This window comes from Myotis daubentonii, chromosome 3 (assembly GCF_963259705.1).
Source record: "Myotis daubentonii chromosome 3, mMyoDau2.1, whole genome shotgun sequence".
Classification (NCBI taxonomy): Eukaryota; Metazoa; Chordata; class Mammalia; order Chiroptera; family Vespertilionidae; genus Myotis; species Myotis daubentonii.
The window spans coordinates 94,587,376-94,875,733 of NC_081842.1; the positions used below are offsets into that span (position 1 = coordinate 94,587,376).

The window sequence follows — 288,358 nt, forward strand, 5'->3', positions numbered from 1 at the left end:
GAGGCCCGGTGCATGAAAATTTGTGCACTTAGGGGTTCCCTCAACCCAGCCTGCACCCTCTCACAGTCTGGGAGCCCTCAGGGGATGTCAAACTGATGGTTTAGGCCTGGTCCTCATGGGGAGTGGGCCTAAGCCATAGTCTGGCCTCCCTCTGGCGACCGGGCAGGCTGATTTAGGGGACAATGTTGGCTGGTTAGTGGCTGGTTCTGTCCCCCTGCCCCCAATTGCCCTTCTGCCACCACTGGTCACCGCCACCCCCTGATTGCCATCCTCTCCCTCTGCCCACTGGCACATGCCTTGGCTGGCCTGGCACTACCTGCTCACCAGCCCTGCCCCCCACTTACCAGTTGTTCTGCTGTTTGGTCAATTTGCTTATTACTCTTTTATTATATAGGATATGCATTCTAAAGAATGCAATTTTCCCTATACCTTTCTTGAATCTCACAATCATGATATGTAATAGTTTGACATCAGTAGTTCAAAGATTTTCCAGTGCCCATTGCTTAATGTTTATTTGTCCTATGAGTTATTATGAATACATGGCTCTTTTATAACTATGATTTTACTTTTTCTTGCATTATTAATTATTCTAGTATAATTTATATGGTAAATTTTTACTTTAACTCTTGGTACATTACACAATTGTTGGGTGCTATATTCTACATATGTTTACTAGGGCACATTTACTTTTGATTTTTAACTTCAATAACATTTTAATATTTGTTTTTCTATAGTAACTTCTAGAGAGAAATTATTTTTAAATCTTATGCTCATCATATTTTCTATTTCTCCTTATATATTTGTCTATTTCTTATTATAAAAACCTGAAGCTAAATGTCAAATGCATACACATTTAGAATTGGTATATCTTGCTGGTATATTGAAAGTTTTATTACTCTGAAGCACCTTATTGTTATCTTGTATAAATATTATTACTTGCAATCTACCTTTTTTCTCAAATAAATTCAGCTATATTCTTTTTTATTTAGAGATACTAGGCATAACTATTTAAATTATTATTTTTTAAATATATTTTTATTGATTTCAGAGAGGAAGGGAGAGGGAGAGAGATAGAAACATCAATGATGAGAGAGAAACATTGATCTGCTACCACCTGCATGCTCCCCATTGGGGTCTGAACCGCAACCTGGGCATGTGCCCTGACCAGGACTCTAACTGTGACCTTCGGATTCATAGATGCATGTTCAACCACTGAGCCATGCTGGCTGAGCTAAATTATTTTTAATTTTATAATATTTGATAAATAATTTTAGATATGTTTCTTATAAATCACAGAATATTATATAGTGGATTTTGAGTCCTTAAAATTTTAGCCTATTAACCTTTACCTTTTATTTATTTATTTACATTATTATTATTGTCATTATTATTATTATTATTATTTTTAATCCTCACCCAAGGATATTTTTCCATTATTTTTTAGGGAGAGTAGAAGAGTGAAGGAAAGAAAGAGAAAAATATGGATGTGAGAGAAACACATTGATTAATTGACTCCTACATGAGCCCCAACCAAGGCCCAGGCCTGGGGAGGAGCCTGCAACTGAGATGTGTGCCCTTGACCAGAGTAGAACCCAGGACCCTTTGTTTCCCAGGCCGATGCTCTATCCACTTAGCCAAACAGGAAAATCCTAACCTTTACCTTTTAAATATTTAATCAACTCATATTGAATATTATTGTTGACCTTTTTAAATTTAAACTTCTGATTGCCCTGTTTTCTTCCCTTCCCCTTCCTCTTCCTCTTCCTCTTTTTCCCCTTCACTTCCCTTCCCTTCCCTTCCCTTCCCTTCCCTTCCCTTCCCTTCCCTTCCCTTCCCTTCCCTTCCCTTCCCTTCCCTTCCCTTCCCTTCTCTTCCTTTCCCTTCCCTTCTCTTCTCTTTTCTCTGTGTTTTTCCATTTATTAAAATGACTAAAGCCCTGGCCAGTGTGGCTCAATTGTATGGAATATCATTCCTTGCACCAAAGTTTCATGGATTTGATTCCCTGTCAGGACACATACCCAGATTGTGGGTTCCATCCCAGGTTGGGGTGAGTAGAGTACACAACCAATTGATGTTTCTCTCTCACATCAATGTTTCTCTCTCCTTTCTTTCTCTCTCTCTCAAATCAATAAAAAAATGACTGGATATTATGAAATATTACATTTTCTACCATTAGCTCAGAAATATTTACTCTCTACTAGGTCTGGCTTAGTTTATACTAAATAATATAATATGTATTCATGAGAAATCAAACCTAGCATTAACTAGTACTTTCTTATTTTAAATAAATGATATAAGAAATAAACATTTCAACTCTTTTCATGTTTGTGGTGTTTTTATATATTTTATATATATATATAGTTTCAATGTCTTTGGAAATTTCTCAAACTTGTTTTTTTTGTTGTTGTTGTTATTGAATATCTTAAATTTAATTTTTTTTTTCAAATTTGTATCTGATAATTCTAAAGGAAGCTGGTGTGGGTCTGTGTCTATTGGTTATTATTCCATCTGGGTCTCATTCATTGGTCTTATCTCATTGTATACCTGTTTATTTTTTTTTATTTTTAGTATTTGAAACTGGAAACTACTAGAATTTGAAAAATTACAAAATAATTCAAGACCTAGCATGATGTTATCTTATTTGAGAAATCATCTAATAGGTTCCTAGGGATTATAATAATGCCTATTGCTTGAATTAAATTTCAAAGATTGAGATAATTCAAATTTGGGTGGTAGTTCTTATAGAGACTGTACTACGTAAGTTCACTATTATTTCTTTGGAGTCTTTGGTGGGTACCACTATTCAGATGCATCCTCCTAGTCTCAGAGATTGACAATAGTACTTAGTCTGTCAACCATCAATTACATCAGCAGCCACCCTTAGATGAAAAGTAGGTCTAAACTTCAAATTATCTCTTTGACATTTCATTTTAATTCAAGTATTGGCTTTAAAGGTTATTTTTTAAACATATACATTTTGAACAGAGTGACAAAGTATTAATTACCCAATCAGATATTAATGGAAACCTGTTAATTTAAAATTACTTATTAATTTTACTTCTACTTACTTAAAGTACTTAATTTTAATTACTTATTACTTCTAGTTCCTCTGTCAAATTTTTTAGTTAAATTTAATAACTTTATAGCCTTTTACCTTTACTTTTTTACATTTTTATTTAGACTAAAATATTTATTCTGTATCCTATGACTAAAAATGTCAATATTTGATGTATTTGTTGGTCTCTTTCTATTGTTATTTCTGAAGACCCTGGCTCATTTACTTTGGGTTTAGTGATTTTTTTAAATATATTTTTTATTGTTGATAGTCTTATAGATATCTCTCATTGCTCCTCCTTTCCTCCACTCCTCCAAGTCTCTACCCACCTCCCAGGTCTGCATATAAGTTCTTTGGTTTATCTCTTCTCATTCTCCAGACCCCACATCAAAGTATGTCAGTCTGTTCCATGCCTCCATGCTTCTGGTCTTATATTGTTGGTCAATTCATTTTGTTCATTAGATTCCACAAATAAATGAGGTCATGTGAAATTTCTCTTTCTCAATTTGGCTTATTTAACTTAGCATAATATTTCATAGATCTAACCATGCTGTACCAAAGGGTAAGAGACTCCTCTTTTTTACAACTGCATAGTATTCCAAAGTGTAAATGTCCTACAGATTTTTTATCCATTCATCTACTGATAGGAATTTGGGCTATTTCTAAATTTTAGCTGTTGTAAATAATGTTGCTAAGAACATAGGGGTGCATACATTCTTTCTGATTGGTGTTTTGGGTTTTTTGGGATATATTTCCAGAAGTGGGATTACTGGGTCAAACATAAGTTCCATTTTTAATTTTTTGAGGAAACTCCATACTGTTTCCCATAGTGCTGCACTAATATGCATTCCCACCAGCAGTGAACTAGTGTTCCCTTTTCTCCACATCCTCGCCAGCACTTGTTTGTTGATTTTTTGATGACAGCCATTCTGACAGGTGTGAGGGGATATCTCATTGTGGTTTTAATTTGCATTTCTCAGATGATTAGTGACTTTCAGCATTTTTTCATATGTCTCCTGGTCATGTGTATGTCCTCTTTGGAGAAATGTCTATTCTTCCATTTTTTATTTGGATTGTTTGTCTTCCTTTTGTTGAGTTTTATGAGTACTTTATGTATTTTGGATAATAATTCCTTATCAGATGTATCATTGGCAAATATGTTCTCCCATTCAGTGGGTTCCCGTTTCAATTTTATGGTGTTTTCTTTTTCTGTGCAGAGCTTTTTATTTTGATGCAGTCCCATTTGTTTATTTTCTCCTTATTTTCTGTTGCCTTAGTGAGATGTATGAGATTTTACTGACTATGTTCTCTAAGATTTTTATGGTTTCATGCCTTACATTTAAGTTTACTCTTGTGTATGGTATAAGATGGTGGTCTAGTTTCATCTTTTTGCATATATCTGTCCAGTTTTCCCAGCACCAGTTGTTGAAGAGATTGTCTTTACTCCACTATATGTTCTTACCATCTTTGTGAAATATTAATTGACTGTAATGGTGTGGGTCAATTTCTAGGTTGTCTGTTCTAAAACATTGGTCTATATGCCTGTTCTTGTGCCAGTACCAGGCTGTTTTGAATACAGTGGCTCAGTAGTATAACTGGATATATGATATTGTGTCCCACCTACTTTGGTCTTCTTTCTCAAGATTGCTGAAGCTATCCGTGGTCTTTTGTTGTTCCATATAAATTTTTGGAGTATTTGCTCTAGCTCTGAGAAGTAAGTCATTGGTATTTTAATAGGGATTGTGTTGAATCTGTAGATTGTTTTGGGTTGTATAGACATTTTAATGATATTAATTCTTCCAATCCATGAACATAGTATATGTTTCCATTTGTTTGTTTCTCCCTCTATTTTTTTTTCAATGTCCTATAGTTTTCAAAATATAGGTCTCTCACCTCCTTGACTAGGTTTACTCCTAGGTATCTCTTTTTTGTTGTTGTTGCAATGAAAAATGGGATTTCTTTTTTAGTTTCTCTTTTTGAGAGTTCATTATTGGTGTATAAAAATGCCATCAATTTGTGGTTGTTGATTTTGTATCCTGCTACCTTGCCAAATTCATTTATTAAGTCTACTAGTTTCCTGGTGGAGTCTTTAAGAATTTCTATGTCATGTCATCTGTGAATAATGAAAGTTTCACTTCCTCCATTCCAATTTGGATGCCTTTTATCTCTTCATGCATGATCTCTATGGCCAGGACTTCCAGTACTATGTTGAATAAGAGTGGTGAAAGCATACATCCTTGTCTTGTTCCTGTTCTTAAAAAGAACGCTTTTAGTTTTTGCCCATTGAGTATAATGTTGTCTGTATGTTTGTCATATATGGCCTTTATTATATTATGATCCTTCTATTCCCACTTTATAAGAGTTTTTATGAAAAAAAGAGTGTTGAGCCCTAACTGGTTTGGCTCAGTGGACAGAGCATCGGCCTGCAGACTGAAGCGTCCCGGGTTCAATTCCAGTCAAGGGCATGTACCTTGGTTGCGGGGACATCTCCAGTAGGGGGTGTGCAGGAGGCAGCTGATTGATGTTTCTCTCTCATTATGTTTCTAACTCTCTATCCCTCTCCCTTCCTCTTTGTAAAAAATCAATAAAATATATTTATAAATAAATAAATAAATAAATAAATAAATAAATAAATAAATAAATAAAAGGGTGCCTGCATTTCCAGCCATCACTCCCTGGCAGACAGCAACCGTGTTGCTATTCACAGCCAGATGTTATGTGGGCATCTTTCTCAGTTCTGGTGCTCTCTGTTGGGGTGGGGCAGCTTGGGGATTATACCCCAGAGTTCTCAGTGGCAACCTCCCACAGTTGAGATATCTCTCCAGAACTTTAGCTGCTGTCTGTGTGAGCTCAGCCAGCCCTTTCATGTCTCCACCCTTCCTTCTAGTTTCTATTCACCCTTGGTTATCAGGGTTCTCTCCAGCTAGTTTTAGTGATTTATTTTTTATTATAAACCAGTGTTTCTTTGAAAATTATTCATGGTGATTCAATTATATTGGTATTTAAAACCTATTACAGGCAAACATTTTGATTTGACAAGCAATTTTTTAAATAGCAGTGTGATAAAAATGCATATATTGAAATATCTGTGTACAGATTCAATTATTTTCTTAAGATAAAATTCTATCTTTGGAATTGCTGGGTCAAAGTGGTAATATTATAATTGAATATGCATTACCAAATTTATTCTATAGAGGTTCACTGTAATTTATATTGCAGCAATACTTGAACTCCATATTGTAAGATGGCTATTGCCAAAATTAATTATTCTGAAAAGAATAACTAAGATTATGACAGAGATGAAATATGAAAATATTAGTTTATATACTATTATATATTTTTACCTGCTAACTTTGTCAACATAAGTCTAGGTAGTAAACATTCAAACATATGATAAGTTTTCTTTCTGTGTATATATTGATCCAATTGCTTATTTATTCAATAATAATTTCTGAGTGTTTAATATATGTCAGGCTATGAGGGATTCAACTACTAGCTATGATGAAACTTACAGTTCAGTGGAGAAGACTTTTAATAAACAGCTTAAAAACAAAATACGCAACGTGCAAAAAAAAAAAAAGAAAAAAATAATAGAAAGTAGTGCCAAATAAGGAACTTGTGCCAAAAAAAAAAAGAAGAAGAAGAAGAAGAAAAGAAAAGAAAGTAGTGCCAAATAAGGTACTTATGTTAACTTGCTTATCTAGGGTGGTTAGGGAAAGTCTCTTGTATTAAGTATCAGTTAGATGTGAATAGATGATGGTGTTAAGTGTAGAAATCAACCTAGAAAAAAATACAGAGATCCTGAAGAAAGATGCCTACCTGGTGGTAAAATCAGTGGTAGATAAAAGGAGGTAAATTTGCAAAAGAAAGGCAGTGACTAAGTCAAGCAAAACTCTGCAGAGCAAGGTAAAGAATGATGATTTAACTGTCAAGACACCAAAACAAATATTTGAAGGTTTTTTTTTTAGCAGAGTTATCATATAAATTGACTTTTTTTTTTAATGGAACTGCTTTAGGACATAGTAATTTCACTTCTGGGAATTTATCCAAAGAATTCCAAAACACTAATTCAAAGGAATATATGCACTTCTATGTTCATTGCAGCATGATTTATAGTAGCCAAGATATGGAATGAGCCCAGGTGCCCATCAATAGATGAGTGGATTAAAAATGCTGTGGCACATTTGTACAATGGAATGTTAGTGGGCCATAAAAATAATGGCATTGTACCATTTGTTTCAGTTTGGATAAACTTAGAGATACTATACTCAGTGAAGTAAGTCAGTTAGAGAAAGACAAATGCCATATGATTTCACTTATATGTGGAATCTAAAGAACAAAATTGAAGCAGACTCATAGACACAGAGAGCAAACTAGTGGTTGTCAGAAGGTAGGGGATTTGGGAGACTGGATGAAAGAGGTGAAGCAATTAAGAAATACAAATTCGTAGTTACAGAATAGTAACAGGGATGTAAGTAAAGCATAGGGAATATAGTCAATAATACTGCGATAACTATATATGGTGTCAGTTGGGGTACTGGAAATATGGAGGAGAATATTATGTAAAGTATATCATTGTTTACTACTAAGCCGTACATCTGAAACAAAATAAATTGAAAGAAAAAATGATGTACTCTATGTAGACATGGATATACATCAAAAGCACCTTCATATACTAGAAGATATATGGTGCTATATTTTAAGAATTTTAAAAAATATTCTTTTGACACAGCAAATTTCTTTATAGGAATCTGTCAGAATTTGTGGCAAAGATTATATATATATATATATATATATATATATATATATATATATATATATATATATATGTAAAACAATCCTTATCATGGAATTATTCATAATAGCCAAATTTTGGAAACCACATAAATGTCCAACAACATAGCATAGCAGGAAATGGTTTTAATAACTTATAGTATGGTTACACAATAGACTATTATGTAGATTTACACAGCAATGACTTTGAAAAATATTTAATGGCATATAAAGAGGAAATGTGACAATGAATTATTTGGTAAAATATTTAAAAATAAAGTTTACATTTTTTGAAAAAAAAATAGTTTGTAGACTACCAACAGTGAAAGCAGAAAGGCCAAAAAGGAAATTACACATTGCAATATTGGTGATGGCTTGGAATACAGAGCTTGTCATGAAACTGAGAAAAATGACTGTATGTGAGATAATTTAGCAGTATATTCAATAGAACTAAATGATAAACTGAATAAGGCAGTGAGGAAAAAGAATCCAGAAAGACTCACTTTTCCAGCTTGAACACCTGATCACATATGCCTTAAATGAATAATATGGAAAAAGGAAGGCAGGCACCTAGAATCCTATATGCCACACAGTTACGTTGTTTGCATCTGCCTAACACAATGTACTCTAAGCTTCCTCTGCACAGGAATTTTCCTTTATCCATTATTTGACCCCTATTGCCTAGCACAAATATCTAGCACAGGGAATGCCTCCTATAAGCATTTGCCTGAATGAATGATTAAAGAAAATAAAGATTATTCTTTTACTTTCCAGACTGGAAAACTAGAAATAATGGCTCATAATTACAGGCTGACATATTTCACTTTTATGTAAATACTAGAAGCCCAGTGCAAGAAATTCGTGCACTAGGGGTTGGGGTCCCTCAGCTTGGCCTATGCCCTCTCACAGTTTGAGACATCCTTCTTTCAGTCTGGGGGCTCTTACAGTCTGCGACCCCTTGCTCCTGCCTGCCTGCCTGCAGGGGAGGCAGGAGAGGCTCCTGCCACCACCACTGCACTTGCCAGCCATGAGTCTGGCTTCTGGCTCAGCAGCACTCTCCCTGTAGGCTCACACTGATCACCAGGGGGACAGATCCTGGGTTGAGCGTCTGCCCCCTGGTCATTCCACCATTTTGTTGATTGGCATATTACACTTTTATTATATAGGACTAGTGGCCCAGTGCATGAATTTGTGCACCTTGAAAGGAACTGTGGGCCACGAGGCTGTGGTTGGCACAGGGGCAGGGCAGGTCTTGGCCCATCCTCTGCACCCTGCTCAGCCCCCTCCAGCTCTGGCCCCTGGTTCCCTGTCTGCTGGCAGTCCTGCTCCCATTGCCACTGCTCCCATGCACTGACAGCACAGAGCAATTGGGGCCAGTGCCAGCAGCAGGTACAAATGGGGCCAGAGCTGTCAGCAGGTGCGAGCAGCAGCTGCTGCCCTGATCGCCCCTCAGGAGCAGGGGAGGTGGAGAAGCCCTGAGGAATGATCAGGGCTGGCAGCCGCTGCTTGCACCCACTGATGGTGCTGAGCAATTGGGGCGAGAGCCAGCAGCGGATGCGAGCAGGGCCAGCACCAGCAGCAGGTGCAAACACCGGGTGGGACCACAGCTCATGGGAGCAAAGAATTTTCAGTAACCACCAGAGGCTTGCCCCAATGACAGCAACCAGTGCCCCGCCTTGGTCTGGTGCCCTGCTCACCTGCTCCACCATCCCACTGCGGCTGATGCCCGCCATGTTCTGCACTCTGCCGCCTGCTGCCAATGTTTGCCATGTTCCACGCATGACCCCTGGTAGTCAGCGCACATCATAGGGACCTGTTGTTCAGTTGTTTCACTGTTCAGTCTATTTGCATATTAAGGTTTTATATTTATAGATTTCCAGCTAATTGGAACTCCACAAATGAAAGAGGCTGATTTCAGAATAGCATGTTCTCTGGTAACTGAAATATTTAAGCAGAGTTTTGTTGAAAATAAGACAGGTGTCTAATTTTGAAATAGAATTGGAAATTAATTCAGGCAGAAAATATTAACTTTTCAAACCCTTCTACTTAATCCCTCTTTAAGTTCAGAATACCTTTCATTGGCCTTGCCTCTGAACAATGACTTTTATTTCCTGTTAATTGAGTTAGTGAATTTATGTTAAAGGCTTGTCTTCAAATACCTCAAAGAAATTAAAATAACTGCTTCCTCTTTTCATATTCATACAATCTTGGGTTTATATTTTCCAGAGTTCAGCCAGGGTGCCAAGAAATCTGGTCCAACTAATCAGGAATAAAGAGACAGCATGAGGCATTCGCTTGCTTCTAATCAGATTCTCATCTCCTACATTACCAGGTAATAAGGGAATGGGAGATTAAGGTGTCTTGGTTATAGGAAGAGCAGTAGAATTACTAGGATAGAACTTTGCTACTTGTTATAATTTTTGCATTTAGGAAATTGGTTTGAAAGCCTTTATTTTACAATTTACCCAAGACTTAGCTTAAATCCCATAGCATAGAGAGGGCAAAGGGCTTTAAAAAATCTGTTTCTTGCCTGGCCGGTGTAGCCTAATGGTTGAGCATTTACCTATGAACCAGGAGGCCATGGTTTGATTCCAGGTCAGGGCATTTGCCTAGGTTGAAGGCTCAATCCCCAGTAGGGGACATACAGGAGGCAGCTGATCGATGATTCTCTCTCATCATTGATATCTCTCTCTCTCTCTCCCTCTCCCTTCCCCTCTGAAATCAATAAAAAATAATATCTTTCTTCCCCCCAAAAAGTATTTCTTTCTCATTTATTATTATTATTTAAAATCCACAGATGTGAAAAATAGATGGATCTTGGTAACCATAATAATTCTGCTTAAAAATCATTTAGAATATTTTTGTTTGTTTATTTGTTTCTTTTTTTGGCTGTGGGGTAGGGGACAGATCACCACTGATTCTTTTTTTTCACCTGAGGCAGTATGCTTTTATAGGTTTTATTACATTTCTAAATCAGTTTATTTTGCAAAAAGGGACCTTTACCTAGAAAGTTTTAACACCAGTAGACAATTTCACTATTAAGACTTTTTATATCTTGAAAGTTTCATGGATGTGTCTCATAATTCAATTCAACTAATTGTTCAGACAGGATAACCCTGCTATACCAAGAGTACATCGATGCTTTGATTTGGATATATTGAATCCAGAAAATAACATGCAGAAGATAAATTAGAAATGAACATTCTTCTCCTCTTAGTAAATTGAATCAGGAATTTTTACAAACTCTACTTAAAAGGGGAAGCCCCAAAAATTCAATATTTAAAGTCAGGAATACACAGCAGAATCTCCTATACTTCAAGAGTACAAAGTAAGTACTTATTAAAATGATGATTTTGCAGCTCTGTTACTTTAATTTTGTAAATTTGAGTAGTTGATATGTTTAGATAATCTAAACTTTAAGTTTATTATTTTTATCATAATCTAAATGTTTTCCAGATATTCTTCAATATAATAGGACTTTGTCTAGTTTTTATCTATGTTTTGATCATATATATATATATATATATATATATATATATATGGTAATATGCAAATGATATCGGGACTCTGTAACGGTCACGACCAGCTCAGGAGGAGGGGCCAGGCGCGGGCCTGAGCCTGAGAGAACAACAGGCAGGCACAGCCCACAGCCTGAGAAATCAACACAGAGGGGTGCCTGCTCTGAGCCTCTGTGTCGAGGCTTTTGGCAGGCCCCCGGTGGACATACACACACACACACACACACACACACACACACACACACACACACACACGGAGTGCCTGCTCCAAACCTCCATGGCCAGACAATGGCTTAAAGCCCTTTGCCCTCTCTAAGCTGTCAGTAGGACATCCCCTGAGGGCTTCTGGACTGTGAGAGGGGGCAGGCTGGGCTGAGGGATCCCCACCCCCAGTGCACGAATTTCATGCACCTGCCCTCCAGTATATTATAAAAATCATGAACAGACAGACACAAGGAAAGTAATGAAAAGCTACCTATTAGCATATCTTCATACCCAGTAAGCTACAAATTGCAGCACTTTTTATGGATAAGCACTATTACTTTTGGAGTAATTTCAAAAGTGTTCTGTCCTTTGTTATTAGCTACTTGTAATGCTTTTAAATTCTCTTCAGATTTCATTTTGTTTCTGTAGTCCTGTCCATGCCTTTCTCTTATCTCCTTTCTCTGTGCTACCTCTCCTCACCACACCCCCCCCATGGGCCTGACAACATTCTATAAGGATGTTTAATAAGTATTTTATTTTTAACCTTTGCAGAATATACCCTCTTCCCACACACAGTTTCCTTTGTAGATAATTCCCAACAATGGTTGTTATAAAAATAACAGGAATGAATGTTAGGAAGCTTTGAAAAAGATTCTCTTAAAATTACAGACATCAGGTAATTATTGGCTCAAACACTAGTTGCTTGAGAATCAGAAAAACAATAACCACAATATCACTGAACACCTATTATAATGTGCATCAGTAAATTAATTAATTGATCAATCTTCCCAGCAAATACATATTAGGTATTTTTATATGAGACACACCTTAGAGGCTGCAATATAGCAGTGATGAGTTTCCACTTACAAAGACTTTATAATCTAATGAGTCAAGAAAGGAAAATATAGGATTTTAGTTAAAGATAAAGGCCATACAAAATAAATCAGGGTCTTGGTAAGAAGGATCATAAGAATTTTGAAAAATCCATTTGTTAGAATGGTTAAGAATGTCTTATCATATGGGGGCGATATTTGATCCTGAAACAGCATTTACCTGACTCCATTGAGTCTATTGCTGCCAAAGGCATATCAAGAGTGTTTTATAATCAGACTGGAGGCCCAGTATACGAATTAGTGCACAGGAGGGGTCCGGCCACTGGGCCCCAATTGGGGTGGATCAGAGCCGGGCCTGTTGGGAGGAGGAGATGGTGGGAGGTTGACCCGGTGGGTCCTGTCCCCGACTGGGGTGGAGGTGCTGATTGGGGGTGGGGCCAGATGGAGCGAGGGGCCGCGGGAGGTTGGCCAGCTGGCCCCACCCCAGATCAGGCCGGTTCTCTGGCCGCAGTGGGCTTCATAGTGACCAGTCATTCTGGTTGTTAACAGCTTTTCCGTCACTGGCTTTTTATATAAATAGATAACTAATAGAGTCACTGTAAAAATGATGCAAGTGGGGAAGAGGAGTAGCTATAATAACCTATATTAACTTTTGGCAAGCTGGGCAGAGCAGATATACAGACTAATCTTGACCATAGGTTGAACTTGCCTTTTACATTAAACAACTATTTTCCCAACACAATGCTTTAAACTTCCAGGTTACATTCTAGGGAAGTGATGGAAAGATAATTTCATCAGGAGAAGCAGCTTGTGATTGCATGTTGGGTTCTTCATCACAGATGGGACAGACTCAAAGTACCCAGGCCTATCCTAATATATATAAAAACCCAGGGTCCGTAACAACCCACCGAAGGCTCCACCGAACACCAGAAGTCAGTCCTGCAGTCAGTGATGGGTTGTGTGGTGACCCAGCACTGACTGCAGAGGGGGGCTGCGGATCTAGGCAGGGTCTGACCAGCAGCCTCTGTGGCAGCTGTTGATCAGCTGTTGCCTCTCTCTTTCTCTCAGGGCTTTGCCAGCAGCTGCGCCTTGGTTTCTCTCTGAGCCTCTACAGGGGCAGCTTATCAGCCCCGCCTCTAAGGCCCAGAGATAGGCCCGGAGAAGTCGACTGGCATAGAAACTGACCAATCAGAACCAAATCTGGGTGAACTGTGAGGAGCCAATGGATGCCTAGGAGGTGGAACTTTTGATGCTGATTGGCATAGAAACCGACCAATCAGAACCAAATTGGCTGGCAGGGGAGGGAAGTTGGGGGTGATATCAGGCTTGCAGGGGAAGCCAGTTAGGGGCAAGATCAGACTGGCAGGGAGGGGAAGTTAGGGGTGATCAGGCCGGCAGGGGAGAGCAATTGGGTGCAAGATCAGGCTGGCAGAGGAGGGCCACTGGGTGTGAGATCAAGCTAGCAGGGGAGGGCAGTTAGGGGTGATCAGGCAGGTAGATGCAGTTGGGGGCGAGGTCAGGCAGGCAGGGGAGAGCAGTTGGGGCCAAGATTAGGCTGGCAGGATAGGGCAGTTAAGGGTGATCAGGCAGGCAGGCAGAGGGGTTAGGGGCAATCAGGGAAGTAGGCAGAGGCAGTCAGGAGCCAACAATTCCCAGATTGCAAGAGGGATGTTCAACTGACGGTTGAGGATCGGGCCTAAAAGGGCAGTCGGACACCTCACAAGGGGTCCCCAATAGGAGAGGGTGCAGGCTTGGCTGAGGGAACCCCCCATCCCTGCATAAATTTCATGCACCAGGCCACTAGTCCTCTATAATAAAAGGCTGATGTGCAAATTGTCCCTTAGGAGTTCAACTGGGAGCCTGGGAGTTCGATTGCTCACTAAGACATGCACTGACCACCAGGGGGCAGTGCAGAACATGGCAGGCAACCAGCAATGGAGGCAGGGCACGGAGGCAGTGAGAGAAGGAGGAGGTGGGGAGGCGGGGAGGCAGGGAACCTGATCAACCCTCATCGCTGGCCAGGCCTAGAGACCCTACCCATGCATAAGTTTCATGCACTGGGTCTCTAGTCCTACATAATAATGAGGTAATATGCAAATTGACCATCACGCCCTTACAAACTAGATGGCTGCCCCCATGTAGTCACAAGATGGCCACCACAAGATGGCCAGCAGTGGAGGGAAGTTGTGGGCAATCAGGCCAGCGGGGGGGGGGGCGGGGGCGGGGGGGGGGAAGGCAGATGGGGGTGACCAGGCCAGCCAGCAGGGGAGGATAGTTGGGGGAGACTGGGCTTGCAGGGGAGGGCAGTTGGGGGCGACCGGGTAGTCAGGGGAGGGAAGTTGGGGGCAATCAGGCCAGCAGGGGAGCAGTTAGGCATCAATCAGGCTGGCAAAGGAGTAGTTAGGGGGTGATCAGGCAAGCAGGCAGGTGAGCAGTTAGGAGCCAGCAGTCCTGGATTGTGAGCGGGATGTCCAACTGCCAGCAGATGGACATCCCCCGAGGGGTCCTAGATTGGAGAGGATGCAGTCTGGGCTGAGGGACACCCCCCTCCAGTGCACAAATTTCATGCACTGGGCCTCTAGTATAGGATAAATATATATCTTAGAGTTCATGAGTCTGAAAAGAAAAGGCTGTCATTTTAAACTTTTACCCAGTACTTGAAAGCATTCTTTTAATGTAAGTTTGCTAACTCAAATTCAGGAAATGGTATCAGGGGGTTGGTGACACATCCTTTGTCATAATTTAAAGAGGACTAACAAAAATAAATGCAATCCTTTACCTCTGTCTTTTCTTTTCTTTCTTTCTTCCTTTCTTTCTTTCTTTCTTTCTTTCTTTCTTTCTTTCTTTCTTTCTTTCTTTCTTTCTTTCTTTCTTTCTTTCTTTCTTTCCTTTTGTATGGAGCATTTTTACAACTGAGACTCATTTTGGCATAATTAGTTTAAATATGTTTATTCTTGGTTCATTTGATAGCATTTTGCGTTTTAGTTTACTTGCTTACTAGCTTTTCAAATTTTTATAAAATTCCATTGATCTTTGTGTTTGCACAATTGAACTAAAATTGAATAAAATTTAATCAGATATTAATAATTCAAAAAGTCTATAAATTATTGGGGAAAGAAAGTATTTGCTATTGAGAAAAATTTAAATTTGTTTATACATTTAGAAATTTCCATCTTTTTTAAAAATATATTTTATTGATTTTTTACAGAGAGGGAGAGATATAGAGAGTTAGGAACATCGATGAGCGAGAAACATCAATCAGCTGCCTCCTGCACGCCCCCTACTGGGGATGTGCCCGCAGTCAAAGTACATGCCCTTGACCAGAATCGAACCTGGGAGTCTGCAGGAGACCCCTTGAGTCTGCAGGCCGACTCTCTATCCATTGAGCCAAACCAGCTAAGGCGAAATTTCCATCTTTTAAAAAATAGTTAATATACCTATTTTATCTTTCAAGTTAGTAACATTTTAGCCTTTTAAATAGAGTTTTCTCAAATACTTTATATGTGATATCAAAAAATCTTCACAAGTACATGTTTACTTTAAAATCTTCATGAAAGTCAGTCAGCTCTGTTAAGAATAATTCATTGAACATGGCAAGAGTCAAACCTCAGGAATTATAGAACTATGGACTTACACTTAGACCAGCAAGTTAGAATTAATGGCCATTATACCCAATCTAGATTCAGATGTTGATTGTACTAATCCATCCCAGTGTTCATTAGATTGTTTTCTGGTTCTGAAAAAGCTTACCCAATTGGAAAAACTGGATTAGAAAGAGTGATATTACCCATTAAATCTGCTTTCCAAATTATTGTGCCTACTTATTCCTCACGTAAAGATCTAGACTCCATATTTGTAGGAAGCATATCAGGCTTGCATTAGTCATGTGGCAAAGTGAAACTTTTAAAAAATCAGGAATTCAAGATATTTATGACTTATTCTAGACTATACCACTAACTAATTTGGTGACTTTGCATAAGAAATTTCAGTTCTTTGGGGGAGGCCTCTAATTCCTCAGCTGTGAAGCAAGGGTGTTGAACCAGGTCTCTTATAGATACAGGATTCTGAATGAGTTACGGACTAAACTGTATCCCCCAAAATTCATCCCTTGAGTCTATAACCCCCAGCTCCTTGGAATGTGACTTTGGAGATAGGACATTTGAAAAAAAGACTAAGTTAAAATAAGTTGTTAGAATGAGCCCTACCTCAATCTTAAGTCCTTGTAAGAAGAGGAAATTTGGATATACAAAGGACATCCAAGGATGCACATGTGAGGACACAGTGAGCAGGCAGATCTTTGAGCCAAGGGGAGTTCTCAGAAGAAAACAGCCTGCCAACAGGACTTCTAGATTTTGGACTTCTGGACTTCTAGTCTACAGAACTGTAAGAATACATTTATGTCGTTTAAGCCACCCAGTCTAAGGTATTTTGTTGTGGCAGCTCTAGCAAACTGGTGCAAAGTAGAATCACAGAATAGTGTTTACAAAGCTATCCTAACAAAAAAATAACCTCATACCCACTCTGCTGAAAAGCACTCACTGGCTCAACAATTCTTTCAGCACTACATATACTGCTTTGAAATAGTAATGTATTGCTTCTTATTTCACAGTATTATTCTCTTTAATTCTCCCCAATGATTATTACAATATATTATACCATCTTCAACAGTTTTTTTTTTAATTGATTGATTTTTTCCTACTCCACCACTATTTTTTCTTATCTGTAAAATGAGTTCCTTAAAACAAATGGCCTTATGCACCACAGGATTAATTTAACCACAGATATTTTCTCATTTTTCATGGCAAGTATAGCCTAAGAATAGACAAATGACTACAAAGATATATAAGAAAGATTTTAAGTTTGTTATTTAAAATGCCTAAAGCAGAGAGTAAAAAATAGAGAAAAAATATGTATATTCCAGATCATTTACTGAAAACTTGTTTTAGGATTAAGTCACTTAGAATATTTGACATCCTGTATCTAGCACCCATTACCTCTTATATTTTAGGATTTATTGTCAGAGATGTTCGACTGCTACATCAATTCTCTTGTTTTTGTCTACATAGAGTTAATGAGAGTTATTGTGCATGCATGCCCTTATAGCTAATCATCTTCCTAGAATCCCTCATTGGAGTACATCTACTTTGCTTTCAGAACAGATCTGGTCTAGCCCATAATATCTGTAGTAAGTGTTGTCTATCACAAGACAAAATACAAATTTTCATACTAATTCACAATGGAATATACCTATTCTTTTCCTTCTTGGTTGCTTTTTCATTCACAGTTTATGAGTCTTAGTATTAAGATGCTAATAAGATTTTTATTTGCAGTTCAAGTCATTGGCAGTCCATAAGATTTTGTAAAAGTTTAAAAGCACTTCAGCTATTTCTTAATGGATGTTTTCTTAAAATTTTTTCAGAAATATTTGACTTTACAATTATTTACGAAGCCTAACAATTTGCCACAAATCAACAGATTTAGAACCAATCAATAAGTCAATGTTGGACAAACGATCCCTAGAACAGTTGCAAAAATTCAGTATTAATATGGCATTTGGAACCGAATATTTTAAATAGGAAAGATTCAATAATTTTTTTATGTACCTGGTCATTAATTTTCATATTAACTATCATTTTCATTGGATATAAGATTTATTTAAAATTATTATGATTGTTATTATAATTATAAGTGCATTATTTGATTTGAAAGTCTTTTTAATCAATTTTTCTTTTTTGTTTGTTTTCTTTTTAAATATGGAACGCTTCACAAATTTGAATGTCATCCTTGCCCAGAGGCCATGTTAATCTCGTATCATTCCAATTTTAGTGTATGTGCTGCCAAAGCAAGTACTGTAACCATAGTTGGATCATAGCATCAACATCATCTGGCAGCTGGTTAGAAATGCAGAATCTTAGGCACCATCTCGGATGATCTGAATGAGAATCTTCATTTTTAATAAAGTTTCCAAGTCCTTAGTCTGCACTTTCCTGTCTGAGAAGCAGTCAACAAAAGGATTTATTCTTGGCATTTAATAAATAGTCCTGAAATTTTGGTTATGGACATCTTAACTTTTAAATATAGAATGATAGGAAGTCTTTTAAGGAAAAATAATTTTAAAATTAATGCTAAAACAAAAAGAAGACTAATGTCTATTTGGATTAAATTTATTGTAAACATGTAATATCAAAAAGAGTGTTGTAATCTAATTTAAATATATAATACTGCATATTATTACTCTAAGACATAAAACATAGTTTCTTCAGTAAAATGAAGGGCAGCCAAAATTCTCTCTCTCTTGTGTCTTGTATCTCCTCTCTCTTTCTCTCTCTCTATCTCTCTCTCTCTCTCTCTCTCTCTCTCTCTCTCAATCTCTCTGTCATACATACACAAAACAAAATTTCTGTCCTTCTATGACATTAAAGCTTGATTGCTTTAAAAATGTTATAAATATTAAAATGTTATATAGCCTTGTAGCTATATTTATAATAGTACTTTTTCTTTTTCCCTTTCAGAAGTGATATCTTATAAGTTAATATGCTGGACATTTTTCAGATTTGAAAATTTGAGAAAGGAAGTAAAAAATGGGTTAGAGTTACTATTTATAGTAAGCATGAATGAACATTCTTTGTCTTCCATATTCCTGGAAAGTTAAATGCCTGGTCATAAAAATGGTTGCCTTTTGCTTTGTTTTTATTTTATCTTTTTATGATAAAAATATATATCAGAATTTTTCAGTCTTATAAACTCTCTCTGTCTATATATATAAGTATATACATACACACATATATATTCTATATACTCTATGTATACATATATATCCACACTAAATATATCTAAATACACAAACTAAATATATAATATATAGTATAAATATTACTTTGTATGTATTTACATATACATATTATAAATATGTTTATATATGTATATATATTCAAGAAAATTATCAATAAACCAACATATTTGAAATTGAAATTTGCATCTAAAATGAAGCACTGTAAGATGTAATTAATTTTAATACAAAAAAGGGCAAAATTAAACATTATACTAAGATTATAATACTTTGGCCATTTGAGTTTGCTCTTAAGGATGTGGGTTATTTCTGTTTCACTCACAACATTGAAAAGATACGGCATGGCATGTTGTCATCAGGAACATCTGGGGAAGGAGAGATCCAAGGTCAATCAAGCAAGAAAAAAGTTAAACAGGCAAATTGGGCACAACTGTGATTGAGTGGCTGATCTAAGTGGCTGATTATAGTTTGCCTGCCTACTTAAACTTGCAGCTGTGCCTGAGCGAGTGGGTGGAACCACTGTGAAAAGGATGGCAGACTGTTTTTGAAGCTGGTTCTTTCTCCACCTATGCAGGGCCTTTTTAAGTGGTCGCAAAAGGAAATGCCTGAACAAGGAATGCTAAGTAATGTCAGCAATATAATAAGACCTGACACATCAGAACTTTATCCTATCATCATGATTGGGGTTCTATTCTTGTAATCACAAAAGCCAGGCTCATTTAAAATCCAAGCTGTGGTCTTGTGTTTTACTTTACTTCTTTTTTTTTTTTAAATATATATATATATATATATATATATATATATATATATATATATATATATATATACATATATATATATATGTATATATATATATATATATGTATATATATATATAAAATTGATTTTTTTACAGAGAGGAAGGGAGAGGGATAGAGAGTTAGAAACATCGATGAGAGAGAAACACCGATCAGCTGCCTCCTGCACACACCCTACTGGGGATGAGCCCTCAACCAAGGTGCATGCCCTTGACTGGAATCGAACCTGCGACCCTTGAGTCCGCAGGCTGATGCTCTATCCACTGAGCCAAACCGGTTAGGGCTACTTTACTTCTTTAACATGCCATATTCTCATAAAATTCTTTTCTTTTTTAAAAATTTTGTTTTTAATTTAAATTCTTTCTCACTCTAGATCATTTTGGATATGCTTAGAATTGCATGGATATATGGCTGGGTGGGCATAGTTGTATGTGTATGGCGGGGGAAGAGTGAAGTTGGGGAGAAATCAGTTAGCCAATTTTGCAATGTAAACATAGACTGTTAACATTGGATAGATAGACGTTAAAGGCTACTTAGTTCCCCTAGTCAAGGAAACATACTGAAATACATATATAATCCTCATATATATATTTGCCATTAGTAGTAATGGTCAAACCAGAACTAAATTCCAAGTTCTTGCTTGCCTAATTTTTGTAATCTTTAAGAAGGGAGGGTAAGAAAGGAGGCTAGGTCTTAATAATGTTAAGCCTCTTTCTAGTCTCATTTTTTGATCCTGCAAATTTAATCAAATTGTGACTCTCAACTAAATAAGATGAAAGCTATTTTTTCCCTAATTACCAACCCTTTATCATATCACTTATTTTAAAAATTAATAATATCTTGTTTAATATATTCAACTTACTAATATGTCACTATCATCAGTTCCTTTTGACAAATGAACCATTTACAACTAAAAGCTAAATTATTTGTCCAAGGTGTACCAATTATAAGTAGCCGATCAGTGATTTAAACCATGGCCATTCTGTCAAACACAAAGCCCGTGCTTTTCCCATTAGATCAGGCTGCTTTGTCTGAGTGTCAGCCCGACTCACAAGAGAATGTGCGATAATGTGGAAGTGTGGTAGATGTCTTTGGACTTTTCATTGACGAATCCATTCATTCTTTCCTTAAATATTCTATCAAGGATACCCAAAGTGCTGGGAAATGTTAAGTGTCACCACTTATATGAAGATACAAGAAAAATAGCCTACCTTCAAGAAAGTTATCACTTGGTTAATTTCACTGGACATATTCTAGACTAGCAGTTATTAATTTGTCAGGATATCTTAAGGGATTGTCAAAATATAGCCAATGCGCCAAGTCCATCCTGCTACCTGTTTTTATTAAAAATGATTTTTCAAAAGTGTTTATTGTGTATGATTGCTTTTGTGCTACAACAGCAGAGTTGAGTAGTTACTAGAGACATTATGAAAAATACAACTGAAAATATTTACTGTCTGGTCCCTTACAGAAGAAAAAACAAAACTGTGCCAAGCCCTTTGCCAGGTTATTTATTTATTTATTTATTTATTTATTTATTTATTTATTCTCCAACTAGCTGTGTGAACTTAACTTCTTGAAATAAAAAATAAATAAATAAAATTAGATGAATAGCTTGAATCACCCAGGACTGTGGAGTTAAAAGAAATAATGCATTAACAATGACCAGGACATAACATATGTGCTTAATAAATATTATTTCCTTTACCTGTCACCTGAAATCAGAGCCACCAAAGAAATAATGGAATTAAACAAGAATAGTGGCTTGCTATCATCTATCTATCTATCTATCTATCTATCTATCTATCTATCTATCATCTATCTAATCTCTCCTTTTATGTATCATCTATTAAATTATAATATATATGTCAGGAAACTGTTCTCAAATCTGTAACAGCAAATGCACAAATTAAATACAGTGTAGCTGCTCTGACAAAACCAGTCACACGAGCACTCTCAAGGCTGAAGCTCAATGGCCAAAGAAAGTCACATGGCTTGTTAGGCTAGCAGAGCTTTCTCTACAAGATTCCATGGAAATGTGTGTGGGTTCAGTGGAGGACTGGAGCTGTAAATGTAATGAATTTACCACAAGTAACTCAATATAGGTCCATAAATTGGTTTACAGACCTTCGCTGACACTTGTTCAAGATGATGGAATAAGGATACATACTCACATATCATATCCTGGTTCTGTCACTTAATATCTTAATGCTTAACCTCTCTATGTCTCAGTTATCATTTTTATAAAACCAACATAATAATATTCTCCTCCTCATAGGATTATTATCAATATTACATGAGTTAATATATGTAAAGTGCTTATATCAGTGCCTGATACTTAGCAAGCACTACACAAGTGCTAGAAATTACTAAATATTATTATCTGCACTAATAAAAGACAATGATGTTAATTGACCGTACCTTTGCTACGTTAATCAGCCAATCAGAAGAGTATGCAAATTAACCCAACAAAGATGGCCGTTAAATTTGCATACTGCAGGAGGGGCAGCACAATGCGATCTGCCTGCCCCACAGCCTGCCAGGCCTGTTGTCCATGTGTGCGCGGCCCAGCGGCCGGCAGGGTAGGCACGGCGGATCGCGATGCGCCCATCCTGCACCCCGCCCCACTGCCCGCTGGGCCTGCCGTCCGTATGCATGGCCCAGCGGCTGGCAGGCCTGCCATTTGCGGCCAGCAGCGGGGCGAGGCGGCATGGCAGAGGGCCTGCCATCTGTGACCTGAGGAGCAGGCCTAAGCCAGCAGGTGGTTATCTCTGGAGGGGTCCCAGACTGTGAGAGGGCACAGGTCGGGCTGAGGGACACCTCCCCCGGCCCCCCTCCAGAGCACAAATTTTTGTGCACCAGGCTTCTAGTTAATATAATAATTGTGTATTAGGCATGCATCATCAGTTTCTACCGGCACCATTAAAATCATTTAAAATTTTTTCTATTATCACTAATTCAATACATTCCTTTCGATAGTCACAGAAGTGATACAATACTGTTTTCCTGGTCTTCAAAATACCATTTTATTACTAATCCTTTACGTAGTTATATAATATGTAACATTATTCTTTGAATTATGATAGCTATAATAAAAATGTTTGCATTTGACAATCTGTTCACTACATAAAATAAAATACACCAATGAGTCTTTTTATAACATTTTAACTTTTAGAAAGTTTGTCCAAATGTGTGCTATACTACTATAAAATAAATTTTAGTGCTGTTTTATGAATTTTAGTAAAATACTTTTAAAAAATAAAATAGAAGAATTTCATATACATATTTATTATAAATTTGATTCATCCTACAAATTTTATGTATTTGATTCCATTTTTGAGACATAGAACCCTACTTATTGATATTTTACATAACTTAAAATGTTAAATTTTATTTATAAATCTTCACATTCAGAGAAAAATTTGTGTATTTATTTTCTTGGTTAATAAATACAAGTATTGATAGCTATTACTAATTTTAGCAAGTAATTCTCAAAGAATTGTTTTTTGCTTTCTGATATCTAGTTTATGGATTATTCTAGAATCTGATTAAACCTCTCACACACTTTTAAAATGTTCCCTTATCTATCCCATCAATCAAAATTGTACCCCTTATTCACAATAATCAGAATTATTTAGTATGTGAAATAACCTAATAAATCAATTATCTGAGCAGTGAGTATAAGAAATCTTGCAGTGGGAGCATACAATATTTGAAGAATTTTGCTATGCAATAATGCATGACTATAGAATTTTATAGTTTGAACAAATCATCACATTAACAGAGCACTTATTTCAATCTGCAGATTAATACTAAGAATGCTTTTAGAAAATATAGAAGTATAAGATACAGAAAAATATCTATTATATTAAATTTTACTCTTGGTTTTCAAATTTAACAAAAAAGAAAAATGCATATACAGCATGTTTAGCAAGCTCCAATATTTCATGGAAACCAGTACAGCCTGTTTTGAAGTACTTGGTATGAGAAGCAAAGAAAGTGTGTCTCAGAGGCAGCTTCTGTGACTTGATATGGGGATTATATGCCATCTCTCCAAAGGCCAAAAAAAAAAAGAAATCTGACAAACACTATTTTGCAATCTCTTCTCAAAGACTACAGTGAAAAAAAGTTACTTTCAAACTTTCAAAGTCCCAGATTCAATTAAAAATAAAACAGAGCAGTTCCCTAGAGCTAAGAAGTGTCCATTATTGAGCTTGAACATCAACAAAAAAAGAAACTGCCAGAAGAATCAGAATTGGGATATGGAAACCAGATTGAAAAATGTTTAGAATTTTACAACAAATAGGTTACTTGAGAGAACTAGTTTTCTCTTATAACCATTTATTTGAGTTACTATCTCTAGAAGGAATGCTTAAAGGATATTAAACAATTAATAATATGCCTTTTCTTTCTATTTCTGATTCTTTCTTTCATCTTACTTTTTGCCAAAATTTTATTGTGTTTAAAGTGGTATGTCAAGTAAACTTTTCACAATGGCAAAATCCTTGGACATATTTTTCTTCCTAATTTGTTTGATTTCCTAAATTAGTTCATATAGTCTTCTGTTTTATATATTCTCTTTATTCTGGTTATTCTAAAATATGTATCAGATAAAACCTCTCAACTCCATATTTGACTATCAACATGAGTACCCAATAGCTTTTGCAAATTAACTTGTACAAAAACAAATTCATGGCTGCAACTTTAGTGTTTTTCACTGGCCTACATTGGCAACCACCCAGTAGATAGACTCCAAATGCTAACATATTTGACTCCACTTTTTACCTCATATCACATATGACAGAAATGATTAAATTTCCACTAATACTACATTTATCAGTTTGCACAGAAGAGTTATAGGAAAGTGACTGCCCAAAGAGCAAATGTATTTTCCAGCCCCTGTGCGTATAACTTGGGGCACAGTGTCTCATTTTCATTAGTGGAAAGTGGTATGCTTTCTTAAGCAACATGGTTAAGAAATGAGTGTGCTTTTCACATTCTTTCTTTCTCCATCAGCAGGCTGGACAGCAATGCTTGGGCAACCCTGGAAGCCACATGATGAGGTCAGCAGGATCTCTATTGCCTTGGTTTCCTGACTGACTGTGGGAGAAGTACTGCCACCACCACCATCATCATCTCTCACACACTGACCAGAAACATCCATATTACCCATATTGGACTGTTGGAGAGGGCAATGAAACTTCAGTTGTTCTAAGCCACAATGGAGTATGTTTCTTACAACTGCTAGTGTTAGAATAACCAGCACACTTCATATATCATCTAACAGCAAATCCTTCAAAGTATATCCCAAATCCAGACACCTCTCTCCACTTTTGGTGCCATGATAATGGCACAATAGTTCAAGCCATCATCAAATTTCAGCTGAATTATTGCAATAGTCTACTAACTTGCCTCTCTCTCTCTCTCTCTCTCTCTCTCTCTCTCTCTCTCTCTCTCTCTCTCTCTCTCTCACTTTTTCCTGCTTTTATCATGTATCCATTCATTATCTAAAGTGAGTTCTTTTAAAACAGAAATATGCTCATGTAAATTCCTTTACAAATTAGTTCAATGGACTTCTAGCACATTTAGAATGAAATCCCAAACCCTCACATGATGTCAAGACCCTTTGTGACTGGAGCCCAGGTACATGTACAGTATCGCCCCTTTCATTTCCACTCTCTTCTAGCTACACCTCTAACAGGTCACACAGTGCTTACTCCAGATTTTTGTATTTATTAAGCCATCTTCCCTGAACACTCTCCCTTCGGATATCTAGATAATTTTTTCCCTCACTTCACTCATGTCTCAGCTCCAATCTCACTTCATTAGAAAGTAATCCAGTGATGATGGCACCAATCTCCTCTTAGGCAGCATTTATTTTCTTTAGTAATATTTTTTTTACCAAATAATACATATTTATTTGCTTATTTACTTTTTTCTATTTACCCCAGTAAAACATGAGAAGTATACAACCCCTGCCTTTGAAAAGATCTCCTAAGAATACCAAACGACATAGTTGTCAGGCTACAGAGAATGGATGTTTTCATAGAAAACTACTAATCTCTGCTCCATTTGTTGAATAAAAGAACAAGTCAAAGATGAATTAATACAGTGCTAAATATGTTGCAGAGCACATTGGATTGAAATTAACTAAACAGTGAAATTAATTAATTGAATTAATATTTTCTGCCTAAGACTCAAAATATTTATCTTCAGAGATTTTCTTTAACTTTCATAATCTAATGTTTGTATCATCTTCATAAATGCTCTCAGATAAAAATGTTTAGATCAACTCTTAATAATTTGAATCATAGTCTTCTTTAACATGTCAGGTTTTGTTTTGCTTTATTTTTAATATATTTTTATTTATTTCAGAGAGGAAGAGAGAGAGAGAAACATCAATGATGAAAGAGAATTATTGATCGGCTGCCTCCTGCATGCTCCTTATTGGGATTGAGCCTATAAATCTGGCATGTGTGCTGACCAGGAATAGAACCATGACTTCCAGGTTTATAGGTCAATGCTAAACCACTGAGCCACGCTGGCCAGGCAATAGGTCAGGTTTTTAAGTGAATAAAATAAGAGAAAAGAAAATGTTGATAATTTTGACCATATCTTTATGCTTATTTATTGTTTTAATATTTTTTTCATGATTCACAATATAGTATAAAATCATATGATCATATCAATACATGCAGAAAAAGCTTTTGACAAAATCCTACAACCATTTATAATAAAAATTATCATAAAACTAAGATTAGGGGAGAACTTCCTCAACTTGATAAAGCATACCCACAAAAGCCTGTAGGTAGATTCATAATTTAATGGGAGAAACTAGATGTTTTCTTGCTAAGATTAAGAACAAAGCAATAATGTCTGCTCTCACCACTCATATTTAACACAATCCTGAAGTTCTAGCTGACGTAAAAATAATAAAAGGAAAGGTAATAAAAGGTATACAAATTTGGAAGGGAGAAATTAAACTGTATTTGTAGACAACATGATTTGTCTATGCATAAAATCCAAAATTATTGATGATAAACTCTCCTGAAACTAATAATAATTATGGCAATGTTACAGCATACATGGTTAATACACAAAGGTCAATTGTTTTATTATATTCTAGTGGTGAATAACTGGAATTTTAATTTAAAAACACAATACTATTGAAATTATCACCAAAAAATAAATACTTAGGTATAAATCTAACAATATATGTATACAATTTCTATTAGAAATCTACAAACTCTGATAACAGGAATAAAATAGGATCTAAATATACAAAGATATATTCTATGTTCATAGATGGGAAGATTCAAGTAAAATTAAAGCACAATCCATGATAAATAGTTGATGATAGACTTCATTAAAATTAAAATAATTTATTCTGTGAAAGACAGTTAAAATAATTAAAAGATAAGGGTTAGGGGAAAATCTTTGCAAAACACATATTTGATAAAGTACTGGTATCCAAAATAAACAAAGAATCTTAAAACTCAACAATTAGAAAACAAACAACCAAATTTAACAAAGGGCACAGGATCTAAACAAACACCTCATCAAAGAAGTTATATAGCCCTAACCGGTTTGGCTCAGTCAGTGGATAGAGTGTCGTCCTGCGGACTCAAGGGTCCCAGGTTCGATTCTGGTCAAGGGCATGTATCTTGGTTGTGGGCACATCCCCAGTAGGGAGTGTGCAGGAGGCAGCTGATCGATGTTTCTCTCATTGATGTTTATAACTCTCTATCCCTCTCCCTTCGTCTCTGTAAAAATCAATAAAATACAAAATAAAGAAGTTATATAAATGACAGATGCTTATTAAACTCTGCTCAATACCATATGTCTTTAGGGAATTAAAAATTAATACAACAATTAATAAACATTTATTAAAATGGCTAAAATTCAAGGCACTGACAACATCAAGTGCTGACAAGGAGGTAGAGCATTAGGAACTCTCATTCACTGCTGGTGGGAATACAAATTAATACAGCCATTTTGGAAGACAGTTTAGTAGTTTCACACAAAACTAAATATATCCCAAAAATATGATCCAACAACTGTGATCCTTGGCATTGACCCAATTAATTTGAAAACTTTTGTTTACACAAAAACCTGCACACATGTTTATGGCAGCGTTATGTATAACTAGAGGCCCAGGGCACAAAATTCGTGCACTGGGGAGGGGGCTGTCCCTCAGTCCAGCCTGCACCCTCTCCAATCTGGGATCCCTCTCACAATCCAGGACTGCTGGCTCCCAACCGCTTACCTGCCTGCCTGTCTTCCCCTAACTGCTTCTGCCTGCCAGCTGATCACCCCCTAACCACTCCCCTGCCAGCCTGATCAACACCTAACTGCTTCCCTGCCAACCCAGTCACCCCTAACTGCCCTCCCCTGCTAGCCTGGTCACCCCTAACTTCCCTCTCCTGCTGGCCTGATAACCCCTAACTTCCCTCCCTTGCCAGCCTGGTTGCCCTTAACTGCCCTCCCCTGACAGCCTGGTCACCCTTAACTGCCCTCCCCTGCTGGCCCTATAACCCCTAACTGCCTTCCCTTGCCAACCTGGTCACCCCTAACTGCCCTCCCCTGTAGGCCTGGTCACCCCCAAATGCCCTTCTCTGCAGGCCTGGTTCCCCCCTGCTGGCCATCTTGTGTCCACATGGGGGTGGCCATCTATGACCACATGGGGTGGCCATCTTGTGTGTTGGAGTGATGGTCAATTTGTGTATTACCTCTTTATTATATAGGATAGCCAAAACATGGAAGCAACATGTAATTTCTTCAATATGTGAGTGGATAAACAAACTGTAGTACATCCATACAATGGAACATAATTCTGTAATAAGTAGAAATGAGCTATCAACCTACTAAAGACATGGAGAGAACTTAAATGTATGTTGATAAGTGAATCAAGTCAATCTTAAAAGTCTACATAATGTATGAGTTCAACTATATGACCTTGTGAATAGGCAAAACTATGGAAATAGTAATTAAATCAATGAATGATAAGGGTTTAAAAAGAAGGAACGGTGGAGCACAGGTAATTTTTAGAGCCGTGAAATTATTCTGTGTGATAAACAGTGGTGAATACATGTCATTATATTTTTTCAAAATCCATGTGATTATAAGACAGACTAAAACCTAATGTAAACTATGGACTTTAGTTAATAATGGTGTATCGATATTGATTATCAATTGCAATAAATGCACCACATATTTTCCTCTTTAAGACAAAACAGGGCAGTAGGACAAAATTTCTTTTACTAATTATGTCTTATAATGGGTTCCTCCTATTCAGCACCATTAACTATTAATAACTAAAACCCAGTTTTTAATTTTATTACCCTATTTTCTGGTCTTTTCCCCCTGATGTTTACACACACACACACACACACACACACACACACACACACACACACAGTTTAACATGTCTAGATTACCATGTAATGCTTGATAAATTGTGAAGTTTTCACTAGGGACTGAAAATTGATTAAAATAAAAGATGCAAGTTAAGTAAACATGTTTCAATTTAGATGTTAAAGTAGCATTAATTAATCTGCATTAATATGTGTATTTTCCCTAAATGCACACCTGTTATGTATATATGTATTTGAGGATATGTGACCATTTCAGAGTATGATCACTCCAGGTCCCTCCATGCTGTCTCAAAGGGTAAGAGTTCCTTCATTTTTATCACTGCATAGTATTCCATAGTGTAAATGTAGCACAGCTTTTTTATCCATTCATTTATTGATGGGCACTTGGGCTGTTGCAAGATGTTGGCTATTGTAAATTGTGCTGCTATGAATATAGGGGTGCATATATTCTTTCTGATTGGTGTTTCAGTTTTCATAGGATATATTTCTAGAAGTGGGATCTCTGGGTCAAATGGCAGTTCCATATTTAATTTTTTAGGAAACTCCATACTGTTTTCCATAATGGCTGCACCAATCTGCATTCCCACAAGCAGTGTACTAGGGTTCCAATTCATAAGTTACTTTAAAGAAAAGGAATTGGTCCAGGTACCTCATTGCAAACAGCCCAATTTTCTCTATTGTCTATGGTAGAAAAGGCTTATATTTAATTATTTTCTTGAAACTAGATTAACTCATTTAAACAATCTAAACTTATTTTTACTACCTTAATGTAAGTAGATACCAATTTCACAAATTAGTCAAAGTTTCTTAAAATATATTTTTATTCTATTTTTAACCATTATTTCTATTGGACAATTTCTTGCAATGTCAATTTCATGAACTAAATATCAAAGCATACAAAAATGTTGATAAAAGTAAGTACACAAAAATATTCTGAAATGGTCACATATTCATATATATATATATATATATATATATATATATATATATATATAACAGGTGTGCATGTAGGGAAAATATACATATTAATGTGTCTTTTATGTTTCATATAAGCAGACTCATTAATGCCACTTTATCATCTAAATTGAAACGTGTTTACTTAATTTGCATCTTTTATTTTAATAAGCTTTCAGTCCCTAGTGAAAACCTCACAATTTACCAAGCATTACTAATCTTTCTTGTTTCTTCTCAAGTTGAAGCAAAGCAATTATACCAGCTTATTAAAAAAAAATAAGACTAAAAACTTATTTTGTCATTTAGTGGGCATATACTATGGTATTCAATTTAAAACTATTAATAGTCATGATTTCTAAGAGGCTTCTTACAATTTTCCTTGATTTTTAATGTTGTGTTAAAATTTCATTAATTATTACGTACAATATACAACCTATTTTTGCTTAACCCAGAAAAAAATTATTACATTATGATAGAGTATATTAGGCCACTCTTTCAAATTTAAATGAATTGTAACCATCCTCATAATGAGGTCAAACTTTGAAAACAAATTTGGGCTAAGAATTTTTTAAAAGATGTAAAGTAAATGCAGTAAAACAAATGTGTCTAAAATCAACTCAATTTTAAAATAACTGCCCTGTATCTAGTAACACCTTTAAATAAGGAATTCCACTTTTGGTTTCATTCTAAATTAGGCCTTACTTCATGTAAGACTTCAAATGAATAAGTTGATAAATAGAAACTATCTTGTTTTTCTCCATTTATTTTGTATATTACATTTAATGTTTTTGATATTATTTATAATTTAAGAGTAAAGAATCAGAGTGTGATCATTTATCTCTTTATTCTAAACAAATTAAATTCATTTATTTTAAATAATAACACTTCACTTTTTAAAAATATTATTGATCTCAATCTGATAATCAGGTGTAATATCAAACAGATAACTAGAAGTAATATTGAAAAGTAATTAAATTCACAGCAATATATAAAATGTCATGAATTTCTTTCTAGAAGTTTTGACAATTCACTATCATGACCTTATCTATTAAGCAAGAAATAAAAAAAGTCAGTATATAGAAGATCAGCTTCCACCTTATTCTCCTAGGTTTAGAGGTTTTTATCAAAGTTTCTGATGATCCACAACTCACCTTTACCTTTGAGAATGGGACTCTGAAAAGCAGATGCTGTTCACCTGCACGAGTGGGACTGATTGTCTGGAAAGCACAGGACGGACAGGTTGCTCGTGCTCTTGGAGCCCAACAGGAAAACAGTGGCGATTCACTTCACCATGTAGAATTCAGTCTCAGTGAGGTGTCCACAATCAGCCTGCTGCCCCCAGCCCCTATTTCCTCTGACTCAGGCTCTTCCACTGAGGCTAAAACCCCTGGGTCCTTTGGAGTAAGGAGTGGAGAATATTTTCATGGCTGTGAGGAGTATATTAGGAACCCAGGGCTCCTCCAACATATATGACTTTTAACCAGTCCTTCAATTTCATCAACACTCCCTCCCCCTTCCTCACTTCATACATCCACCAACCATAGGAGGTATGTTATTTTTAGATATTATAGTCTTTTCTCAATACCACAGCAAAAATGGGTTTGTATATTGACTTTTCTAACCTACAACTCCTACTTGATGCTTGGACTCCTACTTGACACTTGCTATCCAGTTGAAATCCCTCATCAGCTTTCAACAGACCCCACAGAAATACAAATGATTGTTAAAAAATAATATGGACAGCTCTACTCCAACAAACTAGACAACCTGGAGGAAATGGACAAATTCCTAGAAAAATACAACATTCCAAAACTCAATCAGGAAGAATCTAAAAATCTCAACAGGCCAATAACTATGGAAGAAATTGAAGCAGTCATCAAAAAGCTTCCATCAAACAAAAGCCCAGGACCAGAAGGCTTCACAGGGGAGTTTTACCAAACATTCAAGGAAGAACTAAAACCTATCCTCCTCAGACTACTACAGAAAATTCAAGAGGAAGGAACACTTCCAAGCTCATTCTATGAAGCCAGCATCACCCTAATACCAAAACCTGGTAAAGACAACACAATGAAAGAGAATTACAGGCCAATATCCCTCATGAACATAGATGCCAAAATCCTCAACAAAATCTTAGCAAATCGGATCCAGCAGTACATCAGAAAGATCATACACCATGACCAAGTAGGATTTATCCCAGGGATGCAAGGATGGTACAATATCCGCAAATCAATAAATGTGATACATCACATAAACAAATTGAAAGACAAAAACCACATGATCATATCAATTGATGCAGAAAAAGCATTTGACAAAATTCAACACCCATTTTTGATAAAAACTCTCAGTAAGGAGGGAGTAGAAAGATCATACCTCAACATAATAAAAGACATATATGACAGGCCCACAGCCAACATCATACTCAATGGACAAAAACTAACACCATTTCCCCTAAGAACAGGAACAAGACAGGGATGCCCCCTCTCACCACTCCTGTTCAACATAGCACTGGAAGTGTTAGCCATTGCAATTCGGCAAGAAGAAGAAATAAAGGCATCCAAATTGGAAAAGAGGAAGTAAAACTGTCCTTATTTGCAGACGACATGATATTATACATACAAAACCCTAGAGACTCCATCAAAAAGCTACTAGACTTAATACATGAATTTGGCAATGTAGCAGGATACAAAATTAACCCCAAGAAATCTGAGGCATTTCTATACACCAATAGTGAACTTTCAGAAAGAGAGATTATAAAAACAATCCCATTTACCAGCTTTCATCTTCTCATGTAGCCTACAGCTTCTTCCTTCTGGGTTAATAATGTAAAAATGTCTCCATTTTCCATATTGGGTAGTTGGGGAGTTAGAATGAAGTAAAGGTAAATTCGTGTGTTCAGACTATGTTTATCCAGAATTCTCAAATAATATACTTGAATATATAAATTAAATATTTGATAATACACTGAGTGGCCAGATTATTATGACCACCTGGTGTTTGTAGGCAAATTAGCTATAATTTCGTGCTGAAGTTGCTAGAGGGCCAGACATTATAAATAGGGAAACAGGTTGTTTACCACGACAGTAGAAGTGATTTTTTTCTGACGATATGGGTAAACAATGCGATTTAACAGCCTTTGTACGTGGATATACAGTATATATACACTGAGTGGCCAGATTATTATGACCACCTGACATTTGTAGGCAAATTAGCCGTACACTGCATCGTATGGGATATGGAAGCCGAAGGCCTGTTTGAACACCTTTGCTATCTGCAGTTACCAAGATAAAATGTCTCCAATTCGCACAGGAACACAAGGATTGGACAGTCGAGCATTGGAAAAAAGTCATGTGGTCCGATGAATCACGTTTCCAGTTGCATCATGCAGATGTCAGAGTGAGAATTCGGCAGAAACAGCATGAAAGCATGCATTCCACAAGCATCAGTACAACCCTTCAAGCTGGTGGGGGCAGTGTTATGGTTTGGGGCATGTTTTCCTGGCATGATTTGGGCCTTTTAATTCATGTGGAACAACATCTGAATAGCACAACATACCTAAGTATTGTTGCTGATCAGGTCCGTCCTATAATGTTGATGGCATATCCCAATGGAGATGGCTTCTTCCAACAAGACAATGCGCCATGCCATGCTGCTCGTATTGTGCAGGAATGGTTTCAAGAACATGAGGGAGACTTTACCTTGCTTAAATGGCCCCCACAATCACCAGATCTCAATCCAATTGAGAATTTGTGGGATGAAGTTAAAAGAGCCATCAGGCAGCTGGTTCCACAGCCATCAAATCTCATAGAACTGGACAGTGCTATTCATCAGGCATGGTGACAGATTCCTCGCATCACCTTTCAATATCTTGTGGAGTCAATGCCAAGAAGACTCGCTGCAGTATTGAAGGCAAAAGGTGGCCCAACGAAGTACTGATGGGGTGGTCATAATAATCTGGCCATTCACGTTCAAATATATCTTGCATTCAAAGGCTGTTAAATCGCGTTGTTTACCCATATCTTCAGAAAAAAAAAATCACTTCTACTGTCGTGGTAAACAACTTGCTTCCCTATTTATAATGGTCTGGCCCTCTAGCAACTTCAGCATGAAATTATAGCTAATTTGCCTACAAACCTCAGGTGGTCGTAATAATCTGGCTACTCGGTGTATAATATAAATGCATAAACCAATAAAAAAAAGTCTTGGTTAAAAAAAAATGCATAAAACCTAAAAATAAGATATAAACACTATTTATAGATTTCATAAAACAAATACTCAACTACTCATGCACAGGTCATAAAAAAGCTTTAATAAGTCATATAATTTTCGTTGAATCAGATAAATTGCTAATATTCTATCATACTGGATATCAAAAAAGGCAAAAAAGAAGCCACATACACTGACTATATTTTTTAAAAATATATTTTATTGATTGTTTTTACAGAGAGGAAGGAAGAGGGATAGAGAGTTAGAAAAATCGATGAGAGAAAAACATCTATCAGCTGCCTCCTGCACACCCCTATTGGGGATATACCCGCAACCAAGGTACATGCCCTTGACCAGAATCGAACCTGGGACCCTTCAGTCCGCAGGCCGATGCTCTATCCATTGAGCCAAACCGGTTACGGCTGACTGTTTTTTTAAATTAAATATTTTTAAATGATAGTTTGAAACATCTGATCTCAAACATTGAAAAGCACTAATCTGAGCAACTTTTTAGTAAAAGCAAGCAAATAAACAGATAAATAAAGAAAAGAAGAAGTAGCAATAGGAATATTCCATTTAAAAATCTATTGCATTCAGCCAAAATAATAATCTGAGACAAATATATACTGACAATTTAATTATTACAAAATAAAAGACTATAAAATAACCTAATCATTTTTTAAATAAGAAGAAAATAACAATATTACAAAAAGATAATAACAGTCAAAGCAGCATCAATGATAACCCAATTTTACAATTAACATTTCTAACTCTCAACATTGATCTGAGCTCCAGAATTCCATTTCTAAATGCTACTCAAGAATGCTCCCCAGATACTTGGCAACATCTGCAACTCTATAGGTCCACAAGTAAACTCATCATCTTCTCTAAGAGCATGCTGTTCTTATTATATTCCCTGTCATGTTAATATCCTAAACACCCATTCAGTGTCTCATGTTGAAAGCCTTCAGATCATCTTCAACTCACTTTCTTTTTATTTCACATACCAAATTATTAACCATATTTACCTTATTTGAGAAGAAAATCTTCCTTGAATCTGAGTTATCACTTTTTCACATAATTATTGCAAAGCACAACTGGCTCTAGTTTTTCTCCTTTCTCCCAAAGGACTACCAGTTCTCTCTCAAAACAGAGCTGCTTTTGTCACCTTCAATTTAAAAGAAAAAAGAAAAAAAAAACTTCGCTGGAAAAAACATATACATATGAGCATGCACACACATATACATACAAACAAAATTTCATGAGTTCTAGTACTTATTCCTAACTCTATAGAATACTACTCATGATCTTTCCTAATGTAACTTTGATTTCTATCTTAAAATTATGATTCTTTATTTTTATTCCCTTATGTATCATCAGGTCTTGTTTACATGCACACTTAGCTCTAGTAAAATAAGAATGCTCACTCTTCTTTAATTTTCTTGTCATTATGTTGAATATTTTTCCTTCATCTTTCTCCTTCTGGTCACATTGAATTCATTATTGCAGACTTAGCTCAGTTTTGTGTCCTCAAGAAATTTTATTTCCCTTTCCCAGCCCTAATCTTTCTTTTGTTTTAACTATACTGCAATGCGTTCGTGTGCATTCATATGTCTACAATATATACATTTCTATGTGAAGGCAGGAGTGTGCATTTCCCAAATTTATATTTCCCCAGAGGTCTTAGCATAAGTCCTTGGACCATGAATGTTAGTACTCAAAATGTGTTTGTTCTAGCTAGATGCAAATAATTACAGATACAATTGTATTAGCTCTAAAATGTAAAACAATTGAGGCTGATTATGGCCCCATCTTATTAAGAACTGTGATAGATTGAGATTGTAATTTATTTGCAAGCTAACAAGTTAGCATATCTCTGGTTCAGGGATGGTGGAAGAAGATGCATACAACGTTCTCGAATCAGAGACAAAGTACTTTTCAATCACAGTAGCCAGATCATCAGTCTTTGCTTCAGTTCTCCAAGCTCTGTTATTCACAGTGTAGCCCAAAGAAGGACAGGTGGTGCTGCAGCGGCCTATGTTAAAGGAGAGGAATTCCAATTTTAGGGAACCCAAATAATTTATAATTGACAGAAGCTTGTGTAAATTTTACTCTGAAAAGATTACCTTTATTACTTTCTCAGGAAATAAATCTGCCCTCTACCTCAGAGAGAGATATGGCTTCTTGTCTTCCAAAGCTGTTTACAAACATCACTAAATAGTTAATTCAGAACAAAAATAGTCAGTAGCTCTGCTCGCAAGATGTGCAGAAAAGCAAGAAAGCAATGAGCCTAGCCAGTGTGGCTCAATGGTTGAACATCGACCTATGAACCAGGAGGTCAAAGTTAGATACCTGGTCAGGGTACATGTCCAGGTTGTTGGCTTGATTCCCAGGAGGGGGCATTCAGGAGGCAGCCAATCAATGATTCTCTCTCATTATTCATATCTCTAGCTCTCTATCCCTCTCCCTTCCTCTCTCTGAAATCAATTTAAAAAAAGTTAAAAAAAACAACCAATGAGAATTGTCTCCTGATAACTATTTGTACCCATAACATTCTGATGCATGCATGAAGAACAATGAAGATGGAGTGAAACTGAAGTCTTTGGAGTACAAGATTAGAACTATTATTCAGGCATTCATTAGTTCATTTAACATTTACCAAGTATCTATTAGGACCAAACACTGATCCAACTTCTGGTGGTACAACAGTGAACAAAACAGTGTTTCTGCCTTCTTGAAATTAACATTCTATAAAGAGGGGGCTAGAAAATATACATATATACATACAAATATCATCCTATATAATAAAAAGGTATTTTGCAAATTAACACTCTATCACACAGTCACAAGATGGCTGCCTAGAAGGTGGCACTTTTGACGCTGACTGGCATAGAAACTGACCAACCAGAACAAAATCTGGTTGAACTGCGAGGAGCCAATGACTGCCTAGGAGGCGGAGCTTTTGACACTGATTGGCATAGAAACCGACCAATCAGAACTTAATCTGGGTGAACTGAGAGGGCAGAACCTAAGGTGGGGGCTGAGGAGGGGTTTTAAGGACCACAGCTGTTTGGTGTAAGGTGTAAGAAAGCGGTTCAATTTTTTAATGACCGGTTTGGCAGTATATTGCATATGGCTATCAGTCCAGATATAGGAATTATGTATTTTTGTCTGCCAAGAGCAGCTCCTCCTGCTGAAAAAGGCTCCCCCCACCCCATTTAAGCAATCCTATCCTATATAATCTATCTATACTAATAAAAGGGTAAAATGCTAATTAGACTGGGTTGACCAGAAATCTTCCCGATGTCCGACTTCCTTCCAGACAAACCCATGGTGGTGGGGGCTGAGGCAGAGGCAATTAGGAGTGATCAGGCTGGCAGGGGAGGGCAGTTAGGGATGATCTGGCAGGCAGGCAGAGAGGTTAGGGGCAATCAGGCAGGCAGGCAGAGACAGGTAGTGGCGATCAGGCAGTCAGGCAGGCAAGCAGTTAGGAGCGAGTGGTCCCAGATTGCAAGAGGGGTGTCCGACTGCCGGTTTAGGCCTGATCCCACAGGATCCCGAAACCAGCAGTTGGACATCCCCCAAGGGATCCCCGACTGGAGAGGGTGCAGGCTGGGTTGAGGGAACCCCCTCCCACACACCCCTCCCCCGCTCTGTGCACGAATTTCGTGCACCGGACCACTAGTATATATATATATATATATATATATATATATATGGTGATAAAATTTGTGAGAATAAAAACAGGGCAAAGGGATACAAAGTAACAAATGCTTATTTAGATTGAATGGTTCATGGTGAATTCTGATTAAAAGATATAATATTATTGACATGGAGCCATGGAGTTTGGAGGGGTGGAAAAGTGGAGTTAGCTTGATTCCCAAAAAATCTAGCCTAATCAATTATGCCAGGAAGATACTATATAATCACCTATTTAATCTCATTTATACTTCACCATTATGTATTTCTAAAAGTATATTTTTCTATATTATCTTATCACTAAAGGCCTAATGCATGAAATCTGTGCAAGGGGCTCAGCCCCCGCTGCTGCCACAGCTGCCTCAGCCCCTACCACCACGGAGGCTGCCACTGCCTCGGACCCTGCCCACCGCAGTGGCCAGAGGCCTCTGCCTTGGTCCCCACCTGCCATGGCAGCCACCTGTCTCTGCCTCAGCCTCTGCCTTGGCCCCACCACGGCTTCATCCAGGTCTAATTAGCATATTACACTTTTATTATTGTAGATGTTCAATATTTTTCATTAAATTATCTGTATAATACCTGGACATCTCAACTTGTTAAATGTAGGATATTCTAGATCCTAATATTCATGTTAAAATGTATAAATATTTTAACTAATTATTTTCAGGTTATTATTCTCTTTTTTTTGCTTGCTCTTTGATAAATATTTTATAAGAAAAATGTTTTCAAAATAATTATCTTTATCAATATCAATACTTTTTGCATATTTTACCTTTTTCAGAGGCTAAAAAATCATAGGACTCCTTAATTTACTCTCACTATTCACAAGAGATATGTCTATCCTAATAAAATAAGAATTCAATCAAAATATTTTTCTATAAACTGAGGTATTCTAAAGCAAAATCAGAGAATTTTAAGGTCTCAACTAAATCTAAAATTATAATAAGCACCACACATAAAGCACATACTGCCACACTGAAAAATGTTTTTATTTAAAAAAATCAGCTTTCCATAAACACATTGCAGCTCAGTTATTCTGTATATGTATAAAAATATTTATTTCATAGCCATAGCCACTATTTCAATCAGTAGAATATCACCTCTGCATCAATTCAGGTCCTCTGAAAAGTAGAAGCCAAGATAGAGTACATGTGCAAGAGAATTGTTGGGGAATCACCAGTGCAGGACAGAGAGAGCAGGAGAAAACAGCCTTCAGGCTACAGTGCATATCTGACACCCATGAAAGGAAAATGTGAAGGAAGATTGGCAGGAAGAACTTCAGTGTGGGCTTCAGTGTAGTTCTAGGGGAGTCTTACCCAGGCAAAGGGTAGTCCATGAGCAAAAACTGCCCGGTGGAGTTTTCCTGCATTGGGCAGGAATTGTCTAGCTCTAGCACTACTGTCACGCTCAGACATTGGCTAGAAGCAGTTGTGAGGAAGCATAGCTTGGGCAGGAATGCCACAGTGGAGCTGAGGCAGCATCGATTCAGTTATGTTCGCCGTGGCAAGTTCTCTCATAGGAAGAGTTGTGCAGGGAACCTCAGAGTTGTCAGGGCCTCTGATTGGAATTAACCCGATATTCTTTTTGAAACATCAAGTAACATTGAGATATATCCTTCATTACTTAATTCTTTTCAAAGATTTTCTTCTGCAAATAGAATCAACTAAGTGACTGTTATAGCTTCACTTTGTCTATGAACTGAGAAAACTTGGCATTAACAGTTAACAAAACTAATTTAGAACATTCTTTGGATTAAATGAAATATCATGTTTCACAGAGTGATGAGTAAACAAATTTGTCAGCTCCATGTGTCATCCCCAGGCACATTCTTCTAAAATAACTGCTTTTTGTAGTAGAAGCTTACTTTTTTTTTTTTTAACAGACTAGGGGTCCAATGCACGTATTCGTGAACTTTGAAAGGAACTGTGGGCTGTGAGGCTGTGGTGGGCACAGGGGCAGGTCTCAGCCCATCCTCTGTGTCCTTGTCCAGCCCCTTCAGCCAGGGCCCCCGGTCCCCTGTCTGTCAGCAGCCCTGCTCCCGCCACCACCATTCCCATGCACTGACAGTGCTTGTCCTGCTCGCACCTGCTGACAGTGCAGAGCGATTGGGGCAGGCGCCAGCACCAGGTGCAGGAATCTGGATGGACTACGGTGCACAGGAGCAAAGAATTTTCAGTAACCACCAGAGGCTCACCCCAAAGACAGCGACCGGGGCTCTGCCTTGTTCTGGCATTCCTGCTCACCTGCTCCACCATCCCACTGCAGCCAATGCCCGCCATGTTCCACATGCACCCCATGATGGTCAGTTGTTCAGTTGTTCAGTTATTCCGCCATTAGGTCTACTTGCAAATTAGGGTTTTATATATATAGATTTTTGTCTTCTGGTTCTCGTGTGACTGTCCTGCTACTTAAGTTGGATCATAAATATTGAGATGCAGTTTGTGCAAGTTAATTTTTTTTAGCCTCAAAGCTTCTTACCCTTGCATTGTAAAAAAATTCGCTTTCATTTTTCTTGTTATTGATGGAAAATATGTTTGTGGCAAAACAAAAAAAAAACATTGCTAAACCTTAAAATCAATACTTGTAGATCTGTAGTCAAAGTAACCAGATACTTTCTATATAACCACAGCATGAATGCTAAGCTTTCATTTTTCATACATATTTCATGAGCACCTAATCTGTCATTTATCAAATTTTATGATGATACCATTGACTGCTGGTCTTGTGACTTTTTGCATCTTGTAGGACCCTGTATGACCATAGCAACTAGCTGGTACACAAGCAGCCAGCAGGATTTCAGTAGTGACCATTCCTCTCTTTAATGCCACACACATAAAAAGTTAGCAGCCCCTACTTCTCTTACATAGCACCTTTCCTTCAATTAGGGTGCACACTGCATGCTATCTTGAAAGAAGAAACTTAAATAGAGTCTGAAAATGTCAGGACAAGAGAGACAGTTAATCTTTCAGATTAAACCATCTGTTAGAAGTGAAAATTCTATTCACTGCATATGAATAACACAAATCACTAAATAATATTATTGCAAAGGCTGCAAGTACATGATGAAGGTCTTACAAACCTATCTCATCTCATTTTAATGTAACAGTTAATAATAATAATAATAATAATAATAATAATAATAATGCATTGTTAAAAAATAAACAATTCAGGAAAAATCCTAATCCTAATGAAGATAATACACTGAAACAACAGGCCTAAGTCAAGACTGCCCATGGCAAACTGACACATATAATCACTCTAGGAGCCACTAATGTTTTCTAGGTGGGATATTCATATACATCATAGTAATTGAGAATTATTTTGAACACTGCCCATAGGAAAGATGAAGTTAAGCAGAAAAAAAAAAATTAATGCCAGCAAACTTCAAACTAAGATTTTTTTCTCTGGAAAGAAGAGGGAAAGTTGATCAGAAAACTATAGCAAATTTGATAGAGATTTAAAGTGAATGGTGTATTAAAGCGAGGCCGGTGTGTGGAGTTTGGGCCAAACATTCCTGAGTTTGTATTCTCCCTCCTCTTCACATGACACTGGGGAAAGTGAATTTACCTCCTCAAATTTCAGTCTTTATATGTAAAATGAAATAATAATGACAGCAGCAAGGCTGTTGTAAAATATCAAATAATATTAAATAATTTATAGTTCTCAAAAATATTAGAGTGCATTAGTACAATCTTACAGATCTGTAATACTAGAAGCTGTTGAAAAAATTGGAAAGGTTGGCATTTAGGAAATTTTAGACATGTTAGATTTAGTTACTGCTATTTCCCTTTCTCTGATAAAAGTACTAATGCAGGCAAAGTATCATTACATGTAGTAAAAGCATATATAGTACAACTGCTGCTGAGAAATCTAAAGCAAAACTAATGGACAAGTATCTTTCAGTAAATCCTTTTCAGTGAAAATCTGAGGTCACCAGATCACTGTGGAAGAATTCTGACAATGCTATCCTTATAAAGATTCCACACCTTCTAGCATGCAGTAAAATTTTCCAGAGCCCTATAACAAAATGTGCTTTAACAAGACATTCTTGGAATAATGCAATGCAATACCATATGTATCATTCAGTTTGAATAATCATTTCTCAACTGATATCCTCTGCAGTCAGCCTTTCACATAACAATGCAACTTTGTCCAGCCTCATGCTCCACTGGGTTTCAAATGCCTTGCACTACTGGCTTCCTGAATTTAGCTGTTGTAGTTCTAGAGTTAAGGAAATTCACAGAGGACATGATTTTTTTCTCTCATAATAGTATGTTTTCTTTAAACCAACTCACAAAACTTTGCTCTCTAGGTTCTCATCAAGCAAGTAGGTTTTGCTACCATTAGCACATTGATGTTAAAACTCTACTGGATGGGGGTTGGGATTGGGCAGGGAGAGCTCAATGAGGGGAAAAGGAAACATGTATAACATTTTCAACAATAAAGATTTTAAATAAAAAAATAAAACTCTACCGGAGTACAACCAAGAGTAATAACTACATTTACTTGCAGCTTACTGTGTGCCACTGTCTTAAATGCAAACTTTCCTCATTCCACTATTTTGAGCACATTTTAGATAAGTGACCTGAAGGTTAGGGAGGGGAAATAATTGGAAGAGATCATGGATCAGTGAGCTATGAAGCCTGGTTCTGAAGAATTCGGTTCTGCCTTCAAAGCTTGTACTCTCAATTTCAGACCACCTGCCACTGCTTGTTTCGTGTCCATTTGCCTGACAGCCAAAGAAAATATTTTCTCAAAATATTAAAGAAAAAATAGATAATTTGCTTTTAAAAACAATGATTTATAAACTCATGGGAAGCAAATTATGTGATTGTAAAAAAGGTAGATTTCAGTTTTAGTTGTCTGAGAGATACCTGGAACTCTGCCACTGACCAGTCACCCTATCAGTAAACAAGTTTCCATCACTGTAAAGTGGAAACATTATAGTAAATGATGCAAACTTGGAAGGGTCCAAAATCTTCTCTAACATTTAAATGTGATTAAAGGGCTATGGTTAGTATTATAGAGCACATGGTACGTGTTTTAGATGAATGACATACTCATGTTGATGTCACTCTCCACCAGGTGTTTTCACATGGGGCATCTCACAACAGAGGCAATTATATAATTCATCTTTTGTGGTTGGGGACATTACATAACCAGCCAATATTAGACAACCAGCTCAGAGTATAGATGTTGATTTAAAATTGTCTCCAAAAGGTAAGATATTTTCACTGTAATGTCGATCATTAGAAATAGTAAACTTCATAAGATATAAATAGGATGCCTCAGTTTTACATCAATTTAGGATTGGCCATTTTAGAAATTTGCATGAGATTTAGTCTTTTTTTTAACTTCTTTTTTCCAAATTGCCCTTCTCATCCTCTTGAAATTAAATACTAAGATACAAAAATGTTGTCAAAGCTGGATTAAACTTTGGAGGACCAAAAACTATTGTAACAAGATTATTTTTTACTCCACCCCTGGGCCAATTTTTCTCCCCTTGGAGAGGGTATTACCCCCATTGTTATGGGGTCAGGTGGTGCTGCTTGTTATGAACATGGCCACCAATGTGGGTTCAACCTGCTGCCCTGGGGCTGCAGCTGGGCCAGCTGCTCTGCCAGGTCCTGCTGCATTTCCCCTTCACCATCTGTAAGTCCTGAGCCAGGAATATGTACAAACTCTGTTAATGAAGGGCAAAAACCTAGTCTGTACAACATCAAGGCTACAGATGGTGAGAGACAGGCACACAGGTTCTAGTTCATCCTTTTGGATTTCAGTCTATTCTTCCATATTCCAATTATTATTGCTCTCCACTTCACATCCATTTTTTCTTTCTTACTTCTGGCTCCATTGATTTCAGGCCCAACACGGGAAGCAGGGACAAGAGCGTGAGTTGGGCTGCTTAACCACCTCCCATAGTTGAGTAAGGACTAATAGTTATAATAAATTCTACATATTACTCACAGTTGTTCTTTTTGTCTAATAGAAACCCACTTAAGAATAGGTGATGATTATTTTCTAATTTTAAACTAAAATACATTAGCATAAACCTAAATATATATATTCCCAGTTCTCCTTTCTTTCATTACATATTCTTAGTTCTTTTAAAATTAATTCATATAAATAAATAAATAAATAATGGGAATAAAAGAAAGAAAAAAAATCCCTGTATCCCCGATAACAAGCCTCACTTCTTCTTCATGCCATTAGTTCCTATTTCTTTCAGTATTTAATACATGGTTCCAATGTCATTAGCATATTCAAAATGATCCAGGGAAGGAGCATTCTTTGATACACATGTTCTCTCTAATTACAACACCATTTGTCATCCCTGTTTGTAAAATTACTGTTTCATCTCTCAGTTTATCTTTTACATAAAAGTATTTTAAATTAAGTGATCTTAATTTGCATTACTTTTTGTTGAATAGCAATGTAAATTGTTTTCCAATTTGTTTTCCTTCCTTACACTCTTGGAGGCCAAGAGCTGGATGAGATACTCCTATATCTCAGTATTTAACTTTTTCCTCAGATCATTAATGATCTTCGAGATGACCCAATTATTATAATAAAACAACACTAATAAAAGTAATAATAAAGTAATAAAAAGTAACAGACATTCCCTACAAAGTAATGTAAGGTACAAGATCAGATGAATTGGATAAAGGAAACAATTGTTTATTTCAAATGAGGAATTAATCTCACATGGAGAAAAATTAAGTAAATCTGTTTAAGTGACAACTAATAGTCCCAGTACAAGAACTGCTGTTCAGACTGTGTCTGTCGAATTAAAAAATAGTATAATATAATATAATATAAAATATGCTTTTCATACAGTTTGAATGTATATTTAGAAATACAAAGAACTGCATTTATTTAAAAATCTAAATATAAAAATAAATGCATATGTGTTTATTGTAAACCTTAGAAATATTCAAATATCTAAGCGGTTACTATGAGTTCTATTCTGTGATACATTGTTTAAAATGGGTGAAAACATTGAGGATGCCCTTTAAAATATTAAATATATATGTATATATATATATGTATACATATATAAATAGCTATATATAGTAGTTCTTAAAATTTCAAAATTTAATTTTAGTTAATTCTCTCTCATTACTGATGTTTCTGTCCCTTTCTCTCCCTTCCTCTCTGAAATCAATAAAAATATATTTTAAAAAAAGAAAAGTAATACAAATAGTAAGGTTTTCATTGTTTTGTTTTATTCACTTTAAAATATTAATAACACATGTACATACCACCAAATAAAACATCTGGCACCTGATTGTGAATGTACATAATTGATTTAAAAGTAAAATCAATAAATAACTTGACTCTCACTATTGCTCCTAACACTTTATTCAATTAAGAGGAGGTAGATGTCTCAATCACCATGGCTGTATAACAATTTTTCTGTCTGCCTGTTTGTTTGTTTATTGTGACATATGTTTTGTGCTTTCATTTTTTTTTAATATAGTTTTTTTTATTTTTTATAGTATTGCCGATATCTACCATTTCCTTCCCTTTTTCTCCTCTCCTTCCAGCCCCTACCTACCCGCCCAGGTCTTCACAACCCTATTGCCCTTGTTCATGGGCTGTGCATATAAGTATGTAAGTTCTTTGGTTAGTGATTCTTGTCCCCACAACCCCACATCGAGGTTGTTAGTCTGTTCCATGTATCCCTGCTTTGGGTCTTATTTTGTTGCTCAATTCATTGTGTTCATTAGACTCCACAAATAAGTGAGATCATGTAATATTTGTCTTTCTCAGTTTAGCTTATTTCAATTAGCATAATACTCCCCAGGTCCATCCATGCTATACAAAAGGGGAAGAGATTCCTCTTTTTTATAGCTGCATAGCATTCCATAATGTAAATGTCCCACAGCTTTCTTATCCATTCATCCAGTGAAGGGAACTTGGGCTGTTTCCAAATCTTAGCTATTGTAAATAATGCTGCTATGAAGATAGGGGTGCATATATTCTATCTGATTGGTGTTTTGGGGTTTTAGAATATATTCTCAGATGTGAGATTGCTGGGTCAAACAGAAGTTCCATTTTAATTTTCAAAATTGATTTTCAGAGAGGAAGAGAGGGGGGGAAAGAGAGAGAGATAAAGAGAGAGAGAGAGAGAGAGAGGCATCAATGATGAGAGAGAATCATTGATTGGCTGCCTCTTGCACTCACCCCACTAGGAATGAGCTAGAAACCTGGGAATGAACCCTGACCTCCTGGTTCATAGGTCAGTGCTAAACTACTGAGCCATGCCAGTCAAGCCATTTTTAATTTTTTGAGGAAACTACATACTGTTTTCTACAGTGGCTGCACCAATCTTCATTACAATCAGCACTGAACTAGTGCTCCCTTTTCTCTACATAATTGCCAGCACTAGTTTGTTAATTTTTTTATGACAACCGTTCTGACAGGTGTGAGGTGATATCTCATTGTGGTTTTTATTTGCATTTATCTGATGATTAGTGACTTTGAACATTTTTTTATTTGTATGTCCTCTTAGAGAAATGTTTATTCAGGTCTTTTGCCCATTTTTTAATTGGATTGTCCTCTTTTTGTTGAGTTGTATAAGCACTTTATATATTTTGGATATTAACCTCTTATCAGATGTATCACTGGCAAATATGTTCTCTAATTCAATGGGTTCCATTTTCAATTTGATGGTGATTTCTTTTGCAGTGCAGAAGTTTTTTTTATTTTTATGTAGGCCCATTTGTTTATTTTCTCCTTAGTATGCTTTGCCCTAGGAGTTGTATCTATAAACATATTGCTATGTGAGATGTCTGAGATTTTACTGCCTATGTTTTCTTCAAGATTTTTATGGTTTATGCCTTACATTTTAGTCTTGTATCCACCTTGAGTTTATTCTTGTGTATGGTCTAAGTTGGTGGACTTCTTTCATCTTTTTGCATATGTTTGTCCAATTTTCATAGCACCATTCAGTGAAGAGAATTTCTTTACTCCATTGTATGTTCTTACCTCTTTTGTCAAATATCAATTGACCATAATGGTCTGGGTCAATTTCTGGGGTCTCTGTTCTGATCCATTGGTCTATATGCCTATTCATATGCCAGTACCAAGATTTTTTGGTTATAAAGTCTTTGAAATGTAGTTTGATATCCAGTATTGTGATCCCCCCTACTTCATTCTTCTTTCTCAAGATTGCTGCAGCTATTCAGGGACTTTTATGGTTCCATATACATTTTTGGAGTATTTGTTCTCCCTCTGAGGAGTATGCCATTGATATTCAGTAAGGATTGCCTTGAATCTGTAGATTGCTTTGGGTAGCATAGACATTTTAATGATGTTAATTCTTCCAATCCATGAACATGGTATATGCTTCCAGTTGTGTATATCTTCCTCTTTTTTTTATCAATGTCCTATAGTTTTCCAAGTACAGATCTTTTACCTTGGTAAAGTTTTATGCCAAAGTATCTTACTTTTGTTGTTGCAATGATCAGTGGAATTTCTTTTTTAATTTCTTATTTCTGAGATTTCATTACTGGTGTATAAAAATGTCATTGATTTGTGGATGTTGATTTTTGTATCCTGCTACCTTGCCATATTCATTTGTTAAGTCTAGTAGTTTCCTGGTAGAGTCTTTAGGGTTTTCTATGTACAATATCATGTCATCTGAGAATAATGACAGTTTTATTTTCTCCTTTCCAACTTGAATGATTTTTTTAATCTCTTCTTCTTGTCTGATTACTGTGTCTAGACTTCCAGTACTATGTTTAATAGGGCTAGCGAAAGCAGACATCATTGTCTAGTTCCTTTTCTTAAGGGAAATGCTTTTAGTTTTTGCCCATTGAGTATTATTTTGGCTGTAGGTTGTCATATATGGTCTTATTTATGTTGAGGTATGATCCCTCTATTCCCACTTTACTGAGTATTTATATCAAAAAAGTGTCTTGGATTTTGTTGAATGCTTTTTTTGCATCTATTGATATGATCATGTGGTTTTTATCTTTCAATTTGTTTATGTGATATATCACATTTATTGATTTGTGATTACTGTACCAGTCTTGCATCTCTGGAATAAATCCCACTCAATCATGATCTATAATCTTTTTAATATATTGCTGGATATGATTTGCTAATATTTTATTGAGGATTTTAGCATCTATGTTCATCTCATATATTGGCCTATAATTTTCTTTCTTAGTACTGTCTTTATTTGGTTTTGGAATTAGGATAATGGTAGCTTCATAAAAAGAGCTTGGAAGTGTTCCTTCCTATTGAACATTTTGAAATAGTTTGAGGAGGATAGGTGTTAGTTCTTCTTTGAATGTTTTGTAAAATTCACCTGTAAATCCATATGGTCCAGGACTTTTGTTTGCTGGAAGTTTTTTAATTATTGCTTCAATTTCATCAGTTGTAATTGTCCTACTCAGGTTTTCTGATTCTTCCTGGTTAAGTTTTGAAAGATTGTACATTTATAGGAATTTTCCCTTTCACCCATTGTGCAATTTGTTGGCATATAGTTGTTCATAGTCGTTTGCTTACAATTCTTTGTATATCTGTGGTGTCCATTGTTATATTGCCTCTTATATTTCTGATTTCATTTATTTGACTCCTCTGTCTTTGATTCTTGATGAGTGTGGCTAGGGGCTCATCAATCATGTTCATCTTTCCAAAGAAACAACTCTTGGACTTATTGATTTTTGTACTATTTTTTAAGTCTCTATGTCATTTATTTCTGCTCTGATCTTTATTATTTACTTCCTTCTACTTCTTTTGGGCTTTTCTTGCTGTTCCCTTCCTAGCTCATTTAGTTGTAAAGTTAAATGGTTTATTGTCTTTTTTTCTTGTTTCTCCAGGTAGACCTGCTGGACTATGAACTTCCATCTTAGGACTGCCTTTGCTGTATCCCATAGGTTTTGGGTGGTTGTGTGTTCATTTTCATTTGTTTCCAGGTAGTTTTAATTTCTTGCTTGATCTCATTGGTAACCCATTCATTGTTCAGTATCGTGATATTTAGCCTCCATGTATTTGAGTGGTATTGCCTTTTTTTATTGTAGCTGATTTCTACCTTCATGCCATTGTGATCCAAAAAGATGCTTGGTATTATGTCAATCTTTTTGAATTTGTATAGACTTGTTTTGTCGTAACATGTGGTGTATCTTTGAGAATGTTTCATGTGCACTTAAGAAAAATGTATATTCTGTTGCTTTGGGGTGAAATGTTCTGTAAATATCTATTAAATCCGTTTTGTATAGTGTGTCATTTATAGCCTCTGTTTCCTTTTTAATTTTTTATCTGGAAGATCTATGCAGTGATATCTGTGGGGTGTTAAAGTCCCCCACTATGATTGTATTGCTATTATTATCGCCCTTTAATTCCATTAATAGTTTTTTTAATGTACTTGGGTGCTCTTATATTAAGTATGTATATGTTTACAAGGGTTATATTTTCTTTGTATTACGGAATTGGCCTTCTTTGTCTTTTGTTCTGGCCTTTGGTTTTTTTTGTTTTGTTTTGTGTGTGTATGTGTGTGTGTGTGTTTCTTTTTTTTATTTTTTTCTTTATTAATTAAGGTATTACATATGTGCCCTTATCCCCCCTTTTCCCTCTCCCCCTAACCCCCCACTCATTCCCTCACACTCCTGTTGTCTGTGTCCATTGGTTAGGCCTATATGCTAGCATACAAGTCCTTTGGTTGATCGCTCACCCTTACCCCCGCCCTCCCCTACCTTCTCCCTGAGGTTCGATGGTCTGATTGACGCTTCTCTGTCTCTAGATCTGTTTTTGTTCATCAGTTTATGTTGTTCATTATATTCCACAAATGAGTGAGATCATGTGATATTTATCTTTCTCTGACTGGCTTATTTTGCTTAGCATAACACTCTCCAGGTCCATCCATGTTGTTGCAAATGGTAAGAATTCCTTCTTTTTTACTGTAGCGTAGTAGTCCATTGTGTAGATGTACCACTGTTTTTTAATCTACTCATCTGGCAATGGGCACTTAGGCTGTTTTCAAATCTTAGCGATGGTGAATTGTGCTGCTATGAACATAGGGGTGCATATATCCTTTCTGATTGGTGTTTCTAGTTTCTTGGGATATATTCCTAGAATTGGGATCACTGGGTCAAATGGGAGTTACATTTTTAGTGTTTTGAGGAAACTCCATACTGTTCTCCACAGTGGCTACACCAGTCTGCATTCCCACCAACAGTGCATGAGAGTTCCTTTTTCTCCGCATCCTCACCAGCACTTGTCATTTGTTGATTTGTTGATGGTAGCCATTCTGACAGGTGTGAGATGGTACTGCATTGTTGTTTTGATTTGCATCTCTCAGATGATTAGTGACTTTGAGTATGTTTTCATATGTCTCTTGGCCTCCCTTATGTCCTCTTTTGAAAAGTATTTTTTTAGGTTGATTGGCCATTTTTTGATTGGGTTGTTTATCTTTCCTTTGTTAAGTTATATGAGTTCCTTATAAATGTTGGAGATTAAACCCTTATCGGTTATAACATTGGCAAATATGTTCTCCCACGCAGTGGGCTTTCTGTTGTTTTGTTGATGGTTTCTTTTGCTGTGCAGAAGCTTTTTATTTTGATGTAGTCCCATTTGTTCATTTTCTCTTTAGTTTCCATTGTCCCAGGAGCTGTATCAGTGAAGATATTGCTTCGGCATATGTCTGAGATTTTGCTGCCTGTGGATTCCTCTAATATTTTTATGGTTTCCAGTCATGTTTAAGTCCTTTATCCATTTTGAGTTTATTTTTGTGTATGGCATAAGTTGGTTGTCTAGTTTCATTTTCTTGCATGTATCTGTCCAATTTTCCCAACACCATTTATTGAAGAGACTGTCTTGACTCCATTGTATGTCCTTGCCTCCTTTGTCAAATATTAATTGAACATAGTGGTTTGGGTCAATTTCTGTGTTTTCTATTCTATTCCATTAGTCTATATGTCTGTTCTTGTGCAAGTACTGGGCAGTTTTGAGAACAGTGGCTTTGTAATACAGCTTGATATCTGGTACTGAGATCCCTCCTACTTTGTTCTTCTTTCTCATGATTGCTACAGCTATTCGGGGTCTGGCCTTTGTTTTGAAGTTTATTTTGTCTGATAGGAGTAGTGCTACTCTAGCCTTTTTTTCTTTCCATTTGCATGGAATATATTTTCATCCTTTCACTCTCAGTCTGTGTATGTTTTGTTCTGAGGTGGGTCTCTTGTAGACAGCATATACATGGGTCATGTTTCTTATCTATTCAGTGACCCTATGTCTTTTTACTAGAGCATTTCATCCACTTACATCTAAGATCATTATTGATAGATATTTATTTATTGCCATTTTTTATTTTCTTTATGGCTAGGATCTTCTCTCTCCTTTTCTTCTTCTTAGAGCTGTCCCTTTAATATTTCTTGCAAAGTTGGTTTGGTGATAATATACCCCTTTAACTTATTTTTTATTTTTATTTTTTGTCTGGAAAGCTTTTTATTTCACTTTCGATTTTAAATGATAGCCTTGCTGGATATAGTAGTCTGAGATTTAGGCCCTTGCTTTTCATCATTTCAAGTACTTCATGCCACACCTTTTTGTCCTGAAGTGTTTCTCTTGAGAAGTCAGTTGGTATTCTAATGGGAACTTCTTTGTAGGTAATTTTCTCTCTCTCTCTTGCTGCCTTTAAGATTCTTTCTTTGTCTTTAATATTTGCCTTTTTAATTATGATGTGTCTAGGTGTGGGCCTCTTTGTGTTCATCTTGATTGGGACTCTCTGTGTCTCCTCATTTTGTGCGACATTTTTCTTCATCAGGTTGGAGAAGTTTTCTGTCACTATTTCTTTAAATACCATAGGTTCTGTGTTCCTTGCTCATCCTCTGCCCCTTCTGGTATTCCTATAATGTGGATGTTGTTATGTTTCATGTTGTCCCAGAGCTACCTTAAGCTATCATCTTGCTTTTTAATTCTTTTTTTCTATTTGCTGCTCTAATTAAGTATTTATTGCTACCTTGTCTTCCAAATCACTGATTTAGTCCTCTGCTTCATCCAATCTACTTTTAATCCCTTCCAGTGTGTTCTTCATGTCAGATATATCATTCTTCATTTATGTCTAGTTCTTATTAATGGCCTCTCTTTCCCCTTTCATGTTGTTATTATTTGAAGTAAGTTCTTTAAGCATCTTTATAACCATTGCTTTGAACTCTATGTCAGATAGGTCGCTTGCCTCCATCTCATTTAGTTCTTTTTCTGGAGATTCCTTCTTTTATCTTACTTGGGGGTTGTTTCTTGGTGTACCCACTTTAGCTGTCTCTTTGTAATTGTTTCTATGTTCTTGAGGGTTCTAGTGGTATAGTCTCTTTGTTCACCTGAGCTGAATGCTCCAGGAATTCTCCTTATTTGTGCATTATTTGGACTCTCCTATTGTAATTGTAACTTGATTATTAATGTCCCATTTGTGGGAGGGATCTTCCCTCTGACTTGTTGCCAGTGAGGTTCAGCCCCAAAGTCATTGTGCCAGCTGTCCAATGGTCAGGGTCTCCTTATCCCAGAGGCTGGGTCTGCCTTGAGTCGCTCACCTTGGTTGGCCCTGTTCTGAGCTGTACTTCGTTCCCCCAAGGAGCTAGCCATACAAGTGCCAACTGAAGACACCTGAGGTCCCACCGGCTTTTGCCTCAATAAGCAGTCCTTATAACAAATTATTTGAAAACTTAATGGCATAGAGCAACCTATGGTGCTCATGAATTTTTCGGGTCAGGAATTCAGATGGAGCATAAAAGGAATGTCTTGTTTGTTCCATATTGCCTGGGGCCCTGGTTTGAAGACTCAAAAGCTGGGGCCTTGAATTGTTGAGGTTTTTTTACTCATATATTTGGAGGATGATTTTGGCTGTTGGCTGGGGGCCTCAGTTTCTCTCTGAGATCTTTCTTATGGGCTAACTTGGGATTCCTCACAGCCCAAATGGTTTAGCTCCCAAGGCAAGTTTCCCAAGAGAGAATCATGCAGATATTTTATTGGTTTTTTTTGTTGTTGTTGTTTGACAATCTCAGAGCTGTGACTTTTTAAAAATATATTTTATTGATTTTTTTACAGAGGGGAAGGGAGAGGGATAGAGAGTTAGAAACATTGATGAGACAAACATTGATCAGCTGCCTTCTGCACACCCTCTACTGGGGATGTGCCTGCAACCAAGGTACACGCCTTTGAACGGCATCGAAGCTGGGACCCTTCAGTCCACAGTTTGATGCTCTATACACTGAGCCAAACTGGTTAGGGCTATTTTATTGTTTTTATTACTTAGCTTCATAGGTCACATATGTCAGTCCTGCAATACTCCTTTAACCAGAGCAATCATAACCCTCCTTCCAGATATAAGGTGAAAAATAAAGAACTTGATTCTCAGTCAGAGAAGTTGAAAAATCACCTTTAAGACAAATAGGTAGGTTGGGAGATAATGTTGTAATTTTTTGAAAAATATAATATGCCACAGCAGGCAAGAGGCACAATATAAAGTCTAAAACTGGTACTTATCTTCTTTTAGTGAGTGTCCTCAAATTTAGTCTTATATCTTTTTTATGTGTTCACTATACTTCATTCACATATCTTTCAAAATGATTCATTCACATATCTTTATTTATGGCATTATTTGGTTGCCTTGTTTCTGCGTTTAGAGATATACTTCCAACCCACTAAATGAAGGGTAAATTCTAGTTTTACACATTATATTATGCAATATTTATGAATATGTGAGTCAGAAGTTTTGTTATATCATGTAGTTTATAAAGGTATCAATTTTTGCTATTTTAAATATTTTATTTAAAGTGAAATACTTTAGAACACCAATGTGGTAGAATAAATACCATTTGTAAGATAGAACTCAGAATGCAGGTAGCCTTGGGCTGAGGGACAAAAATATTTTGCAAAATTATGACACCGTGTATTTTTAATCTGCCCTGAGATATTATGTAAAATTTTATTGCCTTTTCTCTTTGTAGAAATTCTCATATTCTTGATATTTATGCTTACACAGCCTCTTCTTTTGGATATAAGCATCATGGAGGTGGAGATAGTTTGGAATTTTCATATACATTTATATTAATTAAACCAAATATAGGTAGATAGATAATGGGCTGTTTTGTAGTGTTGACAGTAACAATTTCTCTTATTTCTAGAAAAAGGAACTCTGTTTGGGACCTGAAGTTCAGTCACATGTATCAATATCTTGTTCAGCTCTTTCAAAGACAATGCCTGCTTGCCCCACCCCCCCATCCTTGCAACCAGTGAATAGCATCAGAAGGTCTCAGGAATTATGATCACTCATAGTATTGATGAATATCTAGGAGAGGGTGGGATTACAAAGAAAATGTAGAGAGCAGAGACAAGGGCAGATATTTAGGCAATTTTACATTTAGGAAAGTGAAAAACAAGAACCAACATTCATAAATTGCATCTATTTAAATAGACTATCTCATGCCTTTCAGGGGTGGGGAATGCACTGCCCGTGGGCCCAAGAAATCCTTTGGTCTGGCCCTGCCAAGGCATTGGAGGTGAGTTAATTAAATGTTTGATCAAATATAGCAGGCTAATTTTTAAGCTGGTAATTTTATATGCCCCACGAATGATATTATAAATATCCAAATGGCCGGAGGTAACATTTAGTTCACAATAGAACTGTTTGACTCAGAAGTAACAATGTTTTATGTTTAAAAACAAATATACAAAAAATAAAAAGTGTAATAACTTAATAAGGAAATTTTTAAAAATAAAATAAAATAAAAAGTGTAAATTTTGTGTGATTGCCTCTGACTTTCATTATTATTGCAGGGAAGGAGAACAAAAATAAATGAGTAAAATAACATTTTACTTGTCTTTCTTCTTTATTTGCTTATGATAACCAGGGTAATCCTCTAATCTTATGTTTTTTAAGTTTGTAAACTGATAAACTGAAGGAATATATTCATGTCCTAGTTCTTATGTGATCTAAGGTATAATAAATATTATCCAAATGAACTATAAATACTTTTATTTTAAAGAAAACATAGCAAAGATATTATTTTTAATTTAAATTCTAATCTTCCTCCACCAAACACCCTTTGTTGAGTAGACACAAATAGATAGAAAAAAAATTAGCCAAAGCTCTCCCTATATTTCCAGTTTTCCTTCTGCTATCTATAGAGCCTCACCCAAACAACAACGAAAAAGAAACTCTGAACATTGCTTGTCAAAAAGTAAAAATATAATAAATGAAAGAGCATGAAAGGGCCACCACTCCAACAATGTCAGCTTTCTCTTGTGATGGCAGGCTACTTAAATCACCAAAGACAGTAGCAGTAGGAGAAGATTCCCTGGTGTTCAGGTTTCTTTCTAAAAGAAAAAATATGGGCTGCTCGATTCTAACAGCTGTCAAGCATTTTATCACCAATATTTTCAGCATCCTGTTTAGTTAAAAACACTGCCATTAAGGGGAAAGGAAAACTTAACAACAAAACAATACAGAGTAACATCCCTCATGCATGTTTTTTTTTAATGTGCTTTCATCAGAAAACAAATGATACAATCATGTCAATATCCACATTAGATTATTATGAAAATAGAAATACATTTTATGAATATAGAAAAAGATAGGTGAAAGAAAGAAACAAAGAAATAAAGAAAATGGAATATTATGCCTGAGCCTGAACTATAAAATTATTTTGTAGAATTAAAGTATGCTTTTAAGTCAGCTCACTACTTCTTAAATTTATACTTATTCACTCTCAAAGGGTGGATCGCAAGAATATTTTTGAACTTCACAAGGTCAAAGTTATGCACTTTAAACACAAAAACTTAAAATTCTAGAATATTATATTTATGTTTTTGTGAAGATAGATGGATATGTTTTTGCTGCAGTAATACTAATAAGTACTACTGGTTTATCAAATTATTAATCCATTTTGCCAACAACTGTTAGTGTAAAATAAAAGTCTAAGAGGCTTTTCTAAATTTGCAGTCTTATTATTAATTTGAAGGGATCTTCTTTCTTTCTCCAGTGTAACTAGAACAGTGATTATCCTGGTGAGGTGGGTAGGGCTTATTTATAAGTCACTAGTGCTATATGCCTTGACTTTCTGGATGCATGCAAAGGCTTTCTCTTTTTTTAATGAGAAAAGGCTAAACATGATCTAAACAAAATGTGCCTGGTGAAATGAGTGAGCAGAAATTCAGGGCAGAAGTCATGCATGAATATATTCTCAAAGGTAAATATACTAGTCTGAAGCCAGTTACTTTGAGAGAAGCTCACAGTGATCACACACACAAAAAAGAGCCCCAATCGTGTAATAATCTTTCTTTTCACTTTGTTTTCCTATCGATATTGTTCTTGTTATCATCTTTCCCAGTCTTTTATAGTTGTCATCTCATCTTTCTTCCTTACGATTTTCTTTTGAATATGTCTGTGTGTGCCTCTATTATGTTGCAGTTTCTCCTGCATTATAGTTTAATGAGACACAAGCAAAAGGAACTGGAAAGAAAATCATTGCGCTTTTGAGCATTATTTAGCATGCTCTAAATTGGCAGGTCCTGGGCAATTAACAATAAAACTTGTGAAAAAGACACATTTTCAGAGGTTTATGTACTGAGTTAAATTATATTGTTTGAAGTATTCCTAGGAAAGAAAGGGGTGATGTGAGAATGCACACAAACAGAAGGAGCAATGTTTGGGGAATTATGTGGTGATAGTCAAAGCAAAAATGACCAAGCACCAGTGAGCTCTATACCTGTTTGTTTTGCTATTTTAGAGGATGATTTAGACACTGACTTAACCTGAGTTGCTCTATTGTAGTTTTTCATGATTTTAAAAGACATTCATGTTTACTTTCTTAGTTTGTGCACAGAACAAACCAACATTTAGGTATTTACTCTTCACAGCTCAAATGCATGGCTTTACAATTGTCAATACCCCAAATCCATTAGGTAAATGCCTAGAAAAGTATGGGAAATAAGTAACTAGAAGCATCAACAAACAAGTAGAAAGCTTCATGAAAAGATTCTTATTTGACCTTCCAGCTTACCATAGAATATCAGGATAATATATAGAGCAATGGACAAACTAGTGTTCTCTGAGGATGAGCAAGAATTCCTCTTTAAAAAAAGTATTTACTTATTTTTAAATTATATTTATTGGGATGACATTGGTTAATAACATTATATGAGTTTCCAGTGTACAATGCAATAATACATCATCCGTTTATAGTATTGTGTGCTCAATACCCAAAGTCTAGTCTCCTTTCATCCCCAAAGACTTCACCTCCTTTACCCTCTGCATCCAAAGAATTCCCTTGATCAGTATTCTGGAGCATTAAGAGCTTCTGTTACTGGATTCTATAAACAATGCCATTTCTGCCAATGACCTTCCACATATGCGACACATCAGACAAGAATAGGGGGAAATCAAAGTTTCTATTCAATGTCTGCCTATCTATCCTTTGGTTTCTGATTTCGATTGCCAACTTCCTAGGTTTCCATACACTTCTGGTCACCAAAAGTATCCATTGCTTCAGCCTTCTTAACCACTTCAAAACTTACAGGGTTTATAAAGTATTTCCTCAGGACTTACACGGTAATGTGAACATATAGATAAAAAGTGGTTAAGAATCTATTTAGGACCATTATGTGTGTGGCAACTTATATATGTTCTCGTTTATACTGCATCTGAATCTTTTAAGAGAGGTGTTATCTTCAGTTCGTAGATAAAGAATCAGAATATTTAAGAGATTCATAATTGTCCTGGCCTGTTTTACTCAGTGGTTTGAGAATTTGCCCCTGGACCAGAGGGTCATGGGTTTGATTCTCAGTCAAAGACACCTCAGTTGCAGGTTTGATCCCTGGCCCTGGGCAGGGTGTATGCAAGAGACAGCCAATCATTGTGTCTCCCATCAAGGTTTCTCTCTCTCTCCCCCTCTTCCCTCCTTTCCACTCTCTCTAAAAATCAATAGAAAAATATCCTTGGATGAGAATAAAAAAAGAGAGAGAGGGCCATTCATGAGATTAAGTAGCAGGCATAATATCAGAGCTGGTTGAGGATAGTTATAGAACCCAAAAGCCCTGGAAAGTATGCTTCTAAAGCCTAAACTTTTTCCTTAGTACCAATCTGAGAAACAGTACTTTTATAATGTGGAAGAAAGTGTTCTTCCTGATTAGACTAGTATACAGGACAATTGTGACTCTCTTAAATATCCTGATTCTTTATAGATTAACTAGAGGCCCAATGCAGGAAATTCATGCAAGAGTAGGCCTTCCTCCCTCCAGCTGCTGGCACCAGCTTCCCTTTGACACCCAGGATCCGGGCTTCCCTTGCAGCCCCGGCTTTGTCCGAAGGTCATTCGGAGGGATGTACGGTCTAATTAGCATATTACGCTTTTATTATTATAGATATACTTTCAGGAAAACAAAAGAAAAGCTAGCAGAGGTGGCATCTCTGTTTTGTGTCCATTTCTTCACTCTGCATATCTTGCCTGGAAAGAGTCTTCCATTTCTTTTCTGTCTGCTCAGTCACATCTCTGGCCAGTTTTCCACCTTGCTTCTTTCATTGGGTTCTGCTGGTGTTTGCTAGAGCCAATGTGGCTATTAATGAACTGGATTATGTCCCTACAAAATTTATATGTTGAAGCACTAACACCCAGTACCTCAGAATGAGACTGTACTTGAAGATAGGTCTTTTAAAGAGGTCATTATGTTAAAATGAGACCTAATTTAATCTGGCTGGTATTCTTATAAGAAGTTAAGAGTAGGACATACAGTCACCAGCAATGCACATACAAAGGAAAGGCCACGTGAGGACAAAACAAGAAAGCAGCCATCTGCAAACCAAGAAGAGAGGTCATCTGCAAGCCAATCCTGCTGACAACTCGACCTTTGACTCCTAGTCTCTAAAATTTTGCTTAAATAAAATTCTGCTTTTAAAGCCAGCCAGCCTATGTTATTTTGTTATGCTGCCACAGCAGACTAACAGTAGCTTTCAGGCACTAGGCTTGCTCAAGTTGAAAAGCAGACGGAGAAGAACTGGGAAGCTTCCATTTGAAATTTTTGTTGAAGAGGTTCTTCCCTCAAGGGCGTTGAGTGAGGTTGGAGACATTTGCATGTGGCTGAGAGGTAATGGATAACAATATATTAATGTATCATGCCTGGCGTTTTAACTCCAGGCTCCCGGAAATACATCTTAACTCTGAGGGAGGTCACTAATAATTTATTTCCAAGTATTTGGAAGAAGAGAGAGAAAATTGAGAGGAGGAAAGGCTCCTCAAGTTTATGTATTCAGTCATTCTACCTCTTTCCAGAATTAAAATGCTGAAAAGATGTAGAATGAAACCCTGCTTACGATTTCCATGTCTGGTGAAATTCTCTGTGCATGAATTCAGAGGAGAGTGAAAGAGGAAAGAGCAGTTTACAATTTAAAAGATTCCAAAATGAGGTGTACATGTCATAATAGAAGACTATCCTTGTGATTCCTCCAAAGTACTAAGGGAAGGACTTTGATATTGGTAGTCTCTTTAAGATGTGACCCAGGAAAACACATGGTTGGAAGTGCAGAAATGGGTGGAATGGCAGGTAGAAAAAACAAAAAAGCATGGATCAACTGGAACTACAATTCATAGTAGATAGTCCCAGAGATAGCAAGGGGGACTGGAGTATTTATCTACAGATTCCCATCCCCCAGGCATAGAGGTTTTGCCTAGGTATGTTAACTTCTTTGCGGACAGGGCATCAAAGGCATGTGATAAATTAAATGTACTCCAATTTTACAAATTAGCTAAAACATGGACAAACACATAAGTTGTCATCATTATTTAAGTGTTACCCACAGTGAATATGATCTATTAAAAAAACAACTAGAGTTGAATATCTATATTTTATATAGAAACTAGAGGCCCAGCACATGATTAAAATCACGCAAGGAGGCACCCTGCCTCCCACCATGCAAGGAGGCACCCCGCAGGGGGCCGAGACCCACGCCTGACTTGCAGCTTCCCCAAGCTCCCCTGCCTGTATCCACCGCACCGGCTTGGGCAGGCCCCGTGTCCCTGTCTCCATCTCCTCTCTGGGCCTCACCTGCGCGTGCAACCTCCTCCTGTCTGGTCGTGACCCATTATGTCATCCCAGCCTAATTTGCGTATTACCTCTTTATATAGAGAGATGAAAAGGTTGGTAGAGTGAGACATGTAACTTTGGATAAAGCTGCTATGGCAACATGACATCCATGAAAGCTTGCACATCTAACATGATATTCATCAGTTCAAGTCATCTTAGATTAATATTTACAATTGGGAGGCTTCCATGTGAAATTTTTAATACAATGCAAATAAAACAATGCATTATGTATGTGGCCTGGGAGAAGCTACATGGAAAAAGAGAAAATATTTAGCTGGGTGATACAACAAATGCAGTGAATATAAACTAGTGTGTATATGTGAATTATAACTCATTACTTTTTGGCCAGTTTTATTGCATGGGCCCAGAAGTTTTAGAGGTTTAGGGTATGTGGGGAGCAGGAGCACATGTATGAATTTTTATTGACATAAAGGTATGCCCACTAAAGTAGAAAAATTGTAATGTATACCACAATGGATTTATACATGATGAATGCCTATGGGACCAGCATGCATAACAAGAAGCTAAAAAGGATCAACAATACAAAAATCCCCTCATCCTCCTCCCAGTCATTGCTCCCATGAAAGGTAATGAGTATTTGACTTTCAACATCATAGGTTGTTTTTCTTATTTTTGAACACTATGTAAGTGGGATTATTATAAGTGTGTATGTTTTAGTTTCTTAGTTCTTTAATTTACCCTTATTGCAGCTTAGAATCCCATTGTGTGAGTATAATGATTTACCTATAAATTTTATTTTTTGAACAAGCATAAATTGCTATCACATAGAACTGCAGTGCTTGGGAAATTTGGATTTTATACTTTAGAAGAAAATGATTATATCATTGTTCTTCTAAATATATGCAATCAAAAGATACCACCATTTCTTACTAAATTGAAACTAGTCTGTTTTTTCTTTTCACCTATAATTTAATACTGCAAGAATAAATGTTTTTGTGTGTGTTTGTTTACTTTTATAAGTAGGAATTTGTTTGTTTTACTAACATATTTCATGGAATTTACATCTGATTGTTAACTTTTAGCAAATCATTCATTCAATATATAAATATTTTTGAGCACCTACTGTGTGCAAGCTATTTTACTATGTACAAGAGCTATGATGAACATAAGAAATCCTAGACCCTGCCCAATCGAGTTCACAATCTAAAGAGGCCCAAAGAAAAGCAAAACGACAATTACAACCCAACATGTTAACTAACAAAAGAAACACTGTATGGTTTCTTAGAAGAACAAAGAAAGCGGTATCACCCATGTTTGTAGGAGGGCAGGGTGCAGGGAAAGCTTCCTGGAGGAAGTGGTAAGTTTATAGTCACTCAAGCTTCTTGGGATTGTCCTAGCAAAGGGCAACAGCATGTGTTCAGGTCCTGAGGCGAGAAAACGATGAAATGTTGGAGAGAATGAGAATGTTTCCCTTTGTTTGGAACTTAGCATCATTTAGATTCTTCAGCCATAAGATAAAAGAAGTATTTTAAGTAAGCAATAAGCACTCTCCTAGCTCTCTCTAATACTTATCTAAAACATTGGGTCCAATTAATCTGGCCTTTAGAGCTACACTGAACACTTATGCAGACAGAAATCTTAAATGTGATTCTCTTAACCTTCTACGGAGGTCAGGGAGTGATGTGATATTCACAGAGGTCCTCACAGTGTTGTTGAATGACTTATGGAACAAAAACAAATGAATTGCCATTAAGTAAAGGTTAGGATACAACCTTTCTTACCTCAATTTTGAATATCATTTACTTTAGAACTATGTATGGTCCTCAAACACTTTATTATTTTTTTTATATTTTTAATATGTTTTTATTGATTTGAGAGAGAGAGATAAAGAGAGAGAGAGAGACATCAATGATGAGAGAGAATCATGGATTGGCTGCCTCCTGCATACCCTCTACTGGGGATCAAGGCCACAACTGGGGCATGTGCCCTGACTGGGAATTGAAGCATGACCTCCTGGTTCGTAGGTCAATGCTCAACCACTGAACCACATCAGCTGGGCTGGTTCTCTAATATTCTAGACATAACAGCCACTTCAGTAGAACAATTGAATTTGTCTTGTTCCCAAACATCAGGGGGAATCAGAGATGGGAATAAAAATAAAGGAAATCTTCACTAGAATGGATAGACTAACTAGAAGAACTTTAAAATGATCAGATCATAAAAGAAACAAAAGCATGCTTAATTTCATGAATATTAACACTATGAGACCAATCTTGAGTCAAATAACGAACAGTTTTCAAAGCACCACTAGTAGGGCTTTGGACTGTTTTGTGAATTACTTTTGCGAAGGGCTAATCAACATAATAACTCTTTTCCACTCATCTCACCACCACACTCACATACACTCAGAAGCACTTATTAACTGTCCTTGGGAGTTTCTGAACATAATGTGCTACAAGCCTCTGTATTGAATTAAACAAATTTGTAAACAACATATAAAAAAAAACAACAGAGAGAAACTTTATAGTTCTCTGATTAAATAACTTGAAGTTTCTTCATTCATATACTTATTAGACATGTTTTGGCATACTCTTGATATATCCAAAAAGCATATTAGTTTTCTAACAGACTTTTCTTAGTATCTAAGACATCATATTACGTAATCCTTTTTTATGCATATCTGGTGTTTCTGTCACAAAAGATATGTAGATATATTAACTTTATCACTTCATAAATTTACTCAATTTACTTGTAATACACATAGATACAATTATTTATTTCTGTTTATCAACTACGTATATTATCATTGTACATGCTTAAAACGTGTAGCACAGAGGGAATAACATTTTTAAATTGTCTAAATTATAACATGAAGAAACTACAACAATTAATATTTGTTTTATTTACTTATTTATTTGAAGAATTGAGATCTGTAACAGGTAGAGGTAGTGTTCAGCACCACACAGTGGGAACTGATTACAGTGCCTAAACAAAAGGGAAGGTATTTATCTTAATTTCCCCAAATGTTTTTGTTACTGTTTTATTTTCTTTTGGCATAACAATCAGTGCAAAGATAGGTAGGGCCAGGGACGTTACAGTACCTCCAGGGAACATGCCCCTTCTCCCTGCTTCTATTCCTCTAGCCTTAGCTTGCAGGCGTGTCTTCATGTCAACCTCCCTTTAGCAAAATGACTACCCTCTGCATTGTACGGAGAGAAAAGAAGGACAATCAATGCTTATGTCAGTAAAGCATGTTTCCCAGAAATCCACAGCAGAATATCATTTGGCTCCCCCTACCTTAAAGGGTTTGAGGCAGCATGGTATTTAGCTGGGGATTCTCCCCTTGAACAAATCATTGTAAGAAAATGGAATAAAATACATCTATGTGGTATCCTTGCTAACGAGGTTTGGCTTGAATATAGCTATACGTAATTTCTGTGTGTAGACTCATTATAGCCAACTCTGGAACGATTTAAATTTCTATTTTCCTCAAAGCTTCTAGGAAAGTAGGCACCATTACCGAAAAGAATTCCAGCCTAAGAGTATAATGCTATTGCGACAGTATTGGAAAGGACAAGAGAAAGAGGTTACTACTTTGGAGGTCCCCCCACCCCCAATGAGCCCATCTTCTTTTCCGCCATCAATGTTAAAATACATTCCTTCTAAAAAAATCAAATAAGCTTCATCTATTGTACTATCCCTTTTATAGCTGTATTTATTGTAGTAAATGTGTAGTTAGGTTTGCATAGAACTTTTGCAAATTAGCATGCTAATAAAATTTGTTCCTTTAAAAAATAATTAATTAATTAATTATAGTACAGTGGGGCCTTGAGTTACGAGTTTAATTTGTTCTGAGACCAAGCTCATTAAGGAGCTCATTAACTCAAATTACTTTATCAACTCAGTGCAAAAAATCGGCCGAGAGACAGCTGGTATCTCAAAAACTCACTGGTCAGGACACTCGTAAGTCAAGGCCCCACTGTATTAGAGAAGTGACTAATAATGTCTGTCTTAAGATAATACATACTGCAAATGGGATTTTTTCTTACTGGTTTTATTACACTTAATTATCCTATATGAAATTTCCCTAATTTAAAAAGTTTTAATAATCATTATTGTAATGGCCACAGGCCTGTTTGACAGATATTTACATTTTTTCTTTTTTACTACAATAATTTAATATTAATTCAAAAAATGTGTTGTATAATATTTTATAAAAAGTATTATGTCAATTAACAAGTCAATATTTTAAACTTTCAGGTTTTATTTTACATCTGTCCTCTTTGTAGCCATTATTCCACAGAAGGTAATTAAAATTACATTACTTTGAAAATTATTTTTCCAGTAAATTTAAGCATGTTTTCTTTATTTATCCTTCACTCTTTCATTATTTTAAGTTATGCTCTTAATGAGTACTCATTAAGATTATCTTGTATGCTAGATAATTATATAGAATCAATAATTTTAAATAAAAAATATGAATATAATAGCTAATCTGCAAGTTCCTTATGAAGAAAATTTTTTTAAATCTTAAAATTAAGTTTTCAACTTTTTAAATAATTGATAATTAAGAATTTTAGCCCTCTGTTTTATTACAACTGAATTGAAAAATTAAATATGAAAGCAAGAAATGAAAAATGACATCATTCTCTACTTTGTGTTAATTCTGGGGCCAGGTACATTTTCTTGTCCCTGTAAACCAGTGGTTCTCAACCTTGGCTGCACATTAGAATTGCATGGGAATCTTTTTAAAATTCCGATTTCTGGGCCTCATCCTCTGGAAAGTCTTTCTTTGTTATGGGGTGGGGCCACAACATTAGTAACAAAGAAACAGAATTTCCAGAGGATGAGGCCCAGAAATCAGGATATTAAAAAGATTCCCAGGTGATTCTAATGTGCAGCCAAGGTTGAGAACCACTGCTGTAAACATTGCATGGACCAGGTGAAATAATTTAGCTTCTTGCTCTATAAAATATGACTACTACAATATAAGACTGAACTAACTGAAGAGTTTACTTATCAAGACTAGCAGCTTGCTCATCAGGTTTCTCTTGGAGACCCTCACATCACTATATCCACAAACTTAAAGACATTTTTTCTTAAATGTTGACCAATTTCTATAATCACCAAGGCCCCCAAACTCTATGTTATAGAATATCATATTCTCTCTCAAGACACTGCCAAGAGTATCAAGAGGTTGTTTTGCTCACTGCCATATATCTACTAAACTAAGCTTTGTCTGACTGACAGACTTTTATAATGGCCCTTTGCAAACATTATAGTAACATTACATAGTGATACCCCCCGAACTGGTAAGCTAGGACTCCCTTATTGCAAATTCCTATCCTACAAAGCCTGAAGAATAAAATTTGCAGACTAAAAGATTTTAAGCAAAGTGTGGAAGTTTATTGCAAATGTATACAAACTCCCCCTGAGGAGGGGTCCCCAAATGGGAAAATCCTGCTCTCTCTCTAAAATGGGAAAAGCATAGTCCTGTGAGTCTCTTCGTCTACAGGTTTATAAATGCTGGCAGCTCTTTGTCTCTTTATGGCCCTATCTAATTGGACCCTTCCTTATTTTATGTCCCCTGTGCTTTCCTAATTGGCCACTTTTCCCCTTTTCCCTGTATGGCATCAGTTTGAAAGTTTCAAAGCTCACCCAGTGCCCCCCTCTTCTTCCCCTTATTTTGTAACATTTCTTTGTCCTCTGTGTATGTAAGATAAACAGTGTGGTGGCTTGGAGCTGTCTCTGAACATCGTGTATGCATTCTTCTCCCATGGATCCCCTTTCCCTAAAACTTCCTCTCCTATCTCTAAAATCCATTCTCTTTTTTAAAATTTTATTTTATTGTTTAAAGTATTACAAATAGTAGTACATATGTCTCCTTTTTTTCCCCACTGACCTTCCCTCGTCCTCCCCTACCCTCTGGCACTTGCCCTCACCCCCCCCCCCCAGTGTCTTGTGTCCATTGGTTATGCTTATATGCATGCATACAAGTCCTTCTGTTGATCTCTTACCCTCCCTCCCCAACACTCCCTAGCCTTCCCACTGTAATTTGACAGTCTGTTCCATGCTTCTCTGCCTCTGTATCTATCTTTTTGTTCATCAGGTTATAATGTTCTTTATTATCCATAAATGAGTGAGATCATGTGGTATTTTTCTTTTACTGCCTGGCTTATTTCACTTAGCATAATGCTCTCCAGGTCCATCCATGCTGCTGTGAATAGTAAGAATTCCTTCTTTTTTATAGCAGCATAGTATTCCATTGTGTAGAGGCACCATAGTTTTCTAATCCACTCATCTGCTGATGGGCATTTCGTCTGTTTCCAAATCTTAGCTATTGTAAATTGTGCTATGAACTTAGGGGTGCATATATCCTTTCTGATTGGTGTTTCTGTTTTCTTGGGATATATTCCTACAAGTGGGATTACTGGGTCAAATGGCTGTTCCATTTTTAACTTTTTGAGGAAACACCATACTGTTTTCCATAATGGCTGCACCAGTCTACATTCCCATCAACAGTGAAGGAGGGTTCCTTTTTCTCTGCATCCCCTCCAGCACTTGTCATTTGTTGATTTGTTGATGATAGCCATTCTGACAGGTATGAGGTGGTACCTCATTGTTGTTTTGATTTGCATAAAATCCATTCAATAGTTTGAGGAGTAGGCATCGAAACATCTAATATGATATATGTTAGACAAAAATTTTGCCTCCTTTAAATCCAGATTACCTCACTGAGGAATCACTTAGTATTGATTACCAATAGAAATCTTAAGGTGAAGTTAAATTTGATCTAATTTGACAACTAAAAACTGAAGAGTAGCCTTGCATTTTCCCTAAAACTTCATTACTTTTGAAGCACATTTTGATCATTCAGAATATAATCTTGATCAATAACAATAATATCCCTGCAGGTTCAATTTTAAATTTAAAATAACAGCCCAAAGGCCAAAATTGGTGAAAATCATACAGCCCTATATTTTCCAGAATTAATAGGCCACTACAAATATCCTATATTAGAGAAATTACGTTTATGTTGTTTGGCTACTATAAGCTTGGAGTGAAAGTTTGGCAAGCAATTTGGGGCATGTCTTGCTTTTCAAGTCAACTTCCTGTAAATGGTGAAGCTGGCTACACTGGTGGAGGGAGAGGAATGCATAGCTTCCTTCCCCAACAGCTCTCTTGTGTTTAAAAACCACTGCATCCAAAATGTCTGCTCTGAGCAAATTAAAATCCAGCTCGGTCACTTCGGACAAGCTGAGTATCTCTCATTCTAACATCAGAAAGCAGCAGAGTCTCTTTGCAGTTGTCCACACTGGACATTATTGGCAGAACAATATTTCATTCTAGATAAAAATGATAAAAAGATAGATAGAAAATAAAGGGGAAAATTAGATTGAGAAGTCTTGAGTGACTTATTAGGAGGTGAGATAAAGAAAATTCTGGAAAATTTACCTAAGCTCACAGACATTCTATCATTTCTTTCCCCTACCACCTCTACTTTTCCCCCATTTTCTCTTATTTAAAGACATTGGAACAGAAATAAAAGTTGTCTTTGAAAAAGGTTAATTCATTTTGACTCAATTACAAAATTTCTATATAACTTGAATTCCATTAATAAGAGGGTCTTTGACCTTTCAACCTTCTTTTCAGACTAAAATATTCAATTTTTTTTCTTTGTTGTTTTGCTCTATCCCCCAAGCTTGACATTGTCCATCGAACTCTGTAGCAAAAAATCAGGTAATAATCTTCTAAAGGCTTAGACTGGATTTAAAGGCAAGTGCCTGTTTCTCTAGGCAGCTACCCCCTTTGTATGGCTCTTGCAGAATATTTACAGACATGTGTTTGGGGAAAGCATCACGGCACGCGGCAGCGGGGATTTTCTCCTGATGCCAGCAGTCCCGTTCACACAGCATGTGCCTGGAGCAGATGCAGTCAACATGATGGAACATGAGCAGGTTGCCTTTCTAAGACAACTGTGTCCAGCATTTCTTCGAAATAGTAAAAAATGCATCCTTGGAGAAGGCTCTAAGTTAAATAGGCCACATGTTAAGACAGCTACGAGAGTATAAGCAGCGCTTGAAGACATGCCTCTTAGTTTTTTTAAAATAAATGTTAGCATAACTCATAAAACCTAAAAAGTTAAATTAAAACAAAATCACCCACCCTCTTTTACAGATGATTTAAACTCTCTTGGAACAAACACAACAACAATAGAGAAGGAGTTCATAAGAACAGTGTGTTAGCATGAGTCCTTACTCACAGATCTAACATTGTTCTTGAAAATCAAGAGGAAAAACTACCAAGAAAATGAGATAATCATTTTTTTACTAGTGGGCTACAGCAAAGATTGATTTTCATAGGATAAGAAAAAATGTTTAACTTTAATCAAAAGTATAATTAATTAAAAGTTCAAATATAGCACAAAATGTAAGGTACTTCTAGTTTCCAAGCTTATTGGAGGCCTGTCTGGCTTATATAAACAAAATGACAAAATGCAAAATGATATCTGCTCTCTTTCTCTTCAACTTTTAATGATATATTGAAACTTAGAGCATATTAGAATTTGAGGTGATATTTCTGTTAAAAAGTTTACATACAAAGGAGGACTAGATTCTGCTATAATATGTACTGAGTGGCCAGATTATTATGACCACCCGACGTTTATAGGCAAATTAGCTATAATTTCGCGCTGAAGTTGCTAGAGGGCCAGACCATTATAAATAGGGAAACAGGTTGTTTACCACGACAGTAGAAGTGATTTTTTTCTGAAGATATGGGTAAATAATGCGATTTAACAGCCTTTGAACGTGGGATATACAGTATATATACACTGAGTGGCCAGATTATTATGACCACCTGACGTTTGTAGGCAAATTAGCCGTACACTGCATCGTATGGGATATGGAAGCTGAAGGCCTGTTCGAACACCTTTGCTGTCTGCAGTTACCAAGATAAAATGTCTCCAATTTGCACAGGAACACAAGGCCAGTGGTCAGAAAACTGCGGCTCGCGAGCCACATGCGGCTCTTTGGCTCCTTGAGTGTGGCTCTTCCACAAAATACCACATCTGGGTGCACACGTACAGTGCGATTGAAACTTTGTGGCCCATGTGCAGAAGTTGGTATTTTGTGGAAGAGCCACACTTGAGGAGCCAAAGAGCCGCATGTGGCTTGCAAGCCACAGTTTGCCAACCACTTGTTTGGGGCATGTTTTCCTAGCATGATTTGGGCTTTTTAATTTGTGTGGAACAACATCTGAATAGCACAACATACCTAAGTATCGTTGCTGATCAAGTTCATCCTGTCATGTTGATGCGTATCCCAATGGAGATGGCTTCTTCCAACAAGACAATGTGCCATTCCACGGTGCTCGTATTGTGCAGGAGTGGTTTCAAGAACATGAAAGAGACTTTACCTTGCTTAGGTGGCCCCCACAATCACCAGATCTCAATCCTATTGAGCATTTGTGAGATGAAGTTAAAAGAGCCATCAGGCAACTGGTTCCACAACCATCAAATCATACAGAAATGGACAGTGCTATTCATGAGGCATGGTGTCAGATTCCTCGCATCACCATTCAACATCTTGTGGAGTCAATGACAAGAAGAATTGCCGCAGTATTGAAGGCAAAAGGTGGCCCAACGAAGTACTGATGGGGTGGTCATAATAATATGTCCACTCAGTATATATATCCTATCTAATAATAGACAAACATGGTAATTGACCATACCTTCGCTACGCCTCCCATTAGCTAATCAGTGTGATATGCAAATTAACCACCAATAAAGATGGCGGCTAATTTGCATACTGCAGGCAGGGCAGGATAGTGCCATCCCGCCTGCTATCTGCGATCCTGGGTGGGGGGGTCAGTCCCGTGTGCGACCGGACCCGGGGCAGCTGGGCGGGGCAGAAGTGATCCACTGGCCCACCTGGGGTCCTGTGTGCGACCCGGGAAGGGCCCCAACCCCTGGATCCACCCTGCCCTGTGCGTGACAGGGTCTGTGCCCTAACCCCAGGATTGGCCCTGCCCTGTGCAGCACCTGGGGCGACACCCCAACCTATGGATCGGCCCTGTCCTGTGCGGGACCCGGGGCTGCACCCCAACCCCCTGATTGGTCCTGCCCTGTGCAGGACTGGGGGTGGCACCCCAAGCCCCTGATCAACCCTGCCCTGTGCGGGACCCAGGGAGGCGGGGCAGGCACCTGGGAATCGGGCCTGGCCTCTGCCACCCAGGGAGCGGGCCTAAGCCAGCAGGTGGTTATCTCCCAAGGGATCTAGACTGTGAGAGGGCACAAGTGGGGCTGAGGGACACCCTCCCCACACCCCCAAACCCTCGCCAGTGCACAAATTTTTGTGCAACGGGCCTCTAGTACATATATATGTATATGTAAATGTTTATCAGATGATATACATATATATGTATATGTACTAGAGGCCCGTTGCACAAAGATTCGTGCAATAGGCCTTCCTTCCCCTGGCTGCCGGCACCAGTTTTCCTCCGGCACTCGGGACCCAGGCCTTTGGTCTGGCTGCAGCAGCGAGGCTTGGCTTCTCCTCTCAGGCTGCTCCCAGCCCCTCCTATTGTTTCCCCCCAGCTCCTCCTTGAGCAGAGCCCAGGTTGGGCTGAAAGCTTGGCTTCCTCCACTGCTGGGAGCAACCCAAGCCTCCTGCTCGCTCCAGCTCCGTGGCCACCGCCATCTTCAGTCATTTGCATATGCAAATTGCCCACCATCTTTATTGGGTTAATTTGCATAGTCGCACTGATTGGCTGGTGGGTGTAGCGGAATGGCAGAGTGACAGAGTGATGGTTAATTTGCATGTTTCTCTTTTATTAGTGTGTGTGTGTATATATATATATATATATATATATATATATATATATTCCCACATATGGGTAAATCACATTGTTTACCCATATCTTCAGAAAAAAAATCACTTCTACTGTCGTGGTAAACAAGCTGCTTCCCTATTTATAATGGTCTGGCCCTCTAGCAACTTCAGTGCGAAATTATAGCTAATTTGCCTACAAACATCAGGTGGTTATAATAATCTGGCCACCTGAGGAACCAATTTAATGAGCTGGATATTAACAAACTAAGACAAGTTTATCCATATACTATGCCAGAGCACCATGGACCAAAACTTCCCTATATAAGACCCCTCCTCAAAAATGTTACAAACAGAAGGGATTGGGTAATTCATAAACTAACAAATAAAATTATAGGCAAACACACTGAAAAAAAATATTTAATCAGAAGACAACCAAATAAATAGGAACTAATGAAACAAAAAGGAGTTGTCTCCATCTATTGCACTGGAAAATTTATGTGACAATATCCAGTGTTGGTTTGGAAGGAAATTTGGTAGTTTGTAACAAAACTTGTAAATATGTTCATATCCTTTAACTTTAAAAATCATAGCAAAAATATATGATCAAACATCTTTATTGCCTGAGTTCTATCTCCATACCAAGAATCTATGCATTTCCAGGGAATTGGTTGATTTCATTTTGTAATACTGATAGTTAAGTAAGCACACCTCTAGACAAAACAATACTCCTTCCCCCATTTGGATTTAAAAAAAAAGAAAAGAAATCTATTTGATGTAAAGCTCTAATGAATGTATACTACTTCATAGCATGCATTTCATGCCTCTTGCTTCAATTTATTTTTTTCTATGCTTATTTCCCCATCACAGTTTTATTTAGACAAAAAATATATATTTTATTGATTTCAAAGATGAAGGGAGAGGGAGAGATAGAAACATCAATGATGAGAGAGAATCATTGATCAGCTACCTCCCGCACGCCCCCTACTGGGAATGGGCATGTGCCCTTCAGGGGAATCAAACCTAGGACCCTCAGTCAGCAGGCTGATGCTCTATCCACTCAGCAAAACTGGCTAGGGCTATTTACTAGACATTTTGCGGAACAAAACAGGACATAAAGCCCTGGCTAGTGTGGTTTGGTTCGTTGTAATGGCATCCCATGTACTGGAAGGTTGCAGATTTGATTACAGGTCATAAACTAAATGTTTATCAGATGATATACTATATGAAAAATAATTTTAACAATACTGAGGACATAATAATACTTAACAAATGTCTATGATTGTAACTTTATAAAAATCAAAAGATAAGAGATTATCTTATTTAACTTATAAATGGTGAAATATATAACATATTGGTGGTTTCTGAAAGTTGAGTTTGAGGATAGGAAGTGAAGGTGTCCTAAAGCTACAAACTTCTTGGTATAAAATAAATAAATTCTGGGAATGTAATATACAGTAAAGTGACAATAGTTAAAAATACTGTATTGTATATTTAAAAGTTGCTAAAAGATTATATCTTAAAGAAGTAAGAGATTAGATCTTTACAAGAAAGAAATTGTAAAAAACATAATGTGTGGAGATGGATGTTAGCTAGATTTATTGTGATCATCATTTTGTAATACATACATATATTGAATCATTATGTTGTACAGATAAAACTAATATGATATTCTATGTCAATTATATCAATTTTTAACAAAGACATTTAAAATTTTTAATATAAGGTCATTGTTAATAGAATAGAATATAATCACTTAAAATGATAAGATTGAAATAAAATGAAACTATATTTACAATGAAATTTAATTTAAATTATAATATAAAGTATAATATAATTTCAGTGAAAAAATGGGTTTTAGAACATAACTTTGTACATGTGAGAGAACAAGGCCGAAAAAGAGAGAGAATATAAGTTTATGTGCAACCACAAAAAGCAATACTTAAAAATGTAAACAATCCTATTTAAAGATACTCAATTCTTGTTTTATATATTTTAATCCAGTTTTTACATTACTACCATAATATAAAGTGTTATCTTTTTAACAGAATTAAATGTCAAATTTTGTTAAATGTTAAGTATTTTCGTCTTACATTTATAATGAAGCGAATTTTAACTTAAACCTTTACCTGGCCAAGGCCATGGTCCTTAGGTAGACAAAATTTTACAATTTACATTTTATTCATGAGGCATTTGAGACCTGGATCAGCAAAGCAACTTCCCAGGGCCAGAACGCTGCTAAAGTTGGGGGGGAATTAGAGACCCTCACACATTTCAGTCCCTATTGCAGTGCGTTTCCTACTGCAATTATGCTGCTCCCTCTTATTATTCTCTCCGCTCAGCCTGCTGCGAGATAACCTCTGCCTCCGATTTAGGAGTGATGTAGGCATATTTTTAATGCTTAATTTCTCAAAATTCAAATTAATTTGAAGCTTGGTTGGACATTTCCAACGGTATGCTGGAGAAGCCCTCTGCACTTCATTTCCGCTTCTGCAGAGAAGTGTGTCTGTCCTTGGAGATGAGAGTGGGCACAGCCCAAGGAGGCGGGCAGCGCTGACACCGGGAGGCGTCCGTCCGTGGGCAGATGGGCCACGATCAAGCCTCTCCGGAGCTCCTCGTGGAGGCAGGAGGCCAGCGAAGTGGAGGGGGAAGTTGTGAAGTCTGGCGTGAGGCTGACAGCAGACATGTGAGGGTAATCTGTTCCAGGCAGCGCTCCGGCTGAAGGCAGCTGGACGATGACAGGGAAGCCACAGGGTCACTGCTCACACAGCACTTGCGCCTGGACTGAGGGAGCTGCGGGCCGGAACGGAGCAAGCAGCTGGGCTGAGAGGAGGGTCCGAGTGCTGAGGCAGGAGGCAGGTGGTCACAGGAGGAGGAAAAGACGAGGCTTGTGCTGAGGAGCATCTGCCCCGCGCCGGCTCCCACGGAAAGGCTCTACGAAGATTTAAATGGAGGGGGAAGCATTTGTTTTGACTAATCATCCTCGAAAGCAAATTTGACATCCACAATGCTGCAAGGAAGAGCTGCTGTGTACAACACACCAAAGATGGGACTTTCTCTAGGGCTACGTAGCCGCAGAAAGGGCACCAGCAGCAAACATTTCCACGCGAGGCCAGGCGGCCAGCGAGGACTCACCCTCTCACTTCTGACTTTTCCGTTGACTGATGTGTGCCTCCAAGCAAGTTGCTGAGTCTCTTTGAACCTATCTTCCTCCTGGAAAAATGGATATCTTGCTGTAAAACATATACCGCTTTCCAGAGAGTGAAAGTTCCCCAGCAGAAAGCTACCTATACAAAATCTAATTATCAAAGGAAAGTGTGTTTGTGTAATTGTTACATATATAGTTAAATCATTATACTTTTTGGAAAATTGTTATCTCTGAGAACAATTCTTAAATTATTGACTGGAACTTGCCAGGCTGTTTTGGCTGTTGCTTTAAATGATTTCTAATAGATTTAATAATAGAGAAAACCAGGTGTAAAATCTCCTTCACAGGGCTATTTTAATGGAGATAAGTAAAAAGCACTTTCAGATTGCCCTTTTCCACTGAAGCAGGGCAAGATAACAGCTTAGAACACACTTAGGTATAGTGGCTCCACACATTATGTGTAGCTAGTGAGAAGGCCCTGTTTCTAGGGAAACATGGATGCTCTTCTGACAAAAATAAACACAGAAAGCCAGAGCCTTCAAAACACTTTTTAGGAAAATAACTGAAATCATTTGAATACTAACTAGTACATCATTCTTGCAAGTCTTGCATTTTTAGGTAGATTTTTAAAAACTAAAGTATATTTTTGGTAAAGTAGTACTACACACACACACAACACACACACACACACACACACACACACACACACACACTCAGTTTCATGTTGGTTTCCCTAATACCTTCCTCTAAAGCAGCATTTTCCAAACTTAACTAATAATGAATACAGATTCCCAAATTCCTACACCATAAATTCTGAGTCAGTAGATGTCAGGTAGGGCAAAGTAATCTGTATTTTTAACAAGCACCCTAGGGAACAAGGAAGTTCAAGAAACTGCTCTAGAAGGCCACTTGGTACTGCAGTAAGTAAATAACTCCGTGCACCTAGCTTCTGCCTTAGGACAGACCATTCATGACAGCACTAATAAACCGTGCATGAAATTGATTTCATCTCTATTGGCGACATAATTTGTCCTGCAGTATATCCTGTATGCTTTTGACTCAGCTTTCATTTCAGTTGTTTTGTTTGTTGACTGATCTTGTATATAATCTCATTTACAGGGAGGATTTTAATTTTTCTCAATTATGAAGTTTGCCTTCCTCCCTCCCTGCTGTTTACTGATTTTTCAAGAAGGAGATCGCAGGTCCTAGAATCCAATTTCTTCTAATTGATTTCAGTCCAAATTAAAAGCTGAAACCCAAGCAGAGCTCATTGCAAAGAACATGGTCAGAACAGAAAAATGGAAGTTACACTTTTAAAAAATTTTTTGTACTTTATAAATATCTTTTCTCTTTATGTAAATTAAAATTGAAGTCTTTTTTATTTTCAGACACAAATATTTTGGTAACACACTAACAGTCTTAGACACCATACTTATCGGTGCTGTTTTATAATGGGATTACACTGAAACAAGAAATAACCAGTTGAGTTTGTTTCCTTGTTTTACAGACTTTTCACATTCCAGCTTCTTGGCATAAAAAGGATTAATAGAACTGAGTGCACTGTCCCAGAATACTAAATGCTCTCACATTCTATGTCCTTGAGCAAATTAAACTGAAAAAAATTTAAAAACACACACAGCAACAGAAAAAAACCTCTTTGCTAAAAGAAACACAATGAAGTAACAGACATATGCACTAAGATAAAGTCTACCATTATCTAAACTGTGTATCATGAATAAATAATGCTCTTTAAGAAATGACACAACTCCCTTTAATCGTTTGATTACTATTCAGCAAATTGTTGCTGCAGATTTGCATGCTATCTAACTTACAACCCAGTGAATATGTGAAGCAATGAGAGAATTGGAGTTGTATTGTGATTCACATACCATCAGTGTTCATCCAAGTTATGCAATACGTTTGAAACTAACTTCCCTTACAAGGATAAAGATGGATTGATGGGTACCAGTCTGTTATTATTGAGATGATATCAAATATTAAACCAATTAGGATTCATCCAAATAACAAATTTTAAGATTTATGGAAGAAAGATTCATTTATTTTTAATTAATTATAAATAAAATCTTATTACTAAAACTGTATTATTGCTACTTGATAGCTGTAAAATAAAAAGTCATAAAGAAACAGTTAATGAAATAGCCATTTCATTAAAAACATTTAATTTTTTCTATAATTAAAATTAATTTCTGACTTTGTGCATTCATGCTGTGTTGGATGGAAATTTTTAATCTTATTCATGCTTGAACTCTCCCTTCACCCACGGCAGGATTGTTCTATAATTCTAGAGTCTTAAACAGTTCCAAAGCAGGTAGGTAAAGATTGGAAGACACTCTGAAAAGAGGTCAATAACCAGAATCCACAGAGTGTATCTAGCCTCAACTTTAAAAACAATTCAACTATTTCCTCAGTTTCAATATATGTAGAACACATTCAAATCATGGTTCTTAAGAGGTATTGTTAGAGTGTCACCACTTGGAATAATCTTGTTGATTAAGAATTATGTAATCAAAGATAATTTATCATTAACCAATGAGCAAAGTGAAGGAAAGAGAAAACCGAGAAATTATCAGTAAGGAAGGGCAGGCAAGAGCTAATTGAAAACTCTAAGCAAACGTCAATCATAAAAAACAATTGCAATTTTTCCAAACACTGCCAAAACAAAATCTATTTTTCCTACACCAGAGTACTGCCAATTAATTTTCATGCTAGAAGGAAAGCTTGGGTGACTATGCCTTTGTAATTCATAGTTTAGTTCCACTGAATCAGGGCATACCTCAGAGTGGGCCTCTAAGGTAAGTTTAAACTGGTAGGAGAAATAGTAGGGGGAAATTTCTCCATTAATTTAAGAAACAGCCTAAGGGTTTAATTCAATTTTCTGCATTTCAAAGGCAAGAACACTTGTGAAAGGATAGAAGAAAAAGCAAATGAAGTAGAATCAACTCTTGCTGCTGGTCATGCAGTCTAATTTTACATGGCCTCTTTTCACTCAATGTCCCATCTGGTTTCTAAGTGTAAGGAATTTAGACTGTTGACTTAACAATAGGTACTCAAAGTTTGCCTTTGTTTCCATGTGATTCTAGCATTTTGAATGGATAACAGTGAATACTCTTGATTGTTCATAGTTCTTTTTAGGATGAACCACTTTAGAAGTAATTTTATAACCTGCAAAACAAAATAGTAAAGAAAGCATTGCGCATAGTTGGGGTGAACTAAACAAACATAATCTAAGTTGAAGGCATGAGCATCCTCTGAGAGGAATTACTTTAAAAAGCACATCTTGATATACATTCATTTCTCAGCATAAATAATTAAATTGAAGCATCAGTAAAATGGCAGCTTTCATACTAATCACTACTACAGAGTAGGGGGAAAAGTGACATGTGGTTTTATAATCATAATGTGATTTTTCTTTATAAATATTTATAACTGACGTAGTTGGTTTTAACAGCTTTCATGTAAGTGTATGAGGGCAGAAATACACTATACTTCAAAAATAACATTTTAGCTCAGCCAGGCAGGTGTGGCTCAGCGGTTGAATGTTGACCTATGAATCAGGAGGTCAGGGTTTGATTCCTGATCAAAGCACATGCCTAGGTTGTGGGTTCAATCCCCAGTAGATGGAGTGCAAGAGGCAACTAATCATGATTATCTCTCACATTGATATTTCTATCTCTCTCTCCCTCTCCTTTCTCACTGAAATCAATGAAAATATATATGTTTATTAAAGTAACATTTTATCATAGATTATAATTAAAGTTACAAAAATAATTATAACATCTGACAAATTCAAAGATATTATTTTCATTATAATCAGTAATTTAAATGGAATTATCCTATATAATAAAGAGCTAATATGCTAATAAAGAGCTAATATGCTAATTATTAGACTGGATGGCGGAATGACCTTCTGGAATGACCTCCCTGAATGACAAGTGGGCAGGGCCAAAGGGCTGCGAGGGCCAAACCCCTTGCATGAATTTCGTGCATCGGGCCTCTAATATCCTATCTAATAAAAGAGAAAAATGGTAATTGGCGTACGACGATACCCTTTTCATTGGCTAATCAGGGCTATATGCAAATTAACTGCCAACAAGATGGCGGTTAATTTGCATATGTAGGCACAATGCAGGGAGGCGAAAGGGAAAGCAGGAAGAAGCCCCCTGCCACTGACAGTGATCGGAAACCCAGGGGGGAGCTAAGAGCTGGGGGGCAGGGCAAGCCATGATCGGAGAATCAGGTGCCTTTTCTGCCCTGGCCAGTGATAGCAGGAAGTAGGGGTGGAGCCAGCGATGGGAACTGGGCACGGTCGGTTGAAGCTGGCAGTCCCGGGAGCTAGGGGTCCCTCGCCTGGGCCTAAAGCGAAGCCCACGATCGCGGGGCCACTGCAGCTGCGGGTCCCCGCTGCCCGGGCCAGATGCCTAGGCCAGAGGCGTTAGGCATGGGCAGGGGCGGAGCCTGCAACCGCGGGGAGCTGGGGGTCCCTTGCCCAGGCCTGACACCTCTGCTGGAGGCCTCAGGCCTGGTCAAGGGGCGAATCCGGTGATTGGTGATCGGAGGGTGATGAGGGTCAACTCCTCTGGCCGAGGCATCAGGCCTGGGTGGGGGGCGGAGCCGGGGGTTTGGGGGATATGATGGTCCCCTTGCCCAGGCCTGAAGCCTGGGTCAGAGGCATCAGGCTTGGGCGGGGGGTGGAGCAAGCAATCAGCTGGAGATGGGGGTCCCCTGCCCAGGCATGATTCCTGCGCCAGAGGCCTCAGGCCTGGGCGGGGGCCAGAGCCAGTGATCAGGGGGAGATGGGGGTCCCCTGTCCAAGCCTGATACCTCTGGCGGAAGCGTCAGGCCTGGGCAAGGGGCCGATCAGGCGATCGGAGGGTGATGGGGGTCTACGCCTCTGGCCGAGGCATCAGGCCTGGTCTGGGGGCAGAACCAGTGATGGGGGGAAATGAGGGTCCCCTACCCAGACCTGACGCCTCTATCAGAGGCGTCAGGCCTGGGCAAGGGGCCGATCCTGCGATTGGAGGGTGATGGGGGTCAACGCCTGAGGGCTCCCAGTATGTGAGAGGGGGCAGGCTGGGCTGAGGGACACTCCCCCCCACACACACACCCAGTGCACGAATTTCGTGCACCGGGCCCCTAGTATATATATATATATATATTACAGGCCCAGTGCACAGAAATTTGTGCAATCGGGGGGGAGGGGAGGGAAGGGAGGGTCCCTCAGCCCGGCCTGTGCCCTCTCGCAGTCTGGGACCCCTCGGGAGATAACGACATGCTGGCTTAGGCCTGCTCCCGGGTAGCAGAGGGCAGGCCCAATCCCTAGGTGCAGCCCCTGGTCGGACTCAGAGCAGGGACGATTGGGGAATTGGGGCGCCGCCGCCAGTCATGCACAGAGCAGGGGGATCGGGAGGTTGCGATGCCACCCTCAGTCACGCTCAGGGTAGGGCCGATTGGGGGGTTGGGGCACCGCCCCCTGTCACACTCAAGGCAGGGTCGATGGGGAGGTTGTGGCGCCATCCCCTGTCACAGGAAGAGCAGGGCCAATCAGGGGGTTGGGGTGCCGCCACTGTCACACTCAGGGCAGGGCCTATGGGGTGGTTATGGCTCCACCCCATCACACACAGAGCAGGGCCCGTGGCGGGGGGGGAGGGGGCGCTGCCCTCTATCACCCACAGAGCAGGGCCGATCAGGGGGTTGGGGCGCCGCCACTCTCACACTCAGGGCAGGGCCGATGGGGAGGTTATGGCTCTACCCTGTCACACACAGAGCAGGGCCCGTGCTGGGGGTGGGGGTTGGGGCACAGCACCCTGTCATACACAGAGCTACAGGGCAATCAGGGGGTTGGGGAGCTCCCCCGTATCAGGCACAGAGCAGGGCAGATAGGGAGGTTGTAGCCCCGCCCCCTGTCACACACAGAGCCGCAGGGCGATCAAGGGGTTTAGGCGCTGCCCCCTGTCACACTGATCCCGGTGCCGGGAGGCCTCTCGGCTCCGTGGATCCCTGTGCTGGGAGGCATATTACCCTTTTACTATATAGGATAGAGGCCTGTTGCATGGGTGGAGATGGCTGGTTTGCCCTGAAGGGTGTCCTGGATCAGGGTGGGGGTCCCCACGGGGTGCCTGGCCAGCCTGGGTGAGGGGATGATGGCTGTTTGCAGCTGGTCACACACCCTTCAGGGTGGGGGTCCCCACTGGGGTGCCTGGCCAGTCTGGGTGAGGGGCTGAGGGCTGTTTTCAGGCTGGCGGGTGACTGAAGCTCCCAACTGCTCCTTTTTTTCTTTTTTCTTTTTATTCTGGGCTAGCTTTATCTTTGGCTTCAGTTCTGAGGCCTCTGCTGCTGAAAGCAGGTATCTGGTTTGTTTGGGTTCTATAATCTAAACAATCTATAACTCCAGCTCTGTGATCCCGGCCGGCTGAAAGCAGGTTTCTGAGATTTTGTTTAGCTTCTATATTTGTTACAATGTTTCAAACTGCAAGTTCAGAGGCTGGCAAGGCATGCGGGGAACGTTGGAGTCCTCCGTCACTGAAGCAAGCAAGCCCCATGTTAGCTTGAAGCTGCCTGGCTGCCGGCCGCCATCTTGGCTGGCAGTTAATTTGCATATCACCCTGATTAGCCAATGGGACGGGTAGCGGTCGTACACTAATTACCATGTTTCTCTTTTATTAGATAGGATATATACACACATAAGCACATGCATGCACATGCTAAGTTTTTTCTTGAACCCTCATCACACATTTTATAGGTTGTTTTTTTTATTCTGAATGTGACCTTCTGAACAAAATTTTAAAATAAAATTGCTTGAAGAAAGCTAAACAACATACAAAGTAAAAATACTAATTAGGAAGAAAAAACAATGTTTGCTATAAACACTTTTTAGTATAAATAAGAGAAGTAATAGACATAATGGTGTAGCATTTTACTTACCAGATCATAATCTGCTTATCTGCCAATTGCATTTAAGTAAAGAAAGTATTTAACTGAAAGGTGAAAAAATAAAATAAAAGATAGTATTTCTTCATCTATAGACCTGCCAAAATTTAATATTAGTATACTGGAGTGAAGAGTGTTTGTGTGTATGTGTGTGGGGGGTGGGGGGTGTTCCTTAGGTTTTAGTATGTGTTTAGACCATTTATATCACTTGTATGATTAAAGATGCATATTCTCATCTCCACTTCAGAATTACAAAATTGTCTCTTAGAATAGGGTTTAGAAACTTGTATATTAAAAAACAAAATGAATCTTTCTCATGCACACCAAAGTTGGAGAATGATTCATCTGTTATCCACTCTTTTTGAGAAAGCTTTCCATAGCTTGATTTAAATATAATTAGATTCAGATATACTACTACTAATCAATTATATACATATAATTGTATATATGTATGGACAGATTTAGAAAATGGACAGATTTAGAAAGAGGAGAAAGAAATTCAAAATCAACATATTTAGAAGTTACACTTTTTGAAAACTAATACTACCAATTAAAAATGTCTAAAATTAAAGGCATGTTTCAAATATCTATGTACTGTTCTGTTACAACACATATCAGAGAATAAACTCCCCTGGACACCATGGTTTTCCTATGTAGTGTAGCCAAACTAAGACATCTGAAGTGACTATGGGCAGTATTTGATCCAGACATAATTGTTAATTGATTTTGTGTGGACACCATTCATTGTCATTATGCTTCCCACCACCATTGGGATTGTGTCTGGTCCTCTTAGACATTACTTAACCTGATGTTAGCTCTTGAGATTGAGAGTGTTAACTAGATGCAGGTAAGGAAAGATAAGCATCAGAGAGACTAATAATTTGAAACAGAAGTCAATCAAATCAATGCAATGGCTAGTGCATTCTATGTCATTACTTCATGGCCAAAGGAAAACAACATACATACAGTGAAAACATTCAGAATTTGTGGAGACTATGTGGTTTTATAGGTCTATCTGTACTCTCCCAACTCTTGAGACTGTCACTTCTCATGTTTCTCCCTCAGGGTATTCTGCCATTAAGAATCGCTGAAGAATGAATAGGCATCACGAACTTTTTTTCTTTTTTTATTGTAGTAAAATGTATATAACAGAAATTTTGCCCTTAACCATTTTTAAGTATAGAATTCAGTGGCATTAAGTACATGCATATTGCTGTGCACAGACATAATGCACTTTTCTTTTTTAAAAAATATATTTTATTGATTTTCTACAGAGAAGAAGGGAGAGGGATAGAGAGTTAGAAACATCGATGAGAGAGAAATATTGATCAGCTGCCTCCTGCACACCTCCCACTGGAGATGCACCCACAGCTAAGGTACATGCCCTTGACTGGATCTGAACCTGGGACCTTTCAGTCTGCAGGCCGACGCTCTAGCCACTGAGCCAAACTGGTTAGGGCCATAATGCACTTTTCAAAATGCAAATATTTTGGTCCCATATCCAGATATCCTGATAATAAGTCATTACTTAGAAGTAGTCATCTGCCTTCTTAAAAATTATCCTATAGGTGACTCTGATGAACAACTACAGTTTACAGCCACTAATTTTATTTAATTCCTTCATTTAACTCAGTCATTCATTCACTTAATCTCTTGATTAATTATTGGAATACCTGTAATTTGTCAGACTCTAGGCTAAGTATCAAGTATACATTGAAATTATAATTAGTATAATCTTTATCATTTTTACACTATTTTTAATGTAATTATGAGGGATATAAATTTATTTGATTTAATATAACCAGTAGAAAGGTTCTAGAAATGATAGAAAGTAAAAATTAGTACAATTATGTCACATAACCTTAGAAAAGTGTATTTATATTTTCACACCTGAGAAAAGTTTTATGCAATGCCAGAAATGAAATTACCTCAGCTATAGTACCAAGGGATAACATTGCTGATCAAAGGAGTCCTTGTAAATTTTTTAGATTTTCTTCTCTGCCATTAATTATTTTGAGGCAAATACCAGTTCTGAACATAAAAGATACCTAAAGTAAAAAAAGAACCTTTAATAAACAGATCTGCACATGCCATCAATGCAACTCTCCTGCAAAGCCATAATCTGAATGTAAAACCTATTGCAACTAAAAAAGTTTACAAACACTTCCCTAAACCTGGAACATGGCAGCACTACCAAGCAGCAGCAGCAGCAGCAGCAGCAGCAGGTGCAATAAGGTCGGGATGAGCGGAAGCGCACTATTACATCCTTCAGGAGATGTGTTGGACTGCCGGTTTTGGCTCGATCTCTGCAGGGCCAAAACCGGCAGTCTCACATCTCCTGAGGGGTCCTCGATTGCAAGAGGGTGCAGGCCAGGCTGAGGGATCCTACCAGTGCATGAATCCATGCACTGGGCCTCTAGTTAGAAAAGTAAAAATCTGAGGTAATTGCAAAAACTGACATTTGGGTTGTTAGTGGTTGGGTTGTTTGGGTTATCAGAATGGAGACTATAGGTAGAAGCTATGATTTTGGGGAAAATAATTCATGAATGTATTTGTTAAGCACAAAGTAGAGTAGCAAGGTACAAAATCTTTCATAAAAATTGGCTACATATTAAGAGTTCAGATGTGGGATCTGAATCATAGATGTAAATTTGAGAGTTGTTAACACATAGGGGAGAGATGTGGGCAAATGTCATGTATTTGAGAGAATGAGATAATGTTTAACTTATGACTCTGTCAAGTCCCATGTGCATATTAAAATTTTATGAGTAGTCCTGTAACACATGTAGGTGATCAATATTAATTAAATGACCAAGTAAATGAGAACTTACAAATGTGTTTAATTTTAGTTTCTTCATCTCTTTTACATAATCATAAACAGTATCCCATGCCAAAAAACATAGTGATTTCTCTGATAGGAAATATTTGAGTATCTACATATGTTTAGTAGAAGTCAAAATTTTGGGAAAGTTTACAACACAAGAGACACAAATGAGGGAAACACACAGATTAAATGTTTTGATTAAGATCACACTCCTAGTTAGTGCTAGACATCATGGCTTACTCCAAGTTCTAAAATAATTTTATTACTAATATACTTACTCTTATAATCTACAATACAGCTTAATTAAAACAACAGAAAAAAATCAAATGTGACTTTTGCCTTGTAATTTTTCTCTATAAAACTAATTTCCTTCTGACCTAATACAGAGAATAATAGAGTTCCACCAGTAGATTAATCCTCTTAACTCAGTTTAATAAGCCTAAGAATAAAGATACAAGGAATACATTTGTTGCACCAGGAGGGAATTGCATAAGTGCTGAACGGGCATTGTGTTTTGCCAGCTACCTAAAGTACTACATCATGCAGACAGGAAAAAGATATTTTTAAGCTGGAAAAAAACAATGTGGATATGTAGTTTTTAGGACTCCATTTAGCAAACACAAGATTGCAACCTTTATAGGAATTTCCCCTTAGTGAATAAAGAATAATGAATTAAAGAAAATTTTAAAAGTGCATACATATCATAACTGCTTCTTAAATGTAGCAATGTCTCTAATGCATTTAAAATATTTTGTTTTCAAATTGTGCATAAGATAATGTAAAATGCTTATCTATTTGAAGATAGGTGAAATAGCTCAACACCATAAAATTCTACCCACTTGATTCACACATCCTTAATAAATTTTGTTTTGGTACCTAAGTTTCACCAAATAGGAAGGTGATATTAATAAAGTCAACATAAACAAGAGATGTTTATGCTTATAACCACAGGCATGAATTTGAATTCATAAATTTGGATACTGTGGAAACAAATCACTATGTAAGTAATCATTGTGGTCACAGTTAAACATTGGTTCTCAAATATCTCCCATCTCAAACAATTCAGTTCTCAACCAAGACCAGTTGTTCACAGAAAACATCTCGGTTGTCAAACAAAACTTTGATTCTCCAACAAACAACCCTTTCATGCAGAAACCAATGTGATCAATCATGTGTCTCTCTCAGGTGACAAACAAAGGAGAGAATGCAAGAGTATGAGTCAGTTTATCATTAAACCTCATTTTGTTAATATCTCAGAAAATTGTGCTGCAGATATTTTCATGTTATTTTTTTTTTTGCTTTTATAGCTGCTTATCCTATATAATCCTATATAATAAAACCCTAATATGCAAATCGACCAAATGGTGAAATGACCAGTTGCTATGATGCACACTGACCACCAGGGGCAGACACTCAATGCAGGAGCTGCCCCCAGCCCACAGGACCCCAGGCCAGCTAAGGCAGGTGCTAGAAGCCCTGCCCTCCCCCCCCACCCCCGCAGCACCTCACTAGTGGCCCCTCTATGGGAGGCGACCAGTGGTGGCAGCGGGGGAATCATGGGGGTGGGGCCAGCCAGTGAGTGGGCAGCGCTGCCCCCAAAATTGCCCCACTGGTCTCCTGTAAGTGGTTGGCACCAGACTGGCCCCTCAATCACCCCGCTGGTCACCCTACAGATCAGCCCTGATTGCCAGCCAGACCTCGGGAGCCTACCCATGCATGAATTTCATGCACCGGGCCTCTACTTATTATTAAATATTTACAGTAAGTCATCGTGAGTCCTAAGAAAGTTAGTGATAGCAGCAAAGTGAAAAGACAAGTTGTGAGAACAATGGTAGAACTTAAAAAAGAAATGACTGCAAAGTATGATAGAGGTGCTTGTGTGTGGCTACCAAGTACGGCATGGCATGACAAAATCAACAGTTAGCACATTTTTAAAACATAAACAGGCCATCAAAAGTGCTGATGTTTTTATTTTGATGTAGTCCCATTTGTTTATTTTCTCTTTAGTTTCCAATGCCCCAGGAGCTGTATCAGTGAAGAAATTGCTTCGGCATATGTCTGAGATTTTGTTGCCTTTGGATTCTTCTAGTATTTTTATGGTTTCCCATCGTGCATTTAAGTCCTTTATCCATTTTGAGTTTATTTTATGGTGTAAGTTGGTGGTCTAGTTTCATTTTTTTGCATGTATCCGTCCAATTTTCCCAACACCATTTATTGAAGAGACTATCTTGACTCCATTGTATGTTCTTGCCTCCTTTGTCAAATATTAATTGAGCATATTGGTTCAGGACGATTTCTGGGCTCTCTATTCTATTTCATTGATCTATATGTCTGTTCTTGTGCCAATACGAGGCAGTTTTTTCTGCACAGCAAAAGAAACCATCAACAAAACAAGAAAGCCCACTGCGTGGGAAAACATATTTGCCAATGTTATATCTGATAAGGGCCTAATCTCCAAAATTTATAGAGAACTCATACAACGTAACAAAAGGAAGATAAACAATCCAATCAAAAAATGGGCAAAGGACCTAAATAGACACCTTTCAAAAGAGGACATTCAGAAAGCCAAGAGACATATGAAAACTTGCTCAAAGTCACTAATCATCTGAGAGATGCAAATCAAAACAACAATGAGGTACCATCTCACACCTGTCAGAATGGCTATCATCAGCAAATCCACAAACGACAAGTGCTGGAGAGGATGTGGAGAAAAAGGAACACTCGTGCACTGCTGGTGGGAATACAGACTGGTGCAGCCACTGTGGAAAACAGTATGGAGTTTCCTCAGAAACTAAAAATGTAACTCCCATTTGACCCTGTGATCTTACTTCTAGGAATATATCCCAAGAAACCAGAAACACCAATCAGAAAGGATATATGCACCCATTTGTTCATAGCAGCACAATTCACCATAGCTAAGATCTGGAAACAGCCTAAGTGCCAATCAGTAGATGAATGGATTAGAAAACTGTGGTACATCTACACGATGGAATACTATGCTGCTGTAAAAAAGAAGGAACTCTTACCATTTGCAATGACATAGATGGAACTGGAGAGCATTATGCTAAGTGAAATAAGCCAGTCAATGAAGGAAAAACACCACATGATCTCATTCACTCATGGATAATATAGACCATTACAAACTTATGAACAAAAATAGATACAGAGGCAGAGCTGCCTCAGACTGTCAAACTATAGCAGGAAAGTCGGGGAGGGTTGAGGGGCGGGGGATGGGGGCGGGGGGGGTAAGAGATCAACTGAAGGACTTGTATGCATGCATATAAGCATAACCAATGGACATAAGACACTGGGGGTAGGGGAGGCTGGGGGATTGTTAAGGGCGGGGGGAAAAGGAGACATATGTAATACTCTTGTAATACTTTAAGCAATAAAACAATTAAAAAAATAAAATAAAATAAAATAAAATAAAATAAATAAGTGCTGATGTTGCTAAAGGCTTGAAAGTGCTCATGAAACAACCATCACAGGCAAATGAAGAGGTAGAAAAATTGTTGTTGATGTGGAAAAACAAAAAGCAGTTAGCTGGTGATAGCATTTCAGAGGCAATGATATGAGAAAAAGCAAAGATGCTGCATCCTGACCTCCTGAAAGTCACCAATGGAATGAGTGCTGAAAGTGATTCCTTTAATAACAGTAGGTAGTGGTTTGATAAATTTAAGAAAACAAATGGCATTTATGGTGTAGTGAGGCATGGGGAGGCTACCAGTTCTAACAAAGCAGCTGCTAGTAATTTTGTGACAGAATTTCCAGAATATGTAGAGGCCAAGGGATTTGTTCCCCAACAAGTGTCCAATTTTGATGAGACAGGCCTCTTCTGGAAGAAAATGCCAATGAAACCTACATCACACAGAAGTCACTGCCTGGACACAAGCCAATGAAGGACAGGCTGATGTTATTTTTGTGTGGGAATGAGAGTGGGGACTTTAAATTGAAACCTGTACTCATCTACCCTTCTGAAAATCCATGAGTTTTCAAGAGAAATAATGTCATAAAAAGCAAGTTGAATGTGATATGGAGGGCTAATAACAGGCAATTATTTTTACTGAGTGGATTCATAAAGGGTTTGCCCCAAGTGTGGAGAAATACCTCTGGGAAAAAACAATTGCCACTCAGGGAATTAGTAATGGACAAGACTCCTGCCCATCTCCAGGTTTGAAGGCTGAGCTGGTGGAGGAGTACAGCTTCATCACTGTGAGGTTCTTGCCACCTAACACAGCTCTTCTCATCCAGCCCATGGACCAGCACGTCATTTCTAATTTTAAGAAACTCTACACAAAGGCAGTTTCAGAGGTGTTTTGAGGTGACCTCTGAAACTAATTTAACCCTCAAGGAGTTCTGTAAGGAACATTTTAATATCCTCACTTGCATGAGTCTCATAAATAAAGCATGGGGGGAAGTGTATTCTAGGATCATGTAATTGGCCTGAAAGAAACTGTGACCTGAGACTGTTGATGAAAGAGACTTTGAGGGCTTTGAGGATGAGCCTGTGTCTGTTGTGGAGGATATTGTGACTCTGGGCAAGTCCATGGCCTTGGAGGTGGATGATGATGATGTAGAGGAGTTGGTGGAGGACCATAACAGTGAGCTGACCACCGAGGAACTCTAAGACCTTCAGAGGGAGCAGTAACAGGTGGCAGCTGAGGAGTCTCTTTAGAGGGGAAGGAGGGAAAGGAGGATATTTCTACTTCACTAATCAAGGACATGCTTAGGAAATGGGGAGAAATGCAAAGTTTTATTGAGAAACTAGAGGCCTGGTGCATGAAATTCATGCAGGGAGGGGGGGTCCCCTCAGCCCAGCCTCCACCCTCTCCAATCCAGGACCCCTCGAGGGATGTCTGACTGCTGATTTAGGCCCTATCCCCAGGATCGGGCCTAAACCGGCAGTCGGACATCCCTCTCACAATCCAGGACCGCTAGCTCCTAACTGCCCATCTGCCTGTCTGATCACCCCTAACTGGCCCTCCTGCCAGCCTGATCACCCCTAACCACCTCTGCCTGCCAACCTGATCGCCCCTAACTGTTCCTCCTGCCAGCCTGGTTGCCCCTAACTGCACCTCCCTGCCAGCCTAGTTGTCTCCAACTTCCCCCCCCACCAACCTGGTTTCCCCTAACTGCCCCACCCCCCGCCAGCCTGGTTATCCCTAACTGCCCCCCCCCACTAGCATGGTTTCCCCTTACTGCCCCCCCTGATGGCCTGGTCACCTCCTACATCCCCCCTCTGCCAGCCTGGTTGCCCATAACTGCCCCCCCTTCCAGCCTAGTGCCCCCCCACCAGCCTAGTTGCCCCTTACTGTCCCCCCTGCTGGTCTAGTCACCCCAACTGCCCCCCTCTGTCAGCCTGGTCACCCCTAACTTCCCCCCCTGCCAGCCTGGTTGCCCCAAACTTCCCTCCGCTGGCTTGGTCACCCCTCACTGTCCCTGCCCTGCCAGCCTGGTCACCCCATGCAGCCTGCTGCTCAGTCATTTGTTTGTCGCTCACTAACCCCCTGGCCAGCCTGGTCACCCCACACAGCCTGGTGTTCAGTAGTTTGGTCATCCCTCACTAAACTCCCCTGCTGTCCTGGTTGCCCCACACAGCCTTCTTGTTCAGTCATTTTGTCCTCCCTCACTAACCCCCCTGCCGGCTTTGTTGCCCCACTCAGCCTGTTCGGTCATCCATTCGGTTGTTTCGCATGTGACGGCCCCTGGCTCCTTACATATATAGATATCCTGACAAGTGTGATAAACTTGTTCAATGACAATGCAGTGTTTCACTTCAGGCAAGTGGTAAAACACAGGCAAAACAAACATCATTGGACAGGTTTTTAGTGAGACAGAGGCCTAGTGAGACTGAGCAAGTTCTAATGGAGCAGAGAGACAAAAGAATTCCAGAACAGCTGTGTGCTGATTTTATGAAAGGGGATTACCCTTCTAAGCAATAACATCCCTCCATTCCTCCTTCTCTATAGTCAGTCAGCAATAGCTCTCAACATTAAAAATAAGTTCTAGTGTGTAAATTTTTATTTATTATTGTATATTTAATTTCCTTTTTAATTAAATTTTCATTTACATTTCATATCCTTTTTGTTGTTAAAGTGTATATAGCTTAAATGGTACATTAGACATGTATTTTATATAAGAAAGGTTAAAATAGAGAATCATTTGGGGATCTGGAAGGAACGGATTCAATTTACATCATTTCTAATGGGGAAAAAGATTTTGTTTTTTAACAAATCGCTTCTCAATCAGCCTTTGGGAATGAATTAAGTTTGAGAATGGAGGTTTCACTGTATACCCTCACAGAAAAGAAAAGAGTAGTAAGAAGGCATGCATTCAGATTATCATAAATGAGGAGGCACAAAATCGCAGGAGCTAAGAAGGTAACCTAAATGTAAAATTTGTCCAAAGTTAAGCCTGGAGAACTGTAGAGAAAGAGGTTTACACATCCACACATAATGGGTTAGATTAAGAAGTTGAGGAATTTACTCTCTAACCCAGTGGTTCTCAACCTGTGGGTCACTACCTCTTTGGCGGTCAAATGACCCTTTCACAGGGGTCGCCTAAGACCATCCTGCATATCAGATATTTACATTATGATTCATAACAATAGCAACATTACAGTTATGAAGTAGCAACGAAAATAATTTTATGGTTGGGTCACAACATGAGGAACTGTATTTAAAGGGCCAGAAAGTTGAGAACCACTACTCTAACCCATTTGACTAGAGGCACATAATTATGATGTGGATGAGATTTCAGATAGAACCAATTGGATCTGGTCTAATTAGGTTAGTCTAATGGGTGTCTGACTAGTTTAATCTAAAATAATAAGATATAGATTATATAAGAAATGGTATTTTCTAAGCAATATAACATTTGGACTGAAGAACAATCTAGTATGGGAACTATCTATAGACATTTCAAGTTATATGAATTTCAGAATATGTTAAATAAATGATAGCTGGTAGATATAGATACATGGAAGTTAAAAATAAACAAGAAAAGTAAAGCCTGACATTAATTTATCCCATCACTGTTAAATTCTCCATTATACAATTTGTTGTAATAATTTTTTGCTCATAATTTCTTAACTTTAAATATTTTTCTCTTTAATAAAAAGCATTGATGATATATTTTTTTACAATATGACAAAACATTTAAAGTTATATTTTAACATTTTTATGTTTCCAAGCAGAGTGACTATAAGTAGCTTACAGAGTTAAGATAAACTTATATTCTTAATAGGTTACTTCTTATACCATTGGATAAAATGTGAAAAGAGGTAACTGAAATATTAAAAGCTACACATAAGCATTTATCTAAATAGGGCAGTTTATGTCTTGAGAGAAGCAGATGCAGATTAAATATAGCAATTTGGAGGTTGTGGGGGAGAGGGGATGTCTGCAGAAGGTAAAAGGGGAGGAAACAGGATTGGCCAGATGTAACAAAATCTCACCCATCTCAGTGGGGGCCTCTGAGTCTTGATTTAGGACACTCCAGTCTCCTGGAGTCAACTTCCAGGAGGCTGGAAGTTGTCAGCCAATAGCAATCTTCACAGGTCTAAGGCAAGTGCTTTCTTGTTACACCAAATTATAAAACATCTGCATTAATAAATTATATAGAGACTTTATCATACTTACTTATTACAAACTTTCAGAGAGGAATTTTGCATTGCAGTGAGATCTGTGTTCCCCAAAACATCACTCACTGAGTGTAGTTAGTTGCAGAAATGAAACTTTATGTAAATGAAATCTTGTAATAAACCACACTATAAAAAATTAAATTATTGCCCTAACCAGTTTGGCTCAGTGGATAGAGCGTTGGTCTATGGACTGAAGGGCCCCAGGTTTGATTCTGGGCAAGGGCATGTACCTTGGTTGCAGGCACATCCCCAGTAGGGGGTGTGCAAGAGGCAGCTGATCGATGTTTCTCTCTCATCGATGTTTCTAGCTCTCTATCCCTCTCTCTCCCTTCCTCTCTGTAAAAAATCAATAAAATATATTTTAAAAAATTAAATTATTGTATTAGTATAAATTTATTCCATAAATTAAAATTTATACATATTGTAAATTTAACCAATGAGAACCATGAGTTATGTATTTTAGTGAAAACAGACATTTGAGTTTAGAAGTTATGGGTAAGAGTTACAGTATACAACTGCATATAACCACCTCCACATTCCAATGTAATCTGGGGTTTTGTTTCCATTGCACAGCATCTAGGAAGTCACAGAACACTTTTCAATCAGGTAAAGTTGTCCAGAGAGCTGTCAGCATGATAAAATGACACATCAGTAGTTTCCACATTGTAAATATTTGGAAAGCACTTTTGAGAATTTATGTTAATTTTATTACAATTTTTAATAACTGAAGCATATATAGAAATAAAAAGCGGATTACAATATGCAGAATCTCAGAAGCACACCATATGGAATAAAATAATTAGAAAAGTATTATTCTGGACTATAATAAGAGATCCACAGCAATAGCTTTTCTAACTTACATATGTTTAAAAGCTCAAATACTCCTGAATATTAATTTGCATGCAGGAGGAAATTGGTAAAATGAGTGGTTGATAAATTTCCTCGCTTTGGTTAGGCTGCATCAGATCTTTTAAGTATTGTTTTTAATTTAACAACCAATTTAATAAAGACAACTTTATTAAAGAATGAATATAAAAAGAAAATAGAGATTATATGCCTGTAAATGTGTTACCTAACCAACTAGGGGCTGCTTATTTTTTTGTTTTCAACCAAAGAGAAGATCATTGCACTTTTTAGAATGTGGGTGGGAGCATTCTTAACATAATTATCCACTGAAGCCAAATGTAGATTCTAGTAAAACACATAACAGAAAGGTGAATTTCAATGAGCCTGATTTGGCCAATTCCATTGCAAATCTCTCTGCCAGAGACCAATTCCAGCATGACAGCAGGGCTGCATCTGGGAATGGCTAAAGGCATTTCCCCAAACCTGAATAGGATACATTAAATTGATTGTGTCTCCCAGACAACTAAAAGGCATCTTAATTTACATGTTATTGCCTCCTACTGGCCAAACACCTGTACAGCCATAGGCTAATTCCCCCATTCTGATAATGGATTCTGTACCAAACCCTGACCCTTTGAAGTGTATATCTCTGCCTCACCTCAGAACAAATTGTGTTAATAAAAAGCATAGGTCCTTAGACTTAAGATCTTGGATCTTAGCTCCCTTAACTAAGCTCCTCTGACCCCCAATGCCTTTGAAAATTATATCTCGTCTCTGGACTCTTTATTAGCCTCTGGATTCCTATTAAATCTATGCACAGCTTTCTCCAGATTCCTGAACCCTTCTTAATGCTGGGACAAGAACCCCGGCATCTCTCTCTCCTCTCTTCTCTCTCCTCTCTTCTCTCTTCTCTCTTCTCTCTCTCTTTCTCTCTGACACACACACACACACACACACACATTTTCTCACAAAATTTACCTTCATGACTTTATGCTACTTATTTTTTCATCCATGCTTCAAATCAGAGCTGCTCAGTAAGTTTCAAGTGTGCTGAACTTTAGTCCTTTACTTTAGCATTTGGGACAACGGTGGAGCCTGAGGCAGCCCTGTCAAATGAAACCTTATCAACCCAGTCTTCTCATTTCTATCCCATGAGCTGATCTTCCTCCATGTACCACAGTGGACCATACAAACATTTCCATTTTGGTATTTACTTGAGAAATCTTGGGAAGCATTGGAGATTATCAGCTTAACTGTGAGACCTATTTGCTTTGGTGGTTAGTTATTTTACCTTAAATTGTGCACATCACATCAGTAAAAGCAAAGTTAACACAAGTTGGAAGTAATTATATGCATACTTTCTGATTTATTGATTATTTCAGAAGTTATAAAAATCTAATTTCAGAATGATTTATTTCTCAAATGTTTTCTAGCGCTTAATCTGAATGCTAGTTTTTTGGCATGCAAAAATTAAACATGAAGTATTCAATCACTTTTATAATTTTCTTATGATAATAAAAGTATAATATTATAGAAGTTTTAAAAATAAAAAAGGAGTAAAACCTCCATGACTTCAATACTTTAGCACTGTTATTTTTTATTTTGCCTGTTTCTAACATTATTTTTCTTTGAATATACATATTATTCATAAAACTTAAATCATCATATATATACAAAACTATGTATTGTTTTTGCCAAATCAGCATTGCTCTTTAAGTATTTTCTATGCTCCTATCTATTTTGCTCATCTGGCCCTTTTATTAATGACTGAATACTTCACCAAGTTGATATACCATGGTTTCATTAACCATTGAACAAATATTTCTAAATCAGTGTATGTTTACTTAGCTTTCATTTTCCAAGTATATAACACCAGCATGAGTATTTAGACCTGGGCAGATGGCATTGTATGCATATCATGCTACATGAACATAAAGATGATTCTTGATTGTTTTGGTCAAAACACTTCCCAAATGAATTGTGCTGAATTTCACTGCTGCCAGTGGTATATGAGCATAACATTTGAACAGCTCTCCTGTTATCAGTGATTCTCTGCCATTTACTCTTGAATTATATTTAGTTTTAAGAAGACCTGTGGTGCCCAGTCAGCATGGCTCTGTGGTTGAGCGTTGACCTATGAACCAGGAGTTCACGGTTCAATTCCCAGTCAGGACACATGCCTGGGTTGCGGGCTCAATCCACAGTGTGGGGTGTGCAGGAGGCAGCCGATCAAAGATTTTCTCTCATCATTGATGTTTCTATCTCTCTCTCCCTTCCTCTCTGAAATCAATAAAAAAATATATCTTAAAAAAGGAAGAAGAAAAAGACGGGTAGTAAAAAAACAAACCTGATTCTTCCTTCCTTCCCCATACCTCTTGCTGAGTTTTTGCTTCAGCCTTTTCTCTCTGACCTTCGTAGCAGGCACAGAAGAGTAACCAGTCTTCTGTGCCAGACCTTTTCTTTCCTTATGATAAAATTATTTTTCTCTTTTTGACTTGTTTGAGCAGCCAAACTAATGTCAGCTGGACCGTGGGAGCTGTTGAGCAGCAGTGAGAGAACACCAGGAAAGCCCAGGCAGTGTGCACAGCACTACTCAACTTTGCAATGGTAAGTTCATGCTCCTCTGGGATTTGTCAATTTTGATTTTGCAGCTCAGTCAGCAATGCAATGTGTGGTTTTCCTTCTGTCTGAGTTACAAAATAAAAAGTCATTTTATCTTCCAAGGTGACAAGTTGGAAAAAAATAAAACCTTCATCTTTCCATATCTATTACCTTTTCCACCTGGATGACATAAACTTTGAAACATGTGAACCATAGAAACTCTGGAGAAAGGTGGCTACTGCAGTGGCTGAGCATGTTCCAACTTCTGCATGAAGGGAACTGCTCTCAGGTGTCTTCAACCATCTTTATCATTGCACTAGTGGCCTGGTGTATGAAATTCGTGCACTGGGGGTATCTCTGCCTGGCCCGTGCCCTGTCACAGTGCGAGAGCCCCACGATCCATTGCCCCAAAGAGGTAGGCCAGAGCTGGGGTTCCCGCCTCCACGCCATGCAGAGCCATGGGACCCCCAGGCCTCGCCTCATGGATGCCTCTGCCGGGCCCCACCTCCTGGCGGAGCCACACTGAGGCCTCCTCTGGGCCCCAGGCCTCCTGGTAATGGATTGTGACAGCGTGACGCAAGTCCCTGATGCTGCAAATCCCTGACCACCTGCGCCTGCTGCACATGCAGCCTCCTGCTGATCAGTCACTGCATGCGAGGGCGTCCCAACCATTTGTCTATTACCCTTTTATTAGTATAGATGATGATGGTAGGTAACAAGAAGACAAAATGTAGAAAATAAGAATTTTTTTTATTTTTTATTAATATTAAAATCTGAAATTATAAAAAATAGAGTAGATCAAATAGGAAAATATGTTATTCTTGATCACTAATATAATGATAAAAGTTTTAATAGACCTCAACATTTTCTCTGTGTATTGCTTGCTCATATATTGTTCATATTCTTTTTTTTAAGATTCTGTTTCCCTTTGTTTGCTATTTTTTATAGATGTTGTTTTAAACATAGTTTAAAAACAATGTTAAAGTTTTTCTTCTTTTTGAAAATGTATGGTGAATATTTTCCCTTGACAGCTCATATTCCTCTACTATCTAATTACTAGAGTCCCAGTGCATGAAATCCATGAACTGAGGAGTGGGGATGTCCCTCAGTCTGACCTGCACCCTCTTGCAGTCCAGGACCCCTTGGGGGATGTCCACATGCCGGTTTTCTTCTGACTACTTTTAAGATGTGTTCTGCCTTTTGTGTGTGTGTGTGTGTGTGTGTGTGTGTGTGTGTGTGTGTGTGTGTGTTTTGGTAGTTTCCTTCTAATGCACCCAGGTATTAATTTTCTTTCTCCTCACAGTCCTTGCAGTCCAGGACCTCTGAGGGGATGTCTGACTGCCAGCTTAGGCTCGATTCCCCCCAGGGATTGGGCCTAAAGCAGCAGTCAGAAATCCCTCTAGCAGTCCAGGACTCCTCACTCCTTACCACTCAGCTTGCTGCTCCTTAGCACTGCTGTAGAGGCAAGCGAGGTTCCCATCACCGTTGCTGCACTTGCCAGCCATGAGCCCGGCTTTTGGCTCAGTGGTGCTCCCCCTGTGGGAGTGCACTGACCACCAGGGGGCAGCTCCTGCATTGAATGTCTGCCCCCTGGTGGTCAGTGTGCATCATAGTGACCGGTCATTCTGGTCGTTCTGCCTTAATGGTCACTTAGGTTTTTATTATATAGACTAGTGGTCTGGTGCATAAAATTTGTGCACATTAAAAGGGAATTAATTAGAGGAAATATTTTAATATTGCCATTTTTCCTTTCTCTATAATAGAAGTGTCAAAGATGAAAGAAAATTAGTAAAATGTATATGAAAATCTTTCTCCTGTCAGAGTCTGGGGTGTGCCGTGGGACCCAGAGTCAAGTCCCTGCTGACCCGTGGCGCCTCAAAATCAGACCCAGCCAGCCCCACCCACACTGGGTGAGATTCAGACTCGGCCAGCCCCACCCTTGCCAAGCCCTTCCGGGTGGGGGGGCACAGCCTCAGGTCCCCTGGCCTGGTGCCGGGGCGGGTGGTGTGGCCTGAGGTCCTCTGTCAAGCCCTGCTGAGCCTCAGGTCCCCCGGCTTGGCACTGGGCAAGGGGCACAGCCTCAAGTGCCCTGGCACAACCTCAGGTCCCCCGGCCTAGGCTGGGGTGGGGGTCACACCTTGAGGTCCCCCGTCGAGCCACACCGGGAGGGGGATGCCTCAGGTCCTTTGTCAAGCCTCACTGGCGGGGGGGGGGGGTACAGCCTTAGGTCACCTGGTGCCAAGGCGGGGTCCTCGGCCCAGGGCAGGGGGAGCAGCCTGAGGTCACCCGGCCCAGCACTGGGGTGGGGGTGCACCTTGAGGTTCTCCAGCAATCCCTTCCAGGTGAGGGGCATGGCCTGAGGTTCCCCCAGCCTGGCGCCGGGATGGGGGGCCTGGCCTGAGATTCCCTGTGAAGTCCCACTGGGATAGGGGGTGCAGCCTCAGGTCCCCTTCTGATTGCTTGTTAAGGCTGGTTACAGGAACTCGGCCTCTGCTATGGGTACAGCCATCTTGTGTTATGGAAAACCCACCACCACTGTGGGTGCCACCACCTTTGTGATGGCAACATGGTCAATTTGCATATCCCCTCTTTATTAGATAGGATTAATTGCTAAGTCTATTATGTTATATTAGAGAGAGAAAATAAAGAACTAGAGAGTAAGTGACTAAGTGGTTACTTTGGAATGAGATACATTTGGATGAGAATCTGGTGTCTGCTGCTTTAGCACCGTGTAATCTTTACTTCCCTAGGTCTTGGCTTCAGACCATGGGGTGAGACATCTCCTCAAGCTCACTTATTCTTTCTTCAGCCATGTTTAGTCTACTAATGAGTCTGACAAAAGCATTCTTTATTTTTTATAACACTGCTTCTGATTTTTAGCATTTTTTTTATTCTTTCTTAGAATTTTTATCTCTCTGCTTATATTACCCATCTATTCTTAAATGCGGTCTACTTTTTCCATTATAACCCTTGGAATATTGATCATGGTTATTTTAAATACCATTCCAATATATCCAATATTCAGGACATAACTGGTTCTGATGTTTGCTTTATCTCTTCAAACTATGATTTTTATTTTTTGCCTTTTAGTATGCTTTGCACATTTTGCTGTTGTGGTTGTTGGCAGTTGGATATGATGTACTAGGTAAAAGGTACTGGTAATTCAAGCTTTAGTGATATGGTGGTAAGGTGTAGGTGTGAGAGGAAACATCCTCTAGTACATTACTAAGTATCATTCTTTTGGACTGTGACAGACACATGTGCTTCTCAGTTTTGTTTTGTTTTCCCTCTTATGTAGGGAAGAATGGCCAGAGAGAGTGCACTGGAAATCAATGTTCCCATCCTGCCCAGTTGGATAAACTCTGATAAAACTCCAATAGATGAGGCCCTAGTGAAACAGTTTCTCCTGACAGCAGGCCAGGTTAAGAAAAGAATGCCTTACATGAATTTCTTTTTAAAAAAAAATTTAAATTCCTTATTGTTTAAAGTATTACAAGAGTCTCCTTTTACCCAAATTGACCTATCCCTGGACACCCCCAACCGTAGCACATGCCCTCGTGCCCCTACTGTCTGTGTCCATTGGTTATGCTCATATGTATGCATACAAGTACTTTGGTTGATCTCTTACCCCCTCATCCCCCGCCTTCCCTCATAGGATGGAAAGTGTGTTCCATGTTTCTGTATCTCTGTATCTATTTTAGTTAATCAGTTTATGTTGTTCATTATATTCCACAAATGAGTGAGATCCTGTGAAATTTATCTTTCTCTGACTGGTTTAATTCACTTAGGTCTATCCATGCTGTTGCAAATAGTAAGAATTCCTACTTTTTTACAGCAGCATAGTATTCCATTGTGTAGATGTACCACAGTTTTCTAATCCACTCATCTGCTGATAGGGACTTAGGCTGTTTTTAAATCTTAGCTATTGTAAATTGTGCTGCTATGAACATAGAGATGTATATATACTTTCTGATTGATGTTTCTGTTTTCTTGGGATATATTCCTAGAAGTGGGATTACTGGATCAAATGGGAGTTCCATTTTTGTTTTTTTGAGGAAATGCCATATTGTTTTCCACCGTAGCTACACTAGTCTGCATTCCCACCAACAGGGAACAAAGGTTCCTTTTTCTCCACATCCTTACCAGCACTTGTCCTTTGTTGATTTGTTTATGATAGCCATCCTGACAGGTGTGAGATGGTATCTCATTGTTGTTTTGATTTGCATTTTTAGGATGATTAGTGAGTTTGAGCATGTTATCATATGTCTCTTGGCCTTCTGTATGTCCTATTTAGGTCCTTTGTCCATTTTTGATTGGATTGTTTATCTTCCTTTTGTTAACTTGTATGAGTTCCCTATAAATTTTGGAAATTAAACCCTTATCAGAGATAACATTGGAAAATATGTTCTCCCATGCAGTGTGCTTTCTTGTTTTGTTGATGGTTTCTTTTGCTGTGCAGATGCTTTTTATTTTGATGTAGTCCCATTTTTTTTTCTCTCTCTCTTTAGTTTCCATTGCTCTAGGAGCTATATTGGTAAATATATTGTTACAACAAATGACTGCTATTTTGCTGCCTATAGCTTCTTCTAAGTTTTTATGGTTTTCTGCCTTACGTTTAAGTCCTTTATCCATTTTGAGTTTATTTTTGTGTATGGTGTAAGTTGGTGGTCTAGTTTCATTATTTTGCATGTATCTGTTCAATTTTCCCAACACCATTTATTGAAGAGATTGTCTTGACTCCATTGTATGCTCTTGCCTCCTTTGTCAAATATTAATTGAGCATAATGGCCTGGGTAGATTTCTATGTTCTCTGTTCTTATCCATTGATCTATATGTCTGTTATTGTGCCAATACCAGGCAGTTTTGAGAACAGTGGCTTTGTAATATAGCTTGATATTTAGAATTGTGATCCCTCCAACATTGTTCTTCTTTCTCAAGACTGCTACAGCTATTTGGGGTCTTTTTTTATTCCTTATGAATTTTTTTGAGAAGTTGTTCTAGGTCTTTGAAATATGGTGTTGGTATTTTAATGGGGATTGCATTGAATCTATAAATTTCTTTGGTTAGTATGGACATTTTAATGATGTTAATTCTACAAATCCACGAACACGGTAGATTCTTCCATTTGTTTATGTCTTCCTCTATCTTTTTTTTCAGTGTCCTGTAATTTTCTGACTACAGGTCTTTTACCTTCATAGTTAAGTTTATTCCTAGGTATCTTAATTTTTTTTTGTTGCAATGGTAAATGGGATTTTTTTGTTTGTTTGTTTCTCTTCCTGTAAGTTCATTAATGGTGTCTAAAAACAGCCATGGATTTCTGGGTGTTAATTTTGTATCCTGCTACATTGCTGAATTCATTTATTAAGTCTAGTAGTTTTTTTTTTAATAGAGTCTTTAGGGTTTTCTAGGTACAATGTCATGTCATTCACAAATAATGAAAATTTTCCTTCTTCTTTTCCAATTTGGATGCCTTTTATTTCTTCTTCTTCTCTGATCACTATGGCTAGCACTTCCAGTACTATGTTGAACAGAAGTGATGAAAGTGGGCATCCCTGTCATCTTCATGCTTTTAGGGGAAATGGTTTTAGTTTTTGCCCATTGAGTATGATGTTGGCTATAGGTTTGTCATATAAGGCTTTTATTATGTTTAGGTATGATCCCCCTCTTCCCACTTTGCTCAGAGTTTTTATCAGGATAGGGTGCTGGATTTTGTCAAATATATCTTTTGCATCAATTGATATAATTATGTGATTTTTTACTTTCAGTTTGTTTATGTGATGTATCACATTTTTTGATTTGTGGATATTTTACCAGCCTTGTATACCTGGAATGAACTTCTCTTGGTCATGGTGTGCAATACTTCTAATGTAATGTTGGATCCAATTTGCTAGAATTTTGTTGAGGATTTTAGCATCTATGTTCAATAAGGATATTGGCCTGTAATTCTCATTCTTTGAAGTGTCTTTATCTGGTTTGGTATTATGGTAATGCTGGTTTCATAGAAAGAGCTTGGAAGTGTGCCTTCTTCTTGAATTTTTTGGAATAGTCTGAGGAGGATAGGTTTTAGTTCTTCTTTGAATTCTTGGTAAAACTCCCCTGAGAAGCCATCTGGTCCAGGGCTTTTGTTTACTGGAAGTTTTTTGATTACTCTTTCAAGTTCATCACTAGTTATCTGCCTATTAAGGTGTTTTGATTTTTCCTGACAGTTTTGGAAGCTTGTATTTTTCTAGGAATATGTCTATTTTGTTGAGGTTGTCCAGTTGTTGGAGTAGAGTTGTTCATAGTATTATTTAAAAACCCTGTGTATGTCTGTTGGATCAGTTGTTACTTCACCTCTTTCATTTCTGATTTTATTTATTTGGGTCCTCTCTCTTTGATTCTTGGTGAGCATGGCTAGAGATTCATCAATATTTTTTATCTTTTCAAAGAATCAGCTCTTGGTTTCATTGATCTTTTGTATTGTTTTTTTGGTCTCTGTGTCGTTTATTTCCACTCTGATCTTTATTATTTCCTTCCTTTTGCTTACTCTGGGCTTTTATTGTTGCTCTCTTTCTAATTCTTTAAGTCGCAGGGTTAGATAATTTCTTGCCATTTTTTCTTGTTTTTTGAGGTCATCCTGTAGAGCTATGAACTTCACTCTCAGGACAGTTTTCACTCTGTCCCATAGATTTGGATTACTGTGTTTTTATTGTCATTTGTTTCCAGGATGCTTTCTATTTTTTCTTTGATCCCTTTGGTGACCCAATCATTGTTTAATAATATGCTATATAACCTCCAAGTGTTTGAATTTTTTCTTGTTTTTATTGTAGTTGATTTCTAAATTTATGCCATTGTGTTCTGACAAGATGCTTAATATGATTTCTATTTTATTGAATTTGAAGAGATTTTGCCTGTTTCCTAATATGTGGTCTGTCTTTGAGAAGATCCTGTGTGCACTTGAGAAGAATGTGTATTCTGTAGCTTTTGGGTGAAATGTTCTGAAGATGTCAATTAATTCAATCTGATCTAGTGAGTCATTTAGGATTGATGTTTCTTTGCTGAGTTTTTGTTTGCAGGATTTATCCAGTGGTGTCAATGGGGTATTAAATTCCCCTACTATGACTGTTGTGCTGTCGATCTCTCCCTTGATATCTTCCAGAAGATTTTTTTATGCATTTGGTTGCTCCTGTAATTGGTGCATATATGTTTACCAGAGTTATACCCTCTTGTTGAATTTCTCCCTTTAGTATTATAAAGTTGCTCTCCTTATCTTTTCTTACGGCCTTTACTTTGAGGTCTATTTTTTCAGATATAAGTATTGCTACCCCAGTTTTGTTTTTTTTGTTTTTTCATTTCCATTCGCCTGAAATTTTTTTTCCATCCCTTCAATATCAGTCTGTGTGAGTCCTTTGTTCAGAGGTGGGTCTCTTGTAGACAGCAAATATATTGGTCATGTTTTCTTATCCATTCAGCTACCCTATGTCTTTTGATTGGAGCATTTAATCCATTTAAGTTTAAGGTTTTTATTGATAGGTACTTGTTAGTTGCCATTTTTATTCTTTATGCCTTGCTCCTTCTTCCCTTTCTATTTCTTCTTTATATAGCAGTCCCTTTAGCACTCTTGCATTGTGAGCTTGGCGGTAATAAGCTCCCTTAGCCTTTTTTTGTCTGTGAAGCTCCTGATTTCACCTTCAATTTTGATTGATAGCCTTGCTGGATATAGTATTCTTGGAATCATTCCCTTGCTTTGCATCACTTTGCATTTTTCATTCCATTCCCTTCTGGCCTGATATATTTCTGTTGAGAAATCAGTTGATATTCTAATGGGGAATGCATGTGGGTAACTTGCTGTCTCTCTCTGGCAGCCTTTAGGATTCTTACTTTGTCATTGATGTTTGCCAATTTAATTATGATGTGTCTTGGTGTCAGTCTTTTGGGTACATCTTGTTTGGGACTCCATGTGCTTCTTGGACTTGTGTGGTTTTTTTCTTCCCAACATCAGGGAATTTTTCTGTCATTATTTCTTCAGTCAGGTTTTCTATTCTTGCTTCACTGGCACCTCTCCTCTGGCACCTCTATTACATGGATGTTGTTTCAGTTTGTGTTGCACCAAAGCTCCCTTAGGCTCTCCTTCTGCTTTTTAAGTTTTCTTTTCAGGTGCTACTGTGTTTGTGTGTTTTTTTCTACCTTGTCTTCTAACTCATTGATGTGGTCCTCAGCTTCTTCTAGTCTACTGTATAAGCCTTCTATTGTGTTCTTTATTGCACTTATGTCATTCTTCAACTACTCTTGATTCCTTTTCATGGTAACATTCTCATTCAGCTCCTTATAATTCTCATTGAGTTGTGTGTATTTGTCACCAAGATGTTTGAGCATCCTTGTAACCATTACTCTGAATTCTTTCTCTGACAAGTTACTTGCCCCCATTTCATTTAATTCCTTTTCTGGTGATTCCTTTTTCTTTCCTTTGGGGATTGTTTTTTTTTTGTCTCCTCATTTTTTTGCTGTAATGTTTTAATTGTTTCTATGTCTTAGATCCAACTGCTTTGATACCCAAATTCTTTTTGGGGTGGTGCTATGTAGTTGGTGATTTTTGGAACCCAGTGGTGCAGTCTCTCAGATCTCCTGGGCTTGGTGATCTAGTGGAGTCTTCTACTTGAGCTATTTGGGTTCTCCAATCTAGTTGGGTCTTGAATGTTATTTTCTCATTTGTGAAACTTACATGTATTTTAAAGTGGCTATTCTTCCTTTCCCCTTGCCAGAAGCATGAGAAGATGTTCCTTCAAACTTTACTGTGAGAAACTAATAGGTGCTTGCAGATAAAACTCATAAAAATGTGAGGATTTCCCAAAGACAAGGTTCCCCCTGGAGTTTTTAACTTCAAATTTATTCACACTGAACTCCTAGTAATTCTTCAATTATAGTTCAAGTTTTCTTAACCTGGCACTGGTTCCCAGGGAGGTTTCTGCTCTGATTTGTGATCCTCTGTGCTGCCTGTCTATCTCTCCAATTTTGAGAGTAGCTGTTTGCTCTATGACCTCAATTCTCTAATGGATCTAAGAAAAGTTGCTAATTTTCAGTTTATTCTTTTTATTAAATTTGTTGTTAGGATGGAGTATCAACTTCCTTGCTCGTTACATGCTGAACTGGAAACCAGAAGAGATCAGGGAAGTTATAAAGATTATAGAAAATGATCCCTGAAAAGTAGTTAGTCAATGTCTTGCAATACGTCATTCTTAGGAAATGTGAGAGATTATTATTAAATATTCGCTGTACTGACAGTCTAAATATTGACTATATTTTATTATCTATATATATAAAAGCCTAAGCGACCATCACAACTGAATGGATGACCAAACAGGCTGTGTGGAGCAATCAGGCTGGTAGGGGGGGGGCGGAGATGGCAGTGAGAGGTGACCAGGCCAGCAGAGGGGAGCAGTGAGGGGCAACCAGGCCAACAGGGGGCAGTTGGGGTGACCAGGCCAGCAGGAGGGGCAGTTAGGGGTGATCAGGCAGGCAGGCAGGTGAGCAGTTAGGAACCAGTGGTCCCGGATTATGAGAGGGATATCTGACTACTGGCTTAGGCCCAATCCCCAGGATCGGGTCTAAACTGGCAGTCAGACATCCCCTGAGGGGTCCTGGATTGGAGAGGGTGCAGGCTGGACTGAGGGGACCCCCCCATGCATAAATTTACTGCACTGGGCCTCTGGTCTTATGATAAAATTCCAGAGACAAAATTTTTATCTACATCATAAGGCTATTTATTGCTATAGTACTTTCTTGAGAGCTTCTAAAAATGTAGTATTTTCATCAACTTAGTTATCATTATTCTTAATAATTGCTAGCTTATTAGCAAGTGTGTTTATCTTATTGTTTGAATATGTCTCATTCATTAATAATAATGCTGAACAGATTTCTATATATTTACTGGATATCTGTGTTCCTTTTTTGTGTGAATTTCTTGTATTTGCCATTAAAGACTTCATTTTTATTCAAGTAACACAAGTAGGATGAAGGAAGGACAAAACCTATATGTCAACTATGGAAATAAAGGGTTGACTTCATATTACACTTGATATGATTAAATGAGGATCATAATTTCTTCATATACAACAAAAATATGAAAAATCTTTATATTTGATATAAAGTAATTTAAAGTCAGAACATTGTCTTTTAGTCTAGTTGTTATGGTAAAATTGTTATTAATCATTTAGAATTTATTTCTTCTACAAATCTGAATTACATATATTAAATTGATATTTTAAATATAATAAGCAAGTACCATTAATATTATGTTATGTATGTTTCTAAATTTCCCCTCTGTTAATTATCTCTAAGACTTCATGTTTTAATTTTAATTGCTAATTCAAAAATGTTTTCATATTTCATAACTTAGTAATTATGCAATGACTTATCAAAATGGACTAAGCTCTTATTTGCTGGTTTTGTCCAAAAATATGAGAAAGTATAACTTTTATAAATCACTTTTTAAAGCAAAGAACTGGTTTTGATATTAAATACTGGTAATAACCTTTCTTATTTTCTAGCTAGCTTAGTCTGGTTACCAAAAATGAGTGGTAAAATTTTCTGTTTTAAATATTTCTCTTAAGAAATTACTAGCAATATTTTACCTTTGCATTTTTTTACCCTAGAATAAATTTCAAGTTATTTGAAATATGCAATTGTCATAAATAAGTGATAAGAAATGCTCTCCTCTGATGTTAGAGAGGAACTCCAACTAAATCTAACTTCAAGATTGAGGAAAGTCTTTAGTTCTTATGCAATAACCTTAAGATAGGAAAGAAAATGAATGGTAAAGTAAGGAAAGGTGAAAAGTAAAGAAAAAAGAGGAGAGGAGGGAAGAGAAGGGAAGGGAAGGGAAGGGAAGGGAAGGGAAGGGAAGGGGAAGGGAAAGGAGGACAAAAAGGAGGAAGGAAATCCAAGAGCCAACTCTTCATATAGTGTACAATCTGCACATTAATGTGACTTTCAAGAGACAAAGGATTTAGAAATAGTAGATTCTTCACAAGCATAATACACATATTCAATATCTAACTAGTAAACTTTATGTAAAAGAAAGAATAGCCCACAGATTCATTTTTCTCTGCATATAAAATCTAAAATCTTCTACTCCATGAACTTTCCCTTTCTGCCTGACTCTCGGTTGTTGTTAGCCTTAGGCAAAGTGGGCTAATTTGACTTTGGTTCCCTTGAAACTCCTTTGGAAATAACTCTTTCAGAATCCAGGAACCTTGCCAAAACATTTCAGCTGATTCTTTGGTATATAGAACACCTCATTCACCATGCCACAAACAGATCTAAAGAGACAGCTGTGAGTCAGACAGATCGTTATTTCCTCTTTAGAATCACAGAATAGTAGATCTCTGAAAGCTCTTTTAATTTACCAGAAAGACTAAGTGACTTATGCAAGGTTATATAGTCTATTTAGGACTCAAATTAAGAATTCTGATTGCATGGTCTTTGTTTTTTGTGGGTTTTCCCTCAACATGCCACACTAACAAGTCTTTTGCATGCAAGACCATTGTCCCAGTACATCATCATGTTGGAAAGTATAAAAAAATATATTTATAGTGAGAGAAAATGACTGGTAATATAAAATATTATACTTTCCAATAATGTTTTCTATTTTAACCAACCTAATTTAGGACACAACAGTGGGCAGTTAGTCAAGTCAAAGAAGTTATTCTACCTAAATATAAGACTGATTATGCTTTTTAATATTGCTATTTCTAATTAACCTTGCTACTAGATTTCAATCAGAGAGAGAGACCCAAGCCACACATTGATTCTGTTTTATAGTAATGTTCATGAGGGGAAAAAAATGATGAATTTAAGGCTAAAATTAAGTGGATGATTCTCTGAACTTCAATGATTCATCTCATTCCTTTCACATTCATGTGATTAATTGAAAATTTCTTACATATTTTATTTCATATACTCATAACGTATTTCATTTTTTAATTTGAATTATAGTTATAAACTAAATATCACCTGGTCTTATCAGACTATGACTAACTATAGGTTCACCTTGACATTTATTCCCCATCTCACTGGACCTGAGCTGACCCACTTTCTCCGCAAGCTGTCTCCCTATTATTTCAGGGAGTCCCCATAAACTTTTTTCAGTTACAGTCTCCTAAGATGTCCATATTCCAGCTTCTTTCCCCTCTCAAACCTGTGTCCATGTCCTCTACCTGTAAAGCTACTAGAAGGATTATTATGATGACACCACAGCCTCTGCCACTACAAGAACACCAATGTCAGTACCAAAGGCACTATGTCCTCATGTCAACAAAACTAGTGGTCCTCTGGGTGCCAGACTACTGGATTCCATGTGTTAGAGAAAATAACTCTTTCTGACCTCTATGCTACTCTTTTTATCTAGATCCCCAAAATAGCTGAGTTCATGCCCACAGTTCCTCAAATCTCATAAAATTCCTTTAATTAGTTTCATCTCATAACAGGTTGAATAATGGTCCACAGAAAGCAATGTTCAAGACTTAATTCCTGGATCCTATGAATATGATATTTGGAAAAAAGGGTATTTGCAGATGTGATTAAGTTAAACATCTAGAGATGAGCTCATCCTAGACTTAAGATGGCTCCTAAATCCAATGATAGGTGTGCTAAAAAATAAAAATAAAAAAGGAAGGAAATTGACACAGAGGCACATGGAAAAGAGCCATGTGAAGATGGAAGTAGAGCTTAGAGTTATGCTGTGCAAACCAAGAAGTGCCAGGAGCCATCAGAAGTTGAAAGAAGTAAGGAGAGATACTTCCCTAGACCTTCAGAGGGAATGTGGCCTTGCCAAGACTTGATTTTAGGCTTATGACCTCCAGAACTATGATAGAATCCATTTGTGTTGTTCTAAGCCACCAAGTTTGTGATCATTTTTCTGGCAGCCCTAGGAAGTTAATACATGCTCCTTCTAACGAGTATAAACCTAAACAAAAATGTACACCAGGGAGCAGATGACACACTGTCATTCAGTCATTTATATGCTAATTATTTATTGGGCAGCTAATAAGTACTAGAGCTAAAGCATGAATGAGGTAAACATAGTTTTTTCCCTCAAGAAATGTTCAATCTTGTCAGGAAAGGAGACATTACATTAGTGAAGTGTAACAGTTTTTATGACAGAGGAAAAGAGAATTATGGGAGACTAAAAGAACAAGAGAAACCTCTGAAAGAAGAAGCGATATTAACATTCAGATCCATAATATGATTAGAAGTAGTCAAATGAAGAATTTTGGGTACAGATGTGTCAGGGGAAAGTGTGGTACTGAAGTTACAGAGAGGAGAATGGAGAGGCTGTAGGTGAGAGAGAATGAGAAAGTGTGACGTTTTGAGGAACTAAAATGTGCCCACTATTGCTTCATGATAGAACAGGAAGGAAGCATTAGTAACATAAGAGCTGAAAAGGCACAAAGAGCCCAGATCCTAAAAGGCCTTATAATTCATCTTAAAGATGACAAGATTATCTTAAGAGCGATGAGAATATGTATTAGATTCTGATTTTCCTAGAGCTGCTGATACAACGTACCATAAACGGAGTGACTTGAAACATAAGAAATGTATTGCTTTATAGTTCTGAAGGCCTGAAATCTAAAACTAAGTTGTCAGCAGGGTCATGCTCTCTCTGAAGGTGCTTGGGAAGGTACTATTCCATGCCCTTCTCGCAGCTTTTGGTAGCCACAGTTGTCCCTTGATTTGTAGAGGCATCACTCCAATCCTCTGTCTTCCTGGCATTCTCCCTGTGTGCCTTCACATGGCTTTCTTTCTTCGCCATCATTTTGGATTAAGACCCACACTAATAACTTCATTTTTATATGATTACCTCTGTAAAGACCCTATTTCCAAATAAAGTCACAATCTGAGGTACTTGGGGTAAGCACTTTAACATCTTTTTTGTGATGGGGACACAATTAGAGAAACCATAACAGAAATAATTGGAGATCTTTAAGTAAGAAAAAAAGACATATCATTAAAGTTAATGATAACTATAGGGTATTCTGATAATAATAGAAAAGAGTAACAATGAATGAGAGGAGATTAGAAGTTCCTAACTTAGTTATTTTATAATAGAACAGTGTTCCCAAAGTAATACCTAAGTTTTTCTCTTACTCAAAGCCTTAGCTTCAAGAAAAATGCAAGTCCTCCTCTAATTACACAACAAAAGCTTCATGAATACCAGTGAAAAGGGGCAAGAGAAAATAGAATATAATATATGCTCATGCTATCACTATAGTCCTTAACTTCATTTTCTAACAGTATACGTCACTTCCCTTATAGTTTATTAACAAAGTTTTTTAGTTTGGCATTCTAAATATTTTGTAAACTCATAGCTACCTTAACCAATATGTTAACATATTAAACCAAGTCTAAAATGTGATTACAGCTAAGGAAAACGAATTTCTCTCCATGATTTTTTTTATGTAAAAGATTGTACAATTTCAAGATTATCTTCTTGAAAGTAGAATGCATTTTGGATTCATGTCAGGTCACTTGCTATTCAATTCCACACAATAAAATGGTCATTTTCTGTTTGTATTAGTGTATGTATGTGAACTAGAGGATATTACAATATTCAGAGAGTAGACACAAATGCACCACATGTTAGGGAAGTGTCCAATTTATAGGGAGATAATGAAATGTATGTTTTATGAAGGGCAAGTGAATTTCTCAAGGTTTATTCTTAAGGGAATTGTGTCTGCTTGAAAGAGTACACTCAGAAAGGAAAATCTATACTGTTCTACAGCAGACACTATAAAAATGCAAATTAAGGTTGAAACATGCCTTATTCATGAATTTCCTAAAGTATTAAATTTGAACCTCTTAAAAATACAAAGCTAAAGATGGTTTTCATTTAAAAAGCCAAAAATAAAATATGTATTTAGAGGGATAAATTATACATCAGCATGATTTATAATTTATTGCCCATAAAACTTTTATCAAAGAAACAAGGAGAGTGGTTTGTATGCAAATACAAGAATGCAAAATAAACATATTTCTATAAATGTGCATTAGAAAGTAAAGGGCACTTAACTTATATTGATTTTCTCTTTTAAATGTGGCTATGATACAAATATATTGTTACATAGTAAAGCTTAAGGTATTGCTAACATCAGAAATGTGCTCTTTTGTGATTTGATATTAAATCAAAATATTTATCTTGAGTAGGATTACCTTCTGTTCTGTTTCACATAATCCAGTTAGTGGCAGTAATATGTGCATTTACTAAGTCTTTAAAGATTTATTTATTTTCAGTTGTTTGTACTATTGTTGAGGTCTGGTTCCTTCCTGACTTATTTTCATAAGTGTCTCATGCTTGACAGTTCTACATATTTAAGAGTCAAGGAGAATGTTGAAAACATAAGGCATGCTTAGATTTTCTAATTCACTACTTCTGGCCTTTTAACAAGAGCTTTTGTGAGAACTATGTAAACCTCTGTATCTTTCCACTTTGTCTCCTCTTCAGGCTTATGATAATGAAAAAAATATAGCCTGTATCTGGGACTGTTAAAGAAAGTTATAATCATAGTTTGAAGCTTAACAGACTATAGCATCAGTTCAGATTTACTCAGCATAGTTATTAGCTTCAAGAAATAGGTCTCATTTATTACACCACCACACATCCATTTTGACAATGTACAGTAAATAGAGAGGAAACATAAATAAAACCATTAACTATTTTTAAATTTATGTTTTCTCCTATCAAAACATGACTAATTTTCAAGATCTCAGAGACATTATAAAGAATACACTATGCATTGAAGTTTTTTCTTGACGAGTGCTTACCAAACTCTCTTGTCTTCAGAGGGTATATTGCATATGAAAAGTATATGTTTCATTACAAACCAAAGCTGAATCAGCTGCTGCTACCTTTGTGTATGAAAGTAGATGGAACTTAGAAACTGTCAAAAAGAATTGCATAAATTACGGAGCAATAGCAATAATGAAAATTTTATCTCCCATGAAGTAAGTGCTATAAAGAAAAAACAAAACAACTTAAAGAGCTTTTACTAATTAGTGTTTATTTGTAGTGCTTAATCTATTCCTTTTTAAGGATTTTTCATATATTTTTCTAACTTTGCTATGGTCAAATATCCAGATAATTATCTAAATTAGGCCAATTTTATAACTTGATTGCAGTTGACAGTTTAAATACTTGGTCTCAGATACCGTGTCTCACTATCCTTACTATAAGTTAATCCATAAATAGCCCATTTCACAATGCCATAAGCTCTAGTTACCAGTTACATATTAGCAAGTCACTTGAACAGATCCCTGAAATAAGTAATGTTGAGGGACTGAGGCATTTGATAAGTGGGGATGAGCAATTTAATAGCGTGGGAGTGAATGGGAATGGGAGTTAGGATGGAAGCTGAGAAAAGGCTGAATGTGGCACATAAACATGGACCAAGGCAGAAGAACAAGAGTACATGGCATTTGAAGATCATGAGATGACAAATTCTAGAGAGTTGGACCGCAGCACACAGTGGAGTGGACAGTGCACATCCTACATTATGTCTAGAGTCAACTTTCTCCATGTGCATTTCTTTAAATTACTTTTAGTATCAACTTATATTTGTACAAAGCTTACTTCCAAATTCCCCAAATTTCTTTGTAGTTTTATTTTTCTGCCTTCGACATTGTCATCAAATTTAGTGTTATTGGTCAATTCACTATGGGCCTTCAATTTGAATTTACATATCATGAATAAGAATGGTGCTCCTGAATATAAAGAATGAATAGCAAACCTGCATTAGTTGTTTTACATAATCAATACTCTTCATAGAGAATTACAAAAGATAATATTTTAAATTCTCATTGCCTAGTTTCAATTACTAAATCTTTTCCCTTAAGGAACTCTTGGAGGTAGGAAAATAATGCTTATGCTTATAGAATCTAAGTACTGTAGCTTAGTTTCACACACTCCTGGTAAGAATCTCTGTTGAAAAAAAATCCCATTTTAATTTCCACATTACCTAATAATTTCATTTATTTAACACTATATTGGGATGGAATAATTTTTTAGTAAAATTATCAATAGGGGGATGATGGTGCAATGACAAAGTAGATGATGATAGTAATAACTGTCTATTTTGAGTATCCCTAAATTATTTACAAATGCATTCACCTATATTTTGTATCATCATTATCACATCACTATAAAGTAGGCAGAAGAAATATGATCAGAACTGGTTAATAAATAAGGGAGATTCAGAGAGATTAAAAGGATCTTCCCTAGTTAATAATCCTATATAATAAAAGTCTAATATGCTAAGTGTCCAGTCATCTGGTCATCCATTCAACCAATCAAAGCATAATATGCTAATGATATGTTAAGGCCACTCAACCACTCTCTATGACATGCGCTGACCACCAGGGGGCAGACGCTCGACTGGTAGGGTAGCTTGCTGCTAAGGTCTGGCTGATTGAGACTGAGCCAGATGGGCTGGACACGCCCTGGAGCCCTCCCGCAGTCCCTCCTTGGCTGGCCAACCTCTAGTATCTCTCCCTGATCATGCACTGATGGGGTCCCTCAGCCTGGCCTGCACCCCCTCGCAATCTAGGACCCCTCGTGGGATGTTGGAGAGCTGGTTTTGGCCTGATCCCGCAGGCCAGGCCGAGGGACCCCACTGGTGCATGAATTCGTGCACCGGGCCTTTAGTATACATATAAAGCAGAACCAAGCTTAGGCCAATTATTTGATATTCTACTACAAGGTCCTCATTGCCTTGATGGAATGTCTAAATATATTAAGTAGAGATAGAAGCAGTAGGAAAGCCACGGTGTTTAGTTTTCGTGGGAAATAAAACCAGAAGAAAGGCACTGAGAGAGAGAAATTAGGGCAGATACATTTTATCATCTTTTCCATTTTATTGAGAACAAGTCTATTGTTTTTGTTCTAGCTCTACTTTCTGGAGACAACTGAAGCTTTTAAACCACCTTTGATCAGTATCAGCAGTTATCTGTCTCCTTCATGCCTTTTCTTAGCAGGGCTCTAGGATTGCCAGCCTCTTATTTAAGCTTCACCAGTCACGCAGCAACATGGAAGCTTGATGTGTCCCAGGCAAGAGCCTGACCTTGGTTCCCTATCACAGACAATTTCTTTGGGTTCTGTGTTGTTCAGTCAGATTTTCCTAGGGAAGCTTTCAGTAACAAACAATCTCCAAATTTTAGTGGACCAACAAAATCAAGGCTTCTTTATTCTTCAGGTTACACTTCAGCTGGGCATCTGTAGCAAGTCTTCAGCTATGTTCCATATGTCCTGTCCCCTGGGATCCAGGCTGCTGTGAAGTTCCTATCTTCTCATGGCAGAAGAATAAATGAAGTGGCTAGAACTGGTAATAGCTCTTAAAATTTCTTTCCAGGGTTTCATATGTCACTTCCTTTGGCTGAAGCAAGGTCCCTGACCATGCCTGGAGAGAGCACTCTTCTCGCAGGGAAGCACTGCAAATCATGCCGCTCTCCCTGGAAGAGGATTCCAGATCTCTACCAGTAGCCATGTGACTGCAGTCCCTGCCTGTGAGAGATGCCCCTTAAGTCTCAGGGATGATTTTTTCTGATAACTGAGAACAATATGTGATCTTACCACACTTAGAAATTGTCAGAAAAATTGTTTCTGGCATTTAAGGTGTGTTATTGGTAATTCCTGGCTTTACTGCAGCAACTCACCTATTGTTATTTCAATTATGTTTTTCCCTCTGGGCAGTCTAAGTCTCAACTGATAACATCTGTGACTAAAAGACATTTCTTGAGCAAGGTTGTCATTTGATGGGCATGGATTTCAAATACACAGTGTCTCTTCCTGGCATCAATTAAACTTGAGCTCCAGTGAGACACTGTGTCCTACTCACTAATCCTTCAAGCCCTGATCCTTGCCACTTCTCCCATATATAATAATTAGAATGTGCTTCAACGCCTATTTCATTGGAGTATTCCAAATAGTAACTTTCTTTTATCATCCTAAGTAACCTTTACTATGTCTGCCATTCCCTTAAAATGTGATTCATATAGCTGGACACCAAGTGTAAGAAAGTGTGTTTATTTTAGTACTATACACTACATTTCCAGAATGTATCCCTTATTCATTAGTGGAGATCACAGTATAGTCTAGTCTTGCTCTATACACTATGTCTCCATCAGTGCATCCTAAACTAATTCTTGATAGCCTTAAATCATATTAATTTGTGTTGATCTTAGAATCATCAAGCTCCTCAAAATCATGTTTACATAAAATGGCATTATTCATTGATTTTAATTCCATTATAACTCAGGTTTGCTTTTTTATCTCTCTTTAGAATCTATTAGATTAAGTGTGGAAGTTTGCACTATCCATTACATTTTTTTTCTTGTTTCATTCAAGCCATTCTTCAAATTTGCCAAGATATTTAGAATCTAAGTTTTGGCTGCAATGTATTAACTACCATTTCTGTGTGTTCAGAAAAGACATCGATAAAACTGTTGAATGGCCATTTTAAAAGAAACAGAACTCTGAAACCTACTGTTAGAGATCTTATCATTGTAGACAATGATCCGTTAATCAGCAATCACCTGCCTTTCAATCCACAATCCTTTACAGCATCCTGTGTGTTTCTGCACCTTATCCACAAAGATATAGTGACAGGATGTGAGGGCTGTCAAGCTGTAACCAGCCTATCTGTTGCCAGAATCACTTCAGATACCTAATAGCCACTACAGATAGTCCCTCTCCCTTCTCTGTTGTTGGCTTGGTGTGTTCTTTCTAAGCATATACACTTAGTGAAAAAGAAAAATATTTCACATGCTCATAATTACCATGTTAAATTTATTATCCACATTCATATTTATCATGTATAACTTCCCTTAAGCCACCAATCAGAAATGAAAATGAGATTAGTCTTTAATGATCTTACACACTATTTATTTAATGACTGAATGGGCCTTTGATTTTCAATCTCTTATTGATTATACTAGAGGCCCAGTGCACAGATTCGTGCACCAGTGGGGTCCCTTGACCTGGCTTGCACTCTCTCATAATCCAGAACCCCTCGAGGGATGTCAGAGAGCTGGTTGTAGCCTGATCCTTGCAGGCCAGGCTGAGGGACCCCACCAGTGCATGAATCTGTGCACCGGCCTCTAGTATGCATATAAAATCTTTGGTTAATCTCTTCCTGCCCCCCCTTCCCTCTGAGATTCATAAGCCTGTTCCATGTTTCTATGCCTGTGCTTTCTGCTCCTGCATTGAGTGACTGCCCCCTGGTGGTCAGTGCATGTCATAGCTAAAGGTCAGTAGCTTAGGCTTTTTCCTATACTAGAGGCCCGGTGCACGAAATTTGTGCTGGGGGGGGGGAGGTCCCTCAGCCCAGCCTGCACCCTCTCCAATCTGGGACCCCTTTGGTGATGTCCGACTGCTGGTTTAGGCCATCTTATAATAAAGAGGTAATATTCAAATTGACCCTCACGCCATTGCATCACAAGATGGTCGCCCCCACATCATCACAAGAAGGTCACCCCCATGTTGTCACAAGATGGCTGCCCCCACATTGTCACAAGATGGCCACCCCCACATTGTCACAAGATGGCCGGCAGGAGAGGGCAGTTGAGGGGGACCAGGCCTGCAGAGGGAAGCAGTTGGGGGTGATTGGGCCAGCAAGGGAGCAGTTAGGTCTCAATAATGCCAGTAGGGGAGTGGTTAGGGGGCAATCAGGCTGGCATGCAGAGTGGTTAGGAGCAATCAGGCAGGCAGGCAGGTGAATGGTTAGGAGCCAGAAGTACCAGATTGTGAGAGGGTTGTCTGACTGCCAGTTTAGGCCCAATCCCTGTGGACATCCCCCGAGGGGTCCCAGATTGGAGAGGGTGTAGGCTGGGCTGAGGGACACCCCCACAATGCAAGAATTTCATGCACCAGGCCTCTAGTATATATAGAAATGTGGACATTACTGCATATTAACATTTCCAAATTCTTGTCAAGTTTATGATATTTGTGTTTTAATTTCATAGTATTATGAATTAACTGGAAACTTTTAAACTGCCTGAATAGAATCCAAACCAGCATATTACATCTCCTTCACCAAAGTAGTAATTATTTTTTCAATTTACTAGAATTATTTGTAATGAAATGCAATTTGTTTCATCTAAGTTTTCTCTAAAGTACCAGTTACTTCTGTTCTAGTTTTAAAAATGTTGCTATCCTGTCAAAATGCATGTCAAATTATAACTGGAATTCAATAAAATACATCCAGAATAAAAGACAGGGCATTGGTATCTGGTCCAAAGGACTCAAGTTAAACATGACAAGGCACTCACAACTGACATCTGAATGTAAGGCAAGTATCAGGGCAGTTAATTGGTTATACTGGTAAAAGACTAGGCACCATCCAAGAATAAAACAGCAAAAAAACCCACAAACAAAAAACAACAACCAACAACTGAGGACATGTTTTTATTGATTTCAGAGAGAGAAAAGGAGAGGGAGAGAGAGAAACATCAATGTGAGTCAGAAACATTGATCAGTTGCCCCCCCATATGTACCCTGACCTTGCATTGAACCCAAGACCTTTCAGGGTAGGATGATTCTCCAACCAACAGCCACATTGGCCAGGGTAAAATGTTGGCATCTTTATAGAAAAATGAGAACCACTTCAAAAATACAACTAAAAGGCAAAACAGACATCATCCAGAACCACAGGAAGGCTGGCTGAGAGGAAATTCTACAACTAGAAAGAAAGAGAAAAGCACACTGAGACTCAGAGGAGGTGTGGAAGTTAAGTGCAGAGGTACAGAGGCTCAAATGTGTGAGGAAAGGGGCTGGCAACGCAAAACACCGGTGTCTTTTGCAATCGGGAGGAAGGCACAAGCTCCCGACAGCCCTGACTCCAGTTCTGGGCGAGTCTCTGTGGACCCAGACTCATATGGCGAGAAACTGGACTGTCTGGGATCGGTCAGAACTCCAGGGCGGTTTCTCTCAAAGGTGCTTGCAGCGATTACCGGGACACTGAGATGCGGGACCTCTTAGGGCAGGGCTGAGGATCAGCCATAGCTGTTTGCTCCGCCCTGTTGATTCCCTGAGACTCCGCCCCACCCAAGCTGTGCACAGAATGGGCTGGCCCGATGAGATCTAAAATTACCTAACAAACTGCAGCTGGTTCAGAACGACCCAGAACATCCAAAAGAAGGCCCAAGGCCCCACAGAAGCTTACATTGCTTCACAGTTGGGCCTCATCCGGGCACCTCCAAAACCCAAACAAGGAAGAGGAACCTGCAGATCTCTCCATAGCTTCTGCTGGGTAGCCTCAGGCAGAGAATAAATTAGCACCTCCTTAGAGATCCAAGAGCCTGTGTACCCAGTGGTCAGATTGGGACCATCCAGATTACAACTCCTCAGATCCATAAGGGACATACTCAGGGGGCAGACAGTGAGAACCAAAGCCCCACTGAAGCAAGTCTTGCCCAAGAAGGGTGTCTTCAGCACAGAAGTTCTCCCACTGTAGACACAGCTGATTCTCACAGCCAATTGGCCTGGAGGTCAATTCCTCCCAGTGATACCTACAACAATCAAGGCTTAACTACAACAAGACTGTGCACAAAGCCCAAAAAGGGGTGCACCAAGAGCGTCCACCTCAGGTAATTGGGGAGGCTGAGCCACTGGGCCCTATAGGACACCTAGCACAGAAAGCCACTCTATCAACACAGGGAAGCAGCCAAAATGCTTACACACACAAAAAAAGGTCACAAATGACAGAAATGGAGGAAAGCAAACTACTGGATATAGAGTTCAAAACCACAGTTATAAGGTTTCTCAAGAATTTTCTAGAAACTACCGATAAATTTAGTGAGACCCTCAAGGTTATGAAAAAGGACCGACTAGAAATTAAGCATACACTGACTGAAATAAAGAATAATATACAGAGATCCAACAGCAGACAAGAGGATCCCAAGAATCAAGTCAAAGATTTGAAATACGAAGAAGCAAAAAACACCCAACCGGGAAAGAAAAAAGAAAAAAGAATCCAAAAACATCAAGATAGAGTAAGGAGCCACTGGGACAACTTTAAGCGTCCCAACATCCGAATTATAGGGGTGCCAGAAGAAGAGAGAGAGCAAGATATTGAAAACCTTTTTGAAGAAATAATGACAGAAAACTGCCCCTACCTGCTGAAAGACATAGACTTACAAGTCCAGGAAGCACAGAGAACCCCAAACAAAAGGAATCCAAAGAGGACCACACTAAGATACATCATAATTAAAATGCCAAGAGCAAAAGACAAAGAGAGAATCTTAAAAGCAGCAAGAGAAAGACAGTCTGTTACCTACAAGGGAGTACCCATATGATTGTCAGTTTATTTCTCAAAAGAAACTATTCAGGCCAGAAGGGAGTGGCATGAAATATTCAAAGTGATGAATAGCAAGAACCTACAACCAAGCTTACTTTATCCAGCAAAGCTATCATTAAGAATTGAAGGTCAGATAAAGAGCTTCACTGATAAGAAAAAGCTAAAGGAGTTCATCACCAACAAACCAGTATTATATAAAATTCTGGAAGGTATTCTTTAAGAAGAGGAAGAAGAAAAAGGTAAAGAAAAAAATTATGAACAACAAATACACATCTATCAACAAGTGAATCTAAAAATCAAGTGAATAAAAAATCTGATGAACAGAGTAAACTGGTGAATATAATAGAATAAGAGGCATAGAAAGGGAGTGGACTGATTATTCTTGGGGGGGGAAAGGGGTCTGGGGGGTGTGGGAAGAGACTGGACAAATATCGTACACCTATGGATGAGGACAGTGGGGGGGGGGGAGTAAGAGCAGAGGGTGGGGTGGGAACCGGGTGGAGGGGAGCTATGGAGGGGAAAAAAGAGGAACAACTGTAATAATATGAACAATAAAGATTTATTTTTTTTTAAAAAGAAAAATGATACCTACTTCCCTGGATTAAATGAAAAGATATCCAATTACTCATATTTTTTGAGGACTTGAGTTAATTACGCTGGAATAATTGTCTTTTTTTTCCCCTCTATCTCTCCCTTAAAATTTTCTTTTCTGACGGTGGCCTACCAGAGACAAATGCTGATAGATTGTTACATATTTGCATAATAAATGACTTAAAATATTTTTTTACATAACTATAAATAGTCATTTTACAGATATGACTTGTATTTTGAGTTGTTTTAGTATTTAATATTTTATTGTTTGTTATATATATAGCAAACACACACACATATATATGTATATACTTCCTTTGCATACGTCATTATATTTTTACTAGAGGCCTGGTGCACAAAAATTTGTGCACTCAGGGGGGGTACCTCAGCCTGGCCCTGTGCCCTCTCGCAGTCTGGGACCCCTCGGGGGATGTCCACTTGCCAGCGGGAACCAGGCCTAAGCTGCAGTCGGACATCCTCAGCGCTGCTGAGGAGGCGGGAGAGGTGCCTGCCATCACAGTTGTGCTAGCAGCCGTCAGCCTGGCTTGTGGCTGAGCAGAGCTCCCCCTGTGGGAGCACACTGACCAACAGGGGGCAGCTCCTGCATTGAGAGTCTGCCCCCTGTTGGTCAGTGTGTGTCATAGTGACCAGTCATTCCCAGTCGTTCTGCTGTTAGGGTCAATTTGCATATTACCCTTTCATTATATGCCTGGTGCATGGGTGGGAGTTGGCTGGTTTGCCCTGAATGGTGTCCCGGATCAGGGTGGGGGTCCCCCTGGGGTGCTTGGTCAGCCTGGGTGAGTGGCTGATGGCTTTTTGTAGGCTGGTCAAGCCCCCCAGCAGGGACCCTCACCTCTTGAGGTTGTGGCCAGCCTGGGTGAGGGGCTGATGGCTGTTTTCAGGCTAGCCATGGCCCCTTCTGGGTGGGGGTCCCCACTGGAGTGCCTAGCCAGCCTGGGTGAGGGGCTGATTCTCTTTGCAGGCTGGCCACGGCCCCCAGCCACCCAAGCTCCCAGTGGAGGCTGGCTGGAAGCAGGTATCTGGGATTTATTTATCTTCTATAATTGAAACTTTGTTGCTGTGAGCGGAGCCCACAGCCAGCCAGGGCAGGCGGGAAGCTTGGCTTCCTCCATCATGGGGCAACCAAGCCTTCTGCCTGCTTCAGCTCAGTGGCTGCCTGCCGCCATCTTGATTGGGTTAATTTGCATATAGTCACTCTGATTGGCTGGTGGGCATGGCTTGGGGTATAGCGGAGGTATGGTCAATTTGCATGTTTCTCTTTTATTAGGTTAGATAAGAGGATACCTTCATTAGTGTAACTCAGCTATTTGATTGTGAAGATGAAAAATGGGTGCCCAGAGCACCTGTAATACACCCAGTGTTTTATACCTCATACGAATAAAATGTCTATTGTACCTCAGTCCAGGGTTTTTTTTCACCAGAGCAAAAATTTTAAAAAACTATTAGACTTTAAAGTATTGCCGACTTTTACATTCCACTGATGGAACTATGCAACATTTCTTGAGAGCCATTTGGCAATATGCAGCAGAAAACTTTAAACATTCCATACAATTGACCCTACAGCTGTGACAAATGTATCAAATTACATGGCACCTGTTTGACAAAACCTCACTAAAAGAGTCAAGAAAAAACCTGGCTTAAGGAACCAGTAAAGTGTATATTTTCAAATATCTTATAGAAAAACACAAAGGAGTTCAAATGAAATAATTAATTTTGTAACACTACCAGTGCAAGACGAAATCTGAAAGGAAACTAAGAGTAACCTCTTAAGTATTGGAAGGCAATTTTAGGGAGATAGCATTTACAATCCTGAGAGATAGTGACTAATTCAATAAGCATATGTGAAATTGTTACCCCATTTTTTTTACGACCCAGGCTTTTAATATACCAATAGCAACCTGCAAAACACACACAAAATATACTACTAAGATGCAAAGAAAAATGCAGATAAAGAGCTAATATTTATTGAGCTATTTCCTGAGTCATGTACAGTGAAAATATATTAAATATATTATTACATTAATTCTTACAGAAAACTAAGAAAAAATCTAATGGGCATATATTGATCATTATTCACATTTATTTTATTAAAGATTAAACCATGTTCACCGAGTTCCAACAGGAATAAATTGGAAAACTGAGATTTGAATTCAGGTCTATATCATTCAAAAACTCAAATTCTTAATCAGTATGCTATGAATATTTTCTATTAATCATACTTAATCTCCTATCAATCATAAATGAATTATTATATATTTAGCTGATAATTTAATCTTAAAAATCATTCCTCAAACAAAACATACTTAAAAAAGATAAAAAGACCACTTATCTAAATTCAAAGAATAATTTTCTTCATTAAAACTCATTCTTTATAAATATGTGATGATATTGCAATGTAAAATTTGACTAAATATGTTTTATTTTAAATAATGTGATTGATAACTCTATTGCTCATAAAATACCTAGAGAATTCAATCATAATTATAATCAAATCTATATGCTCTAGCTCCTAAAACACATAATAAAGTTGAATTCACCAGATTTTTTTTTTTTAAATTTTCCTCCTCTAATTTAAGTATAAGTGTTTTTCATTTCACTGGCTGGTGTCCAGAACTGATTGACAGGTATGGCAATGAAATGCAAATGGTATGCAAATTTGGGCACTGAATTAATAGCTATGTAAATACAGTGTTTTAACTCAACTGGGTTCCTAAGTAAGTATAGTCTCACACATTTACGAGGAATAAGTATTACACATCCCCAAATATAGAAAAATACATACTTCCTCTTAGTATTATTGCTCATACCTTTGTTTAGGTAAAGAACCTTGACTGCTTTTCTTTCAGTTTCTCTATGTCCTTTTCTTACTTAGGGATCAAATTTTTATCTCTTTGACAAAGCTTGTCTAGACCCTCTCTAGTCCGCTTAATTGGCACTTAATGATTATCTCATCTCCTTTCTTAAGTGTTGCTGATGATTATGATGATGATACTATTAACTACGGATTAGCTTTTGTGAAGTAATTTCTGATTACAGGAGGGTAATCTCTCAAACTCCTCTGAGAGATTTGAAAGCATCTGCTATGTCTACTTGCCATTCTTCCTCCATCAATATGGCCGCTCATTCCAATTTTTTCCTTAACCCCCATCTTTCATAACATAATGCAAATCAGCAAAATCAGTGGATATAATTAACATTAAAATAAATTTAGGAATAGATGGGTATTCCTTTCATCCATGTTCATTTTATCTTTACAATTAGCTAATATTTTATAACAAGATCTTATAAGGAGAGTTCTAATATTCTTGATCATTTTAATTCTACCTAGTTTCAATGTCAAAAACTGTAATTTTAGCCCTAACAGGTTTGGCTCAGGGAATAGAGAGTCGGCCTGCAAACTGAAAGGTTCGATTCCAGTCAAGGGCATATACCTTGGTTGCGGGCACATCCCCGGTGGGAGGTGTGCAGGAGGCAGATGATCGATGTTCTCTCTCATTGATGTTTCTAGCTCTCTATCCCCCTCCCTTCCTCTCTGTAAAAAATCAATAAAATATATTTTAAAAAAGAACTGTAACTTTAGTAATATTCCTCATTTATTTTTAATGTATTGTTTATATTTTATATATTATTAATATTTTTGATTACTTGAAAGTTTAACATGAATCCAAAATATTAAATTCATCATTTTTTGTTTGTTTGTGGTAGTGTAAGTGTAGTAATTTTTTTTTCTCAGCCGAAAGCATATAGTACATGCCAGAAAGTATCCCCAAAAATATGATTAATATTTTTAAATGTTGTTTAAAGTAGTAAGATTTAGGATTTAAAAAATTACCCATGTGTAATACCTTAGTTTTTTATGGCATCAGGTCATTGAGACAGTAATTGCATATTAATAAATTTGACTTATTATTGTTTAGAAATACTACACAATCTAATGACTTAGATGGCAATAGAATTCCCTGTACTTTCATAAATCCTTTCTAGTTCTTTTTATTCCTGAAAATGTGCACTTTTATAATTATAGAATGATATTGAACTCAGAATTTATTTTATCCTTCCATAAATGGTCAAATTCCAATCTGTTTATGTTCTCTACTCCAAAATAAAGTGTTTAAGTTTCCAAAAGATATAGAGATATTGACAGTCTCTGAGAAAATGAAACTTTTGTTTGCTCAACAATTCTTAGGTGAGACAATCACATGCATTTACATATTTTATAGTATTAATTTCTTATGCAAGTAGAGTAAGAGATATGGTAGTTACTATTCCAAATTGGAATTGAGGTGGGGAGACAAAGTACAGAATTGTGCCCACTTATCATTATCTTCATTTTCTTATTGAATATATGCTAGACCTTAACATCACAGACTAAAAGCATGCATATTATCAGTTGAGTTTTATCAGTTGCCTAAAACCATATCCAAACTATTTTTAATATAATAATAAAATTGAATTGGTGAACCAGTGTAAGCATAGATTTAGTAACAGGCTAGTTCTGGACTCATTCAAGAATGAGATATAAATATCCACACTAGCTTTAGGTTGGTCAGTTCTTTAAGCCTCAAAACAGAACCAGACTATTCATACAATAGGATTGCTATGGGTTAAACTGTTTCTTCCCAATAAAAGGATATTAAAATCTTAATTTCTAATACCTCAGAATGTGACCTTATTTGGAAATAGGGTCACTTGCAAAGGTAATTGATTAAGATGAGGTCCAACTGGAACAGGGAAGGCTTGTAATCCAATATGACTGACCTGTGTTCTTATAAGAAAAGGCAGAGACACTCAGAAAGAGGATGTCCATGTAAAGACAGAGGCAGGGATTGGAGTTGTGCTGCCACAAGCCAAGGAATGCCTGGGCCACTGTAAGCTAGAAGGAGCAAGGAAGGCTCCTCCCTAAGAGCTTTGGAGAAAGCATAGCCTTGTCAACACCTTGCTTTTTGACTGGTAGCCTCCAGGACTGCGAGAGAAGAAATTTCTGTTTTTTTAAGCCACCCACTTTATGGTCCTTTGTTACTGTAGCCTTAGGAAAATAATACAGAGGTAAAGAATATTAGGGAAAAAAATAAGCTATTTATAAATGACAAACATATTTTTTATTTAATTTTAAATGACAATTATAATATCTTTCATTTTTATTTCATTGCGAGTTTGTAATCTCAAAGCCCTTTTATCCTTGACATTTCAAGACGATGAGCGCAGAATTACATCTTCAGGGAGGGAGGCTGCTTAGTATGGTTAACTGAATTCATCTCGTGGTTTTATAGGTTGCTTTTCTTTTATGAATTAATCTGTTTTCAACATTTTCAGACAACCACAGATATCCCAACCATATTAAGAATTATCCCCTGTGTTCAGTTGTTTCCTAGCTTTTATTGCCAAATGTTCTTTTCTTTCATTCTCATCAACACTAATAAAAGAGAAAAATGGTAATTGGCGTACGAGCTACCCTTTTCATTGGCTAATCAGGGCTATATGCAAATTAACTGCCAACTAAGATTGGCAGTTAACTGCCAACAAGATGGTGGTTAATTTGCATATGTAGGCACAATGCAGGGAGGCGAAAGGGAAAGCAGGAAGAAGCCCCCTGCCACTGACAGTGATCAGAAACCCAGGGGGGAGCTAAGAGCTGGGGGGCAGGGCAAAGGCGGCCCTAGAGCCGCCTTTGCCCTGACCCCCAGCCATGATCGGAGAATCAGGTGCCTTTTCTGCCCTGGCCAGTGATAGCAGGAAGTAGGGGTGGAGCCAGCGATGGGAGCTGGGCACGGTCGAAGCTGGCAGTCCCGGGAGCTAGGGGTCCCTCGCCTGGGCCTAAAGCGAAGCCCACGATCGCGGGGCCGCTGCAGCTGCGGGTCCCCGCTGCCCGGGCCGGACACCTAGAACAGAGGCGTCAGGCCTGGGCAAGGGGCCGATCCTGCGATTGGAGGGTGATGGGGGTCAACGCCTGAGGGCTCCCAGTATGTGAGAGGGGGCAGGCTGGGCTGAGGGACACTCCCCCACACACACACCCAGTGCACGAATTTCGTGCACCGGGCCCCTAGTAGTTTCATAAAAGAGAATACAATTTTAAGAATTTTCACTTTTGTGAAACCTTTTTTTCTAAAATCATATTTGCTTTATTTTCAGATGTTTGTATTTATATATGCACAAATATTTAAGAGCAATATATGCATTTGTATAAGTGGCCAGTTATAACCATTTTACTTTAAATTTAACCAATGCTATGTCATTAAAAACTTAAAACAAAACTGTGTTCTATATATCTCCCTTTATATTTATCTTTGAAGTAATCTTTGGATTTAAATTTACACAACATCTGCCCAACAAGTAAGAGGGCTTCATTCAGTGATTATTTCTTTCATAATTGAATGGGCATGCAGCCTGTGGGGTGGGGAGAAATGTGTGCAAAACTAGAATCTTGGCTCTAATTAGAGAAACAGCAGAGCTGTTGAAATGCATGTGAGCCACGTGCATGATCTTGGACAGAAAAATAAAATTTGACAATTATGGAATTGATTCCTAACCAAACAATATACACATGGCCACCATGAGCAAAAGTTTCAAGGAATTACAATAATGAAGACATTATCCAGCATTGGCTCTTGTATCAGTTATATGTATGGTCTTCATGAAGTTGTGTGGAAAAGCAGTACCAGATGCAAGTTGGAGGGTCATCAAGAAGGCATGACTGCTGGTTTGACTCCTGGGCAGTGGGCGGCTCTTCACTCCCCCTCTGACCTTGGAATTCATATTTGCCTTCTCAGCACTAGAAGCTACCCGAGGCACAACCTTAAGATAGAAATGTGTTAATGAGACTATCTGGACTGGGTACCTGACTGACCCCAGTTAAGGCCTGTATATGAATTTGGAAGATTCTGGTGAATAAGAGCAAAAATCTCCTTTGGTTTTCCTGAGGCAACCAAAGACAAGCCTTGTACCAGGTGTAGCAGTTAATATTGCAGATTTTTTTCAATAGATGGAGTTACACACATGTTGATATATATGCGATTTGATATGTATGCTATTTTGTTGTATTGACAGCAAGCTTCAAAACTTCATATGTCAAATTCTGTGAAGGTGTTAACACCATAGACATTTTTACGCTTAAAAATGTCGAATTTCGTGCCCAAAAAAGAGCATTAGAGGGAAGTTTTAATTCATTACTTTATTTTGAAGAAAAGTGCTGCTGAAAGCTATCGTATACTTTGGGAAGCTTATGGTGAACATGCCCCATCTCAAGATACTTGTGAACGCTGGTTTAAACGCTTTAAAAGTGATGGTTTCTATGTGAAAGACAAAGAACCAGGTCAACCGAAAAAGTTTGAAGACCAACAATTACAAGCATTATTGGATGAAGATGCGTGTCAAACTAAAAAACAACTTGCAGAAAAATTAAACATTGTTCAGCAAACAATTTCCAATTGTTTACAAGCAATGGGAAAGATTTTAAAGGAAAGAAAATGGGTGCCACATCAACTGAATGAAAGACAAATGGAAAACCGAAAAGTCATCAGTAAAATGTTGCTTCAATGGCACAAAAGAAAGTCTTTTTTGCATGGAATTGTGACTGGTGATGAAAAGTGGATTTCTTTTGAGAATCCCAAATGCACAAAATCATGGGTTGATCCAGGTCAAACATCAGCATCAACTGCAAGGCCAAATTGCTTCGGAAAGGAGACAATGCACTGCGTTTGGTGGGATCAGGAAGGTGTGGTGTATTATGAGTTTCTAAAAGCAGGTGAAACTGTTAATACTGATCACTACCACACGCTTTGATTGTGAAATGACCAGAATGTTCCAGAAGGCACAGCAAAGTAATTTTGTTTCATGATAACGCACCATCACACACTTCAAAACCAGTTCAAGACACGTTAAAAGATCTTGTCTGGGAAGTATTAACCCATCCACCATTATTCACCAGAACTTGCTCCTTCAGATTACCGCTTGTTCCAATCGATGGCACACACACTTTCTGAGCAGCACTCAAAATATATGAAGAAGTGGAAAATTGGGTCTCTGAATGGTTTGCCTCAAGACAAGAAAAGTTCTATTGGGATGATGTCCACAAATCACCTGAAAGATGGGGGAAATGTGTAGCTAGCGATGGACATTACTTTGAATAAAGCAATTTTGATGTTTCTCTTGAAATTACCGTGTTTTCTTTGATTACAAAATCCACATTATTAACCGGTACACCTGGTAAATAAGTTTCCTTGCTTATTAAACCTGCCACCTACCAATTCGGAGTGCCCTGCCTTTATCTTCAGTCTCTCCCTGCCATGACTGTAGGGACTGGTTTCAGATCACATCACAGAAGCTCCCAAACATGTTTGCAAGCAATAGATGCATGTAGAAAAAAGCACATTGTCATCTTTATTATTGATTGATTGTTCTCGATATTATTCCAAAATAATGTTTTCTATTATTTCAAAGCAATGACAAAAGAATGAGCTCTAGAGATTTTTTTTTCACAAACATAATACACTCTTTGCTGAGAAAATACCGCCTTGTGTGGACATCAGAATAATGCCTCTTCCAAGATAATTAAGTGTTAATATCAGGAACCTGGGAATATGTTATTTTACATGGAAAAAGAACATTGCACTTGTGATTTAGCTAAGAACTTGAGATAATTATACTGAACTATCCGGGTGTGTACCTAAAATGGTTCTATAAAACTAAAATACTTTCTAAGGTACAGACATAGAGAAAAAGGTTTGACTATGGAAAGATGGCCAGAGAGATGCCACTTTGGTGACCTTGTATCTAGAAGAAGGGGACCCAAGGGCAAATATTATAAGTAACCTTTAGAAGCTGGAAAAAGCAAGGTAATAGGGTCTCCTCAAAACCTCCGAGAAGTAATGCAGCCTTGGTGACACCTTGATTTTAGCCCATTGAGTCCCATGTCAGACCTTCTGAACTATGGAGCTGTAAGGTAATAAATGTGTGTTAATTTAAGCCACATTATACTAATAAAAGGTAAATATGCTAATTAGGCCAGGAGACCCTCCAGATGTCATTCCGAACAAAGCCATGGTGGCGGGGCCAAGGCAGAAGCAGTTAGGGGCGATCATGCCAGCAGGGAGGGGCAGTTGGGGGCAAGCATGACAGCAGGGGAGGGGGCAGTTGGGGGTGATCAGGCCGGAAAGGGGGGCAGCAGGGGACAATCAGGTTGGTATACAGAGTGGTTAGGGGCAATCAGGCAGGCAGGCAGGTGAGTGGTTAAGAGCCAGCAGTCCCAGATTGTGAGAGGGATGTCCGACTGCTGGTTTAGGTCTGATCCCTGTAGGATTGAGCCTAAACTGGCAGTCAGACATCCCCCAGGGAGGTCCCAGATTAGAGAAGGTGCAGGCAGGATTGAGGGACCCCCCACCCCATGCACGAATTTTATGCATCAGGCCTCTAATTTATAATAATGTGTTACAGCAGTCATAAAAAACTAATACACCTCAGAGGGTTCCAAGATGGCAGCCGACAGGACATCAGTGATGAAGAGAACGTGACTGAGAGCATGGAAGGGGAGTGTGTGGACATGTGGGGCATGTGTGTACGTATGAGTGAGGGACAGCTATATTCTGCAGGACTGTTGGGGGCTAGCAGACCAGGCTTCCCTAGCTGGACTGCTTCTGTTACCACTGAAATCTCTCCCAGGGCAGGCAGCTCTGCCACAGAGACCACACCATCTTGAAGGGGAGAGCATCTGTGACTGGGAGCCCAGCCTCACCTCCACCCAGGGAGACCTCGGACACCCCCCAGGACCCTACAGCCACACCAGCCAGGGACCTGCTCCCTCGGCTGGGAACCCACGAACACTGAGACTCCAGCCTCCTCAGCCACAGGCTCCTAAAAATTTTGTCCAGGGGAGACAAAATGGTCGTCCAATAGGCGGACGGGTCCTGCACCTTCTCAAGGAGCAGATAGAAGAAACAGCTGAATTAAATAACACCCACTGGGATTGGCAAATGAAACAGCTGGTGAGACAATCCATGGATGGAAAGGTCAGAGGTTGCCAGGAGAGAGGTGGGATAGGGGATCCAGGCTGGAGGGAGAAATGCACACAGATGGGGCAGAGGTGGGCAAACATTTTGACTCGAAGGCCACAATGGGTTCTTAAACTGGACCGGAGGGCCGGAACAAAAGCATGGATGGAGTGTTTGTGTGAACTAATATAAATTCAAAGTAAACAGCATTACATAAAAGGGTACGGTCTTTTATTTTTTTTAGTTTTATTCATTTCAAACGGGCCGAATCCGGCCCGCGGGCCATAGTTTGCCCACGGCTGGACTAGAGTCTCAGAGGGAGACTGCACTCCACCAAATCTGCGGCCCTTGGGCGCAGTGTACCCCTCGAATGTGGAAGGGGGGTCCATAGGGCTGCTGGCAGAAGGGGACTCTATATCTAAGCCCACAGCCTGGGAGGCTGCGCTCAGAAAGGCAGCCTGAAGTTCTGCACTGGCCTAGCAGTGCCAGGGGGAGAGAGACATGCAGCAGTGTGATTGCTCTATCTTTATAATTTCCTTGCTTTTACTTGCTAAACCCTGTGCATAGGCTCTTTCAATTAGAAATCCTCACCGAGGCTGTGGTGCAGGGGAAGGTGGTTTTGTGGAAGCTGGAGAGCACAGGATGGAGAGACGACTAGGAAGGCAGCTCTGGGACAGTCTGATCCCTCCAACCCTGAACAGACATTTTCCTCCTGAAGACCAGACCCTTCCTAGCAGTGCAGCCGCACCCAGTCTTGAGCTCTGCAGGGAAACAAAGATTCTAAATACCCCCAGAGAGGCCTTGGGGACTGGGTTGAGGGGACATTTGGTCCCAGAAACAAATACAGAAACACTGCCACCTAGGGGCTGTGTCAGAAATTCATGCTTGTGTAAATATGACTGAAAGCAGGCAGATAAACAAAGTGGGCAGATTAATCCCATCTGCTTGAAACCATGGTTGTGGCATCCGACACAGAGGAACAGTGGATACTGGGAACTTCAACATGGTGCTAACTATGTAACAGTAAACTAAGACGTGAAAGGCAGATCAATAGAGAGGGGGCTTACACCAGCTCCCATGGGACATTAAAACCAAGCTGAAGCGAACAAACTACTACTTCAATTTTTTATTTTTATTTTTTACTTAAGAAACTAAAATTTTCTTTATTTTATATATTTATTTATTTTTATTATGTTTTTAACCTTTCAGTTTTGTTTTGTTTTGGATTAGTGTTCTACATTCTATTTTTATTTTTATTTTTTATCATTATTTTACACTATCTCATTTTTTCCTTTCTGCCAACCATTTCTTCCTCACTTCTTCCTTTTTAATCCTGTTTCTCTTCTGTTCCTGCTTTAGTTTCTCTCTCCTTTCTTTTTACTCGTTAAAAATTAATCTTCTTTATCTGCTTTATGGACACATTATTATTTTGTAATCTCTGTTGGCTTACTCATATATCTAATTTCCTCTCCCCTGCTTCAAGTCCATGCATCCTTCTCTTTTCTCTTTCTTCACTAGCCAATTTTTGTTGTTGTTGTTGTTTGTTTGATTGTTTTTATGTTTTTGTTATTTTATGCTTTTGTTTTTCCTTTCGTCACTTGTTTTCTTTTTCTACTAATAGCTTAATTAGTTTCACCCACCAAACTCAGGCCTATCTGCTCTCTACTCTATTCTCCTTTTCCAAAACTAGATGAATAGATAGATAGATAGATAGATAGATAGATAGATAGATAGAAGAAAAGGGAAATTTATTTTATTTTTATAAATTTTCTTTTATATATATATACTAGAGGTCTGATGCACAAAATTCATACAAGGGGCTTGGTCCTCACAGCCCCAGATGCCTCAGCCCTCGTGACTCTGGTTGCCTTGGCCCTCACAGCCCCAGCTGCCTCATGGCCCCACAGTCCCCCCCAACTCCCCCACTCCCCCACCCCCCGCTCACTGATCATTCTGGAAGGTCATTCTGAAAGGTCGTTCTGTAAGGTCATTCTGCTATCCAGTCTAATTAGCATATTAGCTCTTTCTATATAGGATTTTTAATATATATGTTTTTAATTACTATTATTTTTAATTATAATTTATTCTTTTATTATTGATTATTTTACTTTTTACTTTTCTTCTTATACACTCATTAACTTTCTACCTCCTCTATAATGAATAGTGGCCATTCCCCCATCCACTCAATTCCTTTACTTTACCTTCTGGAAATAAGCTCCGCCTCTTCAGATTTAGCTCCCCTCCTTTTTTATATGGGTGTTTGTTGTTTGCATTTTTGGATTACTTGTTGGTTTTATGAAGTTTTCTCCCCATATATGTATATTTCTTTCCCCTTCTCTTTTCTCTCTTACATTTTTTTCCTTTTCTCAATATCATTTTGCACTCTTTTCTCTCCCCTAATTATCTTTTCTCTGGTGGTCACCTTTATTTGAGGTTATTGGTATAATGAATACATTTGTGTTTTGTTCCCTCTGTGTCATGTCTTGTTGAGTTGTATTTTGTGCCTTTTGGTCAATGCACTAGAGAGTGAGCCACATAACCGGACACCCTGAGAGGAGTGAAAATGAAAAGAAAAAGAAACAACCCCTACACGAAAGAAAAGGAGAAATCACCAGAAACGGAAGTAAACAAAATGGAGGCAAGCAATTTGTCAGAGAAAGAATTCAGAGCAATGGTCATAAGGACACAGAAAAGGATGGAAGACAAATTGAACAACATGTGTCAGAACCAAGAGGAAATTAAGAAAAACCAAGAAGAAATGAAGAATAACATTGTTGCAATAAAGAACAAAATAGAAAGCATCAACTATAGATTAGAAGAAGCTAAGGACCATATCAGTGAGCTAAAAGACAAGGTAGGAAAAAACACACAAACACAGCAGCAACTGGAAAAAAAAACCTTAAAAAACAGGAGGAGAGCCTAAGGGAGCTTTGGGACAACATGAAATGATAGGGGTGCCAGAGAAGAGAAAACAGCAAGGAATAGAAACCCTGTATTAAGAAATAATGACAGAAAAATTCCCTGATATTACAAAGAAAAAACTCACACAAGTCCAAGAAGCACATAGAATCCCAAACAAGATGAACCCAAAAAGATGGACACCAAGACATATCATAATTAAATTGGCAAACACCAGTGACAAAGTAGGAATCTTAAAGGCTGCAAAAGAGAGATGGCAAGTTACCTATAAGGGATCTCCCATTAGACTATCAACAGATTTCTCAACAGAAACAAAATAGTCCAGAAGGGAATGGAATGAAATATACAAAGTTATGCAAAGCAAGGAACTGAATCCAAGAATACTATAACCAGCAAGGCTATCAATCAAAATTGAAGGTGAAATTGGGAGCTTCACAGACAAAAAAGGGCTAAGGGAGTTTATTACCACCAATGCAAGGAATGCTAAAGGGACTGCTGTGAAAAGAAGAATTAAGAAGGGAAGAAGGAACACAGGCATAAAGAATAAAAATGGCGACAAACAAGTACCTATCAATAATAACCTTAAATTAAAATGGATTAAATGCTCCAATCAAAAAATATAGGGTAACTAAATGGTAAGAAAACATGACCCATATATCTGCTGTCTACAAGAGACCCACATCAGAACAAAGGATTCATACAGACTGATAGTGAACGGATGGAAAAAAAAATTTTCAGGCTAAAGGAAATGAAAAAAAAAAAAGCTGGGGTAGCAGTACTTATAGTTGACAAAATAAACCACAAAGTGAAGGCCATAACAAGAGATAAGGAAAGCCACTTCCTAATACTAAAGGGAGAAATTCAACAAGAGGATATAACTCTTGTAAATATATATGCACCCAATGTAGGAGCTCAAAATACATAAAAAAACTTCTGGAAGATATCAACGGTGAGATCTATAGCAATACAGTCATAGTAGGGGACTTTAATACCTCATTGACACCACTGGATAAATCCTCTAAACAAAAAATTAGCAAAGAAACATCAATCCTAAATGACTCACTAGATCAGATAGACTTAATTGACATCTTCTGAGAATTTCAACCAAAAGCTATAGAATATACATTCTGCTCAAGTGCACATGGGATGTTTTCAAAGATAAACCACATATTGGGACACAGGCAAAGTCTCTTCAAATACAAGAAGATAGAAATCATATCAAGCATCTACTCAGACCACAATGGCATAAAATAAGAAATCAACTATAATAAAAACAATGAAAAGAAATCAAACAGTTGGAGGCTAAATAGCATGCTATTAAACAATGATTGAGTCACCAAAGAGATCAAAGAAGAAATAAAAAGCATCATGGCATGTCAACAAAGGACAATGAAAACACAACAATCCAAATCTATGGGACATAGTGAAAGCAGTCTTGAGAGGGAAGTTCATAGCTCAACAGGCCTACATCAAAGAAACAAGAAAAAATGGTACTAAATTATCTAACCCTACAACTCAAAGAATTAGAAGGAGAGCAACAATAAAAGTCCAGAGTAAGCAGAACAAATGAAATAATAAAGATTAGATGGGAAGTAAATGACATAGAGACCAAAAACAAAAAATAAAACAAAAGATCAATAAAACCAAGAGCTGGTTCTTTGAAAGGATAAACAAGACTGATGAACTTCTAGCTAGGCTCACCAAGAAGCAAAGAGAGAGGACCCAAATAAACAAAATCAGAAATGAAAGAGGTGAAGTAGCAACCAACCCCACAGAAATACAAAGGAATATGAAAAAATACTATGAACTATTCTTTTCCAACAAATTGGACAACCTAGATAAAATGGACATATTTTTAGTAAAATACAAGCTTTCAAAACTCAATCAGGAAGAATTAAAAAACCTGAATAGACTGATAATTACTGAAGAAATTAAAGCAGTAACCAAAAATATTCCATCAAACAAAAGCCCTGATATGGAAGGCTTTACAGGGGACTTCTATCAATCATTCAAAGAAGAACTAACACCAATTCTCAACTATTCCAAAAAATTCCAGAGGAGGGCACACTTCTAAGCTCTTTCTATGAAGTCAGCATTACCCTAATCCCAAAACCAGACAAAGACACTATAAAGAAAGAGAATTATAGGCCAATATATGTGGAAGTTTTTAAGGGACTGTTCAACTTAAAATCTCTGATTTTAGACTAATATATTCAATGCCATATGCCCGAAACAAGCCTGGTACCTTTATGTATCATGATTTATCAGCGATATAAGCACGTGACATGTTTTCAGTTTGTGATTATAAACAAGGTTAAAAAAATACTCTTTAATTGTATTAAAATATAATTTAATGCAAAAAAAAAAAAAAGAATCCAATCAAAAAATGGGCAAAGGACCTAAATAGACACTTTTTGAAAGAGGACATACAGAAGGCCAAGAGACATATGAAAACATGCTCAAAGTCACTAGTCATCCAAGAGATGCAAATCAAAACAACAATGAGGTACCATCTCACACCTGTCAGACTGGCTATCATCAACAAATCAACAAAGGACAAGTGCTGGAGAGGATGTAGAGAAAAAGGAACCCTTGTTCACTGCTGAGGGGAACACAGAATGGTGCAGCCACTGTGGATAACAGTATGGTGTGTCCCCAAAAAATTAAAAATGGAACTCCCATTTGACCCAGTGATCCCACTTCTAGGAATATATCCCAAGAAACCAGAAACACCAATCACAAAGGATATATACACCCCTATGTTCATAGCAGAATTTTATTGAGGATTTTAGCATCTGTATTTATCAGGGATATTGGCCTATAATTCTCTTTCTTTATAGTGTCTTTATCTGGTTTTGGGATTAGGGTAATGCTGACTTCATAGAAAGAGCTTAGAAGTGTGCCCTCCTCTGGAATTTTTTGGAATAGTTGAGAATTGGTGTTAGTTCTTCTTTGAATGTTTGATAGAAGTCCCCTGTAAAGCCTTCCATATCAGGGCTTTTGTTTGATGGAAGATTTTTGATTACTGCTTTAATTTCTTCAGTAATTATCAGTCTATTCAGGTTTTTTTCATAGCAGCACAATTTACCACAGCTAAAATTTGGAAACAGCTAAGTGCCCATCAGCAGATGAGTGGATTAGAAAACTGTGGTACATCTACATACACACTGGAATACTACGCTTTTATAAAAAAGAAGGAACTTTTACCATTTTACCATTTGCAACAGCTTGGATGGAACTGGAGAGCATTATGTTAAGTGAAATAAGCCAATCAGAGAAAGATAAATATCACATGATCTCACTCATATGTGGGATATAATGATCAACATAAACTGATGAACAAAAATAGATCCAGAGACAAGGGGCAGAGAAGGGGGGGTTAGAGAGCAACCAAAGGACTCTTATGCATGCATATTAGCATAACCAATAGACACAGACACTGGGGTGGTGTGGGACTGTCCTCAGGTGTGGGAGTGGCCAGTGGGGTCAATCAGGGAAAATGGAGACATATGTAATACTTTAAACAATTAAAAAGAAAAAAAATAACTTGTACACCTCAGTTGATACTTAAATTTTAAATACCAGATTATTCTTTACTGGTAAAAATGCTACATTTTTTAATTAATTATTATCTCTTTGGATAAAACTAGTATCACAGTGACTAGTGTTTAATTTAGGAAAATATTATTTTGAGCCCATCTGCCAAAAGCTAGTAGAATATAACAACATTTGGTTATAGAATTTAACATGTATAAATTATGCAATAACATTTCATTATGGTTGCAAAACTATTGGTACCCAATCACTTAAAATCTGAGTTTTAGTACTTCGAAAAAATCAGTTTCAGTGAAACTCTAAAATATGTTCTCCACTGGGATAATATCTGAGAAATAAGAAACTGCACTCTCCTTAGCTTCCTGCCTAAATCAGTACATATTTTGTAACACGGAAAACTAATACTTTGAATATCCAGCAGAGGCAGCAATATGGAATTCTTTCCTTACCACTACCCATAGCCAGATGAAGTTAGCTGAACTGAAATCTGCTCATGTGTGAGTACATCCATTTTATCGTCAGCAAGCAATTGGCATACTGTCCTTAAAAGAGAAATATAAAATATGCTGTGTGGGGAAGGGTCAGGAAAAGAGCATTGAGTATTGCAGGTCATTTGTTTTCATTTAGCCATATATCAGGAGAGAATCCTGATCACAGCATTGTGTTTCAGGGCAAGATCATGGCAGAAGCTGGAAATAAAATGTGAAGTTCTACCAAACCCATTCTGACTGATTATTTTTTTAATCCTCACGAGAGGATATTTTTTCCATTGATTTCTAGAGAGAGTGGAAGGGAGGGAGGGAAGGAAGGAGAGGGAAAGAAGAAAGAGAGAGAGAGAGAGAGAGAGAGAGAGAGAGAGAGACAGAGACATGAGAGAGACACATTGTGTCCTGCACGTGCCAGACTGGGGCTAGGAAACCTGCAACTGAAGTACATGCCCTTGTGGAAAATTGAACCTGTGACCCTTTTGTCTGTGGGCTGACACTCTAACCATTAGCAACTGACCAGGGCCTGACTGATTTTAATGCAAACATTAATGCTATTTATTTGTAGTTCATACTTTGTTACAAAAGTGAATATTTCAGGTTGAAATGTTAAATAGGACAGGACTCAGGCACAGCAGGTGTTCACTGGAAATGTCCTACCAAACCAGAATATGTGGTTCACCCTGACCATGAACCACTCTATTACAGATTCCTTTTCAAGTAGAGAATCCTCAGCTAGGAATAGCTGCATTCTGTGCCTGGGAATGATTCACAGGAAGGTTCCTTGCAGTGCTTTGCTGGTAAACATTTAGCAACCAGCTCTACTGGTAGGGTAGGTGGGGCGTTCTGACTTGTAGCGTTTGCCAATTTCTGTGGCGTAAATAGTCCCAATATGGGCAATTTCAAGCCGCCAACATGAAGCTAGAAAATATGGAGTTGGAAAGAGACGCACACAAAGGGCCCCAGCAAATTGGTAGAAGCTGACTCCCGCTCACCACCAGCTGTGTCTGGAAACACACTCATGCAGCACAGAGGCAGAGCCATATGTGACTGGATTCTAAGAATACCAGCAATGAGCACTATTAACCAGAAATTAGAAGTTCTTATTTTTTCTCTTGGCATCACCTCTGCCTCACAGATTCTAACATGATTCTTCCGGGGGTGTGGAGAGAGTACTAGGGGGGCTTTTCAAAGATCGTTTAGTTAAAATATTAAAATATTATATGATTTAAATGCTAGAGGCCCAGTGCATGAATTAGTGCACGAGTGGGGTCCGGCTGGCCCAGCCCCAATCGGGGTAGATCAGGGCCAGGTCTGTTGAGAGGGAGAGATGGCGGAGGTCGACTGGCCAGGCCACCACAATTGGGGCCTGAACAGGGGCAGGAAGGATGGGGGAGGGGCCGCAGGCAATTGACCGGTGGGCCCTGCCCCCATTGGGGTGAGGGAGGACGATTGGGGGTGGGGCCAGTAGTGGGAAGGGGCTGTGGGCAGTGGGCCAGGCAGCCCGCCTCCAAATGGGGTGGGAGGGCCAATCTGGGGCCAGCAGCTGAGGGAGGGGCTATGGGAGGTTGGCTGGCCAGCCCCACCCTCGATTGGTGTGGAGAGGGCCCATCAGAGGAAAGGTCAGCTGGGTGGAGGGGCTGCAGGCAGTTGGCTGGCTGTCCCGGTCCCTAATCAGGGTGGAGGGAGCTGATCTGGGGTGGGTGGGGCCAGGTGGGGGAGGAGCTGTAGGACATTGGCTGGCTGGTCCCACTCCCTATTGGGGTAGTGGTGGGTGATCAGGGGTGGAGCAGCTGGGGGGAGGGGCTGCAGGACGATCAGGGTGGTGGGAGCCCATCGTGGGTGGGACCAGATAGTGGGAGGGGCTACAGGAGGTGGGGGGCTGATCAGGAGTAGGCCAGACTCGGGAAGGACCACAGCGTGGAGGGTGTTTGGCTCGATTGGGGTGGAAGAGGCAGATCAGGGGTAGGGCCAGCTGGGGGGAGGAGTCATGGGAGGTTGGCCAGCCAGTCCCACCCCCTGATCAGGCCGGTTTGCTGGCCGCAGTGGGTGTCATAGCAACCGGTCATTCTGGTGTTACTGCTTTCTGGTCACTGGCTTTTTATATATAATTATAAATTCATTTTAAAACTCAAAATTGAAGATTCATTTGTTATCATATGAATTTAAATTTGGGGAGACTATAGCTTATTAGGGGGAAATCTTGTCACTAAATAAATAAAGAAATCTATGGAGCAGAGATAAATTTAGGAGTCATGTGTCTTCTCTCTCTACTGCCCAGAATCAATCAGATTTAGAATGTTTGAACTTTTGAATAATTTCTTTGTGATTCATTGTAATTTTTTATAGTGGCATTACTTGTGTTTACAAATAAGACTTCTAAATTTTACTTATACTTTGTTCAAAGTCAACTGTCAAACATTACTCTAATTATTCAATAAATAAATGTTAAGGTCTAAATCTTTGTGTTTCTTCAAAATCCATACATTGAAATCCTAACCACTGATATGATAGTATTTAGAAGTGGGGCCTTTGAGAGGGAATTAGATAATGAGGGTGGGGCCGTCATGATGGGTCTTATTAAAAAGCCCTAGAGACCCCCCTTACCCCTTCTGCTATGTGAGGACAAAACAAGAAGACAGTCATATATGGACTATGAACTAGGCCAGTGATGACAAACCTATGACACGTGTATCAGAGGTGACACGTGAACTCATTTTTTTGGTTGATTTTTCTTTGTTAAATGGCATTTAAATATATAAAATAAATATCAAAAATATAAATATTTGTTTTATTATGGTTGCAAATATCAAAAAAATTCTATATGTGACACGGCACCAGAGTTAAGTTAGGGTTTTTCAAAATGCTGACACGCCGAGCTGAAAAGGTTCGCCATCACTGAACTAGGCCATCACAGACACCAAATCTGGTGGAGTCTTGATCTTGGACTTCCCAGGCTCTAAAACTATGAAAATAAATCTTTGTCTAAGCCATGTAATCTATGATATTTTCATTATAGCAGCTCAAATGGACTTAGACAATGAATTGCCAAAAATCTCTAATTTAAAAACTTTTAGCAAACTGAAATTATTGAATGGAAGCTCATTAAGCAGAAAGAAAAATGTTTCCCTACAAAAGCAAGGGAGAAACTGAATACATTTAAAGATGAGAATGCAAATTGTGTATACAATTTCATTTTGAAAAAATCTGTTTTTGTGATTCAGAATATATGATGCATAAAAATAATTTTTGATGAAACTTCTATTTTTCATTTGAAAATGTATATGCTGAACCAAAGTGGAGTAAAATTGAGATTTTCTAAAATATCATGTAAACAAATTTGATAAACCATTTAGATGAATTATAATTAGTGAAAACTTAATTTGACAAGTCTTTTAAAATACATTTTGAAGAAAGAGCTTTTGATTCTCTATTTAGCAGAATGTTCACCAAGCTTTCTATCTACCTTAGTATCTATAGAAAAAGTATTTCCTCAATTAAACATATGAGTATATACCAAGAATAACTATTCTGTTTATTTTATTTTTAATGTACAAATAATAAGAAGATTTTAACAAGACTTTAATATACCTACTATATTTGAATTTATTTTTAGAAAGATGGTTATATGTGAATTTTTTGGAATAAAGCCATTTAATGACTAGATCAAAATTATGAAGCCAATTGGTTAATCCATAAATAAAGACATGAATTAATTTTAATTATTTTTATATCAATTTTCACTCTCAAAACAGTCTCAGTTTGAATGACCTCTATACCCTTCAGTTCAGGATAATCTTCTTTTGCTATTTTACTAATCTCAAAAGCATTCCCCAATTTGCTACACACTCCCCTTCCCTCCTCATAGATCCTGACCCATCAACCACCACCCCTTCCAGTTCCTCTAGCATTAGCTCTTTGGTGGGGTTTGAATTTAGAAAATAGTAGAAAGAATTGTTGACTTTAGGCAGCTTCTGCATTTTAGTTATCAGAGAGAACATATTGTGCATTAGTTTAGAAGAGGACAAAGAAAATGTAGGTTGGTCACGGGAATTAACATCTTATATATAATATTACTTATTTTTAGTCATAAAATAATCCCTAACTTTCCCTGGATGTTCCAGAAGAATCTTAGAGCTGATATGAATAGCTACAACAATTGTTGGTTTTGAGGAGGTGCCTTGCTGATTTAAGATAGAATGATCAGGATTGCTTTTGTTATAATGCAGAAATACTCAAAATGATTGACATTTAATTTTTATAGAAGAAATGTATCCTGTCCACATAAGATCATTACAGAATTCATCAGCAGCATTCTGTTTATTCTCTATTATTGCAGATCTTTTGTACTCTAATATTTGTGTATATGTCTGTGTCTCCCACTAGACTCTGAGCTATTCAAAAATTGGGATCTTATGTTATTAATCTCTATATCCCTAGGGTCTGGGCATAAAATAGGCACTCAATGAGTAATTGCTGAATGAAAGAATCCTGAATTGAATCATGTCTACAAATTCTCATATCACAAATACCTCAGATGCTTGTAGAATATAATGAATTATTTTCATCCTTGTTATATGGTCTGTTGCCATGGGGAAGCCATTCTTTTATCTCATTAGCATTATCAAGCAATAGCCATACAACTTGCACCATTCTTCAGGATGACCAAGACTCTACCCAATAAGATTTAAACATTTATTTAATATTTTTTCTTCAAATCCAGTAACTCTGTAACCCAAACTACAATGTCATTTAAAGTATAAAAACATTGCCCTGGCCCATGTGGCTCACTTGGCTAGAGTGTTGTCCCATGCCTAGAAGGGTCAAGGTTTTGATTTTCTGTCAGGGCATATCCCCAGGTTGTAGTTTGATCCATGGTTAGGGCACATATGGGAGGCAACCAATGGATGTTTCTCTCATTTCCTTCTCCGTTACTCTCTCTGTAAAATCAATTAAAATTAAAAACAGTGAAAAGGAAAATAATCTTCCAAAATGTCAAGATGCTTTTAAAATCAATCATGTGTGTTCACATAATTGTTAGTCTCCCCCCACCCTCTCCAACACTAGAGGGAGGGACAAGTCTCCTAAATTATTTTGTTTTGATTTTCTTTTTCATAATATAAATGAACTACAGTTGGCAAAAGGAAAACAAACAGAAACAGAAATAAAAAGTAATGAAGAAATTAGAGTAAAAATACATAAGGAGAGGAATTTACTTTACTAGTATGTACAAAACTTCTTTTAAATTTATTTAACTCTAGAGGCCCAGTACACGAAATTAGTGCATGGGGACATGGGGAGAGTCCCTCAGCCCAGCCTGCACCCTCTCCTATTTGGAACCCCTCAGGGGATGTCCGACTGTCAGACATTCCTCTCACAATCCAGGACTGCTGGCTCCTAACCACTTTCCTGCCTGCTTGCCTGATTGCCTCTAACCATTCTGCCTGCCAGCCAGCCTGATAGCCCCTAACCGCTCCCTTGGCAGCCTGAATGATACCTAACTGCTCCCTGCTGGCATGATTGCCTCCAACTGCCCTCCCCTGCCAGCTCAATCGCCCCCAACTGCCTTCCCCTGTGGGGCTGAGGGGATTGGGGGACTCCAGCTGGATGAGGCAGGGCTGAGGGGACTGGGCATCACCATCCTGTGGCTGTGGGCGCCGCCATCTTGTGAGGGCATATTAGCATATTCCCTCTTTATTAGATAGGATGAAATGAGCCTTGGCAATTTGAAGGAATCCTATTTTAGGTCAGCTTCCCCAGAGAATAGATTTTGAGTCTTTGAGATTTGCGTATAGGGAATTTATTAAGGAGTGGTCTTAGGAAAACACCTGTGTGTTTGAGAGTCATCAATTAGGCAGAGGCATAAGTTAAACTCTGGTGCAATTGCAAGAAAGATTCAGTCATTTCAATGGGGGCTGCAGAGCATGGACAGCCTTTCACAGTTGTCCTGAATAAAGGTAAAGGGGGCTAGGCTTTGCACTCCCAAGTCAACCCATCAATGGGTTCAAGCTGAGGGCAATTCTTGGGGAGGGAATAATTTTTGAGTCTTCAGAAGCCAGTCTTCCTAGTATCTGGAGAAATACATGTGTTGGTCCTGAAGAGAAAACTGAGCAATGAACTGAAATATTCACTATTGCCACTCCTTGGGCAACTCTGATCCACTTACTTTAGATACTAAATACACTCCCCACCTGGGAGCAATTACTCCAGAATTCAAATTTTTCTCCTCTTCCAGAAAAATTTATAATAACAAGGTTAGTGGAAGGAACTATAGCTTCCTCTACAGTTGGTCAGGGGGCCACAGTTGATATTCATTATTTCCCTCCTCTACCACCATTGTAGATTCATTTCTCTGAAAAGAGTGGTTTACTTGGTGAATTAGACCCTCGTCCTTAATGAGAAAGTGTACCTAGTGATAGGCCTGCTTTATTGTCCATTTATTCTCAAAATTGAGCAAAGGAATACCACAAAATGGCCTATTATATCACTTGAATGTGTAATATATCCCTCCTAACTGAACCCATGGTATATAGCATCATCTCTATCTCTTCCGGGTAGTGACAATTGATTTCCCTGCAAGGATAGTGATTTTTTTTTCCATGCTTGCTTGTCTCTTGGTAAAAAGAAGCTCAAAGCAATGAGTTAGTAGCCATAGCTTAAAGTGTAATGAAATATTTGCTGTATTCTCTAATAGAACTTTCTTAAGGAAACAAGGACCTCTAGACCCACTGATCAAAAGTTATGGGGATGAGGGTTAGAAAACACAAATTCCCAAAGTGAGTTGTTGGGAATAATGTTTTATGGGGCCATTCTTACCCCTGTATTCTCAGATGCATACATTCATACATAAAACCAGATAATAACTGTTGATTTAAATTCTATACTACATTTTGAAGGAAGGAACAGCAATATTAGAGAACATCATCTCTAAACTGGTGCTTAAGATACACTTTTTTAAAATATATATATATATTTTATTGATTTTTCACAGAGAGGAAGAGAGAGAGGAAGGGAGAGAGATAGTTAGAAACATCGATCAGCCGCCTCCTGCACATCTCCTACTGGGGATGTGCCCGCAACCCAGGTACATGCCCTTGACCGGAATAGAACCTGGGACCTTTCAGTCCGCAGGCCGACGCTCTATCCACTGAGCCAAACCGGTTTCGGCAAGATACACTTTCTAATGGCCATTTCACTGCTTGGTCATGCTGCAAAAATCTGGGTGGTATTCTATATAATAAAGAGGTAATATGAAAATTCCCTCCCCAACACACAAGATGGACACTCCCATGTGGACACAAGATGGCCAACACAAGATGGCCAGCAGGGGAGGGCAGTTGTGGGTGATCACGCCAGCAGGGGAGGGTAATTGGGAGGGACAAGGCCTGCAAGGGAGGGCAGTTGTGGGTGATCAGGCCTGCAGAGGAGGGCAGTTGCAGGGGACCCAGGGCTGCAGGGGAGGGCAGTTGGGGGGGGGGGCAGGCCTCCAGGGAGGACAGTTAGGGGCTACCAGGCTGGAGGGGGAGGGTAGTTAGGGGCAACCAAGTCGGCAGGGGAGCAATTAGGGCCAATCAGGCAGGCAGACAAGCAGTTGGGAGCCAGCAGTCCTGGATTGTGAGAGAGATGCCCGACTGCCCATTTAGGTCTGATTCCACCAGGATCGGGCCTAAATGGGCAGTCAGACATCCCTCGAGGGGCCCCAGATTGGAGAGGGTCTAGGCTGAGCTGAGGGACACACACACACACACACACACACACACACACACACACACACACACACCTGTGCACGAATTTCATGCACTGGGCCTCTAGTAGTATATAAGACCATTGATCAAGTGGCCATATGCCCACAGTCATACTCCATGTGCTATAAAGTGGATCCCTCAATCCAAAACAATGTTAAGCAGAATTTTATGTTGGTGAAACAACCTATAAACTCTTGTGCTGTGGAGCTGGCTGAGGCCCTGTGGAGAAGACAAACCCACTTATGTGGAGCATATGCTTATTTAAGTGAAGATGAATAGCTGCCCTTTCTAGAATACTAGGGTTTCAATGAAATCACATTGCTACCAAATAGCTTACTGGCCTTCTTGAGGGAAGGTGCCTTGTTACTGGCTCAGCATTGCTCTTTGTTCCTGGAAACATACATTTGGCAGCAGCAGTAACTAGCTCAGCCTTGCTGAATTGGAGCTCATGTTGTTGAGGACAAGCATAGTCAACCTGCCTGTCACCCTGGCTTTTCCATTTATGCTCCCCTTTTGCCAAAATTGGGTGGTTGGTGACCAAATCTGGCTGAAATTAACTGGCCTAGATATTTGTATACTTGATTGTTTAGTGCTTCTTCCATGATAGATGGTCTATGGAAGAAATTATCATCAAGTACTCTTTTTTTTTTACACTTCATGCCCACTCCCATATATCCATCTATATAACTCAATCCCAGAAAATAATTTTTTCCCGACTGTCAAAACTTTCTCCTTCTAGCCCCTGAAAATCCTGATTCATCCATCACTGCCCATGAGCCTACATATATTCTAACCTCAGGTCACTTTGTCTCCACATAGATATGCACTTCTCAAAGTTATACCCTTTGGGAAGAATTCTCCTCACCTCTGTCTTTCAGGCCTTCCCCTGATTTTTAGATGGCATGTCAAGCCAATTCATTTTATGACACAAACTCAGCCTTTCCCTCCTCCATCAGCTATTCATAATGAACTCCCCCTGCACCATAGGTGCATGCTAAATCATACTCTCCGGTGAGACAGTGGTAAATGATATCAGTCTGAGCCACCTGCTTATGTTGCTTACTTGTGCCCTCTGGTCATGATCATGAATAATGCTGCCATGATGAATTGCCACTGGGCCTGATCAACCTATGATTAGATGAGTCTGGCAGAACCCAGTTCTGCATGGTTACCTGATGTACATTTAGGTTCTCTATCAAGACCCCTAGCATGCCATGGCTGCTAATCTAATAGAACATAATTTTCTTCTACAGATGGCATAGCCTTGCTTCAGAACACTGAAGGGTCCACATTATAATTCTCTACTTAGGTAATGTGATAATGCCACATAGTGATTTTTGTCTACCACAGAGATAGATACCTTTAATATCACAGAGTATGCTGTGTTATCATCAAGCAAGGGATCCATGTAACAAAGTTACTTGTACTACTGCCAGAACCTTCTGCAGAATGCTTTTTTACAGTATATGTGTCTGGTATATATCAGATCACTGAAACTAACTTCACCAATAAGCAAGTCCCTGAATCTTCATAGAGTTTATTGCCCACCCTCTGGACTGCATGTATCTTAAGAAGGCCACCAGCATAAATGCTTCTACTTCATCCCATCTGCTTAATATAATGACATTCCGATTGTGGACCAATGTAATATTACCATAACTGGATTGTCCAAATCATTTAGTTCCCTTCAGGCTACATTTATTATGTAGAGTAAGAGAATTAACATAGCCCTAAGATAGGACTATAAAAGTATATTTTTGTCCACTACATATGAATGTTAACTGCTTCTGGTTCCCCTTCCCATTAGGGTTGGGAAATAATGCCTTCATCAGAACAATGGCTATTTTCCAAGTTCCTGTAGCCCTATTATACAGAGCCAGGACTAGAGGGAGCTAACTAAGACACTTGCATATGACACAAAATTTAAGAGAACAACAAAACTGAATAATAAAGGTAAATAATATTTCAATACACTGTTTTTAAATAATCAAATTACAATTCAAAATATCAAACAAAAATTCATGATGAATAAAATATAAAAGTTTATAGTAATTACAGAATCAGTATTTCTGATTTTTCTTTTGTCTCAAGCTCCAGTATGGCTTGGCATAGTGCTGTTTCTGATTCTGTCTTTATTTGAAATTTTGTTACATCTGGCAGAGCTCCTGCAATTGGAGCTTTTATTTGGTTGAGTTTGTGGTAGTCCACTATCATCTTCCAGAACCTATCTGATTTTTATTGTTGGGATAAGACTGATGAATTAAATGGAGCATATGATTGGAATCGCCATGCCCATCTTTTATAATTTTAAGCAAAGTTTATGAAAATTTTTCTTGATATACTATCTTGGCATCATGAGTATGAATTTGAAGACTAGAGAAAAGTCTAGTAAGTGGGCTCATGTACTCAGAGTACCCAAGACTCCATTTATTACCTGGCTTCTATATACAGCTGAGACACTTGTATATCAATATCAACTCAATCCCAGCACTATACTGTTCTCTAAAAACCTGGCTATTCCTCGTTCCATATGAATAGCTATCCAAGTAAATGGATATAGGTCCCTTAGAGTAAAGACTGAAAATTGTTGCAGCACAGTGAATTTTCTTTGGTTTTAAAAGTTCCTTCCTCCTAGGGAACTGATCTTTTCTTTATTCAGTGGAATCTGGAAGAATTAAAATTGGCTCATATTGTAAAACAGGGAAATATATTGTGACATTTTCTGGGGCAGTAACCCTCAGCCTCCTGATCACCTATCCTTGAATTCCTGTGATTTTTATAAATTGAGCAATGTTCTTGTCCGCTGCTAATTTGCATTTCCCTAGGCCCATCACAGTCCATCAACATCTCCATACTTCTATGTGAGTCAGCCCCATTGGTTGCCACTCTGATCTTGCTGCACTGCTATCCAGCCTGAATTATTTCAGAATTCAATATTTCTCATTTTATCAGGGATGCTTCAGGTCCCCAGATGTCAATGTTAACTCTGCCCTCTTTCCAATATTATGTACCAGCATAATCTTGCATTTGTCCTGATCTTCAGAAAACAGTCCCCACTGACCTTCGCAACAATGCAGAAACCCCTCTGACTTTATCACTGTGGAAAACAGACTGTCCTCCACACTCCTGTGGAATATAGTCAGCTAGTGAGTTTGCAGCTCTTATGCAGTTTATCCATTATGGCAGGCCAAATTCTTGGACTATTTTTTTTATCTTTCTTCCACCATTTGCCATGTTAGTTTTGTCATTTGTATATCACTTATTGATAGCCATCACTTTTTCTCAGCTTCTAAGAACCCACCTAGCAGTATGTTAGCACTATCTTCTTTCATCCTTGCTAAATGTATTACCTGTATCTTGGGAGAGTGCTTTCCATGGTCCAGCTTCCCAGGATCCAGTCCCATACATACATGATTCCTGCCAGTCAATTAAATTAGATAAACTAAATTAAGTTAGTTAAGTCTTATAGTTTCTTCCATATGCCATTCTTTTTCTTCCTTAGCAGACCCAGCACACATCTGGCTAGATTATATTATCACTTAACCCCAGTTTTTGGTTTTTGGCTAGGACTATATATAGAGTAGACCCTGAGGAGGTGGGATGTGTTTTGTCTTACAAGTCAGAAGACTGCATTCTCTTAAAGCAAAAGAGAAAGACTGATGTTTAATATGGAAGAGTAAACTACTTCTGAACACTTAGTCCAGTGATGGCGAACCTTTTGAGCTCGGCGTGTCAGCATTTTGAAAAACCCTAACTTAACTCTGGTGCCGTGTCACATATAGAAATTTTTTGATATTTGCAACCATAGTAAAACAAAGATGTATATTTTTGATATTTATTTTATATATTTAGATGCCATTTAACAAAGAAAAATCAACCAAAAAAATGAGCTCGCATGTCACCTCTGACACGCGTATCATAGGTTCGCCATCACTGAAAAACAGAGGAATCTACAGGTAAGTTTTCAAAGTGTCCTGATGCACTAACTAACTTACTGTGGCAATCACTTCACATTATATATGTATATCCAACTATTATGCTATGTCTCATAAATTTAATCTTATGTGTCAATTATAGCTCAATAAATCTGGGGAAGAAATGACTATTTTCCAGTCAGGAGTTTGGCAGAGCATATATGCTGAGGGTATAACTCATGTGGCTCTAGAGCTCTGCCACCTTATAATTAAGTTATGGGTTTGATTCTCTGCTTTTTATATCTGGCTGTAGAAGATGAAAATCTCTTCATATTCTGCCAAGGAGACCCTCTGGTTTTCCCATTTCACCTTAAGTTGGTGATTAATCACCTAAGTCTTTCCCAGTAAATTGATAACATTCAGCAGCAGACATCTAATTCCATTGTCCTATATTTGCTGCTTGTTAGGAGCTTCTCAGTCACTGTAGTTATTGCACCCATCAGTGCATTCCCTTCTGCTAGTATGTTCACCATTGGTGAGCATTTTAATTATTGCACTGCTACAGTATACCAGGGCATATCAGCACTCCATTCACCACTCATCATGGGGTATATATTGCCAGCTGGCTGGCAGATGATAAAGCTCCAGAATCTTTTTGAAATACATTTCCTTGAATCATCCAAATCCTGGTAACAACTGTCTTAGGTCAAGCTTGGGTTACTGTGGAGCAGAGACGGATATTTGAATACAGGAATCTTAACTTGCTGGGGATCAACACCTGTAAAGGAGAAAGGCCAGCAGAATGGACAGAGGAAGAAACTGAGCTGCAATGCTAATGAAAGAAGACTCAGACAATTCCATGGAGACTTCTGAAGCTCCAGTGGTTCATAGTTATTCCCTCAAAACACGAGGAGGCTGCCCGAGGGAAAAAAGCATAAACATGGCTGAGGCAATTCCTTTTGATGGAGAGCTATTCCTGAGGGTGGAATTAGCTATGAACAGTCTACAGGTAACTTTTGTGACAGTCGGGGAATGGAACCTTGAAGTGGGATATGGGTGACACACTACAGCATTCACTAAAAAGAACTTGGAGAAAATATTTTACGAAATAAAGTTATAATCTCCCAATTTATTATATCTGTACATCTGTCTCCAAGCGTGCAATATCTATCTTAAACTACTTCCTTAAAAGCAAATAAAATATGACCAAAAGTAAATCCATTTTAATTTACAATATAACCCTTCTAAGCTATAGGAAAAACTTTTTAACCTATAATAATAATAATGTTTTTTAAAATGCCTTTATGTTTCTCAGGAGTAAAAATCTAAAATAACAGAGCTCTACCTATGAAGACAGTATGCAAGAAATTCTGTAAGAAATGAGTGTGAATCTCATTTTATCTTTTGTTAATTAGCACATTTTCACTCATATTCCCAAACATATAAGCATTTAAAATTAGGAAATCCTACTTTTTAATGGAATTTAAAATATATTTATGTGGAGCATGATAAAGTTTTGAAAAGAGTAATACAATGATTTTTTAAAAAAAAAAATTAAAGACCTCTTTTTTCTTTGAAAAGCATCTTCTAGGATTAACCATGGAAGCTATTAGGCCTGCTGAGAAGCCCCTGAGAGCTAAGAAAAGCTAAATAGAAAGGTGGGGAAAAGAGAAATACAGGTTCTCACTCAGAAACTTAAGTTTTCTGAATTTTAAGTTAAAACTATACAAGAATCCACATCTGCTAAGTGAGGATATGGTGAGAAGACAGCCGTCTATGAACCAGTAAGTAAGCCCTAACCAGACACCTAATATGAGTCTGGATCTTGGACTTCCAAGCTTCCAGAACTGGAAGAAATACATGTTTGTTGCGACCCAGTCTATGGCATTTTTGTTATAGGAAGCCAAACAGATAAGTCAGTAGGAACTCTAATTTGTAGCATTTGCCGGTATCCATGATGTGAACAATATACCATGGCCAATTTTGGTATGGTATATTGGCCATATATAATGATGTTTTAACAGCTAATATGCAAAATTTCTGAGTATTTAACATTTGGCTCCTGAGAACCAGTGCAAGCCAATTCTCCAATGCCACCAGCACAGCCCTAATCATAAAGATGTGGGATGCATGACAATTATTTTGGCCACATCAGGCTAAGGATATTTGCCCATTTTATACAGGTTGTGCTTATAAATTAGTTCTGAATTAAACTCTATGTAGAATAGTTTGTGTAGTCCCAATATAGGATGTGGATTCCTTCAGTTTTATCTTGTCATCTTTATAAATTTCTGAATTAAAGAACTTCTTTAGTTATAGGAATAGACCTAAAAGTATATTTGAACTAGATAGACCTTTACTCACAACTGCCATCCATAATCTTATAATAAAAAAAGAGGTGAGGAAAGTAGCAACTTTTCAAGATTGATTAAAAACTTCTAATCTAGGTATAAAATATATCCAATTTTCAGATAATGTTTCACATTTGTGCAATATTACTCTAAAGCCACATTTTCCTTGATAAATGTATGTAACTGTATTATATCCAAACTAACATAGAGATAATGCAAATAAGTCATAATTTAAGTATCTTTGATTTTATTAGTATATACACTTGTTGCCCTGTAATCCTAAAAGGGAGAAACCCAGCATTAAATATATATACTTGAACTAAAAGACCGGAAAAAGCAACAAAGTTGCCCTTCAAAACTAAAAGTTTTGTAATATCTAAAATAGACCCCAAACTTTCTCACTTTAATAGAACAACAAAGAAACAGGTCTGTAACCATCAGTTGTTTTAAAAACTCTAACTTTTTTTAAAATTCAAGAATGAATAATAATTTAGATTGCTTTATTTAAAAAATGCTTTCCCTCCCTTAAGACATTTCCTAGGCCTTGGAAAGATACAAAGGATGGACCCTGTTCTTCAGGAGCTCATATTCTAGAATGAGAGAGATATGTTCCCAAAACATCAATTTTAATGTGCCATCTATTAAAACCTGTAGGGATAATAAAAATGTGGTATAGCTAGAACTTCAACAGTCAAAGACAAGTGATCAAGCACCAAATTTAGAAGCAGCAGCATAAGAACGTTCCAGAGGAGGCTTTTTCCAGGGTGTGCTGGAGGTGGAATGAGAGAGTCAATATGATTGGACCAAAGACTGTATGAGGTCAGGTAAGGGGGTCAAAAAATGTGTTTTAAAAATTACAGCAAGTCCCAATAATTGAAAGTATGAAATCCCATGATTAAAACTTTGGGATTTTCCTATAGGTGATGAGAAGTTTCTAAAAATTATCTGATCTCATAGATGTAAAATTATAGCTTTGGGGAAAATAGTTCTAGAATAATCGTGATGGTGATACAAAATTTAGAACTGCTATTTGCAAGGGACAAAAAATAGCAACTTGAATTGGTTTGCTCAAAACTATAATTTGTTAAATCAAGTAACTGAAAATCAAACAGCTACTCAATGCAGAGGCTCAAAAGATGTCACCTGGATACAATCTTTTTCCATATCTCTACACCTGTCAATGTCTGCTTTATTCTCAACCTTCATCATCTCAGATTTATGACCTGTAGATGGTTGAATAAAACATCTTAAATTTTTTCAAGAAAGTGGCAAGCCTATTTCAAATTTTATACATAAAGAAAAAGGATTTAGCATAAAATAAGAACAAAGTTAAATAACTTTCACTACTATAGTGAGCTATAGTAATCAATAAAATATAATATGGGATAAAGGATAGGGCTGATATCAATGGAATAGAATAGAAAGTCTAGAGATTAACCTAAATTTATATGGTCAAGCTGCTGAAGTAATTCAATGGAAGAAAGGATAATCTTTTCAACAAATGGAGCTGGAACAGCCAAAAGTCTACATAGAAAAAGATAAACCTTAAATTTTGTCTCAACTATACACAAAAAATTGCCTCAAAATATATCTTATATTTAAATGTAAAAACTGAAACAATGAAATGTTTATGAAAAACAAAAGACATTAGGTTAGGCAATGATTTCTTAAATAAGACACAAGGATCATAAACCATAAAAAGAAATAAATTATAAAATACTAGAGGCCTGGTGCACAAAATTCATGCACTTGGCGGGGGGGAGGGGCGGTCCCTCAGCCCAGCCTGCGCCCTCTCGCAATCCAGGAGCCCTCGGGGTATGTCCAATTGTCACGGAGGTTGGAGAGGCTACCACCCCCACCGCTATGCTTGCCAGCTATGAGAACTGCACTCCCCCTGTGGGAGCGCACTGAACACCAGGGGCAGCTCCTGCATTGAGCATCTACAGGAGCTGCTCCCTGGTCAGTGTGCATCATAGCGACCAGTCATTCTGCCATTCAGTCGATTTGCATGTTAGCCTTTTATTATCTAGGATTCTTTACCAAAATTAAGACAACTTTCTCTAAAAGGCACAGTTAGGAAAACAAAACACAAACTAGAATCTGGGAGAAATGTTTGCAAAGCACACCTGGAAAGGGATGTGCATCCAGACTAAAAAAAAAAAAAGTATGACTCTATAATAATTAACACAACTCAATTAATAAATGGCAAAATATTTGAAAAGACACCACTAAAATAAGATACCAAAACAGACAATAAACATATGAAAATATATTTAACACTAGTGGCCTGGTGCACAGATTCATGCACATTGAAAGGAAATCAGCAGCCCATGCCCATGTGCCCGGGGAGTTTTCGTGTCCCCCGTAAGCTTCTGGGAAGTCACATGGGGAGTCTGTCCTCCTCCCCACAGCTTCCTGAAAAAATATTTCCAAATGTCCCTTCTGCAGCTAAGATTGCACCTTGCTGGCCGGGAGGTCCACAATGGACTCCTTGAGCCATGCTGGATGCTTTCCACCACTTGGAGCCCGATAAGAGATGCTCTGAGGTGAACAATACAAAGTTGGGGATCTTGGAGGGCAGGGGTGCTCTCTTGTCCACGCCTCCACTCTTCAGGTCCATCTCTCTGACTTTTACCCCGATTGTCAGTCACCACCTTGTGGTCACTTTTATATTGCTGCCTTCCTTTGTAGCTCCAGGGCAATCAGTAAGGGATGAGATTTGATCTCGATGCCCAAGGCAGAGTTCCAGGAACCTGAAGGCAATATCAGGCTCATCCTGGTTATTCTGAGTGTCCGCTCTTCATCCATTCCCCAGAGATTGTACCTGTAGGATTATGGGGTATGTGCCTCATGGCAACTTCTGGCTGAGCTGTGGGCATCCCCAGGTTTGGGTACCAGCACTGCCAGGGGTCCATTCGCGGGAGCTGCCATCCATGGGCCCTCCCATCTGCAGGAGCCTCCGGGGAATGTGGGAACCCAGACTCCGGCCAGGCCTGGGAAGGGCGCAATGGGCCCAGTTGCAGACACGCATGGGAGACCCACAAGTTGAATTTGGATTTTCTCACTTTTTCCAGGACTCTCTCCAGAGTCAGGGACTGGTCTGGCTTGGATGTGGCAGCTGGGGGTGGTAGGAAGGAAGGAGGTAGAAGCCGATAGCGGTCCCAGCTAAGGTGCGTTCTTAGTATTTCAGTTCTGCAACCAAAGGAACATGGCAATAGCTAAGGGGTGGAATATGGCCCTGATTCCTGGGGGCTGATGCAGGTATCAAGGTTGTCCCCTCACAGGCGAATGTTCCATGCTGCGTTTATTCGCAGTAGATTGTACCTGCAGGGTATAGGGGGGGATTTTTCCATGCAACTCCTGGCCCAAGTGTGGGGCTGCCTGAACCAAACAGGTCAGGCCAGCACCTGCTGGTGTCCCTCCGCCCAGTGGAGCCCACCAGCACTCTGCAGGGATCCAGAAATCGGTATTTGGCAACAGGACGCTGACCTTTCCGGGAGATAGGGCAGGGGTTTGGTGGTAGGTGGAAGTTGCGTAGGGCTTGCTCACATACATGTGTGGGTGTGGATCATTGGGCTGGACTTCACCATTTCACCAGCGCTCACTCTCAAGATGGGGGCCGGCCCAGGCAGTATGTGCATGAAGTGCCTCTGTGGGTTTGTCCCGAGCCTGCATCTGGAAACCCAGAGGGCAATAGGTAAGGGTGCAGCCTCAGGGACTAAAGGAGCATTCCAGCGACCGGCGGCCCCTGGTCCCTGGTCATTTCAGCTGTACCTCCACCACCCAGGCATTGGGAATGCAGTCTGTTAGCTGGAGATTGTGCTTGCCAGAGGCAGGAGAGGCTCGCGCGCCACAGCTGCACTGGCCAGCCATGAGCCCCCTGGCTTCTGACTGAGGGGTGCTCCTGCTATGGGAGCGCACTGACCACCAGGGGGCAGCTCCTGCATTGAGCGTCTGTCCCCGGTGGTCAGTGCTCATCATAGTGACCAATTGTTCTGGTCCTTCCACTGTAATTGTCGCTTAGGTTTTTATTATATAGAGTACTAGCCATCAAGAAATTCAAAGAAATACCACAATAAGATATCACTATATACCGACAATAATAGTTAAAATTAAAAATACCAATATTACCAGTTACTGGAGAGGATATGGTAGCTGGAAACCTCATGCACTGTATGTTGAAACAAAATATTACAACCACTGTGGAGAAGTGTTCCAGTGTTATATAATTTAAACATATATTTATCATACACCCTAGCAATCAAGAAAAAGGACATGTGTTTTCACAACGACTTGTTTATGAATGCTTATAGCAGAATTATTCATTAAAAAAAACCTGAGAAACATTCAAAGAGTTATCAACTGATGAACCAATAAACAAATTACAATATATTTATACAATGGAACACTACTCAATAATGAAACAAACTATTCATACATCAACAACATGGAGAAATCTAAAATGCATTGCACTAAATGAAAAACAAACATAAAAGACTATGTACTATATGATTATCTTTCTGTCTAATTCTGGTAAAGACAAAACTAAAGTGAAAGAAATCAGATTATTAGCTACCTGGGACCAGGTCAGGAGAGGCTGCTACTGCAAAGGGAATGAAAAAACATTTAAAGATGAGCAAATGTTCTTTATCTTGAACTAAAATTGGGAAATTTTTGTATTTAGATTTTACCTAAATAAATGTGAGGGAAAAATTGTTTCTGAGCTTCTCCTTCCTCTTTCCCTTGTTCTCCTCCTTCTCCAAAAGTTTTGACCTAGAAAATTAAAATGTGGTACTGAACTTGAAATGATTGGTCAATGTCAACCCTTTGTGTGTGTGTGTGTGTGTGTGTGTGTGTGTGTGTTCCCTACCTCTGTCCACTGAGAGATCCTACAAGTCATATACCAAAATAGCAATAAGTACGCTTAACATCCAGATATTAGTTTTAATTATTTTTCTAACAAAATGAATTAGTGCTCCTTGAGAAATGGCTGATTTCATGGCACAGCTAGAAATCACAGAAGTGCTCAAAGAATCATGGGTCATTAAAACCAGTTTAAAGAGAATTTCCACTGTCTAAATCACAGGCAGTGTGAACATCAAAAAAAAATAATAATAATAGTAACAGATTATAACCCATTAAATAGTAATTAAATCTCTACCATGTAGTCTTACTGATGTAAATACATTAATACATTGGAAGTTTGATGGTAAAATGAGATATTCATTTAGTCCTGATATATCTCCACACAGAATGCTCACTAATGCCAAAAGAAAAAGAAGTAGTATAAAGTAGAGAATTCTAGCAGGCATCACTTTAATCAAGTCATCAAAGTGAATATTGTCAGCAATATAATTAAAATAGGTTGCTATCTGACAGAATGCAAAATGAAGAAAATATCATCATAAAGATTTATAGACAAAGCCAACTTGAGGAACATATTTCAAAATAACTACTCTTCAAATTTGTGAAAGACATGAAAGTTAAGGAAAGACTGAGAAACCATTCTAGGTGAAAGGAAACAAACAAAGACATAACTACATGCAAGGCATGATTCATGATATTTTGCTATAAAGGATGTTATTGGGCTTGGCAATTGATAAAACTTGAGTTGGATCAAAAATTAGATGGTGTGGTATACAGAATAGTGGTCCCTAAAGAGGCATAGGTGTACCTCATTTTATTGTGCTTCACTTTATTGGACTTCACCAATGTTATGGTTTTGGTGGGTTTCTTTTTGATAAATTGAAGGCAAGGCACTCCACCAGGAAAAAGATAACAACTCACTTTATTGTGATACTCATTTCAATGCAGTGGTCTGAAACCGAACCATGATACCTCCAAGTTATACCTATATATACATATTCTAATCGCCAGAATCAGTGAATATGTTACTTTTCATGGCAAAAGAAACTTTGCAGATATGAATAAGTTAAGGATGCTAACATGGAGAGATTATCCTGGATTATTAAAGTGGACCCATTGCAATCATAAGGGTCTTTGCAATGTAAAGATGGACACAGGGAGTCAAAGTCATAAAGCAATTTGAAGATGCTATGCTCCTGGCTTAAAGGATGAGGGAAGGGAACAATGACTCAAGCAATATAGGCATTTTCTACAAAAAAAAAAAAAAAAAGTTAAGGAAACAGACATACTTTTAAAGCTTAACATGATTTTAGCTCAGTGAGACCCATTTGGATTTCTGACATCCTATCTAATAAAAGAGAAACATGGTAATTAGTGTATGACCGCTACCCTTCCCATTGGCTAATCAGGGTGATATGCAAATTAACTGCCAGTCAAGATGACGGCTGGCAGCCAGGCAGCTGGAAGCTAACATGAAGCTTGCTGGCTTCAGTGATGGAGGACTCCAACGTTCCCCGCCTGCCTTGCCGGCCTCTGAGCCTGCAGTTTGAAACATTGTAACAAATATAGAAGCTAAACAAAACCCCAGAAACCAGCTTTCAGTCAGCCAGGATCTCAGAGCTGGAGTTGATAGAGTGTTTCGATTATAGAACCCAAACAAACCAGATACCTGCTTTCAGCAGCAGAGGCCTCAGAGCTGGAGCCAAGCCTCAGAGCTAAAGCTGGCCCAGAATAAAAAAAAAAAAGCAAAGAAAAGAAAAGAGCGGTTGGGAGCTTCAGTCACCCACCAGCCTGAAAACAGCCCTCAGCCCCTCACCCAGAAGGGCCAGGCACCCCAGTGGAGACCCCCACCCTGAAGGGTGTGTGGCCAGCTGCAAACAGCCATCATCCCCTCATCCAGGCTGGCCAGGCACCGCAGTGGGGACCCCCACCCTGATCCAGGACACCCTTCAGGGCAAACCAGCCAGCCCCACCCATGCACCAGGCCTCTATTCTATATAGTAAAAGGGTAATATGCCTCCCAGCACCAGGATCAGCATGACAGGGGGCAGCGTCCAAACCCCCTGATCGCCCTGCGGCTCTGTGCATGACAAGGGGCAGCACCCCAACTCCCCAATCAGCCCTGCTCTGAGCCAGACCAGGGGCTGCACCTAGGGATTGGGCCTGCCCTCTGCCACCCGGGAGCAGGCCTAAGCCAGCAGGTCGTTATCTCCTGAAGGGTCCCAGACTGCAAGAGGGCACAGGCGGGGCTGAGAGGTCCCCCCTCCCCTCCGAGTGCACAAATTTTTGTGCACCAGGCCTCTAGGAACATAATAAATGTGTGTAATTAATAATAGCAGCGGTAGGAAACTATGTGAGTGATAATAATGCATTGATAATAATTAACCTTTCTTTTTCTGTCTGTGATGTAGAAGAATATCCAGTGAAAACATTTATTTGGATGTCTTTGATTCTCTCAGAAAACATACTTTGTAGACTTTAGAGCCTTTAAAGATATTCTTTCTTTTTACTTAAGACATCTTAATATTTTTGTATGATTTGATTCTCAGTAGTTTGCTTTTATATTAATAAATGTGGAGTTTTTTAAAAATTTATCCTTACTTATCCTGTATACATTTTGGTAAAATTAATGACTTTCATCAGTTTCAGAAAATTTTCAGTGGTTATCTCTTTAAATATTGCTTCTGCACAAATATGGGTGGGGTTAATCACAATTATGCTATACTCTCTCAATATATCTCCTATATCACCTTCTTTTCTATATTTGTCTATTATTTTTTCTCTTCATTTTTCATTCTGTATATTTTTCTACTGATCTTTCTTTAAGTTTATGAATTATCCCACAAAACTAATTTGCTGAATTATAAATTTCAAAAATAACATTTTCCTTTTCAACTCTAGATTTTTTAGTTATTGCTTAACTAAACTTTATGATTCTTTCCGAAAATACTGAAGCTAATCATTTCTCATTTTGACATATTAAGCAGACTAACTTAAAGAACTTGGATTTTATCTGGATCACCTCTGTTGTCAACTTTTCTCTAGAATTTTTTTTTTAATTAAATCTTTATTGTTCAGATTATTACATTTGTTCCTCTTTCCCCCCCCCCATAACTCCCCTCCTCCCAGTTCCCGCCCCACCCTCCGCCCTCACTCCCCACCCACTGTCCTCATCCATAGGTGCACGATTATTGTCCAGTCTCTTCCCACATCTCCCACACCCCTTTCCCCCCCAAGAATAGTCAGTCCATTCCCTTTCTATGTCCCTGATTCTATTATAATCAACAGTTCATTCTGTTCATCAGATTATTTATTCACTTGATTCTTAGATTCACTTGTTGATAGATGCATATTTGTTGTTCATAATTTGTATCTTTACCTTTTTCTTCCTCTTCCTCTTCTTAAAGGATACCTTTCAGCATTTCATATAATCCTGGTTTGGTGGTGATGAACTCCTTTAGCTTTTCCTTATCTGTGAAGCTCTTTATCTGACCTTCAATTCTGAATGATAGCTTTGCTGGATAAAGTAATCTTGGTTGTAGGTTCTTGGTATTCATCACTTTGAATATTTCTTGCCACTCCCTTCTGGCCTGCAAAGTTTCTGTTGAGAAATCAGCTGACAGTCGTATGGGTATGCCCTTGTAGGTAACTGAGTTTCTTTCTCTTGCTGTTTTTAAGATTCTCTCTTTATCTTTTGCTCTTGGCATTTTAATTATGATGTGTCTTGGTGTGGTCCTCTTTGGATTCCTTTTGTTTGGGGTTCTCCGCGCTTCTTGGACCTGTAAGTCCATTTCTTTCACCAGGTGGGGGAAGTTTTCTGTCATTATTTCTTGAAATAGGTTTTCAATATCTTGCTCTCTCTCATCTTCTGGCACCCCTATAATTCTGATGTTGGTACGCTTGAAGCTGTCCCAGAGGCTCCTTACACTATCCTCGCATTTTTGGATTCTTTTTTCATTTTGCTTTTCCGGTTGGATGTTTTTTGCTTCCTCGCATTTCGAATCATTGACTTGATTCTTGCGCTCCTCTGGTCTGCTGTCGGGCGTCTGTATAATATTCGTTATTTCAGTCTGTGTATGCTTAATTTCTAGTTGGTTCCCCAATATAAGATCGAGGGTCTTATTAGTTTTCGTGTAGATCTCATTAAGTTTATCGGCAGCTTCTAAACAGTTCTTGAGAGACCTTAAAAGTGTGGTTCTGAACTCTATATCTTCCTTTGACAATTTTGTCCTGTTTCTTTGTCTCCGCATTTTGTTATGCTTCCTTGGTGCACCCCCTAGTGGTCTTTGTTCGCAGTCTTATAGTTAAATCTTGATTGTTGTAGCTAATTCCAGGGAGGGTTTGACCTCCAGGCCAAGTGGCTATGAGAATCAGCTGTGTCAGCAGTGAGAGAACTTCTGTCCTCTAGGGAGGTGCTAATCTAGCCTTTGCCTGAGGCTATCCGGCAAATGCCTCTGTGCAGGGCTTGGGCAGGGCGGGTCGAACAGGATCAACAGGGTGGGCCAGAGAGAGCAGTTATGGCGGCTCTCAGTCCTGTCCCCAGGGGCTCTGCCTCTCTGAGTCCCAGCACCCGCTGCAAAGCTGGGAGAGAAAGCTGCACTCGCTCTGACCGAAGCCAGACAGTCCCGCTTCTCCCGTTTGAGTCTGGGTCCCTAAAGACTCGCCCGGATCTGGTGCTCAGAGTCTGCGACTCCCTCCCGATTGAAAACAACAACCTCGCCCTCCGCCGCCAGCCCGCTCCGCGCACTCCGCACCTCAGAATTTGACTTCAGCACTGCGCCTCCTCTGAGTGTCCGTGTGTGTTTCTCTTTCCTCCTAGTTGTAGGACTTCCACTCAGCCAGCGTTCCTGTGGTTCTGGGTGATGTCCCTTCCGTTTTTTGGTTTCACTTTTGAAGTAGTTGTTCAAAGCAGCAAACTCCGGCATTAACCTATGCCGCCATCTTGGTTCTCCCTCTGCTCACATTTCCTAGAATTTTTGAACAAGTATTTTTATGTTTGTTTTGTTTTATTTACTTTTGTTTTAGATTAAATCCCAGCTATTATATATAAAAAGTTATAGAAATTATTTGAGTCCTAGAGGATGGTCTCTTTCTCCAGAACAAAATTTAATTTAATCCGGAATTTATTTCTTGTCAGGAGACTTGTCACAGTGTAGCTCTCAAAGTCCATCCCAATATATGGGGCATTTATGAAGGTGTCCGTCCCTGGTATGTCTTGGGATTCTCCTTTTTGCCTCTCTATTTCTACAAAGCTTTCAAACGCATAACTCACAATGTTGGATTTTCCATCCTCTTCCTGCAATGAACAGATGACAAGGAAAAGAGTAGATCCAAATGTCAATTTAAATATTTTGGACTTCCTTCTTTTCCTGAAACATAGCCCTGGAACTTCCCACTCCTTTGTGGAATCTTTCTGTGGCAGAAATATTTCACAGCTCCTCCAATCAAGAGATGGAGTCTCAAAGTCTATGTCCCCACCTCTTAAGTTTCTCTGGCTTTTTGACTTGCTTAGGCTAATAGAATGCTGCAGAGTAGCATTGCATGAGCTCAAAGTCCAACACTCAATTGTTTCTTACAGCTTCTCCGCTTGGTGCTAGTACAGCTTTACAACCAACACATGAGCAGGCTACCCTGCCCGAGAATGAAAGACTCTGTGTAAAGAGACTCCAGTCATCCCAGGCATTCCAGATGCAGCAAGTAAGCCAAGTAACAGCTCCGCGTAACATCAGCTGGAAGATATGTGAGGTCAGCCATTACTAGCTAAACCTGGCTCATACCAGAATGATCTGCAAAATTTTAACCCAGGAATTAGATACATTGTTGCTCTTTTAAGTCATTTAGTTTTGGTGAGTTTGTAATAAACAAGATGTAATTAATTGTTTTAACATGTATTTTGCTCGAATTTTTAATTGTTCCCAGCGAGGAATTTGTCCTAGTTACCTAGTCTTCTTTCACCAAAAGAAGAAATCACTGAAAAAGATTCATATTTTATAACTTTAAACTTGCATCCTTGAGTGGAAAGTTTCTTAAGGCTAAAGATAAAGTGAGATGCAGCACAACTCACAAAAATTATATTAATCTTTATAAATTCTTAAATATTAGTAATTGTTTATCTCAAATCCTCCAAATCATTAAATAAAAAACTGCTTATATACATACTATGCATAAGCACATATACAAAGCACTAATTGTGTGATTTCCTATTGAGTTTCAAAGTCATTGTTAAAATGTTGGAAAATATTGGCTTATTTTTTATTTTCAAAAGTTTAGAAAGAGAAAAATAATCCAATAAAATAAGCACCATTAAATCCCACAATGTTTATATTATATCACAAATAAGCTAGTGATCTATATATCACTCAGCATAAGGAAAAACAAATGATAAAACCACAAAAAGAGAACTTGTAAAAACTAAACAAACAAAACAACTACAACTACACAACTACAACTTTGATAGTACGTTATCACAAGTAGGTTAGATGAGAAATAGGTAGTTGCTGACTTTGGGGACAACCATAAAAATGGTACAATAGCACAAAATCAATCATAATAAACTGGAAAAAAGTTTTTAAATAAGAGAACTAGTGAAAAATTTTCTTCATTTTTTCCTCAAGAGAATGCAATGATAAATGTCCAGAAAAGCAATAAAAATGGCTCTCTCTTTTTGAACCAAAATATATCCTCATGAAAAATAATGTAGGGGAGAATCTACTGGAAAGAAAATTAAAATAAACAGTTGTAGGTATTAGAAAAATAATTATGCCAGATAACTGGTGCCTCTTATTTTATGAGGCCTCTTAAGAAATACTTCAATACTGTATGTTCAGTCTAATACAATAACAATCCTAGCCTTTAAATAAAATAATTAGGGATACAAAATAAGAATTAACAATATAGCTAGCTTGCTCACAGGAACTAAACTAAAAATCCACAACTCTGATTTATTTAAACTTTCATAAAAATGGCTATATATGTTAGAAATTTGAATCTCATCACCATTGGATAACCTACTATTGGTGTGAATAAAATACATCTAATACACATATTTGAACACCATATCAGAAACAGTAATTCATTGATTACCCGTATCATTTATAAGCTCTAATTTATGTTGTAAGAACAACTGCTTCTGTTGTAATTAATTCTAGTCAGGAAGTTAATCAGGCATTCATTTTTATTGGTTCACTACATGATTAATATGCTCTTGTTTATTAGGGTGGAAAAAGACAGCATGCCTGATTTGGCCAGATGAACACATATGGCTCATTCAATTTCTAAAACAAACCAATACAAGAAATTTTGGGAAATTGTTGTGTTATGTGAAAATTATTCAAAAAATATTTCTGAAAAGTGTATGAACAAAAGTGAGACAAATCACAAAAAGGTACTTCAAATTTCAAGCATAGGATTGAGAAGAAAGAATTTAAGTTAGAAACCCCCACAAATTATGATGAAAGAAAAGAAAAGTGACATTGGTGAATAGAAGAGGATGAATCTATTATAATTGCAATATCTGAAGACATTTACCTGTTCGTAGAAATAATTAGGGCTAAATTATGGATGTGGGTTGAGAGAGGGGTAAAAGCACTATAATGGATCCTAATAGTTTTTAGTGTTTGAAGGATGCCAACAAGGTAATATTGAAAGGTGAATTATTCCATTTATCCTGCTAGCTAGCTCACATGTGGGCTTCACAAATGAATACCGCTAAATATATCTAGAAGTTTTCAGGTAAAATCAAAGCAAATTAATTCTCACAGGGTGGTAATATTTCCTTGCATTTATTTTCCCCAACATAACACTCTTTCCATCAAGACTTTGGAGGAATGACTATTGAGGGCTATGATGTATTCTCACATCACAAGATAGATAGTACTTGTAGATAGATATGAGTTCATAGAGATCATATATTTATTTCACTAATGATCTGTCAACTACTCAATTATAATAAATGCCTAAGTGGTTACCTAAGCAACAGACTAAATATTTTTCAAGAAAAGTGTGACTACCTTGTCCATTTTAAAGTCATTTAGAAACAAATATATTACTCCTGGTTTAATATAATCCTAATAACAGATCAATTAACAAGTGGTTAGCTGCTTTATAAAGCTCTTATTGCCTCATTAATTTTTTGAAAAATGCTTGGAGAATAGAATACCGTTTTCCATTTGTTACTGCTATAAAAGTAGTCAATTAAATTTTAAATCATTCATTAGAAGTAAATAATGTTATCATCCAGGGGTTGTATTATATTGTATTTTCAATGTCCTAATTAAGGTATACATATAAACTCAGGAATGTGCCTATTTGTTTGTGATTTATGCTGCATCCAACAAATGCCAATAATTACAGGAGAATAACAGTGATCTTAAAATATTTTTTACCAAAAAAATTATTAGGGATATATGTTCAGTTAGTCGGCAATATGGGATCAAAATCATTCAGCAATTATATAAACTCCAGGCAATTTGATTAACATCAACTACAAATGACAATCTATCAACTCTTGTGGGAAGAAGATTGCTCATGTCCAGATCAAAAGGGCCACATATTTAAGGGCCATTTAATGGTAACCATAAGCAACAAAAATAATATGTATTGAAATGTCAGACTAATAAATACAACTGATAGTTGAATAGTAATGCAGTCCATAAGGAACCTTACAAAGTAAAAAAAAAAAAAAAAAAAAAAAAAAAAAAAAAAAAAAAAAAAGTGTACCAGCCTATCTAATTCAAAACTATATCTGAATTTTACTATTTTTGTATCACTTTTACTATTTTTATATTACTCTTGAGTCAGGGGGACCTTTTATCTTTCATGTCAGTTAAGTTATATCTATCGCCTACCAAGACAGAATTTAAATTACATTAATTCCTTGGTCTAATTAATATTTCATGCAAAATTCAAATAGTGACATAGTGTCCTTATGAAATAAAATCACATCATGTCAAGCTGTGGATAATACTTTAAAAATATAACTGCAGTCTGTGAGGAAACTATATTTCTATCCCCTATACTAGAATATTTGCTATTTAGTATGGTAAATGAGCTGTAGTATTGAATTATTACCAACAAATCCCATTGCTTCCCATCCAGCCTTAGCCTAAATGAATATCCTAAGTTCTCCAAGATACACCTGGCAAAAACACATATCTATTACACTTTAAGACATTAGTTTTAGTTTTGTACCCTCTGTTCAAATGCATTGAACTACTAGATAAGGAAAACGTAGAGTTTGTTTGTTAATACTATATGAATAGAGTATAATTTTATATAATTTCCTTCTATAAAAATGAAAACATAATATGTAAATCTCAAATGAAAATTACTTTTAGTTACAGAAGCCAAACCTCAACTGAACTATTCCCTTACATAAGACTATACTTTCCAGGGATTTCGGTGTAAAATCAAGCTTAGAAATGGCTGTAAGGTGTTCTTTCACTTGATATTATGGTGTTTAAAGTCAAGACTGTTAAAGTCATAAAGTAAAATCCTCCTTAAAAATAATTAAATAATTAAAAGGGGCATATGTAATACTTTCAACAATAAAGATTTTAAAAATAATAATAATTAAAAACATATAAGTCTCTGATACCTTTAGAAATCTATTTATAGAAAAACCCTGGGGGGGAGCAAATGGAGTTAGCAGCTGAAACTAGTAACACCCACCCCGAATTGGCAAAATTGCTCAGCTGGTGAGACGGTTTGCAGCCGGGCAGGGCAGAACTCCCCTGGAAAGGTAAAAAAAAACAGGGATTTGGGCAGGAAAGTTTGCCAGACCTCTGAGCCCAGAGGGTCGGAGGGAGACCGCATGGCAGACAGCTTCGTCCCCTGGGACAGGCACAGCCCCTGACGGGGGAAAGGAGATCTGCGGGATTCCTGGTGCTGCCAGGGGATTTGAGAACTGGGTTCTGTGACCACAGAGGACTGAGCCTAAGGGGGCAGCCTGAAGAGCTGACCTGACCATGCAGTGCCAGTAAGAGAGGAGCTTACAGAACCTAAGCCTTCCCCGTTTCCGCGGCCAGCTTCTGTTTGTTTGTTCTCACCAAATCCTGTTCATGGGACATTTCAGATACAGACACTCACCTGTGCTGAAGAGAGGGAGAGGGTGCAGAGGAGTGGAATCTGGGGAGAGACTGAGGAGAGAAGGGGGGCCAGGAGAAGTGGCAGTGAATTGAGTGTTGAGTGCTGAGACACCCCTTAGCCCAGGACTGGGGCAGCCATTCTCTCTGGAGAGTGAGACTCCTCCCCCCCAGCCCCCAGGCAAGGAGCACAGCCACACCCAGATTCCACCCTGAACAAGATCAAGGATTAAAATAATCTGATCAGTCCCTGGGAGTTAACAGGGTCTGGCCTATAGAAGGATTTTCAATGCCATATAGCCTCAGAGGCCAACCCCAGAACACTGCCACCCAGAGGCTGAGCCACAAACTGACTCTTTGCTAAACACAAAATAAGGCAGCCTGAGAAACAAATAAGGCCTGCTTTGAAATAAGGACTGTGGTTTACAACACAGAGGAACAGTGTATCACAGGGAAACTCAACACTCTCCTGAATACCTGGCAGGACTAAAGGTGAGCCAGACTGAAGAATAGAAAAACCGAAGGACCTTCACTACTGCAATTTTTTTTTTCTTTTTTCACCTTTTAACTAAGAAACCAATTTTTTTTCTTTTTTCTTTTTTTTCTCCTTTTTTTTCTTCTTCTTTTTTTCCCTCTTCTTTATCCATCTTCTTTTTCCTGATTTTACCCTTTTAATTACTACTTTCTTATTTTTAACCAGCATTATTACTGCTACCATTTTACCATCTTTTAAAGTGCCGTTTTATTTTCTCTTTATTTTATTTTGGGATTAGTGTTCTCCATTCTATTTTCATCGTTATATTATTGGTTGTTTCTAGTTTGCATCCATAAACAGGGAGCTGTTGCTGGAATTTGCTGGGATTAGTGGCAGTTCTATAGGAGTATTCTCCTCATATAAAAAGTCTCTTCCCCTCTTCCACTTCATTCTCTTTTTTCGCTCTTTTTTTTCTTTTCTTTTCTCGCTTTTATTTTCCCCCCTTCTTTTTCCCAATTTCATTTTTGCACTCCCTTTTTTGATCCCTACTTTTCTTTTCTTTTTTCTCTTTTATCTTTATCTCTTCCTTCTTCCTTATCCCCTAATTCTCTTTATTCGGGTGGTCACCTTTACTTGGGGTTATTAATATTGTGAATATATTTGTGTTTAGTGCCTGGTACGTGGTGCCTTGTTGCGTTGTATTTTGTGCCCTTAAATCAACGCAGCAGATCCGAGCAATAGCAGCCTACTAAGCACCACACCCTCTGCTAAGGAACAGCAGCTGTACGTGAAACCGCCCCTCACCAGCCAGAAGAGCCACCACAGCTGTGAACAGCACCCTCCAGAGGAGCTGCTGCCAACTGAAGAGCAGCTGCTACTGCAAACGCCCGAAGAGCAACCACAGACCAAGGAGTCACTGCCACCAAGGGAGCAGCCACTGAACGACTCAACGTCTAGATATGTCAGTGAGATCAAACATGGGTAGACAAAGAAACCCCCAAAGGAAAGAGAAGGAGGACTTTCCAGAAAAGCAGCTAAGTAATACAGAGGCATGCAACATGACAGAAAAAGAATTCAGAATAAGGGTCCTAGAGTGCATAAACCGGATGGAGGGAAAAATCAACAACCTCTGAAAGAAGCAAGAAGAAACAGATGAAAAAATCAACAACTTAAGTAAGACCCAAGAAGAAATGAAGAGTGATATAGCTGCAATAAAAAACACCATTGAAAGTATCAACAGTAGGCTAGGAGAAGCGGAGGACCGAATTAGTGAATTAGAAGACAAGGAAGCAAAACACACCCAAAATGTACTGCAATTGGAGAAAAAAATTAAAAGACAGGAGGAGAGCCTAAGGGAGCTTTGGGACAACATGAAACGAAACAACATACGAATAATAGGGGTACCAGAACAACAGAAAGATGAACAAGGATTAGAAAACCTATTCGAAGAAATAATATCAGAAAACTTCCCTGAGGTGGGGAAGAAAAAACTCACACAAGGCCAGAGAGTCCCATACAAGGTGAACCCAAAAAGACCCACACCAAGACACATCATAATTACCATGGCAAATGTTCAGGACAAAGAGAAAATCTTACAGGCCGCAAGAGAGAGACGGAAAGTCACATACAAGGGATCTCCCATTAGATTATCAAATGATTTCTCAACAGAAACTCATCAGGCCAGAAAAGAATGGACGGAAATTTACAAAGTGATGCAAAGCAAAGGATTCAATCCAAGAATACTCTATCCAGCAAGGCTATCATTCAAACTGGAAGGGGAAATAAGAAGCTTCACAGACAAAAAAAGGCTAAGGGAGTTTATCACCACCAAGCCAGCAATGCAAGGAATGCTAAAGGGACTGGTATAAAAAGAAGAAATAAAAAGCTCAGAAAGAAAACAGCCACACACACAAAAAAAGAAATGGCTACAAACAAGTACCTTTCAATAATAACTTTAATCATAAATGGACTAAATGCTCCAACCAAAAGACATCGAGTGGCTGAATGGATAAAAAAAACATGACCCATACATCTGCTGTCCACAAGAAACCCACCTCATTAGAAGGGACTCACACAGACTGAAAGTGAAAGGATGGAAAAATATCTTTCAGGCAAATGGAAAGGAAAAGAAAGCTGGGGTAGCAATACTTATATCGGACAAAATAGACCTCAAAGTGAAGGCCATAACAAGAGATAAGGAAGGCCACTTCATAATACTAAAGGGATCAATACAACAAGAAGATATAACCCTGGTAAGCATATATGCACCCAATGCAGGAGCACCCAAATTCATAAAAAAACTCCTGGAAGATATCAAAGGAGAGATCGACAACAATACAATCATAGTAGGGGACTTTAATACACCATTGACAGCACTGGATAAGTCCTATAGACAAACAATCAGCAAAGATACAGCAATCCTAAATGACTCACTAGATCAGATGGACTTAATAGACATTTTCAGAACACTTCACCCCAAAGCCAGGGAATGTACGTTCTTCTCAGGTGCTCATGGGACATCTTCAAAAATAGACCACATATTGGGTCACAAGCAAAGTATCCCCAAATTCAAGAAGATTGAAATCATAAAAAGCATCTTCGCAGACCACGATGGCATAATACTAGAAATAAACTACAATAAAAACAACCCAAAATACTCAAACACCTGGAAGCTGAATAGCATGCTATTAAATATTGACTGGGTTACCAATGAGATCAATGAAGAAATTAAAAACATCCTGGAAACTAATGACAATGAAAACACAACAATCCAAAACCTATGGGACACAATGAAATCAGTCCTGAGAGGGAAGTTTATAGCGCTACAGGCCTATCTCAAAAAACAAGAAAAAATGGTAGTAAATCATCTAACTCTACAACTCAAAGATTTAGAAAGAGAGCAACAAGAAAACCCCAGAGTGAGCAGAAGGAAGGAGATAATAAAGATTAGAGCAGAAATAAATGACAGAGAGACCAAAAAAAAAACAATACAGAAAATCAATGAAACCAAGAGCTGGTCCTTTGAAAGGATAAACAAGATTGACAAACCTCTAGCCAGACTCACCAAGAAGCAAAGAGAGAGGACCCAAATAAACAAAATCAGAAACGATAGAGGCGAAATAACAACAGACCCCACAGAAATACAAATGATTGTTAAAAAATACTATGGACAGCTCTACTCCAACAAACTAGACAACCTGGAGGAAATGGACAAATTCCTAGAAAAATACAACATTCCAAAACTCAATCAGGAAGAATCTAAAAATCTCAACAGGCCAATAACTATGGAAGAAATTGAAGCAGTCATCAAAAAGCTTCCATCAAACAAAAACCCAGGACCAGACGGCTTCACAGGGGAGTTTTACCAAACATTCAAGGAAGAACTAAAACCTATCCTCCTCAGACTACTACAAAAAATTCAAGAGGAAGGGACACTTCCAAGCTCATTCTATGAAGCCAGCATCACCCTAATACCAAAACCAGGTAAAGACAACACAATGAAAGAGAATTACAGGCCAATATCCCTCATGAACATAGATGCCAAAATCCTCAACAAAATCTTAGCAAATCGGATCCAGCAGTACATCAGAAAGATCATACCCCACGACCAAGTAGGATTTATCCCAGGGATGCAAGGATGGTACAATATCCGCAAATCAATAAACGTGATACATCACATAAACAAATTGAAAGAAAAAAACCACATGGTCATATCAATTGATGCAGAGAAAGCATTTGACAAAATTCAACACCCATTTTTGATAAAAACTCTCAGTAAGGTGGGAGTAGAAGGATCATACCTCAACATAATAAAAGCCATATATGACAGGCCCACAGCCAGCATCATACTCAATGGACAAAAACTAACACCATTTCCCCTAAGAACAGGAACAAGACAGGGATGCCCCCTCTCACCACTCCTGTTCAATATAGTACTGGAAGTGTCAGCCATTGCAATTCGGCAAGAAGAAGAAATAAAAGGCATCCAAATTGGAAAAGAGGAAGTAAAACTGTCCTTATTTGCAGACGACATGATATTATACATACAAAACCCTAGAGATTCCATCAAAAAGCTACTAGACTTAATACATGAATTTGGCAATGTAGCAGGATACAAAATTAACCCCAAGAAATCTGAGGCATTTCTATACACCAGTAGTGAACTTTCAGAAAGAGAGATTATAAAAACAATCCCGTTTACCATCGCACCAAAAAAATTAAGCTACCTAGGAATAAACTTAACTAAAGAGGTAAAAGACCTCTACTCAGAAAACTACAGGACGTTGAAAAAAGATATAGAGGAAGACATAAACAGATGGAAGAACATACCGTGTTCATGGATTGGTAGAATCAACATCATTAAAATGTCCATACTACCCAAAGCAATCTATAAATTCAACACACTTCCCATTAAAATACCAACAGCATACTTCAGAGATCTAGAACGAACTCTCCAAAAATTCATCTGGAATAAAAAAAAGACCCCGAATAGCTGCAGCAATCCTGAAAAAGAACAAAGTAGGTGGGATCTCAATACCAGATATCAAGATGTATTACAAAGCCACTGTTCTCAAAACTGCCTGGTACTGGCACAAGAATAGGCATATAGATCAATGGAATAGAATAGAGAGCCCAGAAATCGGCCCGAACCAATATGCTCAATTAATATTTGACAAAGGAGGCAAGAACATACAATGGAGCCAAGATAGTCTCTTCAATAAATGGTGCTGGGAAAATTGGACAGATATATGCAAGAAAATGAAACTAGACCACCAACTTACACCATACACAAAAATAAACTCAAAATGGATAAAGGACTTAAATGTACGACAGGAAACCATAAAAATTCTAGAAGAATCCAAAGGCAACAAAATCTCAGACATATGCCGAAGCAATTTCTTCACTGATACAGCTCCTAGGGCACTTGAAACGAAAGAGAAAATGAACAAATGGGACTACATCAAAATAAAAAGCTTCTGCACAGCAAAAGAAACCATCAACAAAACAACGAGAAAACCCACTGTGTGGGAAAACATATTTGCCAATGACATATCTGATAAGGGCCTAATCTCCAAAATTCATAGGGAACTCATACAACTTAACAAAAGGAAGATAAACAATCCAATCAAAAAATGGGCAAAGGACCTAAATAGACACTTTTTGAAAGAGGACATACAGAAGGCCAAGAGATATATGAAAACATGCTCAAAGTCACTAATCATCCGAGAGATGCAAATCAAAACAACAATGAGGTACCATCTCACACCTGTCAGACTGGCTATCATCAACAAATCAACAAACGACAAGTGCTGGAGAGGATGTGGAGAAAAAGGAACACTTGTGCACTGCTGGTGGGAATGCAGACTGGTGCAGCCACTATGGAAGACAGTATGGAGTTTCCTCAAAAAACTGAAAATGGAACTCCCATTTGACCCTGTGATCCCACTTCTAGGAATATATCCCAAGAAACCAGAAACACCAATCAGAAAGGATATATGCACCCCTATGTTCATAGCAGCACAATTCACCATAGCTAAGATCTGGAAACAGCCTAAGTGCCCATCAGTAGATGAATGGATTAGAAAACTGTGGTACATCTACACGATGGAATACTATGCTGCTCTAAAAAGGAAGGAACTCTTACCATTTGCAACGGCATGGATGGAACTGGAGAGCATTATGCTAAGTGAAATAAGCCAGTCAATGAAGGAAAAATACCACATGATCTCACTCATTCATGGATAATAGAGACTATTATAAACTTTTGAACAATAATAGATACAGAGGCAGAGCTGCCTCAAACAGATTGTCAAACTGCAGCGGGAAGGCCAGGGAGGGTGGGTGCAGGAGGTAGGGGGGTAAGAGATCAACCAAAGGACTTGTATGCATGCATATAAGCATAACCAATGGACATAAGACACCGGGGGGATAGGGGAGGCTAGGGGACTCTCTAGGGCGGGGGGGAAAAATGGACACATATGTAATACCCTTTGTAATACTTTAAGCAATAAAAAAAAAAGAAAAGAAAAACCCTGAGTGTAACATCAAGTCCAAAGCTCGACCAACTGGAAGGAAGTCAGTCCTGCAGGGGTCGTCTTGGAAACAGCTTCGCCCTCCCCCAGCTGTTTCCCCGGTGGGCGAGGTTTCAGGCAGGAACCCACCCTCAGAGTGGAGCATGGAAGTACTGAGACCTGGGTTGCCTTGCCAAGGGCTGTGCCCTCCCCAAGCTGTTTCCTGCAAGGCCTGAGGAAAGAACCTACCCTTGGAGCACCAGGATCACCCAGCAGCAGTCAGTCCTGGGTTGCTGAGGCGGAGGACACGGCGTGGTATAACTCTGGGTCTGGCCCAACAGGGGGCATGGCTGGCCTTCAAACCAGACCCTGACAATAGGGAGGAGGCATTCACCTGTACCCCAGACCCTGACAGCAGGGTGGAGGGAGCCCCATTCCTCACGGAATTGACAGGTGGCCAGCTTGCTGTCAGGGGCCTGCCAGCTAGGAATCCTATTCACCTGCTTATCTGTATAAAGTGTTAATACATCATATGAGAGGTCGTGGTGGTACTGTTTTACCCACAGTGTCTACAGGAATTGCTGAAAATGTACTTCTTGGTGGAAGAACCTTTCATTCCCAATATAAATTACTGAGTCCATTAAATGAAACTTCTATTTCTAGACTAGATATAAACAGTGAAGTTGCTAAAACTATTAAAAAGGCCCAACTTCCCATTATTGATGAATGCACCATGGCATCCAGTCATGCTATAAATGCCATAGACAGATTACTAAGAGAAATTATGAATTTGAATGTTCTATTTGGTGGGAAAGTTCTCCTTCGTGGAGGGGATTTTCAACAATGTCTCAGTATTGTACCAAATGCTATGCAATTGGCCATAGTACAAACGAGTTTAAAGTACTGTAATGTTTGGGGATGTTTCAGACAGTTGTTTCTTACAACAAATATGAGATCAGAGGATTCTGCTTATAGTGGATGGTTAGTAAAACTTGGAGATGGTAAAGTTGATAGCAGTTTTCATTTAGGAATGGATATTATTGAAATCCCCTGTGAAATGATTTGTAATGGATCCATTATTGAAGCTATCTTTGGAAATACTCTATCTATAGATAATATTAAAAATATATCTAAACATGAAATTCTTTGTGAAAAAAATGAGCATGTTCAAAAGTTAAATGAAGAAATTTTGGATATACTCAATGGAGATTTTCACACATATTTGAGTGATGATTCCATTGATTCCACAGATGATGCTGAAAAGGAAAATTTTCCCATTGAATTTCTTAATAGTATTACTCCTTCAGGAATGCCGTGTCATAAATTAAAATTGAAAGTGTGTACAATCATCACGCTACTGAGAAATCTCAATAGTAAATGGGGTCTTTGTAATGGTACCAGATTTATTATCAAAAGATTATGACCTAACATTATCGAAGCTGAAGTATTAACAGGATCTGCAGAGGGAGAGGCTGTTCTGATTCCAAGAATTAATTTGTCCCCATCTGACACTGGCCTACCATTGAAATTGATTCGACGACGGTTTCCCGTGATGCCAGCATTTGTGATGACTATTAATAAATCACAAGGACAAACTCTAGACGGAGTAGGCATAGTCCTACCTGAATCCGTTTTCGCACATTGTCAGTTATATGTTGCTTTCTCTCGAGTTTGAAGAGCATGTGACGTTACAGTTAAAGTTCTAAATACTTCATTACAAGGGAAATTAGTCAAGCACTCTGAAAGCGTTTTCACTCTTAATGTGGTGTACAGGGAAATATTAGAATAAGTTGAATCACTTTATCAGTCATTGTTTGCATCACTGCTGTTTTTATATCATGTTTTTGTTGTTTTCATATCATGTTTTTGTCATTTTCATATCATGCCTCTGTTGTTGTTATATCCTTTTGTTACTGTTTATTTATTAATAAATTTATATATTATTTTCATATACATTTTACTAATTTCCTTTCATCTCTCACACTTCTATTATAGAGAAAGGGCAAATAGCAATATTAAAATATTTCTGCTAATTCCCTTTTAATGTGCACTAATTTCATGCACTGGGCTACTAGTAAAAATAATAATTAATGTAATTACCTATGCTATTTTGAGTAATTTGAGAAATAAAATTCTTTTAGATTTGGAATTGGGAGAAATGTAGGGGGCTATTGATTTAAGAAAACATTTAATTTTACTACATTTGCAGTCAGATTTTACAAACTGACACCAACCATAGTTAAACTGCCACTTAAAACAACTTTGTAAAATAGCAGTCAAAATGTACTATTTTATAAATTGACATGTGAGGAATCTCTTCTTTTGTAATAAATAATCAGATAATAAATATATTTAATAAATACTTTAATAATTTTATCATATTTTTCTGGAGTTAAGGATTAGTGGTACAAACTTTTGTTGTTATTTGCTAAAACATGAAAAGTGTTTTTATGACAAATCATTTGCTGTTCATTTGATTTCCTTGTGTTATAAAGAAGGTTACTTTATATATCTGATGCTCAGAAGTTGCATCTACCTTGATAGAGACATTAAATGAAAGAGAAATAATTATTCATAAAAAGAATTGAGAATGGATTTATTAATACATGGAAGAACAAAAAATTTAACCTAGTTCCATGTTCAAACTCAAAGAAAAAGATAGACTTACAATAGCTACACTTCATGGATTCCTTCAATCACAAAATATGTTGTTCTCATAAAAGAGGGCACAAAGAATCCCATTATATCGTATGCACATCTTTAACTTTTCCATTTTTCAAAGTAGGCTTAGAAAGAACAAAGGACTTGGAACTGTTCAATGACTTTATGCTAGGGGAAGTACTGTACTTGGGGTTCCATTCTGCCATCTCAAAGGGTTTTTTTTTTTATTTTTTACTGTCAGAGTGCTTTTTAGCCTGTAGATAGTATATGAGAAGGGAGAATTTCTGTTTGTTCTTTCAAAAATAGTCCAAAACATTTCAGTCTTTGTGAAGATTTCTTGAAGCTTAAATAGAAAATAAATTCAAAGTCAAATTCCCTATGAAGCCATCCATGTAACTTGTTTCTTATTCCACTGAGAATAGTATATCATAGTTCTGCTGAGACTAAAATAAGCTCAATATAAAAATGTGAATAAACTGTAGAAAAGTCTTTAATTTTACCTGAAAGTCAAACAGATCTTGAAGTTGTACAAGGACATTTCTAGTTTTTCTTTTATTTTTAAGCTTATAAAATGCTACAGTTGCCTACTTTAGAGGTCATGTCTTATTTAAAACCTTATAGGAAAATAATAAACAAATATATATAGATATCTATATTGATATATTTGTATGTATTTCTCTGTGTGTGTGTGTGTGTGTGTAAATTTGGAGACCTATGGAAAACACAGACAAAAATACCTGCTATTCATTTATAAAACATTTCATTGAAATATTATAATTTATTAATTGTTGGGAAAAAATGGGTGGAAAAAAAAATAGTTACCAGGTCAGTGGAGTTGACTTCAGCTAACAAAAATGTTATTTTGACATTCCTAATGTGTCAAATACTCAATTTTAATATTTAGTGTGGTCTTATTTCTAAGATTCTGTGTGTGACACAGTGTTTTTAGAATTTTGATGAATCTCATTATCCTGTACTATAGAAAGAAAATAAAACTAAAAGAAAGATTAACTAGATACAGATTTGATACATTATTTCTGGTCATGTTATATTTTGTTCTAATAAATACTCAATAGTGATAACATTAAGGCTTATAGCATTTACCTTTGAACAGCATTAAACATTCTCCTTAAAAAAGAGGCAAATTAATGTATTTTCATAAGCTGATTCAATAAAGAAATTTTGGGATATAATTTTTTTTAGGTCCCGTTGAAGGTCATGGTATTCATCTCCCAAAAGATGCTGATATGGCAATAGCCCCATGAAACATTAAGTGTTAGATACAGGAGAATGAAGAGAGGAGATGAGAAGTGCAAGTACATATTATTGTATGGATATTTTCTTTTGAAAAGGTGATATATTTTAATGGTATTATTCATGCTTCATCACAATTTTGCTTATTTTTTTATACATGTGCTCTCTCTCTCTCTCTCTCTCTCTCTCTCTCTCTCTCTCTCACACACACACACACACACACACACACACACAGCAGGAGTCTGTGTTTTCTTTTGATATTTATTTCCCAAGAACAAAGTTTGCCCCTTTATTTCTCTTTAAATCTTTAAGATAGTTATAAGGTTTTTTTTCATTCTTTCCTTTATTATTTTTTAATCATATACCATTTGAAATAATCACAAAACATTCAAAAATATTTAGAATATATAATATATATAGAATTTATGGAGTATAATAACAAAATGAACACTTGTCAATCAACACACAGCACAAGAATGAGGACATTAGCATGAACTTTTATTACTTATATATGCCTTCTCAATTCCAGCCCACTGATCCTGTCATCCTAGGAGCAAGCCTACTGCTCAACTTTCAAAGATAATTTCTAACTGAGTTGCAAAGTGGTTGAACCAGCTTACACTTTCAAAAAAGATGAAGTGAGTCATAAGTTTTTCATTTCTGTATTAGTACTTGCTGGTTTTACTAGTATACATTTTTCTAGTACATTGGATAGACTAAAGGCATCTAACAATACTATTGATTTTCATTTTCCTGATGACTAATAAAATCATTTTAGTTAAGTTTATTTTTCTTGGCCATGTGTCTTTTGAGTTTTGTGAAATACATGTTGTATTAGTTATCTATTTCTGTGTAACAACTTACCACAAACTTAGTTTAAAACAAAAACAAAATTATTATGTCAGAATTCCCAAGGGTCGGGATTCCAGGCATGGATTAAATGGGTCTTCTGCTTAGAGTCTCACAAGGCTACAAAGTGATGACCAGCCTGGATTTTCACCTGGACACTCAAAATGAAATGAATTCATTTCCAAGCTCTCAGGTTGTTGGCAGACTTTATTTTCCGTCACTGTAGCACTGAAGGACTTCTCTATGACTGTCAGCTGGAAGACACCCTCATGACCTAGAAGTTACCCCCAGTTGCTAGAGACTGTCAGCATTTCATTGCTAGAAGGACTTTCTCAAAACAGTAGCTTATTTCATCTAGAATACAGGCAGAGTCTCCAGTATGTTCTGCTAGCAAAACAGTTTTATGTAATGTGGCATAATCCTAGAGTGACATTTCATCACCTTTGCCATATTCTACTGGTTTGAAATAAGTCACTGGTCCTGTACACACTCAAGGGGAGGGGGTTACACAAATACTGGAACAGCAAGAATAAGGAAACATGGTGACCACCATTCCAGCACCTGTCTGCCACACCTGTCTATGTCTTTACCTATTATTCTATTTGGTATTTTTCTTCTTAGCAGTTGATATATTTTTATGCTATTTTGTCGATTTGTGTTGCATATATTTTCTCTCAGTATGTGATTTTTCTCATTTTATAATGAAGGAACCAGTATTATTAATTTTAATGAAATCAAATTTATCAGTTATGTTTCTATAGTTATTCCTCTTAAAACTTTTTTAAAAATATATTTTTATTAATTTTAGAGTAAGGGAGAGAGAGATAAAGATAGAAACATAAATGATGAGAGAGAATTGGGGATGGAGTCCACAACCCTCCTGGGGATGTAGTCCACAACCTAGGCATGTGCCCTAACTGGGAATCGAGCCCTGACTTACTGTTTATGGGTAGATGCTCAACCACTGAGTCACATCAGCTGGGCCACTCTTGAAATGTTTTAAAATGGAAATATGGTCTAATTCTTTCAATAAAACTTAAAGGTTTTCACTTCAGTTTTAATTGAATTGATATGTTTCCGGGCTCTATAATCTGTTCTGTTGGTTAATATATTTGTCCATTGAACTTATTAGCCCTATAAGAAACCTCAAAATCAGAGAAGGCAAACCCTCCCTTCCTGGTCTTAACATCTGTTAATATCCACAACTACCATTTTAACATTTCAGTTGAGTTTCAATAAATCTAGAAATAAAAATAAAAATACAATGGGAGGAGAAAATGGCAGCTGAATAGGCAGACCTGTTGGGCACCTCGTCCCAGGGCCAGGCTGGAAAGACAACTACATTTGAGAACATGCATCTGGAATTTCCAGCTGTGGTCCAGCTGAGGAGGTGACATAACAAGGAAGAACAGAAGGCACCTGGAAATTGTTAGGAATGGGGAGATCCTGAGAGGGGGTTTTCAGAGCACGCACACCCGCCTGCACCTGGGTGGGGTCCAACCAGCAGCCCCTCCAGATGTGCAGCAGGAAACCCACAGCTCCTGTATCATCTAAGCAGCTGCAAAAGGTAGCAAGACTGCTGGTGGCAGCAGAGTCAAGACCTGACAGATCAGAGCCAGTGGGGAAGAAAGCCACAGTTTTGATTCTTTTTGTTCCTTTTTTTTAAATCCCTAAAGCCAGAGCACAGGAGTTATCACTTGTAACAACGCACCTGAGGCACTGACACAGGGAGGGCGGCACAGACTTGAGGTGCCTGGGGGAAGGCAGGGGAGGGAAGCAGGGCAGGGAGACCTGAAAAAGCAGTAGCCAGGAGTCCTGCGTTGGGTCATTCATATGCTTCCAAACCAAAACGGCCATTTTACCTGGGAGGAACTACCTCCTCCAAATACCCAGAGGGCAGGTAAAGGGGGGAAAAAAAAACACTCTAGGTGATACAGCCTGCCAACATCCTGCATTTTAAGCCTTACAGAGGAAACAAAGGCAGATGCCAAGCTTACAGGTCTGAACAGTCTCAAGAAACCCTCAGTGACCAGAGTGGAGGAGGGGCCATGTGCCCCACTACTCTAGGAACCAGTCTGATGAAAACTCCAGGGTCTCAGCTGACTGCGTTGGTCTCCATACAAGACCTCTGTCCAGCCAAGGGCAAAGTAATATTTTGGGCCACTCACTCACGGAGTAGCTCTGGGACAGGAAAAACACACACAAAACCATCATTTTTCCTGAAAGGGAAGCAACACCAACCCCACCTAAAGCCCTGTCAGAAACAGACTCTTGAGTGATGAAGGCTGACAGCTGGCAGAGAGGCAAAGAGGGCAGATTGGACCCTCCTGCTTGAAGCCAAGGCCTGTGGAGACAGACACAAGCAATGGACCGGTGGGTTGCTTGGAGCTTTAAGGAGGATGCTAAAAGCCAAAAGACAGTGCCTGACAGTGGTTAGTTCCTAAATACCTAATAAGAAGCCCAGAATTGGCAGAAGGAACAAAAGAGTGGGATCCTAAGCCAGCTCCTACAGGGCATTAACACTCAGCTGAAGTGAACAATACTTCACTCCATTTTTTTTTTTTTGCATCATTTTCTTCCTCTCTTCTCTTTTTTCCTCCTGTTTTTCCTCTCATCCCTCCTTTTTAGTTTTTCTCTTTCCGTTCCTTTTCCCCTTCTTTAAAATTGACCTTCAATATATATCTGCTTTATTGATTATTCTAGTCTCTGTTGTTTTGTTCACATATCTAATTTCCTCTTCCTTGCTCCTACTCAATTTCCCTTTCTCTTTTCCTTTTTTTTCCACTATTTTTTTCCCTCTCTCTTCTCTTTCTCTTTTCTTCTCCTAATTTCTTAACTTGTTTCACTTCCTAAATTTAGGAATATCTGCTCTCTCTTTTTAAATTTTTTTCTTTCTTTTCTTCTAATTTCTCATCTCCCTTGTTTATTCTAAACCATGGTCCGTCCCTATTCCTCTTTAGTGTTATAATTCTTTAGCATTTGTTTTTTTTCTTTATTTAAGCTCTGCATCTACAAATTCTGACCCCCTTCTTTTCTGGGTATTTTTTATCTGTATTTTTTTAGTTTATTTGTTTGTTCTGTTTTGTTTTCTCCCATATATTTTTTTTCTCTTTTCCCCTATCATTCTTGCTCTCTTTTCTCTTTCCTAATTCCCTTTTCTCTGGTGATCACTTTTGTATTGGGGTTATAGGAGTCTTGTGTACATTTGTGTTCTGTTCCTTCTGTGTTGTGTCTTCTTTTGTGTATTTTGTGCTGTTTGCTCAGCACCTCCACTAAGGCTGGTACGATGTGGTAGGGAGCAAGCCTCCTAATCAGACACCCTGAGTGGAGACTCTATCCACAAATGGGACAATAACATCCAAGATCCCCTAGAACTCCCAGCCCAGGAGACATGAAAGACTGCACCACTGTGTCCCACAAAAGATCTACTACATAAGATCAACCCCAAAAATTTCAGTGACATAGCAGTTTGATCTAATATGTAGAAACAAAGGAATAGCAAAAATGGGGAGACAAAGAGATAACTCCTGAATGAAAGAAAAGGAGGAATCCTCAGAAAGAAACTAAATAAATGGAGGCAGGTAATTTGTCAGATAAAGAACTCAGAGTAATGATTAAAAGGATGCCCAAATGTCTCGATTGGAAATACACACAACTCAATGAAAATTATAAGGAGCTGAATGAGAAATAAACCAACGTGCATAAGAATCAAGAAGAAATGAAGAATGACATAGCTACAATAAAGAACACTATGGGAGGTTTCAACAGTAGACTAGAAGAAGCTGAGGACTGAATCAGTGAGTTAGAAGACAAGGTAGAAAACACCCAAGCAGAGCAGCAACTTGTGAATAACTTAAAAAACAGAAGAAGAGCCCTAGCTGGTTTGGCCCAGTGGATAGAACATCTTTATGCAGACTGAAGGGTCCTAGGTTCATTTTCAGTCAAGGACACATGCCAGGTTGTGAGATCAATCCAGTAAGGGGCATGCAGGAGACAGCCAATCAATGGTTTTCTCTCATCATTGCTGTTTCTATCTCTCTCTCCCTCTTCCTTCTTCTCTGAAATCAATAAAAATATATTTTAAAAGATAACTACAAAATGTAAAAAAAGAAAAAAAAAGCAAGGGAAGAGTCTAAGAGAGATTTGGGGCAACAGAAAATGAAACAACATCCCCATAATAGGGGTGCCAGAAGGAGAGAAACTGACCAAGAAATAGAAAATATCTTTGAAGAAATAATGACAGTACACTTCCCTGACTTTGGGAAGAAAAAAGTTACGTAAGTACAAAAAGCACAGGGAGTCCCAATCAAGATGAACCCCAAAACACCCATAATAAGACACATCATAATTAAATTGGCAAATGCAAAAGACAAAAGAAAAAATCTTAAAGGCTGCAAGAGAGAGACAGAAAGTTACCTACAAGGGATCTTAGACTATCAACTGATTTCTCAACAGAAACACATTAGGCCAGAAGGGAATGGCATGAAGTACACAAAGTGATTGGGGGAAAAGGGACTGAATCCAAGAATACTCTATCCAGCAAGGCCATCATTCAAAATTGAAGGGGAAATCAGGAGCTTCACAGAAAAAAAAATGGCTAAAGGAGTTTATTACCACCAAACTAGCTATGCAAGAAATGCTAAAGGGACTGATATAAAAATAAGAAATAAAAAGGAAAGTATGAACACAGGCATAAAGAATAAAAATGGCAACAAACATATAACAATCAATAATAACCTTAAACATAAATGGAGTAAATGTTCTAATCAAAAGACATAGGGTAGCTGAATGGATAAGAAAACACGACCCATATGTCTGCTGTCTACAAGTGACCCACCTCAGAACAAAGGACCCACAGACTGAAAGTGAAGGGATGAAAAAAAAAGTTTCAGGCAAGTGGAAATGAAAAGAAAATCTGGGGTAGAAATACTTATATCTGACAAAATAAATCTCAAAGTGAAAGCCATAACAAGAGATAAGGAAGGCCACTTCATAATACTAAAGGGATCAATATAGCAAGAGACTATAACTCTGGTAAACATATGTACCCAATAGAGGAGCATATATATAAAATTGCTGGAGGATATCATGGGAGAGATAAACAGCAATAGTAGAGGACTTTAATACCCCCCTGACATCCCTGGATAAATCTTCTAGACAAAAAATCAACAAGGAAACAGCAAACTTAAATGACACTCTAGAAAAATATGGAACTAATTGACATCTTCGGAACATTCTACCCCAAAACTACATAATATACATTATTCTCAAGTGCACATGGGATATTTTTAAAGATAGACAACATGTTAGGACACAAGCTAAGTCTCTATAAATTCAAGAAGATTGAAATCATATTAAGCATCTTCTCAGACCACAATGACATGAAATTAGAAATCACCTGCCGGGAGCCGGTCCATCCTTACTGTTTCAAGGGACCTGGCATATATGGCATGCGGTTCTTAATATGTTTGCTCACCTTCTTGGTGCTGTGTTTTAACCAAGGTCACCTCTCCGAGAAAGGTTGAATCCCCAGGTAGGGATTTTCCCCTGAAGTTAGGGAGAGAATAAAACCCCTCAACTAAGTGCCAGGCGGGTAATTAATCACTTTAACTATGAACAATCATGCTTAAGCTACATAATCTTTACTCCCTGGAATGGAGATAAGAAACGCCCTAACCTTTGTAATAGAGATTGATAGGATTGAATCAACTGGTATAAATACAGATGTAACAAGACAGAAAGAGACAGAACTTAGAACACAGAACTTAGGAGACAGAACCTAGGCACAGAACCTACACAGAACGTTCTCTAGAGACAGAAGAACTTCGCTGGAGAGAGCATGGCAAAAGATCCTGGACTGAACCTGACTACAGAAATTGGCAAGAGAACCTGACTAGAACCTGGTGACTGAACCTGGCTGGAGAACCTGGACAGAACCTGGCTGGAGATCCTGACCAGAACTTCGCTGGAGATCCAGACCAGAACTTGGCTGGAGATCCTGGCTGGAGATCCTGGCTAGGCTGCTGATCAACTGAACGCTGTCTCCGTGTCCTTCCTTCTTCGCCGACTCCGTCCACACCTTTGGGGACCCCTGGACCTGCTGGGGTTGGACCCCGGCAATCACCTACAATAAAAATGCTCAAAAACAATCAAATACATGTAGGCTAAATAGCATGCTATTAAACAATGAATGGCTTACCAAAGAGATCACAGAAGAAATAAAAAAACATCTTGGAAACAAATGAAAATGAGCACACAACACCACAAATTTATGGGACACAGTGAAAACAGTCCTGAGAAGGGAAAGTTCATAGCACAACAGGCCTACCTAAAATAAATAAATAAATAAATAAATAAAATTAAAAAATTAATAAGTTATCTAACCCTACAACTTAAAGAATTTGAAAGAGAACAACAAGAAAAGCCCAGAATAAGTAGAAGGAAGAAAATAACAAAATCAACGTGGAAATAAATGACATAGAGACAAAAAAATAAATTAAATAAAATACAAAAGATCAATAAAACCAAGAGCTGGTTCTTTGAAAGGATAAACAAGATTGATGCACTAACCAGACGCATCAGGAAACAAATAGAAAGGACCCCAATAAACAAAATCAGAAATAAAAGAGGTGAAGTATCAACTGACTCTACAGAAATATGAATGATCATAAAAAATACTATTAATGACCTTATTCCAACAAACTGCACAACCTAGATGAAATGGACATATTCCTAGAAAATTATAACCTTCCTAAGTTCAATCAGGAAGAATCAGAAAACCTGAATAGGCCTATAATTGCTGGTGAAATTAAAGCAGTAATATAAAAAACTCCCAGCAAACAGAAGCCTTGGTCCCTATGGATTCACAGGAAAGTTTTACCAAATATCCAAAGAACTAACACTTAATCTCCTCAAACTATTCCAAAAAATTCAAGAGTAAGAAACACTCTTTGAAACTCTTTCTATAAGTCCAGAATTACCCTAATTTCAAAACCATATAAAGACATGACAAAGAAAGACAACTATAGGCCAATATCCCTGATGAACATAGATGCTAAAATCATCAACAAAATTGTAGTAAAACAGATCCAGCAATACATTACAAAGATCATACATCATGATCAAGTAGGATTTATTCTGACGATGCAAGGCTGGTACAATATTCACAAATCAATAAATGTGACACAGCACAAAAACAGATTTCAAGGCAAAAAGAACATGATCATATCCATTGATACAGAAAAATCATTTGACAAAATCCAACACCCTTTTTTGATAAAATCTCTCAGTAAAGTAGGAATAGATGAATCATATCTCAACATAATAAAGATGACAAACCTACAGCCAGCATCATACTCAATGGGCAAAAACTGAAAGCATGTTCTATAAGAACAGGAAAAAGATAGGTATGCCCACTTTCACCACTCTAATTCAACATAATATTGGAAGTCCTAGCCATAGCAAACAGACAAGAAGAAGAAATAAAGGCATCCAAATTGGAAAGGAGGAAGTAATACTCTCATTATTCACAGATGACATGATACTGTACATAGAAACTCCTAAAGACTCCATCAAAAAACTACTAGATTTAATAAATGAATTCAACAATGTAGCAGGATACAAAATTCACATCCCAATATCTATAGCATTTTTATACACCAATAGTGTCAACCCCATTTACCATTGCAATAAAAAAATTAAGATACTTAGGAATAAAAACCAAGAAGGTAAAAGACCTGTACTCCAAAAGCCACAGGACATTGAATAAAGAGATAGAGGAAGATATAAACAGGTGGGAGAATATATCATGTTTATAGATTAGTAGAATCAGTATCATTAAAATGTCCATATTACCCAAAACAATCGACAGCTTCAATGCCATCCCTCTTAAAACACTAATGGCATGTTTCACAGACCGAGAACAAACATTCCAAAATGTACATGGAATGAAAAAAGACCCTGACTAGCCACAGCAATCATGAGAAAGAAGAATAAAGTTGGAGGAATCACAATACCATATTTCAAGTTATACTACAAAGTCCTTGTGCACAGATTAGCCTGGTACTGGCATAAGAACAGGCAGAAAGATCAGTGGAACAGAACAGAGAACCCAGAACATGACCCAACCTAATATGTCCAATTAATATATGACAGAGGAGTTAAGAGGAAAGAGCATACATTAGAGCAGAGAGTCTCTTCAATAAATGGTTTTGGAAAAATTGGACAGATACACAAAAAATATGAAACTAGACCATCAACTTACACCATACACAAGAATAAACTCAAAATGGATAAAAAGCTTAAATGTAAGATGTGAAACCATAAAAGTCTTAGAAGAAACCATAGGCAGCAAAATATCAGACCATCTCTCATAGCAATATGTTTACTGATACATCTCCTGGGACAATGGAAACTAAGGGAAAAATAAACAAATGGGACTATCCTATCTAATAAAAGAGAAACATGGTAATTGACGTATGATCGCTACCCTTCCCATTGGCTAATCAGGGTGATATGCAAATTAACTGCCAGCCAAGATGGCGGCCAGCAGCCAGGCAGCTTGAAACTAACATGAGGCTTGCTTGCTTCAGTGACGGAGGACTCCAATGTTCCCCGCCTGCCACTGCAGGCCTCTGAGCTGTAACTCTAAGCAACTATGTAACAAATATAGAAGCTAAACAAAACCCCAGAAACCTGCTTTAGTCCGCCGGGCTTCAGCCAGCAGGATCACAACATTGTAAGCAAAGGCCAGAAACCTACTTTCAGCAGTGGAGGCCTAAGAGCTGGAGCCAAGCCTCAAAGCTAAAGCTGGCCCAGGATAAAAAAAAGAAAAAGAAAAAAGGAGCGGTTGGGAGCTTCAGTCACCCCCAGCCTAAAAACAGCCCTCAGCCACTCACCCAGACTGGCCAGGCACCCCAGTGGGGACCCCCACCCTGAAGGGTGTGTGACCAGCTGCAAACAGCCATCATCCCCTCATCCAGGCTGGCCAGGCACCCCAGTGGGGACCCCCACCCTGATCCAGGACACCCTTCAGGGCAAACCAGCCGGCACCTACCAGTGCACCAGGCCTCTACCCTATATAGTAAAAGGGTAATATGCCTCCCAGCACCGGGATCAGTGTGACAGGGGGCAGCGCCCAAACCCCCTGATCGCCCTGCAGCTCTGTGTGTGACAGAGGGCGGGGCTACAACCTCCCTATCCACCCTGCTCTGTTCATGACAGGGGAAGGCGCCCCAACCCCCTGATCAGCCCTGCTCTGTGCCTGATAGGGGGGAGCTCCCCAACCCCCTGATTGCCCTGCGGCTCTGTGTGTGACAGGGTGCGGCGCCCCAACCCCCTGATCGGCCCTGCCCTGTGTGTGACAGGGTGCGGCACCCAAACCCCCACCCCCCACGGGCCCTGCTCTGTGTGTGATTGGGTAGAGGCATAACCTCCCCATCAGCCCTGCCCTGAGTGTGAGAGTGGCGGTGCCCCAACCCCCTGATGGGCCCTGCGCTGTGCGTGACAGGGGGCAGCTCCCCAACCCCCTGATTGGCCCTGCTCTGTGCGTGACAGGGGGTGGCGCCACAACCTCCCCATCGACCCTGTCTTGAGTGTGACAGGGCGCGGTGCCCCAACCCCCCAATCGGCCCTACCCTGAGCGTGACTGAGGGTGGCAACACAACCTCCCGATCGCCCTGCTCTTTGGATGACAGGGGACAGCACCCCAACTCCCCAATCGGCTCTGCTCTGAGCCCGACCAGGGGCTGCACCTAGGGATTGGACCTGCCCTCTGCTACCCGGGAGCAGGCCTAAGCCAACAGGTCGTTATCTCCTGAGGGGTCCCAGACTGCGAGAGGGCACAGGCCGGGCTGAGGGATCCTCCCTCCCCTCTGAGTGCACAAATTTTTGTGCACCAGGCCTCTAGTATTAAAATAAAAAGCTTCTAACCTGCAAAAGGAACCATCAACAAAATAACAAGAGAGCCCACTACATGGGAGAACACATTTGGCTATGATACGTTGCCGGGAGCTGGTCCATCCTTGCTGTTTCAAGGGACCTGGCATATATGGCATACGGTTCTTAATATGTTTGGAGCATGCCGGAGGATCCTGGAGAGGGACTGGCCTCGGAGCCTAGAGACAGAGCCTAGCGGGAGAACATGGCAAGGGATCCTGGACTGAACCTGACTACAGAGATTGGCAGGAGAACCTGACTGGAACCTGGACACTGAACCTGACTGGAGAGCTTGGACAGAACCTGGCTGGAGAACCTAGCGAGGGAACATGGCTACAGAACCTCCCTGGAAATCCGAAGCAGAACCTCTCTGGAGATCCGGGCTAGAGATCCTGGCTAGGTTGCTGATCAACTGAACGCTGTCTCCGTGTCATTCCTTCTTCGCCGACTCCGTCCACACCTTTGGGGACCCCTGGACCTGCTGGGGCTGGACCCCGGCATATGGCGCCCGAACAGGGACCCCTAGGTAAGCCCCATTCTCGGGCTGGATAGGACTCCACCTTAGGAAGAGGGTGGATAGTCTTCGCCGACTCCGTCCACACCTTTGGGAACCCCTGGAATAGGATTCCCCTAGGTGAGCCCCATTATCGGGACGGATAGGACTCCACCATAGGAAGAGGGTGGATAGTGTTCGCCGACTCCGTCCACACCTTTGGGAACCCCTGGAACAGGATTCCCCTAGGTAAGCCCCCCTCCCCCATTGAGAACCCCCACACTCGGGACGGATCAGACTCCACCATAGGAAGAGAGTGGATAGTCTTCGCCGACTCCGTCCACACCTTTGGGAACCCCTGGAAAAGGATTCCCCTAGGTAAGCCCCCCCCATTGAGAACCCCCACACTCGGGACGGATAGGACTCCACCGTAGGAAGAAGGTGGATACTCTTCGCCGACTCCGTCCACACCTTTGGGAACCCCTGGAACAGGATTCCCCTAGGTAAGCCCCACCCCCCATTGAAAACCCCCACACTCGGGACGGATAGGACTCCACCAGGGTGCTACAGACCCCCCTATAGAGGATAAATAGGGTAAGAAGGTGGATAGTACAGAACTTAGATTGAGAAGATGTGCCATACTGAGTCCAAAGAAAGAAGACTCTGTATTGATCTTTAGATTAAGAAGATGTGCCATACTGAGTCTAAAGAAATAAGACTCTGTATTGATCTTTTAACACATATGCTTGCTAGCAGAGGAATTAAGGTTACTCCCAGTCAGACAGAACGTTTTGTACAACAAATATGTCCATGCTTTTCTGAGGAAGGAAAGGTAAATGTAATGGCATGGGAGAAGGTAGGCCCAAGGAGCCTTATCCTTAACCCCACTGCAGCCTTTCCACCCCAGGAAGTGCAGGATTGGCAAGCTCTCCCTGGGGTGATAGATCAGGACTCAGATAATAGCGGAAAGCGCCAATCCTACTCTTAAAATGGATACAAGAGAGCGTTTCAGGTTTTTCTTTTTAATGCTTGCTTTTAAAAAATAAAAAAGGGGGAATTTGCCGGGAGCTGGTCCATCCTTGCTGTTTCAAGGGACCTGGCATATATGGCATACGGTTCTTAATATGTTTGGAGCATGCCGGAGGATCCTGGAGAGGGACTGGCCTCGGAGCCTAGAGACAGAGCCTAGCGGGAGAACATGGCAAGGGATCCTGGACTGAACCTGACTACAGAGATTGGCAGGAGAACCTGACTGGAACCTGGACACTGAACCTGACTGGAGAGCTTGGACAGAACCTGGCTGGAGAACCTAGCGAGGGAACATGGCTACAGAACCTCCCTGGAAATCCGAAGCAGAACCTCTCTGGAGATCCGGGCTAGAGATCCTGGCTAGGTTGCTGATCAACTGAACGCTGTCTCCGTGTCATTCCTTCTTCGCCGACTCCGTCCACACCTTTGGGGACCCCTGGACCTGCTGGGGCTGGACCCCGGCAATACGTCTGATAACGTTTTGATCTCCAACATATATAGGGGACTCATGCAACATAACAAAAGGAAGAACAACAATCCAATTTAAAAATGGGCAAAGAACATAGACACTTCTCCAAAGTGGACATATAGAAAGCCAAGATACATATGAAAAAAGCTTGAAGTAACTAATCATCTGAGAGATGCAAATCAAAACAACAATGAGATATCATCTCACACCTGTCAGAATAGCTATCATCAGCAAATCAACAAATGACAAGTATTTGAGAAATTATGGAGAAAAGGGAACCCTAGAACACTGCTGGTGGGAATGCGGACTGGTGCAGCCACTATGAAGTACAGTATGTATGGAGTTTCCTCAAAAAATTCAAAATGGAACTCAGATTTGACCCTGTTATTCCACTTCTGGGAATGTATCCTAAGAATATATGCACCCCTATGTACATAGCAGCACAATTTACAATATCTAAGATTTGGAAACAGAACTAAATGCCCATCAGTAGATGAGTGGATAAAAAACTGTGGTACACTTACAATGGAATACTACACAGTAATAAAAAAGAAATAACTCTTACCATTTGCAACAGCATGGATGCACCTGGAGGGTATTATGTTGAGTGAAATAAGCCTGTCAGAGAAAGATAAGTACCAAAAGATCTCACTCATATGTGGAATCTAATGAACCAAATAAACTGATGATCAAAAATAGACCCAGAGACATAGAAACATGAACAGACTGTTGAACCTCAGAGGGAAGGCTGGGAAGAGATCAACCAATGAACTTGTATGCATATATGCATAACCATGGACATGGACAATGGGGTGGTGAGGGCCTGGGAGGTGTTGGGGGACTAGAGTAGCCTAGAAGTGGTTAATGGGAGAAAAAGGAGGACCTATGCAATAGTTTCAACAATAAAGATTTTTTAAAAGTAAAATAAATAAAAATACATTAAAATTTTGTTACTGAGTCTTTTTTCCATGAACATGAGCTATAATTTCAATTCTTTAAGTCTTTAAGTTTCCTTTAATGTCTTTCAATATTATTAGGTATTTTTATTTGGTCTTGCAAATGTTTTTTAGTTTTTAGTTAAAGGTACCAAATAATTTCTGTTGCTATTGTAAAATGTGTTTTTTATTTAATGCTCCCTAATTTTTGCTGTGGTTTTGGTTGTTCTTGGTGACTAGAAATGTACTAATGTATTTGTATGCACTGACTATACTGATATTATAGCCAACCATTTGGCTAAACTTCCTTATTGTATCTAATAATTTACTGATAAGTTCTTTTGGTTGGCTCTATGTAAAGCTTCATTTCATTTTCAAATAATAATACTCTAATTTGGTCTTTTCAATCTTTGTGCTATTATTTGTTTCATCTTAATATAACATCCAGTGTAGTGATGGATAGAAATGTGAGGTTTGCTACCTCATTGTTTTCCTGATTTTTAATGGAATGCTACCAATATCTCTCTGATTAAGAATTATAGCTCTTTCCTTCTGGTCCTTTGCTTTCCCTTATTGGTGATACTGAACAGGTAGGTATATGTTCCTTCAAGTGGGTAAGGATTGGAGGAGTTGTTGCCACAGATTCCAAAAGAGAGCTGCCAGAGCACTACAATAGTGAGGAGGGTGTCCACACAGGGGAAGCCTGACATTGGTTTTCAGAGCCCAGTAGAGTGAGTAGAACATCTTCAGAAAGGGGTGGGCACCTGTTGTATATTTGAGCCCATGTGGATGTGAAGAGTCTGTTTGTGAGGGACAGCCAGGTGAAAAATCACAACCCAAGTGGGGTGAGACTGGCATCCATGTTGGAGGGGGTCAAGATGTGGACTTTTGGATCCCTCTAGAGCCCTCTTATACAATTAATTAGGCTGACTTATGTTATCAATAATATATTGAAGAAATTACGGTGTGTTATCTAAAGCTAGATCACAAAAGACATGGAGGTTTCTGTCTTATCTTGGATTACTTGTTCTTAGTCAAGTCAACTTCAGCATTGTGAGGATAATTAAAACAGCCTATGGAGAAGTTCACAAGGAGAGGAAGTAAAGATTTCTGACAGCAGCCACCGAGGAGCTAATAATACCTGCCAACAGTCATGTAAGTGAGCCACCTTGGGAATGGATCCTCCAGGCCCAGGCAAGCCTTCAAAAGACTATAGCCAGGGCAACAGCCTGACCCCAACACCTTCAGAGTCCTTGATCTAGAACTACCCAACTAAGGTACCTCTGAATAAATTGCTGATGGAAGTATAAACCATAAAATACTCTGAAGGAAAAGTCTCAATGTATATATTCTGACTCAACTTTGAGTCATTGTGTTAAATTCTCTCCCTTACCATCAAAGTGCCAATTATAAAAGGGGCACATTTAATGCTCTAACTAATTTTAATCTTTTATAACAAAAACAAAAAAAAGAAAATCTTCAGAACAGCAACAGAGATCCCTCCAGGTATTCACAGGCAGCTGGAGTTCCCTCCTTGCTTCCCTCAGGCAACTAGACCTTTAATGTGGCAAAGTAAGACTCCAGCAACTCTTAACATTCTCTTCTGCTTTCATAATGGACACATTTGAACAGCGACTCACATGGACTTGGAGCCAACTTACTGCATTTCTAAACATTGGCCTCCCCTTGGCCCATTAAGTAAGAGCAAATGGAGACAGACACACATGAACAGGGCCAATATGAGAAGCAAAATAAATGCTTCCTGTAAAAATTTTTGTTTTACTTCAAAATCTAGAAGAAAACTTTATAAAACCTATAACTATAATCAATATTATCAATGTCTATAGAGGTATTGGTAATTTTTAGTAATCATGTGAAACCAAGACATGCCAGTTTTACTTTCATTTCTTTGATTACTAAAAAATCCCAATCCCTCTATGGTCACTGATCAGGTATTGGCATTTTTTAGTAATCAAAGAAATGAAAGTAAAACTGGCATGTCTTGATCTTTCAAATTGTTGAGTTATTTTAACTGCTATTGTCCTGTATTAGGGCAGGGAAATAGAAACCCTTAGATAATTTTAGTTGAAGAATAAATTGCTATGCCTATTCTGAAAGGAAATTTAAAATATGTAGTAAAACCTTTAAAATAATCAAATGTCTTAATCCAATAATTTAACTTCTAGAAATTTATCATTATAAATTAATCAGTGAGACATACTAAAATGTAAGTTGAAGGTATTTATTGTGTTACTGAAAATAAATTAGTTAAAATAGAAAAAATAATCTAAACTATCTAACATTAGCGTTCAGTAAGTAAATGGTAGTATTGAATTGCCATACAATTTGCACTTGACTAAAACTGAAAGAAGCTTAGCTCAGAAGTCCCACTTCCATTTGAAAGCAAAGAAAAAAATTCACATTAAGATGGACAATAACTGTTATCTGTGGGTAAAATTTATTATCTCAACTAAGTTAAATCAAGATTCTCTTCTCATTTTTTACTTTTCTCATTCAAGTTGATTTCAGCTCCCAGAAGCTTTCTTAATGTCTTCAGTTCAGTAGAGAAGCATATGGTTTACAGACCATCCTCTTTCCTACTGACTTACTTGGCCTGATCTTTGGTGTGTTTTGGTATCCACTATATCCATTGCATCTGCCATGCATGTCTCATCATAACTTTTGATGTCAAAACCTTGTTCTCTGAGTCTGCCTAGTCACGATTCCAGTCCTCTGCTGGTTGGTGGACCCTCTTAGCATTTTCTAATCCCTTTCTAACCCAAGACTCAGGAAGCCTCGGTGGCGTTCCTTGTACCATGCTGGAATACTCGAGACTTCCTCCATAGACCCATCGCATGCCATAGGTTTTATGGCACTTAGGTGCTAGGTTGTATGTGAAAACTCTCATTAGTCCTATGGCCATCACAATTCTACCCTAGAAAGCCTTATGCTCAGGGCCTTACCAGCCTCATATCCATAGTTTTAATGTAGGAGGGGGCAGCAATAACATTGTTTGTTCTATTCTAATGTTCCATGATATCCTGCTCCCTGCCAAGTGGTTGTACCTTTATCATTTTGGAAGGGAAATATCTCAAGGGAGTTACTCTCACTTTAAGTCTTTCAGACTCTGGCTTCCTCAAACCTCAAATCCCATTCTATCTCATCAAAGCATGGTTCCTACAAATCAAAGCTTTGTTCTCAAGATCATAGTACATTTCAAAAAACCATTTTGCACTTCAGTTAAAATAGGGTTTTTTGGGTTGTATATAACCTCATATTCAGGAGAGGGGTGTTGAAAGCTAACTCTGGGATCTGAATTGTGGCTTCCGAAAATGTGATTTAAAAAAATGGGAGAAGCAATCTTTTACTATTTATTCATACAAACACAAATACAGACTGGTGTAAAGGTAGGTATTATATTGTTTATATGAAAAATACAATAATTAATAAAATGAATAATAATACAAGAATAAATTATTTTGCATACTCACAATATAAACCTACTTTTGCCCCACCTGTATAAATGAGAATGGGGAAAAAAAACCCACAAAAAACAGCTACACTATTTATAATGTTTATCAATATGTCCATATTCTGTTTGCTTTTTTTCAGTTTTCTATAATGATATTTCTAGAATAAATATGTTGCTTGTGTGATCTGATAAAATTATTATCAAAGAAACTTAATTTATTTTTTTATATAACAGTTCTTAGCTTTACTCTTTCTGATATTGTTATTTAATACATTTGAAACTGTGGTTTCTTTTTCTATTTCATATCTCATTCCTTTCCTCATCATTTGCATCTATATTATTCTGGATCAAGAATAATGTCTTCTAATTTTCCTCTGCAAAACCACAGCATGTAGTATATACTCAATAATTTGTTGTCAAGCCAACAAAACAAAATTCAGGGAAGGCTTCTAGTCAAGAGAGCAGATAGGTAAATTCAGTACTTAGATTCTCCCACAACCACATCAAAATTGCAACCAAACTATAGAACAACCATCATTCAGAACTGCCTGAAATCTAGCTGAAAATAAGTCCTATAACTAAGTATATAAAGAAGAAGCCACATAGAAACTGGTAGGAGGGGCAGAGACACAGAACTGGCTGGTCCCACTGTTCCATATAGGACAGGTACTACATAAGGCCACTCTACTAAGATTAGGGGACATAGCAGCTCTGCCTAATATATAGCAACAAACACAGAGAGGCAGTCACAATAAGAACACATGCTAAAAATCAAGAAGCATATCACTGCTGCAAAGGTCCCCACTGAAGAGCATGGGGTTCCAGGCCCATACCAGGTGCCCCAGCCCAGAGCTCCAGTGCTAGGAAGAAAAGTCACCATAAGTTCTGACTATGAAAATCAGCAGGAATTGTGACTGAGACAGAGGGCTGCTGGAGTCTTAGGTGTTCCTCTTAAAGGGCCCACACATGAAGTTAGGCTCACACACTCTAAGCTCCAGCAGTTGGGCAGCAGCTCAAAAGGTGCTAGAGCAGTGGTTCTCAACCTCGGCTGCACATTAGAATCACCTGGGAATCTTTTTAAAATCCTGATTTCTGGGCCTCATCCTCCAGAAATTTTTTTGTTACTAATGTTGTGGCCCCACCCCACAACAAAGAAACAGAATTTCTGGAGGATGAGGCCCAGAAATCAGGACTTTAAAAAGATTCCCAGGTGATTCTAATGTGCAGCCAAGGTTGAGAACCACTGTGCTAGAGACATATGAGGAGGAACTGAATAGTCTGGTATCAGGGTGAAAACTAGAAGTGCTGGCAGGCGCCATTATTCCTTTGATGAGCCCCCTGACACATCCACACACAGAGCTGGCAGGTGGGCACCATTTCTGAGTCTCCATCAACTTTGCTAAAACTGTGGGCTCTGCCCTGGTGATTCCCTGAGACCACCCCATCAAACTTGAAAGCCCACCAAAGCCATTTCTAGTGACTTTTCCATACAAACAACCTTTCTTGGCTCATGCTACAGACTTTCCTAATAACTCTCTAAGGTTCACAAGCCCCTAACAAGAAGCATGTGGCCTCAGCAATCCATGCAACTCTTTCTAAGTGGCCCCAGGTTTGGTACTAGTGCCACCTAGCCTCAGCTTATTGTTTGGTCTCTTCCAGACACCTCCAAGCCCAGCACAAGTAGCAGCAATCCACAAATCACCCTGTAGCTCATGCCAGGTGGACCTGGGCAGGGCACAAGTGGCTGCTCATCATGGCCTGCACCTCCTGCGAGACACCAGAGATAGCATACCTGATGGACAATTTCAGATCATGCCAAAGCACCACCCAAATACCTCCATGAGCAACACACTGAGGGATAGAGTCACTGGGCACAAGAGCCCTGTTGAAGTGAGTCTTGCTCATGGGGTAAGCCCCTGCATAGCAGATCCTCTGCTATAATTGCAGATAGTCATTGAAGCTGATTGGCCTGGGGGGTCAATCCCTCCCACTGACACCCAAAGCAATCAAGGCTCAACTACAGTAAGACCTTATACACAGACCACATGAGGGGTGCACCGTATGAAGTCCCCAGATAGGATGACCAAAGAGGCTATGCCACTGGGCCATACAGGATACCTACTACATAAGGCCACTCTACAAAGATTAGGAGACATAGCAGCTCTGCCTAATATACAGAAACAAACACAGAGAGGCAGTCACAATTAGAACACAAACATGTCCCAAATGAAAGAACAGAACAAAAGTCCAGGATGAGAACTAAACAAAATGGAGACAAGCACTCTACCAAATTCAGAGTTCAAGACATAATAAGGATGCTCAATTATCACAGTGAGAACTTCAATAAAGATATAATAAACATAAAAATGGAGATAAAAGACATAAAAAGGAACCAGCCTGAAATGAAGAATATAATCATTGAAATGAAGAATATATTACAGGGAATCAAGAGGAGAATAAGTGAAGAAGATAATCAAATCAGTGATTTAGAAGATAAAGAGCAGATAACAATGAGTCGGAAGAGAGAAAAAAAAAATCCAAAAGAATGAGGTGAGTATAAGGAGTCTCTGGGACAACTTTAAGCCTACCAACATTTGCATCATGAGGATGCCAGAAAAACAAAGAAAGCAAGAAACTGAAAACCTATTTGAAAAAGTTATGTAAAAATCTCCTAGCCTGGTAAAGAAAATAGATACACAAATCCAGCAAGTACACAGAGTTCCAAACATGATGAACCCAAAGAGGTCCATACCAAGACATGTCATAATTAAAATGCCAAAGATTATAAAGTCAACAAGAGAATCTTAGAAGTGCCATGTGAAAAGGGGCTAGTTACCCACAAGAAATTTCCCATAAAATTGTCAGCTGATTTCTCAACATATACTTTCCAGGGCAGAAGAGTTTGTCAGGAAATATTTAAAGTGATGAAAAGCAAAAATCTACAATCAAGATTACCCTACCCAGAAGAGGTATCATTTAGAATTGATGGACAGATAAAGAGCTTCCCAGACAGGAAAAAGCCGAAGTAGTTCATACCACCAAACCAGTATTATAAGAAATGTTAAAGGTTCTTCTTTAAGTAGAGGAAGGAAAAAAAAGATAAAAAAATATATGAAGAAAAATGGCAATAAGAACATATATATGAAAAATAACTTTAAATGCAAGTGAATGAAATGCTCCAATCAAAAGACATACAGTGGCTGAATGGATAACAAAATTAGACTCCTACATATGCTGTCTATAAAAGATTCACTTCAGATGGAAAGACACAGACTGAAAGTAAAGGAATGGAAAAATTTATTTCATGAAAATGGAAACAAAACCAAACCAAAAAAAGTTGGTGTAGCAATACTTACACCAGACAAAATAGACTTTAAAACAAGAGACTTTAATAAGAGACAAAGAAGGACCCAATCATTCCACTTTTGAGTATTTATCAAAACACTAAATTGAAAAGACATATGCATCCATATGTGCATTGCAACATTATTTACAATGGCCATATGGAAGCAATCTAAGTGTCCATTAATAGATTGGGTGCATATAAAGAAGTGGTGCATATATTCAAAAAATATGACACAGCCATTAATAAAATGAAATCTTGTCATCTGCAACAACATGCATGGACCTAGAAGGTATTGCGCTGAGTAAAATAAGTCATAGGAATACAAATGGCATATGATTTCACTTGTATGTGAGAAACAAAATTAACAAATAAGCAGAACAAAAACAGACTCATAGATACTCATGTTGACAGTCACCAGATGGAAGAGGGGATTGGGGCATGGGTGAAAGGATTAAATAGTATAAATTGGTAGTCATAGAATAGTCATGGGGATGTAAAACGTAGCAGAGAAAATACAATCCATATAATGTAATAACTATGTATGGTGACTGATGTGATGGTACTAGATTTATTGGGTGATCACTTTTGTAAGTTATATAAATGTCTAATCATAGGGATATAGAACTGAAACTAATATAATATTGTATGTAAGCTGTAATTAAAAAAAATATAGTTTAAATAAATACATAACAGGACCTATAGTATCTGGTTGTCTTTGGACCTGGACTCCTTTTACCAGGTGGGCACTTACCAATAATTTAGTTTCCAGTCAAGATTTTTTTCCCATCTACTCTTTGTGCTTAGATTTTTTTTTTCATTCTCTTATTTTTTTGGAATAAAATAGAATGTCAGATGTTCCTGTGATTTTATCATTTGAAGACTATGCAACCAAGATCCACTATAAAAAGAAGATACAGGCTGTTAAAATCCCTATTCCCTAGTTCAACAGGCTCTAGACATAAAAAATTCAGGAAGAAATTCAATACCTCATTTTTGAAGTATGTTTCTGTTTCTCTTAAAATACTCTATTTACCCAGATCCCTAGAGTCTTTTGGACAATACCCAAGAGAGAATTTTAAGTAACCAGTGTGCTTCTTATTTGTTGACCGCTATTGAAGTTTTCCTCTTTAAATTTAAAATCGTTTAGAACAACTTTTTTCAACACAATGGGGAATTTACTTTATTTGAAAGGAGGATATCGAATTTTAGTATACGATTTTGATGGAAAAACAAAAGTAAAAAATCTCTAATGCATACTGAAAATATCGTGTTTGGATCTGCTACATTGCAAGAGAAGGAGGTCTCTCCCTACTGAGGCTGAGGTTGACTGCCTCATCTCTTCCTCTCTAAAATAATATTGTTTGAATAAAACATTTAAGTAAACTAAAATTATTTCAAATTATTGAATGGAATTTGTACTGCCAATATTAAGTGGGACATCTTAGGTGGAGAATCATGTAAGCATTTGTTGTTCTGTTACATAATATATACTTATCTTGTTACCAAATAATCTTTTGGAAGATATTTATTGTATTTCTACTTATTTAAAAATATTATTTTTAAGGAAGATTTGGTAAATAAATGAAAAAGGATTTTTAGAGTTTCCAGTCTTGTTTTTCAGACAAAGTTATGCTATTCCTCATTAAAATTTAGTGAAATCTAGAACCAGCAAAACATCTTGAAATTTTAGTTTATTGTACAAAAGCTGATTTCTGGAAACTGCCAAGACTGTTATACAGACTCTTCTTCTTCATTTTTAAAGGAATAGTGAAGCCCTTCATTCCCCGCATTTTATGTTTTATAGCTGACTTACAGAGTTTTGTTTTTTTTTTACAAGACACCTGCCTCCCCATTTCAAACATCTTAAATCAAGGAATAAAAATGTTTAATTTTAAATTCAATCAGCACCCAAGCCACTTGAAGCAATGGATTCTATTTCAGCTACTGTCTCTTTGTCTCTCATGTGGTAAAAACAAAACAAGACAAAACAAGACAAAACAAAAACTTCCTCTCAAGAGCTGAGCATGTACAGAAGCTGATTAAAATTCAATTTAAGTCGGCCCAGGTGTATAATTATTGGTGATATTCATGGTCCTAGTGATTGACTTTAACCCCTCAGAACCTTGTATTTCCAAAATGATGATGGGTGATATTTTAACTTCCCTGAGCTCCAAATTGTAGACACCAAAGTGCTATACAAAAGAGAATTGTACACAATTGCAAATGCATAAAATCTCTGCATTAATCTTGGAAATTAAAGTGTGCTATGAGCTTTACATGAAAATATAAATTTATAGAGCTCTCTGGAGCAAGTGGGACAGGAAGGGAAACAAATAAAATATTTATTTCCTAAAAGAGAGAAAGATAGTCAATGTTTAGGTGTATGGTTACTTCTAAAATCAGGTAGGGTTGATTTCTTGAGTTTTTTTTTTCTAATGCTGAGCTTAACTCAAATGTGTTTTAGTCACAATATAAATTGCCTTTTAAAAAATATTTATTTAGAGAGCAGGTTTTTGTGGATGACCTGCTGCTCTCCCACACACATATGATTCAACCCTCTCTTCTTAATTGGCTCAAGTAGTGACAGGCAACATGGACCCATTGATTGTCCAGTTACATATTCTGGTGACCACAAAGGGAACATAAGGCAAGGGACTCCTCTGGGGTGAGTATGGGGATCTCACTTGCTGCCTAGACTCGGGGTTCCTGAGGCTCAGGCCTAGACTCATTTGCAGCGCTGCCAGGAATTTTCCTGTTCTGAGTCCCAGCCTCAACTTCAGCAATCTCCATTGTCTCACCTGAGACCTAAGTGGAATCACGCGTTTTTGTAGGAAGAGGCATTTACAGTGTATGGCATTTTACTGCCTCCCATCTGGAGGAGCCTGATTAGCTCCAAGTGGGAAGGGATCTCCAGTGGTCCTTGCCTGGTCTCTGAGTTCTTAGTCTGATCTACTCGGAGACAAGAGACATTGCTATGCTTTGGTCAGTTTTAAACACAGGGCATTCTGAGGTTTCTGCGGCTGGACAGACAAGGAGCATGGTGTGAAGCTCTTGTCTGTGGGTTGTGCATGGCTGTAAATATTGTACATAGGGTGTCTCTGTTGATTGTTGTTTTGTGTCTTTGATGTTTGGTTTAATTTGTTTAAAGATGGGCCATATTTCTCTTTGCTAGGGGCCCCAGCTACTTGTGGCAGGCTGGACCTGTAGCAGGGATTGCAGGAACTTCCCAGCAGCTGCCAAGAATTCTTAATCTTGGGGACCCTTCCTGCTCTCCCTCTCACTAGTCAAGAGTGAAAGTTCTTGTCTGTCTGTAATGTAACTTGGTTACTGATTGATGTTCTTTGCTTGCTTGCTTACCTTTGGGGGATTTTAGTTTGCTGTTCTCTGTTTTATGAACATAGGGAATCCTCTGTCTCTGCTGTTTAGGCTTTGTAGCACTCAGAACACATTTGCTGTGCTGGGTTAGTGTGAGATAAGATTCTAAGGCTAATGTCCCAGTCCACCCTTTTATGAATACTCATTCACTTACTGTATTGGCTTTTCTGTTTCCATTTTAAAGCTCTCTTCTTATATGCAAGATTACATATTGTTAACCTACTCACAAAGAAAAAAAAATACATGGGAAACAAAACCTTCTAACCCCCCAAGTCTTTTTCCTAGGAGGACCAGATATGCAGAAGTGCCCCCCAGCAGGCTACAGAAATAGCAGTGGGGGTGGGGAGGCACTCCCATTTTTGTATGGAAAACTAAAATAGAATAGTATTTTCACATAAAAGTTACTGAATGCTGGGGAGTTATCCCTGTTACAAAATTTGCTCAAAAAATGCCTTGGGTAATAATTGGCTTTTAAATCTCAAAGTTGTTAAGGCAAAATAAATATAACTAAAATGAAAGGTATATGATAAAGCTTTCTTAGTGATAATTATATATGCCTAACCATAGTTTTCCAAAGACTTTGGTAACTTAAAGCTTTTGAGTTGCTGGATTAAATAGTAAAAATTATTAAATATCTAGGTATTTTGAAATAACAGGATACTGAAATATTAATCTGAGTTTGCTGCATATGGAGAATCTTCTAAAGGATGGATTTGAATCTGTTAAATGTCTTGTATTTTATTTGAAATATCTCTTAAAATGTGAATGTATTGCTAACTGAGGGATGTTAATTACTTACATGCCACCTAAAAATTAAGTTTTCTAAGGGTTAAGAATTCTAACTAATTAGAAAGAAATTATGGTTTTGGTGTAATAGAAGGCATGAAGCATGGAGATAAATTTTGAAGGAAAAAGAAAGTGGGTTCTAAAGCTGATTATTTTTGAAAGTTGTAAGGTTTCTGAAGAAGGTTTGTGAAAGTTGTAGAATTTTTTAAAGAGAAATGCTGGGAAAAAATGATATAAATGACACAGGCCAGTAAGCCAGGACAAGTAGAATAGGGAAAGTGAGATGGTTAAACAGTAATTTGGAGTCATCTAGTAAATCCTATCTTCCCTAAACCAAGGACACTTAAGAGTTAATGATTTATGTTTTGCCTCCCTATCCAGAGGGTAAATAAATAGCTTATATCAACCTACTCAGGGAGATAGCAGAAATCCAGTTAGTGTCATTTGTTAACCACACCCAAGGACAAATGAAGTTAGAGAATAAACCTCATTTTGGTTAGTTCTTGTCTCGTATGTTAAAAGGGAAAACATCTCTCCTGTTTTTGCCCAGGAAGCAAAAGTTCTATAAGTTAATCAGGCATTTGATTTAAAAAAAGAAAGCCATCTTTTTAATCATAGGAACTGAAGATTGCTAGCCTATGTTTGTATTTAATGTCCTTTTGTCACTTTGAATGCATAATAATAATGATACCCGATCTTTTGGTAAAATAAGTTTGACAACCTTCCCAGAGTTTGAATTTTAAGAAACTTTTTCTTGTCCTAGAATTGACTTTAGACCATCCCAATAGGCCCTGGAATGCCTCAAGAATTTGTTTTCTCTCATGAAGGAACATTTTCTGCTTAAGATACATGGGAAGCTTTGTCAAATAATAATAACTATATTATGCTTTCATTTATAACTAATCTTTATTTATAACATTGTGGAATATTGTATTTTGCAGAAAGGACAATATTCCATTATAATCAAGTCCATAACTGTGTCATTTTAAATTTCTTCTTGTCATTTAGAGACAGTCACTGTTTTGTTATAATGCAGCTGGAAAAATATACATCTTCTGAGGGAACCATGGAAAGGACTCTGACATTTTCAGATCATCCCTTTTGAACTGGATGAAAATTATTAGAACTCTACAGAATATCTGGATTTATAGAAGTACTGGTAGGAAAAATCAGGAGAAACAAAAAATATTGATTATGGGACTGAATGAACTGAAAATAGTTATATAGTTTTTGTAACTTGTTGAAAGTTTGCTGATTCTTAAACTTTTTGTTTTTCAGATCTAAGGAAGCATTTTAAAAGCAATTGCAAGCCCTAATTGGTTTTTCTCAGTGGATAGAGCATCGGCCTGCAGACTGAAGTGTCCCAGGTTCAATTCCGGTCAAGGGCATGTACCTTGGTTGCGGGCACATCCCCAGTGGGGGGTGTGCAGGAGGCAGCTGATTGATGTTTCTAACTTTCTATCTCTCTCCCTTCCTCTCTGAAAAAATAAATAAAATATATTAAAATAAATAAAAGCAATTGGCAAATTATATATTTTTCTCCTTACCTGTCCCTCCAGATTTTGGCAATTCTTAATAAATAAGTAGCAATATATTTCTTTGCATGAATTCAATAAGATTTGTTTCCAATTGTGGCTATATTAATATTAACTCAGACTTTGACTGGAATGTCATGTCTGACAGAGACATACCTGGACTCTGGATGTCACCAGAAAGCTTTAAGGAATGGACTCAATTAGAGCCCCTTGAAGAAAGCCTGGTTACATGGTTCATGGCATCTTTCCAGGTAAGGAACGAAGTTTGCTTTCCTGAGAGATGGCAATGAAGGAACCTCAAGACATCATTGGGGACCTCACCTTGAAGAATTCACCTGCCTACAGGTATTGCAGACAAACCTAATGGCAGCTAGATGGCTCAGCTTCTTTGCCCTGTGGGGCTAGTTAAAGTTTGATCATGAAATTCCAGCAAATCATACCTTTTTGAAATAGCCTATGTGATCAACTATTACTCTTATTTTGTTCATGCAAATAATCAGGCCAAATTGTAATTAGACTTAATACAGTAAATAAATTGGTCTTAATTTGGATCTTTAATAAAAATGAGGGTGATTTTAGGGAGAAAAATTGTGTTTCAATAGGAAATTATTAGAACTGAAATGTTTTCTTTTTCTTTCCACCAGACCACTTATTGTAGTTCTTGCTGTTCTAACTTCTGCCCAATAATACTAAATTTTATAACACAGTTTGTCTCCACCAAGTTACCAGCCCTACTCCCACTCAAGGAATACCACCTCTAGGCACCATTGCCATCGCCTTCCATGACCAGGACTCATCGTCCCTCTGACAGAGAGCAAAGATCTCTTGGCTCTGAAGGAAAACTTCACCCCGCTTCAGCATGAAGCAGTTACAGAAGAGACCCAGCGCCTCTTTTCTTTGAAAGAATTCAGAGCCAAGAGATCCTTGAAAGGATGTGGCTGGCAGTTACACAGACCTGAGCAGAGCATGGATGATTGGCCAACCAGAGAAGAAATGGGTGAGAATTTGAGGCATGCTTCTCACCACTCCAACTGCTCCGAAGCTGGCAATGGAGGAACCTGTATAGAATGGACCTTTACATTTTGCTAAGTAGGAGAATTCTACTGATAATATATAAAATTATTCTATTCATTTTGGGGAGTCATATACAGGAGCCTTTATATGTTGGGACCCACTGTCTTGGAAAAGGATGCAGGGATGTTTCCTCTCAAGGTTACTGCAGTAGTTCCCTGTGGCAAATGTCTGACTGTTACTGAGTGTTCTAGTTATTGTCTTTCAGGATCTAATAACTACAATATTAGTTGTTCTGATAATATCACCTTCCCTTATAGTAATGGACATACTAAGCTGCTGGCTGGTTGGTTTCTGATACGTGGAGTAACTATTTATCCCTGCTAACAGCACCAGGGCCCTGTTCCTTAGGGTGACTGACTGTCTTTATGCCTTAGAAACATCACAGGGTCTAAATCAAAAGAGACTTTCTCAAGGCTGTGGCACCGGACTGCAATGACGATCTCCACCTGTGGAGCCCTGCTGACTATATCGTTTTGGCCATTTTTGTTATGCTGGCAATGGTAGGCTCCCTTAATGTAGAAGTGACCCAGCTGGCTTGTAGCATGGTAAAAGCCCTGAATGCCACCTCCAGGGCTGTACAGGGGATAAATCAAGAGCTGAGCTAGGTCAGGGAGGCAAATCTAGAAGATCAGGCAGCAATAGATTATTTGCTGCTGCAGCATAACCATGGTTGTGAGGAATTTAAAAGAATGTGCTGTTTTAATCTTTCTGACAATTCTCAGTTGATAGAAAACATATCCAAGATCCTGCATTTGGTGTATTCCATCCCTGGGAACTGCTTTCAAGGCAGAAGCAAGTGCAGTTCAGCGGGATGAGACTTTTTCATCTAAAACTAATTTCATAGATATGAGATGATAGAAATAGCAGTGGGGAAATGTTAGGGGCAAGAATAGAATATTGGGGACTAGCTAAGATTATGGGAAATATTAATTGGGTTCTGTTAACCATGATTGCCTTGTGTTGGTTAAAGAAAGGACATTCTGACATTCTGACCTGGCTGGGAGTTACATGCCCCCAGGACCTGGGAATCTACCTTGGACCTGGGAGTCAACCATGGAATGCAGTCCATTCTCATGGAAAGATTAACAACCTTGTTGCTCAAACTATGAAGTCTCACCCCAGCCTGCTACTTCCCTGTGCCTGTGGTCCCTACTTCCCCATGTAATCTTTGTCTGACCCTATATAAGCAGCTGGCTTATGGGGGTTGCAAAGCAGATATTTGTGGAAGACAGGCTGCTCTCCCATACTGCCAGCAGTATTAGAATAAACGCTCATAAATAATTCAAAAATTATATATTAAGTTGATTGGGGTGGCATTGATCGACATGAACATATAGGTTTCAGGTGTGGGTTTCTATGTTACAAGATCTATATATTGAAGATATAGGTATAAAGACCTATTTTTGGAACATATATTGCCATCCTATGTTCCATACAAAATTGGAAGGTCAAATTTTCTCACCAAGGAAGTAACTGATTAGAGATATACCACAAAATGAGTAGAAATGACAACTCTATGTTCTCTTTCCACAGGTGGAAAAATTTAATTACTATGAAATATTATTTCCTATTGCTACAGAGGAGTCTAAGAAGAATTTAATCCCGGCCTCTGTTCCTACATAGCATAGACTTCTGAAGTCAGTTCACAGAGCAGCAGCTCCATAGAATGCAGCTTGGGATTAAAAAAAAAAAAAAAGAATCCTTTTTTTAAGGATCTTACTGGGTCATGATTTAAATTTAACAGAGTATCAAATCAAATACTGGCTATGAAACTTCACCATCTTCTTTTGGATTTTCTAAAGCACAGTGTCAATCTAGAAATATGTTTAGTTGAGTTGAACAAGTATAAAAGAGAAAGTTTCACCAAGTCATATTTAGAGAGGGCAAGTTTGGGAGTAAACGTCTTAGAACAAGTAGTTTGGCACATTGAATAAAAGAAACTACTTTTCATATATATACATACATATATACATATATGTATACATATATAAATATCAGCAAAATAATTTTATAAAACATCTTGAATAATTATAGAGATATGGAAATTTTCATTTGTCATGGAATTTTATAAATTTTAATATAATTAACCTTTTAGTATCAGTAATCCACTAATGAATTAGTTTATATTAGGTTAATAGCTGAACCACAAAAAAACAAACACAAAAAAACCCATTTATAATACAAAGGTGGCCTAATATGAAAAAGCTATGAGAAAGAGTTAAGATTCTCTAGTAAGAGTTATCATTTTGTCACCCACGATAGAATTTATTTCCCAACAGTGTGGGTTTTTTTTTCTTCTCATATTTTTCAAGATGATACCAGAATGGTAAATTTAGGAAGAAGACAGGGATGACTTTTTAAGAACATGAAATTGTTGAAGATATGAGAAAGAGCAACTAATTTTACCCAAAATTTTGTATGGTAGGCACACAGCAGAACCCATTAAACCATCATATACCCTTCTTTACCTCATACACTCATATTTTAAATAACAAAATAAAAATGAAGATGCAAGTGGAATTAAGTTTACCCTTAACATTCAACAGCTTTGGTTTAAAAAAATGTGTTTGTTTTTTTTTTAATTTCATTGAGAGAAAGGGAGAGGGAGAGAGGGATAAAAATCATCAATGATGAGAGAGAATCACTGATTGGTTGCCTCCTACATGCCCCCAACTGGAATAGAGCCTGCAACCCGGGCATGTGCCTTGACTGGGAATCTAACCGTGACCTCCTGGTTCATGGGTAGATGCTCAACCACTGAGCCACACCAGCTAGGTGACAACTATAGTTTAACACTGTCTTATACTTGTCTGCTGAAAGTTTTAAACATTTGATTCCTTTTTAGGTAATCTGGGATCAATATAATCCTATTAATTATTAAAACATGTCAGCAATCAGCAATCCATACTTGGAGAATGAGCAAGGACAGGGACAGGAAAAAATAAATCAATTGACCTGGCCAGTACGGCTTAGTGGGTTGGAGCATTGCCCCATTTACCAAAAGGTGGCAGGTTCAATTCCCAGGCAGGGCACATACCTAGGTTATGACTACAGTAGTTTATTTCTTGTGAAAACTAAAAAAACAAACAAACAAAAAGAATCCAAGTGTGATAGTCACGAGATATATGTTCAGTTAAAAAGCATTAAAAATAGGACTTTTTAAATTTGATCCTTAATTCTTTTTTTCTCAGAGACATTGACAGTTTAAACTGTGATTTTTGCCAACCACAGAACATTTCAGGAGTGAATACAATCCCAGGTTCAGCAAGTCTAGTATATAGTTCCTGACTACTACTGGCAGTTGCACCAATTTCTTTTTGACCTGTCATATAAGTACACATCCAGCTTTTGTTATTATAGTTTGAACATTAAACACTTTCAACTCTAAGCCTTCTTTCCACAGAGCTAAATGACCCTCTTATTTTAGCAAGTGCTTATAAACCTATTTCCCCAAATTTTCATTACATGGGTCAATAATGAAATTTTACATGGACAGTAAAATGCACTCATATATATTGGAGTATTAGGATAAGCAATGCTGCTTATCAACACTGGATCATCTTGTTTTACACAGAGATATAAAAAATATTAGACATCTACTAAGACAATTTTATCAGAACAGACATAAGCCCAATCAGCCATAAACAATCAGGCACCTGCACAAGGGCATGGCAGCTAAATGTGAGTCTGAAGTTGAATACTAAATTATATATACATAACACATATAATTATGTATATGCATGCATACATTAACATATATCTTGATAAACTGTAGAATGCTTTGTGCAAAATCATGTAACTCTGACCCTCATATTTTTATAATGTATTACAAATGAGAAGCCAATCAAGAAGGACCATTATATTATGAAAGTTTTCAATAATACCCTGCTGAAAATTGACAGATGCATTTATTTGTAAAGCATTGTGTTGTCCACACATGTAGGATTCTTCTTTAATACTGTAGGAGAATTTTTAAATATTCTGCAAATGATTAGTTGAATTGATACTGTTAATAATATGATATAGAAGAGGGTATGGGGGATAAATGGTGATGGATGGACACTTGACTTGGGATGGTAAACACACAATACAGTGTACAGATGATGTGTTGTAGAATTGTTCAGCTGAAACCTACATAATTTTGTTAACCAGTGTCACCCCAATAAATTCAATAAAAAAGAAAAAATAATAATATAATATGTAGATCTTTAAACACCTGGCAGGTATGTTTAACCATGTATAATTGTAAGTATAATTTATGTGAATATACCAATATTACCATCTATATGTTTTTCTTTTTAAATTAATTCAAAGCCATAAATCATTTCTTAAAAGTACACGAGATATGTATTTTTTATCTTGATGCTCTACCAATTATAAACTATTAATCTTACTTATCAGGAGCATCTAAAACAAAATATTTTTATACAATAATTTCAGTCTATAATTTTGAGTTTTAAAGATGAAATTTATAAACTTACTATTTAGCCCCTTCTAAATGTCCCACTGGTAACATCACAGCCCATCAAATTGTTTTTTCTTCACCATTATTTGCTGCACAAGGCATGTTTGCCACTAGGTATTTCTGCAGAAGCACCTTTAGTGTTTTAGAATTAGAGCTTCATTCCATGCATATGATCTTTTCAAGTCCCATAATTGTTTGAAGAAAAGATTTTGCTCCTTTAAAAAGTGACATTGCCTTGGCCAGGTTGCAATTGATTAAAACTGAGCTCTAATTAAGTGCATTTGTTAAAGTTTTCTGTTTAAAATAATTGAGATATGGCCCTCTAAGCAGTGGGCCATATCATCTATGTCATATTATAAATGGAATGGAGCTCATGTCATGGTTGCTTTTGGATAATTTGTGCAATTGTCTGTGAAGTGCTGCTAGACAATTTCTGTGAGTGACTGTTTTGTCTTTCCATTCAAATAGGCTTCATAATAAGCTATTAAGCTTGTTTTCTGGAGATATACATCAATAATTTAAATTGACCCAACACTTGTTTTTTAGCAATACAGCATTCTAGAAATTTAATTTTTAATAAATTCATGGATGAGATCAATTAAATATAGATAATCCCATCATCTCTGTCCCAGAACTGAAGCACATTTAGTGACACGGTGAGGCGGGAAAGATCAGAATGAAAATAGAAGAAGAGCGAACAAAAGATAGAGCAACAATTATAACAAACACAATCATCATAAAAAAAATACTTTTTATAAAAGAAACTTTGTATATAGGGCTTTCAAGTTTTATACAATTGAGCTTTACCGTGTTTTGAGCTTCATTACTGATATACTAAAATCTCACATTTTCTTTCTCCCCCAGTGAGAACTGCCATATTCTGTTTTTAGTCCCAGGTAATTTTATTTTGGGGCTAAGAAAACTCTTAAAATAACTTTTGATTATTTATGATTTACAAGTTGATATCAGAGGCATTTTTACGGAGGCACATCAACACCTCGCATAAGGATGCCTCCTATTATCAATGCTCTCCAAGGAGCTGGCTTCAAATCATTCTGGAAGCATCGCAGTAAATATTTCACTATCGACCTAAATGTGATTAAAGAGACCGCTATTATTGAAAAGCGTAGTCAGCTGTCTTAAAGCTTGAATTCTCTCCCAAATAATGAGTTGCCCTTGATCGCCTTTGACCAGTTCCATTTTTTAGGAATGATCTTTGGGTCATCAGTGAACAAATAAACTTTTTGACGCAATGATATAGATGAATTGTCTTCCTTTTTCATTGTGACAATTTCTGTTTATATAGGAAGAGCATTTTGCAAGACAGCCTTGGCTAGCTCCTTCAGTGTTTTTCAATCGCTTAAACCCAGCCTTGTGCCTCCAGTGGTGCTCCATCAGGCAGGTTTTCTGAGTTACCACAGGGCCGCTGACGCCACCACGCTGGATTGTTAGAGAACTAGAGAGGCAACGCCAGGAAGGCGCACGGAACACAGCTTTCATCCTCCACGAGCGTTATTGTGTACATTTTAAAGCTACGGGAGACTTGGTGATTGCAATTCACAGAGGTTTAAGACAAACTTTGTTTTTACCACACATGAGACTTTTAAATGTCAACTTGAGATTCTAATAAATATATAACCTCAAAATAAAATTTAGCAGTCATTCTAATACAGTGGTTCCCAAACTTATTTGGCCTCCCGCCCCCTTTCCAGAAAAAATATTACTCAGCGCCCCCTGGAAATTATTTTTTAAAAAATTTTAATAGCAATTAAACAGAAAGATATATGTATTAATGTTTCTACCTTTTTCGTAAAATATAGTAAATAAAGGTGTAGATTAGAAACATTGAAGTTTGAAATTATGAAACTATTTATTGAACTCAGAATAGAAAGGTAATACAAAAAAAGTTAAAACAAATGCACATGTGGCCATCACCGCCCCCCTGGATCGCTGCAGCGCCCACCAGGGGGCGGTAGCGCCCACTTTGGGAATCACTGCTCTAATACGATTTAGTGTGAATGTGCACATCAGATGGATTATATGGCCATTGAAGTGTTTTCAAAAACTATCAATGCACTTTTAATTATATCAGTGATACTCCCCAAATAATTTTTTGCAGCCTTATATACTCAAAATAATTAGAGTTCACAGAGCCTCCATTGATTATCCAAAGATGATTACCTCTTTTAATAAGAAAATTTATTTCTTCACTCTCTCCCTCTTGCTCTCCTTTCAGTTAATGTGTAGCAAAATTCATTTTCGAGGGGGAAAGTCAAACTAAAATTTTGGCTACTTTTCTTTTAAACTGTTATTTTGCTTTAGATGATAATTCAGTAAACAGCATAATGGTTTACACAATTATTTGAAGAAATCACACTAATTCAGTGTCATCTCAGGAAATGTGGGAGAAATGCAGATGAAAATCAGCCTGTAAATAACCTTGTATGTTCTCAAAGGAAGCAATTACCACCCAGAACACCCTTTCGGTGACCACTGAGGTGAACACAATCTTGATCAGTGTGTTGACAGACTCCGATTCATTACAAACTCATCTTCCTGAGTGAGTGCTCACAGATTCTGTGGGGAGTCACTTGTGCTAGGAAACTATTTGGTTTCTTATGCAGATAGTTACTCAGCATGTGACCCTAAAACAAATTGCCCCTTCTTCCAGAAAGGAAACTGCCCTGAAATAGATTGCCCATTCATTTCATCCACTCTCTAAACCGCTGTGTGCCAATTGAATATTCCAGGGCATGACTTTTCCGGGAACTGTCCTCTATCTTAATTTTAGCTGTTCAGAAAAAGACAGGGCATTCAAGGTTTCCCATCCCCTCCTCCGCAGTCCCACAGAAACTGCTGTCATTGTATTACTTTCTGCTGGCCAGGCAGGTATGAGGCTTCCACTGAGGTGAATGTTAAAACAGCCACATGGGTCAGCAGGCAGATGGAGAAAAGAAGCGGGGATAGCGAAACAGAACATGCTTTTTAAAAAGACAGCATGCCATGGGGTCACACATGTGGTGCTGGGTGATCTGACACTGCAATCCTGACAGTTGGGTAGGATTTGAAAGCTGAACATTTTTCTAAAATTATTTTGGCTAGTTCAGTGCTTCCAGATTATTTTATAGGGTGCTTTGAAATATTATTTAAATAAATTAAATAAAACTACCGTGAAGACCTGACAAAGATATGCAGAAATTTTATATGAACCCAAGCAATACCGTTTTCATCAGAATAATCTATCAGAATTATGAGTTCCTTTCTGAATTATTCAAATGAAATTAACACAATCAGGAAGTGAGGAAATATAGGAAGAGAAAAGTTGAAAATGCAAGAAATTATTGGGTACAATAATTGGGTACAAGGAATTATTGGGTACAAATATCTTTGTCAGGTCTTCACGGTAGTTTTATTTAATTTATTTAAATAAATTAAATCTCGTTCTACTCAGTAAATGTGGTGTGAGGCTCTGGAACGTACATCCCACAGTGGTTGGATTTGTGATTAGACCACCAACCTTTCAGTATGGCCTCACTTATGCTATTGTCCAATACCAGAATTGGAAATCCAGTTTCCAGTACCACCCTCCAGGGCCTCCATCTGCAAGGTATCATGCTTTTAGGAAAACAGCTCCATAACCTTAATGCAGCAATTCCTTATGAGCAAAGCCCACCCTTCACCCTCCGCAGTGTTTTCAACAATTCGATTTAATAGTATTCTCTCAGACCGGGCGTGTCTGAAGCTCAAGGAGCTGACTCTACAGTGCCTCAAATTCACACATGTTCACCACTTCAGAGGAAATTATTGAAACCAAGGCTGTCACACTGAAAATTCCAGAGGTGGTCTTTATAGCATAATATATATGAATGACACCACTGAGAATCATACCGGGCACAACATACAAGGCCAACATTTGAAGACCATTTGAAGGCATTTAAGAAGCAAAAGTTTTTTCACAAGAAGACGATATATTAAGTCATTATCACCCACCAACTCCTTTGTCCCTGATTCAGTTATGGTTCAACCAGAGAAACAGAACCAGCAGGAGATATATATTTGTTTCAAAGAATTGACTTACATGATTCCGGCGGTTGGCTAGGAAATGCTAAAATTTGGAGTCAGACTGTCAGAAAGACCAGGCTGGGAAGGAAACTCGCAGGCACAAACAGAAGCTGATGCTCACACGTGGAAATTCCTCTTTAGGAAACCTCAATCCTGCCCTTAAAAACTTCTACCTGATTGCTCACGCCTACGCTGACTGTGTATGATCACCTCCCTTATTTAAAGCCAACTAATTATGGGTTTGAATCCCATCTACAAAATACTTTCTTAGCAATATGTTGATTAACATTTGATTAAACAACTACAGACTGGACTTTAGCCTTTAGCCTAGGCAAGGTGACGTAAAAGTGAGCATCAGAGTTCTCTACCAAAAAATAAATAAAAGTTTACTGATTTCATTTTCTTCATTAATAGTAAAGAAGAAAGCTAACTGCCAGGAGAGATTTAGTCACACCTTGTGATGGTTAATTTTGTGTCAAATAGACAGGACCTTGAGATGCCCAGATATCTGGTTAAACATTATTTCCGGTATGTCAACCAAGGTGATTCTGGAGGAGATGAACATTTGAATTGGTTGACTGAGTAAAGCAGGTAGGCTCATACATGGGTGGGCATTATTCAATCTACTGAGGTCCTGAATAAAACAAAAAGTTAGAAGAAGGTTAAGTTACTCTCTGCCTAACTGCTTGAACTAAAACATTAGTCTTCTCCCCACACTTAGTGCTTTCAGTTGTTAGACCTTCAGATTCCAGCTCATCAGCTCTCCAGCTCTAAGACCTAGAACTGAAAAATTATACCACCAAGTTTCCTGTGTCTCCAGCTTATAGATGACAGATCATTAGACTTTGCTCAGCCTTGTAATCATTTGGGCCAATACCTTACATCAAATCTCTTTCCAGGTGAGAAGAAAGATGATGATAGATAGATGATAGATAGATGATAGATAGATGATAGATAGAGATAGATGGATAGATGATAGATAGATGATAGATAGAGATAGATAGATGATAGATGATAGATAGATAGATAGATAGATAGATAGATAGATAGATAGATAATAGATAGATAGATAGATAGATAGATAGATAGATGATAGGTTTTGTTTCTATGGATAATCCTAATACCCATCACATATAGTATGAGTGAGCTAGGTCCCTATCCAGAGAAAGAAATATACAAGAAGAAAAAGAAGCGAGGTTGTAACCAAAAAAAGAACAGACTGAAAACTTAAAGTGACTTTACCACTATATTTGACAAAGGGCAAAAATAATATTTTAATATATTGGTGTGATTTTCCCCCTGCAATTTTCATTTCCCTTAATTCTGTTTTTATTTCATGGATCTTCTTTCCTTCAAACTAAACCCAGAGACATCCATTGCCTTGGGGAAAGATCGCAAAATCTCGTTCATGTAGTTATCAGAAGTCAAGGCATTTTTGGGGGGTGGGGGAGATAATCTTCCAAAGACAGTTTCTTTCCAACTACTTTCCAAATTCCAAGATAAGTAAAATTTGCTTTAAGGATATCAAAGAAGAGGGCAAAGTGGCAGGACAAGGAGAGAGAAAGAAGTAAACTGTCAGGACCTGGGTGGGACCATGGCTAAGGACCCACCCCACTGAGTTCTAAGTAAAGAATGGAAGGGATGACAAAATAGTTCAGAGGATCTAAAACAATAAAGAACTGAAAGAAAGAAAGAAAGAAAGAAAGAAAGAAAGAAAGAAAGAAAGAAAGAAAGAAAGAAAGAAAGAAAGAAAGAAAGAAAGAAAGAAAGAATCTATATTTCCTACTTTATCAGATCTATCCACAGACCCATAAAAGAGGAAATATATTTTTTTCTGCAACAGACATGGGAAGCATCAGAAGAAACACCTGCATGCTAGGAGTGAGACCACCCCATAGCATCCTGTATAGGAGCACAACATTTCTGATGAAGGGAAGATTTCATTGGTTAGATAAATGAATGATGTTCATGTGAATCTGCTTTGTCTTGTGAACTGCTTTGGCATTTATTGCCCTAGAACTAATTTAACCTCAAAATTTGTTAGATCTGTGTCTCTGTCACCAAGAGTTCCCATATAATATTTATGGATGATGTCTTCACTATCTTATTCTGTAAGTAAATAAATGTGTTTACCATAAACATTCCTAACCATAGCAAAGATTGGTGCAGGGCTTCTAATTAGATGTCTTAACACTCCATTCTCTATTTCCATGATTAGATCATAACAAAATGACTATAATATGGAATTCTAATAAGGCAAATTCATGCCACATTTTTATTCCAGAGAAGCAACATCTGCAAGAACACTCAGATTGTTTTAAGTGTTCTTGCAGTAAGATGCAGGTCTGCCAGTAGGTGCAGGCCTCAGTGCCATAAAGGCCTTCTGCACAGGGACCTTTGAGTTTGAGCTATAATTTGATGACTTATTGCTGCCATACTTTATCTGTTCATTGTATAGCTGATGCACTGACTTATCTTACCAAGAACTGTCACATCCTGATCCGACTTTGCATTACTAGGAGCTCACTACCAAGGAAAACCAACCCTATTGAAACTTTCAGTTCCTCACCATTAATGCTGTTTTGGAGTGCCTGTGGGGTTGCAGCTGATGTGTAGCCTCAATAAAGCATATTGTAAGCCTGTAGCCCTGAGTGCAGAAATAATTGACAACCTGCTCTAACTCCTTCAGTATAAGCCTTTAGGGCATCCTCATCCATGTTAAACAACTGCTAGGTGACTGCTTCAAATATTGCAAGCTTCTACTGAATCCTGCTCAAGGGCAAGAACTTTCTGGATGAGGAAAAGTAAATCTTTATACCAGTGCTCAAGTTTCTGGATGCATCACTGATCAAGAATAAGAAAGATGGGATATTCAAAAACCAGGAGGCAGAGCCATCTAAATCCACCAGACATAGACAAAAGATAAAGTGGTGCTGTGCACATTACATTGTCACACATATTGAAGAATAGATATACAGTGTGTTTTTCTTTTGAATGAATTCATAATAAAGAGAATCAGGTGATAGACAGAAAATTGAGCTTTCTAATTAAATACCTTAATTTAAACATTTTACTTTTCAAGTTTGTTTTATTTTTCCAAAATTGTAGACATTTTGCCATGGATATAACATTATTTTATTCATTATTATTTATTGTTTTGGTTATATATTAGCACATAACAACCAATTTAAATACTTAGCTGATAAAAAAAAAAGATTTATCAGTGAAGATCAGTCTTCCCAGAAGTCTCTAGTGAACTTCCCTTTATATTTTACAGGCTAAAACTAAGAAATCAGCTCACCTAAAATAAATTTCAATTTGAGAGGCCTCTACTCATACAATATCTTAAATATGCAATGGAAAATGAGAGTGGCTTTTACAGGCAATAAACAATATCTATACAATGTGTTTTCTGTATATTTACATTGGAAAAATGACACTTTTTGTTATCATCTACTATGAGGCAGTGGTCTTCTATGTAAGCCACTAAATGACCTTCCTCTCATCTATGCCTGTGATGTCCCTGAGTGGTGCATCTTGATTTTACTTAGCTAGAAATTGCCAACTTTCCTGTGTAGAAGACTTTTATTTTGCAGTCTTCCTTAATCTACTTATGTATAATTTCTGAGAGAGCTTTAATTATTTTTCCCCCACACAACTGCAAGAAAATAAAGGTATCCCACCATTACAATACCCACAGCACTCCAGAATGGCAAACCTTTGGCCTTTATGTCCTTAAATTCTATTGCTGCTATTCATCCCACCCACCCTCCCCCCCCCACACACACACACTTGTATCCAAGTTTCTTGGCTTATGTAGAATAGATAAGAAAGGCTTTAATATGTAATAATTATCACTGGCCAACGTAATCACACACGTAAATTATAAAGTTATATGATGTCCAGCCAGTGCCAATCCTTACATCTGTGAGTTAGTTCCAATGAGATAACAAAGGAGAATTTGGAAACTAAAAAAAATCTGGGAAACTTTGGAAGAATGATTTATTCAGTAAATTCAAAGCACAGCTTTAATCAATGTACCCAAATCTCATCTCTAAGCTATACGTTCAGTGGGTAGAACTGTCAAAGGTGATTGAAAATCTAAGGTTTTCATGACTGGCTTAAATGCTCAATTAGTATTTTCAAATAATCTGTTATGTTAAGTTTCCTGGAAAATAATTGATATTCTTTCTTCTCAATGAGTTCTATATTAAGAGACCTGATATTTTTACCTTCTTTTCTTATTCTTTCGTTGATTTTTAGAGCAAGACAGTGGGAGAGAGAGAGAAACATTGATGTGAGAACAGAACGTCAATCAGCTGCCTTCTTCCTGCCCCCGATTGGAGATTGAGCTGGAAACCCAGTTATGTGCCCTGACCAGGAATAGAACCAGCAACCTTTCAGTGCCCAGGAGCACATCCAACCACCTGAGCCATACTAGGCAGGGCATCTACCCTCTTTTCTTGACTGAAATTAGACTTATGGAAAGAATTGGAGTGCCCTATTCACTCATTTTCCAATTTTTCATCCAGTAGGCTTGCCCTGACCATCAACTCTGTGCAGACACCTTGCTCAGCCTCTTGGTCAGTGATGGCGAACCTATGACACGCATGTCAGAGGTGACACGTGAACTCATTTTTTTGGTTGGTTTTTCTTTGTTAAATGGCATTCAAATATATAAAATAAATATCAAAAATATAAATCTTTGTTTTACTATGGTTGCAAATATCAAAAAAATTCTATATGTGACACGGCACCAGAGTTAAGTTAGGGTTTTTCAAAATGCTGACACGCCGAGCTCAAAAGGTTCGCCATCACTGCTCTAGGTAAACATGGCCACTCTTTTCACAGGGTAGGTAATCAAATCCAGTCTGAAGAATATAAAAAACACTTGAGAGGAGTTAGTTTTAAAAAAGATTAAAAGATTACCAAGGTGTATACTCAATGGAGAAAGTTTGAGGATGTTAAGAAATGCATGTAAGGATTGAATGGCTAGAAAACATTAAGATCTTTAGGTGAAGAGCCATTGAAATGCCTAGAAGACAAAGCACTTGAACGTGGCACCCAGATTCATGAGTTGAAGGGTAAACATTTGTTTTAAAAAGTGCTACTAAAACTGCTAGAGGTCAAAATGATAATGAAATGATTAGGTAAAAATGGAAAATTAAAAGATTAACATCTATGTGCTGAGTTAGTGGAAAAGATTAACTCATTTTAAAATAATTAATGGATAAGAGCAAGAGAAGAAAAATATAGGTATGAGTTTTTTTTAACAGGAATACTAAAATAAATTTGAGTCAAATCTATTGAACTTTATACTTTAGGAAACATGATTAAGTTGGCAAAAACTAACAAAAAAATGCTGAACACCTCATAAACTATCAGAAAATTGATTGGATGGTGTGGGGAGGGGGCCTTTACTACCAAGGGATTAAACTCTTTAAATGTATCTTAGATCTTTCTTTTCTCACTTTCCTTATTTCTGATCCCAAGAGCCGTGGATTTATTCACACAAAACTTCAAGTAGTACAAAGGTTTCAGAAGGTGGGTATTTGACAATAGTTAATAAGCCAAACTCCTACTGGAGATATCCTCAGATCTTTGTTCACCAAGTCCTGAGCATCTGCATCTGTGCTTTATTGGGTGTTTAAAGAGATCTTAGACAGGATCTGTTAACCAGGAGGTTGACAGAATGCTAAACATGCAGACAGAGCACAACTTGTTTTTTCTCAAAAGCCAAATTCTACCTGGCTTGCCTTTCTCAACAAGCCAAATTCTACCTGGATTGCCTAATCCCCATTTCTCCTCCCTGCCACCATGTGCAGCAGAGAAGACTGATGATTAATGTCTGCAGCCCTCTGGACATAATGCTGCCCTGGATACCCCAAGGCAATGTTCCTGCACTTCACAGAGCTAGCAACCTCCTGGGCCACCTAAGCCTAAGAAGGAAATGCAGAGTGAGGAGCTGTTTTCAGACAACTCAGGAAGCACCTAGCCTCAATATCTCCATGGTTGACATTTGAACTGATTCTATTCCAGGGCAGCAACAACTATCCCGAATGGATCACAGGTGTTTCTGCTTGGGTGAAAGAAAGGGAGAAAGGGACCGGAATGGCGGAACATGCTGCATGCTGATAATCATCATTGCTAAATTGACATCTTTCATAGAAAGTACATAAAGTCCAATGTCAAAAAACCTGGATAGCCCCAGCTGGTTTGGCTCAGTGGAAAGAGCGTCAGCCTGTGGACTGTAGGATCCCAGGTTCGATTCTGGACAAGGGCATGTACCTTGGTTGCAGGCACATCCCCAGTAGGGGGTGTGCAGGAGGCAGCTTATCAATGTTTCTCTCTCATTGATGTCTCTAACTCTCTATCCCTCTCCCTTCCTCTCTGTAAAAAAATCAATAAAATATATTTTTAAAAAACACCTGGATAATAACTATATCTGTTTATGCCTTATCTTTAGGTAAGTTACATAAATCAATAACTTGGTTTAGGCTAAATAATGTCATAAAAGAAATTATTTTGGCCCCACTAGTGAAGTATAAAAGAAATTTAGTTCAGTGAATTCTCTTACCAATCGTTTATCCAAAAAATGTGAAAGTAATTTAACAAGTTGGTATCTGGTATATTTAGAGTTTTAAACTTCCCTAAAATCAGCATTTGTTGTTTATGTAGAAGGTAGTTGCAAGAAGGCAAAACAGAAGTTTTCAATGCCCCCCAAAATTAAAAAAATAGTGCATTCATAATAAAGCATCACACTTGTATTTGCTGATTTATGAGTTTTATCTAACTGTAAGAAAATCTACTTCAATTGGATACTAAAATTGTTAAGAGGTTAAAACTCATAGTAATTGTTTATGTGATCATTTGGTTGTCTTAAGTTAAATACAAAAAATTAGAATAGTTAAGGGAAAATTAAGTTTATGAAAACATCACTTATCATAAAACATTTGTAAATATTAGAACTAACCAGAAAAAATTACAAATTAGGTATTTTTAAGTAATTTTTATATATTTTAAAGCAAATCATTTAAATGTGCAGCTACTGAACACTTTCAAAAACTAATCAATTGATGTTATTCCTGTGGACAAAATTTGACTCTTAGTAGCAAATTATAACCTGAAAATTGACAGACAACTATTTTTTCTCAGCAATTTCACATCAGAAATGTCTAATTAAATGACCCTGACCTTGTATTCATGATACATCATTTCTATTTCTGGCATTTCTAGCTATTTGTTGATCCAGGAAAAAAATCAATTAACCTTCTGTAACTTACTTGTGTCATCAATTGTGGTGTTTGTGTGTGTGTGTGTGTGTGTGTGTGTGTGTGTGTGTGTTTTAAAGAAAGATAGATTAGTCTCCCATCATATCTAGACATTATGGCAGGGACTTTCCAATTAATTGTCACAACAAATCTATCCAGAAGGTACTATTTCTATCTCTAATGTACAAGTGAGGGAACTAAGGCTTAGAAATTTTAAGTAAATTGGCTAAGATGACAAAATTCAAACAGTTGGAATGACCTTTAAGTTGTTTTTGACCTCTGACACTAAAATTAAAGTATAGCATTTGAATACAAATTGAATTAAAATATGGAATTTAAATACTTAAATTAAAATTTGAATTGAAATACAACTTGAATTTAAATGGGGTTCTTTAAGGCCTTGGCTGGGTAGCTCAGGTGGTTAGAGTGCCATCCTGATATGCCAAGGCTGTAGGTTTGATCCTGGTCAGAGCACATATAAGAATCAACCAATGAATGTATAAATAACTGGAAAAACAAACCAATGTCTCTCTCTCTCTCTCTCCCTCTCTCTCATCAATAAATAAAAATTAAACAAAATAAATGGAGTTATTTAGTCCCTATGTATGCATACACTGTTTCCACAGCAAAGCATGGGTTTCAAAATCTGTGCTGTTGCCCTGACCGGTTTGGCTCAGGGGATAGAGCATCGGCCTGCGGACTCAAGGGTCCCAGGTTCGATTCCTGTCAAGGGCATGTACCTTGGTTGCGGGCACATCCCCAGTAGGGGGTGAGCAGGAGGCAGCTGATCAATGTTTCTCTCTCATCGATGTTTCTAACTCTCTATTCCTCTCTCTTCCTCTCTGTGAAAAATCAATAAAATATATTTTAAAAAAATCTGTGCTGTGAAGCTCGTGCTTTCCATAACTTCCAAACAGTCCCATATTATCCCACTGCTGCACCAAATTGGTGCACATCAGTGCTATACCCACCCTTCAACCGTGAGCTGACTTTCTAATGTCTTCTGGTTCTCTGTCAAAGTGAAAAAAAGGAACATCTGAAATACTTTCAACAATAAAGATCCCTTTTTTAAGTTTGGATTTATGTTTACCTGACCCAGATGACTCTCAAAAAATAAAAAATAAAATAAAATACTATCTTTCATTATTTACTTTAAATCTAGCCTTGCTATAGCTGGTTTGGCTCAGTGGGTAGAGTGTAGGCCTGCAGACTGAAGAGTTTAGGGTTCATTTCCTGTCAGGGGCATGTACCTCAGAGGCAGGCTCAATCTTTTGCCCTGGTGGGGTGGGTGCAAGAGGCAACAAATCGATGTATCTCTTTCACATCAATGTTTCTCTTTCTGTGTCCCTCCCCATCCCTTCCACTCTCTCTAAAAATCAATGGAAACATATACTCAGGTAAGGATTAAGATTAACAAAACAAAATGAAACAAAACAAAATCAAGCTGTACCCACAACGTGCCCTGAGATACATAAATGCACCTCACATTGATGAACCAATAACATGAAGAAGATAAAAATGGTACTATTTATTTGAAGCATCAAAGTGATAGATTTAGAGGCAGCACAAAGTGTGCAGCACAAGGAGGCAGGGGCAAGAAAGAGGAAGTAAACCTGTACATCCTGGCTGTTTTCTGCTAAAGATTCTTTTTTAAAAAAATTATCTTTATTGTTGAAACTATTACAGATGTTCCTCTTTTTTCCCCAATGACACCCTCCATCCTGTACCCACCCTTCTCCCAGGCCTTCACCATACTGTTGTCTAGGTCCATGGGCTATGCATATATGCATATAAGTTCCCCAGTTAATCTGTTCCCACCCACCTTTCCAACCCCACCTTCCCTCTGAGATTCCACAGCTTATTCCCTGCTTCTATGTCTCTGGATCTATTTTGTTCATCAGTATATTTTGTTCTTTAGATTCCACATATGAGTGAAATCATGTGATACTTGTCTTTCTCTGACTGGCTTAGCATAATACTTTCCAGGTCCCTCCATGCTGTCTCAAACAGTAAGAGATCCTTCTTTTTTACAGCTGCATAGTATTCCATGGTATAAATGTACCACAGTATTTTTATCCACTTATCTACTGATGGGCACTTGGGTTGTTTCCATATCTTAACTATTATAAATTGTGGTGCTATGAACATTGGGGTACATACATTCTTTCTGATTAGTGTTTTGGATCTCTTAGGATATATTCCTAGAAGTGGGAACACTGAGTCAAATGCGAGTTCCATATTTAATTTTTTGAAGAAACTCCATACTATTTTCCACAGTGGCTGCACCCCACTAGCAGTGTACTAGGGTTTCCTTTTCTCCACATCCTTGCCAGTACTTGTCATTTGTTGATTTATTGATATTTTCATTCCACAAGTGTGAGGTGATACCTCATTGTTGTTTTAATTTGCATCTCTCTGATGATCAGTGACTAAAGATTCTTAATCACATCAAATAAATTAAGGTTCAGAGCAACCCTATCAAATTGCAGATGAATGGACAGGATAAGAACTGTTCACAGAGTGCCAATGGGCAGGGTCGGGGGAGGAATGACAAACATGTTCAGTAGTAGGTGCAATTCTTTTGTAAAGCACTATATAATGTCCTTATCAAAGAACAATTCTGTTTATTTAGTTTGGGTTTAATTTCATTTCTAGATGGCAATAATGCTAGAAAATGTTACCAACACAAATGATATTTTTAATAGAATAAAACAAAAAAATCTAGTTTCCTGAACATTTGCTATACAATATTCTATATATTATTATTATTATTATTATTATTATTTAACTGTCATGTCTATTTTCTCATAAAAATTAAAATTGTTATGGGAATGGTAGTGATACATAATACATATTTAAGTGTTTAATAATTTACATTTTGTTAATTATTTTGACTGATTTTGGGCAAAGATTGTTACAACACATAAACAGACCATCTGTTGCTGTTAGAATCATTAATAAATACTCCCTGAACTAAGTATTTTAATTAAAATAAAATGCTGCATTCATTAAGGCCCATCTTAAGAGGCATGCTCCAAAAGGAATTGATAGAGTATCCAGCTGCCAATCTCTAAATAGTTTTAAAATATTAAAAACTTTTATTCATGAGGAGCTACATGGATTTGGATGATTAGGGAACAATCTGTTGAGTGTAATGCCTGCTGCTGTGTGGGATTCAGGAAAATGTGAATCAGTGCAAATGACTCACCTGTTCCCATACCGTTCCACAAAGTTTCCAGGAGTCACAGTAGTGCAAATGCTTTCTTCACTATGTCTTTGGCTTTTAAGGGGATCAACCTTACTTCCTTATTTTCTTGCTGTGTAACTCTGAAAAATTTACTCAGCCTTTCTGTGCCTCAATGATCTCATAAGTAAAATGAACATACTAATGGTATCACCATCATATAAGTATTATGAGAATTAAGAGTTAATAGCTATAGAAAATCTGAAGAGTGCTTAATATACAGTAAGTGCTTAATTAATAATGGCACAACATTTTTACTTCAGTATTATTGTGCTTACTCAATGCACCTTTGCAACTTTTCTTTAAAAGATGTGTGACATTCTTTCACATGTACTTAAGGATGTTATATCTTCAATTTTTGAAATTTTAGCTGATTTTTCTTTAAAACTCAATGTTGATGGAGCAAAGGGCAATGAATGAAGGAAGTACGGACACCTGTAATGTCATTTTTTAAAAAATATATTTTATTGATTTTTCACAGAGAGGAAGGGAGAGAGATAGAGAGTCAGAAACATCAATGAGAGAGAAACATCGACCAGCTGCCTCCTGCACATCCCCCACCGGGGATGTGCCTGCAACCCAGGTACATGCCCTTGACCGGAATCGAACCTGGGACCTTTCCGTCCGCAGGCCAACGCTCTATCCACTGAGCCAAACCGGTTTCGGCGTCATTTTTTATTGTTAAGTTTTTTTTCCTTTATTTATTAAGATATTTTTAATAAAAAATTACATATGACAAGGAAATATGTATATATAATTTCTAAATTTCAAAGAAAAAAACGCTACACATATGCATGAGTACCAATCCCAAAAATAAGTTCTACAAGTGGAATTAGGGAGCAAATTATCACAAAAAGCAGGATGGAAGAAGGAGAATGGTAAAAAGAAAGAGAGAAAAGGAAAGAAATCAGGAAAAGAGTAAATATAAAGGCAACTCAAAGAGATTTTTGAGACTAGAATTCTGAATAAAAACCTCTAAAATGGAGAAAAACAACATTTTACATATTTTTATCTTAGTGCTTTTCCCATGACTTAAAGTTTAACTTATACTCTTGAGAGTGTTGTATGGACTCTGACTGTCTCACATACTTTGTGAAGTTGCTGATCATGGTTATGACTTCACTAGAACAGGATGCTCATTTTTCAAATTTTCCATTCACTTGCCTAGAAAAAAAAACAGGTTTCTTGGAGCTCTTGAACTTGAGAGATTCTAGTATGAACTTGAGGCCATACAGTTTCTGCTGCCAGAGCTCCCTGAAGCAATGGGATGGTGGTGAGAATTGAAGAGGTCCTCTCCAAATGAAATGTTAACCTACTCTGTTATGTTAGTCAAATCCTTACACCTCACAAGTCACATTCACTTATGCCAACAGATCAGATCATCACAACCACTTTTTATAATTGCTATTACATCCCAGTTTTAAAAGGTTAGGGAACTGAACCTTAAGAAGCTTAAATGGCTTTCCTCAGGTCACAGAACCAGAAAGTGTAACACTCAAGCATCAATACAGAATTCAAAACCATTTGCTTTTTATTGTCAACCCCAGCAGTTTTCAAAGTGTGAAATGCAGAATTCTGTGGTTCCATTTTGGAATCTTAAGGAGTGGCACAGAGGTGAGGAGGTACCTGAGCACTCTGTCATCCCACCATCACCCCTTCTGCTTTCACAGACAGCACAATCAGTGAGTTTTGGATACCTGAATTTCAAATGAGACTTTTTTTTTTAACAAAAGCATTGTACTGTTCAGAATTTTGGTTTTCAAAATTATTCAGGAAATTCCTTCATTACAAAGTATTCCTACGTCCTTCTCTTTGGATAACGCATGCCCGTATATATCTAGTTTATTCCCTACTATCATTTATTCATGTTTAAATGTCTATATAATAATTAAAATCTATATGTTTTCCTATGACATGTACCATGTACTGATCTGGTTATATTACAGAATAATTACTAGCAGAGAGATCAATAGTACATCAATGCCACTCAAAGTGTGACCAGTAAACTTACTGTGTCTGAGCTAAGAAGCCTGTGCCAGAATGCAAATCAACACATTCTTCCCTCACATAAAGTCTTAACACACAAAAACAAACGTTAGCTGAACGAGACAGTGTGCTAAGTTGATTTACATTCTACAGCAGCTGCTTATGTTGTCACTCCCCAGAAGCAGTCTCTCTGGGGGCACTTAGAGCAGCACTATCTAGATTCAGAAGTGCTCTGGCCTTGTAAACATGCTTCCCTCACCTACAGCATGTCCAGAACTTTCTCAACTGGCTGTAATTCTAACCATTCTTTCTACACCTCTTTTGTCTGCTCTATGGTTTGGCTTCTGAATACTGGAGCTTTCTATTCTCCAGCTGCATCAATTCTTGATTTCTTTGATCATCCTGGATGAAATTTCTACATCCATGACTTCAAAAGTATTTTTTATATACAGTTTTTCTCTTTTATCTCTGACCATGACTTCTATTCTGTGTTTCAGACTCTTTATTAGGAATTGCCCCCCAACCATTTTTATCAGATTTTATTACTAGCACCTTGAATTTAACATTTCTAATTTAAAAAATATCAGCCCTTATACTCCCTCCTCCCTCAACAACATTAATTAAGACTTTTAAAATGGCAGAGAGAGAGAGAGACAGAGAGAGACAGAGAGAGAGGAGAGAGAGGATTTTAAGAAAAGAGAAGAGAAAACAAGATGTTTTGGCTTTGTTTAAAAAATAAACAACTCCAAGGATTTATAAACTTTGGGGATGATTATATTAAGGAGCTCGGAAATGTCATCAAAATCTGCTTTTTTCGTCACAGAGATCAGATGTCTTCTATACAGGCTTTATTCTTTAGGGTGACCAGTAGCTTTAGGTTTACGTAATTTCTTCTCAGCAGTTAAGAACCCAAAGAAATAGCCTCTCTTGCCAATACTTCCATCTGTATGGCCAATAATATACCAAACTGCAATTGGCCAACCCTGGTACTTGCAATGGAGTCAGCTACATATAATATATTGACTATAATAAGGAGGCAGGATAATGCCCCAAGCAATATATGGCATTGTTTCAGATAAAAATACTGGATGTTGAGGATGCATAAAAAAGAGAGACCAAAATACCCAGTCTAATATGTGCTATCACCTCTATTTTCATCAGTTAATCAACTCACCTGGCATTCATTCAGACCTCTAATCTGAAAACTAGTTAACTTTAAGTACTATTACTCACTATCTGCCCATATTCATTCCCATGTTCATATCCAAAAACAAATCTAGTAGATTTTACCTCTGAAGTATCTATATCTGGCTTTTCCCTTCCTCCCAATTACCAATGTCTTTGTCTTCTCTTAAATTATCATTACTAGCCGAAACCGGTTTGGCTCAGTGGATAGAGCGTCGGCCTGTGGACTGAAAGGTCCCAGGTTCGATTCCGGTCAAGGGCATTTACCTGGGTTGCGGGCACATCCCCAGTAGGAGGTGTGCAGGAGGCAGCTGATTGATGTTTCTCTCTCATCGATGTTTCTAATTCTCTATCTCTCTCCCTTTCTCTCTGTAAAAAATCAATAAAATATATTTTAAAAAATTATCATTACTAATTATTTCAACTGATTTTTCTACAATCAATCTTTCTCCTTCCATTCCACCTACTCTTCTGAAGGCAATGGAAACTAAGGAGAAAATAAACAAATGGGACTACATCAAAATAAAAAGCTTCTGCACAGCAAAAGAAACCATCAACAAAACAACAAGAAAGCCCACTGCATGGGAGAACATATTTGCCAATGTTATCTCCAATAAGGGTTTAATCTCCAACATTTACAGGGAACTCATACAACTTAACAAAGGGAAGATAAACAACCCAATCAAAAAATGGCCAATTGGACTTAAATAGATACTTTTTGAAAGAGGACATATGGAAGGCAAAGAGACACATGAAAACATGCTAAAAGTCACTAATCATCGGAGAGATGCAAATCAAAACAACAATGAGGTACCACCTCACACCTGTCAGAATGGCTATCATCAACAAATCAACAAATGACAAATGCTGGCAAGTATGTGGAGAAAAAGGAACCCTCATGCACTGCTGGTGGGAATGCAGACCGGTGCAACCACTGTGGAAAACAGTCTGGAGTTTCCTTAAAAAATTAAAAATGGAACTCCCATTTGACCCAGTAATCCCACTTCTAGGACTATATCCCAAGAAATCAGAAACATCAATCAGAAAGGACACATAAACCCCTATGTTCATAGCAGCACAATTTACAGTAGCTAAGATTTAGAAACAGTCTAAGTGCCCATCAACAGATGAGTGGGTTAAAAACCTGTAGTACATCTACACAATGGAATACTATGCAGCTATAAAAAATAAGGAACTTTTACCATTGGCAACAGCATTATGCTAAGTGAAATAAGCCAGTTGGAGCAAGATAGATATTACATGATCTCACTTATTTGTGGAATATGTTGAACAACATAGACTGATAAACAAACATGGATCCAGAGACAGAGAAACACTGAATGGACAATCAAACCTCAGAGGGAAGGCAGGAAAGAGGGGGGATGTAAGAGATCAACCAAAAGACTTGTATGCATGCATATTAGCATAACCAACGGACGTGGACACTTGGTTGGTGGGGGCTTCTCCTGGGGGGGGGGGGGGGGAGTAACCAGGGAGGGGTCGATGGAGGGAAAAGGAGACATATATAATACTTTAAATAATATAAAATCCAAACTTCTGAGATTAGTTCATGCATTCTTGCATCAAGGATTCTGATCACTATCCCTGGACAACCAATCCCAGGATATGTACATTTCAAAGGACTTGTAGGTCTAATTACTTTAAAATTCTTGACATCTGTTAATTCCGCACTGCTTCACCAACACCCTTCTCCTTCTCTACCTGCCCATGAAGCCCCCTCCAGACTATACTTCCTTCCCTGAAAGACTATTTCCAAGCCTTCTTAACTATATTAGCAGAAATACCAGTCACCCTCAATGTCTCCCTATTACATTCCTGCCTAAGAGAAACTTGGCTTCCCGAAAATCCCATTTTCAATCAAGTCATGTGCTGCATAATGGTGTTTCTATCAACCACTGACAACATAAGTGACAGTGACCCCATAAGATTATAATAGAGCCGAAAAATTCCTAGAGAAGTAGGAGCCAAGGTAATATCTTCGTGCTTAACAACACATTGCTGTTTTGTGCCATCTCAGCGAATCAATTGCAACACTATCAACTAGAAATGTCTGGAAAGCACTCACCGGGGTCCTGGTGAGTTTCTCACGGACATCTCACCTTTGTAAACCAATATTAAGGCTGCACTGACCCTGATTGTTCTTACCATGATTGCTAGACACCCTTCAGTGGTAACCATTAGGAAACTTTGAAGAGAAAATCAGTTTATTACTAGCAGGCCCTATAATGTACAAGGCACTCCTAGGGGCACACAGAGAGGTAGTGGGTAGACAGACCCACTCACATGGGGTCTGGGGTTCTGCTTTTATTGCAGTTGAAGTTGGAGCCTAGGGTTTCTCAGGCTCACACTTTATTGGTGAATTTAAAGCATAAGAGAGGGAATCTAAAGCTTAGGAAGAGAAAAAAACAAGTAGCTGAAATGTTCAATTATGGAAATCAACCAGTATCTCTAAAACAAAGGATTTAGGTTGGAGGTGGCCTGGCTCTTTATCTAGTCCTGTGGTTGTCAGTGCATTTATTCATTCCAGATAGCCAGTTTTGAAGTGGATGCCTTAGCAATCAAAGTTTAAGCCAAGCACTTACATTACAAAAAGAAAAGCCACTATCAAAGCTTATACTTCACTTACTCACATGTTTGTGGTGATGCTAGTGTAAACAAACTCACTGAGCTGCCAGGTATATAAAAGTACAGTACATACAATTACAGTAGTTAGCTATACTATCTAGGTTTGGATAAGTATACTCTAACAAATTTTTAAAAATATTTTTATTTATTTCAGAGAGAGGAAGGAAGAGGAGAAGAGATAGAAACATCAATGATGAGAGCAAATCATTGATCAGCTTCCTCCTGCATGCCCCACAATGAGAATCAAGCCAGCAACCCAAGCATGTGCCCTGACCTGGAATCAAACTGTAACCTCCTGGTTCATAAGTTGACACTCAACCACTGAGCCATGTTAGCCGGGCTGGATAAGTGCACTCTATGATGCCCTCCCAAGGACAAAATCACCTACGGACCCTTTTCTCACAAGTATCCATATTATTAAGAGGAGCCTGACTTTGTAACACTCTCATATGGAAGATACTCATTGTCACAGATTCCACTTACTCTAGAGTTGTTAGATAAGGCGAACACCATTCTGGCTTTTCAACAGCAGTCTGAGTCATTACTCAATCACAGTTATGTCTAACTCAATGTCACGTGGAGATTAATCACATCTGGCAACAACATCCTCTTAATCTCCTCAGCTAACAATCCCTGTTCTTTTCACTCATTGGGGACCTTACTACCAGAATCAGTAATTTTCCCTCCCCTCCATATTGTGTCATAGTCCTGAATTACTTCAATGTCTGTAAGACCAACCAGTACCCTAATCTTTCAATTACTTTTCCTTATTTCTAGTGATTTTAACCTCAACTCCTCTCAAATCCTCCACTCCTAAGGTACCACCTTGAACTACCCATCCACCCACAATTTGAATTCAAATAACCCTACTCTCCAACTGATGCCATTGTAATAACCTGGTTATTACATAACAGGAAAGGAAGAAAGGAAAGACCAGGTAGACCCATGCCCAGTAAGGTCTGAGTGATGTGGGAAGATGCGTTGCCATCAGTCACACCTGAAATGGAGTCAGTGGCCACTGCAAGCATGTGAAACCTAAATATTTAAACTTCCAAACAAAGGAAGTCCCACCTTTCTCTCTCTTCTCCCTCTCAGTGCCAGGACCTGTTGGGACTCCTGCTGCAGGGAGATGCACTCCCCTGTGCCCACATGGCACATGGCCATGATGGACTCCACTCATGGACTTGTAGACTTTAATTAGTTTGGATGCTGAACCATACCTGGCTAAAACATGGGACAGAAACTATGGACACTGGTTCTATTTCTGGCTTTGCTGGAATCCCAGTTGCACCTTTTCCAGGACTAACTTAAGGGGCAGAGAACTTTGAAGTCTGAGAAATATAACTTTACGCAAATAAAGCCTTCTTCCTCATCTCATCATCCCATGTGAATCTTGGAAAGTCATTTTCTGAAGATATCACAAGGACCTCATTCACACTCATGTCTAGGAAATCTGGTCCATTAATTGCTTCGGCATCACAACCACATTCTACCATCCTGTGGGCTTTCTCACTCTGAAATTCCCTTTGTACATACCTGTCTTTGTTCTTATAGGAACTTTTAGTATCCTGGCCCTTCTATTTTATTTCTATCAGCAGATTTTTTTTATTATGTTCACCTCCTTGACTAGATAGCTTAGATTACAATAAAATTATATGTCCTTTGATATCTTCAACATTTCCCCCTGTTGCTCTATAATTTTATTGTTCTATAAAACAGTAAACTGGTTGGATTCAACTCCATCTGTTACGGGCCCCCATCCAGTTTCCTGAGAAATGCCACTGGGCTTTTCTCCAAATTCTAGACTACCTCATGGTCACCATTCTCACCAAACTCTAAACTATTAGATATTTACTTCACAGAACTAGCAAATCACCTCATATTGTGGTTGGTCTGTTTATACAACTTTCTCCTTTCTAGACATGTTGAGAGCAGAAAGCAAGTCTTAGTTACATTTTTTATTCCTGGCATCAAGCACACTGTAGTTGTTGAATAAAAATAAAATAAGTGCCATATTATAACATAGTAATCTTTTATGCAGAAAGGTACATGTTTTATATTTAAATGAAAAGCAATAAAAGTTGTTATTATTCAATATGTTAAATTTGAATTTATAGTGACTTTACAAGAACAAATTACTTTTTCTAAGGACAAACCATAATGCTTTTGCTCCTTTGTAAATAATATAAAGTATTCAAGTTATTCTACTAAAATTTTTATTTTGTTAATGAAGACAGTGGATTTGGTGCAGGAGTAGATAAACAGAATATAGGGTCCAGAAACAGACTTATAAATAATAGTCACTAGATTCAAGGAAAAGTTGACAATGTGTTACATTGGAGAAATGATTCCTTCTCTTTGACAAATGGTGCATGGTCAGCTGGACCTCTCTCCCATAAAGCACAAAAGTTAATTCAAGATAGTTTATAGGTCAAAGTTTGGAAAATATAAAATAAAATATTTAGAGGAAATTAGAACATCTTTCAGGTTTTCTTAACAGAATACACAAAAAAGAAAATAATGTTACATAGAAATATATTAAATTGAAGCACTTCTACTCATTAAAAAGACACTATTAAGAGCATAAAAAGACAACCTATAGGGTGGAAGAAGAATTTTATAATACATACAGCTAACAAAATATTAATATTTAGGAGAAATTTTTTAAAAACCTACAAATCAATAAAACCTCCCTGAAATTAATTTAAAAAAATAGAAGTAATCCCCCTTAATAATTATGTTTTTTGTATTTATAATGGCAGGTGACTCAGACACTTGGACACACTTCACAAAGGAGGTTAGCCAAATGGACAATAAACATGGAATGTGCTTAAGCTCCTTAGTTATCAGCACTGCACTTTGACCTGAATAACTAAAATTCAAGAGATAAGAATACCAAGATTTCAAGTATGTAGAGTCCCTAGAATTCTAATATATCACTGGTGGAAGTCTTAATTGGCATTGCTGCTTGGAAATTGTTAGCATATATTAAAGTTAAACATACACATATTCTATGACCCAGCAGTTCCACTGCTAGAAATGTGTTCTGATGTTCACAGAAGGACATGTAAGATAATGTTTATTGCTGCACTAGTTAAAAAAAAGCTTTAAATTGGAAACAATATAAATTTATAATAATATCGTTAATAAATAAGTTGTGATATAGTCACACAATAGAAGAAAATAGAGCAATGAGAATAAATGATGTAATAATATGAACAGTGTGGATGAATCTCACCACTGTAAAGCTGAACAAAAGAAAACATAAACAAAAGAGTCCATATTGGAGAAACTAAGATGGCGGCATAGATAAACACCGGGAAATTGTCGCCTCACACAACAATTGAAGAATGCCGCAAGGGTCAGAGCAAACATCGTCCAGAACAACAGGAAGGCTGGCTGAGTGTAATTTCTACAACTAGAAGAAAAGAGGGGCACGCTGAGAGCCAGCGGAGCTGCAGAGGTGAAGTGCAGAGGTACGGCAGCGGCTCGCGCGCACGGAAAGGGGGTGGCGCCTGAGGACGCGGCTGTCTTTTTGAATCACAAGCTCCCGACTGCTCTGAATTCCGGTTCCAGCGGGTCTCTGGGGACCCAGGGCTCATAGGGGAGAGGCTGGTCTGTCAGGCGGAAGCGGGCGAACTTGAGGGCGGCTTTCCCTCAGAGGTGCTTGCAGCCGTTACCGGGACACTGAGACGCGCGGCTCCGGGCGCGGAGAATCACCATAGCTGCTTTCACCGCCCTTTGACCCTGCCCCACCCAGGCTGCAGCAGAGGCTTTTGCATGTGAATGTACCTAACTACAGCCCAGCCAGGCAGACCCAGAACTTCCAAGAGAAGGCCCAAGGCCCCGCAGCGGCTTGCATTGCTTCACAGCTGAGCCTCTTCGTGGCTCCTGCTGTGTGGCCTCAGGCAGGGGCTGAATTAGCACCTCCTTAGATCCAGGAGCCACTGTACCCAGTGGTCAGAGGGGGACCATTATCCCACTTCAGACACAGCTGATTCCCACAGCCAATTGGCCTGGAGGTCAATTCCTCCCAGTGATCCTACAACAACCAAGGCACCAAGAGTGCACCAAGAGTGTCTACCCCAGGTAACTGGGGAGGCTGAGCCACTGGGCCCTACAGGACACCTGGCGCGCAGGGCCACTCTATCAACACAGGGAAGCAGCCAAAATGCGGAGACAAAGAAAAAGGTCACAAATGGCAGAAACGGAGGAAAGCAAACGACTGGATATAGAGTTCAAGGCCACGTTTATAAGGTTTTTCAAGAATTTTATGGAAACCGCCGATAAATTTAATGAATCTCTCAAGGAGTATAGTGAGACCATGGAGGACATGAAAAAGGACCAACTAGAAATTAAGCATACACTGACTGAAATAAAGAATAATTTACAGAGATCCAACAGCAGACAAGAGGATCCCAAGAATCAAGTCAAAGATTTGAAGTACAAAGAAACAAAAAATACCCAACCGAAAAAGAAAAAAGAAAAGAGATTCAAAAAATATGAAGATAGTGTAAGGAACCTCTGGGACAACTTCAAGCGTACCAACATCAGAATTATAGGGGTACCAGAAGGAGAGAGAGGGCAAGATATTGAAAACCTTTTTGAAGAAATAATGACAGAAAACTTCCCCTACCTGGTGAAAGAAATGGACTTACAAGTCCAGGAAGCGCAGAGAACCCCAAACAAAAGGAATCCAAAGAGGACCACACCAAGACACATCATAATTAAAATGCCAAGAGCAAAAGACAAAGAGAGAATCTTAAAAGCAGCAAGAGAAAGACAGTCAGTTACCTACAAGGGAGTACCCATTCGACTGTCAGCTGATTTCTCAACAGAAACCATGCAGGCCAGAAGAGAGTGGCAAGAAATATTCAAAGAGATGAATAGCAAGAACCTGCAACCAAGATTACTTTATCCAGCAAAGCTATCATTCAGAATGGAAGGTCAGATAAAGAGCTTCACGGATAAGAAAAAGCTAAAGGAGTTCATCACCACCAAACCAGCATTATATGAAATGCTGAAAGGTATTCTTTAAGAAGAGGAAGAAGAAAAAGGAACTCTTACCATTTGCAAAAGCATGGATGGAGCTGGAGAGTGGATAAATACCACAGGATCTCACTCATTTGTGGAATATAATGAACAACATAAACTGATGAACAAGGACTGATCCAGAGACGGAGAGGCATTGATTGGACTGTTGGGCCTTGGAGGGAAGGTAGGGGAGGGTGGGGGCAAGGGGGAAAGATCAACCAAAGGACTTATATGCAAGCATATAGGCCTAACCAATGGACACGGACAACAGGGGGGTGAGGGGATGAGCGGGGGGGGGGGGGGGTAGAGGGTACACATATGTAATATCTTAATCAATAAAAAATATATATATAAAAAAAGAGTCCATATTGTCTGATTCCATTTATATAATACTAGAGGCCCAGTGCACAAAAATTTGTGCACTTGGCGGGGGGGGGGCGGTCTCTCAGCCAGGCCTGTGCCTTCTTGCAGTCTGGGACCCCTGGAGAGATAACGACCTGCTGGCTTAGGCCTGCTCCCAGGTGGCAGAGGGCAGGCCCAATCCCTAGGTGCAGCCCCTGGTCGGGCTCAGAGCAGGGCTGATTGGGGAGTTGGGGTGCCGCCCCCTGTCATGCACAGAGCAGGGCAGATGGGGAGGTTGAGATGCCACCCTCAGTCACGCTCAGGGTAGGGCCGATTGGGGGGTTGGGGCACCGCCCCCTGTCACACTCAAGGCAGGGTCGATGGGGAGGTTATGGTGCCACCCCTTGTCACGCACAGAGCAGGGCACATCAGGGGGTTGAGGAGCTCTCCCCTGTCACTCACAGAGTAGGGCCAATAGGGGAGTTGGGGCACCGCCCCCTGTCACACACAGAGCAGGGCCAATCAGGGGGTTGGGGCGCCGCCACTGTCACACTCAGGGCAGGGCCGATGGGGAGGTTATGGCTCTACCCTGTCACACACAGAGCAGGGCCCATGGAGGGGGGTTGGGGCGCTGCACCCTGTCACACACAGAGCTGCAGGGTAATCAGGGGGTTGGGGAGCTCCCCCCTATCAGGCACAGAGCAGGGCTGATCAGGGGGTTGGGGTGCCTTCCCCTGTCACGAACAGAGCAGGGTGGATAGGGAGGTTGTGGCCCCGCCCCCTGTCACACACAGAGCCGCAGGGCCATCAGGGGGTTTGGGCGCTGCCCCCTGTCATGCTGATCCCGGTGCCGGGTGGCCTCGTGGCTCCGCTGATCCTGGTGCTGGGAGGCATATTACCCTTTTATTCTGTAGGATAGAGGCCTGGTGCACGGGTGGGGCCAGGCTGGTTTTCCCTGAAGGGTGTCCTGGATCAGGGTGGGGGTCCCCACTGTGGTGCCTGGCCAGCCTGGATGAGGGGATGACGGCTGTTTGCAGCTGGTCACACACCCTTCAGGGTGGGGGTCCCCACTGGGGTGCCTGGCCAGTCTGGGTGAGTGGCTGAGGGCTGTTTTCATGCTGGTGGGTGACTGAAGCTCCCAACCGCTCCTTTTTTTCTTTCTTTTTTTTATTCTGAGCCAGCTTTAGCTCTGAGGCTTGTCTCCAGCTGTTAGGCCTTGGCTGCTGAAAGCAGGTATCTGGTTTGTTTGGGTTCTATAATAGAAACACTGTTTCAACTCCAGCTCTGAGATCCCGGCTGGCTGATAGCAGGTTTCTGGGGTTTTGTTTAGCTTCTATATTTGTAACAATGTTTCAAACTGCAAGCTCAGAGGCCGGAAGAGGCAGGCAGGGAACGTTGGAATCCTCCTTCACTGAAGCAAGCAAGTCTCATGTTCACTTCAAGATGCCTGGCTGCTGGCCCCCATCTTGGCTGGCAGCTAATTTGCATATCGCCTTATTAGCCAATGAGAAGGGTAGCAGAGGTATGGCTAATTACCATGTTTCTCTTTTATTAGATAATATATATAAACAAGGAAATCTAATATATGTTGATAGAAGTCAGGACAGTTGTTATCTTTTGTGGGGGGGAGATTGGTCACTAGATGGAAGCATGAAAATGACTTGTGGGGTGCTGTATATAAGGATATATCAGAAATTCACTAAGGTCTGCATTTTTATGCAACTTATGTTTATTATGCTCCAATGAAAACATATGTAATGCCCCTGTTACCTATGGTATATAAGGCATCTTTGAGATGAGACCTCATATGAAAAAATAATAAAGTGAATAGGAGTCTATAGAAAATAAGGAAAGGGCCAAGTTCAGAAAGTGTAAATTCTTATAAATTGAATATGTAAGTATAGCAACTCATTAAAAAAGTATAAACTATTAAAAATAGAATCATAGATTTAGAATATGCTCCATGGCCTAATTGAATATATGTGGATATTATTTCTGTACTGACTTTTTAACTTTTTTTGTACTGACTTTTAAAAAAAAATTTCTGTGCCTTCTAAGGGCCTTGCACAGTAGATTAAACATAGTTATGCAAATGACTATTCTTTTGTCTTTATCACAACAGAATAAACTGTTTTGTAGTGTCCTGGATCATCATTTAGCAGTTCTTTCCATTTATAATTATCTTTATACACAAGATTTTCTAGAATATTGTTGGTTCCTATAAACAAACTTTGGATGTCAGAAGCAGCATCTCATTTTAAAAAGCATGTTTTCTTCCTAATTGAAAAATTATATTGCTTTTGGCACAAACTGAAAAGAAAAGCCATCAAGTAAGATGTAGATAGTTTTAAATGACTAAAGATTATAAAAGCTTTTATAACCTGGAATCCCACGTTACACACTAGCTGAGATTCATTCAAGGAATATGGCAATTTATGGCAAAGTATGAGAAAAGAGTATTATATTAAGGCAATTTATTTTCTCATTTTTTTGTTATGCACTCATCTGTGATAAATGCAGCTACAGGTAGCAGATGGTTATTTAATAGGCAGGAAAGTCAAAATTAAACTATCCACTTCTGCAAAATACCTTTAGGTAAAAGAGAAGGACTTATCATTGAGAATAATATTAAACTCATTAATAATTACCTTTAGAATGTGCTTTAGCCATAGAATCTAGCAGCAATAACTGTTAGCTTTTCTAATACTTTTCCAAGATAGAGTTCATAAAATAGGCAAGATAAAATACACGTACATTTTAACTCAGTCAGACAGATAGTAGATATACAATGTCATGGCACTTTAGTTTCTTCCCTAAATTTATAATCTGGAATAATAATAAGAGTGATTACCAAGCAGGCATTCTACTTATGTTCTTATATGAATTATCTCCCTTAATCATTCCTTTAAAAAGTCAAAGTCTTGTGGTAGATAATCTCCAAATGTGACTGCCATCAATTCTTTCTCACCTTATATAGGTATGCTGATCTTAACATCAAGAGAGGGATTCTAATTCCATGGGCTGGCTTTGTTTTGTCCCTTTTACCAAAATAAATTTGACCAACCAGGTTATAAGAAACCTTACTTAGAACTTCTCTCTGGATCTCTGGGAAAGAATGATCTTGTGACACTTCTTCTCAGAACCTACCAATTTACTGTGAAAAGCCCAAAACCAGAGCTAGATTCATGTGAATGCAATTTGCACTGTCACTGTCTTGAAATTCTTAATAATTTTTATCATTTCGCACTGGGTCTTGTAAATTATGTACCTGGCTTTGCCCAAGCATATAGATAGGCTGAGCTCCCAAACCACAGACAGCATTACCGGTCCTTGAGTCACCTTGAATATTCATCCCACTTGAGCCTATGGTGGCAGTCCCAGTCAACACCTGATTACAACTGTGTGAGAGACCCTGAATGAGAACTGCTCTATTAAGCCCAGCCAACCTGCAAAACAATGAGAAATAATAAATTATTTTGTAAGCCATTGAATCTCTGTGTGATTTTTGGCCCAGCTACAGATAAGTGAGACAGATAGGTGCTATTATTAAGTCATATTCCTTATATTAACCTTACAAAGTAATGATCCTATATAATAAAAGTGTAATATGTTAAGTGTCCCACCAGTTGGTCCACTGCTAGATCAGTCGCTATGACACATACTGGCCACCAGGGGGCAGATGCTCTGACTGGTAGGTTAGCTTGCTCCTGAGATCCAGCAGATCAGTACTGGGCGAGATGGCCCCAATCAACACCAATCACCGGCCAGGCCAAGGGACCCCAGGCCTCTAGTTAATATTATAATCACTTTTTGAAGCATAGAGTAGCATTTCTTGTAAAACTATACAGTTAGAAGAATGGGAAAGCAATAAACAAACTTAGGTGTAATCAAAACACATAGCCTTAGCAAAATCTCAGACATATGCTGAAGCAACTTCTTCACCCATACAGCTCCTAGGGCAATGGAAACTAAAGAGAAAATAAACAAATGGGACTAAAACAAAATAAAAAGCTTCTGCACAGCAAAAGAAACCATCAACAAAACAACAAGAAAGCCCACTGCATGGGAGAACATATTTGCCAATGTTATCACCGATAAGGGTTTAATCTCCAACATTTACAGGGAACTCATACAACTTAACAAAAGGAAGATAAACAACCCAATCAAAAACTGGCCAATTGGACTTAAATAGATACTTTTTGAAAGAGGACATAAGGAAGGCCAAGAGACATATGGAAACATGCTAAAAGTCACTAATCATCCGAGAGATGCAAATCAAAACAACAATGAGATACCACCTCACACCTGTCAGAATGGCTATCATCAACGAATCAACAAATGACAAGTGCTGGCAAGTATGTGGAGAAAAGGGAACCCTCATGCACTGCTGGTGGGAATGCAGACTGGTGCAACCACTGTGGAAAACAGTCTGGAGTTTCCTTAAAAAATTAAAAATGGAACTCCCATTTGACCCAGTAATCCCACTTCTAGGACTATATCCCAAGAAATCAGAAACATCAATCAGAAAGGACACATACACCCCTATGTTCATAGCAGCACAATTTACAGTAGCTAAGATTTAGAAACAGTCTAAGTGCCCATCAGCAGATGAGTGGATTAAAAAATGGTGGTACATCTACACAATGGAATACTACACTGCTATAAAAAAGAAGGAACTCTCACCAATCAGAACAGCATGGATGGAACTGGAGAGCACTATGCTAAGTGAAATAAGCCAGTCAGAGAAAGATAAATATCACATGATCTCACTCATTTATGCAATATAATGAACAACATAAACTGATGAACAAAAACAGTTCCAGCAATAGAGAAGCATCAATCAGAGCACCAAACTTCAGAGGGAAGGTAGGGGATGGAGGGAGTAAGGGGGAGAGAACAACCAAAGGACATGTATGCATGCATGTAAGCCTAACCAATGGACACAGACAACAAGGTGGTGAGGGCATGAGTGGGGAGGTTGGGGGGGGCAATGGGGTGATAAGGACACATATGTAATACCTTAATCAATAAAGAAAAAAAACACACATAATTTTAGCTATAGATTGTTGGAGCTTCTTTTATGAGTCTAATACACAAGAATATTATTTGATTTTCCATTTTAATGTGATTTTTTTCCTATTTTTGTTGCACTAGAATTTTTTTTTTTAGTTTCAACTCTAATAATATCATTTATACATGCTTCCAAGTTATCACTGAAGGGATTTCAAGAGTAATGCGTGAGGCTGTAACTTCCAGGGCCTCATCATTTCCTCAAAAAGCTTCCAAATGATAATAATTGTGGATATCCCCATTTTAATGCTATCAATTATGCTAATGGGAGTGCATTACTCATTCTCAGTGATGTATGTTCATCTTTTATGATTATGTCCTCTTCTATCCCCTGCAAGTTCATCATTAATTCCTAATTGCTCAAAATTATTTTCCCACACATAGACACCCATGAGGCCTTTGTGATGAGAATTCATTTCTCAAAAGAGAATTTAAGAATGAGTCTCAGATGATCAAAAACTGATGAACCAGGTAGTTGACCTGAACCAGCTAATTAAGCTAAAGGTAGTCACCGGGGGGGGGGGGGGGGGGGGAAAGCACATTATCAGGTTCACTTTGCTGACAAGTAACAATTTCAGGGCTCCTGGGAAAGCAAAAAGATACATCAAACAGAATTTCTTAAAATTTTATTCCACTGTGACTATGACTCAACTTTTCTGTTTCTGGAATTAATCTAAAACACTTGAGTGAGACACCTCATAAACCACTTCTTTGTTGAAGTTGTTAATTAGCTTGTAGCCTGAAAAGTGAACTCTGAATTATTCTTCTGTTTGGATTTACATTGTTTCAGATTAAGTTTGATGAGTGTTAAAGAAAAAAAAGCATTTTAGGAAATAATTTTACTTCTAACCATGACTGTATATTTCAGATAATATAATTCATGCTTGAAATGTGTCTATATTCAAATATGTAGCACAGCTTCAAGGAAAAAGTAGAGTTTTCTAAAGAACAACCAGAAATGTGTACTAATAAATTCTATAATAATTTTAATAGAGGTAAATAGTAGCTATGTATTAATAAAGCCCAAATTTATTATTATAAGATTCATTATTGATTGACCACAATATTTGATGTCCCTTCATATTCTTTATCCAATTACCTGTTTACAGAAAGTCAAATAATGACTTCCAAAAATACCCTATTTTCTCCTCACATAAACATACAGTATAAATTAAAGGACATAATAGCATCTTACTTCTCTGATATAGTTTTATTCTGTGATCTAATTAAATGCTGAAAGTTTCAAAATTACTTTATATGTTTTCAATAAAAATATTTGATAATTTTCTCTGTCACAGGGAAAATAGAGTATAGTAAAGATTTTTAAGCTTCTTTTGATATTGACAATCTATTGCAGTTTAATCATTTTGTATCCTGCAATATAACAATATATTTAAGGGTATGGATATATGTAAATAATATTTGATAAATGCTTCTGGAACCAAGAAAGGAAGGAAGGAAGGAAGGAAGGGACGGGGGGAGGAAGGGAGAAAGGAAGGAAAGACTGAAGAAAGGAAGGAAGGACAGATGGAAGGGGAAGAAGGAAGTGAGGCCTGATTATAACTCCATAATTTCTCTAAAAAACAAAGGAAGAGAGAGATTCAAGATGGAGGCCAAATAGGCAGACATGTCCTGCCCCTTGTCATGGAGCAGATAGAGGGAATAACTGAATCGAATGACATCTACTCAGAATTGGCAAATTAGATACAGCAGGTGAAACAATCCACAGCCAGGAAGGGCAGAGGACGCCTGGAGAATGGTAGGATTGGGCATCTGGGCTGGAGAGAGAGACATGCTACTACTGGGACAAGAGGGTCAGAAGAAACCTGTGCTGACCAGGTCTGAGTCCCTTGGGGACACAAGTAACACCCAACTGTGGAAGGGGGTCCACAGGGCTGCTTATGAATGGGGAATCTAAATCTGAGTCCACAGCTGAGAGAGGCTGCACCCAGAAAAGCAGCCTGAAGAGTTGCCTGAGCAGTGTGGTGCTGGGGTGAGGAGGGTGGAGAGGGAAACTTGCAGTTGCCCAGCTGTTTTGCCTCTGCCTTGTCCTTGCTTTTACTCACTAGACCCAGTTCATAGGACCTTTCAATTACAAACACTCACTGAGGCTCTGTGCAGGCAGAGGTGCAGCTTAGTGGAGGCTGGGGAATGCTGTGGAAGGGAGCAAGACAGGGAAACATGACCGGGAATCTGGCATTGAGACATTCCAGACCCTCCAAATCTAAGCAGCCATTTTTTCTCCTGAAGAGTCCGCCTCTCCCAGCAGCCTCAGGACAGCTAGTGCAGCTGTGGGCTTTGCAGAGGAAATGAAGACTCTGAATAACCCCAGGGAGACCTTGGGGACTGGGTTGAGGGGCTGATGGGTCCCGGAAAACAATATAGAAAAAAACCTGTTTGAATAAATAATGACAGAAAACTTCCTAGATTTTGAAGAGGAAAAAATTACACGAGTCCAAGAAGCACACAGAGTTCCAAACAAAATGAACCCCAAAAAACCAATACCAAGAAAAATCATAATTAAATTGGCAAACATCAACAACAGTCAGAATTTTAAAGGCTGCCAGAGAGAGAAAGAAAGTTACCTACAAAGGTTCTCCCATTAATCTATCAACTGATTTCTCAACAGAAACACATCAGGCCAGAAGGGAATGGAATGAAATATACAAAGTGATGCAAAGCAAGGGACTGAATCCAAGAACACTATACCCAGCAAGGCTATCCTTCAAAATTGAAGGTGAAATCAGGAATTTCACAAACAAAAGAAGGCTAAGGAAGTCTATTACCACCAAGCAGCAATGCAAGAAAGGCTAAAGGGTTTGCTATAAAAAGAAGTAACAGAAAGAGAAGAAGGAACACAAGCATAATGAATAAAAAAGGGAGCAAACAAGTAGCTATCAATAATAACCTTAAACATAAATGGATTAAAAGCTCCAATCAAAGTACATAGGGTAGCTATGAATGGATAAGAAAACATGACCAATATATTTGCTGTCTATAAGAGACCCACCTCAGAACAAAGGACTCATACAGACTGATAGTAAAGGGATGGAGAAAATTCTTTAGGCAAATGGAAATGAAAAAAAAGCTAGGGTAGCAATTCTTATATCTGACAAAATAGATGTCAAAGTGAAGGCTATAACAAGAGATAAGGAGAGCCCCTTCATAATACTAAAAGGAGCAATTCAACAAGAGGATATGACTCTGGTAAACATATATGCACACAATACAGGAGCACCCAAATACATAAGAAATAAACTTCTGGAAGATATCAAGGGAGAGACCAGCAGCAATACAATCATATTAGGGGTATTTAATACCCCATTGACAACACTGGATAAATCCTCTAAACTAAAAATCAGCAAAGAACCAGTGATCATAAATGACTCACTAGATCAGATGAAATTAATTGATAGTATCAGAACATTTCACCCCAAAGCTATAGAGTATACATTCTTCTCAATTGCACATGGGACATTTTCAAAGATAGAGCACACATTAGGATACAGGCAAAGTCTATTCAAATTTAAGAAGATAGAAATCATATCAAGCATCTTCTCAGACCACAATGGCATAATGTTAGAAATAAATTACAATAAAAACAATCAAAAACATTCAAACACTTGGAAGCTGAATAGCATGCTATTAAACAATGATTGGGTCACCAAAGAGATCAAAGAAGACATAAAAAGCATCTTAGTAACAAATGACAATGAAAACACAACAATCCAAAATCTATGGGACACAGTGAAAGCAGTCTTGAGAGGGAAGTTCATAGATCTACAGGCCTGCCTCAAAAAAAAAAAACCACACAAAAACAAACAAGAAAAATGCTAATAAATAATCTAACACTGCAACTAAAATAATTAGAAAGAGAGTAACAAGAAAAACCCAGAGTAAGCAGCACAGAGGAGATAATGAAGATCAGAGCAGAAATAAATGACATAAAGAAAAATAAAACACTACTAAAGTTCAATAAAACCAAGAGCTGGTTATTTGAAAGGATAAACAAGATTGATGAACCTCTACTCTAGCAAAGCTCACAAAGAAACAAAAAGAGAGGACCCAAATAAACAAAATCAGAAATGAAAGAGGTGAAGTAACAACGTACCCCACAGACATACAAAGGATTGTAAAAAAATACTATAAACAACTCTATTCCAACAAACTGGACAACCTAGATGAAATGGACCTATTCCTAGAAAAATACAATCTTCCAAAACTCAATCAGGAATAATCAAAAAACCTGAAAAGGCTAATAACTACTGATGAAATTGAGGCAGTAATCAAAAAGCTTCCAGCAAACAAAAGCCCTGGTCCAGACAGCCTCACAGGGGAATTTTACCAAACATTCAAAGAAGAACTAAAACCTAGCCTTCTCCAAATATTCTAAAAAAATTCATGAGGAAGGCACACTTCCAAGCTCTTTCTATGAAGCCAGCATTACCGTAATCCCCAAACCAGAAAAAGACACTTCAAAGAATGAGAATTACAGGCCAATATCCCTCAATAACATAGATGTTAAAATCCTCAACAAAATTCTAGCAAATAGGATGTAGCATTACATTAGAAAGATCATATAACATCACCCAGTGGGATTTATACCAGGGATGCAAAGCTGATACAATATCTGCAAATCAATAAACATGATACATCACATAAACAAATTGAGAGACAAAATTCACATAATGATATCAATTGATGTGGAAAAAGCATTTGAAAAAATCCAACACCCATACCTGATAAAAACTCATAGCAAAGTGGGAATAGAGGGATCATACCTCAACATAATAAAAGCCTTATATGACAAAACTACAGCCAACATCATACTCAATGGGCAAAAACTAAAATCATTTACCTTAAGAACAGGAACAAGACAGGGATGCCCACTTCCACCACTCCTGTTCGAAATAATACTCGAAATGCTAGCCACAGCAATCAGAGAAGAAGAAGAAATAATAGGCATCCAAATTGTAAAAGAAGAAGTAAAACTGTCATTATCCACAGATCACATGATATTGTACATAGAAAACCCTAAAGACTCCATAAAAACCTACTAGACTTAATGAATGTATTTGGCAATGTAGCAGGATACATATTAACACCCAGAAATCTATGGCTATTTTTTATGCTAATAATGAAGTCACAGAAAGAGAAACTAAAAAAAAAAAAAAAAAATCCCATTTACCATTGCAACAACAACAAAAAATTAAGATACCTAGGAATAAACTTAACAAAGGAGGTAAAAGACCTGTATTTGGAAAACTACAGAACATTGAAAAAAGAGATAGAGGAAGACATAAAAAAATGGTAGAATATACCGTGTTCATGAATTAGTAGAATTAACATCATTAAAATGTCCAAACTATCCAAAGCAATCTATAGATACAATGCAATCCCCATTAAATACCAATGGCATATTTCACAGACCTAGAACAAACTCTCCAAAAATTCATCCTAATATATAAAAAGCCAGGGGCCATAATAACTGAAACAACCGGATGGACAACTGAACAGCAGGCTGCATGGGGCGACCAGGCCAGTGGGGGTGGGGGGCAGTTGGGGGCAACCAGGCCAGCAAGGGGGCAGATGGGGGTGACCAGGCTGACAAGAGCAGGTAGTTGGGGGCAACCAGGCCAGCAGGGGTGGGCAGTGAGGGGCAACCAGGCTGGCAGAGGGGAACAGTTGGGGGCAACCAGATCAGCAGGGCAGGGGGCAGTAAGAGGCAATCAGGCCAGCAGGCAGAGGCAGTTAGGGTTGGTCAGGCTGTCAAGGAGGCCAGTTAGGGGCGATCAGGCAGGCAGGCAGGTGAGCAGTTAGGAGCAAGCAGTCTCGGATTGTGAGAGGGATGTCTGACTGCCTTTTAGGCCTGATCCCCCGAGGGGTCCCGGATTGGAGAGGGTGCAGGCTGGGCTGAGGGGACCCACACACTTGTCCATGAATTTTGTGCACCAGGCCTCTAGTATGAAGTAAAAGAAGACCCTAATAGCTGCAGTAATTCTTAAAAAGAAGAACAAAGTTGGAGTAATCACAATACCAGATTTCAAGATGTATTACAAAGCCACTGTTCTCAAAACTGCCTGGTACTGGCACAAAACAGACATATACACCAATGGAACAGAACAGAGAACCCAGAAATCGACCCTAGCCATTATGCTCAATTAATATTTGACAAAGGAGGAAAGATCGTACAATGTAGTGAAGGTAGTCTCTTCAATAAATGGTTTTGGGAAAATTGGACAGATACAAGCAAAAAAAATTAAACTAAACCACCAACTTACACCATACACAAGAATAAACTCAGAATGGTTAAAGGACTTAAACTAAGATGGAAAACCATAAAACTCTTACAAGACTCCACAGGCAGCAAAATATCAGACATATGCAGTAGTAATACCTTTACTGATATCGCTCCTAGGACAATGGAAACTAAGGAGAAAATAAACAAATGGGACTACATAAAAAAATAAAAAGCTTCAGCACAACAAAGAAACCCTCAACAAAACAATAAGAAAGCCCAATAAGTGGGAGAACATATTTGCTAATGTTATCTCTGATAAGGATTTAATTTCCAAATTTACAGGGAACTAATACATCTTAACAAAAGGAAGATAAACAATCCAATGAAAAAATGGGCAATGGACCTAAATAGAGACTTTCAGAAAGAGAACATACAGAAGGCCTGAGAGACATATGAAAACATGCTCAAAGTCACTAATCATCCAAGAGATACAAATAAAAATGACAGTGAGGTTTCATCTAAGACCTTTCAGAATGGCTATCAACAAATTGACAAAGGACAAGTGCTGGCGAGGATGTGGAGAAAAAAGAACCCTCGTGCACTGCTGGTGAGAATGCAGCCACTGTGGAAAACAGTATGGATTTTCCTCAAAAAATTAAAAAAGAGATGTCCCCTGTGAGGTTGAAACGGCCCCAGTGAGGTCAGGATGATTCCGGTGAGGTCGGGACGGCCCCAGTGAGGTTGGGACGGCCCCAGTGAGGTCGAAACGGCCCTGGTGAAGCCGAAAGGGCCCCAGTGAGGTCGAGACAGCCCCGGTGAGGTTGGAACGGCCCTGGTGAGGTCGGGACGATTCCGGTGAGGTCAAGACAGCCCCGGTGAGGTCAGGATGACCCCGGTAAGGTTGAAACGGCTCCAGTGAGGTTGGGACAGCCCCGGTGAGGTAGAAACAGCCCAGGTGAGGCTGGGGCGGCCCTGGTGAGGCCGAAACGGCCCCAGTGAAGTCGGAATGACCCTGGGGAGGTTGAGACGGCCCCGGTGAGGGCGAGACAGCCCTGGTGAGGTCGGGACGGCCCCGGTGAGGTTGAAATGGCCCCAGTAAGGTAGGGATAGCCCCGGTGAGGTAGGGATGACCCCAGTGAGGTTGGGACAGCCCCGGTGAGGTCAAGACGGCCCTGGTAAGGACAAAACGTCCCTGGTGAGGTTGGGACAGCTCCAGTGAGGTTGGGACAGATAATGGGGACCAGTATAGACTGATGAACAGGAGTAGATGCAGAGGCAGAGCAGCATTGAACAGACTGTCAAACTACAGTGGGAAGCCTGGGGATGGTTTGGGGTTGGGGTAAGAGATCAACCGAAGGACTTATACGCATGCATATAAGAATAACCAATGGACACAAGACACTAGGGGCTAGGGGATGCCAGGGGAATGTCAAGGGGGGGAAAAGGAGACATATGTAATACTCTTTGTAATACTTCAAGAAATAAAAATTATTTTAAAAAAATAAAATAAAATTCATATTCCCAGGTACTCAAAAAAAAATTGAACTCCCATTTGACTCAGTAATCCCACTTCTAGGAATATATCCCAAGAAATCAGAAACACCAATCATAAAGGATATATGCACCCCTATGTTCATAGCAGCATAATTTACAGTAGCTAAGATTTGGAAACAGCCTAAGTGGCCATCAGCAGATGAGTGGATTAAAAAACTGTGGTACATCTACACAATAGAATACTATGCTGCTATAAAAAAAAAAAGAAGGAACTCTTACCAATCAGAACAGCATGAATGGAACTGGAGAGCATTATGCTAAGTGAAATAAGCCAGTTGGAGAAAGATAAATATCACATGATCTCATTCGTTTGTGGAATATAATGAACAACATAAACTGATGAACAAAAATAGAGCCAGAGACATAGAGGCATTGATCAGATCATCCAACCTCAGAGGGAAGGCAGGGGAAGAGGGGGTAAGAGATCAACCAAAGGACTTGTATGCATGCATATGAGCATAACCAATGGACACCGACAATAGGGGCGTTGAGGGCATGTGCTGGGAGGTGGGAGTGGCTGGGGAGAGGTCAATGGGAGGGAAAAGGAGACATATGTACTATTTTAAACAATAAAGATTTTAAATTAAAAAAAAGGAATTTTTAAACAATTACTCATTTTCCTTCTCTCAGTACTACTGAGAAATGAACTGGCCCCTTGTTAGAGCAAGTGCAATTGAAAAAAAAATACTTTACTGACAATCATTTGTGCTGCATAAGATGAAAATGTAAATAAATGGTCCTATTAATTTTCATTGATCATTCAAGTTCATTGATATATGGATGTGAATGTCATGGAGAAAGGTGTATCATTTATCATTTGTTACTTTGTCTCTAGTGCCTAACACAATGGCTAGCATCTAGTATGTGCTCATTTAATTTTTTGGTGATTAGATAAACAAGTCAATGAGTTTTATTTCATTGTTGTGGGATGGTTTTTTAAATAGTCTGAAATAAGATTCCAACTATCAAATTCTAATAAGTTTTTAGAATGTCATTTTATCTCTATTCTGTTCCCAATTTATCACTAATAACTTGTTAGCCACCATATAATCATTTTCAATTATTGTTCTTAGATGAAATTATTATAGATTATGTAAAACATGGCTTTTGAGATGTTTCAAAGCAGCAAACTGAGAATTTTTTTCTTTTTGTCTAATTGATGGATCACTTTATTCAATTGTATTAATTATCTATTGCTGCATAAAAAATCATTCCAGACTTAGTGATTAAAACTATGTTTATTATCTCTAACAGTTCATGCAGGTCAGAAATTCAGAAAGGTATCAGAAGCCTGAGGATGTAGTCTGATGTTAGTTGGGGCTGCAGTCACCTGAGAGCTTGTCTGGGGCTAGCAGATCCACTTCCAAGTTGTTTTAATCTCAAAACTACAAGTTGACTCTTTTCCTTTTGGGATGTTCTGTTGTCTTCATGCCATGGTAGCTGGCTTGTCCCAGAGTGAGCAAAGCAAGAGGCCAAGGAAGAAACGACAATGCCTCTTACAACCCAGCCCTAAAGTTTACGTGTCACTTCTCCAGTATTCTATCGGTCACTCTAATCAGGCCTGACTCAATGGGTATGGATAGATAGGCATGAATACTCAGAGACAAGGGTCTTTAAGCAACTTCCTGGAGACTGGCTACCAAAGCAATTATATATGTAAAAATACAAAAACAGTTAAGTGTTTAAATTGTTTAACCTATGACCAAGAAGCCGTTGCCATTAATTCTGATAAAAGCTTTTTCATCTATGTTTCCTCATACCTTGACACTTCTGGCTTTAAGTAGTCTTAAAAGGTTTGCCATGAACTTGAAGTTTCCTAGAATTGGAATAACAATTTAATCATAGTAAGTGTGTTAGCCACAGTTTCTTTATTTTCATTTCTTCTATCATTGATTTGATTCCAATAAATTTACATTTGACATACTCAAATAATAAAACCATAGACTTTTTTCAAAATTATTTGAGTACGAATAAGGTCATTTTTCCTTAAAGTGCATTACCCAAATTGTTTCCACTTAACCATTTGAAAGGAGCAGAGATGGACTAAGCTCATGAACTAATTTCATAGAAAGAAAAGGCAAACCCACCTAGGAGAAAGGGAAGGAATACTGAAAAGGGACTATGAGGAAAATCTTAAATTATGGAGTCTGTAGTTAACCAGTTAACAGCCTCACGTCCAGAATGGAAACCATCCCCCTTTCTTCCATATGCGCTGGAATATTTGCGAATTTAAGTTACCATAATTTTCTTTACAAACCCAGAGATGTCACTAACAAGTCTGATTTAAAATTGGGCAACCAGAGTTGATTGATATGCGAGGCTTGTGTCTATAGATGCTTATGGCGTACAAAGTTGTTAATGAAGCTGCAGAGGAAGGGAAGCTAGAATCTATGGGAGGAACTAGTGTGATTTTAGCACTTTGATTTGGAAAGCTTCTCTGGCAGGCTTCTGATTCTTCCTCAGCAGGCCCAGATGCAGGGTCTTGTGCCCAGTCTGAGAGTGACAGCAATATCTGTGGACTTGCCATTTCAGTAATATGCTAAAAGGAAGATACTTTCTCGTCAACAGCATTAAATCAAGTGTATTCTCCATGTCATTTGCTATGCTGACGTGTTCTGCTTTATTCAAAAGCTTATAGATGAGCATTTTCTAGAACAAATAACTGCTGTCTTGGGGAATAGTTGACAAATGCCTCTAGGCCCTCAGAAATTTCACTGGGTGGAAAATGTGACATTTTTATATATATATAAGTTTTGGGGGAAAAAATTTTGTTCTTGGGGATTTTTTATGTTATAGTATGAAAGGCTCAGACTCTGAGAAGTATTTCAATGCCATTTAGTGAGTTACATATTCACTAATTATGTAACAAGGAGCTTGTTACTTACACTTTCTTTACCTCATATGTCAACTGAGAATAACATGTATCTCACAAAATTCTTTTTTTGTTTTTTGTTCACTTTTTTTAAAATTTTTTTCTTTATTGATTAAGGTGTCCTTATTGCCCCATTCCTCCCCCCCCCCCCCGCCACACACACACCCCTCCACTCATGCCCTCACCCCCCTGGTGTCTGTGTCCATTGGCTAGGTTTATATGCATGCATACAAGTCTTTTGGTTGATCTCTCCCCCTTACATGATCTCACTCATTTATGGAATATAATGAACAACATAAACTTATGATCACAAAATTCTTATAAAGATACCATATGATAACAGTTACAAAGTGCCTCATGTAATAAATGACTATTAAATTTTTGTTTCCTTCTCTCTTTTCATTTTTATTTATTCTCAATATGAACATTATTTTCTGATGATATCAAATTAATTTGCTGGCAGCCAATATTCAATCCTTCAGAGAAAGCCTTTTCTAAAGTCTATCTCCTATAGATTGCATATTTTGCTCATAACCTTTCTTTGTCTTTTAAAAAAGCATGGCCAATAGCACTTCCTCATCTGTCTTATGTCTAATCTTTTTTAGGATTTAAAAAATTTTTTTTCACTATTGTCATTTTTCAGATAATCATCAACATGAGTTTTAATAAGCTGTCAAAAAATGTTGTCCTTTTTAATTATTTATTGAGCATCACTTGTGGTTGTTTGTTTATTTGACCTGAAGTAACATTTGGATCATATCTGATAAAGCTGTCATTAGTAGTTTCATTTTCAATTTCTCAACCCTTCTCCCATAAGTAAAAAAAAAAAAATCAATATAGTATTAGTGTAATATAGTTTAAGAAGAAAAATTTGGTTAATTTAGACTTTTTAATCTCTTAGCACTTACTATTCCCTTTTGTAAAATTATTTTTCAATGACTTTTTATTATTCATTATTTGCATGTCCTAGCAAATATCAAAAATGTAATTACTCCCCTTCTTGTTCTACAAACCTTACAAAATCAAAAGTGAACCTTTTTTAAAAATGTCTGCCAAGTGTTAAATATCATTATGAATTTATTTTTTCAATTTCTGGTTACTGTTTTCCTCCTCCAGTTTTCATCAATGGAGTTTTAATATGAAAAATGTGGATATTAATGTACAAATACTACATTATTTTCTATGTACAAGAGAATGTGATGAATGTATAGCCCACCCCATTCTCTTCTTACACATTATATTAGACTAAGCATGTTTCTCATGGAAAAGCAGCTCACAAGGTTAATTCTCTAAAAGCTAAAGTAATTTTGAAAATCCCCATATTCATTTCAGATCTAATATATTTCTCTATCATAGTGGGTTTTTTTTTCTTTTTAGCTTTTACCAAAATTCTGTAGCAATATTTTGGTTTCACTCATATTTAAATAATTGATCACAAATTAAATGTGTGTTATTTTTTGACAGAAGAAAATAAAATAAATTCATTAATTTTTTCACTACTTATTTAAAATGTCTTGTATTGTTTTCTAATTCTAAATCAATAAATATGGAAAATAACCCTATATTAATAAAACCATGCACTACTTTTGGTTTGTGACAACGCTATTTTATTTACTAAATTTCAGCCTCACTGGCAAAATTTTATGAAAATGAATACTGTACAATGATAACAGAAGTAATAATAAGAGTTTAATTATGTTCCCCATAAAAAGATATGTTGAAGCCCTAAGGTAACTCAGAATGTGACCTTGTTTGGAAAGAGAATCTTTGTGGATGTAATCAAGTTAAGGTGAGTTCATTAGGGTGGGCCCTAATCCTCTATAACAGGTGTCCTTATAAGAAAAAAGAAGGAAATTTCACACAGACATGTACAGAGGAAAACAATGTGAAGAGACTTAGGGAGAACGCCATATAAGATTGGCGTTAAACTGCCACTAGCTGAGGAACATTTGGGGCTACCAGAAGCTAAAAGAGACAAAAAAGAACCCTTCCCCTGTAGGTTTCAGGGAGAGAAAGGCCTTGCTAACACCTTGATTCCAGACTTTTAGCTTCCGGAACAGTGAGAGAATGTATTTCTGCTGTTCTGAGCCACATGCTTTTTATTACTTTTCTATGGCAGCCCCAGGAAACTGTACACACGGAAAGCTAATACCAATCTCAAGTCACCAGACATAAATTACTATATAAATACAGTTTTAAAGGAATTATTTTAAAAATGAATAATTGTGTCCCACCATGGATCTTTATCATCATGGAGTACTTTGATGACATAATAAACTAATATATTTTGGATGATTCCATGTGTCTAGCATCATTACAGGTGCATTACTTGTATTAATTTATTTAATCTTCACAACTATGCTTTGAAATAGTTATTCCCATTATAATCCCTCCTTTGAGATATAGAGAAGTGAGGTAACTTTCCCAGATCATCTCCCTCTTATGTGAAGGAATAAATTTAAACCCACAGAGTCAGCCCACAGTCCATGTTCTCAGTCACTACATGAGATGGCCTTCAACTGCTTTATCCCTCGGATTTCACCCTCACCAATTAATGTCTCATTTTGTCAGCCTTATAAAACATAGTGGTTGTAACCTTATCCAAACATTAAAAATACTCATTGTTTTACCATTGAAGGCAGCCAGAATTTTCTGTGTGGCATGTGGAAGTTATAGGACACTCTGTGACCTGGCATAAACCTACATTTCAAACACATCTCTAGTCACATGTGTTTAGTGATTAAAAGAAAGGAAATTATATAAGTGATGTTGGAGAACAATGAGAGAATGTAGAAATGTCAGGATTTAGGTTCAGTGCAGAAAAATACAGCTGACAGTAAGTCCTTCATATAAGGCAGCAGGTGATGATAAGACACACAAGCATACAAATCTTGACCTAGACGCTTGACCTGTCTAGTCTTTTCTCTTTCTACTCTCACTTTTCACAGAACTAATGCACACACTTCTGCAATTTTAAAATGAGCATGTTCTCTCTTATATCCTGACATTTATATTTGCTGCTTTCCTTTCCTGTCCTCTTTTTCTCCCTAACATCATCATCCCTTCCTCAACTCCACTCTCCCAGTATACTACTTTCATGAATAGCTTCTATTAGAACTCTATGGTTTAGTTTATTTATCTCTGCCCTGATAAGCCTTCTGTGATTTGTCTCCCATCACCTGGGAAGTCCAGAATATGTTCTCTATCTGTGTTCAGTCCTTAATCTTCATATTTCTGGAGTTGTTTATTTTAATTATTGGGGGTGACATTGGTAAATAAGACTATATGGGTTTCAAGTGTACAGTTTTATGACGCATCATCCGAACATTTCATTGTGTGTTTACCACCCAAAGTCAAATCTCCTTTTGTCACTATATATCTGACTTCTTTTACCTTTTACTACCTCTCCCCACCTCCTTTTCCTCTGGTCACCACCAGAGTGTTGTCTGTGTCTACGAGTTTCTGTTTGTTTGTCTTGTTTGTTCACCTGTTGCTTTCAGTTTTATATGCCACTTATGAGTGAAATAATTTGACTCTTGACTTCTCCTGTCTGACTTTGCTTAGTATAATATTCTCAGGATCCATCCATGTTGTCACAAATGTCAGTGTTTCATTATTCCATCGTTTCTTATAGCTGAGTAGTATTCCATTGTATATACGTACCACTTCTTTGTCCAATCATACATTAAAGAACACTTCGGTTGTGTCCATGTCTTGGCCACCATGAATAATGCTGCAATAAACATAGGGGTACAAATGTTTTCAAATTTTTGGGTACGTATCCAGAAGAAGTGTTGTTGGGTTATATGATAACTCTATTCTTAATTATTTTAGGAAAATCCACCATACTGTTTTCTATAGCAGCTGTACCAGTTTATATTCCCCCCAGTGGTGAGTGAAGGTTCCATTTTCTCAACAACCTTTCCAACATTTGTTATTACTTGTCTTGTTGATAATAGCCATTCTAACAGGTATTATCTCACTGTAGTTTTGATTTGCATTTTCCTAATAGGCAGTGAAATTGAGAATTTTTCAAATATCTGTTGGCCATTTGTATGTCTTCTTTAGCTTTCATTGCACACTGTTGTAATGGTCACTTGGCTTCTCTGTATCACTATTCTAAGCTCCTTGAGAACAGCAACTGCACCGCATTAGTCTTTGACTACCCAGAGTACACACAATGACTAATATTAGCTCAATGTGTGTTTGATAAATGAATGAATGCTGACAACTAGAAAACCTGGAATGTATGTTGAAGAGCAAGCAGAGAAGTAGGTCAGGCCTAGGGGAAGATCCTAAAGCCACAGCTGTATGTGGTGCTGAAGCTCTGGAGTCAACGAATGATGGTATAGAAGAGGTATACCTGCCATCCGGTACCCAAAAGCAGGGGCGACAGCACCTGGGTGGGAGCAGAGGACTGAGCACATTGCATAGGCCAAAGCAGGTTTTTATCCAGACTCACTGGGAGAAAACATGAGGACGTCAGGTGAAAAGAATGGATCACAGTAGTATCAGAACCTGTGCAGATAGCAAGAAGAAAGGGAACTGCAGGCTAAGGGTCTGGTAATGCTGAAGATAATATCATAGATTAATTAGAAATATAAAATTGCCACATCAAAAAGTTATACAAATCTTTGCTTGGGAAGTTATTCAGGCCAAAGAACTTAGAGTCAGAGGATCCTAATAGGAAAGCAGATACAGCTGCAATTTTATTAAAAATTGATGACTATAGATATGTGATTAGATCCCAAAACTTTATAGAATTTCTACTACAAAAGAAATCATTTCTTATGTGATTAGCCTATCCTGAGCCGTTTCCTGGGGCTGTCTTCTTCCCGCGCCAGGAGACTTGAACCGGTTCCTGCAATCTAGGAGACGCTTTTGGGATTGAAGAAATAATGAAAGACAGACATAAAATAGATTAAAAGCTTGGGCTGGGTGTGGTGCCTGCCCTCCAGAGGGACAGAGCACACAGAGAGAGCCAGCTCGGAAAGCTGCTTTATTATATACTTGAGTTACAGGAAGTTACATCACACCTGGGAGGGCCTTTGACATCAGGAGATCCATCCCCTTAACACTAGGTGGGAGAGTCAGACTGGGTGGCGTCCAGTCTTTGACTGGTCCCGCCCTCAGGGAGTGGCTCTGCCAGCCCCCTGAGTCCAGCTGACGTAAATTAAGCCAAGCTATTCTAACAGCCCTTAGCATTAGCCAAGGCCATAAGCTCCTTGAGAGTGGGCCTATAGCTGTATGACTCACTGTTATATCCTCAGCCTAGCACCCTATAGATACTAAACAAGTGCTTAGATAATAGAATGATGGATCTTTCACTAACATGCCGTGCTACCAACTTCTCTTCATTTCCCCCCTTCTCAGTGTCACCATTTATACAATTGCCCAATCAAGAAACCACAAATCATCTCTGGAGGAGCACTTTGAGTAGTCAAAGCTTTCTTCTGTACTTGGCATTCCTCACCTACTTGCCTAACAAAATGACTGAGCAATGTTTCAAAGCAAGATTTCAAACTTAGCTGAGATGTACTAAAGTTTATGCCAACATATGCTCTATATTTGGAAGATGGTGATACCTTTGATAGGAGAAATTATATAGATTAGTCATCATTATGTGCATTTTGATAAGATTTTTAGCTTCTCGATATATGGTGTTTCATGCTTTAGTGAATTCACAGATTTTATAGATCTATGCCTATCTATCTAATTATACATGTATATAAAAAGTATTTTTAATAGAAAGCAGTGTCTTTAAGAATTTCCAAATATATAAAATGGCCCCATCTATATATATAAAACACTAATATGCAAATAGACTGAACAGCAGAATAACCGAACAAACAGCGCTATGACCACCAGGGGGCGTGTGTAGAACATGGCAGGTACCGGCCACAGTGGGATAGTGGAGCAGGTGAGCGGGGGCACCAGACCAAGGTGGGGTGCTGGTTGCTATCATCAGGGCAAGCCTCTGGTGATTACTGAAAATCCTTTGCTCCCCCATGCCATGGTCCCACCTTGTGCTCACACCTGCTTCCAGCGTCAGCCCTGCTTGCACCTGCCGCTGGTGCCCGGCACCCGGTGCCGACCCCACTTGCTCAGCCCTGTCATCAGGTGCCAGCGGCAGCTGCCAGGCCCAATCGCCCCTCAGGGCTTCTCCACCTCCCCCTGCTGGCAATGGCCCCACCCACACCCACTGCTGGCATCGGCCCCAATTGCTCTGTGTCATCAGCGGATGCAAGTGGGGCCAGTGCCATCAGCGTGTGGGAGTGGCAGCAGCAGAAGTGGGGCTGCCAGCAGATGGGACCAGAGGCCGTGGTGGGAGAAGCCCGGTAGGGGCATGGAGGATGGGCCGAAACCCACCCTTGTGCCCACTGCAGCCTCATGGCACACAGTTCCTTTCAAGGTACACGAATTCATGCACTGGACCCTTAGTAACTTTATAAGGAAGGAGGATGGATAGATGGTGTTTGATGATAATATTCTCTATTTCCTATTGTAAGAATAACATTATTTACCAAGAAGAAATTAAGAGAGCAGGAGGTTGACATTTACATTGCTGAAGAGTAAAAAAAAAACCACTGAAAACAGTTTAACATGTGAGAAGGAAAAAAAATTCATATCTGTTAAGAGCAAAGAAAAGAACAAATGCAGATATATAACAAAGCATTCATTTAGTGGTGAAAACTTAATGGGTCATTAATGTTTCTGGAGGTTAACTTCTAATGGGCAAACTGGAGTTTTTAGGTAGAATGATCCAATTTAGTTTCTCAAAGGCCTAGTTTCTATAGCCACAGAGCAGGATCTATTTCATCCTGTCAGACTCCTTTGAAAAGTTTTAGCTGCTTAGAGACATTTTGTTTAAGACAAACTATATGGTTATTTTAAGTTATTGCTTTGAGGACACTGTAGAACTTAATTTAGCCCTGGGAAGATCACTGTTTGTCTGAGTTCCCAAATATTATTCCTCTGGGAAACTTTCTGCATGATGCAGAAGCATGCGAGTGGCATTATCTTATCACCTCAATTCCTAGAAATTCTGTACTGGGAATCTCGGGTAATAGACTATGATGGAAGAAGTTAAACTATATGGCCTGCCTTATTTTCATTTAATTATTTTGAACAACTGAAATTTTTCTAAGACCTGGCTTCTCCCAATCAAGTCTTTATATCTAACTGCCTCTTAAGGTGATGATCACCTTTCAATAAATAGCCAACTGAACTCTTGATTCTTGAGGCAGCATCCTTTTTTCTATTTGGACTTCAATTCTATCCTTGAATCCTGACTGAACATTTCTCTGTTATCAGAAATTCTTTTGGCTTTGGTTCCTTGATCCACTTGTCAATTTTATCACTTTTCCTCCTATTCCTCATGACTTCCCATCAAGCCACAGGGATTTAGGTGTTTGATGACAGACAACTCATGTGCCTTGTGGATTACAATTTATTAGATTCTGGTTTTACTCAAATACTGAGCATACTTTAATAACAAGTAAAACATTTCACAATTTGTGTAGGAATGGTACCTTATCAAGCAGATTAAAAGGACAGGGTACCTTTCTCTTAGGAGGGAACAGGTAAAGTCTTGATGTGGATTAGCCTAAAAAATGATCAGGCATAAATCAAGAGTAAGGGGGAATATAATTGGATATTTTATTTCATGCAACTTAATTTTAAGGAAAACATGGTTTCAATAAATGAAGCTAAATTTTCCCCTGGAATTCAGAATTCAAACCATATTTAAAATGTATCAGTCAGCTAATGCTTGATTTAAATGGGGTTGTTGGACTAGCATTAGAAATGCTATAGTTTTTACTATTTTCTACAGAAAAAAACATTTTCCAATTTATGTATCACACAACTCAGCAAACATTTTAAAAAATAAATTTGAATTACAATTGGCAGTCAATAATATATTAGTTTCAGGTATACAACCCACTGATTTGACATATATATAACTTATGAAGCGATCACCTTGATAAATCTAGTATCCATTTGACACAAATAGTTATTACAATAAAATTGACTATATTTCCTATGCTAGAAGTTAGAGCTCCATGGCTATTCTGTAACTACAGATTTTTATGTCTCAAGCCCTTCATCTTTGTCTTCCGTCCCTCCAGAGTCCCATTCCATTTTGTAACTGTTAAAATGTTCTTTGTATCTATGAGTCTTGTTTCTGGTCTGCCTGGTTGTTTATTTTGTGTTTTTAGGTTCCACGTATAAGTGAAATCATGTAGCATTCATCTTTCTCTGATTTATTTCACTCAGCACAATATCCCCTAGGTCCATCTATGTTGTTGCAGAGGGCAAGAATCCATTCTTTTCTCTTTTTAAGACTGAGACACATTGATGGACACTTGGGTTGCTTCCATATTTTGGCTATTGTAAAAAATGCTGCAATGAACATTAGAGTACATATGTCTTTTCAATTTCATGTGTTGTGGTTTCTTCAGATAAATACCCAGAAGAGAAATTGCTGGGTCCTTGGTTGTCTCATTATAGCTGATTTTGTTTGGTGTAAGTATTGCTACTCCAGTGCTTTTTTTGTCTGTTTGTTTACATTTTCAAGAAATATCTATTTTCATCCTTTTACTTTTGGTCTGTGTATTTTTTATTTAAAGTGAGTCTCCTGTAGACAGCATATGTAAGGGTTATGTTTTGTTACCCATTCAGCCTCCATATGTCTTTTGATTGGAGCATTGAATCCATTGGCATTTTCACTAATTGTTGGTAGATATATATTGATTGCAATTTTATTATTCATATGTTTATCTTTTATTTCTTCTTCTAGAAGACCCTTTAACATTTCTTGTAATACTGGTTAGGTGGTAATGAACTCCTTTAGCTTTTTCTTGTCTAGGAAGCTTTGTATCTTTTTTGAAATTCTAAATGATATCTCTTCTGGGTAGCGTAATCTTGATTGTAAGTCCTTGCTTTCAATTATTTTTATGCCAATCCCTTCTTGGCCTGCAAAATTTATGTTAAGAAATCAACTGACAATTGTATAGGTGCTCCCTTGTAACTAACTGCTTTTCTCTTGCTGCATTTAAGAATCACTCTTCGTCTTTAACCTCTGTCATTTTAATTTTGAGTGTTTTGGTTGAGCCTCTCGGAATGCATTTAGTTTGGGACTCTCTGAATTTCCTAAACTAATGTGTCTATTCCCTTTACCAGACTGTGGGATTTTTCCATCATTATTTTTTTTTAAATAGCTATTCAATTCCTTGCTTTCTCTCTGCTCCTAGCACCCCCATAATGTAAATGTTTTAAATGTTGGTCGTCTTGAAGTTAGTTGTCCCAGAGACTCCTTAAACTATTCTAATTTTTTGTCATTCTTTTTTTTATTGTTTAAAGAATTACAAGTAGTAGAACATATTTCTCCTTTTCCCCCCTTTCACCTTCCCCTGGCCTCCCCCACCTCCCAGCACATTCCCTCACCCACCCCCCTAGTGTCTGTGTCCATTGGTTATGCTTATATGCATGCAGGTCCTTTGGTTGATCTCTTACCTTCCTTGTCAACCCTCCCCTGCCTTCCCACTCAAGTTTGACACTGTGGAAAACAGTTTCCTCAAAAATAAAAAATAGAACTTCCATTAGACCCTGTTATCCCACTTCTAAGAATATATCCCAAGAAAACAGAAACACCAATCAGAAAGGATATATGCACCCCTATGTTCATAGCAGCACAATTTACAATAGCTAAGATTTGGAAACAGCCTAAGTGCCCATCAGCAGATGAGTGGATTAAAAAACTATGGTACACTTACACAGTGGAATACTATGCTGCTGTAAAAAGGAAGGAACTCTTACCATTTGCAACAGCATGCATGGAACTGGAGAGCATTATGCTGAGCGAAATAAGGCAGTCAGAGAAAGATAAATATCACATGATCTCACTCATTTGTGGAATATAATGAAGATCATAAACTGATGAACAAAAATAGATCCAGAGACAAAGAAGCAAGTGCTTCTTTTTCTTCCAAATTATTTGATCCCAGCTTCAGCAACTCTACTGTTAATTCCCTGTAATGTATTATTTATTTTAGTTACTGTATTCTTCATTTATGATTAACTCTTTTTTATGCTTTCCATCTCCTATTTTATGTTTTCTATCTCCTTGTTGAAGTTCTGAGTAATTTCATCTATTCTTCCCCTAAATTCATTCAGCATCATTATAACCAGTGTTTTGAACTCTGCATCTGGCAGATTGCTTATCTTCATTTTATTTAGTTCTTTTGTTAGATATATCTCCCTGTTCTTTTGTTTTGGACATGTTTCTTTATCTCTCAATTTAGGCTACCTCTCTGTGTTTGTTTCTATATATTAATTAGAGACAAACTACTTTTCCCAGTCCTGGTAGAGTAGCCTTATGTTGTAGGTGTCCTGTAGGGCCCAGTGGTGCATCCTTCCCAGTCATCTTATCTAGGTGCTCCAAGTGTACTCCCCAACCCCTCTGCGTGGGCTGTGTGTACCCTTCTGTTGTAGGTAAGCCTTTATTGTTATTGGCACTTCAATGGGAAGGATCAATCCCCAGGCCAATGGGCTGTGAGGACTGGCTGTGATTATAGCAGAAAAGCTGTTATGCAAGGGCTGACCTCACACAGCAGGACTCACTTCAGCTGTGCTCTGGTGCCTACCCTCATGGGGGTGGTTGGGTGGTCCTGTTGTGTAGTCTAAAGCTGACCATTGGGTGTACTGGCTCTGGGGCCTCCAAAGAAGTACAGGCCAATGTCAGCTGCCTCCAGTTCTCTGCCTGGGCCACCTGGCATAACTACAGATACCAGTAAATCTTCAGATGGCTGCTACTTGTGCGTGGGTTGGAGGTACTTGGGAAAGGCCAAGCTCTGAATCGGGACTGGCTGCCATTAGTGCTAGGGCTGGAACCACCTAGCAAGAGGTAGAAGGAATGCTGAGGACAAATATTGTTTGTTTTGGGTTTGTGAACTGTTGAGCAGTATTAGAAAGTTCATAGCATGAACTAAGACAAGCCATTTGTATGGAAAAGCCACTGGAAACAGCTTGAGTGGGCCAGCAACTTGGGTAGTGTTGGGTCTCAGGGAATCACCAGGGAGGGCCAGCAGTGTTAGCCAGGTTGATGGAAACTCAGATTTGGCACCTGCCTGCTGGCTCTGTGAGGGGAGAGTTCAGCAAAGGAACAATGACCTCTTCCAGCATTTCTCTCTAGGAGAAAACTGCCCTCCAGCTCTCATTTTGGAGCCAGACAATTCATTTCCATAAGTTCCTGGTGCCTTCCCAGATGCAGCCCAGCTCTTCAGTTCAGAGTCCGAGTTAGTCTGTGCCCAGGCCCTTTAAGAGGAGTCTCTGGGTCTCTAGCAGCCCTCCATCTCACTCAGCCACAATCTCTGCTGGTTTCCATAGTCAAAAGTCATGGGGACTTCTCTTCTTGGCACTGACATCCTGAGCTGGGGAGCCTGGGACCCTTGGCTCCTCAAGGGGAACCTCTGAAGCCCAGATATCCCACATGGGAGTTCCTTATTTCTGCCCTCTTTCCAGTCTTGATGTGGATTCTTTATATCCTCAGTTATAGGGCTTCTCTTCAGCTAGATTTCAGGCAGTTCTGAATGATGGCTATTCTATAGTTTTGATATGATCATGTATGGATGCAAGTATCACATTTACCTGTGCTGCCATCTTAACCAGACCAACTCAATCAAATTTTAAAATAGGACTCATTTTTACATTGGAGTTAACTATGTAGTGATTTTATTCCAGTTTTAAATAAAATGTTTTTACTATAAAATTTATAGTAAATATAAAATGTTTATAGTGAATATAAAATATTATTTTATGCCATAACAAAGTTGTTAGTACTTAACCCCCATAAAATGAATCATAGACTTGCTCTTCTTCACCCACTCTCCCAACATATGTATCAGTAAGCAACTCTTGCTAATTCTACTTTCAGAATTCAATTTAATGGATCTATGTGCTTTTTACCCCATTAACACAATGCTCATTTGAGCCACCTACCAAATCATTCATTTATGTTTCTAATAAATCCTTCCACTTATCTGCTTTTAATTCCCCAAATAATAACTATACTAATCAACTCCCCAAATAATAACTACACTAATAATTATTGTGTGTCAAATTATGTTCCCCCAAAAGATATGTTTGAGTGCTGACCCTTAATACCTGTGAATTTAATCTTACTGAGAAATGATTAAGCTAATATGAAGTTATACTGGATTACTATGGTAATTTAGGTACAGAAACAAACAGGGAAAACACCATGAGATGATTGAGAGATGATAAAGGCAGATATTGGGTGCATCTACAAGCCAAAGGACACAAAGGATTTACAAGAACCACTAGAATATAAGAAGAGTCAAGGAAGGATTCCTTTTAGAAACTTCAGAGAGAACATCACCCTGTCTACCAAAAACATGATTTCAGACCTTTAGTCTCCAGAACTGTAATAATGCATTTCTGTTTTAAGTCACCCAGTTTGTAGCTATTTGTTATGGCAACCCTAAGAAATTAATACAATATGGAAAAACAAAAATTCCATCAAGTCACTCTATTAATTAACATCCTTCTTTAACATTTGTCTTTAGATAGAATACAAACTATTTTGCATTTTAACTATTTTGTATCTATCCTAAGGAATTCCATGTGATCTGAATCCTGCCTAACTCTCTGGGGTAATCTCTTGACAATTTCAATTTCCCAGGTTGCCAAACTTCAGTGATATAGGACTTGTTAACTTTTCTAAAATTTGCCTCAACTCCAGGCTCTCTTACATACTGCTCCTTCTACTTGAGCATCCTTCTTTCTCTCTATTCCTTTTCTCCAATTAACATGACTAACTGATATTTTCTTATCTCAGAGCCTCATTTCTTAGGGAGGTTTCTCAATATGTCCAAGTTTAAGCTCATCTATTATGAAACATATAGTAAAGATGGTATTATAACTATTGGATTTTCCCCCCTCTGTAAACCTAAAAGGCCCCAAAAGAAAGAACATCTTTGCAGTGTTTTTCGCTGCATCTACCATAATGTTTTGCACATAACCATGTTTTCTTTACTACCATTACCTGGTCATAATTAACACCTATTATTTACTAATTAGAGGCCCAGTTCACAAAATTCATGCACAGGTAGGGTCCCTAGGCCTGGCCGGCAATCATGGATGATTGGGGCCTTCCTTCCTTGGTTGTCGGCTGCTGGCTGTGGCCTTCCTGCATTCTGTACCACTCCCTGCTGGTCAGTGCACTTCATAGCGAGTGGTCGAACTCCCAGTCGGTCGAACACTTGAGGGGACAATTTGTATATTAGCCTTTTATTATATCCTATATAATAGAACCCTAATATACAAATTGACCAAATGGTGGAATGACCAGCAGAACGATTGATCACTAGGATGTGCACTGACCACCAGGGGGCAGATACTCAATGCAGGAGCTGCCCCCTCATGGTCAGTGTGCTCAGCCAGAAGCCAGGCTCACAGCTGGCAAGTGCAGTGGGAGTGGTGGGAGCCTCTCTCACCTCTGTGACAGGTGGGCGGTAAGAACTGAGGGGTTCGGGTCTAAGCCAGGAGGCGGACATCCTCCGAGAGGTCCCGGACTGCGAGAGGGTACAGGCTGGTCTGAGCGACCCCCCGCCCCCAGTGCATGAATTTCATGCACAGGGCCTCTAGGTAGAATAATAATATTAAAGAGCTAATAATTGTTGATCACTTACTTGTACCAGAAATTTTTCAAATAATTAATAAATATGTTATATCATTTAATGTTCTAATCTAATAGGGGTTACTGTTAAAAATAAATAGATAAAATGAAACAGGCCTAAAATGGAATCACTTATGCTAAGCCTCACATTACTAAACTGAGACTTTATTTCAATTTCAGCTTTCCCAGAAATGGAATCTTAAATCAGTCCATTAAGAATGCCTGACCAACACTAGTTAAATAATCTACCTGTGACTTCTACCATGCCACAAAGGAAAGTAACCTTTAAATAACCAGCTCACTTTTTGACTAGTATCACTTCCTTGTCTCTGACCTCTTTTGCACACAACAGTCTTTCATTTTGTGCAGCTCCTTTCTATCTGTAGATTGGATGCTGCCTGATATAGATCAATTTTTGCTGAAATAAACTCTTAAAAATTTCAATATGCCTCAGTTTATATTTTAATATTACATAGCAATCACCATTAATTCTAAGCTATAGATGAGAAAACTAAATTTTAGAGTGAATTATTAGTGAAGGTCACACTGCTCTGAAGTGATAGAATGAAAGCTCACTTTAGCTTTTTCTGACTTCAAAAGGCCATATTCTTAATGATTTTGTTCAATAAATATCTGTTGACATTCCAACAGAGAGAACAACACAAATAAAGGCCAGGTATTAAAATTAACACAACTGTGTTTGAGGAAAAATGAGACAGAGACTTAACTTTTAGTGACAAAATGAAAAAGAAGATTTCTTGTACATAAAGTCCAGATTAAGAAGCAAATTTGAAGAAGATAATTGAGACCCCATGATTAGGTGGAAATTGTCTTCAGGAAGGTAGAATAGGGAGAAGCAAAGGCCTATTAATTGGGGGGGGGTCAAATAGGGCCCCACCTTCTCCAAAGATACAAATCCAATGTATTAAAAAATATATAAACTGATTCAATCACATCAAATTCACAGCTCCCTATGGGACTTAAAAAAATACTCCCAAGTTTTGAGGGGAAGCACTAGGTTAGGTGGAGTGTTGTGACATGTATGTTTTAAAATTTTGTGGGGTAGCTACTTATATTAGATGATCACCATTAGCTAAATTTATGAAAACAAGTAATGTGGGATATACCAGGAATAAAGAACTTATGTTATTATCTATATTTTAAATCCTTTAGCAAGATTTCCAGAAAAGTTTTTTTAAGTTTTTAAAAGTCACAGGAGAAAATTGAAGTAAAATATATTGCCCATTCCTTTTTTAGAGTATTATTCTGCTTTGGGCAATAAAAGGTAATTAGTAGGTAGCAATATCTTTCTGTATATACTTTTTGTAACAACAGGAAATGAGTTGCATCCCAATGCAAATGTTGATATAATTGAAGAGAATTTATTGGAAGAACAGAAAAATTCTCAGAGAACTCTGGGAGTGCACATCAGTCAGTCAGGCTTTGGTGGGAGGAAGTAATAGCTTTTGATAAGCCGTCAGGTGAGGAGAGAAGTCACAATACTTCAATGTGAAAGAAAAAGTCAAAATGACTTCAAATACTGAACCTGAAACATTTAGGGCATGAAACCTATAAAAATCTTAGAAGCAAACAGAGGCAGTAAAATCTCAGACATCTCACACTGCAATATGTTTATGGTAAAAGAAACAAAGGAGAAAATAAACAAATGACACTACATCAAAATAAAAAGTTTCTGCACAGCAAATGAAACCACCATCAAACTGAAAAGAGAAACCACTGAATGGGAGAACATATTTGTCAATGATACATCTGATAAGGGGTTGATATTCAAAATGTATAAAGTACACATTCAACTCAACAAAAAGAAGACAGCTAATCGAATTAAAAAATGGGCAGAAGACATGAATAGACATTTCTCCAAAGAGGACATAGAAATGGTCAAGAGAGACATTAAAAATTTTTCAAAGTCACTAATTATCAGAGAAATGCAAACTGAAATCACAATGAGATATATCACACCTGTCAGAATGGCTATCATCCACAAATCAACAAACAACAAGTGCTGGCAAGGATGTGGAGAAAACGGGACACTAGTTCACTGCTGGTGGGAATGCAGACTGGTGCAGCCTCTATGGAAAACAGTATGGAGTTTCCTCAAAAAACTAAAAATGGAACTTCTGTTTGACCCAGTGATCCCACTTCTGGGAATATATCCTAAAAACCCCAAAACATTCATCAGAAAGAACATATGCAACCCTGTGTACATAGCAGCAGTATTTATAACTAAAGGCCTGGTGCATGAAATTCGTGCACTGGGGGGGGGGGGTGTCCCTCAGCCCAGCCTGCATCCTCTCCAATCTGGGACCCCTTGAGCGATGTCCGACTGCCAGTTTAGGACCAATCCCAGGGATCGAGCCTAAACTGGCAGTCGGACATCCCTCTCACAATACAGAACTGCTGGCTCCTAACTGCTCACCTGCCTGCCTGATTGCCCCTAATTACTTCTGCCTGTCAGCCTGATCGCCCCCTAACCACTCCCCTGATGGCCTGGTCACCTGCCAATTGCCTACCCCTGCAGGCCTGGTCTCCCCAACTGCCCTCCATGCCAGCCATCTTGTGGCAGCCATCTTGTGATGATATGGGGGCAGTGATCTTGTGACCACATGGGGGCGGCCATCTTATGCAAGGGTATGACAGTCAATTTGCATATTACCTCTTTATTATATAGGATAGCTATGATTTGGAAACAGCCCAAGTGCCCATCAGTAGATGAATGGATAAAAATGCTGTGGTACATTTACACCATGGAATACTAGGCAGCCGTAAAAAAAGAAGGGTCTCTTACCCTTTGGGACAGCATGGATGGACCTGGAAAATGTTATGCTAAGTGAAATAAGCCAAACTGAGAATGACAAGTATCACATGATCTAACTTATTTGTGGAATAAAATAAACAAAATGAACTGACCAGCAAAATAAGCCTTGAAGAAGGGAGGTATGGAAAAAACTGACATAACTCAATGTGTGGTTGGGGGGATGAGAAGAGATAAACCAAAGAAGGTATATACTTATATGTACAGCCCATGGACATGGGTAATAGGGTAGAAAGAGAGAGAGAGAAACATTGATCAGTTGCCTCCCACTGGAACCCCAACCTGAGATCGAACCCTCAACCTCAACTTAGGTATGTGCCTTGACTGGTTTGAGCCCACAAACCAGTATGTATAGGACAATGATCCAACTGACTTAGCCACCTCGTCAGGGCACCAACCATGGATTTTTAATTGTGTAGATGGAGTTCCCAAGAATCTTCATTTTTAAATGCACCCTAGAGAAGTTAAGTATTTTCCAGAGGTAATCTTTTTCACACACTGAAAATATTAGAAGGTCCAGGAAAAATTAAAATAATAATAAAAACTCACTTTAAAAGATGTGAATTAATTCCAATGAAAACAAATAAAGGAGTTAACTTTAGTTTATAGCAAAGAAGACAGGAGGATGATTTAACAACTGCCTCCAAGTATATGAAGTGTGTATATAATAGAATAGTTGAGCAATTTTTCTCCATTTCCACTGTTGCCTACCCAAGAGGAAATTGACTTGAATTAAAGTAAAAACTTTGTTACAAAGAAAGATTTATTGACTTAAATAATGATTATGGACGAGAATTGTCATGTAGAGCATTTTAGAGCATTTGTATTTCTGTGTGTGTGTGTTGTTTTTTGTGTTGCTTAATAATAAAAACAGTAATAGCTGTTACTATTTTACTATAGCAATTTAATATTTTACTATAGTAATCATATTCTGCTCAGTCCTGGCTGTTTCAGTATATGTTTCTTCACCAATATTGGAAATGGGGTCATTGACCATAGGGTATTTTAAGCTCTTTCCAAGTTCTATGCTAGAAACATTTAATAAGGATATATTGCTCTTTGAGTAGGCTGTGCAAGAGTCATTAACTGAGACTAATATGCTATCCTCAAGATGTGCCAGAGCAGCCTCATTAATCACATCAAATTGCTGCTAAAGACATTTTGTATATGAATGTGTATGTGTGCATGTGTGTGCGAGTGCATGAGCATGTATTTCTGTGTATGGTCATTTATTAAACTCCTTTGGAGTTACATAGTAAAGATAATGACTTAATTAGAAGGCACACCCTGTCCATTTTTAACTTTTTCTCTTTTCCCCTAACTGGTAAGGACCAGTCCTGCATCCAGGCAGTTGTTCTCTTCAGCTAGCATTTGTAAATGTTAAGTGTTTAGAGTTGCTAGAGCAAAGAGAGGGAAGAATTCCACCTGGTTCTCTCTGTTACAAAGAGAAAGAAGCAGTCTGGTTTCTGCAGCCCTCCCAAGCTGTGATAAGCCATAAAAAAGACTGGTTGAAGTGACTACAGATGTTGTGTGAAATAGCCAGTATGTTTTCCACCTGTCTGCATTTGCCTAAGGGGTCAGGGACAGTCAAATTAAAGCCGTATGCAAAATGTGACAGATGTTTGTCCTATTGAGATAAATCTGAGCAAGTTGCAGAAAGGTACAATAAATGTAATACATAAAACAAAACACAGAAACCACTTTAGAAGGTGTCCTGAGAATATCAACATTTCTAAATAAAGGTCCATTACTTTATGCCCTTCCCTCCTAATTAGACCCATAATTGGACACTTTATAGTACCTAGTAGAAGCATAATTATTCACTCCTTTTATAGCAGTATAATTTGTTAGGAGTTAGATTATTGAAGTCTAAGAAAGGATCATTTTGGAGATTTTTTAAATTTCTCTTTCAGGCAACAAGTAATGATATGATGCATTGACCATTTTGTTGGAAGAATTTGGGTGAGTGTTTCTCCATCAAATTAATATCCTTCTACCTGGCTCATGTTTCTCTCAAAATAGAGGAGGATGGTCTGTATCTCTGAGGCTAATGCCAGGCAATGAAACAGCCTTTCGATAACTTATTGACTGGAACATAGCTAACATGTCAGGATTAGGGAAAAGAGAGTCAGAAATGACATTATGATTATATATGTCTTGAAATAAAACACTAATATGAAGCATTTTTCTTTATGTCACATCAGTTAGATGTTTCTGGTCAAGTAGATGATATATGTTCCTTTGCAAAATTCTTTTTTAGTCTTTGTCTTTCTTTTTCTATATTAAAAAGCTTTATGCTCTGAAATTTCAGGAACTGCCCCTGGAAATTGTTAAGCCTAAAAAATATGAGATGGCCAGTGAAGGCATAAAACCAATCAACCATTGGACATTAACTCTTTTGAAGGTTGTAAAACCTTACAAGACATGATGAAATAGCATTCATTGTATTTTGTGGAAAGAATAATCTATTCCAATTCAAGTCATTTGTAAATACTTTCAGGGACATAATAGAGGGTTGTGAGTTTTCTACTTTAAGGCAAAATTCTATTATGATTACTGGTGTATTTTGTTCCCTAATTTCATTGTCATAACGTGACACATGGATCTGAATACAGGCAATTCACTTCTGGTCACAGCTGCTGTCAACTGCAAGTTGATGTAGATGGCAACCTGTGTGGCTATAGTGAAGGCCAATGGAAATTACATAGACCATTTTTCTTTCTCTACTGAGGTTTCCAAACTCTCAATCATAAAAGCAAGTCAAACACAGAAACCTAATTGAGAATGGATGCCTGCTGCTTGGTGCAGTATTCCTCCTTACTACTACAGAATAAATATTTACTGTAGACTGTGGCCTTTTTGTCAGAGTTATCCAATGTTGGATAATGTGTAAGAATTGATGGTATTGAAGAGGGAAGAGGTCTTTCCCAAGAGAACACCAATATTTTCTAGATTGACCTAATTGATCTATCAATGCATTTGTTGATTGCTTGTTATTTGTCAGGTACTATACTACAACTAACTGAGCTTTATCCTTACCAAATTCTGTTGCAGGGACTGTAATACTAGAATTACTTTATCAGTGGTGATTTGGAACACAAGGTGTTCTAGTCTCTTTCATCCAACCTTTTAGGGTACAAAGTGTATAAATCATCAGTACTCCTGTGAATCAAGGGAATGTACACAGACGGTTCCAAACTTCTGTATTACTAGTGAACATCATGAACATTTTGGGAAGCCAGGATAGGTGACCAAAAATAAGCACAGTGATGGAAAATGAGGGTGCCTCAGGCTAAAGAGATATTAAGGAGTAATTGCTTATAGTCTCATCAACCGAATCTGTCAATCACATGATCACATGGCGTGTAGGAAAATGTGCGTGCCAACCCAAATAAAATAGATGGACTAATTTAGCAAACACTAATCAACTAACTCAGGTAGAAATTTCAGTTAAATTGTAATGTGTACATATTGACAATAGGTTAATTTCTAGGGCAGCTCAAGCATTAGGAAATTCCTTGGCTAATACAATTGATTGATTTGTGTGTTCTTCATGTTTGAAAGAATAGACTTAAAACACACTTCGAAAGAATTGTAAAAGTATTGTATTTTTTTTCCTTAAAAAATAAAAAAGCTATCAAGATATTTTAAATAATAATGAATGGACACACAGTTTAGATGAAAACATTTTTTATAATTTTTGTGTGTGAGTGTATTTTTAATTGTATAATTGACTATTTACTTAGACTATTACATTTATATATATATATATATACTAGAGGCACGGTGCACAAAAATTAGTGCACTCGGGGGGGAAGGGGGGGTCCCTCAGCCCGGCCTGTGCCCTCTCGCAGTCTGGGATCCCTCGGGAGATAACGACCTGCTGGCTTAGGCCCGCTCCCGGGTGGCAGAGGGCAGGCCCAATCCCTAGGTGCAGTCCCTGGTCAGGCTCAGAGCAGGGCTGATTGGGGAGTTGGGGCTCTGCCCCAGTCATGCACAGAGCAGAGCGGATCAGGAGGTTGTGATGCCACACTCAGTCACACTCAGGGTAAGGCCGACTGGGGGGTTGGGGCACCGCCCCCTGTCACACTCAAGGCAGGGCTGATGGGGAGGTTATGGCTCTACCCTGTCACACACAGAGCAGGGCCCATGGGGGGGGGGTTGGGGCGCTGCACCCTGTCACACACAGAGCAGGGCTGATCAGGGGGTTGGGGCACTGGACCCTGTCACACACAGAGCCACAGAGCAATCAGGGGGTTGGGGAGCTCCCCCTATCAGGCACAGAGCAGGGCGGATCAGGGGGTTGGGGCGCCTTCCCCTGTCACGAACAGAGAAGGGCTGATAGGGAGGTTGTGGCCCCGCCCCCTGTCACACACAGAGCTGCAGGGCAATCAGGGGGTTTGGGCACTGCCCCCTGTCACACTGATCCCGGTGCCAGGAGGCCTCGTGGCTCCGCTGATCCCAGTGCTGGGACACATATTACCCTTTTACTATATAGGATAGAGGCCTGGTGCACGGGTGGGGGCCGGCTGGTTTGCCCTGAAGAGTGTCCTGGATCAGGGTGGGGGGTCCCCACTGGGGTGCCTGGCCAGCCTGGGTGAGGGGATGATGGCTGTTTGCAGCTGGTCACACACCCTTCAGGGTGGGGGTCCCCACTGGGGTGCCTGGCCAGTCTGGGTGAGGGGCTGAGGGCTGTTTTCAGGCTGGCGGGTGACTGAAGCTCCCAACTGCTCCTTTTTTTCTTTTTTCTTTTTTATTCTGGGCCAGCTTTAGCTCTGAGGCTCCAGCTCTTAGGCCTCCGCTGCTGAAAGCAGGTTTCTGGCCTTTGTTTACCTCTGCTTTTGAAGCAATGTTGCGATCCTGCTGGCTGAAGCCCGGCAACTAAAGCAGGTTTCTGGGGTTTTGTTTAGCTTCTATATTTGTAACATAGTTGCTTAGAGTTGTAGCTCAGAGGCCGGCAGCAGCAGGCGGGGAACATTGGAGTCCTCCGTCACTGAAGCAAGCAAGTCTCATGTTCGCTTTAAGCTGCCTGGCTGCTGGCAGCCTTCTTGGCTGGCAGTTAATTTGCATATAACCCTGATTAGCCAATGGGAAGGGTAGCGGTCGTACGTTAATTACCATGTTTCTCTTTTATTAGATAGGATGCCTATATGTAAACCATTAGAGGGAAAATTATTATGATTCAATTAAGATATATTATGTAACTAGACTTTGGGTAATATATGTTGAGATTTTTACAGCATGAACTGGCCAGGAGGCTCAGTTTGCTGGAGTGTTGTCCCAAACACAAAAAGGTTGTGAGTTTGATTCCCAACATGATGCATACCTAGGTTGTGGGTTCAATCTGTAGTCAGGGCACGTATGGGAGGCAACATAATGGTGTTTCTCTCATACTGATGTCTCTCTTCCTACACCCCTTCATCTCTCTAAAAATTAATAAAACCATCCTCAAGTGAGGACTTAAAATATTTTATAGCATACTGGAAATCAATCTGTATACTCTAAAATGCAGTAGCTTATATACATCATAGAATTATAGAATTTTATATCTCAAAGAGATCTTAAGGATTGCTTAAAAAAATGCAATATATGCTCAATAAAAAATAAGGAGATTCAAACATAACAAACCAAAAAAGTTAGAGATTCATAGGACCATATGAAATACAGAATTAAATTTAACTAGAAGTTCCCTTGACTGAAAAGGTAATAATATGTTTTCCTGTATATAGTTAGTTCTAAATATATCACCACCCTTTGCTTGCCTACCAGAACTCATCCTTAGCCATTTAAATAAAACATAGGAACACATCAAAATGTTGGATGGTGAAGTTAGGTTTTTTTTTTAACATAATAATGTTTCCCTCAATTATGGAAAAAGTGGCCCTCTATTTATAAATGAGGACAAAGAGGAAGATGATAGATTTCATACAAAGTCCAAAAAAAATACATGATAAATTAATAAAATTTACTTATCGACTGTAAGTAAAGTTGACTGCAAAGTATACCCCTTAAACATGGGAATATTAATAAGTTGCACATGATAGTTTTACTTTACAAATCAGAGATATGTGTTATCAATTTAAATAAACACTTGAAGGCTAAGAGTTCCTAGACATGACCATAATCTGATTGGTAATATTTTAATATCTAAAGAGAGAATGTGTTCACTTTTGCCCTCTTTTGGTTGGTTTTCAAAACCAAAGAAAAAGGACATTTCTAAAAAAGAAATGTTCTTAACTTTTTCTGTCTGACTTTATAAAACTGAAAGCAAGAAATGAACAAACAAGAAAAACAAACAAAAACTCACAGACACAGACAATAGTATGGTGGTTTCCAGCGGTAAGGAGGTAAGGGGATAGTAAAGGGTAAAGATGGTCAAATATATTTGACTTTGTTTGGTGGACACACAATACAATATATTGATCATATATTATAAAAATGTACACTTGAAACCTACTTAATATTGTTAACCAATGTTACCCCAATAAATTTAGTTTAAAAAATAATTTTTAAAAGTAATGTTATTGGTGCCTTATTTATAACTAGAGGCCTGGTGCATGAAATTCATGCACTAGGAGGGGTGTTTCTCAGCCCAGCCTGCACCCTTTCCAATCTGGGACCACTCAGATGATGTCCAACTGCCAGTTTAGACCCGATCCCACAGGCAGTCGGACATCCCTCTCACAATCTGCTGGTTCCCAACCGCTCGCCTCAACCACTGCTGGCTCCCAACCACTCCCTGCCTGCCTGCCTGATTGCCCCTAACTGCTTCTGCCTGCCAGTCTGATCACCCCCTAACCACTCCCCTGCCAGCCTAATCAATGCCTAACTGCTTCCCTGCCGGCCTGATTGCCCCCAACTGCCCTCCCCTGCCAGCCCGGTCACCCCCAACTGCCCTACCCTGCTGTCCCGATTGCCCCCAACTGCCCTACGCTGCCGGCCTAATTACCCCTAACTGCCCTCCCCTGCAGGCCTGGTCCCCCCAAACTGCCCTCCCTCTCCTGCAGGACTGGTTGCCTCCAACTGCCCTCCCCTGCCGGCCTGGTCACCCCCTACTGCCCTCCTCTGCTGGCCATCTTGTGGTGGCCATCTTGTGACCATATGGAGGCGGCCATCTTGTGTGATGGTGTGAAAGTCGATTTGCATATTACCCCTTTATTATATAGGATGTTCAGGAAAGAATATAACCTAACAGGTTAATAATTATGTTGAGTGTTCTAGATCAGTATTTAACACATTGTATGTGGGAAACGTATTTATACGTTTTACGTTGACTGGTAGTAGAGCACGGGACACGTATTAATATGTTTTTTATAGACTAGCGGTAGAATGCGGGTAACGTATAAATACGTTTATTTTTATACTTTTTTATTGCTCTAAAGGGATGCTAACATGTAGATATACGAGTTCCAAAGGATAAAATTTGGGTCTCTAACACATACAATGGTGAATTATGTATGTACTTCCAGGGATAACGGTAATCAATCTATTCAACTGCAAAAATGGCCAGAGCCATCTGTTAGCACACGATAAAAACTACCCACAAACAATGTGTTAACAATTGAATTAATAAGTTCTGGGAATATAATGCATAGTATGTTGACAATCCTATATAATAAAGAGGTAATATGCAAATTAACCCTCACACCCTCACAAGATGGCTGCCTACAACCAGGCTGACAGGAAGGTTAGTGAGGGACGACCAAATGACTGAACAGCAGGCTGCATGGGGCAACCAAGCCAGCAGAGTGCCATGAGGGGTGACCGGGCCAGCAAGGGGGCAGTTGGGGGTGACCAGGATGGCACGGGGACAGTTAGGAGCAACCAGACCAGCAGAGAAGGGGCAGTCGGGAACGACCTGACTGGCAGCGGACAGAAGTTAGGGGCAACCAGACCGTCAAGGGGGGCAGTTAGAGGTGATCAGGTCAACACACAAAGGCAGTGAGGGGCGATCAGGCCAGCGGTGGGGGGGCAGTTAGGAGCAACCAGGCAGGCAGGCAGGTGAGTGATTAGGAGCCAGCAGTCCAGAATTGTGAGAAGGATGTCCAACTGCCGGTTTAGTCCCAATCTCTGGGATCGGGCCTAAACCGGCAGTCAGATATCCTCTGAGAGGTCCCGGATTGAAGAGGGTGCAGGCTTGGCTAAGGGGAACCCCCCTCAACCATGCACAAATTTTGTGCACCAGGCCACTAGTGGTTAAATAATACTTACTGTAATTTAAAGAATAAAGAAATTCAAACATATCAAACATTTGCTATTTTAGAGCTTAAGCATTCTCACCATCTACACACACACACAAAAAAAATGGTGATTATGTGAGCTTATAGATATGTTGAACAGATTGTGGTAATTAGTTTACAATGTACTAGTATATATGTATATCAAGTAATCACATGATACACTTTGCATATATACATTTTTGTTTGTCATCATATATTTTAACAAATGTAATGTAGGAGTTCAAATCCTTGGAGTGCCATGCTGTTCTTTGATAGTCTGAAAAAAACACACTGGGAGCAGAGGGGAAGGACATAGCCTTTATTACGGGGTGTGCTGATGGTGATCGGTCAGGTGAGTTTCCACACTCTTCCAGGGTCAGATAGGGATTTATCAGGCAGAGGGGAGTGGAGGGCAGCCATGCTGGGAACAGCCTGTGTGCAGGTCAAAGACAAACATAGCGTCTGGTGAATTTTGTTAGCTGCCAAGGATGTGGGAAGATACCCAGGTCTGAGCTCCTCTGCTCCTTTGGGCCACTGGCCAGGCAGATACTCTTCAATGGACTGAGAGGGGAAATCGTGTTATATCTTCACATGACCCCACAACAAAGCACTTAGGAAAAGTCTAAGCTGTGACAGCAAGAACCACAGAGCCATGAAGCACAGTGGCAGTGGCAGCAGGAACAGTCTGGGCGGGTCGCAGAGTCTCCCCAGGTGCAGGAGGGTGAGCAGAGTTCTCAGTGATTTAATTCTTAAAAAACTAATTCTTAGAGAAAGTTGTTCAAGATGGTGGCAAAATAGGTGGATCTTGCTTGCAATTTCTCCCAGAATCAAACTGGAAATTACAACTAAATTGGGGAACAATCACATTGAATCACCAATAAAAAACTATTTGAAGAGAAGACCTTTAACCAAGACTGGCAGAAGAAGCCACCTGGGGACTGGTAGGAAAGGTGAAGATGTGAAAGGGGCTAGCCCCACTCCCACAGGTGGCTGGCTGAGGTTAAAAAGGAATTTCTCAGCTGCAGGAGTTCCCCCTAAGAAGCCTGAAGGCTAGACCCCCAGACCAGGCTCCCCAGCCTTAGCACCAGACCAGGAATAGGTAGGTGCCCAGGTAACATCCATCTGTGAAAAGCTGCTGGAGAGAAAGAGCCCACTGTAGAAAAAGCTACCTTTTTAAAGGGCCAACACACAAAATTTTCTTTTTCAGCATTAACACTGGGTTGCAGTGGAGGGAGGTCAGTGGGAACTGGAGTTGCCTGAGGAGTCTAAAGTGAGTGTCTTTCAGGAGAGACATGGGAGAGGGGCTGCCAGGATCCTTGTGCTGGATCATCCTCTGATACCTCTAGTAGTCATTTTTCTTGAGAGGAGCAATCCCCTTCTAGCAGTATCAGCCTAGGGACAAACAATTACCACACCTGGAATCCCACTCATCCCACCCTGCATTTTAAGGCCTGCTGAGGAGACAGGTGTAGGCTAGAGCATTGAAATCTGAGCACTCTCAGGAGGTGTCAATGACTGGCTTTGGAGCAGAGCCATTCCCTCCACTTTCCCAGGAACCTGACTGGTGCTTCCCTCTCAAGGGAGAGCTGATAGAAACATCCTCTTGGTTTAAGGCAGACACAATGCCTGGGCTCCTGAAACCCAACCTGCCTACTAGGGGCTCTGGCCTGCTGAGGTCAGGGACAAATTCCAGGACAGAAGCAAAAGATTGGCTGGGGGATGGGGGGCACACCCACCATCTTTCCTGAAGTCTGAACAGCACTTCCCCCTCACAGGGGATGCAGAGGCCCATCCTCCTGATTATGCCAGAGGCTCTTACAGAAAGCAAAGCTTTACAGTGACATTAAATTCTCCAAAAAAAAAAAAATGTTATAGCATAGCTAAATGGGTAACAAAACATATCCTCTGGAGAGGATTAAAAATTAATAAAGGTCTCAACTAAGCAACTTAACTTGATACATCAAGGATCTAGGAAAAAAATAATAGACTAAGCCCAAAGTTAGCAAAATGTAGAAAATATAAAAAAAAATAGAGTGGAAATAAATTAAGACTGAAAATAGAATAGAAAAATTAATGAAATAAGAGCTGGTTTTTGAAAAGATAGATAATAAAAACCTTTTAATTACACTTAATAAAAAAAAAGAGAGAGAAACAAAATAAATTTAGAAATAAAAGGGGAGGTATTATAACTGATACCATGAAAATACAAAGGATAATAAGAGATTACTATGGACAAATACATGCCAATAAATTGGACCTTGACAAAAATCAGTCAGTTCTTACAAACATACCACCTACCAAGACTAAATCATGAAGAAGTAGAAAAATCTGACCAGATCAATTAAATCTGAGATAGAAGCAGTTATTGAAATCCTCCCAACAAAGAAAATTCCAGGGCCATATAGCTTCACCAGTGAATTATACCAAATATTTAAAGAACAGATACCAATCCTTTCAAACTATTCAAAAGAAAACATAGGAGGGGAGAAAATACTCTCAAACTCATTTTATAAGGCCAGCATTAACCTGTTACCAAAACCAGATAAGGACACTATAAGAAAAAAAAAATTATAGGTCCTTTTCATTGATAAACATATATGCAAAAACATCATCAACAAAATATCAGCAAACAGAATTTAATAATATATTAAAAAGATCAGATATCATGATCAAGTGGCTTTATGCCAAGGATGCAAAAATGTTTCAACTCCAAAAATTAATCAATGTGATGCATCACGTTAATGAAATGGAAAGTAAAATGTCATATGATCATCTCAATAGATGCAAAAAAAAGCATCTGACAATTTTCAACATTATTTTATAATAAATTACCCACAAATTAATTATAAGGGAAATTTACACCAACAAAATAAAGGCTATATATCACAAACCCACAGCTAAATAACATCATACTCAATGGTGAAAAGCTGCAAGCTTTTCCTCTAAAATCAGGTACAAGACAAGAATGCCTACTCTCACCACTTTTATTCACCATAATAATAGAAATTTTAGTCAACACAATTAGGCAAGACAAATAAATGAGACATCCAAATCAGAAAGGAACAAGTAAAATTGTTTATTTGTAAATGAAATGATCTCATATAAAGAAAATCCTAAAGACTTCATACACAAAAATGTTAGAACTAATAAACAAATTCAGTAAAGTTGCAGGATACAAAACCAGAATCAGTTGTGTTTCTGTGCACTAATAACACACTATCAGAAAAAAGAAATTAAGAAAACAATCCCAATTACAATTGCATCAAAAATAATAAAATACCTAGGAATAAATTTAACCAGGGGGATAAAAGATCAATATTTATGGTGACTATAGTTAATAACAGTGTGTTGCATAACTGAAATTGGCTGAAGGTGCAACTTAAATATTGTTAACAACAGCAACAAAGAAAAACAAATATGTAAGGTGATGGATATGTTAATTAACTAAATTTTAGATATTGATTCTACCTTGATGAAGCTAAACTTTTAAAAACAGAAGTTAAACTTCCAGAAATATTTCTAAATGTCTATCTATATATATAAAAGCCTACTACGCTAGTTGCCCCTCTGACTGTCCGACCGTTGGACCAGTCGCTATGATGTGCACTGACTACCAGGGGGCAGATGCTCCAACCAGTAGGTTAGCTTGCTGCTGGGGTCCAGCTGATCATGACTTGGTGAGATGGGCCAGACACGCCCTGGAGCCCTCCCACTGTTCCTCCCCAGCCCTGATTGTGCACCGGTGGAGTCCTTTGTCCTGGTCTGTGCCCTTTTCACAATTCAGGACCCCTCAGTGGATGTTGGAGAGCTGGTTTCGGCCTGATCCTCACAGGCCATGTAGTGCAAGGGTCAACTGTATTTTAAATAAAATTTTATTTTAAATAAAAACTTTTCTGTTGATACAATTAGAGAAAGTCTGTCTTTGCAAATTAAAAGTCACTTAAAAATTTTTATGTTATTCATAACTTTATACTTATTTTGGTTTTAAAATGTTATGCACCTAAAAAAAATCTCCTTGGGTATTTTTGTTTGTTATTTGTTGTTGTTGTTTTTTTTTTTGGGGGGGGGGGTTGCTGCTGCTGCTGCTGCTGCTACTGTTGTTTTTTTAACTACAGAACAGTTTTTGGAGAAGTTGTAGAGTGATGTGAATAAGCACATAGAAATAGCTTCGTTATAGTTTTGGAATATTTCCCTAAATGGTCAATGAAATGACCCAGGTGTCTACCAGTTGCGGTGATAAAAATCTTGCTGTTATATTATTTCTAGGAGTTTTGAAACTATGAGTGCAAATAGAAGTAGCAATTAAAAAATATGTAAGACCATTAGCCTAACAGACAAAACTGGCAGAGACAAAAATTATTTGTTGATACACACACAAAAATAATTTTTTTAGTGCCAGTTCTCATCTGAGGCTATTTCACAGATAGCATGAGTACAAAGGAGGAATATAGTGACAGCAAACAGTTGCCGGGAAGGGATATAGCCAATACTCAAGGCTATGGGCAGAAACAGGTATATTCTCTTTCACTTTTTTTTTTATATTTGGTGCTTTTTAAAATTCAACACATTTACATTTTTTGAGGGTAAAGACTCTGAATGTCTTTGTACTTGGAGAGATATAAGCATCAGAAATTATTTGGAAATTGTTGACAAAGCTTAAAAATCAGAAATCTTGCCTGCTGTGTTCATGAAAGGAAGTTAGTAGATATTTGGTATATAGGTTTGTAATGAATAAATAGGCATATAAAAACTTTACAACTAAATATAGTGAATTATTTTAAGTGCTTTCCACTAAAAAACATTCTAGAACAGTGCTTCTCAACCTTGGCTGCACATTAGAATCACCTGGGAATCTTTTTAAAATCCTGATTTCTGGGCCTCATCCTCAGGAAATTGTTTCTTTGTTACTAATGTTGTGGCCCAGCCCCATAACAAAGAAACAGAATTTCCGGAGGATGAGGCCCAGAAATCAGGATTTTAAAAAGATTCCCAGGTGATTCTAATGTGCAGCCAAGGTTGAGAATCGCTGTTCTAGAATCTAGAGCAGCAGTTCTCAACCTGTGGGTCGCGACCCCTTTGGCGGTCGAACGACCCTTTCACAGGGATCGCCTAAGACCATCCTGCATATCAGATATTTACATTATGATTCATAACAGTAGCAAAATTACAGTTATGAAGTAGCAACGAAAATAATTTTATGGTTGGGTCAAAACAAAAGGAACTGTATTTAAAGGGCCAGAAGGTTGAGAACCACTGATCTAGAGAGATACAGTCTAACATTCAACCTATGTATTTACTTATAGAAAACAGAAAAACATATTTAGATTAGAATTTAGGACAAATTTTTTAAATCAAATTCTAAGTCTGCCTATCTATATGGTAGCACTGAAAAGTGGTTGGTTAATTAATTGTACCTCCCTTTTCATCCTCTTCCATGCTTTTATTACAAAGGCTACAAAAGTTATAAACTTAACTACTCAAACTTCAGCTTTCCAAACTTCCTTCCTGCTAGGGGATCCATGTTCTCATTCTTCCCACTGAGAAATGTAAGTAGGTGTCTGCTGATTCTGCCTTTTTCCCTAAATTTTTCCTACTTCCTTTTGTCTGTGTAAATGATGTAAACCCTAGGAGTACAGCAGCCTTCTTATGACATGATGCGACAGGATGTGTATGTGAAGGCCTGAGAAAGATCCCGGGTCCTTGTTGGCATAATAGAGAGACCATATCAGTACTGCATTAAAGATCTCCAAGTTTATTGTTATATTAGACAATCTTTGTGTATTTAAGTTTTTAATTGTATGTTTTTCTATTATTTGCTGCTAAACCCATACCTAACTGATAGAAGTCACACATCATTTAGTTATCTTTTTTTTTTTAAGTCAGATATGTTTCTTGGTTGGGATTCCACACTGGCAGTCTCTGGGACACTGATTCAAGTGCAAGTATATTATTTCTGATGGTGATCTCAGGAAATATCAGTAGGGAGTGAAGAAATGGGTCAAAGGAGGGAAGGAACATTATCCATTACCAGAGAGATGCAGAGAGAACTTGGAATAGTTGCTTGATCGCCTGCTTAAAGTTCTATCTGACTGGTGGCTTCTGAAGAGTATGGTTTATGGTGGAATCAGTAAATCCCATGGCCAAGCGCCTGTTGTCATAACTCCTTCAGCATAAAGAGAAGGCAATTGCACACAAAATGTGTGTAACCTTGAACCTTGGACATTGGTGCAGGTAGAGGCACTGCAAGCAAAAATATAAACATATTGGGGAATCATTCCAATACCAACAAGGATGAACTACCTCTTTTTTAGTATGTAGGGCCCCAATGCAATCAACTTGCCACCAGTGACTGCTCTCTAATTAATGGTATTCTATTGAGGGCTTTCTATCACTTTCAGTTTTATATTTGGGATTTTGTGCTTTCCAACTCTCTTTAGGCTCTAATGGATTAGCTATCCAGGATTTCCTGAAGATCGGGCCTCCTGGTTGTCATTCTGACTTCCTGTTCATTGTAATAATTATATCTATATCTCTAATAGTTAAGTGTTGCTGCATGACCTCTACCATTAGAAATTACCATCATTCTCATTGACACTAGGTAGCCCAGTTCTATATAACATTAGTCCCTACCATTAACTTCTATGGAAGAGAGCTCCTAATTCTCAACAATATTGATTTACTCTTTACTAATTCATTTCCTATAACTTTAGAGAAAGGAGGATTCTCTGAACCTTACCAGGAAGCAAAGACAATTCATTGATTCTTCAGTCTTTCATAGTAAAGCCATTCTAACATCCCATATCACTAAGAATATTAAAATCATCTTTACTATTTTTCAACAAAGTTCTGGCAAATCCACCTCATTTTCTGTGGATTGGAATTTTTTCCAAATTCTAAGGAGCCATATTAACTCTGCCTTTGTGAAGCCTTTCTGATTTCAAATCAAGTTCACTACACATTCCCCTGTATCATATACATAGAAGGCAAAAACCAAGATTATATACTTTGATTACTTACATTTTTTAATATGTTGCTAAAGTTGAACTCCTCAGGATGGAGACCATTTTAAAAAATCAGTTCAGGTTTTATGAAACTGGAATACCTTATCTTATCACAAATTATTGATCCATCAGATTGTTTACTCTTTCACATAGGGAACATATTTTTTAAATAAAAGAAAAATTTGCCTTTTATTTTTAAGTAAATCATATTTTAGGGGATTGTCTTTAAGCAACAGTCTGAGCAAAGTATTTATAACCAAAATATCAATCTTATTTTCCTCTAAGGCAAAGGCAAATTTTTTGCCACATGCCAGAGAAAGAAATCAGTGTGGTAGGCATGATGGTTTCTTAAAAACGTTTTGTCTCTCTTGTAAACTGTTAAATGTAAATGTAATAGTAATTCAGTTCCCTAGGGACATCCAGTCCCATAAAATTAAAAGTTAAAGCTCTATATATTCAAGTTCTTATTTAAAATTAGAACCAGAATTAGTGTTACTTAGATATGTCTTATTTGTTTTTAGTTATTAGGTTAACCTTAATTTTCATCCATTATTGGTTATCAATAAATTAAAGCTTTTTGCAATTTTAAAGCATGTTTAGATTTCATAAATTTTACAAACTGTTAATTCTTTCCTAGAGAAATGCTGTTAATCAAGATAATACACCTAATTGATTTAAGCTAGCATTTGGTCTTTGCCATTAAAATATAAACAGAAAATGATTTGTGAGTAGTAAGTACACATTTCACACCTAATATAAGTATTTAAATCTAAAATACAATACTATTCTCTAATTTGGCAAATAATATTAATTAGAATGTAGTTTTATGTGATATAGATATTTACAACTACTTCTTTTAAAAAATCCTATATTAATTCTATGGACTCTAAACTTGAAGTTTAGGAACTCATTTATAAGTTTTCTTCAAATGAGATTGATGATTCCTCATAATAAATATTTAACTGTAAGTCATAAAATGAAAAAAAACCTGTAAAACTTCAAGAAAGCCTTATACAATGCTATTGTTATCACAAACCCATAATTAATAACTGCATAACATCCTATATAATAAAAAGGTAATATGGAAATTGATCCTCACGCCCTCACAAAGATGGCTGCCTACAACCAGGCCAGCAGGGGGATTAGTGAGGGACAACCAAACGACTGAACAGCAGGCTACATGGGGCGACCAGGCTGGTGGAGGGCGGGCCATGAGGAGCAATTAGGCTGGAAGGGGGGCAGTTGAGGGCAACCAGGCCAGCAGGGGGCAGTTAGGGGTGACCAGGCTGGCAGGGGGGCAGTTGAGGGCAACCAGGCCAGCAGGGGGGCAATTGGGGGTGACCAGGCTGGCAGGGGGGCAGTTAGGGGCAACCAGGCCAGCACACAGAGGCAGTGAAGGGTGATCAGGCTGGCAGGAAAGGGACAGGTAGGGATGACCAGGCAGGCAGGCAGGCAGGCAGGCAGGTTAATGATTAGGATCCAGCAGACCAGGATTGTGAGAGGCATGTCCCTGGAAATGGGCCTAAACCAGCAGTTGGGCATCCCCTGAGGGGTCCCAGATTGGAGAGGCTGCAGGCTGGGCTGAGGGTACCACCCCCATGCACGAATTTTGTGCACCAGGCCTCTGTTTTTAATATTATAGAAAATTTTAAAATTAATCATGCAAATTTGAGGAAAGAACATCAGATTTTTAAATTTATTTTTCCAAACAAAGCAGCAAAAGTCTTGACCAATAATTACATAGTAAAAAGCAACATCAACAAGCAAATTAAGAATTGCCTCAAGCTCTTTCAAGGTTACATCTTAATATCCTTTAAAGGAGACACTTTAAAAATATAAGATCTTCTGAAATGAGCATTCTTGTTATATTATTAGCCTACTAAATAGATAGAAAAAACATTTGCACAAAAAATATTTTAAAATGTTATATGAAACAAATATATATACTTATATAGAAATAATATATATGCTTATATAATACTAGAGGCCCGGAGCACAGAATTTGTGCACGGGGGGGAGGGAAGGGAGGAGATCCCTCAGCCTGGCCTGCATTCTCTCCAATCTGGGATACCTCTTGCAATCTGAAACCACTGGCTCCTAACTTCTCACCTGCCTGCCTGTCTGATGCCCCTAACTGTTTTCCCCTCTTGGCCTGATAATACTAACTGCCTATCTGCTCTCTCCTCTTGGCCTGATCCTCCTAACTGTCTATTTGCTCTCCCTTCCTCTTTGTGTGCAGATGTGCTGAGGCCCCTGGTGCAGGTGTGCTGGGAGCTCTCCCACATGGCCCCGCCCCCATCCTGATTGGTCATTATGTGACAGCATCCCAGGCAATTTGCATATTCCTCTATTACTAGTATAGATTTCTACATAATATCCACACTGATAAAAGAGAAACATGCAAATTGGTGTCACTCTGCTATGACCACCAGCCAATCAAAGCAACTATGCAAATTAACCCAACAAAGATAGTGGTTAATTTGCATATGCAGGCGCAGAGCGAAGACTGAAGGCTCCGGCCAGGGTGAAGACTGAAGACTGAAAACTGAAAACTGAAGACTCAAGACTGAAGTGGCTTGGGTCCTGGGTGCCAGAGGAAAACCGGTGCCAGCAGCCAGGGGAAGGAAGGCCTATTGCATTAATCTTCGTGCAATGGGCTTCTAGTTTATATATATAATTCAATTGCATTAGATTCAATATTTTATTTTTTAAAATATATTTTATTGATTTCCTACAGAGAGAAAGGGAGAGGGATAGAGAGCCAGAAACATCGATGAGAGAGAAACATCGACCAGCTGCCTCCTGCACACCTCCCACTGGGGATGTGCCTGCAACCAAGGCACATGCCCTTGACTGGAATTGAACCTGGGACCCTGCAGTCCGCAGGCCGACGCTCCATTCACCGAGCCAAACTGGTTTGGCTAGATTCAATATTTTAATAACTTAATAATAAAACAGGAGACTTCCCCAAAATTGGACACCCAGGATCAAATTCCCAGCAGCAGCATACAGAGTAGTTTAGAAAGTGGACCCTAAAATCACAGGCCCTAAAAGTCTCAGCTCAATACGTACTGACTCATTAATGATGTGTCTCACTTTCCTTATATCATACCATGGCACTCACAGAATAACCTCCATTATTTATTTTGGCAGTCAGCTGAGATAGTGAGTATAAAGCACTGAGCCCAGGTGATTCCAAGAACTTGAAAAATGTTTGTCATTCTTTTGGAAATGGTAGCTATGATGATGGTGGTGGTGTTTCTTTCCATAGGGTCAGATGTTTCCCTGTGCTTTTTGGAGGCTTTTGGTGAAAAGTTTAAGAAGTAAGTTGACACAAATAAGCATTAGATATTTCTCAAACTAGATATTCAGTTTTCTGTGATTATGTACAACATTTCCATACCTTAATATCCATCACTTAAGAAGGGCTTCCCACCATCTGTCTTTGAAATCCCACACATTCTACAATTTTTTTTCTCTCTTTCTTGACTTCTTCCCTGATCATATTAGATAAAAATAACTTCTCCTTCCTCTATTGAAGTCATTATGCTTTATTTACATTTTGAGTGCTATGATTATCTAGAGATATGTACTATCTCATTTTCTCCTAACAGCCTAATGAAATAAATATAATTATCATTCCAATTTTCCAGATGAAAAAACTGAGGGTACATAAATTATATTTATTGTCCAAAGTCACCAGCAAGGAAGCAAAGTGATTGAGACAGGTCTAGTAGCCATACATGTTTACCTTCCAAAATAACTCTTCCCTACTGCCTCAGTCTCATATATGTCACTAAATAGGCCATCTTGGGTTGCCACTACTTGTATCCATGGCTTATTTCTCTTACTAAATTATAAGCTCCTAGAATTACAAACTAAATTATAAGCTCCTTAATTACAATTTTTTTCTCTTGTTATTTATAACAAAAAGGCCAATCAAGGATAACAGGAGGGAAGAAATGCTTTTATATGACCTTGCTGAACTCAAGAAATACTAACACTCTCAAAGGAAATGAGCATGGAGAGATATCAATACTATAAAGATTCAGACAATTGTCTTAACTTTCAGAAGTTATGCCAAGGAAATCTGAATCTTTGTCATGTCACTATTGATGATACATGTAAACTTTCATAGGGTCATGAAATAAATAGTGATGAACCATTCACTTCCAAAGCTTTTGTTTCCTCTGAAGGCTGACATGGGGTGTCATATGAAGTCACGGGTACCATTATACTTGCTGCAATCAATACTGTAATTAAAGGGACTAGCATCTGAAGAAATTGATCAAAGAGATCCAAACCTATATTCCCACTTTATATGACTTCAAAGCAATAAAAAACAAAACAGATATGCTGCACACACACCAAAAAAACCCAAAAAACAAAACACACACACACACACACAAAAAAAAAAAAAAAAAACCCTGACATTTCCTAGGAGTAATTGTTCAGAAAGATATAATCAAGAAATAAACAAGGTTTTATACAAATTACAGATGTGTTAAGTAGCCATTTGCAGAAATAAAACAAAAAGTAAACATGATTTCTAGTCAACAGTGTCTACTTCTCTCAGATTTTTCACATTCAACACAGAACTGACATAATGCTTTGCACTTTTATGTTTTTGTCAATAAGATTAAGATATCAATGGCAAGCTAACATAACAGTTAAGATCAGCATTTCTACTGCATAAGAGGAGGTCTTTGATTTGCCTGCACAAATTCAATACTAACTCATTAGATGTAACTATAACTTACTACTTTGTTTATTTGAAAATAATGCCTCAATATTTGGCCCTATGAATAAAGCAAATGATTTCATGTAATCTTAGATTTGAAGTGCATCTTAAATATCATTGTAGAAAGTACTTGAGTGGCTAAAGGATTCCCAGAGTTTGAAGACAAAGTCAGATAAAGGTTACTGTCTGAAACAAAGTTATAAAGATCATAACATTTCAATAACAGGCTTAATTAAATATATTGAGCATTTACCATGTTACTTACATGTGTCCTCATATTGATTGTCCTCATTAATGGATTCTATTATTATTTAGTGAGACATCTTACATTCAAGTGACAAAAAACTCAAGCTTGCTTAAACAGAAAAAGAAAAGAATACAGTGAAGAAATGGAGGAGAGGAGAAATGCTATGAAACCTAAACAAGATTGCAGATGGACATCAGATATTGACTAGAACTGAGAAATGTAAACTATTAAGAGGTTTTTTTCTATCAATGATGTTTTTCTTTATATATCTTCATTACTCTTCTTTCTGATTCTTTATCCATATAGAACATTATGATCATATCACAGCCCCTGATTTTATGTGTTAAATGTTGTCTATAAATCACTTGCACTCTTTTAACCAACTCTAATATCTCCAAAAAAAGAGAATCTAATTGGCATCATTGTGTCATATATCCAATCAAATCTAATCATTAATGCCTGGAAGACAATGTTACATGCCTTTATATAGCTACCATAAATTTTTTGTGGTAAATAGGAGCAAAACTATTATAAATTATAAAGATAATCCAACTATATTAATACACATTAGTAATTTATCCAAAGATCCAAGACATTGCACACAATCCAATCAAAGAAATCACTCACATCTAAGTTTCCTGAAAAACTATAAGCCACTTATCTCTTTTGTAATGTGTGTGTGGTGATCTCTCTATTTTGAAACAGAAAAGCTGTGACCTTAATTGAGAATTAAAAAAAGAATAGCTATATATTAAAAATGAGTCCATGCTAACCAGGTTTGCCTAAGAGAAAATGTTTGTCATGAATATTCTAGTAACTAAATAAGTATGTTCTTTAGTATAATGTATATAACTTTGAATCTACCCCATCTTGAATGAAATATTTCTTAAAATCACTCAGTTGACTTTACTCTTCTTTTGTGAACATCCTATGGTCATATAACTTACACCTTCAATTTTGTTTTTAGCTTTACACAAAGAAAATATTGATCCTGATCATAGACTCAAGACTTCTCATCATTAGCAAAGTGTATTTCCCATTCTAAAGAAATAAAAACTGATTACCCTTAAATGAACAAATGCCTTAATCATTGTTCTTTTTATGTAAAAGAAAATGTTCAGTCACAAGAAAAGAAAAATGCTTTTTTAAAACCCAAGACATGCTCCTTATATACCTAATCCAGACAGATCATAATGACTTGCCATTTACTGAAGATGAAAAAATTACTCTCTTATAATAACAAACTCTAAAAAATATTTTAATAGCTCAATATATTTCAACAGGGTGCTAAGTCTAATGTTTATTGACAAGATATCTAAGTGAAAATTCTTATAGCAAGGAAGCTCATACAAATAGGGTAGCAAGTATGTGTTATAATGAAAGTTCAATGACATTAAAACTGGCTAATTCAAAATTTTACCACCCCTACTTGAAATGTTAAGAAACTGCTTTTGAAAAACAACAACAACTATTTTCCAACTATAAAAGTATATGTACACTTTATGGAATCTACTTTTGAACAGTGGAAGAATAAAGACATTGGCTGTGGTTAAATTGGAAACTCCAATTTATTTGCTTTACTAATGTTGAGATTTCATCTTAGGATGATTATTAATGATTATAGGAAACTAATTTAAAAGGTCAGTAGGTGAAAAAAATTCAAGCAGAGAACATCATAATTCTTTAAATTAATGGTCTTTTTTTTTTTTTTAGTTGCAAAACCTTTTTTTAAGTGTAGGACACAATACAACATGTAGGTAACACTACTGTAATCAGAGTGTATTCTGGTTAACGAAAAGGGATGAGAAGTATAGGATCACTCTAATGAACTCTTTTATTTCTGTGCAAGCTGATTTTGAGTTACCTCTTAAAGCCCTGTGGAACACAGTTTACAAACCACTATTTAAATTAAAATTCTTCTTATGGTTTTCATAATTTCCACAATAAATTCCAAACATATAAATAAAAAGTGATATAAGTTTTTACAGTAGTTGCACTGTACTCTCTGGATTACATTGTTTCTAAACTGTTCCTTGATTCATAATAAGTTCATTTTCTGCAATGGAATAGTTTACAGCTATCTGGTAAGTGCCATGTTTTCACAGACTTTTCACCATCATGAGCAGCTAGATCCAGGCTAAAACTTTCCTTTCTTCACATGGAACTTAGAAAAGTGCTTACATAAATTAAGAAAATAATGCTGACTTACCAAAATGCCTGTCACTTTTTTTCCCCCCTGGAATACCTTTTTACTTTTTTAGGAAGTTACAAAGCAACACTATTTGATTTCTTCACTTTACTACACCCAAATGATAGAGCACTTAAGGCCCCAACTTTATGACAAACTTTATGACATTCTCTTCAGCAGTATGAATGTATTATGCTCTATCTCTCTCATTCTCTGATTGAAAAACAATGTTAACAAACAAGATGGTGATGCCACATTTTATTAAGGTTACTTACTTGCCTATATTCCTATTAATAATACTAAAATATTTCTATTAATAATAATCAAGTATTTTACCAATATTCAGTTTATTTATCATGTTTACATACTGATTATCATTAATAATGTATGGAATTTAACTGAATTATCATCTAGGAGAACTGTGCAGGTATAGGTATATATGCTAGAAGAGAACAAAATGAGGAGGAGGAGGAGCACTAACTGTCACTTAGATTATTTTTGGACACCCATGCACTGAAGCAACTAAAGGTGGGCAACCAGAATAAACCTGGAGACGAGATGGAAGAAAAGTGCAGACAGCCCACAGATGCAGTCCTGTAGCTAGAAGCTCATGGCTCAGCAAGGAGAGGGGAGAAAGCCATTGGTAGTAGGCACCTCCCTCTGCTGGAGGAACAGAGAGCTGGGGGGGGGGGGAGCAGCCCAATAGAGTGAGCAGCAAGCAGAGAAAGAGTGAGTCAGCAGATGCCTGACAGAGCACGGGGTTTGGCCATGGGGTTTTCCTTTGTCCAGTCAGGTGGTGGTGTTTCAGACAAAGAAACAGAACCACAGAGCCATGCTACTGCTTGG

The 288,358-nt window shown here is 38.3% G+C and overlaps 1 non-coding gene across 1 annotated transcript; it reads right to left on the reverse strand.

The window, feature by feature from the left end:
• Positions 1-18,130: 18,130 nt before the first annotated feature.
• Positions 18,131-18,233, reverse strand: LOC132232095 (U6 spliceosomal RNA). Its single transcript, XR_009452254.1, has one exon. It is a non-coding gene; the product is annotated as a U6 spliceosomal RNA (small nuclear RNA).
• Between the last annotated feature and the right edge of the window lie 270,125 nt (positions 18,234-288,358).